Below are 240,546 nucleotides of genomic sequence, written 5' to 3'. Positions count from 1 at the left end.
GCCGTTATGTCATCGTCGTCGCACTTGCTTGTTTGTCCTATGCTTCGCCTTCCGCCGAAGATTGACGCCGGCTCCCGAGGAGCCTGAAATAGCCGGCTGTTGGTATAGGATGAGCTCAGGTGCACCTCACGAAACGTCCCGTTCTAGACGCGGGTTTATCAGACTCGCATTCGTTCTTGCTTATTTTTCTCTTCTTCACCGGACGTGGATGTGCGACTGCATGGGAGCACGCAACGAGCGCTCTCGTCACTTTCCGAATGCTTCAAAGCCATGTGTTTTCTTCGATTACTTGAGGCTGCGGCCAATTGTGCACGCCGATATACATATGGGGTCGAAGAACTCTGTTTGACTAAAGATTTACCCTGCCTGAAATATTTGCCTCTCATCGTATATAGCCAGAGTAGGCTCCAGTATGCAGGCTTGTGAGAACTGTAGCGCACACACAGAGCAAACTAATCTAATATCCAAGACAGAGACCATCGTGCCGCTGAACCGGCATCGAACCTATAGCGACGAATTCCTATTATATATCCTTGCGCCGAACCGACTGCGTGTGCGATATATGGCGAACATGGTACAAATAACAAGACAACGTACTAAACAACTAGTTGAAGACATGTCACAACCGCATAAAACGTGTGTATTAAGTCACCCGAGGAAAACTTCCATGAATCCGCTGGATTCAGTGGCAGAGAGAAAAATTACTGTTTCGATGACTACAGCGACGGCGCGATGTCTCCTGTGAAAGAATCGTGCGAAAAATGGTTCAGGGAAATCCGAGTGATGAACTTATTTCGACCTACTGTTTCATTTTGGACTGTGGAGGTCTGCAATGTCAACGTGTCATTGTGCATTTTTATATCGCAAGACGTCGCATGCACTCGCCACGTCATGAAACATTGCGCTATTATGACGCCCTCACAGCGCACCTGCGACCGCTATGAACGAGCGCAAGATATTTACAATTGACAAAGCACAGGAATGTATAGTTTTTCGTTGAAGTTATAGATACCCGCGAGTAACTCCGGACATCTCGGCGCTTAAGCCACCACTAATAAATAAGTTCAAAGTCCGTATAAGTAAACCATCGAACCCGGGCCCGTATTCCACCCAATCGTACATTCCATCCAATTGTATTTACGGGCATATCATCTAATGGGACCGGCCAATGGGGAACAGCACTTACGAACAAAAAGCATTGTGAATTCGGCCGTTATTAGGACGCATTTGTCTTGTACAGCATTGCTCAAGAAGGAAAACGTTTTTGCTGCTTGCAGTATTTTATCGAATATATATGGCAAAGATAACAAAAGTGAAATTCATTAGCACAACATGGGCTGTTTCGAGCCCTGCCACCGTCATTTCGGCCAAATGTACCTTTGGGACATTCAGTTGCACCATAACCAAGATTGCCTTCGAAGTAGCCTCTGAAACACATCTGAATATTTGAGAGCCTGACAGGAGCTCACGCCCTTACACATTTTACAAATTCTTTAGTGAAGGCGTTATTCGAAATTAACCTACAGAACGCTTGCTCTTTAGCGCAAGAAGGAAACTTGTTACGGTTATGAAAGTCAGTTATGGCCCATGTATGACTTTGACACCACTGCCAACGTTCTGTCGCCTTCTATTCCTGCGGCATACGAGGGATCAGCTGTGGCAACACCAGCACAGCAGTGCTTTCTGCAGTCGGGCGAACGTCGCTTTCTCTTGACTCTCGAGACCATTAGTGCACGTCATACCTTCGGTTCGCCGCACTGCGGCTGCATTCCAAGTGGACTGACGTTATCTTCCGTTATAACTTTGATTATAGACATCGTTGTTCCACACGAACCGACGCATGGGTCGTCGCCATCGTACATAGAAGGGCTCCGCATGTGCTCTGCCACGAGCAGGATGGGGATTAAGGATAATGTTACATCACAAGATAATTAAGATACCGCGCTACCTCTATTCGTTTTGCCTGTTGCATTGAGGAGACTGTTCAGTTGCCATATTCGGCACGTGCTCCTGTCCTATTTTGATTTATTCTTTTGCGCTGTGCATGGCAACAACGTACGAGGAACGATACCCAAACCACGTACACGCAACCAAAAAGCCAGCATGTGCTGCGAAATGACGAGCTGTGTCGACGAAGATACGCGCTTCTATACTGGTTGATGCATTAGATAATTGGCGCGTCGGAACACGTACCACCGTAAAAATTGTTTTCATCGATTCGCTTGACCTCTCCTGGGTACTCGCTAGAGTCTAGACGTTACCAGTAAATGTCCAAAAAGTAACTGTTTTTTTTTTTTTTATGGAATTGTAAAGAAAACGGAAACAAACACCCGATAAGAGACTTGCTCCATAAACTGAAAGCCCATCTTGCTGTACATAGCACTGAGCTTTGTCAAAGTTCATGGGGTCACAGAAGTGTTGAACGCTTTCTTTGACATAAGAATTCCTGTATTTGCTGTTAGTGCGAAGGAGATATTACTTTCTTTCTTAAATTCCATTTCTGTGCCCTTGAACGATTTTGTGTTCTAACTTGTCAATACCGTGGTCGCGCACACCGCCACTGGGATTTGGTTTCTGAAGGCGTTGCAAAATCATGCTAATATTCAGCGTTACAGAAGCAAAAGGCTCTCGCTCTGAGCTTTGCAAACGCAGTGTCTTCGCGAAAAAGGAACGTGCACCGTGCACGCACTTGTGAAACAGGACGTGAAAAATGCGTTTATAAGTGCACTGAACGCTTTTCGAGAAAGACGCCGAAAGCATCTGACGGAGAATACTCGTCTTCGTGACTCCTTCGGCTTTGCTTCTGAGTTTTCTTTCGGGTCCCGCTCCGGCGGTATACCCGAAGCATCTCTCCGCCGCGCGAGCGAGCGGGACTTCAGGGCGTGTGCACGGCCGCCCCCTCATCGCGTCCAGCACGAGCGACCTTGATGGAGTACCGCCGCGAAGAAGCAGCGGCATTCCCGCTCCACGCGATAAGCACGCAAACGAAGCCAAGCTGGGGGCTTGGAAGGCGGCGGGCACGCGCCACGAGCCGTTGCGCAGCTGCGCGCCCTGCTCTGCTCACTCCGCGCGCTTCGGACCACGTGAGCAAGAAAGAGGTGGGCCCCCTCAACTTCGATCCTGGTCGCGCGACCTACATTTCATTTTGCTTGTTTTCTTTTTCTTCGTTTATTTTTTTTCGGTGTTTTTTTTGTTTCGTTTTGTTTTACATTGCCGATCCGAGCGTCACGGTGACGGTAGGTGATGGCAGAAGAGAGAGGGTCGCACGCTGGACGTTTCGCCAGTGGGCCACGGTTTCAAGGGCGCGGGCGAGCTCTTCTAGGGAGCGCTCAAATTTCGCCCAGCTGCGAGCTTTGGTGCGCCAGCCGACAGGGCGCCGAAACGTTCCAACGGCACGTGCGCTCCGCGCATGCACAGGCGCTCTGCGTTGACTGGGCTCGACGGCGTGAGTTACGCACGCGCGAGCTGCCGGCTCGTGCCCGTTCATCTGAACTGCGCGCACGTGGCGGGAAAGAAGAAAGTAAATACGAACAAACGAACAGTACGAACAAACGATCGTGGCCGTAATCGGATCGTGGTACCGGAAACGAAAACAGCTAGGCGAGTGGTGCTTGCTGCAAAAGGAAGGAAGTAATTGTGGCAGCAAGAGTGTAAAACTATGACTATCAACTTTAAACTAGAAGAAGCAGTTGGTTGGGGGGGGGGGGGGGGGAGGGGGCTTGCGTGCTCAGTGAAGAATGACGGGACATTGTACCAAAACCATGTCTTCGCGAACGTCATAGTCGAGATAGTATGAGCGCATTGTATGTTTATCAAGCAAGAGAAGTTTAAAAATTAGGTGGTTTTACGTGCCAAAACCACTTTTTGATTATGAGGCACGCCGTAGTGGAGGACTCCGGAAATTTCGACCATATGGGGTTCCTTAACGTGCACCCAACTCTAAGTACACGGGAGTTTTCGCATTTCGCCCCCATTGAAATGCGGCCGCCGTGGCCGGGATTCGATCCCGCGACCTCGTGTTCAGCAGCCCAACACCATAGCCACTGAGCAACCACCAAGCAAGAGAAGTGACCATGGAAACGAGACGACAACCGTTCGCTCTCATTTTGCGACCGATCATGTGCTATCACGTGACCTATCATGTGTCATGTGGATCTACATTTCCCGATTAGTTTCCACAGTGCATTGTTTCCCTGCAATGAATTTGCTACTTTATGCTTCATAATAGTGGGGGATAGGCGGTAATAAATAGGAAGCATAGCCTTAGACCTTGAGAGAGTGCCAGAATTAGCAACTCGTAATCAAGTTTTGGGAGAACAAGACTAAATGCCGAAAGTCACACCATCAAACTGACTGGACGAGCGAAGATGGGCAACAGATGGGACCAACCAGAGCGTAACGTCACGGTCGATGGGCAGAATGCCAGTGTGTTCGAAACGCTGTTCATGCTTGGCGATGCAAGAACGCAAAAGTGTCCCCTTACGAGATTGTTGCTGATCTTCTGTTGATTTTCTGTTAAATTTCTGTAGCCTTCAATGAACTATTTCTTACGAAAGCAACTGAATTTCTATTTTTACTTTTGTACATGTCGTTGCACAGCTGGCCTATGCTGCAACGCGACTGTTCATAACTCTCACAATAGCTGTAATCAAGCAAAAATAGCTGGCGGCTCCTCTCTCCTATTTAGGAGCCAAATAAAGCACCAGGAGATTACGCGCAGTAACACTATACTGGCGTCTGCTCCTTCGCTGCCACTGCGCTTTGCTCGCGTGCAGTGAGCGCGAGACGAGGGCTGCGCTCGCGCCACAGGGGCTGATGACAGCGTCCAGGAATGACTGCTTTCGGCCTCTTTTATTTCCCGCGGGACGAACGCCGTATTCCCGGAAACAACGAAACTACGCCTGCGGCGAACGCTTTTGCACCCCTTCCGAGCGCGGCTCGGTGCACACCATCTGTACGCGCAGCTGCCACGCGGCATTGGCTTTGAGCGCGCAGCGAGGTTATTAGAGGGGCCATGACCGCCGGGCTTATAGTATTTAGTGCTACCGTTCGTTTCAAGTAGAACATCATTTCATTCACTTTACGCATTTCTAAAGACTCGGTCGATCATTGGTTCTTACCGAAACGTCGACTTCAGAAAACTTGGGCGGCTAATAGCAGAAGGTGGCAAAGGTGGCGCTGCAATTTCCAAGTATTAATTTTGATCACGAACGGGCTTAAACGCTTCGCTGTAGTGCACTTCTGACACCTTGATTACCTCATCAACGTTAATCTGAGGAAAACTGTCGTAAACTTTCGACCACAATTCAACTAACGCGACGGTCAGGGCTGCTTTGCCACTTCTATAACAGTGTGGCGGCGACGGGTCGCGGTGGGTTTTGGTCGAACATGGGCTCCGAATGAAATGAACAAGAAGGCGTATACGGTGTCTGAATGCAAAGAGCTTTGAGCTCAACTTGGATTTGTTAACATCATGGCCGCAACGATTTCAGAACGGTATCTGCACCCATTCAGTTAATAAAGATGACGCATTCTTTAAAAACTCTATTTTCGTTAATTTCGTCGTAAAAGGTCGATTACGAAAACGAAAGTGAAGGTACACCGAATGCCCAGCGTCGGCACGTTAGTGTGGCATCAAAGATTTTATTCAAGGTACTTCTTTTTTTCGTATTTTAGCGGTTGTAGCTAAGTAGAAGTTCTTCAAACTCGCTGAATTTAGTCCTTGGCTCTTTCAGTATACAATGTGTATCCTCCTTGCCAATATCAAAAATAGTTAGGCCTGCGCAAACGCCGTCAAAATACGCACGACGAACGAGTACGGGAATTTCAAGACGGCGTCGCCACCTGTCTTGCGTTTTTGAGTCTTTTCTGGCTTACCAAGCCTCTTGCCGGGCTCAAAGTGGGTGTATTTTGGTATTGTATAGAAGGGTAATTTGCTAATACACTTCAATTAGATTTTCTATTTGGTGTCCATTGAAGGGACGTGGAAAGGTGTGGCATGTCAAGCACGAACACCGAATGGTTGCGAACTGAAGTGTTCGTGTGCACAAACAGTAAATTGTAGCAAAAAAAATACACAAATAAAAATTGATGTAGGCAGGTGCCGAATTCACCGAGATTTTTAGCCTGAAAACTGATTTTGGTCGGCCATGCGGAGCTTACCAAGTGCTATTATTACGAACTCGCTGTCTTGATCACTCTTGCGCACAAAGCAAGCTTCGCTTTTCATCAATCAATGTATTGGTTTCACAAATTTTACACGGCTGTTATAAAGCACGTTGTTGGTGCATGTTTTGAACCAGAACTGTGGCGCAGCAGAAAGGGCAGGGACGATTGTTGTACGCCACAATTCTGACCAATTATACGGCTGCAGCAAGCTAGAAGTTTTCTGCGCTTCTTCCGCGCTCTGCGCGACTACTCTGGGCGGGGAGCTGAGAGCCGCCTTCAGCCGGTGATCCGCTCGTGTCAGAACCTCCGTTCTACTCTCGTCCACGTTCAGCGCGGCCATTTGAAAGCGCTTCGGTGCCCATCGAACCTATTTTGGTGAGGTATCTCTTTTTTACTTGTGCCTGTCATTTTTTTTTTACAAACGTTGCCGAAATCCGAGAGAAAAAGAAGAAACACAAAGTTCACACTTTATTGTTCTTTACAAATATTTATCATAATACGTTGAACAGCATCGATTAGGACGTTCAGTCTGAAACAAAATTGACGATCATGCACCGGCCGCTCTGAAATGAAGCACTACTATGTGAAATGGGCTTATCCAAAATTTACGTAAATAATGTAACTATTTTACGTAAGCTGTAAACTAATGTACCGTGTTTGTCCACTTTAAACACTGCAAGGGAGAGTTTTATTAATTTTCGACATTTTCTATCGCGCTTCGATATTTTTTTGTAATTCGCCAATTTTGGCAGTTCTACTTTCAACAATTGGTATACTATCTTTCTCTCTAAGATTAAAAAAATAATAATTCAGACCAGTTCAGCGTTTGCCCAAGGAGAATGCTTTTGCGTTTTAATCTATCTGAATGTGGAAGTAAGACTTAAGTGGAGCTTGGCTCGCCACAGTAGTTGCGGAAAATAAACTCGCTGCCCAGCGACGAGCCACGCGCGCTTATTTATCAAATTATTTTGTTCCTATTTTCTCAACCTGATTTATAAAGCTACCCGCCGTGGTTGCTCAGTGGCTATGGTGTTGGGCTGCTGAGCACGAGGTCGCGGGATCGAATCCCGGCCATGGCGGCCGCATTTCGATGGGGGCGAAATGCGAAAACACCCGTGTGCTTAGATTTAGGTGCACGTTAAAGAACCCCAGGTGGTCGAAATTTCCGGAGTCCTCCACTACGGCGTGCCTCATAATCAGAAAGTGGTTTTGGCACGTAAAACCCCACAATTAAATTTTTTGATTTATAAAGCTGGCCGAAAGGTGAGAAGCTCTTAGTTCTTCCGACGTGAATTTTTGTCTGTCATTCGTGTGACGACTCAGTTCAATTAAGAGACGGGTGCTAGAACTCCATATTGAGGCTGCGCCCGGCGCATTCGTATATTATTTTGTGGAGTCTGTCGATGAAGGAAAACCTTATTTATTTCCAAGTAGAACACCCGCGCAAGCGCTGGGGCTCTAGGGAAATGGCACCGCTGTGTTCGAGCCCGACGTTGATACAAACACAAACACCTGGCACAGTCCTGGAAGCCCGACGTAATGAAAACGTCGAGCCGAATGGGCATGGTTTCGATGCGTCGTGCTATGTACATCAACTCCCAGCCTCTGCTCGTTTGTGCTTCCTGGGATCGTTGGAGCGCCACACTTCTCGAAAGCCCTCATTGATGGCCACCCACACACTCGCCCACAAATGTATCTCTTTTCGTGGAAGGTTATACAGCAGTCTGGTTGCTACATTGCTCGAATGCCGCGCGAACTACACTGTCGTGTGTACTTGTGAAAATGGTTTCTCGAATAAAAGGGGGGCCAGAGGTGCACTGAAGGGTCGAGCTGTTGTTTCTTCGCCCCGCATGTGCGCGATTTGCGGATGCAGAAAGTGCCATCGGCGTGCATGCACCTCCGCATTTTGTGCTCCGCGTTCATTACGACAGCCGCACAATATATAGAGGTGAATCCTCACAATATAAACGCACCTTTGCATCATAGTTTTCGCCTTAATAAGCAAAAAATATATTTGTTATTACTGACGTTCATTAATTGATTTCTAGGGAAGCACATAACTACACGTAGCCAATGCTGTTCAGTTTTTTATTTCTTCGATCTTTGCATGGTTCGTCAGGGGATTTTCTATCGCTTTGAGAATATTTATGTCGGTTTAATGTACGAATTATGACCTTTTCTGCAAATGTTCATTTTCGCATTCCACGTGGGCCAAACTGCGCGGTATAAGTTCAACTCGCGACCTCGACAGACAACTCGTCAGCCATTGCGCGGTGTCGCGAGGGCGAATACAAGGGTTGACAGGGGCACCTCGTCGGCTCTCTGTATAGAGAGCGGTATGGCCGACGTTGTCGCGGCGGCCTGCCTTGTTCGGTGTCCCCTGTGGCCAGCCGCACAACTAAAGCAACGAATCAACGCGGTACTGTCCGTTGACGCGACGAGCTTTGGTTGCTGGGGGACGACCATTCAAAGTAATGCGCAGTCAAGCGCGCAAGCTCGAGCGGAGCCACCAACTTGGGCGCGGCGCCGCACGCGTCGTGCAAGCCGCTCATTCGGGGCGTAATGCAAATTAAAGCTGTGTTCATCGACACCCGCCCACCGCTTTCCGTGCCGTTAAATATCCCTACCGCAGGCGACCAAAAAGAAGAAAACCTGTCTCCGCCTTCGCCAGCCGACTCTGCCACTGGCCGGCACGTGCCCCGTGGCGCACGCGGGCGCTTTCTTGGACGCGTGCAGCGCGGACGTGTGCTACCCGAGACCGCGCCCGCGTCGGCAAACTTATAGGCAATGCGCACCGAGCGCGATAACGTCGGGCGGCAAGATGGGGGGACACTGCGCAAGCGTCGTACATCGTTTAATATTTCCCTTCCCGCATCCTCCGCTCATTTCGCTCCAAGAAAGCGCAGAAAAGGAGAAGGTGCGCGCACGCTCCCGTTCTCGTGGTCGTGTATATAGATAGGCCGGTGCGAGGAGGGGGGCGCCGCAGCCCGCAGTGTACTATACTACCTTGAATCCTCGGCGTTCAGTCGTCGCGCGTCTGCGCCGCGTTGGCGGGTCTCTGGCCGCGGTGACTGATGTCGCTTCCGGTGTTTCCGGCACAGGCTGACATCTCCCTCCGCGAGCGGGGCAAGCCCTTCCGCACCCCCTCCCCCCTCTTGCGAGACCCACCCTCTGACGGCCGAGACGATGGTAACAAAAAACAGGCTGCTAATGCAATATGCATGCTTCTTCGCAAGATGTCGTAGTCCCGATCGCGTCCCGCGTCTACTTGCTGTTTTTTTTTTCATTATTATTTAAAAAAATAAATCTGGATGGCTGGCGTCCCTCAAACATTTGCAAATCTAAGCTTGCACCCTACGATTATACAGGGTTTTCGAAGTTTAGCCATAACAGCAATATTAATCAAAACGCTGTGCCACCTATGCAAAATCTGCTTGCACAGACGGTTCATGCGCTTTAGCGGGCACGATTTTCGTGGCAAATTAGTCACAATACGCTTAATTAACAAAAACCTCTCACTTAATTTTCTTGCTACCGCGATTGTTGTATATGTTATTTGCAACTTTAAGACGATCGTATTTGAAGACAACTTCACTACGATTATCCTGATTATCCTGGAGCGCTTCCGTTCCGAGATATTCATAATCAAATTTTTGCACTCATTCAGCTAATTTGGAATTCAGGGGAATGGATTTCGACACAACGGGAAACCTCCGTTCTGACTTAGCTTGTTGCGTGTGGCACGTCCTTTGCAAGCTGGGAGAAGCTGATAACAGCGCTCTTGCCATCAGCAGGCGAAAACAAGCAGTAACTTACTGTTTTCCTTTCCCTCACGTTGACATTTCCTTCATGGCTTGACACTGGGTCGATTTCCAGGTCCCTGAACGCGAAATAGGCTGACAGTGGCAAATTTGATGATAAATATCTCGGAACAGAACCATCTCCAAGGGAATCGAGCAAATTGAAGGTGCCTTTAAATAATCTTGTCTTGACGTTTCGAATACTATAAGTATACCATAATCATGATAGCAGAAAGTAAAAAATATTGACACGTGTACTTCTTTTATCTTTGTGGGGCGACCACCTCTCACCGCCTAACAAATGTTATCGCACAGCGCAGGACGCGCCTGCATGTAAAAGAAGTTTCTGGAATGTTATCGATGGTTCCGTCCACTGTCTTTCGCCGCAACTTGTGTAATCTGGTTGCATGTATGCGCGACGCGAATAGTGTAGAACTTTGTGGAAGACACGCGGGTCCCAGCGGTTACTCTGAAACGTTCGACGACTGATCTATAAAAGCCGACGCACTTGACCCGCTGATCAGATTTTCGACGATCGCCGACCGTGTTCGCCGCTATCGTTGTGCTATAAGTGTAGCCTGTTTTTGTGGGCACAGGTTCGCCCAATAAAAGTTAGTTTTGTCTTTCACAGTATTGCTACTGTGTTCTTCAACGTCGCCCCCACCACGTGACAATATAAAAGTAAAATTTCCTCGCTGTGGGGGTATATTGGCTATGCCGTTATGCTACCAAGTCCGAGGGCGCGGGATCGCATCCTGACTGCGGCGGCCGCATTTCGATGGGGGTGAAATGCTAAAACGCCCGTGGTACCGTGCATTGTGTGCACGTTAAAGAACCCCAGGTGATATTAATCTGGAGACCCTCACTACGGCGCGCCTCATAATCAAATAGTGATTTTGGCACCTAAAACACCCGGAATTTAGAAAGTAAAATAAGTTTTAGTTAATTATGCGTTTGATTGATCTTATTGTTCGCGAAAATTGCGTCCGCCAATGTGCATAAATGGCCTGGGCATGCAGGCGTTCCGTATAGCTGGCATCGGATTTTTATTGAAAGTACTGTTAGTTTAACTTCGAAGACGGCCTGCATATACATAATGTCGCACATCTGTGCTGTGATACTCTTACCACAGCTGTTCCTAACAAAATGAGGTTTGAAGGCGGCACCCAAGGGCTACCCAGCCCTAGCTTTTTTTAGGCCATCTACTTCTTCCCCTTTCTTTTCTTTACCCCTAGATTGCGTCCGCGTGAGTTTATTTGAACATCGACTATAACAGCCAACTTGCCTGTACTGATTTTCTTTTAAACGGCCGTAAGCGGTCATCGAAGGCGACCGTTCACAGGCGAAGGACCGCGCAACGCACGATGCAGCAACAAACGATAGTTGAGACAGGAAGACGACGGTGCAAATTAAATGGAAAGCACAGTAATGCAGTTGACAGAGCTGAAGTTAAGATAAGTGGAGTTGTACATGGGTCACGTAACAGATAGATGGCCCGAGATCTGTTTAACAGAATTGGTGCCCAGGAAAGGAAAACGCAGTCGAAGACTGTAGATTAGGGAAACTTTATACGTAGCATGCATTCGACTGGCGCAAGACAGGGTAGACCGCTGAGAGAGGCCTTCGTACTGCAATGGACATATAATAAACATGGCGACAAAGTTAGCAGTCGCTGCCTGTTGGGAGTTTTAGTTCTGCGCATGTGAAGTCACACACACAATTCCGCACACATATATCTGATTCTCCGCACGCGTTGTTGTTGTACGTCATAAACTGAAAATCCAAAGCATCATAGCATCGACGTCGGTTGGACGCGTATTGAGAACCATGATACAAACGATGTTTTTATAGCATAATTCTCGACCAGCATATTATGTTTAGGCGCGCAGCAAGTGTTTTCACTAATTCCAACATTCTCTTTCTTTATTTTTTGGCGTTGGCAACCATGATCGATCTTTTTGGTATGAAGGCGTAGTCATGTAAATGCAACCTATTGCATTGCAAATATTTGTTCTTGGGGAGCGCACGTACAAACAAAACACGAGAGAGAATGCAGGACAAGAATGGGTAGGTTCCCACTCGCCCGCTTTTCAGTCCTTCTGAAAAAATTTGGCCCATACAGAAAGAAGAAAAACGTAGCGGGAGTCAGGTATTCGCGCAGACCATCTGTGTACCTTGCGATATAGGCGGCTGTAGGAGAAGGAAATTTGTCGTTTGTTTTGTGCTGTGAATCTCTAGTATTACAGTGATAGAAGCGTCAGTCATTCCATCCACTTTTCTCGTTGAAAGCGCTCATGCATGGAAGTTGTACAGGATCTTGTGTAACGTGACGTGCGGGGCAATTTAAGGCGTACTATAGTTTTTCCTATATCCCTGACCTAGCGTCAAAGTGTTCATCCAAACTGTGTTCTCGTGCTTTTACGAGTACGAAAGAAACGTCATAAACTACCAAAATGCGATCGGCATTCGCACTTCGCTAGAATGGAGGCCAAGATCGCGTGCAGTGATAGTTTATCGACGCGCTGCAGTTCCATTTTGTAGCTCAACAGCAGGGCATGCGAGGAGCTCAAGTGTGAATTATGCTTTCGTTACAGCTGAGTGGATAGAAAACAATAGTAAGGAAATCCCTACGGTTCCTTAACTGCGCACGTTTTGTTTCCCACGATTCTACTCTTTCTCTACGATGTGTAGCGCAAACGGGGCATGCATGGCGATAGAGAAGACGAAGAAACGGCGCCGTGTCTTGGTCTTCTCTGTCGTCTCGAGTGTCCCATTTCCGGTACACATCCCGTAATGCAATACAAACTATAGCCTATCAGTATGTCCTTTCGATCCTTCTACGCCACGGGTATATTTTATGCAGTCCCCAGATAAGCAGTTTTCATCGGTATACTTCACTCAGTTTTTTTTTTAAAATATCATTCACACGGTCGAAACACGCGCGAGAACTATAGTATAATGTATACTTGAAGAGATCATGTTTACCGGTGGTTCAACACGTTGTGCTATGGCTCATGCATGTTACGGCTCTTGTTTCTTCACCATTCTCACTCTCTCCTCTCTCGAGACGTGGATGTTTATTTCCATACCTTGACGCAACCTGGGCGAAGACGTTTCGCAGTGAAACCGAGTCTGCGCACCCACCCACCTGGGCGGCAACCTATGCATAACGCATATTCGCTCTAGTAACGCCTGCCATTGCCTTATTTCTGTATCCCCCCCCCCCCCCCTCATCACTTCGAGATAACCAGCCATCTGCTTAAGAGATTAAGCGAGGCAACGTATAGACGCACAAACAGCAGTATCCGCGTGTCATAAACGAGGAGCCACCGAGCAACGTGCCTTGTTTTTTTTCCCCTCTCAAGTTTCTCAACTTGGCAGACTACATATACGTCGCTGCGCGTGAATGCTATTAAAGGCTCGTAACAAAGCACACACACATAGGACAAAACTTCTCTGGTGCCGCTGTGTTGCGTAGTGTCTGTTCTGAGCGCCCGCAGAATGCTGCCCGTGTCAGCCCATGAAGCCACTTTCGAATCTGCAATTCCAGCGCGCGGGACACGTGCTCTGCTATATAGCATACTCTCTCCCCTTCTTTCTCTGCGCACACATACACATGTTCTCCTCCTTTCAAAGCAAGGAGAATGAGAAACGATTGCCGTTTTGCAAGAATGCGTAAGTTCTATGCTGTGACTTGCTGAAATCCTTACCTTTGCGTTATTTTTTATTTGTTTCTCATCTCTCGAGTTCTTATGATCATAGTGCTGCGTTGGCGCTTTTGCCGAAACTGTGCGTCGTCATGAGCGTGCGTTTTCGCGTACACTGTTCTCGTCGGGCATACAGCGTGCAGCATTTCAAACGTCCCTGTTTTGCCACACCATGCACCGTATAAGACTGCAAAAGGCAAGGCGTATAACGCGCGGATGAAACGCGATCACGCGTCGGTAAAGTTGAGCTCTTGGAGCGCCTTCGATACTCCGTTCTGGATGCTCAGTATCAGATTGGAGGTTTGAGCCAGTTTATATGTGTAATAGATAGCCAGCGTATCACTCTAATATCTAAATGCAATAATAAAAGTGGGCGCAGATGCCTGTGCCGTCTTACCTTCTTGTCTGTTGATTGCGCTATTTTTCATATGCGCATGCTCAACATTACCGGGCCGTGTACGAATGAGGACGCGTACGTGCGTCAGCGAACAAAAGCGCTACAGGCTCGACAAATATCTTCGTTTGTTTCGCAAGGATAGTGCACCGTTGTGCGCCGGGGGCACCTGCACTGGCCCTGGCGCAGTTCCCTGGCCTGTGGACCGGCCGTCTGAGGCTCATATGCCCTCTTTTGCATCGCTATAGCCCGCTCTACCTATATCTAATCGAATTTCGATATGCAGTTTGTCAATGTGATGAGAGCAACGAAAACTTTGGAGAAATATTATGTGACCACGCAAGTCAATTTTCACTTGAACGTTCCTAATGTCACCTTCACCTCCTAGTTCGTTGTGGTTAGTTAAAGGCTGACTGACACGCCCTGAAAAGTCTCTACACACGCATGTGCACGCACGCATCTACATATACGCTCACACAGGCCTTCCTCTCAAGCTGCAGGCCAACGGGGCAAACGGCAGCGGTTATTCCGACTTTCTGCCGACAGTTGTGGGTAGGGGGAGGGCGACCGGTGCCCGCCTTGACCAGGCGGCCCTGTCGCGCGCCCATGTGGTGGCGAGCCCAGAGGGAGAAACGAATCCTGCGGTCTGCAACCGCGCCGCGCCTGCCCGCAGCGGTACTGCGCGCGCATTCTGCTGGCTGCCATCTGCGGCCGTCGTGACTGCTGCTGCTGGCTATGTTTCTCCAGAGCCCTGCTCTATACGGTGCCGGTTTATCGCTTGCTTGCTTCGGCGGAGACAGGAGAACGGGAGCGACCGACGCGTTTGCGACACGCTTTCAGCTGTGCGGCGACGGCCCCGCTCGCTGCTGTGATCGAGCGGCACCAGACAGTCGTACATGCCGGCTGCACAAGTACACCCAAATAAGGAAACGGATACGTAAAAAAAAAAAAAAAAGAAGAGACAGCCGATACCAGCGGCTTGTAAACTTGCGCGCGTGCGGCAACCATGTGTTTTGCTCGTGTCTTCACACACACGGTTTATGACGGGTTCGTCCATGATTTTATGGCCACCGACCACAACAATTTAGAAATAATCTCCAAGTATCTCTGTTCTTTCAACTCATATGGCGACGTAGTCTCCCTCGTATCAACCTCGACGCCCCTAAGGATCGGGGATTGAAATGTCGCGTAAGAGTCTATTCACTGGGCAAGCTTCTTGCGCAAATCACTTCTTTTCAGTAGCTCTATAGTAAAATTGTCTTGGCTTTTTATTGCACCAAGTGTACCTCCACAATTCACGTGAACCAATAAGTAAGAGTCGCTGGGCCTGGAGAGTGGTTATTTTCCAACTAATGTAATTGATGGTGTAGGGAACACGCAATAAAAGTTCGCGAATTAAAATTTTCCCTCAATTTTAAGAAAAGTCACAGAATAGTCTCAGAAAAGTCTATGTATATCTGCCAGTGGGCTCTAGCTGCTCCGCAAACGGTAAAGAAAAGAGAGTGACGAAAAATTTCGTGTGAAGACACAATATGAAATTTAGGCATCACTTGGTGCACATTTCTGCATATAAATGTTTTCCGCGCTTGCTATGCGTTAAAATAAAAGGAAAAGCTACTCACAAATTGACAGCTGTATCACGCGACCGACGCCTCTCGAGCGCTTGATGCGCCACACCCATATAAAGTTTTCTGGCTAGGTACTACGGCGTTTATTTATTTATTTATTTATTTATTTATTTATTTATTTTTACATATTTGTGCATAATCCCAAAATGCTTTGACAGGTAAAGGATTATGTTGATTGATTGACTGAATTCCGCAAGCCGCATCTGGGTCCGTATCAAAAAAAGTTATTACGCTAGAATTGTTCGTAAGAACAAATTCCAGTCAATCCTGATGCTGGCGCATATAACTGGCGCAGGCGGCAGCCGATGGCAAATAGCGCGCACTTACAAACGAAAAGCTTTGGGAATTTGACCCTTGAACTGTTAGCAGGCTGACATTACCGCTTTAAGCAAATAGCGCCCGACAAAAAGATATAATAATAATAATAATAATAATAATAATAATAATAATAATAATAATAATAATAATAATAATAATTATAATAATAATAATAAAGAGAAAGTAATATCCAAGTAAGATAAAGTGTGTGTTTTGTGTGTGTGTGTGTGAGAGAGAGAGAGAGAGAGAGAGAGAGCCTTTGCCTATCTCGAACACCAAGTAAGTTTAGAGAGACAGTAACGTGCAAGTCTAATTGGACGGGTAGTGTTCTTGTAAAATTCTATTTTCATTCATTTGACGAAAATGGTTTAGCTACTGCTAGCGGAGAAAATGAAAGCCAAGCTACCCTTTATGGAATTTCGCGCCGAAACCTCATTGCCAATACGGAAGTCTGTGGTCACGGATTTCAAAGTATTTTCTCTTATTAAGACTGTTACTTGCGCAGCACATATTCTCGAAAGTTCCTAGGCAGAGTCCGTGGTTCTTTCAGAAATGTAATGTTTCTTTTTTTCTTCTAACGAACTGCCGACTATATATATATATATATATATATATATATATATATATATATATATATATATATATATATATATAGTATATATAGTAAATTGGTGCTTCTGCAGCAAAGCTGTTACCGTTAGATGATTTGCAATCCTCTAAGGACGCAGAAAACGAAAGACGGTATACTCTAAGTTCCTACACATAATGGATTTTGACAACGTCTACTATATATATATATATATATATATATATATATATATATATATATAGTCGGCAGTTCGTTAGAAGAAAAAAAGAAATATATATATATATATATATATATATATATATATATATATATATATATATATATATATATATATATATATATATATACAGTAGACGTTGTCAAAATCCATTATGTGTAGGAACTTAGAGTATACCGTCTTTCGTTTTCTGCGTCCTCAGAGGATTGCAAATCATCTAACGGTAACAGCTTTGCTGCAGAAGCACAATTTACTCATACTGCTCGGCAGAACGTTCCTTTCTGGTTCCCTTTTAAGTTCTCGGGAAGCGATTTTCTGGGTACAAATATACCTTTCACTATAGAGCTTTAATATTTACTTTCTGCTGAAGTACACACAGAAAGCTATAATTCATTATTGGGACACTATCACATGCTTACATTTGACAAACGCGCCTGCGTTTGCAGTGCGCCCTCTCGCAACCCGTTATAATTTTATAAGGCTAACAGATTAACTATTATGTTCAAATTAAAGTGTGTAAGCTCAACGGCGAAGCAGAAGCGTTACGCAATGTATCACAAATCATATGTAAGGCGCATATACCGGACTTCCGTCATTGACACGAGCAAGAACTTCGCTCGTTCCCGATTTAAATTTCTTTGCGAATTTAAAGAGCTATACTCCCCGTCCTCTATATATACGCTTATGCATTTTCTTATGTTTGTGCGCATTTTCGCTATTTAAGTTACAGCGTTCATCATCATCATGTTCTCACCCTTTTGTCACATGCCGCCCGGTTAGCGCTTCGCAACACCTACCTCACAAGAAATTGATACAAGATACATACGAGCACTAAGAAACAACCACCCTTGGCCTCGCTAACCAGTCTCGCAGCGTAACAAGGGTGGTAGGTGCAATGGGCATCTTAGCCTTTTGATTTTAGTGATTACTTGGGTTCACCTAGAACAGTAATTTTATGTTCTTTGATCACCTCTGCAGAGACAAATTGATATTCTTTGTCCCTCCGATTTCGTCTTAACCCAAGTATTAAAATAAAAAAACGCACATGTAAATAATATATTTACTACACTTGCATGGAAGGAGAGGGGAGCCTTTTTTTCTTCTTCTTTTTCTTTCTCTTAATCGAAATGGAAGCCATCTAAGCAACTTGAACGTGTGTTGCGACTTTCATGTGTTTGTTGCGGCACGACAATCGCATGAAATTGCGACACTCGCTCTATCTGTCCAAAGCCCCACACGTGCACAAGATATGACCAGACCTTGCGCACCACGTTTAACCAACTTTGATTACTTTAAGGAACTTTGGTATAAGTTGTGTGCGGGGGAACGTGCTGACACGCTGTCCTTTAGGACGAATACATGCATTTTCGCTGGGTGTAAGCGTCTGGAAAAAATGTCTTCGCGAAAAATGTGGCACTAAATTGCCATCTTTCACAATGCCCAAGAAACAATACGACGCAGTGCCCAAACGTGCATGGGAGCACTGCGGTCTGGTTGCAGCAGTTGGCTTGCAGTTGTGGCACAAGTTTTTCGGCGCGCAAAGCGTGCGTGCTACTAAAAAATTAGCGCGGAAATTTTATACCGTTCGCATATCTCGTCACATCTTGATACGTATAACGTTTGCAACATTTCTGCTTTGAGAAAACGGGTCGCTTTTATTCTGTTAGATTGTTATCTAATTATTTATTGTCTAACGGATACGTCACTGTCATTTAACCGTGAAGTTAGTCACAAATTCACAAACTGCCCCACCGCCATCACTCAGAGAACGTGTTGTAAAGCAACAAACATTTTAGTTGTGCATGGACACTTAAATTGCTCTGCATATGTGGCATACAATCTTGGCGAATACCAGAACACGCGTGTACGACTCTACCATAAAACAAGATTAAGGGTTTACAGCGTGTAATATTCTGGCAACTACTTCAACCATGATCACTGGCCTGGTACTGCAGACGACGCAAATGCTCAACAACTTTTCACAGAGGTCACCAATCAAAGACAGTAGGTCTGGAATACTGGGATCCTAAGTAGCACTAAATAGACAAGGACGGCCATAAGAACGACACCTGATGGCGTTATATGTTGTCGTTCTTATGTCCGTCATTTTGTTTTTTTTAGCGCTACTTATGACCCCAGAACAAACAGTAGGCTCGTGACACTTGATATTATTCACATAGAAAAAAAAATGATGAAGTTGAGGCAATATTGGAAAACATAAATATTTCACATATACTGTACAAATGCTTCCTGTGGCTTTTACTGCTGGCGAACTCTGATACTGGTCCATCAAAAGAAATATTTCTCAACGAAATCCCTCTCGATAAACACAATGACAAGAGAGTGCAGCTTCCGCTCGCCGAGGGTTGAGCGCAGGCAATTCTTAATTAAGGAAAGCTTCGAAAATGAGCGTTCGGTCTCACAAGTTGAGACTGAAATATTTAAATAAATAGTACAGGAAATATAGAAGTAAGGAAAAATGCCTAAAATTTGTTTGCTCCAACATTTTCAGGAGGCCACGAGGGGTACTATTTCGCAATGTGCAGTTATGCGCTAATAACAGGATTGCGCGATTTCAGCCGAAATTGTCGAGTCACGATCGACTCTTTACATTTCGACTAATTCGTCGGCCTGCTTGATGAGCTCTGCGCTGCACTCACTCCCTCGAGAGCTGACAAAAATTGGAAGTTTCTCGCAAAGGGATGATAGCGATTATAAATACCGACTGTTTTTGCTATTTCCTCAAAAATGCGATACTTTGCGCAGAAAGAGCCGACATAGGCGTCTAAAAAATTTAGGAAGGCAAAAGCCGTGGAAAGGTCTAAACCAGGCTTCTGAAGCGCGGCACTGCATGGTCTTGTCAAACCGCTCCAAAACGCCTCTTGTCACAGAGTTGCCATGAAATCAGTTTCGAGCGTAGACAGCTTTATTTATTTTTTTTTTTCCATGCGGGTGGTGCCAGTTTCTCCTTCGCATAGCCAGTGTACGAAGACGCATTCCGCCATGCGCCAATTTCTTTGCATGAGTCAGCATGACGAGACCACCTTGTAGTCGACAAACTATTCAGAACAGAGGGCTTTCCATGTTGTTCGAGGCCATGTTCGAGGCTGTTTCGGGCAGAACTCATCTACGATGGCCCACCCAAGTATGCGAATAGCCAAAACGCGTCGTGCATGTGAGGCACGTGTACTGCAGCGGGACTCCTCTCTCGCGCTTCCTTCTGGACTCGCTGCGCCATCTAGTGACGAACGCACGAAGTCCTGGCTTGGGCGCGTCGAAATGCGTGGGGCACCGGTGCAGGCGAAAACGGGGAATTAATCTCTGCCCCCCTCCCTCCCCCAGGGCATTCTTGGTGCAGTGTAGAAGCCTGATGATCGAGCCAGGACACCACAGTGCGCTAAACCGTGGGGCTGGTGTGCTTGAGGAACCCGTATGACGCGGGTTCGATTCCGCCGAGCACCAAAGAAATTTTCATTGATTTGTTTTTATTATTGAAGAGCGCCGTGAACGACGTTATAGGCCAACATTTTCATATCACTACCTTCGAGATCGGCCCACATTTTTAGATTGCGCTATCTTCGGGATTCGCACACGCTTTGGTAAGATAATTAGACAGCCTGAAAGAAAACTGGTCTGACAGTGCCAAGAAGTTGCTACTCGCATTCAAAGCAGCTCCATCGTTTTGGCGAGGCGGAAAACGAGTACATCTTCTGACATAGAGTAAAAAAAAGGAGTATGCTGCCTGGATACAACAATGTAATACACTCCAAGCATCCGTCAGCAGGTTTAAAGAGTGATGGCAGCATGTTACAGAAATAGCCGATGGGTTCTTTTTCTTTTCTTTATGTTTTTTATGTGTGCTTCCAGGTCATTGTATTTCCCTGTCATGTTTAAAGTTTAGTATACACTACAGCCATGTCGGTGGCATTGTCGTAGCGCTGGCCTCGGCAGCTGTCGATTGAAATGCCGTTCTCCAGAAGACGAGGACGCATGGTTGCTGCCATATATTCACCAATGCGTGATTCAATTGGCACAAACGCAATGAGTATTTTGTGAACATCATCGTGTAGTTTGGACCGGAGGACCATCAAAAGCTAGTCAACATGGGAGATACGTGGAATCGACGAGGGAGAAAAATTTGGCTTCTTGTACCGCCTCAACGATCCGTCTCCTCTGCCATCATGTCAACAAATTCGTCGCAGATCGTCTTGGAAACATGAAATGGGCGTATTACGTATTTGCTATGAACAAATTAGAAAAAAATAAGAGCAGGAGGTGAACCCTAAGAGAGGAAGGTTGCTTGCGAGCGCTTGTCGAGCAAACGAAGAGAAACTGTGCACGAAGGGCACGTCGCCTAGCTCTTCGCACTGCACATTCCTTGCTTCTTCTTTTTTTTAAAGGCCACTTATTTAAGAATTGCTGTAGAACGCTCCTTACAAAGGGGGCTGCAGCTCTCTTCCTTAGCCTGTAGGTTAATCCGGCCCTGCAAATATGTCGGCTGTTGTAGAATGGATTGAGAATGTTTTAATCGTTTCAGAATATGCCGCTTCGGAACAAATTCTCAATTTCTCGGCCCTTTTACGCGCTTTAGCCCAAATAATTTTGCATTTTCTTTTAGGCTGCCTGACCTAACAGATCAATTTCTGAGATTACCCTTAAAATTATATAAGAAGTATATAGCTAAGCTAAAATTATACATTACGTACTGGTTGTTAATGAGGAAATTCGTGAATATATTTTGCAACTGTGTTGACTGTATCGCTAGAAAAAGTTGCCGCATTTAGCTTCCGTACGCAATCGCGTCAAGTATGATAATTTTGCTTATGTCAACTCTATACACCGACGCAGTTCCACCGGTTTTTGTTAGAATACCTGTACACCGTTTCATACACAACGTACAACACTGTGGAAGCTACGCAAGAATTTCGGTCACCAAAATGTATTACTCTGCACGTTCCTTCTATGCTCCGCTGCACGTTCGCTGCTCGCCAGTGGCGTTTGCTCGTGCGGGCATTCACGTGATGGTTTCCACGACGGGCTGCGAATAAATAACAAGGTAATCAGAACAACTAAAAACAAGTTGATCTAGAAGTATTAGAAGCCGTATAAGTACATGATTAGTTTTTTTTAATCGTTTAATCTTTTTCCATTCGAAACTGAGCCTATATAAGGAACTTATTCTCAGAAATTGGTCAAAAAACGCCGAACTATGCCTAAGCGCGAACGCAGCCACCGCAAGAAGTCTCTCTAGCCTCCACAGCGTTGCACCTGATGTGTGAAACGGAGTTATATCGTATTGAGTGACTGTTTTCACCATAGAGCAGAGTACTATTTCTGGGTAACTCTCGCGCGTGTGTGCTTGCTTATTTGTATTACGAGAATTACATTAAAAATTACCATTAAAAAAAAAGCACTGGCCTGCGCAGGGATCGAACCTACGACCTTCGCGTTATTAGCACGACGCTCTAACCAACTGAGCTAGCAGGCCGTTGCAAGCGCCGTCTGTATTACTTTTAAATTAAAGATAAACTTATAAGTCATACCTGGTCATACGCGAGTTTTCACTCGCAAGTTGTATTGGACACAAATAATGACAGAACTAGAGCCACTTTGCCAAGAGCTCTTATATTTGCTCCTTCCCAGATGTATACAAAAGCTCTTTCATGACGACAGGTATTTCCGTGAATTTAGTTCCTATCTCGGGAGATGGCACCACTTTCTTAATGCGCATCATGCACATTGATAGGTGGTGTAAAACAGACGTGTTTTCCGCTCCTACAATCGCTTCCGCCACATGCAACCAGCAAAAACATAGCCTTTGAGATCTGAACTTTTAATCTCAATGATGTAATCACTGAAATCTAAATTTGCTGTTTGCATTGTTCAAAAAAAAAAAAAAAGAGGAAGCCTGCAGAAAAACGTTGCCTGCAGAAGACTTTCTAATTGGTTCGGTGGGTACCTGAACTTAGCCGCACATGTTGCCGTGGTTGAAAAAATGTGAAAGACAGTGAGAGAAAAATTTGTAAGCGTGCGGTTTAAGTTAGCAGGTCAAGTTACGGCAAAATTTTTCTCTTAGCAATCAGGACCATAAAATGCAATTTATTTCAACGATTATAAAGGAAAGGCAAGGAAAATACTTGGGCAAAAATGTAGGCAGGCAACTAGCGTTTGGTACTTCTGGCGGCTTTTGCTTCTCTAGAATATACAAGCAATACAAGCCAATCCACTCAGCCCATGTTGCGATTGCCTTTTGCGTCTCGAAAACGGTGTGCAGGGGCACGTCAAGCACGTGCGATCGCGATGTCGGGCAAAAGAGGTAGTACGAAAGGCTTTAAAAAGCCGTTGGCTTCAAGGACAAAAACTAACCGAATTCGCAAAGGTCAGAGCAGTAGCGCCAACCCGAATCAACGAAAATTTCGTGATGAAGCGAAGAGCAAGGTGTTCGGATTTGGAGCGTTCCCTTCCAAAGGTTGGTATGCCGGACACGTGTTTTCTGTGTATGTGCTTAGTTTCTCCATCAGCAAGCTTTGCTTGTCAAGTAACTTTGGGAAATATCAGTGTGACGGATGTGCGCTGCGAGTCAATGTGCATGGACGTCTTGTGATAGCTACAATTCTGCAGGACGATTTGTGCAGATTGACAGCGTAGGCAAGCCGTGCTGCGTGCCCACTCTGTCCTATATGCAGTGTCGCCGCCAGTATTTTTCGCCAACTGGCTAGAGACAAAATCAAGGAAGCACAAAAAGTGGACGAGGACACAGTGCCGGGCTAACAACAGATCATTTTTAATGAAAAAGGGATGCGTTTGGAAAGGTCACTATGGGTGAAACCATTCCTCTTGTCCGTGTATGTTGCTGTCCGCCATGCGTGGTGCGTGGATAAGTAGACTATCTCCTTTGCTGATAGATGCACCGAAGGAACGCTGACGTAAACACTGCCTTGGTTATGAGTGGCCATAACTTCTGTGATTTTGCATAATTGCCTGTTTTGTTCTTAAGGCATTGTGTCATGAAAGTTGGCTGTGCACGTGCAGTTCCTACAACGAAAATACAACTGACCTCTGGGGAGCTGACTTGAGTGCTGCAGCATGTTCCCTGGTCTTGTCTGTTAGCGCGCCTGCCCATCTGCCCGACGTAAACTTCAGCACAGAACAAGGAGAGGCACTCGACGAAACCGTATTCGGTGTACCAGGTCTTGTCACTTGATGTCGCCGCGCTTTTCGCGGCTGACACTTCTGCACATTATTCACATATATCACAGTGCACAGTTCAGAAAGGAGCAGTCTCACATCTCGTCCTTTGGCTGTTATCTTTGTCACTACCTGTACTTAGCCTGGCGGACGTTGCGGATGAAAAATCTGAAACAAAGAAAATGTTGCAGGTGTTTCTGCCAAGATTTGAACGCTTGCGAAGCACTGGAAGACAGGTCCTTGCTATTCTTGTATCTAGTCATTGGCTTTTCTCTGGGTCATGCCTGCTGGTATTATGAACTTTGCTCAAAAAAGGACCTACTACCCTTCGAATCCAGTAATTGAAGACCTTAAGGATAGGGTTGTGCAGATTTGCTGGCTTGAGAAAGCAGGGTTCCCACTGGAGCTACTGCCCTCCTTAGTGGAGAACTAGATCTGGAAGATAAAATGGCCAGATATGCTTAATCTTGATGCACCTTGTCCTAAAGTAGTTGTGGCATACATGCATGGTTTCACGTGCAACTAGTAGAACATAGCTAGGTAGCTAGAAAACAAGTAGCAGAAATGCTCTTTCCAGCCCCAAACAGGGCACACGCTATGTGCATATGTGATGACCAACAAGAGCAGCAAGGCTGTGCCACAAACTATGAATGCTACTTTTAGTTCCTTTACGAAACCATTGCTAACAAGTTTACACATCTTTGAGTTTCACCCATGCATCAATGCAGTTAATGCACCAGGACATGGTTGAGGAGGACACTGTACTCTGCTCTGTCCTTTCAGCTGCAAACATGTGACTGTTCGGAGAGAATGTGTGTTCTGAAACACTTGCTTTGTGTAGTAACCAGCCTCAGCTATCTGCATGTCAGCTGGCGCTCCGTAGTGAAAGGAGGTGGGACTGTTCCCCCTCGCCCTGCAGCTCTTCTTTCTTAGAGCTGCATCTGCTTTCTAGAATTCCTGCTTTTACCAGAGATGTCAATGTACATGCGTAGTTTTCTCAATGCTTTGCTGCGTGCAGGATGCAAATGAAATTGCTGCGATACCACTCTTCAAGTGAAGTGTAGGGCAAAAATGACGGCATGTAACTGTCTGTGCTGAAATGCCTGTTAAGAGTTTCCTATAATTCAAATGTGTATGCGTATATTTCATTATAAGCACTCTAAAATCTTTGTGTAGGCCTGGGAATAGTTATTGTACGTAGTATAAGTGATTCCAGCTTTTGTAAGACCAGTATGCTAACCGCAACACTATTATAGTGCCCTAAGCTGTCAAGTTTCCTTTTTTTTTTTTTTTTGGAAACGGCACTTCTTTTTAACTGAATTCTTGCTGTGTGCCTTGTGTTTGTGTTGCTTTCTGACATTGTTTGTTCAAAACCAGCTGATTATTTGCACATGTGTGCCAGCCTGATATGGTTGCAGCAGAGGCATCTGTGTAGGTTACTCTTAAGCTCATATCACACCATAATGGAACATCCTTCATTTGAAGGGTCACATTATGCAATTGGTTTTTTGTGCATTGATCTTTTTTCCTTTCTATAACTATGCATTTGGGTAGTATCTGTAATGCTGGCCACGTGAAGCTCCACTCAAAGGAAATGTTGTCGAAAAAGCTTGTGGAGGAATTGTTACACATGCATTTAAAATTGGTAATTATAGATGTCACATTATTACATGAAAAATTGGACAAATTTTATTTGTAATTTTTTATGAGCATGAATTTAGTTATGCAGGATCCATTATGTGATTGTTGTCACCCATGTGATTTACTGTGTGCCATAAGATCGATTTATTAGTGCAGACATTTGAAATTGAAAGCCACGCTCTTTGAGGCTGACAGCATGGTCATTTTGTGCTATCACATTTCATGGTCTCCTTGCTGTTGGATTCTCTTCTGTGGCAAAGCTATGCAAGATTGCTAGGTTTATTTTTTATTTTGGAATGCATTTTACTAATCCTCATTATTCATCCTTGGCCAGTTGTTGCCATAATCTAATAACAAAGAAAGCTGCTTCAGGAATTAAAAATCTGAAGGACCACCAGTTTTCTGGCTTACCAAGGCTCTCTACCTCTCTACCTCTTTTCTGGCTTACCAAGGCATACACTACCTCTTTAGCATAACTACATTTCTTGAGTGTGTCTTCAGCTGTTGTAATAATCTTGGATATATATATTTCTTTTGTTTCATGAATGCAACTTTTTGCGCACAAGATGACGGAGGAGAGGCTGAGACAGACGAGCTCAGACTTACAACAGCCTCTCCTTCGTCCTCGTCTTGTGTGCAAAAAACTGCATTCATGTCCGACCAACATGCCCAAACAGTCACCTTTTTGTTTCATGTTCATTTCTGTACAAGTTTAATTGCTGTGCAGGCATGTTTACCCATGCACATTTCCCCTTTACTGAACTGAAGTTGCTGCCTCTTCTTATTCATTCAAGGTGGCGGAACACTGACAGTGGAGCAACTTCAGCAGCACAATGGTTGTGCACATGACGAAGCTTCTTTGGTTGGGGAAGCTGATGCACAGGATCGACTCAGCATTGCTGAAACTGAAAGCAATCACACTGCAGAATCAGACTGGACACTTGGCTCTATCCTGACCATGAACAAGCAAGTGGATTAGTTTTTTTTATGTGTTTTTCTGATGCTGATTTGTTTGTTCACATTGGTCATGTAAATTTTAAATACCACCTTCTTTGGGTAACACTTGTGTTGCTGTCTGCCAATCAGTTTCTGATTTGATTGTGCATTTAAGCCCTTAAAGGCTTTAAAAATGCCCTTAAAGGCTTTAAAAATGCATATCATCATCATGGCACTTTCACTGTGAGTTGTGAATGTGCATTTATTTGTATGAAATATAGGGTATTGTTTTTTTCTTGCTAACTTCCACTTCCTCAAGTCGTAAAAAAGAAAAACCCAGGTCTTTTTTGTTCTTTCTGTGAGACTGCTGGCTTTTTATGCTTGCAGCCATTTCCTCTGGGCTTGTATTCACGAAAATTCTCTTGCCTAAGAGCATCTCCTTGGATGACATTTCAGCATCCACCACTATTTGCAAACGTCTTGTTAAGGTAATGGATGACATTTCAGCATTCACCACTATTTGCAAACGTCTTGTTAATGTAATGATTGCCATGGTCGTGGCCAGAGGCAGATAGTACTTACATAGCAGTTGGTACATAGTAGTTTTGTAGTTCTATAGTATGGCTGACCTTACTGTCCCAAATTTTGAAATGTTATTCTGTACATCATAGGTTAACTTATCACTAAATGTGTGGTAGTTATGTCAACACATACAGTGTAAGGCAAAGTCTAAACTGCAACATTCACAAACTCTTGTTACGATTGCAAAGTTCTTAAATTATGTGCATTAATTTTTGTTCTTGCATTTTCATGCTCACTTCTCCTCTGTTCTGCCAATTCCAGACTGCTTCACAAATGGGACCCGGCATCGGCACTGCACAAAGAAATGTTAGCCATGTACAATGCATCAACTGAAATCATAAAGTCGAAGGGTGGTCAGCAGACTGACACCGAGTACTTTGCTGTTCTGATGACAACACTGGAGGCTGTTGAGGCTGATATTTCGAGGACGTCAGCTGCTGCTTTACTTGCAATTTTTGCTAAGAGGTGTGTGGTTAAAATTTTTTTCAATTATATAATGCAATTCTTGCTGATCAACTCTCACCTTATATATATATATATGTGTGTGTGTGTATGTGTATTTCTCCTTGTAGGGTGCCTGCTGCAGTACTTAGGAAGAAATTTTCCTGGATAACAACAATGTGCATCAACTTCATGCAATCGTACGCACAGTCCACACATGTCATGCTGCTTCGAAATGTACGTATACTAATGCTTGCATCTGTATCGGGAGATTGTGTTTATTAACATTGTGTTCATACCAGTGCAACTGTTAGCCGAAGGTGTTGTGTGCTTTCATAGCTGTCTTTGCGCAATGCTTTTCTTTGTGGCTTAGATAAAATGTTAATGAGCTGATAAAGTGGTGAACCACCAAGGGATGTTGGGGTTGAGGCTGAAGAATAATGTTATTAATCTCAACGTCATCTGGCATGGTGTAACTATTGCTAGAGGTGAAATGGAACACTGTTCTCTCAACCCATGTTTACCACACATTTCACTGACCATGTTTGAATTGTCCAATTACATATTGTTTTCTCAGGGTTTTACTCATATTGGGATGTGCAGGAGCTTGTGCCTACTAGGTGTAAGGGGCCCAAACCTCCGAGAAGCACACTCTCCCAAGCCCATTTGTGCCTTCACTAGCTCACATCAACTACATACTATATTGCTTTAAAGTTTTCAAGTATCCTAAATGGAGTCATTCAAGAATATTCTTTTAGCAATAAAGGAATAGGAAACTTGTCATTCACACCTTTAACTTCAACAAAACACATAACACTATTCCAGATTACCTCTCTGTCATTGTTCCTTGTTAGTCCTATGGAAGACCAGATGCAAATCAGTTCTGCGGAAGCCCGAAAAGTTAAGGAAAGTGCAAGAAAGGGAAAAATTGTCATCCACCCGAACTGTAGCACGAAGCTACGAAGTAAATCCGTACGGGTTTCTCGGAAAGAAAGCCTGGTAGTTGAAGAAAAATTAATCCTGGTCTGGAATTCGAAGCCAGGATCAACGCCTTTCCGGGCCAGTCACTCTGCCATCTGAGCTAATCTGGAGCCTAGCAGATCGCAGAGTGAGGGCAAGTGTTAATCGACAACTCGAGGCACTGGGACCTTGAATATGGCAAATTAGTTATGCGGAAGCCGGTGTAAAGGGAAAAATTGTAATCCACCCACCTGAAAATTGTCATCCAATTACTGAACATGAGATACTCGTATGGGTTTCCTTTGTAGTTTCGTGCTAAAATTTGGGTGGATGACAGTTTTTCCCTTTGAGTTCCCCTTTTGTAAGTTATGATGGGTGGTGATGTAGGCACATTCATTGAGCACATAGCATAAACTTGCGTCTTGATTTTAAATGCATTTAGTAAATAACCGCTTCCTGGTGCCATGGTGCACGTAAGTCGCATAAATTTTATTCTCTCTTTAGTCAAGAGAGTAAAGTATTATTTTCATATTTTGTTCAGCTGCTGTGCTTGCTGAGTTCCTGCTTGAAGACATTGGATTTGGCCACATGGAGCGAGTCGTCTACACTGCAAGTTTTCAGCTTCATGTTTCCATACATTGTCCACAGCAGACCTAAGGTAGGAATGAGAAACTGTGCTTTCTGCAGTCTGCCTTCTGTAAATCAACATTGCAACAGACTTGCCCACGTTGCAGTCTTACGTGAACTTTTGGCACAGAATGTTTGTAATTTGTGTACCATTGTACCTAACCAATGACTTGCTTAACGTATAACTGCTTAAAGCTCAAGCTGCATAGCCCACCTCCCGCCTGCATGCGGTCGTGCGAAAAACTGCACATGTTGACACTGGTGCAGTTTTTCGCACGCGTGCAGCAGGCAGGAGGTGCAGCTCGACCGTAAATCAGCCTTTAGCCACTACGATGGGAGATGATGACTTTGTTTTGGAGTGGCAGTACAAGCAAGTGGAAAAGATCATCTTGAAGGCAGGAGTGAATGCACACAAGGAACTTGTCGACTAAAGTGTCAGGTGGAGAACAATGGGCATGATGTTGTATGTAGTACATGTGACAATTTGTGGGCATACGCAGTGCCATGTTTCAACAAGAACACACACACACACAAAAAGCTAAAGATGCGAAAGCACTGATGTAGCAAATAAATTTTTTATGAAAAGCAGAGTGCATTTGACAGTGACTAAGGTGTGAACATTGGTGACATCACACATATTGTAAGACAGAGGCTGAATCGACACTTTTATTGGGCCACTCCCAGGCAGAGCACATTGAAGGAGATGATGTACATGATCATGATGATTATGCACACTGAAAGGGGTAAAGAACATAGCGCTTAGAATATAGCCGACTCGATAATTTGAACTCAAAGGGGCCCGAAAATTTGTTCTAATTAAAAGGATGTGTGCTTGAAGTATTCGTGCACCATTGCACGATGTACGAACGGTGCAAGTCGTGAAATATTGCGGCGCGCAAGCACACAGCGAGCGAGAACCACGAAACTGCCCACGCCGGCCAATGCTTGCTTCCCGGTAATGGCAGAAAATGAAACAAAAGCAGGCTAAGCTGGCGCCAGACCCGCGGGGCTGGCGACACTGGCGTGTAGGCGGGGGCGTGCACATGCAGAGACTGTCGAAGATGAGGGAGTTGCGAGGAAGGGTGGGAGGGAATCGGATTTGCTTTCCCGCCAGCTTGCTGGATCTCCACTGCTGCTTCCCTCTGCATGCTCGTGTGTTTTTTCCTTCGACTGCTGACAGATTGGCGCTGTGCTTGCCTTCTTCGTCCTGCAGTCTTAACGCGAGTCATGTCTTATCAAGATGACGAAGTTGTTGCCACTGGTCATAATCATGTTGGTATGCTCCCGTCTGTTGCGGCATCGTTGCATTCAAGAGATAAGGAGAATGAGGACGCCTTCGCGTCCTTGTATATCTGTCTTGTCGTACAGGATCGGATGTGGCGCACTGTCTCTACAACCTTTCCATCGGGACGTCTCAGTTCAGAAATGTCATTGTAAAAAAACAAGTGCGAATGAGCCCAACCAAAAAATTTGGAGGACGCTTAAGCTTCGCCTTTGATTCGAACGCAATAGCATTCAAAGAACCCTCACTGCTTCTTACGCTTCTCGGCAATTGGAGCGTATGTAACCGTAATGTTTACCGGGAAACGCTGGCCGCGCATGCTATACACGAAGGCGGGCTTTCTGGTAGAAACACGGCCTCTTGTGTGGACCACAATGCGGCCGAGGCGAGTGCCATCTGGAGGTATTGCAAGGAAACGGGCACGCCGCTCCGTGGCCACCTAGATGCTGGCGCACCGACGCATGCAAATGGCGGATGCCGTGGCTGGTCTACGAATGGTAGAAATGCTGGAAAAGGGGTTTCTTTGAGTACTTGTGGAACAGAATTATGTTTTCTCACATAGTGAAATTACAATCCGACGCTATCATGTCTGTAGGGTGTGTGTATGTCGTAGTTTAGGATTTTTCTGCGTATTTTACCTTGAGAAATTCAATTAGTTAAGTAACTTCCTTGCGCCACATGGAGGGCCTAGGTATGAGTGGTTTGTAAATTCTTTTGGTTGAAACGACGTCCGACAGTGGATGCTGATGTGGGATGCCGATGTCAGGGGCGCTTCACGCTATTGAGGTAAAACGAGCGCGAGCGAGAGCTGATATGAGCAGACGATAGTGCGAAACAAGCGCTCGGGTGGGTCTGCACATATACGATACCAGTTTCCTGCGCATACGTCACTGTAAGGGCCACTCATTATTGGTCTCTGCTCACGACTCGCTTGCTGCTGTGGCGAGCAAAAAAAAATCTGCCCAGGACCGATCCCTCCCATGGCACACGTTTTGCTGCTGGTGTGGCTGGGGCATTATGGTGTGGCGCAGAAGCGGAGACCTTGCCATTTGAGAAAGGGTGAAATTTCTGTCACGGTTCCTTTTTTCTTTGATGCACAGCATTGAGGTGTTTCTCCTAAGCCTTTCCTCTATGGCAGATTCAGAGCAAGGCTGGTAGGAGGTGCTCCCACGTGATTTGGTGCACTGCTGCGAGCATTGTTAGAGCGCAGTATGTTCAAATCAACCATCGCAAATGCTTCCGCATTCGAATTACCGAGCATTTTCGCCCATTGGAATACACATAACTTTCACAGAACCACGGCGCCAGTTAGAATAAACCGGAAGTTCGAATTAACGAGATTCGACTGCATAAACATTTTGTCAGTTTGTGCAACTTTTTGTGCCAATTTGTAAATGTAATTTTCCAGGGATAGTATTGTGCTCATTTCCATGGCTTATTGAGCTGTGCAAAAATCTAATTGCACATTCTGATTATTTGTCTGTCCAATGCATTCACAATGTGGGCTTCAAGGTCATAACAGCATCAATAAATTCTCATCACTACAGTTAAAGCATCGTGTTGGAACACTACTTCAAGTAAAAGTAAAGCAGGAAAGGAGCCCTAGTAATAAGAAATGAGATGTTTATGTACTGTACAATATTAAGAGTGCTTGGCTGACTTAAATATTCTGAGAGGACTTGGCTAATTGCAAGCATTAGTGTACTATAGTGCATATGTGTAGGGATAGCCTAAGAATTTAGAAGTAAAAGCCTGTTTCGGTGAGTTTGTGCCTGGTTATGTTGTCTAATTTGGTGTGAGGCTGCTGAAGGCATTCCGTGGGGGCCCCACATCCAGTTGGATGCAAGTTTGGTGTAGATAGTGTATTTGTATGAGCATCTTGGTATAATTTTCCTCCAATGTACATACATACGTCCCATGCTCTTTACTAGTTCAGCGCATTGACAATTCGTAGTAACTTCCTGGTGTGCACATAGCTTTGTGCACTTTTGAGAGCTTAGTTTGCCTCATAATCAGATTTAAAATGATAACTTATGTCATGGGCAATGTTAGGCATCTCAGTCTGATGGTCACAATTTTTTTGAGAAAAACAGGTTTTTGAAACTACTTGAGGCATTTATTACAATTATTTCACTGTGTTCTGTTTATTTTGATCGGGATTCTTGTAGCTGAATTGTTTTCTTAATGTAACCTTGTATGATGGCTTGAAAAGGTTTTTTTTATCCAGTGCTTTTTTTTTTTCAACTAGCTTCGCAAGTTTGCTCAGAAGGCTATCTGCAACGTCCTGACTGGCAGCAGCATCATGGCTGCAGCTGATGCTCCACTTACACACCCAGCAGTGCCTGCTCTTGTAGCTTTCTGCCTCCCAATTGTAAAGTCATCGGCAGGTGAGCTTCATTGTGAAGTCTAAGTTGGGTTTGTTTTGTTTATTTAGGTCTACAGATGTCTTGTGATGACTGTTGGTGGCACATGACACATGTATATTAAACATGTTCCATTTCTGACATCAGGCATTCTTTTTTTAGGCGCATTGGACATATCTGTATCATACGTTGGCACACTGTTGGGTGCACTTACAATAACCCATACTTATTCCAGAGTTGTGAGTGTGAGGGAATGAGAGTGCAAGTGCATATGGCGCTGTAATGGGCATTTTCACTATCAGTCATGAATGGAATTGTTCACATGTACTTGGTCCAGAGCAACTGAGTGCAAGTGAATATGGCTGGGAATGTACCAAACGCTGATAAGTGCGGGTGTACTATATATCTTGGGGAAAAAAGTTTGCAGAGATTGGGTCTACATGGATCTTTCGGCTGCATGCATTCTTGGTGTGGCTGAAATTGTGCTCAATGCAGATTTTGGAATTTTTTTTTTTTGAAGCATTGAAGCATTGACCTTGTCATTGCACTCGGAATGACACGCCACTGATGTTGTCATTCTTTCTAAGACTCTTCCCAATGCTTACTGTGTTGGTTTTCATTCATAAAGGTTGTGGTACTTGAGTAGTATATTAGTATTTGCACTGTACATAGTGGCTCTGGTTAGAACGTCTGCAGGCATTCAGCAACTGTTATTATTGTTTATCACTTGCTGATGTCCAATCAGACATTAACTCTTGGCCTTGTGACTGAAGCATCGGCATTTAGGACGGGTGGTGCTGAATATCTGGGTTTTGATTCATGTCCTCACATTGTTTTGTGTAGACATGTGCCTTCACTACATGCTTAAGACAACCACATTTTCACTTAAACTTTATTAAGAAAAGAAAGTTAACTATAGGATATAATTCTAGTACAGTGTGTTGACGTACATGATACATCCTTCTAAGAAGACAACTATCATAACAAAGCTCTTGATGCTCATGGACTCTGACTGATGTGGTTCTGTGGTTTGAACATGCTGTAGTATTGAGCTGCACGTCGAGCATTTAGTACATGAAGGTGTGTGGTTAGTGGTTCTGTCAAGTGTGCACCAAGTTCAGGAGCAACTCATTAAACTTGCCTCTAATTTGACACTTAAGTGGGAAGCACATCTGAGGATGAGCTCCATTTCAACGAATATCTGGTGCAAATAATTTACTTATGTTAATTCAACTTCACGATTAACTTGGCCTTGTGTAAAAGCCTGAAAAGGTTCCCATGTTTTTTATAAAGAATATAATCTTTGGGAACTAAAATTTTTATGACCTCGTGCAGAGGTGGAAGCGCTGTGCCATCCTGCTCCAAAACACAATATTGTGCCAAAATTGCCCCACACTGGCCGCCTCAATGTTTTACAGTAAAATTTAGTGGAACATGAGTTTTTACCACACTGTGGACCATTGTATCCCAAATATCCAAGACTAGGAAAGCTCACAAAGGATGTTCTTTCCCTGCTGCATGGCAATGTAGACTGAGAGAAGGTTCAGTGAAAACAAGCACTCACTTCACCATCAAGCCACTTTGTCAACAGAAAGCATGTCAAGCATTCATAAGACAAAAGTGTACTTGAAGTGTTAAGGGGATGATGACATGAAGGTGCCAATCACTAGAGATTTTCTTAAGTTTGTTGGAAAGTCATACAGGGCCTACCACCAACATGTTGAAAATGAGGAAGCCTCAGTATTGCTCAAGCAAGAGGAGGAGGAGGAGGAAGTAAACTTAATTGCTCTAGAAAGAGTAATTCAGTGGTCAGGCCGGGTGTCTTCATCTTCTGTTTGTTGATGACGATCTCCGGCCTGCATGGTTGGCGCCCCTATTCCAGGGCACCACTGAGCGTGGCTGCTCGTCGGGCATGATCCACCAGCCTCCGTTGGAGGCTAGGGTTGCCGCTGGAGAGCACGCTCTCCCACTGCTCCGCACTTGGATTTTCTATTTTGTGGAATGTCTTATTCGTATTGCACTCCCATGTGATGTGTGGGTATTGTGCCACACCATGGGCATGTGTCCCTGTATTGGGAACATTTTGCGGAATATATGTAAATTTGGGAAAGTTCCTGTCTGCAGCTTTCGCCAGTAAGCTGCCTGTTGTTGAGTGAGTGTATTGTGTGGCGGGGTATATCTGATCCTCATCCCTCTATGGCAATTTAGTATGTCAGAGTACGTTGGGATCACTGTCATGAAATCCTCAGGATCTCTGTTTAGGTCCGCTCGGTTTGTATGCTCGCGAGCAATCCTATCAACCCTTTGGTTGCCCTAAATCTCAGTGTGCCCCGGTACCCAAAAGATGGTGTGTCTAATGCGTTTATTCTGTCGGCCAGCGCGGAGGAAGATTTGGAGCGCTTTTTGACCGATTCTGCCGTTAATGTAGTTTCGGCATGCTTCCTTGGAGCAAGAACATGAGGAGCTACTGGCAGAAGGCAGTGAAGTAAAGAAGCTGAAGGAGTAAAAGGCTAGCCTTCAGTACCATCTGTACTCCTTGAAGACACTACTGACCAGCGCCCCGAAACTTATCAGTACAGGTGTAGGATCCAAGGACATTCACCATAGTTCAAATGGTGCCGGTTGGTGCATGCCGGTTGATGCTTCTAACACCGATTCAAGTTCATTTGACATTATGATTGAGCCTTTGCCTTTGCTTTTTGTGAAAAAAAAATATATATATATCCTCGTGCCCTGTTGCATGGCTTCTTTTACCGATGAACGAGCTCAGTTATATGCGCTGAACTGTTCATCCAAGTCCATTGTACTGTCCTGTTTGAAAAAGACTGTAGAGTCTGTAGACCGATGAACGAGCTCAGTTATGTGTGCTGAACTGTTCATCCAAGTCCATTGTATTGTCCTGTTTGAAAAAGACTGTAGAGTCTGCATCAGACTACGTTGGACTCTACTGATATTTGCGCTACCGAATCTGAGTTCTTATGCATAATCACCAAGGCTATTTCCTCGCAGAAGCACTAAGCCCTAGTTATACTGCTGTTCAGACACGCTAAAGTTTTTGATTTCGCTCAGAAGGCGCATAAAACAGAGGTACCAAATACACGCACTTGTCACACGTTTGACACCAGATCAGCCCATCATGTCAACGGAAGGCCTTCCACATCAGAGTGCTAAGTAATTTCACCTCCAGTCAGCAATATAACTAACTACCAGAGTTATACGAGAATCATTTCCTTGGGCTGCACCTGTCGGGGAAACTCTATAACCAAAAAGACGTGCACCCGCTTCCTTGCATTGATGGTGTCATCGACTGTTTACATTCCGCATCTTATTTTTCTTTGGTGTATTTGTGATCCTGTTACAGTCAAACCGACCTTTAACAATATTCAAGTGCCATGAAAATGTTATAACCGATAATTGTTACAACTGGGTTGCTTGAAAAAGTATCAAAATGGGGGATTGCAGAACTGTGAGAAAACTATAATGGTGGGGAGGCCAATGCCCCTCCCCACCACCTTCTTCCATCTGGCTGCTGATTCTGTTGACTTGTTTAACTATTTAACTCTGCTTCCTGTGTGCTCCGATCGCATGTGTGCGCTCTGGTTGCGTATGCGTGGTGCTTTCAAGAGGATGTTTGATGCACAATATAGAATTTGAAACATTTGGTTTCAATACAAGTGGCACTTCATTCGGAATCCAGCCCACTCAGTTTACCAGGATGTTTGTTTTTACTGTCTACCACACATTCACCTATGTTTAAAAAAAAAAGACGCCAATGAGTTTGGCTACAGACAAACTGGGTTTGATTAGTGGACACAATTGTCTGATGCAAGATGGACAAGGAAGTGCACATTGATTTTGTTGCTCTGAAGTTACTCTACCAACATCAGTCTTGCATCTGTAGTAGCATTGTGAAGCTTGTGGTGAGATAGGTGTGTCCTAGTACTTCTAATTTTCTGCTCATTTATGCTCCTATGTAGGTACATTTGATTTAGTGCTGCTACCAAATCTGTAAGAGTACTTTTATCCCTGAATAAATTGGCAAGAACCTCATGGAGACCTCTGTCTAGCCTAGCCTTTGTAAATTGAAGCTGTTTGTCATACAATAACAAGATGCAAAGAGTGCTTTCCTCAATGCTTAGAGTAGAGCACATTTTTAACAAGAGACAATGCAATGGCATTTGTCATTTAGTTTGTACTTGTTAGCAATGCAAGAACCTGTGGAAGGAATGAGCCAGCAAAGTGAAACAAGCTCTCCAATAATAGTGACCTCACATGGAAATGGGAGATGACTTTAGGTTTATAACTGGTGACTGCATAATGCTTTGCACATTGGGTAGCTTAATGGGCTCTCCAATGTCAGACAGACTAATTTAGGGACATTTTGAGCGAGTACACTTGGCTATATAAAGGGCACTTGGCACGCTGCTAAATGGGAAAGGAGTTTTCTGGACCTGGTGACAGTGTCAATGGGCAAATCAATATGCACTAGGTATGCACATTATTTGTTTGGTATTTTAGCCAATTTTTCCAAAATGACATTGTGTTATAGTTAAGAAGTTGGCGTGAATTTTAGTGTAAATAAAGTAATTTGTTGCGGTCACATTAACACTATCTGTTGTCGCGAGCGAGAAAACGACAGCATTACATTTAAGGCAAGCAGAGGAAGAATGGTGATTTTCATTACAGATGACTGTATATGACGCGGTCATGCATATAACATATGAAATCACAGAAAAAGTGGTTTCAGCATTACTTCAGACTCTACAATGAGTAATAGTTTATTTTTGAAGCACTGATATTGAGGCTACACACTTCGATCCCGTAAAGTTCATTTGATAAACATGCTCGAAGGCGAGTTTGTTCTACAACAAGTGTTGCTAATCCTTTCCATGTGACAGCCTGTAAAGGACATTGATAATTATATGTATGCGCTCACTCAAAGTGACATTAAGTTTGCCCAGTGTGACAGGTGTAGTAATCCTTTTTACATACGTGGATGATTTCTAGTTACATAGTGAACGAAGATGCATTTTCGTGTTGGTACATTTCAACAAGTGGAAGGCTTTCATGACATGTCGTCAAACAAGTCTTTTAAATCTGCCATGCATTGGCCAACAAAGACAATGGATATCTGAATGTGTGCCTAAAACACTTACAGGTCCTTGTATCGAAGCAATGCAAGCTTCAGCAATTGAGTCAATACATCCTGACAACCAACGCACATGTATAACTTGTGATGCACGTAGTACCGCACATGTGATGTGAGCTTTTGACCTTATTGCCATGTGGAGCGTGTGCTATAGTTGGCCCTATGCAGTGCAACATGTTGGATCTTTAATGCCACACATGACGATGCATAGCACCATGAAATGGGCGGTGAAATTAGTGGACTGCAGCCGTGGCCTCGTGGTTGAGTGTCCACCTCAGCTGCGGGAGGATGGCTATTCAAATGGGCACAGGTGTCTCTCGGCCTGACACTTGTCCTAGGGAAGGAGCCTGCACAGTGCAAATCTTGTTGAACCCTGTGGGCATTATAAAACCCTTTTTGCTTTGGGAAAAATGTTTTTTATACCTATTGGTAGTAAAAGTGAGGTGGGAGATACATGTTTGTCTACAAGGATTCAAAGAATATTATTATTTTGTTCATTAGGCTCATTAGTTCATTATGTCCGATTTTAGTCGCAGCAGTTCACTGTAGTGTAAATTTTCGATGTGTAAGCTCTTGTGTTCAGCATTAATTTTGCTACATTGATTTAGTTCGAAAAAAGCCGAGATCACAGTCTTCTGTGTTGCATATTTGTACCTTATGACTTCACATCTGACATGCCTTGATTAAAGTGTCTTGTTTTTCTTTTGTGTTTTTTTTTTTTGTGTGCAGCAACATCCTTGCCAGTGTCGACCCTGCACATTTTTGGCTTCTTAAAATTGGTGCTGCACCTGTTTCCCCAGGCAGAAGTTAAGGCTACATGCGAAGCAGTGCTCCAAGTCATGGGGGCTGGCCACCCTGTGAGTTATCGTGTTCTTTTGCACATTGTAGACTTTGAAAGTTTGTAGAGTGTGGATAGCAGGAAGGTACAATTGTCACTTGTGAGCAGCCACTGCACTAGCTCTCTTAAATTGGGAGTCTTCCCATTCATGCCTCACGTGCTTGAATATGTTTGTGATGGTTGACCGTGTAAATATCAGCTGAATGATGCATCTTTAAATTTCAATGTAGTGTGTAGTGGCATAAATTTTTTTTAGACTTGCCATGAAAACATACAGATATACATAATATAGATGCAGTACTTTACAGATGTCAGTAGATCACACTTTGCAGTGCTTGTGACTGCTAGTTGGTGAGGTTCCATGATTCTTGTGCTAGCATAGGACAGAAGGATGAACAAACACAAAGAAACATCTTATTTAGTCTTGTCTCTTTGTGTTCATGGGTCCTTGTGGTCTTGTGCTAGCACAAAAATCATACTTACTTTTTAATATTGTGGTTGTTGAGGCCTTGTCATGTCTTGTTATTGTTAATTATGGTCATTTTTAGCCATAGTATTCCCTCACATTTCCTTTTTTCCAGACGGTCGTACGGTGTGGCTTGGTCATGTTGCAGTCCTTCTTTTCTTCAAGGCCGCGTCCTGCTGTAGCTTTAAGCCCAGAGCTAAATGCACAGCTTGTCAATGTGAGTACCTAATACTACCAATTTCATTTTTGACATTTATACCTCCAAAATATTTCATGCTGATATTTGTCAAACTCTGTTCAGGCACTCTACGACTACAAGCCTGGCCTACGAGATCACAAGCTCTACGATGTGTGGCTTGTCACTGTTCAGGAGGCACTGGCTAATCTTGAAAGGTTAAAGGAATTGCAAATTCAATACTGTGCAGATCATATTGCATGCTATAAGAGAGTGATGCCATTAATTTTGTCTGTCTTTTCCTTTTTTTTTTTAGTACCTCTGCTGAGCTCTTCCTAAGCAACCTTCCAAAATTTGTTGGAATTATTGTGGACAGCTGGCATAGTGGAAGGTCAGATACCAGTTACACTGCTGCAATGGTGCTGATGGTAAGTTACCACAGAAAAAGCCACTACACTTCACACATTAATTTGACTAAAATCCAATTCCAAAATTGAAGTATATCATCCTAGTGTTCAAAATAAAAGGTCTATTGACAAAGGTTTCCAATCAGGAACTTTTGGATGTCATCGAACTAAAATTTGGGGTAAATGAAGTGAAGTCAGCAGTATGCGAAGAAACTGATATGACATGCAACATTCTACTTTAAATTGAACAAATAAATTTATTAAAAGTTTGACTCCTTTGTGTCACACAACGAGTCGCTGTTCTCATCTCTGGCATCGTGGATTTGATTGCCATGTTAGTTGCAGCTTACTGCACCAAGAGGCTACACCTGCTCAATCCTGCTATCTACGTTCGAAATTTTTCTTTTAATTGCACCTAACCGGATGCCCAGGATTTCTTTTTAAACCATTTTAAAATGTTGACTGAGGATTGAGGTGACAGAAAGAAAAATAATTGTGTGCACAATTTTTTAAAATGGTATTCACGTGGGCTGGGCATGAAATAAAATAACCTGATAAATTTCCAGCAGCTCATATTTCAGTTAACCAGTTTTACTTGTTTATGTGCAGACCTCTGAAAGAAAAATTCTTATATAAAGAACATTTCTTATGAAATGGGGTTTATTATAGCTCGTTCGAGGGATCGCAGGTAGCTCTAGATCACGAGTCCTAGCGCTTCGCATCAACAACCCGCGCTCGTGTCTCGCGCCGCAGCGGTGGCAGTCCGCACAGTGCCACATGCATATTACCCACTACGACTTCCCCCGGGGCGAAGAGGAGCCATCCTGGCGACCTAAGGCAATAAGGGGTCGTGGTACGGCTTCAGGCGGCTGACGTGAACAGTCTCGCGGCCACGGCGGCGTTTGTCCGAAGATCGCGTCACCGGTTCGACCACATAATTCACAGGCGAAGTACACGTGACGATCCGGTACGGACCTTGATATTTCGGAGCAAGCTTTGGGCTAAGGCCTGGAGCTTGGAAGGGCAGCCGAAGCCAGACGTGAGAGTCCACGGCGAAGGTCTGTGTGGGCTGATCGTTGTCGTGGCGATCTTTGTGGATTCCTTGGGTATCCGACGTGAACGAGCGAGCCAGTTGGCGGCACTCTTCAGCATGGCGAGCAACTTCGGAAAGAGGGGTGAATTCAGAGGCATCCGGGTGATATGGTAGTACGGTGTCGAGGGTAGTGGATGGTTCACGCCCATAAAGAAGGAAAAATGGTGAGAAGCCTGTGGTAGCCTGAACGGCGGTATTGTATGCGTACGTCACAAAAGGGAGGATATCGTCCCAGTTGGAATGATCCGACGCAACATACATGGTGAGCATGTCCCCAAGGGTGCGGTTGAATCGTTCCGTTAGACCGTTAGTTTGTGGGTGATGCGCCGTAGTGGTGCGGTGAATAGTGCGGCACGCGGCGAGTAGCTCATTAATAACTTCGGACAAGAAGACACGGCCTCGGTCACTGAGCAGTTCTCGCGGTGCGCCGTGCCGTAAGACGAAATGCCGTAAGATGAATGCGGCGACGTCGCGAGCAGCAGCCGAAGCAAGTGCAGCAGTTTCAGCATATCTTGTCAGGTGGTCTACTGCGACAATTATCCAACGATTTCTGGTAGCACTGCATGGAAGAGGCCCATAAAGGTCGATGCCAACCCGATCAAAAGGACGTGCAGGACACGGTAAAGGTTGCAGAGGGCCTGTCGTATGAGAAGATGTCTTGCGTCGCTGACAGGCTGCACATGACTGAATGTATTTGCGGACATAAGAATACATGCCGCGCCAGTAGTACCGCTGGCGGAGCCGCTCGTAGGTTTTCAGGACGCCAGCATGAGCTTGTTGTGGGTCTGCATGGAGATACGTGCATACGTCGGAACGCAAATGGCGAGGGATGACTAGCAGCCATTTGCGACCGTCGGGCTGATAGTTTCGGCGGTACAAGATGGCGTCCCGTAGCACGAAGTGGGTGGCTTGGCGACGAATGGCTCGAGGGCATGTAGACGTTGAAGAACTGCTAAGAATGTCAATGAGAGACGCAATCCACGGATCTTTTCTCTGTTCAGACGGCATGTCAGTAACAGCAAGCGTAGCAACCGGGCACTCTATGGATGAAGGTGGCCTTTCGTCGGATCGCATGGGCGCACGGGAGAGCGCATCTGCATCAGAATGTTGGCGCCCGGATCGATAAATGACGCGAATGTCAAATTCTTGGATCCGAAGAGCCCAACGTCCAAGACGCCCCGACGGGTCTTTCAGTTACGCAAGCCAGCAGAGCGCGTGGTGGTCTGTCACAACGTCGAACGGACGGCCATACAAGTAAGGGCGAAATTTGTTTAAGGCCCAAACTATAGCTAAACATTCTTTTTCCGTGACAGAATAATTGGATTCTGCCTTCGTGAGAGCACGACTCGCATATGCAACCACATATTCTGGAAAGCCAGGCTTCCGTTGTGCAAGGACGGCCCCAAGACCAACGCCGCTGGCGTCGGTATGAACTTCAGTCGGTGCACTCGGGTCGTAGTGGCGTAGAACAGGCGGTGAGGTAAGCCGACGACGCAAAGTGGTGAAGGCTTGGTCACATGCTGGAGTCCAGTCGCGAAGGTCACCAGAGCCAGCCAGGAGCTTCGTCAGGGGAGCGATGATGCAGGCAAAATTGCGCACAAAGCGGCGAAAATAAGAGCAAAGACCGACGAAACTGCGGAGCTCTTTCACTGTAGTCGGCCGCGGAAATTCTGCGACAGCACGAAGTTTGTCAGGGTCGGGAAGGACGGCCCTGACAAACTTGGCCATACTTGGCCATGTTGTGTCTTTGGACACGACATGGCCAAGTATGGTCAGCTGGCGGGCTCCGAAGCGGCACTTTTTCAAGTTAAGTTGAAGGCCGGCGGTGGTAAGGCAAGTAAGGACTTCGCGTAGACGAGAGAGGTGAGTGGTGAAGTCAGGGGAGAAAACTACCACGTTGTCTAAATAACACAAGCACGTCTTCCATTTGAGGCCTCGTAGAAGATTGTCCATCATCCTTTCGAATGTCGCGGGTGCATTGCAGAGGCCGAATGGCATTACTGTAAACTCATACACGCCATCAGGCGTAATAAAAGCTGTCTTCGAGCGGTCGGATTCATCCACTGGCACTTGCCAATAGCCCGATCGCAAGTCCAAAGAAGAAAAGAATTCGGCACCATGAAGACAATCCAGGGCGTCATCTATGCGCGGTAGAGGATAGACATCTTTTCGTGTAATCTTGTTGAGGCGACGATAGTCCACACAGAAATGAATCGAGCCATCTTTTTTCTTAATGAGTACTACAGGAGATGACCAAGGGCTGCAGGATGGCTTGATAACACCACGTTCAAGCATGTCTTCAACTTGCTCGGCGATGACACGACGCTCGGTGGATGACACGCGGTATGGACGCTGGCGTAATGGTGTGTGGTGTCCCGTATCAATGTGGTGAGAGACGGTACTTGTGCGGCCTAATGATGCTTGGTTGCAGTCAAAAGAGGCGTGAAAATCATTTAAAAGAGTAATAACCTGCTCACGTTGTGTCGGCTCGAGGTCATTGGCAATAGAGCGACAAAAAACATCCGGTGGTACTCGGTTAGATGGCACATGGGGTGCCAGTGCTGTTACGTTGGCAGTATCCACGTCGTCGGGAACAGGGAAATGCACAATAACGTCAGCGTCCACAGTCTGGATGGTACCAATAGTCTCACCACAGTGCAAAGCCAAAGTGTACGAATTTGGGTTAGAAATCAGTATTTCTGCAGCCCCATGGTGAACCGTGAGGAGGGCGAAAGGCAACAATATAGGCTGGCGGCGAATGAAGACGGCAGCGGGTGAAAACATGACCGTCGCTTCGGCAAGCGATGTGCATGAAAGAGGGACAAATACCGCGCTGTGAGGGGGAAGGTCAGTATCTGAAGCTACACAGATCCTGGTAACATCATGAACTTGAAAGTCGTGAGTAGCCAAATCGCACAGAACGGAGAACTGAACCTCAGCACGTGCACAGTCAATGACGGCGTGATGGCGCGACAGAAAATCCCAACCGAGAATCACATCGTGGGAGCAACAAGTTAGCACAAAGAAATCAATCGAATACAAAATGTCTCGAATCAACACCCTGGCAGTGCACATAGCGACTGGCTGAACTTATTGTGCACTGGCTGTTCTAAGCAATAATACCGAAGGCATCATGGTCACTTTCCGTAATTCACGGCAAAGTTTCTCACTAATCACAGATACAGCAGCACCTGTATCGACGAGCGCAAGACATTTGATGCCATCAACAGACACTTCAATAACGTTAGCGGGGGAAAAACGAGGACTTTGATGTTCCGACGATGATGCAGTTCGTGCCTCAGGAACTGCGGAAATCAGTTTTCAGCCTCAGTAGTACTGGCACTGGGCCTACGACGCATGGGTGAGAGTGAGCGCCGACGAGGGGAAGGCGAGCGACGAGTATTGTAGAGCTGTGACTGCGGTGCTGCTATGTCATCAGCAGCGTAGACTTCCGGTGGTGGTCGCTGAGGCATACGGTATGGTCGGAAGCCGGAGCTGGGTGGTCGCGCGGTGCCCACGAAGGCCGGCAAGCGCCGGCGGCAGAAGCGCGCTACATGTCCCGGTGTACCGCAGGCATAGCATATTGGGCGGTTGTCAGGAGTGCGCCAAGGATTTGTGCCTTGCTGCTGTGCACTGAAAAAGGGAGCGACCTGCTGGCGAGGCGAGGGCGGATGAGAGAACACCGGCTGGAGAGGCGCTGAAGGCGGAGGTGAGAATCCCGGCAGACGAGGCGCCCGTGCAGCGGCTTCAGCATACGTCAGAGGCGCGGCCACGGGAGCCGGCTGACACGGAAGTGGAAGAGCTTCGGTCACTTGCTGTTGAATTACCTGTCGGATCGCTGGAGCCAAATATTGAGAAGGCTTCTCCGTGGTCGGCAAAATCGAGAGCTGTCGCGCAACCTCCTCGCGCACAAATTCTTTTATTTGGGTCAGCAAAGTTGTGTGGTTGTCGCCAATAACCAATGCTGCTAACGAATCTTCCGTAGGCGGTGGGCGCCGAGCTAAGATGCGTTGTTTCCGTAGCTCGTCAAAACTTTGGCACCAAGTTGATAACTTCGGCCACGGTACGCGGATCCTTCGCTAGCAACATTTGAAATGCGTCCTCATCAATGCCTTTCATAATGTGTTTTATCTTGTCCTGTTCCGCCATTGACGGATTCACACACTTACACAGGTCAATGACATCTTCGATGTAACTTGTGAACGTTTCACCGTGATGTTGCGCGCGCCCCCGTAAGCGTTGTTCTGCGCGAAGCTTGCGCACAGCGGGGCGCCCGAACACTTCTGTGAAACTTGTCTTGAATCTGCTCCACGTTGTGAAATCGTGTTCGTGGTTTCGGAACCAGAGGTTCGCGACGCCGGTTAAGTAAAACAGCACATTGTGCAACTTCGTGACGTCGTACCACTTGTTATGCTGGCTCACCCTTTCGTAAGATGACAACTAATCCTCCACGTCATGATCATCGGTGGCGCTAAAGATGGCAGGATCACGCTGGCGCAATGCACCGGAAACGATGACCGTCGGAGGCTGTGGTGCATCTTCCTGGGTGGTTTCATCAGGCACGGTCGCAGCAGTCTGTAGCGTCCGGCTTCGGAGTTCCAGTTTTCGAGGTTACCCCGCAGCTCCACCAAATGAAATGGGGTTTATTGTAGCTCGTTCGAGGGATCGCAGGTAGCTCTAGATCACGAGTCCTAGCGCTTCGCATCAACAACCCGCGCTTGTGTCTCGCGCCGCAGCGGTGGCAGTCCGCACAGTGCCACATGCATATTACCCACTACAACTACAGTGCCACATGCATATTACCCACTACACTTATTGTATTTCTATGGTATCTATGGGCCACTTCAAGCCTACAAATCGGCTTTCCTGCACATCAATTTTTTGTGGCAGCAGTTCTGGCTTGTATTTGGTATACGTACTGCAACCTTTAAATTTGATTAAACTGAATATTATTGAAACATTAATAAATCTTGGTAAAGTAACCTAGCCCTTGCCATCTTATACTTTTGCCAATAATACCTAGTGCTATGAAATCTTTGTAGCCACACAGACTGCATTGCTTTAAATGACATGCAATGTGCCAAGTAATGCACCAAATGAGCACTTGTTTAAATCACATTTTCAGACATTGCTGAAGCAGAGCTTTCAAGCTTGCCTGGACAAGGAAGGAAACACAAGTTGCGTGAATAGCTTGTGCCACACCACTGGTGTTAAAGTTGTTGAGCACATGCAACGAGCATTGCACTACCAGTTTGCGTCAGTCTGGGATCAGGTGCTCTTGACGTGGGCTACTTGCTTTGAGGTATGTTTTCACATTCTGGGGTGTTTATAGTTGCTCCCTGAAATATGGCAGCGCTTTTCGCAATTCACTCAAACTATGACTCTTTGTAGGTCCTCGGCAAGAAATGTGCCACTGACATGCTTGAGGTTTGTTATTTTGTAGATCATGTTACAGAATGATTGTACAGGGTGTCCCACGTAACTTGAGCCAAACATTAAAAAAACTATGCAAATGCCATGGAGCTGGACAGAACCAAGCTAATGTTGTTTGCCGTCGCTTGGAGATTATTTTTTTCATTCTGCCTGATTAGATAATTATTCTTAATTAATCAACTTCTCAAATATTATAATTAGATGAAACGTATCAGTGAGAAAATTGTAGAGCAACATGAAAAACTCCCGATACTGCTTTCTGTTGCCCAATACATGCTACATAAATGTGTTTTTCCGAGCGTGAAAGAAGCCCACAAGGACACGCAAAGTGTCTCGGGTGGGCAGTTGCGCAGCAATTTCGCCTGTATTTGTGGGCCTCTTTAACGCCCGGAAAAGCACTTCTATGTAGCACGCATTGAGCAACACAAAGCTGTATCAGGAGTTTTTCATGTTGCGCTAGAATTTTCTCATTGACACTTCTCATCTAATTATAATATTCAACACTACCTTGGTTCTGCCCAGCTACGTGGCATTTGCATATTTTTAATGTCTGGCCCATGTTACGTGGGACACCCTGTATAAGCTTGTGCTATATGAAAATGCCTGGATTGGCACCTGTTGTTTTTCAGTGCAGACTTTGTGCTTTTTTTTTTTACAGCCGTTAAGCCAGATAGCAGAGTTGCGTGAATCTCAGGCGTACTCCAACAGTGCTACGGTAGACAGAACCATAGCCACTGCTGTCAAGGCCATGGGACCTGAGCTCGTGTTGAAAGCCATTCCACTGGATATGAGCGAAGAAGAGTAAGCAGCTGTATTCTGTTGGGGCATTAATTATGAGCTCATATTTTGCTGCATGCATGTGACAATGCTTCCTGTTTTTTCTGTGCATTTAAAAGGGGCCAAGACTTCAAAAGGAGTTGGATGCTGCCAGTCTTGCGTGACAATATAAGGGCTACGCGGCTTGCTTTCTTCACTACATACTTTCTCCCACTAGCCTCTGCTTTCCATGAGCTGGGTACGTTTTGCCTGTTGATTTGTCTTTCGGTAGCAGTATAGTTGCATTTTCATACATAGCAGATCTTGTAGCTTAAAGCACATGTCACATGGCAAACCTCTAACCACAATTGGCCTAAAATCTTTCATGTTTGCAGCTGAAGCTCCGGACAAGCCTACGTCTGTAACCAAGGCCTATGAGATTTTGGAGAGGCAGATATGGTCACTTTTACCTGGCTTCTGCACTAGTCCTACAGATTTTAATGAGGTATGAGGTTTCCTTGATGCATGTTCAAATAAGAAAGAAAGAAGTGACGCTGTTTTTGTCTGCATCATGTGTTCAGTGCAGTCGTGAGTAAACAAAACATTGAAGTGGTGGTTAGACTGCGTTGCTGAGAGGTCGTTGTGTAACAGCTCATTGTGCTGCTTTCATCAGGAGTATGAGCAGTGTCATGCATCTGAAATTGTACACCGGGCTCTCTGTGCCTGTGAGGCTGTGACCATGTTTTGACACTCAGTCCTGTGCACCATTAAGAAGAAAAATTTGTCTGCTTCGGTGTATGGTTGAACAGGGTAAGCTGCAGTCATATATAGTCGCAACTGAGTGTTGGCTGGGTGCAACGAGGAGGACATGTCTCATTTTTTTAGGGTTGCCTGTATAACTATTGATACAAATAGCTCTTTAAAAAGTAGCATGCACATCATGATGAATATTTCTGAGCACCATGCACACATGCTGAGGTGTAGCCACCAGTGTCGACAGAGTGCCTGGACAAATTTTTATTTGCAGTGAAGCATTCTCCAGGGTGTCTACCAAACGGGAAAACCATAAATTCTCAGGGATTTTGAATAGTCTGGAAATACTCAGGGAAACCTCAGAGAATTTGTGCTTCTATCAGGGAGAAGTAGCTGTCATTTGATTAAAAGGAAACGAAAGTCGCCCGAATGCTGGCTCAAATAAAAGAGAGGAATCGTAACGAATTGCCTTTGACGCCGTGTCGTTGGCTGGAGGAGTTGCCAGTGGACAGTCAGCGACTTATTTTCTGGACGCCCGATTTTTGGGACATGCCTGAAATGCGGACAGCTTCGCGGCACCACCACATACCCCATAGAGTCGATGTACAAGAACGTCTGAAATTTTGGACGCAAGAACCCTTCGCCGTCCAATTTTCCAGACTTTTTGCCAGTACCGCAGGTCCGAAATGGCATTAATCAAAGCCAACACCGCCGTTTTGATTATCTTGCTGCCTCGAACTGGCGCTCTCGCACGTAGATCCGCTGCCAGCCGTAGCCACCACCGCGACAACGCAAGGCCTAGCTGCTTCGACGTTCGCTATTAAGCTTCTTGCCATTCGGTGCCATGTTTTTCATTGACAGAATTCGACGCTGTCAGCAATGGCACCGACTCTTCCTTTGTGGTCCTCGCGATTGGTGCATTGCAGAGTGCCGGTTCCCGAAAGTCAGCTTCGCTTCAATACAGCAATGTTACAGTGTGAAGCATATGCAAAAGTATTGCATAAGCATAACATAACAAACGCGGGAAGGGTAAATTGTTACAGGACACATTATGTATTCCTTAATTATACACGCGTGCACCCACCATCTCCTGTCACAGTACGAGCACCGATATGCATAATAAGTGTACTGGCAGGCCTTCAGAGCATTTTTGGACGCGTGCCTGTGGCAATTTGAGCCCTTAAGGGCAGTAAAAGACATGCATTCATTTTTTTTTAACTGCCTGATTTTTCGGAAGTTTTAGTGGCCCCTAGGGAGTCCGAAAAATTTGGACGTTGACTAAAACTGACAAAGAAGATGCTTCAAATGATCCGTGGGGCGAACGCGCGGCAGAACGAGGACGAGAACAGAAAGGACCGTCGCATTGAGGAATGATTGGGAAATTAACTGTGCCGCCTCTTCTTTGGAGGAGCGTGAGCTCAAAAAGGAAACTGTTGGCTGACGTCGAGATGCAGATGACCCTTATCCAAACCAAAGTGAACTCTTTAAAGCAGTGAAATCTACATTGAGGCATTGTGCGTGGACTCTGAGTATGTCAGGACAGTTGAGGTTGACTTCCCAGCTGTTGAGAGAATCTCACTTGTGACAAAGTTCAGGCCTAATACTAATGAGCATGCTATCAGTTTATAGAAATAGCTCATTTTCTAAAATATTTGCTTCTGTATGCATTTCTTTTAATTGGTATTTGAACATGTTCGACTAGATTTGCAATGGGTTCTACCATTTTTTTGGGAGGGGGCAGATATTTTATTCGCTGAGCATTTTACTAATCCCCCCTCCCTTTTGTTTTATATTTTGTATAAAATAAAAATTACTCCTTGCTATTCAAACTGCATTAAATTGTTTTTTAATTTTTTAACATGCTTACTGGAGAGTGACATCACCGGGTGACATGGTGTCAGCCCGTCTTTACATAAAAAAGTTCTGTGTCACTCAGGGCATGTTGCAAAGGCACTCAGGGAAAATCTGGAAAACTCAGGGAATTTGAAAATGTGAACTTGGTAGACACCCTGATTTTTGTTTAGCCTGCAATAAAAAAAACTATCAAAACACATTGGGCCATGATGAATTATGGTTGACCAAACTGGTCACGCAGCAGTATGGTTTGTCTGTCGAAACTTCCATGCTCTGTTTACTTAGCAGCAGGGGTGTGTGAATGTTAAAATTTTCCAATGCCGTCTTACACACCATACTTATATTTGAATATCAAATGAAATATCGAATAGCCATATTCATCTGCATCTATTGCCCACTTTCTTTAGTGTAACAGCACATTCATGTTACCAACAGTAAAAATAACTGGCTGTGCGGTGGCAAGTGTTTGCACTGTCATTTTTTCGCTGCTTGCACCAAACATTTCTTGAAAGGTATAAAAGAATGTGCTTGTGGCCTTTACCTGTTCTCAAGATATATGTCACTGATGTCCAAATGCTCCTCACGAAATGGTGAAATGTGTGCTGTGCCATTTTCCTGATATGGATTGGTTTAATGTCAAGGTTGCAAAAATCCTTATAATTGGCACCTATTTCAAAGCAGAATGCTGCTTGCTGCATTGGAAGAGTTGTGCTGCACAAGTCACAGAATGGAATGTACAGGGTTGTCCACTCTTAGGGTGAACATAGCTCACCGTGGCCGCACTCCGCAGGGCGCCAGTGCGTCCGGCGCGGCGGCGCATCGAAGCGAAGTGGCGCAGGCGCACACAGACCTCGGGGAGGCGCTTCGCGTTGTCTGCTACAGCGCTGGAGCGCGCTGCTCTGGCTTTGGTGCGAGTACATGTCACCAAACACAGGCGATCGAGGTGGCTTCGTGATAAGTCTGCGTGGCTTCGAGGTGGCTTCATCATCACGTGATGAGCCTAGCGCGCCGTGTCGCGCATGTTTTGATCCTAGAACGAATTTGCTTAATTGATTTAAGAAAACGACCGAAACCTGCAATAAATTTCACAGAAAGTTAGAGAGCTATTGTTCAATCATGCATCATCATGTTTGCCATCCATTTTACCATTAAGGAGGGCAATAATATTACTTCGTCAGCAACTAAGAAGTGACATCAGCTGCTTCGCGACTGTCTTATTGACGCGTTAATGTCGCTGGTAGGGGTGCATGGAGCGCTTTACGCGATGTAGGAAACTGCTCTCCCCGGCATAGCAACTGATCTGGCGGCAATTTTACTACCCCTTTTCATCTTTCTACATCCTATGAAAAATAAGATTAATTTTTGTTGTCACAGTTTGGATAAAATCACCGAAGCGGTGCTGGTCCTTTGACAGCTACCCGACGCGAGAAGTCGCATTCTCATTTAGAGGAATCGTCGGCCAATTATTTGATTACATTGATTAGGTGGAGTAAAACATGTGGCGCTGACGTTTTGTTTGGTTGTATCCTTGGAGAAACAGCACGTAACATGCGAATGCTGTTTCTGTCAAATTTTAATAGATGGTATGAGTAAAAAATCTATAATCGACGTGTCAGTTTTCTAGCATACATTAAGTTGTCTTCTTTGAGAAAGGTGCAAGACAAGGAAGCTAAAAAGAAAAAAACGAGTGACATTTTGTTAAATTGCAGAAGTCACATACAAATGTGTATTCACAATATTTACGAGAGAGACAACGATGCATAAACAAGATGGCTGTCGAGAGCGATTCCACCTCTACAAGTCAAATCGTCTTCTGACTGGTGCAACTCTTGGTTACGCCGTAACAGCATATTAACAAAAACATTTCTGCTAAGTTAGACATGGAAAAAACGTTGACGAAAACATGTGGCGTAGTTCCACGTTGACGTGAAAAATATTTCAGCCATAAAACAAACTCAGTGGTGAAGTCACCATCTCTCTTCACAGTTTTCAGTGGCCCTTTTGTCATCTCCGATATAACGCATTGAGAATAGTTTTGTAGGCACAGATCTACAATGCGGCGTCTTTCTTTTTCCAGTACCTGCGACATGGCTAGTTTCCAAAGTGCACCGGGGAAATGAAATTATCCTGCACTGTTACAGCGTTTTTATCGCCGAAGTGCCATGGCAACCAGCAACCGAACAAAATGAAATTCATCATGCAAGTCGACAGAAATTCGTTTAATGGAAACACCTCTGGTGTCTTTCAATTTGGCGAGTCATCCCAGAATCTTTAACTCGTGAGTGGCCAGTCGCTAAGTTGAGCAGCCGTTGGCTGCACCGCATCAGCATATTAAGCTAAGATGGGGTAGCATGAACTAAGCAAAAACAAAAAAAAGGCTTGGCAGTAGATAGGGCTGATGCCCATGGTCAGTTAAAAAGTAGACTGGCCCGGCCACAGCAATCTGGCTTGGGCCAGGCTTGGCTTTTGCAAATGGCCAGCCCATTTGCGGACCACCGGCATGCTGTTGGCAGATGACACAGGGCTGGCATCATGACTGCAGGTTTAATTATGGTGCCCGCGTTCGTCCAACACACGGACCGGCGACTTCCCCCACGACGGCAACAGCATCGCTTGTCCGCGGCAAGCATTCCTGTGCCGTATTCATATTTGGGTTTTACCCACTCAGCCTAGCCCCACCCACCCAGCCACAAAAAAAAAAAAAAAAAAAAAAAAAATAATTCTTCCTACTCTCCAAATTTATCCAGTGCCCACCTCTATGGCGTAACGCAGGGTCCATGTGTCGCTTCGGAACATATACCGCACAATTAACAAATCGTTATATGCTAGTGAGAATATGCATATGGCCTATTCCGAGGAAGTACCGAAATGAAATAGAAGCGAATAACGACTTAATTACCCAACAAGATGTAGATTAAGCTAGAAAACAGACATGTAGATTATAAATTTTCCACTACAATTACCTTTTTAAAACGGACAGAAACAGCGTTCGCATGTTGCGTGCTGTTTCTCCAAGGATACAACCAAAAAAACGTCGGCGCCACATGTTTTACTCCACCTAATCAATGTAATCAAATAATTGACCGGTGATTTCTCTAAATGAGAATGCGACTTCTCGCGTCGGGTAGCCGTCAAAGGACCAGCACCGCTTCGGTGATTTTATCCAAACTGTGACAACAAAAATTAATATTATTTTTCATAGGATGTAGAAAGATGAAGAGGGAGAGTAAAATTGCCGCCAAATCAGTTGCTATGCCGGGGAGAGCAGTTTCCTACATCGCGTAAAGCGCTCCATGCACCCCTACTAGCGACATTAACGCGTCAATAAGAGAGTCGCGAAGCAGCGGATGTCACTTCTTAGTTGCTGACGAAGTAATATTATTGCCCTCCTTAATGGTAAAACAGATGGCAAACATGATGATGCATGATTGAACAATCGCTCTCTAACTTTCTTTGAAATTTATTGCGGGTTTCGGTCATTTTCTTAAATCAATTAAGCAAATTCCTTCTAGGATCAAGACATGCGTGACACGGCGCGCTAGGCTCATCACGTGATGACTTCAACGAAGAAGAGCGCGCCTAATAGGTTTCTCGGTGTGCACTACACCAAGTGCTGTGAGAGTAAAATAAAATTGCCCCAGCCTAATAAAGAGCGTGACAAATGACTATTTTTACCCTCATCACTCATAAAAAAAATGCTGAGTGATTTATGTGGTGAGAAGCTCATTTCTGTTCATGCAAATTGCCTAAGCAGACTTCGCAAGCTGTAGAGAAAACCAGCCGGAAAATGCTCCAGTGAGTGAAGCGTGCTTCCCCACGAAGCCACCTCGATCGCCTGCGTTTGGCGACATGTACTCGCACCAAAGCCAGAGCGGTGCGCTCCAGCGCTGTAGCAGACGAAGCGAAGCGCTTCCCTCAGGTCCGTGTGCACCTGTGCCGTTTCGCTTCGATGCGCCGCCACGCCGGATGCACCGTTGCCCCGTGGAGCGCGGCCACGGTGAGCTGTGTCCACCCTAAGAGTGGACGACCCTGTACAGTATAACCTCGTTGATACGATCCCGTTTTGTACAATTTCTCGGCACCAATGTTCACATTCGAGGACACAAGAAAATGACCCAATACAGTTGTGCTTTCTTTTTACTGGTTGATATGTTATCGAAAAACCCAATCTTTTAGCAGCAGTATTCAGTACATCGTCAGACTGCAATGGTATGATATGTTTTCTTGCTGCTAAATCCCGTGTAAACAAGAAAAGGTGCGTGTGATTGAGAACAGTAGCTATCCGTCGTAGCAGCTTCCCCGCAGTGCTCACCTGCCCATGTCACATGAAAATGCCAGCGTGAACTCAGTTTTCTATTCCATTACCAGCAAATCTTCTAGCGAGTTGACGTATGCTCAGTTATCACAGTTATCGCTGCAAACCCTATTGTGATAAGCATCTTCACCTATCTGTATTACAGAATGTGTTGCATGGGGCCAATTCAAGTGCACTGCATGCTTTTACAAACAAACTTTTTTCAAACATCACAGGATGTTTAGGAGCACGGACAAAAAGCCTTCAACAGGCTTGACTGGGTCCGTGCCCCCTATAAATGGCATACAGCGACAAGAGCGTGGTCTAACAAAACAGGTTACAGATTTGTAGTACGTATGCATTGACAGTTAACACAGAAAGTAATTGTTTGTCTAGCACAACAATTAAGACAACCATATAGTAAATATGTAAGCATTGACAAATATCAATTTGAACAGAAAATATTAAAAAGAAGAATAAGCTTGCTAGTAAAGTTAGATTACAGAGTTAATAGCTCTAGGATATAGAGATTAGGGTAATAAGCAACGAAAGAAGAACAAAAAAGTTATTTGTCCAGAATAAACATCGCATGAACCGTAAAGCTTACAGATTGTTGTGAGAATCTCAAGTATCTTGTGCACAAAATTTCGTACAATATTTTGGAAATATCAGTGTTATCTTTTGACAATTCATTTAATAAAGATGGCAAGCGAAATTTTAACGTTTGTTTTCCCTGGTTCGCGCAGCATGTTTCAACTTTTCACTTTTCAGGTTTACGTGTATTGTGTAAAGAATGGTTTTCTTGAAGCCCTGCCAAACTATCTAATGTATTATTATGCCTAGATGCATCAGATTTGTAATGTCGAGCAAGCCTGTAGGAACACAATGATGTCACTCTGATAATGTTGAATTTATGAAATAATTTCGCAGTGTACGAGTCAGGCGAAACTTTTAAGGCTTATACGAATGGCTAGGCGATTAGGCGATAACCCAAATGCGCCACTGTTCCCTGCTGCAGATGGCATAAAGTGAGCATCATGTTTTGCTTTAGTGGCACCCTGTTCCGTTGAGGCCTACCAGCTCATTGTTTTGTTTTGTTTCCCATTGCTGTCCTAAACCACTAAGCAAGACGAAAATGACAACGCGCTTTTCGGGCCCCACCAGCTTGACACATGTTAGCGTCGCATCTCGTGCTTCAACGATTTGCGCTGAATATGCAGAGGAAGCTGCTGGTCCTGGCCGAATTTGAGGAGTGCATATGTAAGCTTGCTGAAGCTGCAAAAACAATGCATGTCTTGAGTCAGTCAAGCCTCACCAACTGAGCGTTTTGGTGTTTCATGCTGCAACATTATTAGTGCCATGCCTCCCATGACGTAGATGTTAACTGCAGTACAGTCTGCCAGATTTTTTACTGACTTCAGATCATATGTTTTCCCAGTTAGTACGTTTTTTCTTGTATTTTTTTTTCCAATATGTATGGACAAGGTCCTACTGTTCGGGCAAAGGGCTGAATTCTGGTAACTGGCTGTCTGGCTGGTTGTGCAGGAGAGCCTTGCTTTTGTAAAGACCACTGAATGCCAGCTGTGCCGTTATCGTTTCACCAAACACGACTCATAGCAACTAACTGTGTAAGTGTATGTAGTGCCACTTCTAGATAGGGAGATGGACTCTGTAGAAAAAAAATTCAGGCAGCACCCATCCTCTGGGAATGTTTGTTATTAACACAATTAGCATGCAAGTGGTAGTGCACTTGTAATTTTGTGAGAGATTCATTCTTGAGAGGATTGGTAAAGATTTGTTTAATGTCATGTAGTAATGAAACTCATGTATATTTAGAGTCCTTCGTTTTTGATGTTTACATTTTCTTTAATTCAAAGGGGTGGGGTGAGTAAATATCAGGTATTATATGGTGGGAAACCTGTGAGAAATTGAGGTTCTTGTTGTCTAGCAGCCTGAATTGGGAATTTTTTTGTGAATATTCACAATTGAATAACAAGCAATCCTTTTGGACAGAAATGTTTTCAATATAAACAGATGCAATCACTCAAAGGCATTATTTAAACTTTTCAAAGGAACCGCCTACACAACAAGAAATAGAAACGTGCTTGGTGATTTCTTGTTTCCTTTCTTGTCTGTACAAAGGAAAAAAAAAACACAAATGCTATTCACACAGGCATGCTTAGCAAGAAGTGTAATGCTTTTCATTATCGTACAAACCCTTGTTGACATGCTGTATTTTTGCACGTATTACCCGCACCAAAATTTCAAAAAATTTAACAGTAATGTCGGGGTGTGGGCTATATGTGAATTTCACCTTGAAGTGTGCCACACCTCAATGCTAAGTTCTCCGTCATTTGAACTTTTGTTATCCCCTAGCAAACCCCACCCTCTCCCCACTCCTGCATGTTGAAGTTCCCTCCTCCCCTTTACGGGTCGCCATATTGTGTTTAGTAGTTAGCGAATTGTGCACGTGGCGCTGGCTCGTAGTACGTCAGCTGTTCCTGTGGTGCTTTTTCAGCCCATGCGAAGCAACATGGTGGTGAGCCAAATCATCGCTGGGATTTTCAACTCGGTCGCGTTTGCTCCATCGTGGTTGCCCATGTGAGGGCTGCTTGGTCTGTGCTGTCATCCACCGTCCTGTGAATGCTAGCTTCAAAGTGATCTAATTCACGTCACTTGTCACGTGACTTCGTCCGCAGTAACGTCTGGCGTGTGAATCCAGCTTTGTCATCATCGCCGAAGAATGGATGACCAGAGCCGATCGCCGAAGATACGATGTGCATGAGTTGCACATCTGCAAATGTAGACCATTTTCCCAAAGATTGGAGCGTTTTTGTATGCGGTTATTTCTGCGGCTTATACGCGTGGATATGTTTTTTCTCACCGGGCTGTAGTAATTGGGGGTGCGGGTTATATGTGGTGGTGGGTTATGCACGGAACAATACGGTACATTATCATTTGCACTTCGATCATTACTTTGTTCATCCTTGACATTTTGAGCCCTTGAATATACCTTACTTGGAAAAATGCTCTCACAATGTCACAGCTACTGTTCGCGAATCGCAATGCAGAGCAAAGTCAGTGCTGTGTTTGGTTCCTAGCACATTATCGCATGTATGCAATTGAGAAATGTGATGTATGTCACAAGGTGGACAGTGTTCATTCATTTTGTATACAAGGTGGAACTTCGGGTAGAAATTGGGTTAAAACTGATTCTCATAAATTTTTTGGGGGTTCAAAAATGAGGAAATTAGCATGATTTAGCTGAAAACGAAGGACCCTATGTATATTGTGAGAATGCAAAGAGGTGTAATATTTATGCTAGATGTGTGCAAGAGATGAGCACACATGTAATTAGAGGTGAAAGAAGAGGAGTAATTCGTTGTGTACTGCAGCCGGGCTTCTCTCTTGTGATTCCCCCCTCCTTTGGCGTGGCCTCCAAGATTGCACCAATGGCGTGCCGGTGCGTGCTAATGCTGAGAATTAATCCCTCATTGTCCAGCCTGTGAATGTGGCCGAGCAAATACAGCATCGGGCTGCTGTGCTCAGGGACCCAGGTTCGGTACCCAGCCAGTACTGAAGTTTTTCAAATCTTTCTTTTTAATAGATAGATTGCTGGAGTAAAGAGGCTAGAAACATCATACAAACCACCAAGTGGAGAAGTAGGTTAAGAATGCCGATCACATTAAAAAGTGATACCTCGTAGCTCATAAAATAAAAAGAAAACTTTCGCTTTGCAACCACCTGCTACCTTTTTGCATCGGCGTGCCTTCTGTCTTAAAGCATTATTCATGGTATAACATACAAAAAGCTTGAATGCACTTGCCAAACATTTTCCATTTTCTCTTGCAGTCCTTCCCAAGGATTGCCAGAACGCTTGGCACCTACTTGGTCAATCGATTAGATCTGAGGCTTGACATCATGTCTGCGCTGCGGCGCCTCATCAGCAGCAACATTCTGAATGGTGAGTATTCAGTGAGCCACATCTGTATGCAAAATGTCTCTCTTGAGTAGCATATAATCAGATCTTCTTTTCCTCCTGTCTGCTTACTCCAGAGGAAAATGTTCCAGAGATGAGTAGATATGCAAAGAACTTTCTGCCAATCTTGTTCAATATCTATACAAATGAGGCACCATCACAGTGTGAGGAAGGAACCCGCCTGGCTGCCTATGACACCATCAAGGCATTTGTTCGAATTGCAGATGACCAGGTATCTTAGGTCCTTTTTGTGTTTTTAATGCTTGTGCTTTTTCAAATGTACTACAGTATCTTCATTTTGTTGCAGCTCTGCTGTGCACTTTTCATTAGTGCATCTGCAAAACTGTTAGATGAGCAGATTACTTCTCATAGCAAGTAAGTTTCAAAGTATATATATATAGTGCCATTTCTAGACAGGGAGATAAGGGACACCCTGTAGCTCTGATGGATAAAGTTGTGCCATATACTGTGACTTTATATTGCAGGCATGCAATTTTAGACCTGGCAAGATCCCTAGTCAGCAAGATGGGTCCGGAGAATATTCAACGCATGTACATGCTAAGTAAGGTCAACTTAGAGGTGAGGATCGACGTTTAAATGCATCATCTTCTAGATCATCCTTCCACCTGCTATTTGCATCACAATAGACTGTTTTGGGTTTCTGTTAGGAGGAAAGTTGGTGATGAAAACACCATTATGACTTCAGTTGATTTCGTATAGTAGTAGCAGTTCACTTTTGTAGTCCTCCTTAATTTTTGGGTAGTAGTAGTTGACTTTTATAGTCCTCCTTAATTTTTGGCCAAAGTTGCCACCCGGTGACTTACCACAAATATTTAGCCTGCTTATTTTTACATTTATTAGATGTCTTTTTTTTGTTTTGCTGTGCTTTTTTACCCTGTAGGACTCAGACCGTCGAGTACAAAAGAAGGCATACCGTGTCTTGGAAGAAATTTGCCGTTGTCCAACTCCTACTTGTAAGGAATTCATTGAAACACATGTTGCAGAACTCGGTGAACTTCTCCTGGATAGTCTACAGAGCATAGCCCCTGGATCGAGAGCGGTATGTCTATCTATTTGTTATCAGTTGATGAAATGAAGGGAAAATGTCATATTGATAAAAGAACATGCCTTCATCGTTCGTAATGATTGCAGGTTGTGTGCTCTTACATGTGGGCTTGACTGTGTGAACTCTATACGCTAAAACAGCTGTGTACCAAACTCTATAAACAACTGTATATTACTTGCTACACAATTTTTCCATGTGCCATGGTTACTTTATATTGTGAGCTTGCAGCGCAGGTACCGAAAAGGAGATGCAGCTAGTATCACCATGTGGTCACTGGTAAAAATCACCACCTCTTGTAGCAGAACATTCCCATGATGGAACGAATGTTGGAGTTCTGCATGTTAAGGATGTGCAACAAGTGGTACCTTGGGTCGTACATAAAACACATATTGTCAATAGTATCTGTTGGCTGCTTTCCACAGTTTGCTCTACTGTAAGTTTTAAGGCCTTCCAAGTCATGGGAGAATAGCCATTAGACAAGCTGCATGGTTGAAACAGACAGACATAGTGTAAGTAAAAGGGGCAGACAACTGTTAGCACTCCTCATCTTTGCTGTTAGCCACTTCAAATTACAATGTAACTGAAAATTCGGCCGCATTTACTAATCTCTTGTGTTGTGAAAAGTTATGGCATTAGGATTTTTAAAAATTTTCTTTGCCTGTGCAGATTGTCACAGCAGTGCCTCTGCATTTTTGTTACATCTGGCTTTGAATCTGGAGTGCTTGTAGGTGACAGACATCCTTTGCAGAAGCTGTGGGAGCTGGCAGAAGGAATGACCATGAGAGTGTGCAGGCTGCTTGTATTACCTGCTTGCTGCCAGTGTTCCCTCGTAGTTTTGTTGCCAACTGCTCCGTCACAAACTAGCAACCCCTCTGCGAATCCATGTAACGATTGTGACGGGGGTGGAGATTAACTGTGCTTGCTCTGAACGCAGTTACGTGAGTAAAGTAAAAGGTCCGCATCTGTATACAAACCTCACCACGTTCAGAGTTCACGTGCACTTGATGCCAGTAGCCCGCCTCACTTTTACGCTGTAACAGCTAGAATTGAAAGCAACTTTTAGCAGAATGCCGAGGCTATCTGCATTGTGGATTACTGGAGCTGGGTGATTTAATCTTCAACCTGATTAAGAATATGTTAAGACTGCAAAAGGCCAATGAAGGAAGGCCCTGGGCATTGCAGGTAGCTTGCAAGTAAAGAAGCCAAAAAAAACTAGGCATGATGCGCCCAAGCGAGTGGAGAAGAGCAAACCTAGACATTAAAGGTAGACTGCAAACAGATCATTAAACTTTGCATTGCATAAATAATCACTGTGGTTGCCCAGAAGTTCTGCACAAAGGTCACTGTGACTTTCCCTACGTTTGTGCAGTCATCGGTTTTTGCATGGACATCACTGCAGTTATGTAAAAGGTCACTGAAGAGCAGTAGACTTTTGCAGTTTTGCAGTAGCCACAAGCAGGTTTGTTTAGTAGTCCCTTTGGAACGTATGTACAGGTTCAGCTGTGGCTGCACTCGTTGGCTAATCTATGCCTTGTTGCCTTGTTTAATGAATTGCTTGTTTTTTTTTGTTTTTTTTTTGCAGCCACGCCTTCGTTGCTTGGTCCTTTTGCTTGGTAACCTGAGCATTGAGCACAAGTCTTTTGCCTGGACAGCTCTTCATGAGGTAAGTCTTCCAAATTACTTGTGTTATTTTAGTTCCATCATTCATTCTGTTGTCCTGAAGTTAACCCCTTGACCAAGGTGTATCATGTAACTACAAAGAGCTCTTCCTGAAGACTCTGGCTTTGCTTCATGTATCGTCACATAGCCTACTGAACGCAGCCTTGGGCTCATAATTGTCTACCTGGCACTGTGTGTGGTGTTGCTTCTTTTCCCCTTCTGGTTTCCTCAAGTTGTGTCCTGTGTCGTTGCCATTGTCTTGCAGTGCAGTGTCGGTGGGGCTGCCATCTGGCAAGTGCCTGAAAGCAGCACAGATAGCAGGTGTTCCTTTAAATGTTTGACGGAAAAAAGAAAGAAAGCCTGTATATTGAATTACAGTAAAATCTCACCGTAGCAAAATAAAGTGAAGCCAAAATTACTGTAGAATCTAGTTAATTCGAACTCCAGAAAGGGCTGGAAATTGAATAAAACGGAGTTTGAACTAAGGAGAGCCCCTTTAAATATAGCGCTGGCTCATTTGTGTGATACAGCGTGCAAAAGAAAAGCCACCACTGGCATCACATCGAAAAAATCTAATATTGAAGCGATTGCAACGCTGTATATTTGTAAAGATATAGAGCTCCTGCGTATAACTGCTTTAGTATGGGGACTTTCGTCCATCGGCACACGACGGCGTGCCCAAAGAAGCAGGTTCCGTAAATGTCAAAGTGCAATAAGATTGCGTCTCGCGTATCGTTTGCTGTGGATTCAAAGGGAAACGTGAGGGTAAGCTGAGAGAGAGAGAGAGAACATTAATTTGTAATGAGATTGGGTGACTTCCTCGTAGGGTGGAGCCCTTAGTTCAGGGCCCCATTGGCTCGCGCCACTCCGCGTGCCCGCCGGATCAGCCGTCTGTGCTCTTGCGGGTCTGAGCTGGTCAGCGCAGTCTCCCAGGAGGAAGGTGAAGGTGAAGGAATAGGAGAGTAACCCGGAGGGTGTGGGCACTCCCAGGTGCAATGATATACTGTGGGCTTTGCTCCACAATAGGGACACTACGAGGGATGAGAAGGATAGTGGTTCGAATGAAGAAATATCAAATTATTGAAATTTCACTGTACTTCATTATGAATGTTGTCCACCCTCATGGCCAACAGGGGTTGCAATGAGTTACTTTAGTGGGTAAGTCAAAGCCAGTGCTGAAGCCCAGAGTGCACTACTCAAGGGCCATGAAACATTGTTTTCTATCACGTCTTCGTCAGTGAGATGACTGCTTTTTCTAATGCAGCTGTCAATGCTAACCTATCTTTGCTGTTGGCGGGCATGCAGAAATAGCTGCACAACAGATATACCGTATTTACTTGCATAATGTTCGCACTCGCGTAATGATCGCACCCCTGAATTTTGTCGTCAAAATTAGATTTTTTTCTTTCCCATGTAATGATCGCACCCCGAACTTGTCGCAGCAATATTTGTGTGCCAAGTCTAGCTAATGATGATCGTGCTTACCATTTGTCGAATGCTGTCAAATGCTATCAAATGCTATGCGAACGGCTCCTGAAGACATACTAAGCGGTCTGCCCGCACCAAACATTCTTAAGCAGATGCCCCATTTCATTCCTTTCATCACTTTCCGCACTTCCATGAAAAAAAAAAAAAGCTGCAACTAAACTTGCCTTGGCTTTATTACTTGTAGGCTTCATGATGGTTTTGGCCAACAACGACAAAAAAGGCGCCTTTTGATTCTTGTCTGCACTCGTGGGCACTCAACAAATCGTGAGCGGCAATGATAGTGGCCACGTTTACACTGACACGTTAGAAGTGTACCCTATTCATACGCGGACACTTGTAACACAGCTAAGATATTCGCCCACCTTTAGCGGAAACGTGCCATATTAGGATAGTAAAGACAAATGCCGCAGTTCCCACAGCATGCCCGCCCTGTGTTTCTATGTCACTGGCAGCTAAGCGCGCCCATCTCTGTTTCTGTCCCCTCAAAGTGAACATGGCTATGTTATTGTCGCAAACTTGCCAATATTAACGATATTACTCATTACTGATACAGAAGAAACTGTTTCAATGCGCGTAGTGTACTCGCAAGAAGAAAAAAAATTTGCCGCGTTCGGTTTGCTCCGCCAGCAGCCATTTTTGTTTTGGTGTCCCGCACCAGTCCCGCACTATTGCGGCGCAATTGTATAGCGGCAGCCGCCTGCTTGACCTGTTGTCATCCCAAAGCAAATGCGGGATGAAAAAAAATTTTTTCGCAGGAAATTTAACCCGCGTAATGATCGCACCCCTGAATTTGCGCCAATTTTTTTTTACAAAAAAGTGCGAACATTATGAGAGTAAATACGGTGCATGAAATCGAAGGCTTACAGGGCTCTTGGGCACATTCGAAATGTGGGTAGTAACCTGAGTGATGGCCAAGAATGTGGAAGCAAACAATCTCGTCTTTGATTTCTAATTCCATCATTCATCACCCCGTTTAGCCGACCCCAGCACTAACAGTGGCATGGCTTTCTCCGAGCCACTGATGTAGGGCAAAAAGAATTGAAAATGTAGTGTATAGTTATAAAATATGGTTCCAAGACATTTAAAACCCTTGAAGCAAGCAGCGTGAAAAATAAATATGAAGGCAAGAAAGATGAACACGGCGCTGCCTTCCCCCCCCCTTTTTTTCATCTCACTTCAAGAATAAAATACAAGCTTGCTCAGCAAGCCATTCTTCTGATAAAAAAAAACCATGACTGTGCATGTGGGGCAGTTCATTGCAGCGGTGGTTAGACAATGCTACATGCCTGAAAAGGCATCCTTCTCCACATTCCACAATCCATGTACTTGCTCCTCTGTTTGCATTTTAATCTGGCTTAGTGTTGTATGTGAACACATCCCTGAACCATTGCACAGTATGTTGTATGCACAAAGCTCAAAAGATTGCAAAAGTCGTGGCATTGGTAGAGTGCAGTGGTGAGGCAGTAGCAGTACTGTGTGAGCTTGCCTACCAACTTGGCAATATGGCTGGTTTGGCACGTTGGCAAGTAGGTTACAGGTCGTGGGGCTTCTACACTGCTGCATTAGATTAGTTTTTATTAGCAACATTTTGTGCTGCCAAATTTTGGTCTAGTCAGCACGAGATGGTCAGTAAATGTACATTATAAAGCAGAGGAAGTTATATGTATATTGTACGATCCGGGAGTCATGGCCTCACACAGTCTGGCATCACACAGCGGGTCGCTCTCTAGCCTACGCCGCCGGTGCGCCTTGTAACAGGTAGCTGGCCTACGCTACCGGGGCGTCACACGGAGGCTTAGCAGTGCCCATGCAGTCTTCCGAGCTTACTTGATGAGGGTTGCTTCTTTAGTGAAGAGTACGAGGTCGAGAGGATGAGGAACGGAATGGGGGCTTTATTTATGTAGGAGAGGCATATTCGTACTGGCCGGAGCGTGGAGTGCAGTACATCGTTCTCATAACATGAGCTACTGGTCAGGCCTAGACTACTCTTTCTGGCTGAGCACGTCAGAGCTCACTTTCACTTGCACTTGGCTCACTGTCCCAGAGAAAGATGGGGATGCTCGCAGACAGGGGCATCATGTTTGACTCCCATCGCGTGTTTTGGCTCCTGGTATGACCCAGTAGTGACTGTAACGAAGCGGCGTCTAAAGCACTTTTACAGGTGTTCCTTGATCACGGCGTCGTAGTTGGCGACCACATGCCATCCATCAACCCCATAGCCATCAAACGTGCCTTGGTGTTGCCGCTGGCCTGTCCGAGGCGATGTATTGTGAGCCTCACGAAGCGATTTGTCACAGTAGGGCAGTAGAGGCTAGAAGGCTGCTTCCCCACTGGCCGATCGTAACAGTATATATTACTATATAGGAAAACATTGCTTCATTAGAACATCTTAAATGCATGTTTCCATAGGAATTTCAGGGGTAGTTGCAATTACTTCGTTATCTTCATTAATTTGTTATAACTCATTTGATTAGAACAAGATTTGACTGTATAAGCTTTTCAGAAGCCTGGCACAATTTGCAGGTACAGCCGCCGACCGTTTATTCGGACCTCACGGGGACTGACGGAAATTTCTGAATAAACAGGTGTCCCAGAAAGCAGATTAAGAAAAAAAAAAGTTCTTTATTTCCACGTACTTATTCGGGCTTGGCAGTAGGCTTGAAGAAATCGTGAATGCGCCATTGCACGCTGTTTCATTTACGCGCGATCAGATCAGCCTGAATCTTGAAGAAGGTCGTACGGTCACTATAGGTGGCTGAAAGCAGTCACTGCTTGTACTCGGAGTCATCGGAGCCGACTCGGAGTCGTCGTCCGGCGGTGTAGCAGAAGCCTGACGAATGATCTCGCCGTCGTCGAGTTCTGCACATGTCAGTACAGCAGTTTCAGCACCTGTGAAACTGTCAAATGAGATGGTGTCTGGAATCGCAATGCAACCATTGCGCAGGTCTCGGCAGAACATTTTCGGCATCAGTAGGGAGCACATTGGAAGGCGGCAAATCCTAGGCCTGCCGGCACCCGCTTGCCGGCATTCCCCAGCGCAGTCTGCGCGGGCACTGTCGGCACCATTAGACACTTGACGCGATGTTTCCATATGCCGTGTTGGATCACCACAACCTCGACACAGCACACAAAGCAAACACCACCACGCCGTCACACCGACACCAGTCGCACAAACGAAAAACGTGGCCTATTCGCAGCGTTGTACATGAAAAAACAAATCAGCTGCTGGATTGTTTTGACGTGGCTTACTAAGCTGAGACTGGAACTGCTGTAGCCACTCTATCGAACCAGGCAGAAACGATGATGATGATTGGGGATTTGCAGTAGTGCCACTTCGGGGGCAGCAAGGAAGCTCCGTTCAAAACAAAAATGGTGTTCAGCAAGTCGAACCATGCACCGGTCAGAGTCTGTCCATGGTGCTCTCGATCAAGTTGGCTCAAGGAGTGTCCGAAAAATCAGACGAGAGGTTCGGCAGTTGTTATACATTATAGTCTATGGGGAGAATGGTGGTACCGCGAAGCAGACCGAATAATCGAGCATGTCTGAATTTTTGGAGTCCGAGAAATCAGTCGGCGACTGTATTGTTTCATATTTCATAGTTTTAAAGTGCAACGCAGCACTTTCGTGGTGTGCTGTTACTGTTGCTCTGTTAACAGTGCTGCTGATGCTCAGACTTTTCAAACAAGGAAGCTTGCAGGTAGAAAAAGATATATCCAATAAACACAAATTTTTCTAAGAAACTGCTGCATGTGTGGGTCCTTAATAATTGTTAGATGGCCCCTTTTAATGGGCTGCTGATGAAAACAGTACCAAGTGCACTTAGTGACTGTTTTATGGTTTTCACATTGATTGCAACACTGGATATTAGTAATGATATAAAGCTACTGTGTATAACTACTTTAGTATGGCGTCTGTAAGCTCCATCATTGAAATTGTCCATTTTGAACTGACATTTTTATACAGTAGTACAATCGGCAAGAGGCAAGTGTATGTGTAGTCATGCATATATTGGGACTCTTTCCTGTAGCCAGTCAGAGTGCTGATATGGCGTTAGAGCCATGAAAAGCACAGATTTATATTACATGACAGAGTATACTATACGTAGTAGTGTGTACATCAAGTAGTTTCTAACATTTCAAATATTCAAGCCTTGTGTGATCATACAATATGGAAAAGAGTAAGTAAAACATGTTATTAATGCTTCTGATAATCTGGGACTGTCCCCCCCCAAAAAAAAAGAAATATATATATATATATATATATATATATTATGTATAATTGGAACCATCTTTGGTGGTTCTATATGGCTGCATGTAAAAGACCATAATTGTCTTGTTAAAGCGTTATTGTTTTCCTTCTTGGCATATTGTTGACACTCAGCTGTTGCTTTTATGGTGATCTGAAGTGCTGGATAAACAGGTTGTGCTACGTTTTATGCTTGTATTAGTAGGCCATGAGACACACACAGTGCAGCACCTAAGATGTGCATTCCTTCAATGCCTTCATGCTTGGAAGTAAAGCAGGCTGAAATTTTACTGTGCTATTAAAATATAAATTCAGGGATTTTACATGCCAAAACAACTACAGTAGAACCTCATTGATACGTTCCCGCTACATACGCTTTCTCGGTGCCAGCATTCTCAATCTAAAACATAAAAAATAACCCAGTAGAGTTACCCTCATTTTTTACCGTTTCATGCGTTCTCGGAAAACACAATTTTCCGGCACGTTCAGGACGTTGCCAAATTGTGATCATATGATACGCTTTCTGGCCGCTAGATCCCATGTAAACAAGAAAATGCACAAGGCGCACACGATCAAGAACAGTATATAGCTGCCCGCCGCGGCAGCTTCACCGCAATACTCGCCCGCCTGTCTCATGTGAAAACACCGGTGCACACTCAGTTTCTCATTCCGGTTCCAGCAAATCTTCTCCGGGGCATTCACAGCTATCATCGCTAATCTTATTGCGATAAGCACCTTCGCCTATCTGTTTCACAGCGCGTGGTGCCGTTGAAAGTGCAGTGCATGACCGAAACGCGCCGCCGTTCCCTGCTGCAGACTGCGATCGTATATGTATGTTTTCAGGCTGCTAGATCCCGTGTGAAGAAGCAAAGGCGCGAGGCGCACGCGATCAAGAACCCCGCCTGTCTCATATGAAAACGACAGCGCGCACAGTTTCCTATTCCGGTAGCAGCAAATCTCTGCCCGGGTCACCGCACACCGCATTCACAGCAATCGCCGCCAAACCTATTGCGATAAGCCTCTTCACCTATCTGTTTTACAGTGCATGGTGCATATATATGGTGCCATTGGTAGCGTACTGCATACATTTAGTAGGCGATAATCCAAATGCGCTGCCGTTCACTTCTTCGGGCGGCGCGATGTGGCCATCACGTTTCGCTTTGGCGGCATTCGGCATCGTCGATCAGCTCGATTTCGTTTCGGTTTCCCGTCGCCCTCCTAAAACATCACGCTAAAGGAAGACAACAAAATAGGTCTCAGGCCGCCAGAGCACCACCAGCTCGACGTGCGACGGCGTCTCGTGCCGCAACGATCCATGCGACGCTTCGCATTACGTAGATGTCAACAATAGTCTGTCAAACTTTTTAGTTACTTCGGATCGAACATTTTCCTGCTTAATATGTTTTTCTCGTGGCTTTTTCCAAAACGTGTGAATGAGGTTCTACTGTATTTGATTCTGACCCACACTGCAGTGGGGGACTTTTGGTTTATGTTGACCATCTGGGGTTCTTTAATGTCGACCTTAATCTAAGTACACAGGCGTCATTCCCATTGAAATGCGGCTGCCACAACCAGGAATCAAGTCTGTGACCTTCTGTCTAGCAGCGTAATGCAAGAGCCACTAACCCACCACTGCGGGTATTGTGCCGTTAGGTGTGACATTGCCACATGTGATGGCTGGTCACATCTAATTCCAGGGCAGGCAGTCTTTACACATGACTTATTTTCCTGCCTGTTGCACTTCGTTTCATTATGCTACCATTTTTTTTTTCAGGTTGAACAGATTTCTTAAAGATAACCTGTGATGGATAACATTGTTCCAACTTTTCCATAAATGCATCTGAAAAGTTGGAACAATATTATCCATCAATTACCTCCGTAAGAGATTGCAATGTACTGATAGTTAATTAGCACAATTCACTAATTAACATTTATAATTGTTCACTTTAGGCTGCATGTTGCAATTGAGAAATTGAAGCTGAGCAGTAGTGAAACCAAAAGACTAGCAAACTTTCAAAATATCTGGCCTTAATGTGGGCTCACCTGCCGTGGTTAATGGATGGTCTTGGGCTGCTAAGTGCGAGGTCGCAAGATCAAATCCTGGCCATGGGGGCAAAATGCGAAAACACCCGTGTATTTAGATTTAGGTGCACGTTAAAGAACCCCAGGTGGTCCGACTTATTCTGGAGTCCCCCACTACGGCGTGCCTCATAATCAGCCTGTGGTTTTGGCACATAAAACCCCATAATTGATATTTATGTTAATGTGGGCTAGAGAATACAGTGTTACAGCTAAGTTTCCCAATGGCATGCATCAAGCAGTTTGGGATAATTTTGACTGTAGTGGCAATAAATTTTTCAGCATATTGCTACGTCCTACTAGAAGTTGATGTTGACCCTTGGATTTAGTAGGACGTACCTATAAGTGGCCACTGCTTATCTGATGACGACGACATGCTTTGCCCAATGTTGGCTGGCTTCTGTGTTGGCCAGTGCTTGCTACCCTTTTAAGTACACCCTGTAAACAGTTTCATTGCTGTGCTTTCGCGTAACAATATTTTGTGTCCAATGTTTCGAAAGTGGCACTAGTCTTAGGATTTCTGCTAAGCAGGTATGACTTTACTACTGCACAATATAGCATGTGCCCTAAAGTGAATAGTTAATTAGAGAATATTCTTAAAAGTTAATTAAGTTAGCCACCTGGGCATGCAATTTCTCATGCAAGTAACGTCTGCCTCTCTAGATAATCCGCCTGAACAGGCTGAATTACGCTACTTGCCCCATGCAATTTAAAAACACATTTTTCAAAGTAAGAAAACACATAGCACAGATGCTCTGTGTTGAGCACTGACAAGCAGTTGCCATAAGTCGAGTGCTGCCTACGTCAGCATTCAGCGTTGGTATGCATTGCATTTCAGAATGTGGGTATACTTGCAGAGGCATTTTCAACATGCAGTCGTCTACATAAAGCATTTGACGCTCTCCACCCCTTTAACTATCCACTGGAAAGTCTGCCAGGATTTGACATGGTTTTGCATCATTCTATAAGTTGCGTAAAAGTGTTATTCGTGCACATTTATACTGAACGTGTGGGGTAAATCAAATTAACAAATGCCATTCACAAACTGTTCAATCTTCACACACCCCCAACTATTATAAAATCTGTGTGCGTAGAAACAGAGCCCATTCAGCTTTCGCTAGCTATATTATGCTGATACATGTGATACTAAATTTGTTAAAAGGAGACTTCCATTATGTTTAGTGGGAACTCATTTCTGGCAGTTGGAAAATATTGGGGAGCAGTGGTCATGGGCTGTTTTGTAATCAACTAGTGGACTTATTGCATATTTGGAAATTGCTGGTTGCAGGCGGTATTGTGCACCAAAGTGAATGCTGCTAAGGTGCAGCAGGCAGCGTATGAGGTTGTGCTAACTGTGGGCAAGGCACTGATCAGATGGCAGCCAGAGGATCCCGGAGCAGCTATCAAGGAACTTGTGTCGCAGCTGACGGCTGGCTTCACAGGTGGTTCCTACCTAGTCAGCTGCACCATCTTGGCTCTCTCCACTGCCCTCTACGAGTTCAAAGGTACAAGTGCCTGTTTATGGTGTTCGGTGCAGATTTGTTATGTGCTGGTGCAAGATGTGTTTAAACATACCAAAAGCTGTAATAAGACAAATTGTTAAACTTGCACTTGCATAATGGGTGCTATTCCTAAGCTGCTGAGAAGTTCTTTGTTTGCATTTCTACCACTTACATAGCTCGCATGAACCAGCGGACAGGTGCACTACTGTACTTGCACGAGTCTGACGCACGCTTTCTTTCTGAAAAAAAAAAAAGGGGGGGGGGGGTCTAAAATTGCTTGCACATTACAATCTGATACGAAACCTAAACTGCATTCGGGGTGTTGGCAACAGCCTGCCATCAGAGCCATCAGATGCTTCGTCGTCACCATCACGAGATGGCGGCAGAGCACGTTTTCATGAATGTTGCTGTGGGCTAACTTTGTGCTTGACTGCAATCACTTTAAGAGATACTATCATTTGGATGAGATTTCGTGTAATTCGGCACTGGATGCGTCAGCATATACAGCCACCAGCATTTCTGGCACTCTGCTAAGCTTGCTATCTGCGAAGCGAGCCAGAAACACTCCCGGTCGCATATTCGGAGAAGTCAGATGCAGAGTAAAACTTCAAGCAGTGCGAATAAGACGAGGACAGTAATTGAAAACAAACACAGCAGGAGGAGTGCTGTACTGCCAACTGGAAAATTATTGTAAGGTCAACCAGCTTTTATAGCATGTTAAAGAAACACCAACAATAACCAAAAAGGTTAGAAGGCATGCGTACTACCTACAAATACTAAAGGTGCTTATCTAGAAGGGAAATTGTAGAAGCCTACTACATTACCAAAGCTGGAGATCATTGTGTTAGTACAATGTCACTCAGCCTAACAAATCTTGAGATAAATTTTCTAGATAAGCACCTTTACATGTAGGCAGTACGCATGCCTTTTTACCTTTTTGGTTATTGTTGGTGTTTTTCTGACATGTTATAAAAGCTGGTTGATCTTTCAATAAATTTTTCAAGTTGGCAGTACAGCGCTCGTCCTGCCGTGTTTGCTTTCAGTTACTGTCATAGTCTTCTTGGTGCTGCTTCAAGTTTTACTTAAAATGAACCAACTCGCACAAATCAAGTTATTGCTACTTCAGATGCAGAGCCACGTAAAATCTCGTGAATGTGATAGTAGTATCCCTAAAAGTGATCGCTCAGGAAAACTGCCTTGTGCGCTTATGTGGCCACTAAAGCGAGAATGGTGACAAAAATGCGCCTCTTTCTTGTGTGAAAGCTGGTTTAAAAAAAAAAAAAGTTTCCCTTCTGTGAACATAAATTCTGCATGTTCCCTTTTTTCTAATCACGACCCTAAGGACAGGCTATATTTTGTGCAGATTTACATTCATGTGCACTTTTATCTTTCTTGAAAGATATTACGAGGTAATCTTATGTCACCTAATCCTATGTCCCGGCTTAGAAAAAATGGAGACAAAGATATTTTAAAATTTCTTACAAAAAAAAGAATCCCTTTCCATCCCATGCTCTTATTGAGCGATGAACCACTTGTGCCATACGAAGATACTTCAACTATTTCAAAGCCACAGAAACCTTACAGGAACTGTAGCACATTTTATGCTCTTATACTTCGCTTGGCCATTTACACCATTTCACCACATTTGAACAAATTAACTACTTCGAAAAACGTGCTTGGCACATTATAGCTTGCACGGCTGCTGCGCCATTAAAATCACAAATCACCATCACTTTTATTTTCTTACTTTAAGACCATAAAAATTGGGTGCACGTCAGAATCGTATGTATATTATATTGAGCACAGTGGAATAGTGGTACGGATAAAGTTGTAAAGCAACTATGTAGTACAGTAAAACCTTTTTGATTTGGCACTCACATAGTTTAAAGCCTGGATATCCGTGGAATTGTCCCATTACTCACACACACACATATGTGTGTTCATTGTGTAAGATACTAACTAAAAATTTAACCTAATCAAACTTGAATTTAATAAGAAATATTCAAAATATTGAATGCCATTTGCCATCTTACCTACGGCACGGTAAAATGAAAATGCTTGCAGCACAGTATACCCACCTGCATAGCTGTTTCTTACGCATTTGTTCATTGGTGTCCTCTCACTGCTGTGTGCTCCTTTCCTGTCTGTGTAAACTAGTTGTAAATATAGTGCTTTTATGAACATAATTCCTAGTATGCTCAGAGTGGGGTGTTGCCTAAAGTTTTGTTCACCAATGTTCACTGTATGGAGGAGGATGCAGCCAAGTGTGGATGACTTCATAGTGACGTGCCGTATAGCTGGACAGAGAAAAAGGCAGAAGAGGGTAATGGGGGAGGGCTGATATTGTAAAGATGGGGAGCTTGTATTGCTGCACAGTGCAGTACACTAATAACAATACCACTATGAACTGCATGCAGAGTGATCATTTTTAAGTTTTTATGGAATTTTTAAAGATCGCATGTGGCAGATAGCATAATTCTTGTCCTTCAGCTGGATTATTTGAAGAGGCAGACATTATTAGCATGAGAAATCGAAACAGATATTCAACTAATAAGCAAAAGTTCACTAATTGACTTCTTAGTTATATTATGGCACATATTGCAATTTACTAATTATAGCCGGTGAGCTTGCAAGACATGTCCAATTAAATGAATTTCCAGGACGACACCGGTTTAGAGATATTATTTTCGAAAGTGTGGAGCGAAATACATGGGCATTCCAGTTACTTTGTGCTTCAGTGCATAAAAGAGCGTTTTGTTAAAAAAGTAAGTGGAACAACAGTGCATTTTTACGATGAGTTTGATGGCGTATATCTCCAAAATGGTGTCATTCTGGTAAATTATTCCAAGTGAATATGCCTTGAAAACTCACTAGCTACAATTAGTAAATTGTAGTATGTGCTGTAAGGTAATTAATTTGGAAGATAATTCGTGATTTTGTTAATTAGTTTCAATTTCTCGTGCAAGTAATGTCCGCCTCTGAATAATCCAGCTCAAAGACCAGAGTTATGTTATCTGCAATGAAAGTATTTGTAAAATTAGAAATGATTACACTGTATGTAGGATATAACATTGGGAAACAGAGGCACTGTCAACTTCATAATGTGTTCATTACTAAAATAAACTGCTTACCACAATGCTTTCACGTAACGTTACCGGTTTTAACAGTGCGAGAGGTCTCGCCGAGATCCCTCCCAAGAAAACTTAAGGGGAGACACGGGTTGTGGCGACCGAAAATCGCGAAAAAGCTCGATTTTTTTATTGCATTTTTAGAGTGTACAGCTATTATTGCATCTACATTGTTAATTTCATACTGATAACATCAGTATTTTAGCTGCAGTGTGACGCCTTATACGACATGTACTAGCTGAATTTCAGGCGGAACTTGTGCTGAAACTGCACATTTTACGAAACATGCGCCTGCTCTTCCCCGTGTGCTAGTGCGGACATCTTGGTCTCATCTGAAAGAGGCGACTTTTCCTTTCAAATTCCCGCCAGAACGGGCCCCATTCAGCCATTGGCCACTTAGAAAATGCGCTAAACAAAACATCTGGAGTTGAGGCTTCTGCAGCTGCTTACCAGCAGAGCTGAAGCTAGTGCTTGCCCCAGTTACACCTCTGGAAGCAAGCTGCCCCCGCTGGAGTCTGCTTACAGTGCTTTTGCTCTTTTAATGTAAATGCTAGGCTAATTGGAAAATAAAATCTTGTTGTTACTAGCTAAAATATTACCTTTGACTGAGTACTGAGCGGCAATAAAGCACTTCCTATTCTCCACTACAGTTAACTTCCATTAATTCGACCCTGACAGGACCTACGAAATGATTGAATTATCTGGCGAGTTGAATCAACAATATGCAGAAAAAACATCAAAACACACTGCTGATTCGTTTGGTAGTATTTGGCCTATTCTAACACGCCCTCGAATCAAAAGTGCGCACATTTTCTATGTGTCCAAAGTAGAAATAAAACACACCTGATTTTTTTGCGAGAAATATGGCTAAGAGTGTAATATGTGTTGCACAATGGTGGCCAGTCTCTTAAAGTCAGGTATGCTGTATGTTTTTTTGATATATGATATATGATTGCTGTATGATAAAATTGGCTATTGTAAAGATGCTTAAAGATTCTGTTTTGTGTGCAGGTATCTACAGCAATGATGTGCTGAATGCCGTAGTTGAAGCTGTTGAGATTGTCATGGCATCACATAATCGAGAGATAGTGCAAGCAGCGCTTTATTTTGTGCGGATGCTCTTTGTCATCCTTTCCACAGAAGAACTGGCTCAGCACTTGACCAAGCTGGTAAGTTGAGGGAAAGTATAGTTGGCGTGTTGATCTCTGGACCTCATTACCAGGTCTTATGGTTAGTTGAATCTGCATAATCATTTGAAAGCACATTGAGCTCACTGTAGTTCTTATCACATACAGCTGAACTTCCTTTTGTAGTCTGGATCTGTGATTATTGGCATACCCTGTTGTAGTTGCTTGTGTTGCAGATTCCTTGCTTGCATAATGGTTATGTTGCTTGTTAGTGAGGATGCTGTAAACTACATGATCGTGTGGTGACTGGTGCGTCTTGTTTGCATGTGCATCCCTTAGATTCCCAACCTGTGCTCTATGTCTGAAGACTGCCGGAAGCATTTCCGAATGAAGCTGAGAGACATTTTTGTCAAATTGATTCGAAAGTTTGGGTGAGTATTTTTTCTGCACAGCCTTGTACTCCTGAAAAATAGCTTTGCTTAGCTTATCTCCGAAGTTTTCTTGCTCTGAAGGGGCCCCGATAGCAGGCAGGTCTTCCCACTTGTTTGAATGAATTGCATTGGTGACCAGTGCTCGCAGTGTGGACAGCCAGGCTAGCATAGATAATGAAGCCTATAACACAACTAGATACCAAGGTGCTCATTTTATTTTTTTTTGTCTGCACACACTATTGATGTGTGAAGAGGTTGGCAGGAACAAGCCTGCAAAATGGGAGCGTAAGCTGTTTTGCAAAATCGGAGCTTGAGCTGTCTTACAATAAAAATTTGGTAGTGGCCTTCCTGGGAGCTATTTGTGCAATACTTTCAGGCGTCTCTCTGAATAAAGCTATCTTGAATCTTATCATTTTTTGTGTAGAAAATTTCTTTAGCCTTAGTTCGTAAGTGTATATTCTTCTGGTGAAGATGTAGTGTGACCATTTAATCTCTTAAGCCAGCTGAGACATTTCTGCCAAAAGACCTGTAGGTTGGGTAAGGTTGAAAGTGATAGCGCAGACAGATGTGGAGTTAGATATTGGCTTGATTCATCAAGATATGGTGCATACTATAGTGAGGGGCACGCAAGATTGTTAATGCTGCAGTGTCTATTGAAGCATGTTTCATGTTTTTAAACTACAATAAAAATTTAAATCCAGCATTATGTTATTTGGCCATGATTAAATAATGTGGTCATGTACTTAGCATCTTGAAAGCTAAAAGGCATTGGTCTTGATTGGTAAATAACTTGTGTATTCTATGACATAATAGTTCTGCAGAAACCCGCAAGGTGGAGAGAAGTAATTAATAAAGGGAAAAGTCAGACATCCACCCGTTCGTAGCAATTGCTACAAGGACGAATTGCTACCAGGACGAATTTTTCTTCAACTGTGAGGCTTTTCTTTCGAGGAAACCGTATGGGTTTCCTTTGTAGCAATTGCTACGAACGGGTGGATGTCTGATTTTCCCTTTATTAATTGTGTATTCTAGAACCTTGTGATGTTATGAAGTCCATAAATCGCTGCTTTAGTGCTTCTTTTTTTGCTTGTTTTTAGCTATGAAAACATCATTGGACTCTTACCAGAGACCTACCGTAAATTAGCCGTCAAAATCCGCAAAGTTGAGAAGCGAAAAAAACGGAAGAAGGATGAAAGGAGCAGAGAGTACCAGTCCAAAGAAAAACATGATGATGATGTGGCCAGCAGCTCTGGGATCCTTGGACCATCTGGGGCCACTGAAGGGTGTGCTTTTGTTGTTTCTACTTGCTCTTTCACATGTTGACATCATAGGTAGCTTGCCAAGAAGCCAGTGTTAGCATTTTGTTGCAAATATAGTGCTAGTCGAACAACTGCTAGGTTTGAGCTCAATGCCTGGTGAAGCAGCCCGAGGAGGCAGCCTGAGACAGTGGCTAGCAAAAAACAAGCCAAGAGTGCACATGAAATTGCAATGTATGGCATGACTACACTGATTTTTAGCGTCTTTCATTTGTAGTGTCCTATTGAGATGTTGAGGCACTAATAATGTCACTAAAAATTATTTTAAACATGTTCCGTTGATAAACACTTTTCAGCTGTTAGACTTAAATTGTAGTTTCTCTGTTCACTTCATCCATACTTAAAGTTTTGCTATGACATATTTTCTACTGCTTGAAGGTGTCTCGCCACCATCCTTGATGGTGTGCTAAATAGTACTCACAGTATTGTTAAGAAGTAAAAGACCATGAAGTAAGTGGCTCTATTTTATGAGTGTTTGAAGTTTTTTGCACTCCACTCTTACAGTGCATGACATTGTACTGTTATTCTCTTACAAAACTAGTTGCGGATACATTTTTCTTCACACTGTATGCTGTTGTGCTGAGTTCCTCAAATCTTCTTCTAGGATTGAGCAGATATTACAGGACAGCAGTGAGGATGAATCTGACGATAGTGATGAGAAAATTCCAGCAAACAGAAAAGGCAAGAAGGCTGCACCTGCATGGATTGAGGAGCAAGGAGAAGATGACATCGTGGACTTCCTGGATAAATCTGCTGGAAAGCAGATACTGTGTATGTATACTGTGTATTGTGAATATCAAAGTGGGGCTTTTTTCATGTGTGAGGTAACATCCACTAAAGCAGCCTGGCTCCATGTCTCACTTTTCAAGTACCATTGTAATGCTTTCATATTCTTATCTGCACACAGCTACAGATCCTAAAGCACCACCAAAAAGCAAGGGAAAATGCCCGTTTGAAATGACCGAGGATGGACGGCTGCTCATTCTGGACCCAGAGGCTGGAAAAGTTGACAAGGATGGTAAGAAGCTCATCTTTTAAAGGACGCTAAGCAGTAAATCCAATTAAGTGCCCTTTCTAGTCTGTTTTCACCAGTTTTGCAGTAAGGGGTGGATTACTACAATAGAAGAGATATTAAATACCAAACTTCAGTTTTTTAAAACTTTGCACTGTGATACATCTGCATGAATTTCAAAATATTTTTTCATATTAAGGCCATTGTGACGCAGTAACAGAGGTTGTCTTTAGCTCTTTTAGAATACAAATTCTAATAGGACCAACAGAGACCCGCCGTGGTTGCTCAGTGGCTATGGTGTTGGGCTGCTGAGCACGAGTTCGTGGGATCGAATCCCGGCCACGGCGGCTGCATTTCGATGGGGGCGAAATGCGAAAACACCTGTGTACTTAGATTTAGGTGCACGTTAAAGAACCCCAGGTGGTCGAAATTTCCGGAGTCCTCCACTACGGCGTGCCTCATAATCAGAAAGTGGTTTTGGCACGTAAAACCCCATAATTAAAAAAAAAAAGGACCAACAGATGCTGTCAAAACCCATGACTTAATGCGAGCAGGTGCGGGAACTTACAAGGTGGCGTCACCACCAGTTGTTAGTTCTTGCATGTTTTCTGGTTTGTCAAGCCAGCTCTTATTGTAAGAGTGGCCTTTGTTTTTATTGCAGTAGCTATCTATATGGACACTCAAGGCAAATTTTCACCGTCGTTGCCACTGCCGTGATGTTCTTTATAAAGTCCAAGTGCAATGCGGTCGCCGCCACATAATGTGTGCTGTAGGTGCGAGCTAGAGCTGAAAAGGATGGTGGCTTGATGTGGCGGCATCTTGTGCTGCACGCAGGGATGGGGGTGGGGCAGATGCACGCGGTCTCATGTGGGCAAAGGAGGGAGAAAGGAGGTGAGCGTGTGCTAGACTGGGGGAAGTGGGCACGGGGAGGAGGAGCCAGGTTGGCGCCTGCTTCCTCTAGTGGGTGGTTGAACACGACCGTTTACGGAGGTAATCTGCTGTGGGTACAAAGGCTACGCTCGCTCAGAGTTGATGGCTTTGTGTGCGCTGTGTTTTATTGCGTCTAGTTCACATTGAAGCGGGAGGCAGCCCAAATGGCAATTTCACCGCTGCTGTTGCTCTTTGTCGCACAAGTGTTGTCATAGCTAGTGCTCTTGGTCATAGAGCGAGATCTGCTCGCATTTGCCGGTGTAACCGCGACACTATGCTTGGTGCCTTAATACTTTGCCATTGCAATCAGTGCTTTGCTTTTCAGGCGAAACTACGACTATTTTTGTGGTATAGTATTATAGAACCATAATTTACTACTATAGCATAACTTTATTTTTTCTTTAGTGTTCCTTGAAATTGTGTATGCCATATGTCCCCTTAGGCACTTGATGGCACATGATCCGATGCACTTTTTGCTACTTGTAGAGCCAGCAAGTGATACGGAAGAGGCAGCAAATGATCTTCTGGAGGCACTGTCTCACTACAAGGTTTGTAATGATTCACCCTACAAATGCTTGTTTTAAGTGAACCTTGATTCTGTGAGCAAAGATGGTGTAAACACAGAAGGTTGTGTTCACATATAATTTAAAGAATTAAAACATAATAGACTGTGTGCCTAGCTGCTGAACTTTTTTGTCAAAGGCAAAATAACCAAAGCCAATAGGATATTTTAGCACGTGAGTGTTGGCCAAAAATTAACATTCATCTCCTCAAAGTTTTCAGAACACGTGACAAAAGCTCTTATAATGCAAGTGATGGTCTCTAATTGTGAAGTTAGCCTTGTAGGCCACACATATATCCTGAAAGTACACTAAATTTCTGTGTACTTACACTGCTTGGGCTTTGCTTTTTCATGGCTTTTGTGTCCCAAAAAGCTAATGTTGCTCTATCTCTTGAATAAATGTTGTCTTGGAATAAATCTTTAAGGCAGCAAATTCTCATCCATAAGGTGCATGCTTAGATCATGATCATCAGCTCATTTTATGTCCACTGCAGGATGAAGGCCTCCCCCTGCAATCTCCAATTACCTTTGTCTTGCTTAGTTAACAAAGTGTTTCAGTTGTCAAGAATTTCTTCATAAGTAGAGAAGCTATTTGGATTCTAATGGTCTGTGTTCAGGCTCTTTGTAGTATGCGTCTGCTTTTAGGGTGCATGTATTAGCATCTGTAAAAAGCAATAAGCTATGTGCTTGAAATATCCAGATGAATTACATGTATTTGTAAGCATTGTTTCTAACCATTCTTTAAGCTTTCTAGCCATTCATCTAACTTCTTTATTTCTAGTGATAATTTACAGATGTCACCCTAACAAACCAATAACTACATGCTTAAATTTGAGGTTTCGTGCCATAGAAGTTCTGAGATGTATAAAATGTGCACTATTAGTTTTGTTCTGGTGGAGGATATTGGATAGAGGAGCTGTATTTCTTTTAAAACAGGTTCTGCAGTTCCATTCTAGCTTATCATTCATGTAGCGAGGGTTAATGTTTCATTCTGCTGTTTCTGTGAAGCATATGTCCTCCCCAGCTCATTGACTGTCCTTGAATTATAGACCAAGAAGCGGAAGGCACCTCTTGATGCAAATGGTGGAGAAGGGACATCAGGAGCAGCAAGTGGTATGTTTTCATGAAATTAAGGCTGCCATGAATTCTCCTGCAAGCTTGATTGATCTAATCTTGCATATTCTATTGTAGGCACTCGACCCTCTAAGAAAAAGAAGACTGATAAGGTATAAAACTAAAATGTGCTTGTTAACTTGTTCACGCTATTTGTGAAAATCCATTGACTGACCCACGCCCAAATTTATACACAGACATCCGATGGCGATGCAAGGAAGGGCAAATTCGAGCCCTATGCATATGTGCCATTGAACCGAATGTCACTGAACAAAAGGTATGGTTGTGGGGGGTTCCTTTTACTACCTTCATTTTGTTGAGTGGGTGCTAAACTCCATGGCACTTGCAGTTCTCGCAAATCCGGCAATGGATCTGAAGAGATGTGACGCAGTCAGCATTTTGCTCTTGTCTGCTTGCCGCTGTGTCCATACTGGTTGCTAAGTGCTTTTGTGTACATGGGATTTCATACAGGTTCAAGAAGAAGCCCGCAGCATTCAAGAGACTTCTTTCAGCAGCACAGAAAGGTGCACGAAAAGGACAAAAGACAAGAGCAGCCCGTGTAATGAGAGGTGCTAAATGTAATAAATGAGAGGTATTTATTTGTGCTACATAATGTGTTGTCCGTGATATTTATTTGTTGTACATATGTCTGAATAAATTGTTATCAATCTGTATATGCAGCGGTCAACAGTAAGCAAACGAGGGGGAAGTCTCAGATTGGAGCGATTTTGACAGGTGGAGTTGTCTTCATCAAGTCCCCTTATCGAAACATTGGTGCCAGCCTGAGACTTCTCTTGATCACATCAAGCATCCACCTTCCTGTGAACCCTTTGTGTTGTTTGTAGTTCTGTGCATGTAATAGTATCCGTTTTGAGTGCTATTACTCCTCCTACAGCTGCTGTAGTTCAATGAACAATTACATGTGTGTATGTAATCCATCCTGCACAATCAGATGCTGAATGCCGAAAGGCTAAAGTGGTGCAAAAGCTTCTTTTAAATTTGTTCGACAATGCTTGGAATGAGCCATGTGTACATCCACAAGACAATGAATATTCATTGAAGGCATATTTTATTCAGCAGTGCACAATTCTGTGCATAATGGACACCAACCAAAAGCTTGCAACTGCCCATTGTTTATATATTAGCAAAGGTTTTTAAACTCTAGCAATGGGTCAAACGAATCTTGCAAGCCTGTTCCCTGCAGCTGCTATTTCTTGAACATTTGTTGCCCCACTGTGGCCGCACCTATGTTTGGCAGGAAAGGGCAGCTAGTAGCAAGTTGGGTTCAGGGGAGCATCACACATGTTGGAGCCTCTTGAAGCCTTGCACCGCCTCAACAGTCCCTGTTGTATTAAAATGTGGTTGCCCTTTCTCATTCTTAAGTTAGTTTGAAACATTGGAGTAAGGATAGTGATAGATGCTGTGCTGTACTTGAATAAGCAATTTTCACCAATGAAACACTTGTATACATGTAGGCAACCATGTTGAAAAAATCAAAATTGGATGGCTAGCTGCAGCACTTGTCACCATAGTTTCTTGCATGAATGACTAAAGGGAATTCTGGTGCTAGTGTGCTCAGTAGCTGCAAGTAGGTGGGAATGATAGGCAGTCAAGAATTGCCTTGCTGTTTAGAAAATTACACAAAATTTAGAAAGATACAGCATAACTTGAGCTTGACTGGGTGTTCCTGGTGTCAAGATGTGCAATGCCCTGCTGAGGCTGCTTGTTTTGGCTGTTTTGCTGCAAACAAAGTAAACCCCTGCACAACATGCCTTTAGCATTTTGTGAAATATTGCCACACTTGTGCTTTTTCCTTGACCAACTAGTATCTGCTACATCCATCACTTTTATGATCACTAAAAAATAATGACCAGGTGTGGTTGCCTGACCTTGCCTAGAAACAACCAAGTCTTGAAAACAGACATCACAAACAGAGGTGCTTCCATGTTTATAACAAATGAACATTGCACTTAACCTACGCAACTGTACATGGATGGCTATTGCCAATTGGTTTACTTTTTCCGATTTAATAGAGCACAAACGTAAAATGGTGCGACAGCAGCTGAGTGGGATCTTGACGTGGCCTTGACATGTATCAAACAATGCTTCATTGCCAAAAATCACTCAATGATTTCTATGTGTGACAACTAATGACAGTTTCGAACTGCATCATTCAACATGCAATCCTCGCTGCCATCCTGAGGAGAGACTGAACAGGTTTGCGTGTTGCCAACAAGCAGGAAACAAGGAACAATGCAACTCTAATGGCATGGCAAACGCTGATAACAACCATACTTGGTGTACAAGCCACAGGCTGGCTGCAATTCAGCTGCGTAAGGCCTGCAATCGCTCTTGCATCTTCGTCACATCGTCTTCGTCTTCTACTATGGCAGACGATGGACCAGCTTCTTGGATGTCTTCTGATGGCAAAGATTCTGTAACAGCAGTTGGGGCCTTGCCAAGCTGGCCTGGAAAAAGACCATCACAATTAACTAATTTGGCTACGTGTACATGACTGAATATCGCAAGCCAACTGGAGTCACTGTTAAGTCTGTCTTCAAAGAAATCGAATTTTTTAATATGGGCAATTGCATTTTGTTGATTCCTTGTACCTAGTGGCATAGCCATATAGTACTGAGATAGAAGCCTCTTGCACAGATTTCAGAAGCAGACTGCTGTTATTTTTCTACCAAAAATAAAGGCAGACCTGACCACAACTTTGTCTCCATTTGTGGCAACCTACTGCTTTTTCGCAGATACCTCATTGTTGGCTTGTGCCACGGACCTTTAACGTGACATTTCTACAGGACAGTTCAACATTAAGGAACAAAAGCTCTTTCATCAGAACGAGTCAGTTTAGAAATGCAGGAGAACATTCTGTAGTTCGGATGCTGAAGCACCTCTTCCAGACACCACCAGTCAGCTCCACAATTCTGCTTGTAATGAAAATTCACCTTTTGACTTCTTTAACCAAATTATCAATAGCCATCCTTCAGCAATGGGTAAAAGACGTCACTTTCTTGGAGTAGCATTTGATAGATTTTGACATTTGTATGACCAGGACAAAACTGAACAATGTGGCACATATTTTGTGCTGTCACATTCAACGCTCTGGTCGTAGCAGAGGCATAAGAGCCACTGTGCTGCAACAATGAGAAACGCGTCTCCATTGCTTCTCATCTTTACGCAGCACAACTGTTTCCCACTCAGTATCAAGCAAACATTACGTTTACAGAAGTTACCTGTAACCACCACAGATTTATTCACAGCTATGTGTCTTCTATTCAAGATAGCTCAGAGTGTGCCACTGTCGTTACAGCACTGAGTGGGCTGTACAAGAGCTTCTGTGCAACATCCACTTCAGATCTCGTACAGTGAGGTTATTGTTTCAATCGTGGAACATGTGCACCATATAGTGGACATCGCTTTATCTGGGAATGACCAAGCAGACAAAATAGTAAAACAGGCCTGTGAAAATGGTGACATGCATCGTTCCTCTTTTGCAATTACATAAGCTTATCTTGAAGTAATGTTCTAGAGTTACATTTGGAGAACATGGTTTGATAATGCAGTGAAATTCTGTTGGTATTGGATACTGAACTATACTTCATACTTTCTGCTGATTTAACAAGTTTGTATTGATGCGGAAATCGTTTTGTCAACTCATTTTATGTGTTGCCTTGAACAACCACTTGCAATGTAAAATAGGTATGCTGAATCCTCATCATGAACTTGAAATGCCAGAAAATTGGACAGTCTTTTTGTGGGTTATGCTAGGACAGCTACGTTAAGCTAGCAGAGCAGGCACCATGTGCTTCGTGGAACTTTCGTTGATATAGCTAGCCTCTAAGTAGTAACTGTGCAATGCGTATGAACCAAACTTTTTTTTTTAACCTCGTGTATCAAGTATGTTTTCTTGTTTTTCTTTTGTTTGTCTTTGAGCAGGTTCTCCTTTTATTTCAAACTGTTTTCAGCACTCATAGGTCCTTAGTTCATACAGAAGTGAAATGTAGTAATGGGAAGAAAGTTAAATGTGGGCTTTTGATCACACTTTACAAGCTAATATAGCACTCTCACATCAAGCAAGAATTAATGAAAACATGCAGGCTAGCAGATGTGATAACCACAACTTTGGATGGATTTCAGTGTTTGAAAACTATTATGTTAAATTATACAGCAGTAAATTCATATGGAGAAAATGAAAGCACACAGCATTTGCTTTTTTTTTGTCAAAGGAAAGGGGAGGAAGGGTGCTAAAAGTGTCAAATTTTTGTCTGCTAGTGAATATTTGAACAGCACCAACCTGCAGTCAGCTCCCACAAGACCTTGTCAACTTCCTCCTGTGCCTCTTCCTCCAAGTCGTCCTGGTCATCAAGGCCTTCCATTGTGTCATCCAGCATTTCTTCTATTATTCCTGCCTGAGTGAACAAATCAACATACGGACAATATAGACAATCTGTACAACGGCCATTGCATTAGAATTGACAGACTTGGGGGTAACTTTTTTGTGACCAACATGGATGAATGTTGTGGTTTAGGTTGTTACAAAAAAGAGAAAAAAAAAAACAAATAAAAAAAAAAAACTGCTGTGCCAGAACATATCCTGGCACACTAGAATAGCATTCTCTATTAAAGTGCATATGTTTATGGTAGTGGTGTTACAATAGGCAGGTTTCACCGGGTGGTCAGGGCTGGCAATACCTATAAACGCTTAAAATTCCTCTTCCAGGGACATAAAGTTGTGTCATAGTCCTTTAATTGCTTAGGCTGTGTTAGTATACGTGCGAAAGCGCACAGTCACGAATAAAAGAAAGCAGAGGGCGCAGATAACCCTTTAAATTATTTTGCATCTGACAATCAGTCAAAACCTGCAATACCAGATGAGCTACCGGCGCTTATCCTAACAAGGTATTGAATTAATCCACTCACTCGCAGCATTTCTTTCGACAGGTCTCGCATCGTCTGCGCTACTTCGGGCACTTTGATCAACTGCTGCATGCTCTTCATAACTTCAGTACTTCTTTGCATTGAGCCAGCCAACCGAAGGGTAGCTGCGAACAATGTTCAAATGCGTTTACAGGCTGTCAATATAAATTGATTTTAATGAGGAACAGATGATCCGACTTACCGAGCTGATGGTTCATGCTCATAACGACGGAGTTCAACTGTGCCTTGGAGGCGTGGATCCGATTGATAGCTTTGCGAGCACGAAGCACCTCTTTAGCCAGGATAAGACACACCTCCTTGTCATTCTTTTTTGCGGCCTCTTTCAAAGACTTCTTGACACCTTCTTCTTGTCTCTGAATAGCTGTCGTAACAATGTTAAATCACAAGTGACTACGCTACTCTAAACACATTGTCAAGTAACATAAACGCGTTAATGCTACGCTGGTGACATATAAGGCATACCTCTGATTTGGCGATCCAGCTGGTACCCTTCTTTTCTCAGCTTTGAAGTCCATTCTCGCACCTAAAATGATAAACGCCAACGCTGAGATGACCGCTCCCTGTGCTGTGCGTGTGGTCTGAACTTGTACTATATCGGTACCTGTTCTTTCGGCGATCGCTCTGGTGTTTTCCCAAACAGTCCCATTAGGTATTCCAAACACTTAATTTCGATGCATTCACATGGACATTTCTAACTTTGGTTGCAGCGGTTGATACTTGGTATAGCTTTACTCCAGTTCTTTACTACTGCAGCTGCAAACAAACATTACACAGGAAGTAGGTCTATACCACGGTCTATACCGGAAGTTGACATGTGAAAGAGCGCGAGCGCCTGTCATTTCTTTCCTAGTCTGTACGCCTCTCTGTTTGCTCTTATTATTTTGGTATGCTCGCTAGATGGCAGGGTATAAATTAACTAAATAATTTGATATTTCTTTATATTAACATTAGTTAGGCAATTAACCAAAGACTTTATAAGTATACTAATAAATAATTTTTACTTTAGAACACTTAATTAGACAATAAATATTGTATGACTGTATGGTAGAAGTAGGTAGACGCAACTGGCGCTGCCATCTCGCGGAATTCATTGGTGTTTTGCTAGGTCTGTGTCTGGCAAGTGGTTGCCTGTGTTCTCTCGCAAGATGTGCACGTGCGTTTGCGGGCATTTACGAGTGCTGCCGGTAGTCTTATTGAATATGCCGAACGTGGGGGTTTGTTTAAACTGAGGTTTAATGTATAGCTGCTACGAGGTGCGATAACCACGATAACTCCCTGAAGACGTAAAAGGCATTCACAACCTCAACGACTTCTACGGAGTACTGGCGCTTCTCGAAAAAGGTAAATCTTCAGAGCTTGTCGTGCTCGTGAATTCGCTTTGATAACTGTCTTCCTGAGTGCTTTTGTCTTGCTGCAAGTACTACCTGATTTCTTTTATGTTCGCAAGCCTCGTTGGTGGACGCGCAAAAAGCTGCGCGCGCAGAGCTTCGAGACGTCGCGCTGCGAGCAGCGGCATGCTTAATTGTCATACATCAATTTCAGGCCTCTGAGAGTGAAAATTACAAAATCCATGCTGTTGTGGCCCAAACGAATATTACAACCAGCACTAAACAGGCTGTTTTGAGCTTTGATGACAGCCTGCTTAAGATCTGAGCCATTTGAACGTCGCGCATGTTCAGATGAGTTCGATGCACTTTATACCCGTGCCACACGAGCACAAAAAATGTCATTCGTTCATTAGTGCTTTCAGCTCCCTAATTACATTTTTTTTTCGGTGGAGCTTCCACACGTCTAAATTTAATGACATTTCATGTGGTGATGTCGATGACAGCATCTCTAAAAAGTATACATTTACAAGCTTGCTTTGCGCCTTCATGAGTAGTGAATCATGAAAGGAAGCATACTCGCGGACAACTTTCTATGCCAATGAAAGGAAAGCTACGGAGGCAAAGGGCCCACAAGTGAGAGCGCTTCTGAAAAGAGTCTCGCGTTTTCATCTACGTTAGTTTAAGCTAGGGAAGAGAAAACATAAACACCTTATTAGCCACAGTTAAATAAGATAAACACGCCACTGAATGCAAAAGTTTACTTATTTCGTGGCTTTTCCCATCCGCGTCTGGGCAAACGCGAAACCGTCGCACGTGAAGCTGTGTCGATTCAACGTCTGTTCCGAGCTACCGAAAGCACTGTCAAACGCTGGCGAACTACTTGGCGCGGTAACATGTTCAGCAGCCACGCGCCCGTAGCTTTCCCTTAATTGCCACCGAAAGTTGTCCGCGAGTATATAGACCTTTTTATTGAGGGCACCGCCGATGATGATGATAGATGATGGCGATTTATTGGCATCCCCTTTGAAACTGGGCATCCCCTTTGAAACTGGGTGATGAAAAATAGTCACCTAACGTGCTCGATTTATGCTATACATGTTTTATATCTAGCATTTTTGTGTACAACTTTTTAACCTTTTTTGTTTCCTTCGAAATATACCTTGTACCGCTAGCTATGATTGTAAGAGATCCCGTCGTGTCAATTTCATCTCTGTTTTAACGCGATATCGTTAAAGGGACCCTGAAACGCTTTTGACGATTTTCTACAAACGTACTGAGTCGTTAGAGTAGGTCCTTCTGATCATTAATTGACACATCAAAGTGCTCTGCGTGAAGTGTGTAATTTATTATAAGGTTTTAAAAATGCACATCGCTGCCGATCGCAGCACACTGCTCGACGGAATTTTAAGCCGCCCCTACTCATATGACCGAAATCACCCATATGACGTCAGTGGGGCGAGCTATCCGATTGGCTGACCAGGGCGCGTGATCGATAATTTTTACAACTCTATGGTAAACAAATGATCTTCGTAATAGTTGGAATGTTAGTTAATTTGTTTTTATAAAAAGAAAGTAACATAAAGAGAATGCACAAGAACAATTTTTCAGTACACTTAAGCACTTCCGGCACACAGCAAGTGTCGTCTGCTTGTGTTACAACGTACTCCATTTTGACGAGAGCTCTGCGGTCAGAGTCTGTCTCGGTCTTTTCGCGAGCACTATGATTCGACTTTGTTGCCTTGTGGACTGCAAACGTAGCGACTGGCAATATCTCAAGCTGCGACATCGTGTCCTTCTGCAAGGCAGCGTACGAACGAGCTGGCTGCTGCGCATCGGACTGCTGCTATCCGATCGGCGCCAAGATTTGCGCGTTTGTGGCCGTCACTTTACCCCGGAAGATTACTAACGCAATAGCGTGTCGCGAGTCAGGGCAAACGCAAGCGCAAGGGGACAGGGTCTGGCCGCTTGACTGTGCCGTAACTGGATGAGCCATGAGATGAGCAGAAGGGAAAATGTGAATGGTCTGCATGGTTCAGCCACCTGGTGGCACAGAGCTTAACCATACACAGTAGCAGCAACGAAGTGTATTCTTTGCTGCTGGTGTGTATTTTTCGCAGGAGTGTAATAATCAACACGTTGTTTTTATCAATGTTTAAAATGTTTAACACTTGGTTAGAGCAATATTAGCGCTTTGTTTGGCTGTTTATGCACTGCGCCAACAAGTGTCTGGACCGTGCGACCGATCAGGCCGCTCACGTACGTCTACGCTAAAGTTCCTTCATCAGCTTGAGTTATGCCTCCAGTGCTCTCTGGTAATAATGATAGCCCTATATATGTCAATGAGCACCTCACATTTGAGAACAAATGTCTGTTCAGCCGAGCTCTTGCTCTGAAGAAGCAGCATAAGTGGCAGTTCCTTTGGACAGACAACTGTCAGATTAAAGCACGCGAGACTGAAAATAGCAAAGTGTTCTTCATAAGCTCCGAGTCTGACCTCAGCGTCATCACTTAACCTGATTTGCGATTAGTCTGTGATTTAGGCATCCAATCATTCCCTCAAACAAGTCTTTGTTTTCACCTTCTGAAGCTACGTCACTGCTTAAATCTGTTGGTTGTTCATTGCTTCAGTTCAATGCACGAAGTTTGCGTAAGAATCATGATAACATATCTTCATTCATTGACTCTCTTTCCCACACTTTTTCATTCGTCTGCATAACTGAGACATGCCTTGGCCCGGCTGATAGCAATTTATACGGGTTCTGCGCCTATCAGGCTGAGTATTGTAATCGTGTTGCATATCAACATGGTGGTAGCGCGATTTTCGTCGCACCCCACATTAAATATAAACGTAGACTGGACCTTTCCATAGATCTATTTCACTGCGAAACTGTTTGGATCGAAACCGATGCCTTGTCTTTTCCAAATTATTGTGGTGGAATTATTATTGGCTGTATTTACCATTCTCCATCTTCCATACCTGATTTCCTTCGTCATCTTAGCTTAGTTCTTCAAACAATTACTAGTGAAAACAAGCCTGTCCTAATTGTAGGTGATATAAATATTAACTTGCTCGATGTCGACAATAGTACTGTATGCGCTTATTCGGACTGTTTTTCTGGCTTTGGGCTTGAGCAATTAATAACTTCGGCCACCAGGATTTCCACTCAAGGAAGCAGCTCCCTTTTAGATCATGCCCTCACTAATATTTCGCCTTCACCAGAGTCTGGTGTAATTGACATAGACATATCAGATCATTACCCTGTATTCGTCACATTCAAATCTAACCCTCCTAGGTCAGATCCCTGTTATCTTACGTCTCGTCTTGATATTATAAATTTTGTTGATGCAATTGACAAAATTGACTGGACAGTTATAGCTACCAAACTAAATCCAGAAGAAGCGCTTCAGTTATTTTCCTCTTTACTTTTAAAAGCTGTTCATGCTAACACTGTCACTGTTAAGTGCAAAAAGAAATTTAAATTTCCGCATAATCCTTGGATCACTAATGGGCTACTTGTGAGCATGAGGAAAAAAAGAAAACATGTATAGGAAGACTAAAAAACAGCCTTTCAATGTGAATTTAGCATTACGCTATAAGAAATATTGCAACATGTTGAGTAATTTATTGAAGAAATCTTTTTAAAAGGCAATATTACGAAAATGAATTCATTAAAAATAAGTTTCATCCAAAAAAACAATGGCAACTTATAGAGTTTCTGAATGTACCGCATTCTCGCAGTTCCATTGAAAAAGTAATCTACAATAATGTGACTATCACTGACCCGCCTAGCATTGCTCGTGCGTTCAGTAATCACTTTTATGAAATTTATAATACTCCCCATGTTACTTCTGTTTCTCATACGAGCCGATGCGATAAATCTTTCTTTTTGTTTCCTGTAACATCTGAAGAAGTCCTTACTGAGATTTTCAACTTAAGGGACACAAGTCCTGGTTTTGATGGAATTTCCGCATTTCATTTAAAGCTTGTTGCTCCGACTATTTTTGATGCTCTCAGTAACTTAATTCACCTTATGTTCAAGACCGGTATATTCCCTAGAAGTATAAAACAAGCTAAAGTCATTCCGGTTCATAAAAAGGGTGACAAAGCTCAAGTCGCGAACTATCGTCCCATATGTATTTTACCTTCAATTAGTAAAGTTGTAGAAAAATTAATACTTCGTCGTATTAACATTTACCTTAACAAATTTAGCTTGCTGAAACCCTGTCAGTTCGGTTTTCGTTCAGGAAGCTCGACTAACTTGGCTTTGCTAGCATTAACTGATTATATTCGACATTCCCTTGATCTCGGATACTTTGTTGGCTCAGTCTTTTTAGACTTTACTAAAGCCTTTGATACAATAAATCACAAAGCTTTGTTTACTAAACTGGAGTCTGTTGGCATTTCTGGTCCAGCTCTTAATTTATTAAAAAGTTATCTGTTTAATTGTGAATTAACAGTGTACGCAGGCGGGGCTTTCGCTGAAAGCAAAATTATTAACCAAGGAGTGCCTCAGGGCTCGATTTGAGGTCCACTATTATTTTCCATTTATATAAATTATTTACCTGACTGCCTTAATTATACCCTACCTATATTATACGCCGACGATACGACTGTTGTCCTCTCGGATAAATCATTACTTTCGCTAACATTGAAACTAAACAGTGATCTGTCAAAAATTACTGAATGGTGTAACGCCAATTTTCTAGTTATAAACCCTATGAAAACGCAATTCATGTTATTTAAGTCATCACAGAGACATTTACCTTGCTCTCCGACCATAACTCTGAATGGGCATGACATTCCTGCCTCCACTTGTGTTTCTTTCCTCGGCATCAAATTAGATCCCCACCTTAAGTTTACTAGCTAACCACATTGCACACATCAAACAAAAAACAGCATTTGGCATTAGAGCACTATTCAAATCATGTGCATTTTTTTCCAAAGAAGCATTATTATTGTTATACTTCGCTTTCATTCATAGTCATATCATTTATGGTATCGCTTCTTGGGGTAATACTTATCATTGTCATCTTTCCTCTATTCAGCACATTCAAAATCAGGCTATCCGCATTATAACGCGAAGCCATTTTTTCTCTAACGCCTTTTCACAACTACGTACAAACCGCATTCTTCACGTTACTGATTTGTTTAACTACCATTTAGCGATATTATTTTTCAAATTACTAACTCAACAAGTTTCTTACAACTTTGTTAGTTCTGATCTCCTTTTTAATCCCAATAACACAAGGTTTGCAACACAAGGAAATTTCTTGTTGCCTTTATGTCATACTAATTACGGAAAGATGGCTTCCTCTTTTTGCGCGCTTAAACTTTGGAACAGTCTTCCATATTCCATTAAGTTGTCAACTACCTTGTACTCTTTCAAATATGAACTCAAGAATTATTTGCTGTCTGATTAATTTCCTACAATGTTATTTTGCTATTTAGAAGCTGTGGAATTACCATTGATTGTGCATCTTTCCTCTTCCTTTTGTCTTTTATGTGTGTCGTCACTCAGTTTCTTGGTTATATTTTGCTTATTTCATGATTTGTTTCTCTGCTCTGTATTCCGCTTTATTTTTTTGTATAGCTTCTAATCCAAGGGTCCCGGTGCAGTCTCTGACTTTGGGACCCTTGTCTGTATACCATATTTTGTAACAAATTGTTATGAACGAATAATAAACTGAAACTGAAACTGATTCGCCGAAATGACCAGCTTGCCTGTGGTTACCGGAATACCAGACACGTTCGGTGCTACGACAGAATGCTCGCAACGCACGCTGCTTCGATAGCTCTCGCTTGGGGTCGACGGCCAAGCGGCTAGCGGAGAGGTCTCGCGCGGGCGGGGGCGGGCTCCTAAACAACCGGAAGTGGACGATGTGACGTCGCATCGTGACGCGGAACCAGTGAAGGCGGAGCTTAGCCCCGCTCGCTCGGCGAACGAGTTGAGGAGGAAAAGCATGGCTAGGGAGGAGGGTAACTTCTAATCGCTTGTAGCTCCATTAATACGTAACGCTTCACTTAAATTGTGGTGCGAATGTTCTACTTAAGCTGTACCCTACGCGTCTACAAAATTTGTCCGAACCGTTTCAGGGGCCCTTTAAGAGGAAGCTTTAGCTCGGGTGCTCCTATCTAAATACACGTAAAAGGAGAATTCGTTTTTCTCAGCGACCACTGCACCAAATTTGACGAGGTTTGTTGCATTTAAAAGAAAAACTTAAAATCTAGTGACTGTTGATTCCGAATTGTTTATTTAGGTGCTGAACATTTTAATAAATATTGGCAAAAATCGAAAATTTTCAAGAAACGAAACGTTTACAACTCTAACTCAGAAACGAAAAATGATAATGCAATTCTGTGAATTGCATCTAACATTACATCTAAAGCGGACAAAATTGATATGTTATGCATGAATCTAAAAAAAAATTAGTAATATGGAAATACAGCTTTTGCAGAACCTTTGTAAACAACGTAACAAATTCACGGAAGATAGAAAATGACATATCAAGTTTGTCCGCTTTCAATGGTTTAATAGATGCCATTTACAGAACTGCGATATCTGTTTTTGATGCAGAGTTATGAATTTGTAAACTTCGTTCTTCTATATTTTTCAAATTCCGAATTATTGAAAATTTTTTAAACAAAATTCAGGGCCTAAATCGAAATTCCGCTTCCAACAGTCACTAGATCTTTACTTTCTCTCTCAAATGCAGCAAATTTAATTGAAATCGGTATAGGGGTTGTCTCAGAAAATCGTTCTTGCGTTTTACATGTATTTGTATAGGCCGCGTGCACCGCCTATAGAGGCGCCACTGATAGCCACCTAGCGGGCGCTTCCAACAATACGCGTGGGAGCAGTAGCAGACGACAACGCTTTGCAGCAAGGGTGACTGAAGTTCGCGGCTGCGATTTGTCCTTGGTTCGGGCGCCAGACTGCTTCTTCTGCGGTGACAGCTGTAGGGAAGACGCAGACCTCTGTGGGAGCGGGTATGAACAAGATGTTACCGGTGTTTGGGGCAACATGGTCCACATACGCGCCAGGTACGTCCCGCAGACAAACGCCATGAAGACCATTTACATGAAGTGGAGCTCATGTAAACTAGCCGACAAATTTTGTTGACTAATGCGATGTCTCGACCGTTTTTTTTTTCTTTAATTCTACCCTTGCCGTAATGCTGCTTCTGTACCTCAATAATAAGCACCCGTCGTTAGTGCAGACTTAAACAAATCCGCACGGTGCGATGTCTGCATATACCGTTGTGATTTTTCTGCCGATGAATACATGTGACGCCGCCGAATAAGTGTAGTGAAAGTCGCCTGAAGTAGAATAATTGCGAATTTATTGATAGAAACGCGTACACTATAGTCAACGAAGCCACCAAACGCACGGGTTAATAAAAGCGCGTGTTAGCGCTGTACCGCCGATGAACTGCCGTTCGCGCTGCAGTTTTTGCAATTTTAAATTCCCTAAGGGAACTGCTTGGAAACGTACAAAGCTATAGTGTGACTAACATTGCAGTACTTTTTTTAAATGTTACTAGAGAGAAGGGCCACATGATATATTTAAAGGCAGAGCAGCGCCAGTCAAATTAGATACAGCGCTGGCGGCAAGCCGGGTTTAGTCCTATGCGGCGTAAGCATAATAAGAAATAATTCAGCTGAGTGCAAAATTCACTTGCAAGAAGCGACTACGTTGTGAAACAAACAAATCACTCGGCGTGTTAAGTCTGCTCAGACAGCATCAAGGTATGATGACGTGACGCGAACTACTCAGCGAAAAATGGATCGGCGAAAAATAGAACAAGAATACCATATGCAGTAACTATTAGCAATTCTCGCCCTGAGCTACCTATTTTCTAAACACATTTCCCAAAAAACCACAATATCTAAGGTGCCCTCGGGCGAAATGAATAAAGCTGTTAAAGAAGCACTTGCTTGGTGTCATTCCGATAAGACACAGCGTGATTTATACCCTTTACAAACGAGGCAGGGTGAAAACCTCGCAGCTCAAAAGAATCAAGAGTTATGCATGAAGCAACTAGCAACAGTTAAACATGGGCGAAGCCACGCATAAAATAAATGTAAAAACATGAAGTGCGCGACAGCTGGTGCGAGGATTTACCGGGCCACATAAAACTAACAATTTCAGTTCTTGCAAACTTCTGTAGCTTTAACATGCAAAACAATGCGCTCATGCAGTCGTGCTGCCTAGCTAGCCCAACGCGGTAAAGAAGCGGAAAACAATATAAGCGGCAAACGGCATTCCGAACTTTAGCGAAATGCCTTTCAACCGCATGTTGCACTGCAGACGAACTTCGTCGCTTACCCGTCTAACTACAATTGAGTGAAAAAATAATAATAAAAAAGAAAAAACACCGAAGCGACAAAGGAAAGGATGAGAACAAGAAATTTCGCGCCGAAGCTACGATCCATTGCCACCGTTGCTCCTGCTGATGAGGCTTTGCGGGGAATAATTAGAACCGTATCACCGGCACGTTTTCGCCGGTATTTGAGCCCCCCCCACCCTGCAACAATTCTTCTTCGACATTCTTCGGAAGCTTTGGCCATCCCACACATGCGAAGGGTGTTGCTTATTTTGCTCTGAAAACACAAATAAGACGGAGAAGCACTATCAGCGACGCAACAAACTACGGCGTGCTACGGCGCGCGGCTCGCTCCTCTCCCATGCGTTCTGCGCAAGGCCGCCACCAGTGGCGCGGCCATCGGCGTGCACGCCGCGTATAGGCTGCGTGGGAGTTCGGCCCGAGCTAAAGCTTTGTATTTAGATAGGAGCACCCGAGCTAAAGCTTCCTCTTAAAGGCGAAGCTTAAGAGGAAGCTTTAGCTCGAGTGCTCCTATCTAACTACGTGTAAAAGGAGAATTCGTTTTTCTCGGCAACCACTGCACCAAATTTGACGAGGTTTGTTGCATTTAAAAGAAAAACTTAAAATCTAGTGACTGTTGCTTTCGAATTTTTGAGTTAGGTCATCAATTTTTTATGAAAAAGCGGCAGAAATCGAAAATTTTCAAAAAACGAAACTATCAAGTTTACAACTCTGTAACTCAACCACTAAAAATGATAATACAAGTCTGTGAATTGCACCTAATAGTACATCTGAAGCGGACAAAATTGATATGTTACACATGAATATAAAAAAAATTAATCATATGGAAATACAACTTTTGCAAAACCGTTGTAACCAACGTAACAAATTCACGTAAGATGTAAAATGACATATTGAATTTGTCCGCTTTGAATGATCTAATGGATGTCGGTACAGAACCGCGATATCAGTTCTTGATGCAGAGCTATGAATTTGTAAACTTCGTGCTTCTATTTTCTTCAAATGGTCAAATATTTGAAAATCGTTTTAAGAAAATTCAAGCCCTAAATCGAAATTCCGCTTCCAACAGTCACTAGAATTTAACTTTCTCATTCAAATGCAACAAATTTCATCAAAATCGGTCCAGGGGTTATCTCATAAAAACGTTTTTGGGTTTTACATGTATTAGAATAGGCCGCGTCGGAGTTGGGCCCGAGCTAAAGCTTCCTCTTAAGAGGAAGCTTTAGCTCGGGTATCTGTATACATGTAAAAGGAGAATTCGTTTTTATCGGCAACCACTGCACCGAACTTGACGAGGTTCGTTGCATTTAAAAAAAAAAACTTAAAATCTAGCGACTGTTGGTTTCGAATTTTCGAGTTAGGTCGTCAATGTTTTACTAAAAATTGGCAATAATTGCAAATTTTCAGAAAACTAAACTATCAAGTTTACAACTGCATAACTCGGCAATGAAAAATGACATGACAATTATGTGAATTGCATCTCATAGTACATCTAAAGCGGACAAAATTGATTTGTTACACGTGAATCGAAAAAAAAAATTGTAGTGTAAATACAGCTTTTGCAGAACCCTTGTACACAACGTAAACAATTCGCGCGCGGCATGCGCGAGTGAAAGCGTGCGAGGGTGAACCCACGATGCTGGCTCAATCTCGCGCCCGCAGGCCATCGGGGTGAGGGGGGGCGTTCTACACCGGCGGCAGCTGCGTACGGCGCGGCCGCGCGGTACCTCTCTTGAAAGTCATCTGCGACACCATGCTTGTTAATGTAGTTGATAAGTGAATGTTTACAAGTTCGTAGGGCCGGTAAAACTACTATCCCTACTTCGTATCGCTGTCTACTAGTTTGCTGTCGCAATCGATGCTTCGCCTTTCGGGCGAAACTGCGACTTTATTTTTAAGAGGAAGCTTTAGCTCGGGCCCAACTCCGATGCGGCCTATTCAAATACATGTAAAACGCAGAAACGTTTTTCTGAGGTAACCCCTAGACCGATTTTAATGAAATTTGTTGCATTTGAGAGAGAAAGGTAAAATCTATTGACTGTTGGAAGCCGAATTTCGATTTAGGACTTGAATTTTGCTAGAAAGATTTTCAAATATTCGACCGTTTGAAAAAAAAAGAATAGAAGCTCGAAGTTTACAAATTCATAGCTCTGCATCAAGAACAGATATCGCGGTTCTGTAAACGGTATCCATTAGATCATTGAAAGCGGACAAACTTGATATGTCATTTTACATCTTACGTGAATTTGTTACGTTGGTTACAAGGGTTCTGCAAAAGCTGTATTTCCATATTACTAATTTTTTTTATATTCATGTGTAACATATCAATTTTGTCCGCTTTAGATGTACTATTAAACGAAATTCACAGAATTGTATTATCACATTTAGTTGTTGAGTTAGAGTTGTTAACTTCGTAGTTTCTTTTTCTGAAAGTATTCGATTTTTGCCAATTTTTAATAAAATATTGACGACGTAACTCAAAAATTTACGTGTATTTATATGGGAGCACCCGAGCTAAAGCTTCCTCTTAATTGTGTATTCGGCCGATCTGATCAGAAACGGGTGACTTGCAGCTGAAGGGCTCGCAATGTTAAGCAAGACGGAGCGAAGTCTCCCTTCTTTCCAGTTAAACTGATCGCGCCCGCAAGTCCAGGGCCGCTATTTTGTAGCGATGCCTTATGCCTTATTCTATGCTATTCTTATCATCCACCACACACGGCTGCCTGATCCCGTTGATAATGTGGACAGACCGTCGCTCTGACCACTGGCCAAACGCAAAAAGTCTGAAAAAGCATAGAATCGGAAAAGGCATCGCTACAAGATACCGGCCCAGCAGGGCCGCTATTTTGTAGCGATGCCTTATGCCTTATTCTATGCTATTCTTATCATCCACCACACACGGCTGCCTGATCCCGTTGATAATGTGGACAGACCGTCGCTCTGACCACTGGCCAAACGCAAAAAGTCTGAAAAAGCATAGAATCGGAAAAGGCATCGCTACAAGATACCGGCCCAGGGAAAATAAACTTGAGGCTGCCGCAGGCGCGGAGGTGCCGTTCTGTTAGTACAAGCTGCACACAGTTACTGCGTGGGAAATATACCAGGAAGAGGTCTGACCTATCGCCTTGCTTGTGTGTCTGCCGTTAAGGGCCTAGTGTCGCTGAAAATCCGGTGTCAGCGTAGGATGTTGCTTGGCGAAAAAGCTTTCGGAACCACAACCACGCAGGCCCTCCGCGTGGCGCAGGTGCGTTTGTTGAACTAATTGAACCCCTCGAAGTAAAATACGTCAGAAAAATCGTAAAATACGACCTAAACACTACCTACCGACATGATAGCGTCGGAGTTTAATGTGAACATACCAGAAAACATAATTTTGTTACGCAGCAACTCAAACACAAACCCCTTTTCCGAGCGGCAGGGCCCGGCTCCTTGCAACAGCACCGTCGCGCTCTCCTCCGCGCAACCGCGACAAAGCTGCGGCTGCCGGGAAGCGTGACAAGCAGTCAGGGATCTGTGAAGCGTTCTGCAAATTTTAATTTCGCGCTGGGTAACGCGTGGCAGCATTGGCGTGCGTTGTGAACCCGGAGATGGTCTCGGAGGTCGTGTCCCGTCGTGTTATCGCCACGGCCTCCTGGATCGGCGCGCGCCAGGCGGCCGTGCTACCGCTGTGTTAGTCGCATTGCTGGGCACTAGGGAGCAGCACCTTTATTGGGTCTGGGTCGTCATCGACGTTGTGGCTGCGCCGACAAGTGGTGACGTAGTCGCACGTGTCCCGGCGCTCGTAGGCCGACCACCTCACGATTTGGCCTGCGTGTTTATCTTCGATGCAATCAACACTGTTTGCCGATATAAATCGCGTGTATGCATCCTGTGTCGTCGAATGCCACGACCCTCGGAGGCCGTCGACGTGCCGGGAACGGCGCTGAGCACGGCAGGGTCTTGAGGACGTTACAGACGCCGACCAGGCCACTTTCGATTCAGTTTTGCTGATAAAGAGTAGGTCTGTTAGGAAAAGAAAAAGTGCAGGTACCCTGCAAGCTTCAGGAAGCACATTGACTTTCGGATCACGTATATAAATACGTGTGGAAGCACGCAAATATGCTTGTTCTCGGTGGCTGCTAGAGGACACAGAATAATTGGTGTGTGTGTGTGTGTGTGTGTGTGTGTGTGTGTGTGTGTGTGTGTGTGTGTGTGTGTGTGTACGACACGCAAAAAGGGTAATCTAAAGCAGAATACGGAAAACGTGGGCGGGCTGATTGGCTGATTGGTGTAACATGACAAGTAGTTTATTAGTGCTCGCGTTAGGATATTTGGACGGTTATCGATTGCTTATTGTTAATAGAAATAAAAGTAACGACTGTGTTCATGGCAGATTGATTGCGTGTTTGTGTTGGGGGCCACGTGTTGCGACTCCATTCTGACCTGAAGTCGCACGCCGCGCCCCCCTCTCCCCTCTCATCGTGGGCAGATGTGCCGCTGCTGGGCGGCGAGGCAGAACTTGCCGAACACCGGTGAGTTCGACGAGGTACATACATACACCGCCGCTACAAAGCGCAAAACACTGTTTTCTCCTCAACGACTGCACTTGACTGAACGCAGCCATTGTTTTGAAAAGGGAGTCAAGGCGACAAGAACTTCTGAACAGGGGAAATAAAAATAAAGCGACGGCGGGCAATTTTCGTTGTCGTAACAGCGGCTCTGCACCTGTTTTTTCATTTTGTTCCATTTTTTGTTCGAACATAACGAAAAATGCCCATGAAGAGAGGTAAGGCGAGGCTATCTGTCTCCTGGCTGCGCTTACTCTTCGTAACGTAATCGTATAAAAAGCGGGTAACAGGCACGCAAGGTGTGCAACATGAACGAGTTTATTTTTTTTTTTTTCAGTCGCAGAGGCTCTTTCTTTGTACGCGGGTTTAGGTAAAATAGTATATTTTGTTCACTCTGGTTAGTTACTTTAAGCCAGTTAGCCAAGTCTTGGAGGAGACTTGAAACAGTGTTCTATTCCGCTTCGGTTTATTGATTTATCAGATAGCTGTCACCCCGTAAGTAGTGTCGTGCCAGAATTCCTTGAACGCTCGAAAAAAAAAAAATCGCCAATAATATTGTCTTTTAAGGTGGCCGTTTAAAATTCGCGCCAAGTTGAGTGCGTCTTCGTGGCATATGGTACGTTTACAATTTATCTCCGTACGTCGCTAAAATCGGAGGTAGTGGTCACAAACCGCTGACGCACGCGCCGGTCAGCCTGGTCCAGTGGTCGCAGACCACATGCAGAGAGTGAGAGTGACACTTGTTATTGCACATACGAAACGCAGGAGAGCGGGTTGGTCCTCTAGTCCGAGGTCTCTATGACGATCTCAGTGGGCCCGCTGGATTAGGGCCCGGCGTCCTTCGGAAGGCCCGTGGTGGAGGGCATCGTCTCACAGCTCTTTAGTGCGGAGGGGGTGAAGGATGACGGGCATGTGGAGGGAACATTAGTGACCGTGTCTCACCGAAAGCTGTGTGCACGCCGCATTAACCATTCTTTCCTCTCTCACTCTATGCTTCTACGAATTCAGCGCGGAATAATAAGTTTGGTCCCCTGTCCTCTGAACTCGCGGCTCATTCCCACTATGGGAGATTGGCTGTCGCTTCTGTTGCGCATCACCTTTTGTACTTCTCCCCATTTCTCCCTTATCTGTCGTCTAAAGCTTTCGACAAGGCGAGCACAGTGCGGCCTCGACTTCTGCATCGACCCGCGCATTTGTTTTGTTTATGCTCACATTTGATGTGCAACCAAATGTCTGTTTTTCTGCGCTGTGCTACCGCAGGTGTATGTGGGGGCAGGGACCTCTGTCAGGCACTCCGTGCCTTTAGTCTCTGCCTCCTATTTCAAGGAAATAAATTCAATTCAATCATTGATACCACGTAACCTTCTCACCCCTCCCTCCCCTCCTATTTTTGTGACCTACACAGCTTATAATCTCTACGCCAAGAATATGGCGCGCCTTTTATTTTTTTTAATAATTCACGTTAAAAGATGTTATGATCGAGGATTTGTTGCACGTTCGGGGAATTGAGGCGTAATAACGTGATTGCGGAGTCGACAGATATATATCAAACGGAGCAAAGCGAGGCAAATGATTTTGTCAGTTGTCCTTGAAGATATGAAATTATAAATTTGGCGAATTTCGGTTCATAAGAGTTACTCTTGGACTTTGTTTTCTGGGTTCGCAGTGACTTGCGTGGACAGTGGTCGTTATATTTAACAGACCGACAACTCATAATGGCGGTACTCCAGTACTTCAGTACTTCAGATGAGTAGTCTTAAAAGTAAATGTGGACTGCGTCTGACCACGAGCAGTGCTGTGTTTAGGACACGGATCGGTGCAAAAGCGCAGCGTTGGCCTGCCTGGCGCCGGTCCGCAGGTGTTTGGACAGTTGTGCTCCGTCTATCGTTGCAGGTCAACGCGACAGCGCGTGGCTCATATCGGGGCACATTTCGCTTCATCTCTTACGCTCGTAGAAGTAATTTGATTTCGAATTTGACGAGGGGGTAAACGACGCGTGGCGAGAAATAGCAACGAACGTATCGGACTTATGTCCTCGTCAGCGTCGGAAAGTACCGTGCGACTGGGGACTCGCAATTATTCGGTGCACTTTTACTCGATAGCTGTCACGAACTGAAATATCTATTTACGGGACTTTTGTGGAGCCATTTTAATCCGTGTTTCCTTGGACTGACGCTGCATCGCCGCGCCGTCAAAATCGCGCTTCAAGCTGTAGTTCTGCGTTTTCGTTTAAACATTTCAGACGTCTTCGCAAATCTGCGCATAGTTTGGCGAAACGTCTGAAGTGTACACTACGGCATGGTTGCGATCCTCAAGGAAAGTTTCAGGGTGCGAAATTCACGAGAAGCTAAACTTCTTCAGGGTGTGGACGCGCAACCTGACATCGAAACAAGCATATGAGTAGAGGGCGCCCCTCTAAATTGCAGGCTGCATGACTGGTCTCCGGCGCGTTTTGTGCCCCTCTCCCTCTCATTCTTTGTGTAGTGCCTCCATTTTCTGCATGAAATTTATTTCTTAAATTTTTTGTTTTTGTTACTGATGATACATTTCCTCTTCAAAAGGTCTCAGGCCGCTCAACCTTGCAGTGGGGAAAGTGAGGGTAGCCGTCCTCATCCCTCATGACTTTGTAGCAGGAAGGAGCTGCCGCCATTAAACGTCCCAACATCAGCCCTGAACAATCGTTCAATGGCCCCCCGCCCGCGCCTTCCGGCAAGACGAACGTTGGAGCACGCGTGGCAAAGATGCGAAATGCGCAAGCTCGCAGTTTTTCCTGTTGCTGGTAGCATTTGCGTGGTCCTCGATAAGCTCGCCTTAATCTGAGAGGCTGGATGAGGCGAGGCGGTCCGGAGGAAGCTGCCGAGGATGACTTGGGCTCGCGCTCGCTAATCCGGGGGCGTAATTACTGGCTTTTGTCGCAGGTGTCGTTGCGCCTTGTGTCACCATATAATCCGTAGCAGGCGCTCACTTCTGCCACTCTTTTCCCACGATTGTTGAGAAGTGCTGATTGATGAAGACAAAAAGGCCGACGGCAACAGGGGCTAAAGGGCGTTTAGCTCACTTCGCGACAAATTGAATCCCTGCGGCGGGGAGGGTGTTCCACACATGTTATGTAGGCATTTACGTTTAATGTCGCCTATAGCACCCAGCACTGGCATAGCTGAGAGCAGTTGTCTGTCCCCTCCCCCCCCCCCCCTTTTTTTTTTTTAAATCCTTCAGGTAAATAAAAGTGCGCCGTTGTAGCGCCGGCTGGTGTTCGCCAGCGACTTGACGTTCAGCGTCTTGGATTGGTTCGGATACAGTTGCCAGATGGGCTGCCGATGCGCTCTGTCCACCTTCGCTAGCGTTTGCAGCGACACAGTGCGTGGCAGGAAAGACCAACGGTTTCCACAGTTTATTCGCCGGTTGATAAACGTTTCTGTCAGACCACGCTTGTCAGACCAAAGCGAGCGCCAAGCGTAGCTTTAGTACCTTCCCTGCCCCTACCCGCTTACTCACTTCGTCCCTACCGTCTCCGTTTTCCTGAAATAACCCCCACTCGTCACAATCTCACTCGTCACTGGTCATATCGGCCATCTGATTCGATGCCATCTCAAGATAGGAAATCTCGGGGAGGGTGCCTTTTCGTCACTTGGATTGCTAAGGGGATACTGATAGGCTTAATTTAGGTTCGTATGTGTTCATTAGCGGTTGGAGAAGCATGGAGCTCGCGAAAACTCAACGGGGTGTGCCGATGTTATTGTACCAGGAATATCCGTACACTGTCAATAGGCAGCGCAGTTCGGGCATGTACTGGATAGGGACAGAAAGCATTGCAAGGCGAAGGTTACTACGGACGATTTTTTTAACTTCAGTAGCGGCTGTGGCTGGCAGTCATACACAAGCCGCGGAGCCGACTGACACCAACCTGTTGAATTGCAGTTAGGTTAGGTAAACCCAGCTCTTAAGTCGAGTTTTCCGTGTGACGAATAGTCTGGTGGTACGAGAAATCCTCGTACGGCATGGCCTACGACACGCTGGCTTTCCGGACAATTTTCCCTACGACGAGTGGTGGTGTAACGAGTGGGCCTGGACCCCCTGCTGGCACCAACCCGCTTGCGCGCACAACCAAGAACTTGTCATTTCATCAGTCCCACTGCAGTGCTATACACGCCTTCGCGCTGACACGAAGCATTCGATCATGCAAAGTGGGAAAAAAAAAATGTAAGTAGGCCAAGATTTGGCGCGTTCTTTAAACGCGTAGCTTGGCTGACAGTTTAAACGAATCCCAGTAATGCTGGCAGTACAAGAGCGACCACTGACGTCTCCCTACTTGGAATGTGGTCAACGAGGAGCCAGGATTCGCTTCTCGATAGCCAGTTAAGAGTGCTTTCGCATGTTCCCGAGGTAATCGGTATGACAACACGTGGACGCCAGTGAGTTGCGCTGCCTTGCGGGACTTTACCCTTCCATTACATGCGGCGGAGCCCTGTCGAATGTAACAAGCATCACGCATAGCTGACCTTGCCTCCTGCATTTCTGTGCGTGAACAACTATATGCAAGCTCAGGAAGCTTGTGCGCGCTCCTGATTGTCGTCTAAGTGTTCTGGCCACTTTGCGTGCTGCCACACCTATCGCTGCGCCGTGAGGCGGTCGAGCACCCTGAAGCTATGCGGTGTGCTCTCCCTCCGTCGCGTTGAAGTGCTGGTGGTGTGCAAGCGAAGACTCACTGCACGGTCCAAACGTAGCGGCTATGGTAGCGACGTGGGGAAATTTTGATTGAGCAGGGCATGGAGAAATGAATGGTGCAAGAGGGATGTTATTTTCCGAATGCTTGTTCAGCACATGACGCACGAAGTCTTCCTGACGAGAAGCTGGAACCTTTCGTTGCGGCAACTGGGGAGAGTACCCGCTGCGCGTATTTTCGTTCTTTTTCGCATTCGATCAGCCGGTCGCTGCAGTGACTCGGCTGTGTCGTTGCTGCTGCCGACCAGCTGCGGCGGGTACAATGGCCGAAGTGGGCGGTTTCCCGAGCGAATATTTCGGCGCGCCTCGCACGCAACAGCGCGACGGACGCTGTTGGGCGCGCGTCCATGACGCGGCCTGGTATAAGTGCTGCTTCGAAACTCTGTGCCGTGTCGCAGTGTAATGCTGCAGTAAAGTGTAGGAAATGCTCCGTGATGGCTGTTATTTCGTTTTTTTTCCCCCGAAGGCTCTTATTATTTCCACTGAGCAGTGATATCCGGGTGAAGAGTCTCGCATCTGTAGCTGTCTGTTCAAAAATAACAGGAAAAAAAAAGTGAGGGAAGGAATGAAGGAAGGGGGGTCAAGGCAGGACATTGTTTGCTTTAGGGCTCATGCTATGCCAGAATAGAAGAGACCAAATTCTTGCCTTTGATGACACTGGGCAGTGCCTACACTGAACTTCGTGTGCGGCGCAGCTGATTGCGCGTCCTCCACGTAAACATAGCTTCGTTTGTGGACAACTGTTGCATTAGCGAAAGAGTCTATTGCTTCGTCTGATCCGCTCCATAGTAAATGACTGTTTTTTTTTCGGTCCCGAACGTATTTGCTGTTTATGCGTCATACTTTGTGCTCAGGTGTTTTGCGCTGCTCTGTCTTAGTCATTTCCTTTGCGGTGCTTTCCCCGTCATGAGTGCTAAGGTGGCGCCCTGAGTGTGCTCCTTAATTTTGGTGGTAGTCAGTTTTGCCAAGAAGAGCTGGGATATGCAACAGCTGCGGTTTTAAAATCTGGAAAGCTATTGCGTTTTACGTGGTATATTGTGCTCTGTTGGAGAGAGAAACAAGAGACGTAAGAGAATCTCGCCTATTCGAATGTTACACTTTTCTGTCTTGGCATTTGCATGTGTGTGATATCGGCAGACCTGTTAGTATAGTCGGAGTTTTCTACGTTCGCTGAAAATCTGTGTGCATTCCCTGTTTGTGGCTCACACCTTGTATAGAACAGTTAGGGGATAACTCGAGTCAGGGGATGTATTCTCGGATACTGCCTCCACACTTTTGCTTTCGATAGTATTCGCAATAAAATCCAACCGTAGTCTTTGGACGAGCTTTCTGTCCCGTTGTTGTGCGTCGGTCAGTCATAGTTCAAAGGCGTCTGAACGAGTTCACGTTGTGTATTCTAACCAAGTATACACGACGTGACTCAGGTACGGATGTATAGAGTTATTAAAAAAATATGGCAGTTCTTGTTCGTTCTATTTGGCTCATATGTGACTCTTCAATGGTGCAACGGGACGCGAACGGCCAACTGTTTAATTCTAAGACCATACGTACAATTACTATGTGCTGCAGTCGACATTACTTTGCAGCCTTTGTGACTCTGTCGTTAAAAAAAATATGGGGTTTTACGTGCCAAAACCACGATCTGCTTATGAGAGGCACGCCGTATTGGGGGACTCCGGAAATTTGTACTACCTGGGGTTCTTTAACGTGCGCCTAAATCTAAATACACGGGTGCTCTCTTCGCATTTGCCCCCATCGAAATGCAGCCGCCATGGCCGGGATTCGATCCTGCGACCTCGTGCTTAGCAGCCCAACACAATAGCCACTAAGCACCCACGGCGGGTCTGCTATGTCGTTCTATTATCAGTTTATTACAGGGAACTTGCGACAGTTTATTTATTTTTTCTTGTCTAAATTATAGTAGCAGCGGCACCTGAAATTGTGCGAATGCATCGATGTTCCACGTATATCTTCGTCTCACATTGTCCAAGGACAGGAAAACGATGCGTGGAACGCCAACGCATTCCGTCAAATCACGAAAATGGTGTTACGTTCTCAATAATTCTACTGGGCATATGACGTGAGCACTGACAGTTTTGGCTTCAGTTTTGTAATTGCTATATGCATGCACACTAAAGTAATTGCAGTTAATTAGTGAACATTAGTTGTTGCTTTTACTGGTGCGTAATAGATACTGGTGATTGTCACAATATTGAGGTCCACCACTCTCATGAATCATGGTCAACCAAAAGTGTGATTCGAATTCCCCCCCCCCCCTCTTTTTTTTCAGACTCCAGTTTTGTCAGAAATATTGCCTAGACAACTTACAAAAATAGAAGCTGCCCTCCCCTTTTGGCATATCTTTCATCACAGTTTGAGAATCTCTGGACCCGGACAGCCCGCCAATGGAAACTGACCCTCACAACCTTTAACACCCTAACTCTCTCGAGTGAGGCTAGCTTAACTAGATTCTTTGAGGAACTGTCACACATTGTTTGGGATATCATTGGCCTTAGTGAGGTTAGAACTGGGACGCTTATACAGTGCTGACTAACGGCCACGCCCTCTGCTACAGAGGACTTCCAGATAAGAGACAATACGGGGTTGGATTCCTAATCCACAAGGACATAGCGGGCAACATTGATGAAATCTACAGCAGTAATGAGAGGGTAGCCGTAGTCGTGTTAAAGCGGAATAAGAGGTATAGAATAAAGGTAGTACAAGCCCACGCTCCAACCTCCAGTCATGATGATGATGAAATAGATCAGTTTTGTGAAGATGTTGAACTAGCGAAAAGAAAAATGCAACCTTAGTATACTGAAGTAATGGGCGACTTCAATGCAAAAGAGGGGAAAATGCAGGCTGGTGAACAAGCAATTTTTCAACTACGGCGTCGATTCTAGGAACACTAGAGAGATGCTGGTAGAATTCGCGGAAATGAATAAGCTGCGAATAATGAACACCTTCTTCAGGAAACGTAGCAACAGAAGTGGACCTGGAAAAGCCCTAATGGTGAAACAAGAAAAATAAATTTCATACTTTCTGCCGATCCCAGCATAGTGCAGGATGTTGAAGTGTTAGGTAGGGTAAAGTGCAGTGATCATTAGTTAGTGAAGTCTAGGATTCACCTCACTGTGAAGAGAGAAAGAGTAAAATTGGTCAGGAGGAAACAGGCCAACCTAGACGCAGTAAGGGTAAAAGCAGACCCAATTCAGGCTGGTACTTGCAAACAAATGTGCAGCCTTAGAACAGCGGGATGTAGATGACATAGAGGTAATGAACGAAACCGTAACTAGGCTGACTTCAGAAGCAGCAATTGAAGTGGGAGGTACGGCATCAAGGCAACCAGTAGGTAAGCTCTACCAAGTAACTAAGGGCCTAATAAAGAAACGATAAAAATGAGTGTCCAACTCAGATAGAATTCGCGGAACTGTCAAAACTGATCAACAAGGAGAAAATGCGGGGTATTCGAAATTATAACGTGAAAAACACTGAGGAAGCAGTAAAAAATGGACGCAGCATGAAATCAGTGAGAAGGAAACTTGACATAGGACAAACCAAGGTGTATGCACTGAAATATAAGCAGGGTAATACCATCAGCAATCTCGAAGACATAGTAAGAGCAGTGGAAGTATTCTATATTGGCCTGTACAGCACCCAGAGGAGCCACGATACCTCCATTCGAAGTAGTAGTGAACAGGTCACAGAGGCTCCTTCTATAACTAGCGATGAAGTTAGAAGGGCCTTGCAAGACATTAAAGGGGGGAAAGCGGCAGGAGAAGATGGAATAACAGCCGATTTAATCAAATATTAAGGAGACATAATGCTTGAAAAACTGGCGGCCCTTTATACGAACATTCTATCTACTTCAAGGGTCCCAGAGAATTGGAACGATGCCACTATTATATTAGTCCATAAAAAGGGAGACGTTAAAGAGGTGGAAAATTATAGGCCCATTAGCTTACTCCTAGTGTTATATAAAATAGTCCCCTAGATAATCTCCAATAGAATAAGGGCAACACTGGACTTTAGTCAACCAAGGGAACAGGCTAGCTTCAGAAAGGGATACTCTACAATAGATCACATCCATGTCATCAATCAGGTAATCGATGAATCCGCAGAGTACAATCAGCCTCTCTATATGGCATTCATAGATTACGAAAAGGCATTTGATTCAGTAGAGATACCCGCAATCACAGGTACATTGTGTAATCAAGGAGTACACGACGCTTACAAAAATATCTTGGAAAACATCTACAGAGATTCCACAGCTCCAAGAAACGTAGGGCGATACCTATAAAGAAAGGGGTCAGACAAGGAGATACAATCTCTCCAATATTATATACTGCATGTTTGGAAGAAGTATTCAAGCTATTAAACTGGGAAGGCTTAGGAGTGAAGATCTACGGCGAATATCAGCAGCCTACGGCTTGCAGATGACGTTGTCCTATTCAGAAACACTGGGGACGAGTTACAATAAATGATTGAGGACCCTAACAGAGAGAGTGTAAGAGTGGGGTTGAATATTAATATGCAGAAAACAAAGATAATGATCAATAGCCTGGCAAGGGAACAAGAGTTCAGGATCGCCAGTCAGCCTCTAGAGTATGCGAAAGAATACGTTTACCTAGGTCAATTACTCATAGGGGACCCTGATCACGAGAAGAAATTTTACAGAAGAATAAAAATGGGTTGGAGCGCATACGGTAGACACTGTTAGCTCCTGACTGGAAGCTTACCATTATCACTGAAAAGAAAGATGTACAATCAGTGCATTTTACCGGTGCTGACATATGGGGCAGAAATTTGGAAGACTGACAATATAAGCTTGAGAACAAGTTAAGGACCACGCAAAGAGCGATGGAAAGAAGAATGTTAGGCGTAACGTTAAGGAAACAAAGAGAGCGGTGTGGATCTGAGAGCAAACGGGGATAGCCGATATTCTGATTGACATTAAGAGAAAAAAATGGAGCTGGGCAGGTCATGTAATGCGCCGGTTAGGTAACCGATGGACCATTAGGGTTACAGAATAGGTGCCAAGAGAAGGGAAGCGCAGTCGAGGAAATTCGCAGGCGCTATTCGGAGCAACACCACGAAGGCCTGTTCACTCCGATCCATGACGTTATGCTACTGGCCCAAAATTTCCATTGCCAAGGCTGGCGTGACGGAAGCGGTGACGTCAAAATCACCGCGGCTTACTCGGGAGCATACCCATTAGATTCTATGGCAGTCGGGCCATTGGCATGACTTTATGGATGGGAGTGAACAGGCCTTGTGATATCTAGGTCGTGTTGATTGGAATCGGTTGGCGCAGGACAGGGGTAATTGGAAATCGTAGGGAGAGGCCTTCGTTCTACAGTGGACATAAAATAGGCTGCTGCTGCTGATGATGATGGTAATGATGGTCTATCACAGTTTGAGGCGCGCATGCTGAAATTTACCGCATTTATTCGAATCTAAGCTGCTAGTTCTTTTAAAGAGACACCACTTACGAAACACCTAGGTCAGCTTAGATTCGAGAATTTGTTTGGAGCTGTTGGGAAGTTTGTTAGCTGCCGAAACTAGAAACATGGCTCGTCGCAAATGCAATCACAAAAAAAAAAAAACGGTACTGTAGCCATGACTAGCCGCTACCGCAGCGGTACAGTACTACAGCTCACTGTAACGGTGCGCTATTTTAACCGCATTGATGTGTGCAGTGTGGGCAGACTCACTGTTCTTTAGAGCGCAGCTTAGGCGCCCATTCCTGCGGTGAGCGTCGGCGTAACCTAGCGAAAGAGCGCGATGAAAGACGCGAGGAGGAAGCGGAGGAGGTGGTTATAGTGAAAGGGTGAGAAGAAAAGCGTTGTGCGGCGACGATGGCTACAAGATGACGCCAGAGTAGCGCGCGTCGTCTGGGAGGTCTGTCTGCGGCGACTGCTTTGAACCGCGCCCCCGCTTCACCCACGCGCTGGCTCTCGCCGTCTTCAGATTAGCGAGGCAGTCGCGCTGCACTATACGCTCTACTCACGCTTTCAGCCGTTTGCAACGTGCCACACGAGACAGATTGTCCGCGCCAGCCAATATATCGCAAAATGAAAACACGTATACAGCTGCGCACAACTGCTCACAAATTTCGCATTAGGGAGTATCGTAATCGTCGGTGAATTTATTTCTACAAAGTTTGCTTTCGGCGAGACGCTGGTGACTCCGTGTACGCGGTGTCAGAGTGATGCCTACAGTGAGCCCGTCAAGTGCGTTGTGTGGCTGGAGCTGGGCATTGGGTAATTAATGCCATTTGGTTTTAGAGCGCAGCTCTTAGGCGCCCGTTCCTGCGGCGATCGTCGGCGTAACCGAGTGAACCAGCGCAGCGAAGGCTGAAAGCGAACGCGGAGGGCAGCTCAGATGAAAGATGGCAATAGCGAAGATAGCGCGAGGAGGAGGTTGCAGCGGAACCATGAGGTGGAAAGCGGAGGAAGAGGGTATGGCAAAAGCATTAAGCGCCGAAGAGCTCGCACAAGACGGGCTCTGCGGCGCCTCTTCCTCTGCAAAACGACACACACACACACACACACACACACACACACACACACACACACACACACACACACACACACACACACACACACACACACACACACACACACACACACACACGCACATCTCTGCGGCGTCGATAGCTAGAAGATGGCGCCATAGTAGCGCGCGTCGTCTGGGAGGTCTATCTGCGGCGGCTGCTGTCGCGCCACACTCGCTCCGTTGCGGCTTCCCTCCCGCGCGAGACAGATCGCCCGCACCAGCCGAAATTAAAACGTATACAGCTGCGCTCAACTTTCGCATTAGGAAGTATCGTAATCTTCAGTGAATTTTCTTGTAGGAGAAGCTTTTCTTTTTTTAATTTTCTGACCTTCCGAATTTGGGTGGTCGGTTTAGAATCGAGGGCGGCCTAGATGCGAGTACATATGGTATGTTGAAGCGCTAGGCATAAAGCATAACGTCGTCGATAACAGTCGGGAATACATGCCGCGGGGGCTCTTGTCTCGGCAATTCTTTTCGCTGAGCCTTGGTAGCCATATGTCAGTGACACCGCTTGATGCAGTGCCGCAACGCGTGCGACCTGCTTTGCCCGTCTTTCAATTTAATTTTCCGCGGCAGTCAAACAAGCCGTGGTTATGCCTGCGCCCGCCATCGCCGAAGCATGCGATGCGACGCACGCATGCGTTTGTTTGTTACTCTGGGATGTCGACGATAGTCTCCGGGCGTCCACTCGACAAGGGTCGCTCTATGTTTAGCGTGCTCGCCATTTATCACCTCAGTTTGTATCTCAAGATGGGCGGCCGGCCGAGTGGCCAGCTGATATGTCGCTATCGAGCGAGAGAGCTGCCGTCGCCCTGCGCCAACGGTGTCGGGAGCAGCTTCTTGAAGATGCGGCTTTCCGAGGAGATTATGGCGGACCGCGTCCCCTTCGCGCAAGGGACGCGTTCTGCACCTGCGAGTGGGAGTCGGCGACCACCGCGTCCTGGCGTCTTGTATCTCCATGTACAGCGCTGCTTTGTTACGTCCTCGCTGCTTTGGGTTGAAGCCAAACCTTTGGGACCGTTTGTGCGCTAGCCTTGGCACGCGTTTTCGTCCACTCTCTGGCAGCCTGGTGGGAGAGGACGAGAAACGCAATGCGAGGCTGAGCCCCGCTGGTCAGTTTTCGTTCTCGCGGCAGATTAGAATCTCAGTGCGAGGCAAAGACCGCTTCCCTCGACTAAGACGCGAAGGCTCGCGAACTCGTTCTGCATGCGTTTTACCTCGGTCACTTGTGAAATCTTAAGGACCATTTGAGCTAATAGCGATCGACCGTTCATCTACATTCGCGCACGCCACCGCCACGCTGCGCATTTCAATAGTCTTTGAAACATTTACACGCCTTATGTGACATATGACGCGAGGGGAAAACTTCATTTTGACGACACGCTTGGAATGAAAGAGCGACTTGCATGTCGCGACGAAAGGAAAAGTTGAGGGAAGCTCAGCAGATGACATTTGCTTAAATCCGACAGGCTAGAGAGCAGGTGTTTCGTCTACAGCCGAACCTTGTTACACGAAGAGGCGCTAAACGTATTACTATATACCCAAACTCGCCCAACTTGAAACTTCCGTTCGTTGTATAACGCGTATTTATCTTCAGTGTAGAAGAGAAGCAGAGTAGGATACCCCGAAAGCAGAACTACGTGTAGTAAGCAGCAATTTTTGCCTGCGCCTCGAACTATTTCTCAGCGTCACTGAGAACGGCATTCTCGATCAACTAGACTGTGCACACCTGCTCCAGTCCACTTCCCTCGATTCGATGTCATCAGTGTGCCGGCGCACCACATGCATCGCAGAAACTTGCGTCCAGAAGCTTGGGGCGACGCCCCGGAGTTCGAGATATCCAGTGTGCAGTTTGTCGTGAGGGAAGTTCGCGCTTTCGCTTTATTCGGCTTCGTTATGTTCGGGTTTGGCTGTATAGTACAAAACTCTAATCTGAAGCCCAAGCTTTAATAATATTTTGACGCATTGTTCAAAACGATATTTGAACATATTTTATAAGAATTTCGAAATGTGTGTTTCTTGTTATTTAGCACGTGGAAGAGCTTCTTACAGAGGCCTTTGAGTGACCGTCGATAACCATCCCCATTGAGTGTGGTTGCCCACTTACTTTTAAAATTGTACCTGTGACACGGATGTTATACTGTCGATTCTTGTATTCATCCTCATCGACGAAATTTTCTTTATTTTTCCTCTCTTTGCCTCGCACGGAAACGTCGAAGCGAGTAGTTTTATCACGGCCAAACATGAAGCCAACACGGGCTACAGTGTATGCACATGCTCGTCTGTGGTCATTAGCATCGCTTCACCAATAGTGCCCGCTCGTTTAAGTTCCAGGCGTTTTCAGCCCGTTCACGACACAGTCGTAGGTGTCATGGACTAGGGGACATTCCGTCTCGTTGGACAGTCTGCGTAGTCTTGGTTGGACACTCGATCACGCCGTAATACGGCAACATTGGCAGGCCCTGTCACCGGCTGCGCGCGTCGGCCGGGCCGCTGTGTCTTGAAAGACATCTGCGACGTCTACGACGTGACGCCGCGCGCTGTATTTTCGATTAGTTAGCGTTGATGCGGGCGGCAGCACGAAGGTAAATTCGCTCGCTGCTGCTACCGCGCTCAGTCTAGTGTTTTGATGGCGAGTTTCCGCTGTCATCCAGAGAGATGTGTTCATGTTTGCTTGTGCGCGCGTGACACCATGCTTGTTAATTTAGTTACTATGCCTATGTTCACAACTTTATACTGCCGATAAAACTACTATCCTAACTTAGTATATCTGTCCACTAACTTGCTATCGCAATCGATGGTCCGCCTTTCGGGTGAAACTGCGACTTTTTTCCTTTGATTTCTATTTCACCAAAATATTACATATGTATATATTTTCCTTTTCTTATTTTTTTCTTTCTAGTTGTTTTTATTTGCGATTTTTTTTTCACAATCAGTATCCCTAGGAACTCCACACCCTGCCTCGTGCCTTCCCTCTTCCTCTCCCTCTCTTTTTACACATTCTTGTAATATTGAAATGCCTTTCTTTGGTCATAAAATTAACAAAATCACTTGCGTGCTCGTCTAACATCTAGTAGCGTGCGTACCGAATTCCTTTTTCTTATGCTGCTTTGTGACCACATAAACGAGAAGAAAGGGAGTTTAACCGAGGGGCCCGATTTTTATTAATCATATCATAAGAAGCCAACAAACTCTGAGAAGGGAAATGAAAGTGGATGAAAAAGCAACTTGCCGCAGGTGGGGAACGATCCCACGTCTTTCGCATTACGCGTGCGATGCTCTACCAATTTAGCTACCACGGCGCCGTTTTCCCATCCACCTTCTTGGGTATTTGTTTCCTAGTAGAACCCTGGGAGTGTTAGCCAGCGCCACCACTCACAAACCTTGGCGGCGGATATGGAACATCCTTTCTGCCGCAGGCGTCACGAGAACGTGATCTTCTTGGGTGAAGGCAACTGGTCAATAAACCCACACATGCTACCTGAAGGCATCAGTGTTGCCGGATTCGATACCCTCGTTATATGACACACGAGAAGAAAGGGAGTTTACCGAGGGGCCCGATTTTTATTAATCATATCATGAGAAGCCAACAAACACTGACACCAAGGTCAACTTATGAGATTACTTAAGAGATTGTGAGATTTTATGAGATTACTGACCCCATGACACTCGTCTTGGGGAACGTGTCAACGACCTAAACACTGCCAGTGATGAGCGCCGCGACTCCGCGAATGCGTGGTGAATACCCTTGGAACCAACGAGTAATCTCTTTAAGCCCTCTGCTCTTTCCCACGCTTTCTTTTTTTTCTCAAAATTATTATCAAGTTCATTATCAAAAAATGATAATGAACGCAACGTTTTTGTCAGCACACCGTTACGCAATGATGGCTGAAGGCAATATGGTGGGTGGGTGTCCTCCATCAGTAAAAGGGAACCACCACAACTGGGGCTTGAAATCATGCCACTGCGGTAACCGCGAGCCGGACGAGCGATTTCCTCGTTAGCTGGCTTGTGCAGAGTATGTAGCACGCGCGACGCGGACTCTTTGAGAGTGGTGGCATCTGCGTATGTGTCTCGGAGGCAACAGCAGACAGTGCACTCGCGTAGCATAGTTAGTCTGCGATGCAGCAATCGTTTGCAGCGAAGTTTTCAGCGCAGCAGTCCCTCTCGATGTTCCTCTCCTAGTGACGGTTCTTCGTTGTGTGTCAGTCAAGGAATTGTTGCCATCATTGTCGTGCCGTTGACGTTGTTGCATACAGTCGGCAGAGTTTACAGAGGGTTGAAGAAGTTTTACGCAAAGTTGGGCGTGTCGGAGGGACTCCGCAGAATAAGTGTTTCGCATTTAACAAGTTCAGCGCCGAAGGGTTCGTAGAATTCCTACGAGTATTTTTATTTTTAGGCTTTGTCGTCTGTTTCTTTTTTTCTATGTCCACGCGCGTGCTTCGCAACTAAACGTGTGCAATGTATGCGTGCTCGTCCTTAAATGGTGCCGCTGTGATCGCGGTCCCGCAGGATGAGGAAAACTTACGAGACGGAGCCAGTTGTATTACTTTTTGGCGGAGACGCGAGCATAGCTGAGAAGGTGACGGCTCCTTTAAGGCCCCCACTAAGTAAAGCCATGCTCGGACGCCGCTGATCAGCGCTTACTGACCAAGTCGGTTATTGAACACTCTCGGAATTTCCTGGCGCATGGCTTATGAGCTTTTTTCCGCCGTTTTCATTGCTTTTTTTCTCGTTTTTTTTTTTTGCTCTGGCGGTAAAGGTGGGGGAGGAATGGCTCACTATTCCACAATTAGTCTACGCGATAGGTTTGACGAATGCGCATTAGATTGCCGTAGGTGGCGCTGCGTTAGTGTATATATCAGACAGGGACTCACCTTTCCTATCGGGGCTCGGCAATGTGTGGATATACATACCGACAGGGTAGCTCTCACCGTGTTTCGTGCAGTTGACTGCGTTGAGCCTTCTGTCTGTCGCCTTGTTGTTTGTAATTAGCTATGCTGTTAGGATCAGCGGGCCGTGTTTTATGCTGTATTCTACTAGCAGCCACAACGCCCTCGGGCTTTACAACGAAAGGGAGGGCGGGTATCACAACGTGCACGCACACCCCAAAGTCTCCGTTAAGCGTGATTCCTGCACAGGTCTAAGTAGTAAGAATTGCAGTTGTAAGTTCACATGTTGGCATCGGCGTATCCGTGGGTTGTAGGGACTGAGGTGCCTTTCTACGTCTCATCCCCCAGCCGAGCTCGATCTCCGGGAACCGCCTCCCCGGCGTCAACATGGCGGGCATCGCTCGTACTCCTACTTTCCCGCGCTCGCCGTGCTTAACCTTCCCGACATCGTGTCAGACGCGTGTCATCGTGTCACACGTTACCGCTCTAGCCTGGCAACGTTTACGTAGGAGAGCTGTATTACGGTCGCAATTAACTCATTTCGTAAGACGTGCTTCTTGGCCTAGTTGGTATTTGCTGAAAGACATACTTGCCGCTAAAAGGACACGCACGAATAGGTAAATACACATTGGCGACACAAGCGGCGCTTGTCGTCAATTGGGAGATCAGTGGAAGTAGAAGGCTTGCGTCACGCTTGCGTCCCACCAAAGCACGAGCAGTCCTTGGGTTTTTACACCCGCCGCGGTGGCTTAGCGTCTATGGTGTTGCGCTGCTAAGCACGAGGTCATGGAATGAAATCCCGGCCACGGCGCCCGCATTTCGATGGGGGCGAAATGTAAAAACGCTCGTGTCCAGTGCATTTGAGGGCACGTTAAATATCCTCGGGTGGTCAAAATTAATCCGGAGTCCCCTACTACGGCGTGCCTCATAATCATGGTTTGGCACGTAAAATCCCAGTATTCAATTCAACTTTGGGTTCTTGGGCACGCGAGCCACTTGCGTCCCCTAATCTAAAGATCTCTAATGTGTTTATCTTTTTGTCCGCGACCGCTTAGAGGCAAATGCCTCTTTTAGCAAGTAATTCATTTCATCGCGTAATTTCCACCGCATAAATAAATCATTGCACTTTTGAGTATGCGTGTCGCTGAGGGTACGCACACAAAAAAAAGAAGAAAAGAACGAAAAAAACAACGAAAGAACATGTAGATCCCATGCACTGTGGGAATCGATGTAAGCGAATCTTTGTCTGCTACTTGCATTCATTGACCTTATTTGGCGTTGATATATTGACGGCATACGACAGTCGTGACGTGATGTGATGCTACCTTGCGTGCTCCGCTTGTGTTTGTCGTTCTTGTTCCGCTCGACGCTCTGTGCGAACCGTCGTCTGGTCGGCACTAAGTGCACGCTTCGGCGCCATTCTGGGTTGTAGCGCTGTAGCTCACAAAACTGCCTCCCCTCTCTCTCTCTCTCTTTATTCTCTAATGCTGTCGAGAATAGGTATTTGGTTGCCATTTACAAAACGCGTGATGTTTGGTTTATCCGTATAACCCTTACGGCCACCGCCTGCTGCGTATTAAGTGATGGGTGTGCGGGAGGAAAATGCACCCTCCCCAATCTGTAATGGTTAGTTATCTCCCTGTAGCCAACCATCCGGTCCCCTGTCAGGCCCAGCCGTGGCGCCCCGGTGGCTCGGCTTTGTCAGGATTGGGGGCTCAATCCCATCGCTCGAGATCCGTTGCCAAGATTGGAGTCCGGCATGAATTCGAAGGTAGCTGGCCCATGCCGTCGTCCAACTTAAACACGCTGAGGACGTTGATGAAGGGAAGAACTGCTTCTCATCGAGAACGAGGAAAATGGGTTTATTTACAGAAATTAAATCAGTCTAACATGACTGCTTAAGAAAAAGAGTGTCAGTCCAACATGACTGCTCAAGAGAAGTGTGTCAGTCCAACCTGACTGCACGAGAGAAGTGTGTCGAGCCTCCGCCCAACAGCCGTTTTTAAACGCTCGGTCCTTCGGCGATACAAGGCAGCGAATGTTCGTTTCGTCATCGCAAAACTAGCCGCCTCCCGCGACAAGGTGACGCACACACACACGCAAACACACAGGTGCGAAGGACTGGAGCCGACGACAGAGGGGAGTCGTTCCGGGAAGCTCGGAGACATTCTGGGTAGCTCGTTGTCCCGCCGCGGCTTGCTCATGCGTAGCAAAATCAGGTTCGCGCTGGGGACCTCGGGCACAATAGTTCGTCCGTCGAACCCGTTTCGTCACAACGGAGATGGGGCTCGTGGATGGAGGTGGTTTTCAGCACAAAGCCCGCTTCTTCGAACGCAGTCTAGCTGCAGCGACGGAGAGTGGAGGATGCGCGCCTTGTCCCCCAGTCTTAATTGGGTGGCAATTTTTCCTTGCAGCTCGCCATTCTTAACAGCTTGTGAGTCCTCGAGCCACGGTGTCGGCCGCCTCATTGCCGGGGAGGGAGGAGTGCGCAGGCGCCCAGATGATATGGACAACCCGCTGACCGCGGAAGTTTGCCAAGATACGTTGCGATTCCGGCGAAATGCGCCCTTTTGCGTAATTTACAATGGCGGTTTTAGAATCACTGACTACTATCGTGGCCAGTGTGGAAGCCATTGCGAGAGCAATGGCCGATTCCTCAGCCACCTCGGCTCTGTTGGTTTTAATAGATCCGCTGACCTTAAGCTCACCTTCCGAGTTCACTGCAACGATAGACATATACTGATTAGTTGTGTACTCTGCCGCGTCGACGTACACCACGTCTTGAGAGCGCTGGAATCTCCTCTGTATAGCCCTTGCCCTTTCCTCCCGCCTTTCCCTGTGGTGTTCGGGATGCATGTTTTGGGGTAGCGGTGGGATAATAAGCTGCTTCCTTATGTCGTGGGGAATGCCTACTTTAGTGCCATACTGTGATGCGTATGTTACTCTAAGCTTGTTTAGTATGTGTCTGCCAGTAGGTGTTTGTGTGAGTCTTTCCTATTGCGCTATCGTATGGGCTTCTATGAGTTCTTCGAGCGTGTTGTGGACACCTACGGCTAGGAGCTTGTCATTCGATGTGTTTGCCGGCAAACCTATGGCTTGTTGGAATGACCGTCTAATGATGCCTTCGATTTTTGTCTTTTCTGCTACTTGGAGATTTAGGTAAGGCGTTACATATGCTATGCGGCTAATGACAAAAGCCTGGACTAGTCGTACCAGATTGTTCTTTCATCCCATAATGGCGATTAGCTATTCTCTTAATTAGTCTCATTGTTTGTTGTGCGCTGTTTTCAAGTATTCTGATTGTTTCCCCGTTGTGACCGTTCGCTGATACGTGGAGTCCGAGGACTCTAATGCTGTCGACAATAGGTATTTGGTTGCCATTTACAAAAAGCGTGATGTTTGGTTTATCCGTAGAACCCTTACGGCCCCTGCGTGTCGGTCGGTATAGAAGTAATTCTGATTTTTGCGGCGAGCATCTCAATCCTTTATCCACGACATATTTCTCAACCGTATGTATGGCTGTTTGGAGAATTTCCTCAATCTGCCCATCACTTCCACCTGTTACCCAAAGGATGATATCATCGGCGTACAGGCTATGCTGTAATCCTTCTATATTTCCTAGTTCTGCTGGCAGGCCAATCATAGCTACATTGAAAAGAAAGGGAGATAAGACTGATCCTTCTGGTGTGCCCCGGCTTCCGAGTTTTATCTCTTTGGATTTCACTTCACCGATTGTGATTTGCGCAATGCGGTTAGAGAGAAAGTCTAACATACGCATGGGTTCGTTGCCCCACTCCTAGGCCTTGTAAGTTTTCTAAAATAGCCCTGTGGGTCATATTATCAAAGGCCTTCGTAAGATCAAGACCAAGAATAGCATTTGTATCTAGTGTTTGAGGTGCCGCATCTATTATTTGGTGTTTGATTTGCAACATAATGTCTTGTGTAGACAGTTTTGGTCTAAACCCGATCATAGTGTGCGGGAAAAGGCCATTATCGTCCATGTAATTAGTTAGACGTGTGAGGATGACGTGCTCCATGAGCTTGCCAGCACACGACGTTAACGGCATAGGCCTGAGATTCTCAAGTTGAAGTTTCTTTCCCGGCTTTGGAATCATTATAACCTGGGCGGTTTTCCATTGACGTGGAATATTACCCTGTTCCCAGCAGTTGTTAATATACTTGGTGAGGGCCGAGATAGATTGATCATCGAGATTTCTCAGGATCTTGTTGGTGATTCCATCCGGACCTGGCGTGGATTTCGTGTTGAGCCTGATGGGTTCCGCTAGAACTTCAGCCTCGGTTATGGGGCTGTCAAGATACGGGTTTTCCTTACCAGTATACTGATGTTGTTGTTCTTTGGTTGTATTTCCTACGTATAGCCTTTTTAGTTTCTGTAAAAGTTCTTCCGTGCCTTTGTATCTGTGAATTATTTTGTGCAGGCAGTGTCGTGTGAACTTGCTGTTTTCCGGGTCTAAAAGATAACGCAGACGATTCCAGGTTTTAGGTACCCCTATCTGTCTCTCCATGGCGTTGCACGTGGCCTCCAAATTTTGACGGCTTAATCTATTCGCGTAATCCTCTATTTCCTTATTGAGCATGGCGATTTTCCTTCTCAGGTTTCTATTAAGTTTTTGCTGTTTCCAGCGTTTCTGCATGCTGCTTTTTGCCTCCCACATATGTAGGAGTTTGCTATCCGCCTCCTCCATCCCCGCTTTTTCCAGAATAGTCCTAGTGGCTCGTATCACACTTTGAAGTTTTTTAGTGCAAATCTCCATGTCATGTATGACTTCATCAGCTTTCTCCTCCCGGATTTTGCGGAAGGAGTCCCATTCGACAATCGTTATTTTCCTGCCTTTCTTTCTTGATGGGCCTGCGTGTACAGTTGTTGCTACAATGAAGTGATCACTACCCAGATTTTCTTGTGTGTTTATCCATTTTGCATCAGGTGTGTTCTTTGTAAAAGTCAGGTCTGGTGTGGTGTCATTGCTCACACTGTTACCCATTCTAGTGGGCGCCTGTGGATCCGTTACGAAAGTAAGACCCTCCTGCTGAGCGTCTAACCATAGATTACGACCTTTGAAGTTCTCCAAACGGTATCCCCAAGCCGTGTGGGGTGCATTAAAGTCCCCTACAATTACCATTGCATGTCTTTCTGCTAAATTGAAGGATTCACGAAAAAGCGGGCCGAATCTCATCTTGTGTCTAGGGCTACTGTATACATTTAAGATGAAAAGGCTTCCTTCTCCCTTGCGCGTGGGAATGATTTCAATCAGGACGTGGTCTACACCGGCCACGCCAGTGTTGTGTTCTATGACCGTAAGGTTTCTATGTACGAGAGTTGTAACGGACGCCTTCTCGTCGGAAGCACCGTATGCTTTGTAACCGGATAATTTAGCCAGTCCCCCCGTTTCTTGCAGGGCGATGATGTCTGGGGCCTCCTTGCTACTTATGAACTGCTGTAGGTGCCCCCGTTTCCGGCGATACCCGCGACAGTTCCATTGCCATATTATGTATTTATTACGTGGGCCATGTTTAATTGTTTGATTCTCCCCGGTGACTTTACTGGTTTCTGTCACTACGGGTCGATGATATGGTTTGGTGGTCGCTTTTACCGGTCCCACTCCCGCGGGCCTCAAGTCTTTTTGCGCGTTTTCAACAAACGCTATTCGGGTTTCAATGTCTTCTATTCTTTGTAGAATTTCCGCAAACTGTACCTGTAACCAGACGAATTGTTGTTGTAGCGTCTTAACTCCACAAACATTCCCTAGCCTCTCTCTAGCCTCCACAGCGTTGACGGTTATGTATGGAACGGAGTATGCGTATAACAGCTCCGCTGTAGAAACGCATTTCCTGGGCTTCACCTAAATAAACAGTCGCACAGCATTCGTGAGTCGTTATCTCGTGGACGTGTTTGGTTCAACCAAGGTTACCCGCATTGACATGACAATTCTTCGTGGCAGTGACTAAACGACTTTTTCTTTTGCCTCCTTTGGCAACGGCTGATCGGTTGTATATCACGCAGAGCATCAAATAAGAATAAAGCATCAATCACGCTGTTTCATTTGCCCAGAATGCTCATGATTCGAGAGTTATATGTGTACGTTTAGGCTGTTTTCGGGACGCGCGCGCGCACCGCGGCACGTTGCAACGCATAGTCATCCAGCTGCGTTTTCCTGCCCGGTGCCGGCATCTGCCGGTGCCGGTCGGACAAGTGGTCGCAGCTCGTTGAGTGCATTGAATCTCAACGATGTCTGACCTCTCGGCAATTGCAAGATTTCTGCGGCTATTTGTCCGGCGTGGCAACTGCACTCGCAAAGCCATCATTAGTGTGGAATCTAAGCGTAATTTACGGCCATATCGGATACGCATGCTTGGAAGTATACTGCTAGCTGTTGTTCACCCGAAGAAATCGAGTTTCGCACGTGCACCTAACATTGACTGTGTGAAGAATTCTGAATTTATACATTGACGATCACCATTGCGTAATCGACCAACTTCCAGTTGAGGTTGTCACGTTCACTTTATTGAGCCACGTGTCTTTCGCGCGACCTAGCATTATAGCCAGTGTTAAAGTGAAGCCTGCCTGAACATTGACTCGCTTGGCGATATGCGAGCTATAGACCAACTGGCACAACTTTGTTTGTCGCTTTGAACATAAACATTCAACAAAAATTACAACGAAGCCACCGTCGTTTACTCCAGCCACCACTGGTGTAAACGCAAGCGCTGCAAACATTACACCGGCGTAGCTTATCTCGACTAAAGAAACGCAGAATTTAGAACGACCTTTTTGAGGCGCTTCTTCTGCGACAGTGGAGCAGGCGACGGCCGTTGTGCTTGTCCGTGAAGTGCGGTTGCCTGTGATCCGAGTCAAAGAACCGCTAACACGACTGCATAAAACTCGATTCGTTCGCCGCACCGCGCAGGCTTGGCAACCGATGCTGCGAGTGAGAACTGTGGCGCGGTGACTGCGTCTAGTTTGACGAGCGGGCAGTGATTTTCAAGGGCGTGTCCTGAAATAGACACAGAGCATACTAGGAACGTAATGTTGACTACGGGTGACACACCCTCTCAGTTTGGTCTGAAGGTTTCTTCCCCCTGCCAGACTTGCTTCAAAATCCTGAACTTTACCAACGCATGTTTCCCACGGCGGCTACAGATATCGATTCGCCTTTTACCATGCAATAATTGCTAATAGTACTTGATCCTTTCAGCGCTTAGAGTACATTGGGTAAGCTTGACATTGTCTGTCAGATGTTGCGTAACCTCAGGGAATTGTAAAAGTACAGTTGATTGAAAAATAAAATTTGGATGTCAGGCGAAATTTCCATCAAATGGAAGGCAGTCAGTAGTGATCCCTATTCCTGCGAAAGAGGCGGAAGTGTCCAGAAGGGACACCAGTGGCAAAGAGCTCCACCAACTCCTTGGGTGCCCTGAATGCACTCACCGTGATTTCGAGCGCCGGCATATATATATGTACGCACTACATTAAGGTCGTCTCCATGCGCATCCCTTCGCCGGTATCGTGGCGCGCTGGCGTGGGTAGACTGGCCTGGGCCACTCGGGCAGAATCAGCAACGGTGCGGTCTACAGTGCATCGTGCGAGCTGTTACTTTCGCTCGCCCATCCCGCCGTGATTCGCTCCATCTCGTTCTCGTGCGTCTGTACACTGAGCAAGAGCGATTCAAACAGCAAGCTGGCAAAAAAAAAAAAAACACCGGGAGCTGAAGGCGTAGGTGCCGCATAAGGCAAGGATAGGCGCAGCCCTCACTGAGGGGACGCGTACGTCGCTTTAAAGAAGACGCAGCCACCATCAGAGGCATTGTGTGAGCAACAAGGAGGAAGAGCTACAGTCGGACTAGCCGTCATCGACACGCGCAGTACGTGCGACGCCAGCGCCCGGTCGACGGTCAAGCACTTACTACAAGAAGAGGCGTGGCGTTACCGCGCTAAAGACATGAACCACGCGACTCCCTCAGGCCGATGCCCAGCGAACTATAACCTCCATATGAGGGTTCGTACGCTAGGTTGCGCGGCCCGACTGACATGCTATGAGCCGTGTTAGTTTGTTTCGTTGTATGACTCTGACTGACTCTCTCCCTTGCTTAGGCCACTGAGTACCCTCGAGATTAAAATTCATGCTCTTTTTCGTGCAGGCTTACTCCCGTATTCACAAACGCACCTCGACTCGACCCTCCACTCGAAATGCTCCTTGAGTGCAGTTTTTCGTTTCACAAATCGCCTTCCACTCGAAACGCGCCTTGAGTGAAGGAAAGCTCGAGCGTTTTACTCCAGAATGTCAAGGTAGCCTCGCAGCTGATGATGAAATCCTCGAAGCAGCGTACATCGCCTGGTCAAAAGACGCATGCGTCAGTAGCCCCTCCTTATCGATTACGTCCAAAGAACTGGCATTTTTAGCGGGGGGGGTTGGGGGGGGGTTGGGGGGGATATGATGCTTACAGTTATCTCCCTTGTTTAGTGCGGCATGTATGATTGACTGTGAATAAATGTATGTTTCCTTTTTTTTGTTTCTACTGTTGGTTGGAGCTCATATATATTTCTTCGTTCCAAGCGATAAACTTCAGTTGCAATTCAGCGCTCGTCCGTGTCGTTTCTCCCTGCTTGTCCCCGTCAAAACCACGCTGTTCTGTTCCAAAAAGCTGCTTTGAATCGCTCCTCGAGTGAAGTTAGTGAGTAAGCATGGCTGCCTTGTTATCTGTCGCTCGCTTTGTCAGCCTTTTCGGGTGGACGCCTGTTGCGTCCGTAGCTTTTCTTTAGTTAACGATGCTCCGCATTTTCAAAGACTTCGTTTTCGGGACCGGTTCAATCCTCTGGAGCGCATCGTCCACGGAATTATTCCACTGCGGCGCCGAGACATATTGGCCGTCCTGTCAAGAAGACTGCGAGCTAGTGCAGTGACTGTCGTATTACTCCTGGCATGAGCCAGTTGTTGACCTGCATACAGGTATTCTTCGTGCGAGTGCTCCAAAACTACTACTGGCGCCAGAGCATTTATGTGTTTCTCACGGCTGATCGTACAAGGCCGCATCAGTTGAAGCACGCCGCGATACATAACTGCGGTGGACTTCAAACCCATGAAAAGAAAACAACGGCGAAGACTCCTGCGATTAGTGCATGTATTGTCTGTGTGCGTGTATTGGTTTTGCAAGCGCCGGCAGTCGCCCGCGTTCACGCGGTTTGCACTAGGGTAGATCGTCACTGACTACTGTAATCCAAGGACGGCGAAGCACACCGCAGCAAGGCGATCATCTCTATAAACGAGCAGGTGCGTTCACTTTAATTTTTTTTTCAATTTTCTTTAATTCCATGCAGCTAGTTGCGCTAGGGAAAACAAAAGAATGTACTGTAACTTTGCGTGGACCGTGTGCAATTGGTGGAATTTAAAGTCGTAACCAATAATTATGTGAGCCTTGCTTCAAAATTATCAGCTTATCATGCCTATGAATATCCGAGCCCAACGAGGAAGTGGCCAGTTATGAAACTGCATTCAGAATTACACCTGCATATATACGAAGGTGAATGGAATGTTTTATTTGTGTAAAAAACAATAACAATACAACAGAGTGTACTTTTTGCACATCACATTATTTTTTATTGTGATAGAAAAGCTGTAGCAGTGCAGTGACAGCTCCTAATACAGACATTCCTACCAAGTAGTAGCAGATATATCTCGCATATCTTTGTTGCGAACATTCCAGCTCTCTAGAGGGTTCATTATGTAAGTGTCAGATCACTGTATGTCGGTCTCCCTGCGCAAGCGCCAAACCAGCTGAAAACTGTTTCTTTGCAAATATAAATAAAAAGAGTGTGAGCTTATTATAGTAAAAAAAAATCGCGCTCTAGAACATAAGTCTTAAACAAATTTAATTAGTACGAAAAGTAAACTAAAGAAAATGAAAACAGTACCTAAGTTTCTTTTCATATGCCTTAACATCATTGTATATTTATCACCAACCCCTTGTCTTATGCAGGAATCAGGCTGCCAACACAAGCATGAAGAGCAACTGCCTTTCCAAGTGTGCTGTGTGTGATGCGCATGCATTGGTGTGCAAGTGAAGAGCTCCAGTTAATGTGTCCTACTGCACCGCAATAGTTGTCGCAATAGTCTGACTGACGTCTATGCCACCGCATCTGACATCCTATCAGCTCAAACGTCACCACTAGAAGCCATTTGACTGCATCCATTTGCCTTCATAGACACGTTGTAGCTGAACTGATTCTATGTTTATTGAGGTTTCTTTTCTTGAGCCATATTTATTAAAATAGTATGTACCCCTTAATAATTTCTGGTCAATCCAAGTGCCATTTTTTTTCTAAAACAATTTAACATTATGTTCGCCTTTTTGTAATTTGATAGTATGCAAATACAGCGTGAACTCTGATCTTGCAAACAGAAGCAGTAGTATTGCTTACAAATGTATTCTAGAATAAAACTCCATGTGTATTCAAGACAGTAGCATGTCAGGTGTAGGCACCCGACGGCGTGTAATGGTAAATCCTTGCAGAATATATGCTGTTTTTGCTCTTGTTCTAGCTTCAGCTTAAGATGAATAATGAGGGTCGGAACAATGAATTTCTTCCATTAGATAGGGATGACAGTTGGCTTCCATGGGGCTTGCATAATTTCTGCAATTGACCGAGGAACAAAACGCAGGGTAGCAGCGTGTCTTGTAGGTTCCCAAATTGGGCCAAATGATGGTGCAGACTGTCACAATGACGATCCTAAAAAATACAGTATAGAGTGCATCACTACCATTGCTTCAGACAAGCTGCAATTAGCCATAAAATTATGGAATATTTCTTAATGTACACTAGCTCAAGCTAAAGTAGCTTCAGCATACTAAAGTTCTGGCTACAAATGCTACGAAACTGCTGCATCACAAATTGTGGACAGTAAAAAAGCTCGCATCGCAATCGCAACACATCATGGGCAACTGATGACTTCGCACATCATAATCATGAATATATGCTCACCAAAACAAGTTTATATGACAGTTGAACAAGAATAAAATATGCATTTCATTACGGTATAGCTGTTTCATGTTTGTGGTTCGGAATAACACGGTGTCCATTTCGCCACTTTGTCAATGTAGGGAGACTTAACATCAGTATTATTACAAAGTTGATGAAAATAAGCACAGACTAATTACCGGGTCGGTTAGTCCAGTACTTCTTGAGCACCTAGGTTCTTTCAGGGAAGTGGGCTAATGCAATTCCAACAGGCAGGCGCCGTATCTATCGATGCTTTCGAGTCTGCCACAAGCCTTGCTGTGCAGGACAGACGTTGATTTTTTCATCAGCTGGTCCTTCGAAAGCCCACATCCTGCACCAGAATGCAAAATTCTTTATGTACACTGGGCGTTCGCGCGCTGAGTAAAATCAATGTACCTAAGCAACAAAAATGGTAAGACATAGCACAACTAAAAAATATAGCTACAGCGTGAACTGAAAGCACAGTTTATGGAACATTCATCAAATGCTACCACATAGCACATTGAAAAAGGTAAGGAGAAAAAACATTAATGCTGGTGATGAACTACTGACAATTGAATTTTCAGAAGATTAAAACATTGCGGAGCGTGTATGTGAAGTGAGGAAGCCCTGGAAATGCAGGCACCAGTGCTAGTTCATTGACTATGTGTGCTACAATTTGAACAAACCGACTAATCACCACGGTTTCCACGGTTTCCAAAATAAAGTACAGGACTCAAAAACGCTTTTCTTCAACCTGCCGGTGCTACGCACACAACCATATGCATTCTGCCACATGTATACTATAACGGCTTCTCCTCTATACTGAAAGATTTCATACGCGATACTGGAATGATCGTTGAACATAGGCACCGATCGGTACATTCTCCATTTTTGTTTTAAAAAGCGGAGCCAATAACGAGACTTCCGTGCCGAATCTCCCACAAGCTCCGATTAGTAAAAAAAAAAAAAAAAAATTGTTTTGCGCAAGCTTATACTGCTTCGAATATGCTTCAGGTGCCCGTAGCATGAACAACGGTCATGCTTGAGCTAATTGGAAACCTTTTATCGACAGCGCCGCAGCAACCTCGCGAAAACCGCATCAACATAATGTGCTTCTATGCAAAAATGGTTCACTCACCCGTATTTTCTGTCCTCTTGTTGCTTTCAGCAAACTTTCAGCACCAATCGGTTTTGAATCTTGAAGGCAAACAACGCGGCCGTTCCATCTGTGGCTTTCTTCGAAGTCAGTCCGGCTCGGTCACCATACACACACGGACAAAATCACCCATAATAAGCGCGATTAACAACCACAACGTGTACCACCAATGAAGCACTAGGAAACAAAAAGCAGCGGACAAATGCCGGCGCAAATTTTCTTGGTTTTCAGCCATGCGCCATGCTCTCAAGTATTGGGGTGCGATTGTTGGCAGACCTCAAACACAGCTCCCGCTTGATCTATCAGTCGAATGCTCACAGTGGCAGCGTTGCCGAGCTAAAGTTGTGCATTGCGCGATGTAGTCGTTTAATTATGAAGACGAATTAACGGAAACACATATTTATCTTTAATAATTGTAGTTTTGATAAGCACATTTAGGAATAGTCTTGATATCAGTCGCTTTTCTCGGTCGCTGCACTTCACTCGAGTCAAGGGTGCATTTTCAAGGCGTTACTTGGCGGAGGAAAGGTGGAGTAGTATTCATGAAACGCAACGGCGCCTTGAGTGAAGGAAGCCCCGTCGCCTCGACTCGGCTGAGTCGAGGAGAAGCGTTGGGTGAAGGCGTGTTTAAGAATACGGGGGTTAGTGTTTATGGACCTGTGGTTAACCGATTGCAGGGGAGCCGCACCTTATCGAGAGAAATGAAAATCACTAGAAGCGCGGTAGCTGTGCACGCAAACTTGGAGCTTTAATCAACCCCTTTCCGCCAGGGGAAAAAGACTGCGCTACTTTTGTGCCTCCAACGTGGACCCGAGAGGAGGTGTGGGTGACCGGGCTAGTTGGTAATCCATCGTAAAAATAGCGCACCACTGGACAGAAGACCGACAGACCGCGTCTCTTCTGTCTCTCTTCCGACCGCGTTATAGTGCAACCAATAATAATAATAATAATAATAATAATAATAATAATAATAATAATAATAATAATAATAATAATAGTTTATTAACACAGGAATTCCGCCAGCACTAATAATAGTCACCGAAAAAGAATTTCCAGTAAAGAAAAAAGTAAGATTGTCCGCCGTGGTGGCGTATAGTAGGCTATGGCGTTGCGCTACTGCGCCCTAAGGTGCGGGATCATATACCGGCCGCAGCGGCCGGATTTCGATGGGCGTGAAATGCGTAAACGCCCGTATGCTGTGCATTGGGTGCACATTAAAGTACCCCAGATGGTCAAAATTAATGCGGAGTCCCTCACTACGGCGTGCCTCATGATCAAATCATGACTCTGGTCCATAATACCTCAGAATTTAAGTTTGTTTAATGAATTGTTCCCTCGTCTCCAGTGATCAGCAGGTGTGTAACACCTGTTGTCCTTTGTTTTCTTTCTGTTCAAGCACGCAGAACTGTAAGGCGGAAGCTTTTAAAACATCGACAATGTGTTCGTCTCGAAGTTAAATCCTTTCTGCTCAACCTAAGTGGCAATTGCTACAAAAAATGCTTAACCACCGACTGTAGAACCCCGTTGAACAGGCAGACCGAGACGGATTACCACTGCGCCTTGTGCTGTGTCGAGGAAGGTTGCCCGATCTTGTTCAAGCCATCGATAGAAACGAACCATAACCGTCGCCTAGCGCTTGCGGCAAAACCGTATTTTCCGCCGGTTTCGAATCCCCGTGATGTTGATCAGGTTGGCACCTACAAGTCTTGTCACTATCGTACCCTTCGGACGCTGTATATTAAATTCGAACGGGGCGCTGTGTGGTTTTCCCGTGCGGTGACTAACCGTGTTTTTTTCTTAAACAGCACGTTGTTTTGCTGAGTAACTAGTACGGGTTTGAGAATTGCTGTGACGTTCTAAGTCTATAGCCGTTGCAGAAACCTCGCTTATGCTACGTCCGACGTTAATGACGAAGCCACACAAATTAGGCCCAAGAAAGACCCCTCCAGGATTTCCACGAAGCGACCGATGCACGTTGACACGGCATACCCGTTGCCTTGGCCCTCGTCCAGTTCAACGAGGAACGAAGTGTGCAGTGGGTGCAAACAGAATGCGAGGTCTCCAGTCTAATCTTGGGCTGGTTGGAGGAGGCGGAAAAAAGTTGGAGTTATGGCTGCGTCGCTTGACTCCCGAGTATTGCATTGTGTTTTTCTTTCTTGAATGGAGATGAGAGAACAGGAGATCGTGAGATGGAATTGTAGCGCACAAAAGCAAGGCCACATATTCATTCATATTCTTTGAAAGCGTACCGTAGCTTAGCGTGGCTTAGCGGCACGTATACGTTGGGTTGGAGTGGAAGCTGCAGCGTGCGAAGAGGCCGTTGAATGTCCGAATAAAGGCGGCTTCGTGGATTCGGTGTAACGCTCAGCGGGTTCTCGGACACATTACCCCCACGGTGGCTGTTTTATCGAAGTTGCACATTCCTCGCACGCCAACTAGGAAAGAATAAGGACACGGTGTAGGCTGCCTACATTAAGCGATGCCTTCAAATGGATGGACTCCTCGCTAACGCTTCAAATATAAAGCCCCCCCCCCCCCCCCCCTTGCACGCACGCGCCCACACACACACACACACACACACTAGGGCGCCTCGACACCACGCTTTTGGAGGTGGCGCTGACATCAAGGTGCGTGCGCGCGCGCGCACTCACACACGCGCGCACACACAAAGCATCCCCTGTCGGGTGGTCGTTTCCACTTGAATTCCCAGCGCTCTTGCGGTTCGTGCTTTCGCTTGCTTGCGGGTGCTGCTACGCTTGTACTAGCCCATAATGGAACACGATAAACGCTTCAAGCGATCAGTATGATTGCCTAAAGCGTTGATCTTTGAAACGTTGATGATTGCCTGAAGTTTCATGGCAGCTACAGCGCGACAGGCGCGGACAGAAAGAATGGAAGGGGACACAATACGACGCTGACTAACAACTAAAGTTTATTGGAAGAAAACAACCAATATTTAACACGCATCACGGGACCGAACCCCCTCCCTTCCCCCTCCCCCGGTACACGCAGATACACGATACAAAACAACCTTCATATCACAGAAGGCAGGTGTTTCGACGGTGACACACATGTCACGACTGATTAACCGACATAACAAATTACTAATGCACGAGGCTACTCAGTGGCTTTACCCAAGATCTAACAAGGCAGCCTCGCTATCTTCCAGCGAAATGGAAGGCTGGCTAACATGATAAGCCAATGTGATAAGCCTCCATTAATTTACGTGAGAGCTTTTAACAGTGTCTGAACAGCACAAGAATGCTTTGAATAACCGGATGACATTCATAGTCACGACAATGCACAGAAAGGTGTGAATGCGCAAAATCCTGCAAAGAACTATGGTGCTCCCTTGATCAAATCTTCAAGCATTTTGTGTGAAAGCAACAAACTGCATGCCATGTTTCACTTTGCAGTTCCCCCTGCTCAGACACCCCTTGTGAAGAACGCACTTGTTTACTGCTTCACATTTGCCTGTTAGTTTATTTTTTCGTGAGAACCCAACCCTGACCTGGAACTTAGAAGCCACTTTCTTCAGTCTGTGCGAGAAAGCAACTCTGTTCCGCTCTTAATCTTTGGCTTCTCCCGCCCTGGCGCGCTTTAAGTTCCCAGCCCGCCGTATTTTAGCTGTCCGCGTCTGTCTGGCTGTAGCTACTATGAAGCTTCACCAGCTCGCCCAATATTTTCCATCTTATTGGTCCTATTGATTCTTTTTTTTTTTTTTTTTTTTGAGCGGTCGATGGAATTAGTGTCACGCATCTTCACGTCACGTCGCATCTTCATGTTGCAACTGCTGTGGCCGCCGAGTTCCAGATTTCAAGTCAGATGGACTGTTTTTTGAAATATGACGAATTTTTTTGCAGGGATGTTACTTGACTGTGTGATGCCTCAACGCAACCGCTCGATGATGTACGATGTGCATATTTTGTTCGGGTTTCATTTTCGGTTGGTCGATCGGGTGGCCGGGTCCACTACGGAGCTGGTCGATTGCGTAGTCGGGTCCACTACGGGAGCGAACGCGACAGCGGGCATGGCCCGCATTCCGAGAATACCCGGCAGGCATCTTCCAGAGGACTAACGCCTGCGCAGGTAGGGCGATGTACTGTCACGAGACCATACTCAAGGAGACAACAGATTAAGTTTTCTCTTGGAAACTGCTGGTTCATTTATGAAATTCAAATACCGTAGTCAATAATGTGAAAGGCGCGTTCTTGATATTTATTCGTGGGTTATTTCTTTTTTTGTGAGGAGAGGGAGAGAGAGAAACTACGGGACGTTTTAGCGTAGCATTAGAGTGTTTTAGTTGAGCGTATTTACGCTCCGCTAAGCAGTTAAGCGGAGCGGAAGTGCGAATGCGCATGCGCCGTCCGCTTAGCCGTAAGCGATCTAGCGGAGCGAGGAACACGGTCCGCTTAGAAGCTGCCTGAGCGGAGCGTGCCGCGCAGCACTTTGGCTAGCGTTGGCGTCAGAACGGATTGGGTTGGATGCAGAAAGCAAGCGCGCTGGCTAACACGTGGCTTTCCCCAAGACGGCTCTTTATTTTCCATTGGATAAAATGGACCGGTAACGCATTACAAGCGCACGTCTAGATATTTCATGGAGAAATAAGTTATATATATACATATATACGTTTTACTGTATAAGAGTGATCATAAAGTGTTTATATTTTCTTTCATTACCCTGAATTTAGCCAGGGGGCGCTGCAACTACGAAAGGTCCGCTCCGCTACGCTAAACGTATAACTAAAACGTGAAAATCGCCCGCCGCTCCGCTGTGGCTTAGCGGGGCAGCTTGGAGCGGAGCGTACCGTAAAGACGCTCAACTAAAACACTCTATTAAGGGCGCGCTGTTACCGTTGCCACCACACCGGAGAGGTGTCAGCTTCGTGTGCGCTAGCTACACCATTCCAAGCACTCGCAGATGGCGCCCGACAAGAACAATAATGGTAACGCTGATGTGGGGGCGCTATGCTAAAACGTTAAGTACGTCGCCAGCTGCAGCTGTAGCTGGTCACACGCTTCTGCGCGAATGTGTTGTAGTACAACGCAGCCAGTGTGCGGTACCTTCCTTGGGATGCTTGGCCGCGTGCTGATAGTCGGCGGCAGCGCCGCTTCCACCACTGGCGGCTGCCGTAACTGGAAATCATTCGCGAACGAAACAATGCCTTCGTGACACGTCACTGCGGAGGCCAGGAGGTAGAGGAGAGGGCGCGCAGCCGGTAGGAGGAGGGTTGCCGCGGAAGCTCTCCTTTGCCACTTCAGATGCAAGCGGGATGTGCTTTTGCTCTCTTGCATGCCCGCTGGCCGCGCGCGGCATTGACCATATCACGGAGCAGGACCCGCTGAAGTGTGCCGTCTTTACGAAGCGCTTTTTTTCTGCCGCGTTTACCTTGCAAGCTTCTGTCCATTTTTTAAAGCACTGAGACATCGGTCGTACACACCAGCGCAAAGCTATTATAATGAGAAATATTTATATATGAAACCATCGTTAACTACCAATTTTCCCTGTTAAAATGTTACATTTCGTCATTTCGTAAAATTAGACGCTTTGAAATTCCTTACTTGTGGTTAATAAGTTCAGCTAGTGAACAGATAATAGTGGGGGCTAACACAAAGAAAGTAACTTCCTGGCGCCAACATTCGTTAATTTTGTTCGTATGTTGTGAAGTGGTTCAGCTAAAGCTGGCTGGTTTCCCAGTCAGCCAAATCTCAACACAAGTAAAAGCTGAACGTTTTTGTTTTTATTCACACATTTATACTGGAAAAATGACTGACCTCCACGCAGTGCGAAAGTGGCAGTCTGCAGAAAAATTCAAATAGACAGCTTAAACCTTCATTAGTACAATCAGGGGTGCATCAAAACGCCAAAAAGGAATGGATCGTTTCGCCGTCCTTGCTCTTGAAATTTGACAAACGTCACGGCAGGGTTTTGTTTAATTTTACTTTAGCCTTTACTGTTCATGTCGACAAAGAAAAGTGAACAAAATGTATAGCTCAACACGCACGCACTCAAGCACTTCAGCTGAGCACGAGGTCGCGGGATCGAATCCCGGCCACGGCGGCCGCATTTCGATGGGGGCGAAATGCGAAAACACCCGTGTACTTAGATTTAGGTGCACGTTAAAGAACCCCAGGTGGTCAAAATTTCCGGAGTCCTCCACTACGGCGTGCCTCATAATCAGAAAGTGGTTTTGGCACGTAAAACCCCATAATTTAATTTTTTAATTCAAGCACTTCATTACAAGTATTTCACTGGCAGCACATGCGCTGCCGTAATGACGAATGAGTCGAGGAACGCTTAGGTCGGTCCACTCAAGCTTGCACGGAACTGGTTTAATCATGCAAAGTGAATAGCTGCTCAGAAAATAGAGTGAAATTGTGCTTACCTGTTGTCATTAGAAAATCTGAAAAACTCCGCAGAACTGGAAATCCCGCTGTTGGAACACCTACAGAGCCGCACAAGACATGTGATGCCCCACTTTAGCCATCTTCGTCTAATGCTTAGTAGACCGTCCTCCGTTCCTTGCACGCCTGATCAAGCTTCTCTTATCTTTTCCATCTTCATACTTGGCACGACAACCGAAGCTGATGACCGAGCGCGATCCGACTTGTGATATCGCTGAGCGTGTGGCAGGTGTGAACGGAAGGGAGTTGGACGAACACACGAGGGCAACCACTTCCCGCGCTTTGTCAGATTTAAAATTCACAAAGAGAAATAAAACAATAACTAAATAGAAAGAGTGTTGCCGCTCACTCACATTTCTTTATTTCTAAAAACTTGTGAACGACAAGAAATGTCAACGTCCACATACACTTCGTTCCACGGGATCTCCGGATGCCTGGCTACCGCTAGGAGCGCGCCTGTCCCTTACAACCGAAACTAGAACTCGCCTTCCGGGGGTTGGCGCAGCTCATAGGCGCCCATTCCTGCGTTTCGCGTCGGCGTCGTCCCTCGGCGTAACTGAGCGAACGAGCACAGCGAAGGCTGAAAGGGAACGCGGCGCGCAGCGGGAGATGAAAGACAGCGATAGCGATCAGAACGCGAGGGAGAAAAGCGGATGAGCGGAAAGAAGAGGAGGAGGGTATGGCGAAAGCGTCCGAAAAAAAGCGTAGTACCATGCAAGACGGGCTCTGCGGCGACGACTGCTACGAGATGGCGCCAAAGTAGCGCGCCGTCGTCTATTCACCGATGGCATGCATCGAGCTCGTCGACTGATACGATGTGGAAACAAAGCGCTGCATGAGTGGAGGTCTGTCTGCGGCGGCTGCTGTGAATTGCGCGCATGCGTCACTCACGCGCTGCCTCGCGATATCCCCAATTAGGGAGGCAGTCGCGCCATGCTTTGCTCCTATTGCAATGTGCCGCACGAGACAGATTGTCCGCGCCAGTCAATATATCGCAAAATTAAAACGCGTACGGAGCTGCGCTCATATTTCTTATTAGAGGGTATCGTAATCATCGGGGGAATTTTTTTAAGGTTAGAAATCATTAAAAAAAAATGCTAGTGGTACCCAATTCCTCCATCTTCAGTTCAATTACTTGAAGCTGCTGGCATTTCTTTGCACGACAGTTCACAACAATGTGCGGTTCATTATGTCACTAATTGATTTCTAATTACTTTCACATGCTTGCGGAATCTTACTGTGTTTGTGTGTGTGTGAAGCCAAAGAAATGGTTGGAGAAAAAGCAGTTATTTTTAATTACGCTGCGGAATTAATTATAAGCGGGGATAAAATTTGCCAAAATTGCTTTTTATTGTAAGAACTTTTGTTGCCGGTGAGAGCCGAACCCGGCGACGACTCTTTCTTAGATGACTCTCTTTCTCTCTCTCTACATTTTTTTTCATAGGGTCTTAACGCACACGCTCTCACCATCTAAGAAAGAGTCGTCGCTGGGTTCGGCTCTCACCGGCAACAAAGTTCTTACAATAAAAAGCAATTTTGGCAAATTTTATCCCCGCTTATAATTAATTCCGCAGCGTAATTAAAAATAACTGCTTTTTCTCCAACCATTTCTTTGGCTTCACACACACACAAACACAGTAAGATTCCGCAAGCATGTGAAAGTAATTAGAAATCAATTAGTGACATAATGAACCGCACATTGTTGTGAACTGTCGTGCAAAGAAATGCCAGCAGCTTCAAGTAATTGAACTGAAGATGGAGGAATTGGGTACCACTAGCATTTTTTTAAAATGTAGAGAGAGAGAAAGAGAGAGAGAGCGCGCTGTAGTGGTACTACACTGCACAAACCTAACAGTCGCAGCGGCGAGGGTCAGAGGATAGTTCCGACTCGCTGGCGCACGTACTTGCGCCACGTGTGAGGAGCGGTAGTTCATGTAACCCTGAAATGTGGCTCGTTTTGATGTGGGTTTTTTCGTCCTGTGCACTCCAGCAGCACGCGCTGTCGATGTGGTCGATAAAAGAACGAGGAAACTTCCGTGCAGGATGTGAACGTCGATAAGGGCATTGAGGTGATGGTAACGGTTGCAGAATTACCGGCCTGATCGGAGCCAAACATAGCGCTTGCATGACGTCCGGCGACCTTGCGCGTGTAAAAGCCGAGTGAAATCGCCGTTGCTCAAACCCCATGTGTACATCGGGAGTTGTGCAAGTGCTATGTAGCACTTTCTACTATCAAATGTTTCTTAACGTTGCTTTGAGACGTTGAAGACTGTCTGTTACGTGCCTGTCTAAGGGAAACCCGCGCGTCAAAGTGATTAAGAGCGCGGAAAGGAAATCGAGCCTGCACAAATAAAAAGAGAAGCGCAACACCCTTGTGATAGTAATCATCATCATCATAAAAACTTTATTGTAAGACTGAGGAGTTTGGAGCAATACGCCGCTCTTAGCTTCTGAAGAGTATCGCTGCTATTTCTGTACTGTAGGCCGAGACTGGTGAGCTAATCTTTCCCTCTCCGTCTGCCAGCTAGGCCAGCGTCTAGCGTGATTACAATGTTCCGTTTCCTGCAGCACTCGTTAGCAGCGGCGGGGGGAAGGGGCTTGTAGGAAAGAGCCGCGCTTGTTGTGTTGCCTTGCTGTGATAACCTCGGCGGCGGGTGACAAGACAGGGCTCCGCTTTGTTTGGAAAAAAAAAAAAAAAATTGTGAATGGAAACGTCCCTGGCCTGAGACTCCACTCGGGGCTTGCGTCGGACGCTTTTGTTCTTGTCACGGTTTTCTTTCCTGGAAAGAGTGGTGAACCGGAAACCTCACTGTTATCGCGCGTTTTTTTTTCTTCTTTTTATGGCGTCCGGATTAGAATTCGGGCTCAGTGCGCTTTCTCGTGACTATTAGAGGCGGTGGAATAGCGGTAGTAAAGGTCGTTGTTTTTTGTTTCTGCAGTTACCCGAATTATTCGTTGCGCACAGACGTCATAGTTCAGGTAGCCAAAGTTATCCGCAAAGAATAGACATAGACAGTCCGTAAACGCTAGTTTTCTTTTTCTTTTTTATATTTACTTCCCGGGGTCATAGTATTGACTTGAATGGCGGTACAGGCTTGTTGATCGGTAACTTCTTGCGCACGGCTTGCGTTATAAATGGTGCATTGTCCTCGAATAAGGGAAAGTATGATTGAGCTACAGTGGCATTTTCAGCGCCGGTCCTGTCGTTTGTGTTCTTCTTCTCGAGTCCTGGTCTTCTGCGCCTTGCCTTTACTACTGCATAAGAGGTCCACCACGTGACCTTCTGCTGGTGAACGCGGTTCCTGATCTTTTTATTAGTAATAAAATGCAGTATACCTTTTATTACTATAAGTATTTCCTGACTTACAATGTGCAGATAAGCCTTCGTATATTGTGAGCAGAAAATTGGAGCTGCCTTCGCCTTCGTTTTCGATGAGTTGGCTTGACTCGTCTATCGACAGAACAACGGCGACGAGGGCCGGTCAGCCATGACGTAGGCGTGTACTTGGGGAAAAACGCGGTACAAATGTAAGAAATAACTGTCTACAACGCGAACTTATTGCACTAGCCTATTTTCAAAAGTGGTTGAAAAGGTCAACACGTAGGAGGTTAACCACAGTTGCACTCATTTCTGTGAAAGCAGAACGATGGGTGACTTTCACAATTTGCGAGGCAGGCTATCGACATCGCTCTCACTTCTCAGCATTGCTGGACGACGGAATCTTTTTTAGATTGCTCAGATCGAAAAATTCTGCTTACTAAATATCCACGTGCTTTTGGGAGTAACCTCTGCAGATCTAAACACTACCGAGGGTGAGCTTTGCGTCGCGCCATAGAAAACTAGGTCCTTAAAATCGGTTGTCAGCCCCTTTAAGTCGAAAACTTCAGGGGGGACTTCTCAGTACGACTACCACATTTGCCATTTATATTCCCGGCTCCCTTATACTTCCGGCTGCCCTATACTTCTGTGCTCTCCGTGTTGCAGTTAGAAAGAAACAGTATCTTGTCATGTCTCCGACAGTATTTTTCTTCGCACTCTTATATATATATATATATATATATATATTACGACCAGCCGTATCAAGCGCACCCGTAGTAGTTGGGGGCACTCAAACGTGCCCTTGGGACAAAGGAACGAAAACACAGTGGTGCAGACAATCACAATGGCATTTATTTCGCCTTTTATACACCAATCTAGCCAGCCGAATTATTACGTATGCAACATATACGATAAATCGAAGAAGTCCGACTCACCGCGACCGGATAGCGAGCGAATATGTTCGCGCCCATGCTGGACACCAACGCCCAATCGCGTGTACGTTCGCGTGTACGGTCACGTGAACGGTCGTGCGTTCGAACGATCGAGTTCGTCCATTCCGGTGTCCTGCCCCAAAGCTTTTCGCGGGATGGTCCCGTGATGCTCTGGAGCGCCGTCGCATCAAAGTTTTTCAGCAGCTGCAATCTACTCGTTTTTTCGCTGCTGAATGTAGTAATTCGTAGCCTGTTTCTATCTTAGTGGCCATTTTAGTTGCTGTAGCTTGGCGCCTGGTGATTCCGACTGAAATATTTGTTTAGTAGCTTGGTTTAAAATTCGCTGGCGCCTCCTTCGAAAGGACGCCACAAATCGGCCGCCGTCTGAGGCGTGCATGGTCACACGTTTCAGCACAAGTTATCCTAGCCCAGATGGCTAACGAGGGCAGCTAACGGAAGGCCACTTATCTCCCGCCGTCAAACCGGTGGTATAGCCCTACGAAACAAACAAGCGCGCGTTGGCGCTAGGCGTTGGATGTGCGCCACCGGCGCGATGCTTACGGCAACAGCCTTTGTGACAGCGCCGGCAAACCAGTGGCTACGCAATGTTGGCACCTAAATGGCGGTGTGACGGCTTAGGCGGTTGGGTTTTATCCCTGGCTGGCTCTGAAGGCGACAGGCACTCTTACAGTTCAAAAGAGAGCCGTAGAGAAATGTGCCTGCTGTTGGACACCATTTCATTTTGTTTCTAATGCTGACAGAGAACAGCGAACAGGGCGTGTTTTTCTTCGTCGTTCCAACGACCCTCCAAGAGACTGAAGTGCATGCACTTTCCTCGTCCCATTATGTATGCGGTTTTTTTTCTCGTCAAGTTTCATGTGTAGGCTTTTGACTACATGCCTTGGTTGTTTGCGTAGTAATAAATATTTTTTATATATACGTACACATCAGTATACGTAGATTACAATTACTTGCACGTGTGAGAACTATATCAGATACTTGTTTATGAAATAAGAGCAGACATATTGCACCGTGGGGAAGGGGACGTCGATAACACAAATATCCAGAATTATTAAATTGCTTGACAATTTTGTCGTTACACTAGCATCGTAATTGCTTTCCGTATCAACTGAGGAAGCATGGCTATTTCTAAATAATTATTGAAAAAAAAAATACAATTATAAACGTGATAATGTGCGCAGAGGAAAAGCAATATTTTGTTAAGTCAAATAAAATGTGTACTGCTATTCGACGTGAAAAGAGATACATGGAGATACCCTCAGGACCACTATAGCCCTATCATTGCCGTGCCGTGACAAACATGTTCGTTGAGCTGTAGCGCTTACACACATGCTTTCGAAGTTGTATAAACCGTACCACACGCTTCCCGGACGTAAGATACGACAAGCTGTTGGCTGTTTTAGGGAGTTTAGAAATAGTGTACCCCAAAAAACCAAACTCTTTTCTACGCCTTTTCGAGTGATTTTGTACGCCTGGCCGATAGCGTCTCCTGACTTCAGGGACTCTATAAAGCTTCCTGTTCGTCTGGCCCGATACGTGGCACGCACTTGCTTTAAACGGCGACAGCCTACACTCTTGGAAACGGACTTTGAACAAAGCAAATTCCATCCCAGTAATTTGTCCTCCATTGCTCTAAAAGGCGCTGCCTGCGACTTGGCAAGTGGCTGAAGTTTTTTTCTCTCAAAACATTAGGACAGAAAGAACCGTGGAATACGGATGGCCTGCAGGGCGGCTTAGGCGATGCACTTTATCTGCATACTTAAAAGTATCTGCAAACTCAGAAACGAAACCGCGTAGCTCCCTGGCATCCGTCCAGGCGACAGGTTAGCGGCCATCGATGGCCCGTGATAGATGCAAAGGTGTTTAGTGTACCTAGGGCTGGCGTAACACAGCAGGCGGACGGAGCGATCGCAGCTGTGCGTGCGCGATTGATGAAAGCTGTTCGTTCTGTCTTGGGCTGGAAGAGTCATAGATTTGTCGCCTGGGATGAGAAAAAAGAGCGGCTGAGAGCCTGCGTTTTATTCCTGGCGTCATACTTGTGATGCCGCTGTTGCAGAATTTAATGACCTTGTCCCGATTTTGCGATAAGTGGGTATAACTTCTGCAGAGTAAACGCAAATAAAACGCCAACTGTACTGCACGAAAAAGAGATTTATAATAAAATGGAACGGCTTTCATTTGATGGCGTCCTTGTTCTACTATGCTAAGCACGGACGTTTGAGAGCGATCGACAGTGCCAGATTGATAACGAAAACGACTGAGTGAGAATGTTGTTTATTTCAAATAGGAAGGGACCGACAGGCCCAGTGAAAGGGAAAGAGCGATCAAAGTAGGGCAAGTAAGCCGTCGGCATGTACTATCAACATACATTCGGACGCGAACAATTCCAAAGCTACTACAATGCGATTGTAACGGTCGCTTAATTCAGACTCCAAAATGTACACGCACAGGGACTACTGCATGGCTAGAAAGCGGCTGCAGAGCGATTACGCGTCGTACTTTCATGTAATTACGTGTAACAGGCGTTCCGATCAGTTATTTCCTGTTCGTGTTCCAATTTATGCTGTTGGTACAAAGTCCAGGATAAAAGCGCTATGAAGGATGGGACGAGAAGAGTATCCGGAGCTCGTGTACCGGCATTGGAAAGACTAACTGCAGCGAATTTTCACTTTTAGAATTTATAAATGAATAGTGCATACTATTCAAGCAATGTTGTATAAGCTGCAGGGCTGATAATACTCTTAATTCTTTTATTGGCAGCCTTTAAATAGCACTTTACCAGACGACGCGGCCACGTGGTGGTCAGCAGATATTACACAAATCCCAGAACAAGGCTTCCGAGATTTTCAGCTTGCTGAGGGTGACTCCATATCACGGAGGTCATGCACAGCCGCCGCACTGGTTCTCAATTTTCCGAGTACTGCAGCATTACCGGCGAGCAGTCAGATGGCGGTGTTTCTTCCTCTTTCGAGCTTTTCTTGGCGCAGGCACTTGCATTTCAAACCTAAAATATTTCGCGGAGGCCTGTTGTACCAGGGTTATTCATTTTTTTTAGAATGTACATATTTTTTAATTGACTGTGCCAGGTAGCACAAATCTAATCCTTGAACCTGATTGCTAGAAGAAGCGGATGTTACTCGCACAATAGAAATGAATTGACTGACAAACTTTCCCTAATTCAATTTTTAAAGAATCACTTTACGGCACATATTACAATTTACGAATTGTAGCCTGTGAGTTCACAAGGCGTATCCACTCTGAACGAAATCAAAGGCTCCGGTTTAGACCTATGCACCGTAAAACGGTGCATAGCTATCCCTAGCTATCTGAATATGAGACGCTTCACTGAAATTGTGGCTCAAATGTTTTACTGTAGCTGTACCCTACGCATCAACAAAATTTCTCCAAACCGTTTCAGGGACTATCTAAGCTCGTGAAAGTTAACTCAAAGGCTACTTAAGCTAACGCTTTATTGCGACAGCAATTATACCGACTCTCGAGGTGGATACACGCCATCGTACTGTCGCGCTACCGACGGCGCATGCACGGCCCGCGCGCCCAGGGACCCGAAGTACATTTGGCTCCAAAAACGGCGAAGCAAAGTAGACGCACCGCAAACACTACGCTCAATCGCCTCGGTGTCAGAGCAAGGGCAGCGTTCTGCCTTCCGCTGCTGGCACGAGCGTTGTGCGCGCGCACACTATACGCGCACTACCGTTCGTGCTGAGCTACAGTGTGTGTACTCTTGTCTGACCAGTAAACCAACGTTATCTAATAGAGCAATATTGGAGTGCAGAGGGTAGAGGACTGCTCCTTGTGGCGTACCCCTAGTGTCCACAAAGACTCGTTGGGTCCTAACATCTCCAATTTTTACATCAGCTTCTTTGTCTTGTAGATTGGATTGGATTGGACAAACTTTAATAAAAGTCCTGCATAACGCACGTCAGCGCGCAGTGGGCGTTGTCAGGATTGGGGGCTCAATCCCATCGCTCGAGATCCGTTGCCAAGATTGGAGTCCGGCATGAATTCGAAGGTAGCTGGCCCATGCCGTCGTCCAACTTAAACACGCTGAGGACGTTGATGAAGGGAAAAACTGCTTCTCATCGAGAACGAGGAAAATGGGTTTACTTACAGAAATTAAATCAGTCTAACATGACTGCTTAAGAAAAAGAGTGTCAGTCCAACATGACTGCTCAAGAGAAAGTGTGTCAGTCCAACCTGACTGCACGAGAGAAGTGTGTCGAGCCTCCGCCCAACAGCCGTTTTTAAACACTCGGTCCTCCGGCGATGCAAGGCAGCGAATGTTCGTTTCGTCATCGCAAAACTAGCCGCCTCCCGCGACAAGGTGACGCGAGCGTTCGTTTACTCATTGTAAATTCGCCGCTGCCCCGCAGACCGGTTTACGCGCACACACGCAAACACACAGGTGCGAAGGACTGGAGCCGACGACAGAGGGGAGTCGTTCCGCAGTATCGTTTACGCCTACACACACGCAAACACACAGGTGCGAAGGACTGGAGCCGACGACAGAGGGGAGTCGTTCCGGGAAGCTCGGAGACATTCTGGGTAGCTCGTTGTCCCGCCGCGGCTTGCTCATGCGTAGCAAAATCAGGTTCGCGCTGGGGACCTCGGGCACAATAGTTCGTCCGTCGAACCCGTTTCGTCACAAAGGAGATGGGGCTCGTGGATGGAGGCGGTTTTCAGCACAAAGCCCGCTTCTTCGAACGCAGTCTAGCTGCAGCGACGGAGAGTGGGGGATGCGCGCCTTGTCCCCCAGTCGTAATTGGGTGGCAATTTTTCCTTGCAGCTCGCCATTCTTAACAGCGTCTCCCACGCAGGGACCGACAGGGATGTCGTGTAGAAAGTATCTGACGTATTCGGAAGTCCTCCTCCCACACTGCGCCTTCCGCAGGTTGTCCAGGATCTTTGAGTGCTTCACATTATCGAAAGATCCAGGGCTAAGATGGCTCTGCTGTTGCGTTTATTGGGTGGGTCAATAACTTCCATCTTGAGCTGCAGCAGTACGTCTTGCGTGGATAGGCGCGCGCTGAAGCCAAACATGGTGTGGGGGATGTAATCGTTTTCCTCCAAATACGCTGAAAGTCTGACATGCATTGCTGTCTCCATCAGCTTGCCGGTACTTGAAGTGAGCGAAATCGGACGGAGGTTAATATTTACCTCTTTGCCCGGCTTATGGATAAAGCTCTGCCGAATTCCTCGCCAGGGGCAGTTTGCCAGTTCTCCAGCACTCATTGATGTAATCTGTCAGGTGGCCTATAGTAGGATACAATTAAAAAATACAGCACCTGCCAAACAAGGCACACGGACCGCGTGGCATTGTGTTACTCCGCTAGCCATTCACAGAAGCAAACAGTCGTCGCCATGCGACGTTTTCAACATGGCGTCGTACTTGACACCTCCGGAGCGTCTGCTGTTCTTGCAGTATTTTCATCGGTGAAAGCGATGAGGTGTGCAACAGACATGGATAAAGTGTATGGAGTCTGAGTATTTCATTCTTCAAAAGTCAGCGGTACAATTCATTTCACTGCTAAGCCCGTTTTACTCATGAAACTCCCAATGCCAACTGAAGTGAAACTTGACAGTAAATAGTTGCAGCGAAGCAAGCATTTGATTTCAGTCCAATAAAGAATTAGGCTTTCACCGTTCCACTAAAATGGATGAGTGAAAACGTATAAAATTACGCGCTTTTAATTTTTTTTTTGTGATTACCACCTTATTTAAGTAACAGGGAAAGTTTGAAGCATGAACTATTTGCAGCCTTGCGGAAGAACAGAGGCTGGCGGTTATGAGGGTGTGGAGGGGGGGCGGGGGCTTCACTGCAGACTTAATTTTGTCATGTTTTGGCGTCGTACCTCTTCTCATGGTTAGTAGCGCCGCCTGTATTTCTTCCACTTCGAAGTCTCTGTCAATTTCTGGATTATCTTTGCCTTGATACTGCAACACAGGCTCGTCGTCTTTGGTTGTACAGAGGTATTTGCTCGTCAGGGCTGCCACCGGCTGTTCATCCGTAACCTCATAGCCGTGGAGTGCTCTCTTGAGGTTCCGCTGCTGCTCTCCGCTCGTCTTGCTGCGCTCGTTAAGGCATCGCAGGAGGCTGCACGTAGACTTGACGCCCAGCCCGCCTCTCAATTAGTCGCACTTGATTAGCCAGTTGTTCTTAGCCAACGTCCAAGCGTATTCCTCTGCTTGTCGCGTGATTTCAGCGATCTTGATTTTAAGCTTGCGATTGTGTTCTTGCTTCTTCCATCTTCTGGTGAGGCCTCTCCTTGCCTCCCAGAGGTGGAGCAGGTAGTTGTCGACTGCCGGGACATCCTCTGAGGTATGCAGCGTTCTCGTGACTCTCCCTTTGACAGCTAGCAGCGACTCAGCCCATTTCTCATTCTTCGATAGGCGAGTTAAGTATAGGATCCTTGGACTCACGGGTTTGATCCCGACCGCGGCAGCCGCATTTCGACGGCGGAGAAATGTTAAAACGCTAGTGTATTCAGATTTAGGTGCACGCTAAAGAATCGCAAGTGATCAAAATCGAACGGAGGCCCCCACTGCTAGATGTTCATAATCACATTGTGGACTTGGTACGTAAAGCTTCATAATTTAAAGCTCAACCCTTCTGCCACGATGAAATGCCATGTGAGGCAATGACAGTGCTAACCTTCTCGCAGGCTATGAACAATGACTCACAGCAACGCCTCAAGCAAACACGTCTCGTTGTGTGTTCTGTGTACTACTGTACGGGTTGTAGTCGGGCATCTAAAAATCTGGTAGCTGGCCCATGCCGTCGTCCAACTCACCCACGCTTGGGATGTGGTTGTAGGGAAGAACTTGCTCTCATCGAGAATTAGGAGTACGGGATTTATTTACAATATTTACATTACGACAGGAGATACCTTTCGACAGTCTAGCATGACTCCCAAATGGAGCACGAAAGCCGAAGCACCCAGCACAAAGCACACGAGCACACAGCAAGTAACCGAAAACGGCTGCTTAAAAACCCTCTGTCCTCCCTAGATCCCTAGGTGAGGGAAAACTGCCGTTCAACCTCCGTCCAATCGGACCGTCCACAGTCGTCGTTGGAGGCGTAGTCGACCCGCCTTTGAGGGGGAGGGTTCACACACTCTTCCGCACTTTGGTCTCACTGAACACACTGAGGTGAGCGGGTTCTCGTAGACATGGGTTGTCACGCTTGACCCCAGCGGGCGCCTCTTGATTCCAGAGCTGACTTCTCAGGTAGCCGCCGCGACTGTCAGCAGACTGTGACGAATTCTGGGGCCCGCGAAAACGCACCGCAAAACCTCCTTTTCCAGGAGTCCTCTTGCTCAAAGTAGACCGTGAAGGCGAAAGAGAATAAAGTAACAATACTCGGTCCGCCGAACGTTGCTAGCCTTGCTGGCGTCGCCGAATCTCCGAACGAGGCGCATGGTTGATTAACTTTGCGGTGGTCTCCAGTTCTCCGGAGGAGGTGCGTGGTCGGTTAATCTAGCTGGCCTCGCCGGTTCTCCGAAGAAGTGCATTGTTGGCTCTCCAAAACAACTCGTCGCAGCAGGCTGGGAAGGGTTCAAAGGTCGCTACCCCCGCAGGACGATCGAAACAACTGCAGCTGGCCGTGAAAGGTTTGCAGGTCAGTACCCCTGCAGGCCGATCGTAACATTACGTAGATAAACGTAGGTAGATATGTAGATAAGTGGCAAACACAAGCACGCAAGTAACGTTTAACATCAACTCACCATTCTAGTATTGCACTAAACGCTGATAAACATCCGCTGTAAACGTCACCGCCAATTATCACCAGTGAGCGCAAAAAAGCACAGAAAGCTTCGCTTACATAGATACCCACAGTGCGTGGGATCCGCATACTTATACAGCGAAGCCGTATAACTCTACCCTTTAATGTATTTGTCGTGTCCGTGGGCGAAAATGTAGGCCGATCCCGGATATAGTGCAATGCCGGGCCGAACCGCGTTGAAGAGGAAGCAGGCAGCAAGCACTCGCCGCTAATAATAATAATAATAATAATAATAAATTAAGAAATTAAATAAATCAATATTTTCGTGTATTTTTCGTGTTTGAGCGCCAAAAAAAAAGTGAGCTTGGATCGATCCCGGAGATAGTGCAATACATAGTATGCGCGTGACGTCACATCCGCTGTTGTCGTCTGGATGGATGGATGTTATGAGCGTCCCCTTTGGAACGGGGCGGTGGGTTGCGCCACCAAGCTCTTGCTATTATACTGCTTAATGTCCTACCTAGGTTAAACAGTGAAAATAGAAAGAAAAAACGCTATGAACTACCACGCCCAAATTTTCTGATCCCCTATTGCGAACTGTGCTTTTGTACGTCTCCGTCTTTTGTCGTTTCCCTACTTCCACCAATCCTCCAATCGCCTCTTACTAATGCCTATTGCGGACATGTTTGCTTTACCACTGCTCCCGCTGAACCCAAGGGCTTCAAGGAGGTCAGTGGTGCCTAAATCGACCGCTGGGTAGACGTCTTCACATTCTAATAAAACATGCTCCGTCGTTTCCCTGGCTTTACCGCAGTAAGCACATGCTTCATCTTCCTTCTTATATCTGGCTTTATAGGTGCGTGTTCTAAGGCATCCCGATCTCGCTTCGAAAAGTAATGAGCTTCCCTTTGAGTTATCATAAATGGTTTCTTTCCTAATGCTTCTGCTGCTGCTTCTGCTTCTTCTGCTGCTTCGTCTGCTTCTGCTACCTTCCGCCATCTTGTGGTACCTTATCAACAGGCGCGCGCATAGGCCTATAGGTTCCCCAAGATGGCGCTGCCGTAAACCGGAAGTCGCGGAGTATCGTTGAATGACTACGTGCATACTATGTATACCGGGTCGACCTGCGGCGGAGGTGAAGCAGGCTTCGATCACTCCACCTCTAATAATAATAATAGTAATAATAATAATAATAATAATTGACATACATAAATCATAGATAAATTGTTGCAAGTGGATGGGTGTGCTGGACTCGTTTGTTAACAACACATGGAACCACGAGCAGGAGGCATTGCCATATTCGCGAAGGACAATATGTACGTACAACCATACACCTTTAACTCGCAAGACGACAATGTTACCGACTCTGGGCATGTCTGTGCCGCACAAACGAAAGACGGAATTGTGATATCCACTGTGTATATATCTCTAGGCACATCCAAGTGTGATATGGAGAAGTTCATGATCACGCACTTTGCGTCGGTTAGCCGTGATGACACTACCCCTCTGGTCATCGTTGGAGACTTCAATGTGGACATTTCAAAATCAGACAAGAAATGGTTCACTCAGTTTGTGCCAGAAGAGTTTGGTATGAAGTGCCACACCAATCCAAGACACTCAACTACTCAACAACGGCCGTGTATAGATTTAACTTTGGCCAAGATTCTAAGGTTGTAACCGCACCAATCGTAATCGCAAAGCTATCGTCACTACCGTTACCAAATGTTGAAAATAAATACATGTACCTTTTTCTAACCCTGTGTAATGTGCCATACAGCTTCGCTGGTCATCCACCTTCACAGAGTGGATTGGCTCCTCAATATTTTTTGCTGTCTTTTCTGCAAGGGTTGTTATTTAAGAAGTCCTGGGAGTGCAAAAATAAGTACCCATTGGGCTGTGTAGTATATTGCGCTGCTTTTTCTTCCTCGTCTCGTGGCCCTTTCGCTCTCGCGACTAGCGTTGGCTTACGAAGTTAATATTTGAAGTGGCACACCGTTGTGTGGTGTAAAACGAACCGACAGTTACTGATTTGTACCGAGTTATGCAACTTCACACCGCTGTTACATTCTTGACCTTGAAATCATACGAGCGATGCTTTCATCATTTGCTCGAACTTGTTTTGGCACACCTTGTTAGAGCGCTGCAGCCTGACCTTTTAGGAACTTAAGGTGCGCCTTTAGTTGCAGATCAGAATTCTTATAGGAAGAACCAAAGTAACTGTCACTATAGAGCGTAATACTCCCCATCCAGTTCAACGCAATAACCTATCCTTTTCACAAGCATGTGTGTGTCGGCCTCACCCTTGTGTAGATCGCTAGAACGGCGGCCTCCGGGGGCGCTTTGGAGGCAGCCAGCGACGTCTAACGCTAGCTGCTGAGTCCAAAAGTGTCCAGCAGCTAGCGTTAGACGTCGCTGGCTGCCTCCAAAGCGCCCCGGAGGCCGCCGTTCTAGCGCTCTACACAAGGGTGAGGCCGACATACACACTCAAAAAAACGATTTGTAATAGTGGGGCCAGCGAACTCACGCGCACCAATCAAGCCTCGTCGCTGTCCTTCAATTTTGTGTTCTTCAGCGCGAAAGTCCGTATAATAAAGTTCAAGCGACTTCCTGGTGTCACCTGATCACTGACGTAAAAGCTCTTGGCAAGCGTGGATGAGTCTCGTTAGATTCCAGGTGTCAGTGGCTTGGTTATCACCCTTTCCGGTGTACGGGAAGTACAGAGTGATCTGATAATGTTGTCAATTCCTTAATAGCTATTCCTTCTCATAGACCATCGCGCACTGTCTTCTACATCAACGGCAGCAATGTTGACTTATCGGACTGCCGGGACATCTGCACTCGGGCGCGCGCGAAAGAGAGGCTCTTTTAATGAGAACTTCATGGGTTTGCCTGGCGGCACGCCTAACATACTATTCCAGGTGAGTGCGATGGTAGCTGAAATAATCCACGCAGGACGTACCACAGACTTGTAACGTGCGCACAACGTACAGAACTTGTCTTGTGATCAACAGCATAATCCTTGAAACGAGTAGCACCGTTTTTCAATTTCATTAAACTCAGTCACTCGTTCAATTTCATTGCAGCTCATTTATAGTTCCGTGCGTAGATCGTATTATCGCCGTAAATTTATCATCCCGCATAGATTGTCCAAAGCTAGCGCCTGTGTATGTCCTCATCATTCATATTTGTGTGAACGTGTTCTTTGCAAGTTATACGCCTTCGCTAAATAAAAATCGCCACAGTTCGTTGCTTTTGCTTTGCGAGTAGACGTCCGCTCAACCTCCAATTTTGGTTGCTAGGGTTTTGTGTGTGACGGCACGCTATCAAATATTACTACTCGACAGCCCGCAGTCACCATTACCATGTATACACTACGCACAATACTTTATCCACCGAACAAACGACATTTAAATAACTTTTTTTATCACTGTGCGGCTCTTGCGTAGGTTCATGGTGAATTTCTTATGTGCGAGTAATAAGCATTCTTTTTTTTTTGTAATCCGATATGCTGTTTGATATCTTTCAAAGAGAGCTTAAAAGCATAACCTTGGTTTTGTAATTCATAATAGTTGTAACTGCCTACGTTCTTTGTGAACGCTTTTCATCTGTCATTAACAAGGACTCCGAGAAGTCGCCGTATATAGGTCACTCCCACAAAAATTACAGTTGGACACTTACGACATACCTAAGTCACTTATTGCGCGACAGAGTTAAAGTAATAATTGTTTACGATTGTTTCGTTCAAACGGAAAGCAAATGAGCCTGCTCCCTGCCACTCTGATTCTCGGTGGTTCACTCGGCCTTACATGAGCCAGTTTTTAGAATTAATTATTACTATGGCAATTTGCAAATATGTTCAATTCTACTTCGTATGCCAAATATTATCTAGCCTGCCCATGAGAACGACTAATAAGTGTGCACTAAAACGTTACGTTACTAACGCAGAAAAACAAAGTTCAGTATTGAATGAAACCACATGCACATAACTATGCTCGCATTTCCCTCACCCAAGGCGAAACCAGAAGTAACGACGACTTCTATGTTGAAACGACTTTACGTCTGCGAGCTTCGCTGATTTGATACCCTGATCGGAATATTTACCATCAATTACGGCTGTCATCATGACAAAATTGCTTTCTCTGCCGAAATCCGCTTGGTGTCTATGACGGCTATTCGTAAACTGTTGAGCGCATCCATAAATTGGTCGTATGTGCACTGAACCACGCGGAATGTGGGGCGTTCCGAAAAGGGGGTGGAAAAAGAGAAAGAAGCGTGAAAAAAAAAAAGAACGCATGTCTCCCTCTCCCGAATGTGCCGTAAGTGGAGTTCGTCGGAAGCGCGTCGACGATTTTTCTGCTGCCGCGGCGGCGACGACCGCCCGCGCTCTGCTCACTGGCCGGCCTCGTTTTCTGCGTCACATATGTGCGAGCGTGGCCCCTGGTGGCCGGCAGCCTGCTCCATTCGCGCGAGCAGGCCAATCGAATGCCGCGCTGGCGCGTACGCTTCCGCTCCGCTGCGTAGTGCGTTTCCGCTTTGGTTTTGTAAATGTTGTTCGCCGGCCTGGCTAGCCACCATAGCCCGGCCATGACGTAATCTGCAAGGCGCTATCACTGCACCGGTCGCGACGTCGTCGAGAGCATGATTGTCCCTGGTGGATTCAGTGTCTTCGCTGCCGGCTTATTCGGCCGCCGTCACTTTCACTGCGAGGACCGTCAGCAGTAGTGCGGCGAAATGCTGACCGCCCTGGTGCTGTTTGTGTCAGTCTACCTGGCCGTCAGGTGAGCCACCGGTTCGAGAACTGCCTCTGTTCGCGTCGTTTACATTCGGTCACCGCGGCTCAGACGGTGTCTTCCCTTGCTTACCGTGTGTTTCGGCTGTCACGGCACTTTTGTGCTGCGTGATGTCAGACTTATTCGCTGCGATCGCGCGGAACGGCGCCACTGCCGTACCGGCCGATCGAGTTCAGCCGCTGCCGATGAGCACGTGGGTTTGGTAATGCGCAGGCTGATGCAAGATTGCACGCAGATTCGACAGCGCGGGCTTGTTTGAAGTGCTGATTCTGCTCTTAGTTTTCGCTTCGTGTGCTTTTTGTGTGAAATAGCAAAGCTTGACACAGCCGCAGGACTCTAGCGCGAGTGAAGTTGTGCGCAGCAGTGCGCGTGTTTATGTTGCAAATGTTGGTGGAGATTGGGATGCGCGTAGAGATCGTCGTGGCACTCGCTGCTGCGGTGGCTGCGATCTCATGTTGATTCTGTCGACGTTCGCCTGCTTTTACTGCAACGGCCGCACACCGCGCAGCGGAATCTGTTCCTTTCTGCATTCAGCCGTACTCATGAATTTTTTTCTCTCTGTGCACGTTGTAAATTATTCGGTCACTTGGTGTGAATGAGAGCGGCGTGAGCTTGTCGTCGCGACTCGCAGCTCTAGATTGGAACTGCGCTAAAAAAAAAAAACTTTTTTTCGTTAACTTGCTATAAAACAATATTGTTGGGTCTTGTTGCAATGTCGCCAACGCGCCGTGCTTGGTCGAACGCCGAGTGCGTGACACGACGGATCAAAACGTGTCCGAAGAGGAAAACTGCTGGACTTTGGATATGAATGTGCGCCGTTCGCCGCTCGTGTTGTTTATCCTCGTAACGTTCATGCTCGTGGGAGCGCGTAGTCATCACTTAATAGAATCATCGTGTCTAACCAATTTATTATAACAAGCGCACCAAACTTACTCTCACAATAATTGCAGCTGCACCAGGTATACACGTACAATTAGTTTGTCAATAACTTAAGTTTGAAGATATGTACATATATGCTCTCCTCGACAAGTTGGACTGTAGCTGGTGCGGCTGTGGTTACATTAAAATTCTGGCGCGTGCTGTAATAAATTGGTTAGTCTTGTTGATGCAACTCATTTTAAGTGATTGTACCTAACGTGTTTTCTCTCTTTCTTTCTTTGGTGCCGCAACTTCGCCTAGCTTTGCAGGATTAGTTATTTGGCGCGTGCTTTGGCATTGTATTCCACTGTTAGTGTCATGTTCACTAGATAATTCACTTGGGGAGGGGGTTATTATTTCGCTTGTTCAAGTATCTCACTAAAACGCCCTTCTGTTGAGAACAAACTGAGTGCGCTACAGCTCTGTATTTAGTTTCAAAATGCTACCGAAAATGATTGGGGTCATGTTAATTTACTACCTCGAAAGAAGAAAAAAAAAGTTTAATCGGCGTTGGAGCGTGTTCGGGTTTCGGATGGTGGGCGTGTTTTCCTTCTGTTGCCCTGACGCGGGTAGCGACGTTGTCACAACGGTAAGGTTCGACCGTGATGCTGATTTTGAGAGGCAAAGCGTGAAAGGCGTGAACACGTGTCCCAGTCATCTTTCCTCGTTCGCTCTGCTGCGTGTGAACTCCTCCGGTGTTAGCGCCGCCTCCTTTGGCATTCCGCTCACCCGCGAGTTGGAATGCTCTTGAAAGGGGGCGACTGGGCCCCTCAGGAAACTGGCTTCCATCGCGCGCCGTCTCCTTTCCGAGATCCACTTGTTAGCCGCTCGTCGTCGCGGTCTGGTTGGTCGCGCCGTGGCCTTGACATGAATGAGCGCAAGGTGGCTGTGCGTTCACATTCATGCGCTTGACCACATATGCGTCATGCCCGCTGCGACTGTGCGCCTGCTTTGAGGCTGCTCGTTCTTGAGTTCAGCAGCCATAAGTGCTTTAATACCTGCAATTGTAAAAACTGCACTCAGTATGAAGAACATACGCACGCTGCGGATAAAGGTGAAAGTATGAATATGTACACCGGAGGTGTATTTACGCCGCATGATATTCTGTAGTGTGAGCATCTCTTAAATAATGTGCAACCCAAGTTGATTTTTTTACAATAGCGCTATCCTCATGTAAGCGCTATTGACAGGAAGGCACCTGAAACAAAAATGTGCACGAAGCTGCGTGACAAATGCACACCTCAAAAGCTTCATCCTTGGAACTTAAAAGCAGCTTCAATATCACTGGTAAAATACTGTTGCACATTTTGTGTGAAGAGCTGGAATAAGTCACTATTTGAAATGAAAGATAAAAAAAATTTAAAAATGAAGCCCCAAACGAGGAGCTTGGCAGAGACTCACCATTGTTCGTGTATACACTTCTCACAAATTGCCAACTTCAAGCCTCTGAATTTTGCTTGACACAAACAAATGGAAAATTTCAGGTATTGTGAAGTGTAGCCTGAGCTTCTTTTCACTGCAGATACTCTGTGCACCTGATTATATTTGGTGGAGCAGGTGTGTCTGTGTTGCGCAGTGGTATTGCAAATTGTCAAGGCTTTGCAGCTTCTCGAGCGAAAGCACTCACATTTGAGGACAGCCTTACGAAAACCACGATGTGACATTTGAATATATAAAGAAGGGCTTGGCCCTAGTGCATGTCAAAAGATAAAGGTGTGTGCCACCACATTTTTCCCAGCTCTTTGGCTGCCTATCTTCACTATGTGCCAGGTTGATAACTCTACAACTTCCAGAGTAGTGTTTTGATTTGGCTATTGTGATCGTCATATTAAAATATTCTTAGTGCATAACTTTAAATGTTACTTCAAGGAAGAACAAATCACTGCTGTAGGCCATAAGTTATACGTTAGGGAGCACCTGGCTTTGAACACAGCATTGTTGTTAGTGTAAAGAAAACAGTTGAAGTGCTGAAGGAAGCATGGAAAGGTGCAGTCTGCATTTTATTTCAGTTGCATTTACGATCCTACTCCTTCTATTTCCTTTTACGTTTAGTTAGTGTGTGTCCTTGGATCTTAGTAGTGGTACCTTGTCCATTCTGCCACATTCAGTTCCCAACACAGATGGGAACAGGAGCACAGATTACCTTCTTAGTATGTACCTGGAGTGAAATCAACCCGACAGAAAATGCTGTTCTAGAATTAAAATATCCAGTTCCCTCATGCTTTCCTTGGCTTCAGGGTTAATATGTGCAGTCAGCATCAAAAGTTTACAAGGCACTGGTTCAGCAAATTTTTTAAGTTTGTTCTTACAGCCATTAAAATCATGCAACACGATGTTTGTATATACTAGTACAGACTGGGAATCCTAATACCACGGATGTGTGCAGAGGCTGCATAAATATGCTTTTTTTTCTGGATACCATACCCTATACACCTAATTGCTGACTGTACTGTGTGCAGTGCAGGTGAAATATCTGGGCACTTTTTTTCATGCAAACACTCGCGGTGTGTTTATGGTTGATGCATACATGTAATGTACAATGAAGCAAACGTGAATTGGTTTTTAGTTTGAAGATGGCATCCAGAATTTGTGAACTGGATCAATACTTATCAGAAGTTGTTCAAGAGATTAAGTGCACAAAATATACTAAATGCATTGCTTGTTATTCTTGGTTGAGGACCATGTCATACCAGTAAGATTGCATATAAACTTTTTGTGCACTAATTGGATTCTTCGTGGAGACAGCCTTTAGAGCCAGATGGGCTCAGTGTATTACACTGTCTTGTAGGTTCAATTGATGCAGCGTGACACAGTAGTACATAAGGCTTTCTTGTGGTGTTGATGCATAGAGAGAACAATGAGCACCTAAAGAAAGTACTAGCTTATTATGCCATAGTAAACCCTATGTAATGCACAATTATTTATTAAAATCACTACAGCGTTGCCTTGACATGAAGCCATAATTATATCAATGCATTTTTGCCTTCAATTCACTGGTCGAGTTGAATTACTGTTCAGAAAGGTGACGTGTGCATGTTACGCAGGGATGCCCTGTATAACATAATGTGCTACTTGTGATATAATAAAGTATGCAAGTGAGGTTCGCAACTGAAAGAGAATAAAGCGTTCGGGACAAGCGTCTGCTATTGCATTTTGCTACCAGTGGCAGCAGTGGAGATGTCGGCTGACATCAATTTTGTAGCTAGTGGTTCTTCAGTGCAAAAGTGCGCCACTATCTCTAACCTGTTTGATGTATATTTGTGATTATTTATGTAGAAAATTGTGCTCTTTGCAAGGTGTAGTCTTGGTTAAGGAGTGTTGAATGCGATTAGCCAACATGTCACAAAAAGCTTTTTCTTTGTTATCTTGCTGTATGTAGTATATCTCCTGCTTCATTATAGTGAAAGAAATTTCATTGTGTGGAGGATGTATCGTAGGCATTTTGCAAGTGTATAGAGCATTTTATTCAATTTGTCATAATGAAATGCAGCACACTTTGTCCAGGCTCATACTTTGCACAAAAAGTGTGTGACTGCTTGCTTTAATTCCCAGAAGCTCAGTGCAACACAGTTACCACTTTATGTGCAAGTTGTGTTCTAGTTTCTACTTCTAATGAACTGAAAAGCAGCTTTAGAAGTAGGGCAGGTTGTTTGTCAAAATGCAGCTGCTTGATGTCCTTGTGCCAGATGATTGCAGGGGAGTTGTGAACGCTTGAGTTAATTGAAGAACAGAAGCTGAATAGTATGTTGTCACTACTTTTTTTTCTTTAGCTTATGCTTTGGCTATGGGGTAACAACCAGTTCTTGGTACTAGTTTGTTTGCCATTGAAGCATTACCCGCCGTGGTTGTTCAGCGGCTATGGTGTTGGGCTGCTGAGCACGAGGTCGCGGGATCGAATCCCGGCCACGGTGGCTGCATTTTGATGGGGGTGAAATGCGAAAACACCTGTGTACTTAGATTTAGGTGCACGTTAAAGAACCCCAGGTGATCGAAATTTCCGGAGTCCCCCACTACGGCGTGCCTCATAATCAGAAAGTGGTTTTGTCATGTAAAACCCCATAATTTAATTTAATTAATTTAATTTTTTATTGAAGCATTAAACTTAAACAACTCTGTTGATGATTATTTGAAACATTAAATTAAATAGAAGTTGAATACAAGTTTCATTTTTGTTGGAATTTATTTTTTGCATTGACAAATGCCATTTTAACATGCGCATGGATTTTTGCAGTTTCTCTTGCACTTTAATTTCATGTTATGCACATTATTTAACGACTTCTTGTACATTCAAAGTGATACAGAGCCTACGTATTAAAAAAAATTGTGCACGAACCATTTCCTATGATTGTCAATGTAAACGAGTAGCCGAACGCTTCTAGAAAACTATTAATATTATTAGAGGAGTGATGAGCTTGAAGGCATAATATATTTGTTGCAGCGAGGAGATCTGGGCAGCATTTGTTGCTTCATTGCATAATTTCATAGAGAACAGGACTGTTAACCAGTAAGTCTGTAGTGGTGCCAGAATCCTCTCCTGCAGCCACCACAGGAAGAGAGGGCAGCACAAGAAGGCTGTCCTTCCTGAGCTCACCACCACAACTTGTAAAACTTCAAACGGCTCAAAGCTGTTGCACTGTAGCGCGTGCTGTCAGGCCTGGCTGTTTGCATACATGCACAACTCTGTTAGTGCGAGGCTACGAAGGCATGTTTACAATAGAGCCAAGTTCTAACTTCGCATTTTCTTCCGTTGCCTATTTTCACAACCTCTGCATTATGTATGTGTAACAAAATTTGACAAAATATTTATATCACCGTTGCAAATGACATATCTTGAACTGATAAGTTTGTGAGCACTCTGTTTGCAATGACGATTTTTTAACCTGATATATTTGCTGCTGGCATTTGTCACCAAATATGCCCCGCAACTCAGTTACGCGAGGGCATTCACCCTTTGTGTCTGCCCAGTAGTGAAAGTGGGACTACAAAAATGGGCATAAGAGATAAAGGAAGCTATTCACTTTAAAATGCAGAGAGCCAGTGCCGTTCTTCGTTCATTGCAAAAGTGTTAAGCATAGACACTTTGCTACTCAAATTTTGTAGTTGATAGGGCTATTGGTCCACTTTGGTTTCTTTGCTCATATTTCGTTTTGTATCTGGCAGTAGTCTTCAACGTTTCGATCAAGCTGTGCAACATAATCTTTTTGTCAATGACCTTTGTACGCATCGCAACCCCACATGATCCCATGTTATCTGTGCAGGGTTTTCTCTGGCACTTCTGGATTGTGCTTACTGCGGACAAGATATCTGATTTGAAATGGGGCTCTTGAACCTTATCTTCTTGCTGTTAAGAATGCTGTAAAAGAGGGCCTCAAGATATTAATTCAAGTACTCCCAACAATCTTGGCCTCTTGAGCATACTTGTCCAACTGTGGGGTTCATGCAGTTTGAGCATATTATTCGTTCTTTCTTTACTTATTATGGCCAGTTTGATGTGTGCATCTTGTGTTTTTAAAACTGATTAGCTTTCTTTGCCTCTTCCTCCCGTTTTCATGGCTGGCAGTCAGTGGTTGGTGGTCAGTGGTTGGTGGTCGTATTTTCCCTGCCAATGCAAAGGGTGTGTGCTCTCGCACAACCAAGTTGTGGGGCATGTTCGTAGGTGAATGCCAACTAGCTTTTTAAAACACAAATGATGTTGTGCATGAGACACTGTAGAGTGCTTGGCAAAGACAACTTGCCTCTTCCTTCAGTCTCTTCCTTGTGGTAGCTGTGGGAGAGGGTCTGGCATAGAGGAGGATGGCAGTCACCTTCCATACCAGCGATCGCAGCGCTGGAGACGGCACATGTACATATGACGGATGGGCTTATGTCTAAAGCTATTTATGCTACTGCTACCGATGTGCCTGTTATGGGTCTGTTCTCTATGGAATTACCCAATGAAACAACTGCTACCTAAATATCCCCACAGAAACTAATATGCTCTATAAAGTGTCTCATTTCTTTAATAAAGCGAATAGCTTTCTGGAAGCGTTTGGCTATCAGCTTACATTAATTATCACTGTCAATGGTTTCTGTACAATTATTTTTCTTTAGTGTTCATTCAAAGTATCTTTAAGTTGTATCTGTCGATTCCTTTATCTTCCTCTTGAGATTTCGTGTGAGCTGTGCTACACAATATATTTCCTCCTGTAGATATGCTTCCTGATATTTCTGGCATTGCTCTCGAGCTCTTCAATGCTTAAGGTGAACACAATATTGACGACTTCATATGAAATTCAATTAGTAATTTGCCAAGGTGATGTACATATTGTGAAGTGTGCCTTGACGAAAATATTCCATCTAGATTGTGAGCAAGTGTGTGTGTATGCCTGAGTGTTTAGTAGAAGCTGCTTTAATTATTTGTTAGGTGTGTTGTGGGAATCTTTTGGGCATGTTCTTGAATATGTTTACTGCAGGTGCTGAGAAGGTGCAGTCTCTGACAATGACCATCAATCGATAGCATGTAACACAAATGAGCTATTGTTATGTGGAGTTTAGCACGATGCCTTACATGGTGCCTTACTTTTCTAAAGTGCAAATAGAATTCGTGCTTTGTATAGAGCACAACTTACTTAACTCAAGCTGTAGTAACTCTTTTTAACATGCATACGTAGCTTCAGTTGGAGACAGCTTCAAACACTGCTAATTATGATTGAATTCGAATGAAAGTTCAGCGCTTTCTGCAATTGTGCGTTGTGCTTGTAGGGCCCTGATGGTGAAGCTGCTACAGAACGTGCAAGATGTCTCCACAATGTGGAATTTCAAATCGCGGCCTTGTGTTGGAGACTCCTCAACATCCTTTGCGGGCCGGGGGCATGAACAGCTCCATCGCAGGTACCGCAATGGAGATCGAGTCTACTTTCGGGGCCCAGCTCTTAAGCCCAACAGCCATGGTGTGGAGTCCATCCGCGTGCCCTGTGTTCACCGCAACAAGCGGAATAAGGTCCCTGAGGTGAGCCACCATTTTTAACAATTACATGCTATCTTTTTGTATGCTATCTTTGTGCGCCACACACTAGCATGGTAGCTTGTGTGTGGTGCCATTTTCTACTTGTGTTACTTCGTTCTAAAAATATACTTTACACTATGTCATTTTGCAAAATAGTGCTGGAATTTGTTCCTCTAAAGGCAGATTCGGAGAGGCCAGCTCACACTGATGAGCACCTCTTTCCAGCACAAGGTGATGTTTAAAGTCCACGCTTGGAACACAAGTGCTGTTGCATGAGCAAAGAGGCGAGAGAACATGCATGCTTATCTGGTTGCAAAGTCTTCACATCCTGGTGCTTTGGTTCAACCTGCCAATTTTGGCAGAACAGTCTCGGCTGCTATGTCGTGCGATTGTAGCTCGACAGATGTTCTCATGCTTGCTCCTTATCTGCTGTCTGAGCAGTCTCCTCCGACATATTAGTATATTCAGCTGGGTACTAGGTCGCTTAAATACATTTTGTCTTTTATATTAGTGTGCGCCCGGGTCCTCTGTGTGAGGGTTACTTGTATGGTCATCATGATGCACATAGGGTTACCTGTCGTGGTTGCTATGGCATTACACTGCTAAGCCCGAAGGTGCCGGATCTGCGGCAGCCCAAATGCAGAAACGCCCATTTACTATGCATTGGGTGCCTGTTAAAGAACCCCACGTGGCCGAAAGTTATCCAAAGCCCCTACTACAGCATGCCTCATAATCATATTGTGGTTTTGGCACATAAGACCCCAGAATTTAATTTTAGCAGTGGTGATAAATTACGAGGGAAAATGCACGACGAGCGCTACAGTCAAAATGCCACATGCAGAAACCGCAGAGGAAATAGCTATTGCGCCAGCCATAGCACAAACACCAGCGTGCGTAATTATCAATGATTCCCAGACGGCCATACGAAACTTTGCCAACGGTCGAATCTGCCCAGAGGCACTACGACCCCTAAAATTAGCTACTAACCACGACAAAAGTGTCGGATCTCATCTGGACACCCGCTCACACACTACCAGATGGTAGCAATGAGGTGGCGCATCGCATGGCTCGAGAGCTTATGGACCGAGCCTCGGTTAGCCCCGCGTCACCGACTACCGATGAGTGGGAGTGGGAAGATCGAATGACTAGATTTCACGAAATTACACAACACCATAGAGCACCCAAAATTAAGCAAAAACCAGTCTGTAGAATGGCGGCAGTTACAGACCAGATTCTATCAGAGTCCAGCTATTATGCACCTAATATACCCAGATTTATACCCAACGGACAAGTGCTGACATTGCAACTCTAGAGCCACCCTGGAGCATATCCTATGGGAATGTACGGCTGTAATCCAGGGTAACTGTGATGCAGCCTCAAACAGCGACAGCCTCCGCGCGCGCTGGGAGTCTGTGTTGCTCAGCTCGAACCTACAGCACCAACTCTGGGCCGTCCAGAAAGCCGAGAAAGCTGCCAAGGGCCAACAACCCTTGGCCGAAACCTAGGCGGGGTCCAGGCCCACCCCACCAAATCGCAGGGCACTGAATAAAGTTATTTGAAGGAATGAATGAATGGGTCAAAAGTTAAGGTATGCAGGTTCTGCAGAACAGTCAAATATATTAGCTTGATTTTAGCTCGCAGCCATTTAAACAGTACATTGCTATGTTGGTTGTGTACACTAGTCTAGTACACGTAGCATATTTGAAATCCAGTCTGTGTGCCCAGGTTATGGAAATAATCTCTCTCAGATGCTGCATCCTGTAAACTTTTGACCCTACCTGTGTATAATGGAATGTAATGGAATACATTAATTTTAGTATGGGGTTCTTAGCTTGAGGTGCACCTGATGCAGAGTTCTTTACATCACTTGAGTGCTGTGCCAGTGGCATTTCTTTAGCTTAGGGCTCTTTACTGTGCTTAAAGGCTAACTGCAATGAAATTTTGGACTATGTAAAAAGCCTGTTTTCAAACAGTGCACAAAATCTTTCCCAAAAGTTTGCGCAGTACATAAAAAAAAAAATTCACAAACTTTCAAATACATCAGTGTGGTCACCTACAAAATACTCCCTATTAGACACAATACACTGGCTCCACCTCTTCTTCCATTGCTGGAAGCACCCTTGGAAACCATCTTTTGTGAAGTGCTTCAGTAGCAATCTCGTTTCCTTTTGAATTGTCATCACACCTCCGAAATGCCGTCTCTGGAGCACCAGTTGGCATTTGGGGAATACAAAAAAATTTGAAGAGGTGCTAAATCCGGTGAGTACGGAGGGTATTTCAGCTCACTGATGGAATTGCGTGCCAGAGCGTTGCGCACTATCAATCACTAGTGCTGCTATTTCGACAAAATTTGGTCACACGTGGCACACAATCTTTCAGATGCTTCAAGGACCTCCACGTAAGAAAGCTGCATTGACAGTTTGACGTTCAGGTACAAATTTGTGATGCACAATTCTGTGGCAGGCAAAAAACGATCGTGACTTTGATTGTTGCTTTCTTCCCCCATGCTTCATTTAGCCTTGGGTCATCTTTCTTTTTCCTCTACTTGCTCTTCAACTTCAGCACAATTTCGTATTTGTAAATCCAAATTTCGTTGTTGGTGATGACCCTCTTCAAGGATTCATCACTGTTGCCCGAAATTTTCAAATCAAAGCGATGTTGTTTTTCTCTTAACTTTTGCTCAGGAGTCTGCTGTTCGGGCACCATCTTGGTGTAAACGTTTTCATTTCCATATTTTCAGTCAAAATCTGGTGAATGGATAACTTTCTCAACCAAGTGCTTCATATCTTTCTAAGTCATGTGGCAGTCACTGAGCACAGAACACACATGATCAGTGTTATCATCATCATCCGGATCTTGCATCGTCTTTGAGGTCTTCGCGGCCTTCCAGAAAATGCGGGACCTACTTGAAAGTGTTTTTTCTTCCCATAGGGCATCCTTTCCTTAGGCCTTTTGCAACTCTGATAAATTTCTCTACTTCCTTGCCTCCAATTTCTTAAGAAATTGATATTGATCTTTTGTTCGATCTGTTCGTCAATCTATATTTTGAGAAAAACTAAAGATTGTGGCAGAAATAATCGAAGAAGATGATTGTCAAAGTTGGCGATAGCTGTCTTGTGTAACCTATGCATACCTCCATGCCATTCATGAATTGCGAAACCTATATCAGTAGGCACATGAAGTGACAATCTTCCTGCAAACCACAATGCCAAATGATACCTTGAGGCAGTATTATCTTGTTGCAATCGCTGCACTCCAGTTGAAACTTCATAGCAACCCCCCACTATCCCTAGTATCCTGGCTTCAGTTTAGTTGCAATGGCTATTCATCAAGCAGCTGCGCTCAGTGTGTGCAGATGGGATGCTCACAGCAGGCACGCATGTGCCAACCGATTGGGGGCCTCGCTGTACTCTTTCTTACCACCTGTACTTTCTCTCCACTTCTTACTCTCTTCCCGGTTTGAGAACAGTGAAAGTCCAACGTAAAGTGGGCGAAGTAGCCATTTAAGGCTACTTATGGCTACTTATGGCTACTTATCCCTTGTGTCACCATGGCACATCCATTCTGGGGCATTGGCCAAGGATGGGCACATACCAATATCACATATGCCGTGCCAAAGCTGTCTATTAGGCTAGACTGCAGCAAGCAGCAAGTTGTCTATTCAGGCACATGCCAGTGGCCCATGTCTGCTTGGCAAGACAGCAGCCAGCACATACCCAAGGGCCCAAGTTGACTGTCCTGCTGGTTTTTATTGTGAGAGATTGGCCGACATCTATCCAGAATTGGTCAAGTAGGCAAAGAAAGTTATTGCTCTAAAATGGGTGGCACAGAAAGTGCACACATGAAATTCTGCCTTGTCATATGGCACTCTGGCTTGTACTAGAAGTCAACTGGGTCTCTTTGAGTGGAGAGAGTGAGACTGTGGCTCTGCTAAACGCACTCCCAAATTTTTTGCTGACGCGCTGCCTGAACTTATTAGGAGGCCATGTGCGAAGCTTGCTCTCTGAGACTAGCTTGTAGACTTGTCTAGACTGGTCTGCACTTCCAAGACTGCTTATTTAATTAACCCTTTCAGGGTCAGTGACGTAAATATACGGCGCCGCGAACAAGTCCAAAATGGTCGATGCCATATATTTACGGTGCTGTCTGTACGTTTAAAAAGTGCGCCAATTTCCTAACTTCTTCTGTCATGTGCTGCCACTATGTCGGAATACACGGAATTTTTTGCGTACACCTCCCTCTCTCGGTTTCGTTGCATGGTTTGTTTTAGAGCTAGTTTGCTCCCACGTGTCTAATACTACCGCTCGTGCGCGACGGGTGGCGGTGTGGGTTTTGTTCCGCGGGCGGTTTCGGCTTCTTGCACATGCAAAACTGATGGCTATCTTGTTACTAGTCGCTCAAAGGGCGACCGCTTGTTTTTCGCTCGTTTAGTGCTCACAGGGGCGCGCATAGGAAGGATGCCGCCGTGCATGCGTTTTTTTCCTTTCTTTCTATTTTTGGAGACTTGCGAAAACTAATTGCCTCTTGTTGGCGATAAGATGAAGATTAGCGGAAGCTCGTCACTCATCTTGCTTTTTTGACGGGCACACAACCGCACAGTTTTCTTGAGTTCGCGCACCTATGCAGTTCAATTACGCTATGGATGTACATATTAGTGTAAGAGCCGGAACATTTGAGTCTTGCGAAATATTCTCGTGTGCGCATCTTCAAAGCCTTGAACTATGTGTATAACAATGCATCAAATTTTTAATTCTTATAAGTTTATTTCCTTTTTTATTGTTGTTATTCATGAATGAAGAGTACATATATTCCAACGCAAAATATTTTTTCTCACTTTACGGTCACCTTAGAAAAATTATGGCAAATTTTTTCGAAATAAGTCCCTAAGAAGAATTGGAATCTGCAGTAAAAAAAAATCGACCCTGGGCGGTCGCATATGGCGAAAAAAATCGACCCTCAAAGGGTTAAAACAATTGCTTTAGTGAAAAAATAAAAGGTGTATAAACAGTCTGAAGGCTAAACATTTCTGAATTTTAATCTTGCCATAGTTCAAAAATTTTAGAATTTCTCAACTGTGGCAGCAATGGTATGATGTGAAGGGTATCGCTGTATTTTTTTGCACGTTTAGGTCTATTTTGTGTGGGGAAAGCTCACAGGAGTAGTTTTCATTTATTGTTAACTGTGGTGTAATTTAACTTTTTTTTTTTATTAGTAAATGCTTAACTAGCCTCGGTCAAACATTGCCAAAAATTGGTATTACTAGCTGGTGTAGGAGTCGCTAGGTGGCTTCACCTCGTGCCTTTAGCTCTTATACCTTTCTGGTATGTCATGTGTCCACTCAGTATGATTCGCCTGACTGCCACACAGCAGGTAATGAAGACTGACCACATGTGGTTTGGCCTCGGAGATGGGGGAGTGCTTGCACGACTTGGAGCCGATGTCATACGTGACCTTTCTCCATTGAATGCTGTAGTGGCAGCACTTCCTATAATATTCGCTTGGCAAATGTGGAAGGCAGTAAGGGAGTCACGTGCAACCTGACAGTCAAGTGGCTTACCTTGATTGTATCTGCAGTCCTGACGTGGATACAAACGTGAAATTGTTCCATTGTAGATATTCTTTAATTTTTAGTGTAGTTCAATTTACTTTGTTCTTGACTATCCACTCAAATTGTAAATTGCCGCAATTTGAAAGCTTTAAAAGAAACATATCTTTTGTGTGTGTGTGTGTGTTTTAAAAAAATACGGCAGGACCCTCCTCACAATGATTGTCGACGTTAATTTGATTGGCATTCAAGCGTTGTAACAACACACCATATTACCACATTATTCACTTCTGTGTAGCTGACCTCTTTAATGTTCTGTTAGTGACATCATCTTCACTTCTCTGTAACTCAATACTCCTCGCTCAATGCTTGCTCTGGTCCCATTCTGTTCACTTCTCCTCACTCAGCTGCTTTCGATGCCGACTTTTTTGCTTCTCTGCAGCTCACTTCAACTTTCTGTTGCCGATGGCTTCACTTCCTGCCTCTTGTTTTGCTTGTCTGTCTGGACCTAGTGGCACATACCCATTCTAGAGGATTGGCCAAGACTCAATCAATCAATCAATCAATTTATTATTAATAGACATTATTACAGTTACAGACGAAATGTAATACTGAAGGAGGTTCACGTACCTACTGTCACATGCCCATTTGCACATACCCGATGGCACAAGTTGTCTATTGAGGTGCATACCCAGTTGCACATACCCAGGGTACCCAAGTTGGCGTGAAAGAGTGTGTGAAGTTCCCAAAGAATGCTAATTATATTAAAATAATTGTATGCCTTGTGGTACTATGGCCTAGCTGTTGAAAAAGTTAGAAAGCCAAATAAAGCAGGTGCTTTCTGAGAGATAAAAGATTTACAATATTGTATTTTGGCTCGCATTAGGTGTAAAGTGTTTACTGATGGGTTCAAATAAATATCTAGTGGATAACACGCTTCATAGGGCTTGTTAGTGACACTTGAAAGCATATTTCCAAACCTTCATTGTAAGGTTCATAACAGCGCAACACAAGACAGGGGCAAAAGGAAAGTAAAAACGGCGACACGGCGCTGACTCTCACCTGATATATTATTGAAGATATGTCTAACATATATATATATGTGCCAGTTCATAAACCACGACGTGCATGAGACACAGAGATATATTAAGGCAACTGTGACCAACTGATAGATAATCAAGAGACAAAGGTAATTCGGTTTCTTGTCATGAAGAGCAATAGACGGTTTGCTGGTACATGCCTTGTCTCTAATATATATATTGTAAGCCTCGGCAATTTCTCTTATCAATTGGCTCGTTTGTTTATAAATGACATTAGTTATTTTAACCCCATGAGGGTAAATTTTTTCGCCATGTGCGACCTGCCAGGGTTGATTTTTTTAAATTGCAGATTCCAATTCTTCTGGGGGACCTATTTCGAAAAAAATTTACCGTAATTTTTCTGGGGTGACCGTAAAGTGAGAAAAAAATATTTTGCGTTGGTATATATGTACTGTTTATTCATGAATAACAACAATAAAGAAAGGAAATACACTTATAAGAATTAAAAATGTGGTGCATTGTTATACACATAAGGCTTAGAAAATGCGCCCACGAGAATACTTCGAAAGTGTCAAGTGTTCCTGCTCTTACACTAATATTTACGTCCATAGCATAATCGAACTGCGTAAGTGAACGCACTCAAGAAAACTGTGGTTGTGTGCCCGTCAAAAAAGCAAAATGTGTGACAAACTTCCGCTAATCTTCATCTTATCGCCAACAAGCGGCAGTTAGATTTATAGTTCAAGATGGGCTTAATCCAGTGATCCTGAAGCAGTGAAGCGGGCTGTAGTGAAGACTATCCCAAATGCTTCCTTAAAGAAGTCGTGGTTTCATCAATACCTTCCGCCTGCTGCATGTGGGTTACTTAGGCAACGGTAGAGGGTTGATTTTCAGGCGGCAGCTAGTGATATCGATAGTGCCAAGCCAGACTCCGTGCTTTTCTCCTGTATGACCAGTGTAAGTCGGATGACTGAAGTTCGAATGCCGTGCGTTGTTTTGCTCGATTGTTTGAACATGTTATGCACAATGTCACAAAAATGGTGGCTATGAACAAAGTTACTGCCATTCATTTGGTTGCCTATCTCCAACTTAAGTTGGTGAGGTGATTTTGTGCCTTTAGGGATGCGGTATGGCCGCTAGTAAGATTTTCGTTGACTCAGAACCAAACAGTAACTTGTACTGCGAGATACTGAAGAAGCAGTTCTCGATAGACCTAACTTCATCGTACCGCCATTACAAAAATTAGTTGCCATCGCGGCAAGGTGGTGGTCGATATGTTCGGACCAGTAAACTGCCTCGGTGATTGGCCATGAGAATCGCGGCTAGACTGGCGACCGGAAATCTATATTCGGTCTGCGGGTGGTATGCTAGCAACTGCCGCAAACACTTTTTGTGTGTTTCATACGCTTAATGGGCAGAACGGCAAAATCTTGCGTGTAGGCAGAATTCTAGCTACTAACTGAATTCACACCCCAGAGCCTAATCTTACAACATTGCACATTCGTAGGCCATGCGAAAATGAAACGCCTCTGCGGTCTCGACCATCAGGGTATTTTAAATAGATGGTATATCAGTGAAGCACAGCACTAGGGCATTCAGAAAATCTTTCGTACTGCTGACGTTGGACAAAGCAACAAAGTTATTTTATTCCTAAAGCTCATATCTTTGGACTGCCCATTTATTCGGACACTTTTATGAGAAATAAGGAAAATCGGCCGGCGACTGTTTTTACCATAGTTTGACACCCGGTACGCTAATTTTCACATTCAGAGGTGAAAGTCTCGACACAAAGATGAACCGACCATGTGATGTAGGTAATTATGTAGCATGCTAGCCTAAAAGCCGAACTTGTCAAATCAAACAAAGTGAACTTGTCTCAGAATTGATCACTCATGTTTGAATTAAAACATACATACCATAATTTGTCAAATTAAAAATTTGTTTGCCAGCTCTATTTTCTCATAAGAACTGCGTCTGCCAAAGCACATAAGCGGCCTATGCAAGCAAATATCTGCGTAGCTGGCATTAGATTTATAAAAATTACTGGTACTTGAACTTTAGATCTTATAATTTGGAAAGTTTGGAATCACTTTGTATAAGCCTGCTCCGAAATGACATGGGCCAGTAGCATCACTGTTTTTCTGTTCTTCTTAATTCTTGCACACTGTATAGTTAATGAGTTAACTATATAAGATATTGTCTCCAGGCCAAGATGCCCCTGAATCTTGCAGTTTTGCGCTGGCAACAGAGGAGGGCAGAAAGAGTGGTTTGTCTTGAGGGTGAAAGGGGAAGAGTGGGGGGGCTTATTCTGGGCCGAGCTATTTTCTGACTCTAGTGAGGGCATGTGTGTTTCAGGTCTTGCCACATTTCAAAAAGTGGCCTCCTATGGAGGAAGTGCGGCAGTCTGAGGCACTGCACTACCTTCCCCTTGAAAGCTGTGAAAAGTGTCTGCCTGTGAGCAAGGTAGGAACTCTTGTTTGCTTGAATTTTTGGTTGGAATGGTGGACCTTTCTTGTGTGGGTTATGCATTGTGAGTGTAGTGTGGAAGTTCTGCAGTGATCACCTTCGCTGGTGCTACTGTATGCTGTTCTTGTATAAGTCTCAGCTGTACATTTATTAAGGATCTTGTCTTTGGCAGAAGAATTTACAATTGTTTCATCATAAAATGGCATGGGCATGCTTCTGCACAGAACTGTTTGTCTGGAGCATTACTTTGTGACCACACTTAGTGCTGTTACATGTGCAGCGGACTTACTACGAGGCCTTTGGGAACTTGATTCCTATCCTTATAGTTGCATGTACTAAAATGTGTAGTCAGCTGGTGTTATCTGTAAAATGAAGACAAGATTGATAGTTACAATTCTGGGGTTGTCTTCACGATGCTATCTTCAACATTGTGTAGTGTTCGGCATGCTACCAAAATATGTGGCATGCAGTCATTTTGCTTAAATGTTTCAGTTGCAGTTAAGCACTGGTGCAGGTACAACTTTGCAAGGACTTGACAATGCCCTCAATATGCCATCTAGTTGCAGGTAATGTTTGTACTTGTGCTTTAATTAGTGTTAGCTTCTGTTTTTCGCTTATTTAAATTGATTTCTTTATTCTCTAATTGTAGGAGTTGGCTGACACCAGTAGAATTTCTGAAGAACTCTATTTATCTTACTTGCAAAAACATACCACATGACTATGTGCCTATCCCTAAAGAAATCCTGTCTTCTGAAAGGTAATGAAGCATGTAGCAAGGTCTTAATTTTGCAGATGCAATCACATATGCATGCAATTTGTGTTCTTGCAGAGTTGAAGATGCTATCAGCCGAGCTATTGAAGATGATCCCGAAAGTGAGTTTCTCACAGACCGTTTCATTTGCTAACAGTTTTCTGTGTTCTTTCAGCAAATTTGAATTTAAAATTTGAATAATGCCTTGCAGCTGACAGAGCAGAGCATCGGAAACGGGCTGCTAGTATCTTTGAGCGGATGCGAGCGTCGATTTCTACATCATTGCTAAGGTAACCCAAGCGAACTCCTGCACACCTCATTGGTGTTTTTATGAGCATGTGTGTGCATGCTCAGTTTTTCAATCTTTCTTGCTCATTTCACAAGAAGTGGTAATAATTTCAGGGTGGCAGTTTGGTTGATGCATCGTATCATGTCCCGCATGTTGAGTGGTGTGTATGTGCCAAAGGGCCAGATCGACATGATCAAACGAGCCACAGAGGTGAGTGAGACTTGTTAGAAATTTAGGAATTATCCTGTGCTCATTGCATCATAATTTTTAGCAAAACTACCCCATGGTTTACTTGCCCCTGCATCGGAGCCATCTTGATTACATTCTTGTGACCTACCTGCTGTACCTCAATGGCATGAGGGTGCCACTTGTGGCTGCTGGAGACAACCTGCTCATTCCTATTTTTGGGTAAGGACTGCCATTTAATGTGGTGGCATTTTGAATTTATTGTATTTACAGGGTAGTTAAATTTATTTTGTACCCAATAGGCAGTTGCTACGAGGACTGGGAGGATTTTTTATTAGGCGGAGACTTGACTTCAAGGATGGACGCAAAGACCACGTGTACAGAGCTGTCCTCAAAGAGGTAAGGGAGCAGTTATGAATTGCATACAGGTTGTCTGTCACAACTGCTTAGTTGAGAACGACAGAAAGCTGAGCTAGTTGGTTAGGATTCATAATGCAAAAAAGGGGTAAGGCATGCAGACCCGGATACAAGAGAAGTGGACAACACGAACGCCGTTCTTGTTGTCCGTGTTCTGCGGCGTTCGTTTTGTCCACTTCTCTTGTGGCCGTGTCTGCATGCCTTACCCCTTTTTTGTTTAGTTGAGGCGGCTTGGCTCCACGTCGGCTTAGAAAAAAGTGCCACAAAAGGGCTGCACATTGTGTCATTTACTTTCAGTTGTGATTTGGCTTCAAGAACTGCAGCTTGCAGTGTAATCTGCAGACACCAGATTCTGTGTACTAAACTTGTAAACTTACATAGTCTTTCAAGATAGCATGAGAGCCTTGTAGCTCAGAGTAATCTTGTTCAATCTTTTGCATCTATTTGTTGTGATGAATTGATGAATTCTGGGGTCTTGCATGCCAAAACCACGATTTGATTATGCGGCATGCCATAGTGGGGACTCTGGATCAATTTTGGCCTCAGGGGTATCTTTAATGTGCCCACAATGCACGGCATATGGTTTTTTTTTTTTTGCATTTCGACCCCATCGAAATGCGGCCACTGTGGCCAGGATTTGATCCCACGACCTCGTGCTTAGCAGCGTAACACCATAGCCACTAAGCCAACAGGGTGGGTGATTTTGCCTTGTTGTCTTCCAAACTTTTTTGTATTGCATGTCAATTGATTGCCATTCTGTAGAATTTGCTTTGTTTCCCGAGAACTTTCAACTTGCATTTAACTGGCTTTTTCCTTGTCATCATTGTAGCTTTCAGCATTATTTTATTGCTCTAAGCTTTCAGAGGCTTGGAGCATAGTTGGGTTCTGAAATTTTATTATTGGTTGATAAGACTGCTGCAGTTCAGCACTCAGTTACATGGTACCTTACAAGTTTATCTAACCTCCTCAATTGTAAATTCCAGGGGTGCGTGACCAATTTAATTTTTAAATTCTAAGGTAGCCCTATGATCAGCTGTGATAATTATGTCTATGAACAGTTGGTGCAGCCTAAAACAACATTTTGTGATGACACAAGTAGGGGTGTAATGATAGCAGTAAATATTCGTAGCAAAAAAATGTTTGATCTGTCATTTGTTCTATGTGCTAATGAAATTTTTACAATAATACAACTTGTGAAGAGACTAAATAGCTAGCATCCGCCTTGGTTTAGTGGCTACGGCATTCCGCATTTCGATTGGGTCAGGGGGGAAAAAAAACACCTGTGTATCGTGCATTGGATGCACCTTCAAGAACCTCAGGTGGTCGAAATTAATCCGGACTTGCCCACTGCGGTGTGCATCATTATCCAATAGTGGTTTTGGCATGTAAAACCCCATTTTAATTTATATAGCTGGGAGCAACGTTGATCGTACCAGAGCAATGTGTAGTCATTCGTAGCTTGTATGCATACAGTGTTTTTCAATTTCATGACCTTAGTCAGCTTCGTACTTTCACATTACATGTGTCTGCTTTGAACTGTACTGTAAATCGAAACCAATGTCGCAGTAGGGTAGCTGCACATGTGCACAGGAATTAACGGTACTACTTCAACTACTCGTAATGTTGCAGTACATGAAAGAGATTTTGAAGGCAAACCACAGCTTGGAGTTCTTCCTCGAAGGAGGCCGATCACGAACTGGGAAAACGCGCCTTCCAAAAGCAGGTCTCCTGTCAGTCATCGTTAACGCTCTCACTGAAGGTATCCATTTCAGTTCTCTTATGCCTTATATTCTTGCTCTTTGTACTGTAGATGGCGTAGTGTGTGCAGCGGCATTACTATAAGTAAGATATCTTTTCTTTTCAGAACCAGTGGAGGATGTTTTTATAGTACCAATTTCCATAAGCTATGAGAAGCTGTTAGATGGAAACTTTGTCAGTGAGCAGCTGGTTAGTATTTTTGTCTGACTGTTTCTGTTTTTTCCTGGCAGCTTTCTTAACTTATTGCTGACTCCTTTACTGTCTGGTTGTAGGGAGAGCCAAAGGTCATGGAAACGTTCACAGCAGCACTCAGTTCCATCTGGAGGATACTGCATTCCAACTATGGTGCTGTCCGTGTTGATTTCTGTCAGCCATTCTCGCTGAGGGTAAAGTCTTCAGTATTGCTCTCATGTGCTACTTGCTGAAGGCATTTGTTGTTCTCCTGTGTGTCGCTTGCTGCATTCTATTTTATCTGTTTTATTTTGTATCCTTATCATTGTAGGAGTTTCTCAATTCTGCCAGAACTTTGTCTTCAGAGCCACTATACTTTCACTGCCCACTTTCTTTGCTGGGGTCTGCAAAGGACGATGCACGTCTAATCAAGAACAAAGAGTGTGCAAGTGCAAGTTCACTGGCCAGTGCAGACAGCTTGCCAGAAGACACACGAACAACTATTAAAAGCCTTGCCAACCATGTTGTTTACCGTGAGTTCTTTGCTAGCCATGTATGGGAACAAGATTGAATATTTCCTTTTTTTTTCTTTTTATTAGTTTCTCCACACACACACATATATATATTTTTTTTCTTTTTTCCAGAGTCGACAGCATCTCTTGCATTGATGAGCACAAACTTGGTCGCCTTCCTACTTCTCACAAAACACCGAAAGGTGAGTCAATGTGCACTTCTTGCTTGTAAGTAGAAAACTTGGATAACTTTCTGATGCTATCATTACAAAGCTGCATAAGATAGACTGTGAAGACGAGGTTGGTAGTATCTGTTTTGCCATGTGTGATTTCCCTTTGGATTGGAAAGTTTTAAAGTCATATTCTGGGGTTTTACGTGCCAAAGCCATGATCTGATTAGGAGGCATGGCATAGCGGGAAACTCTGGATTAATTTGGACCACTCGGGGTTCTTTAAAGGGCCCCTGAAACGGTTCGGACAAATTTTGTAGAAGTGTTGGGTACAGCTTAAGTAGGACATTCGCACCACAATTTAAGTGAAGCGTTACGTATTAATGGAGCTACAAGCGATTACAAGTTACCCTCCTCCCTATCCATTCTTTTCCTCCTCAACTCGTTTGCCGAGCGATCGGGGCTAAGCTCCGCCTTCACTGGTTCTGCGTCACGATGCGACGTTACATCGTCCACTTCCGGTTGTTTTGGAGCCCAGCCCCGCCCGCGCGAAACGTCTCCCCTTTACTCGCTCCGAGCCCGTAAAAATTTTCTCCGGCAGGACACACGCGCTCTTATCCCACAGTGTGTCTGCTCCCTCCCCCTTCACCTTACTAGGGCGGAGGAAGTTGTGCTTAGGAGGCTTCGGGCTGGGGTGGCCCTTACACCGGCTGTTATCTCAAGGTGGAACTGGTCGCATTTACCACTGGGTGCTACGTGTCCATACTGCTCCGTTCCTGTTATGGAAGCAGATGTATACCGCCTAATATGGACATGTACTGGTTTAAAATCGGAACGCTCGCGTCTCCTACTGCAAGCCGGCCTCCGCTACAGTGTGACAACCAGCTATGACCGCTGGATACACGACAACATATTCCACAAAACACTACTTCAATTCATACACAACACAGGCCTCACAGCACACATATAATACACATATACGCACAAAAAATTATGCCTTAAGGGCAAGTCTATATCGCAATTAAAAAAAAAAAAAAAAAAAAACGTCTCCGCTAGCGGCGGGGCCGTCAACCCCAAGCGAGAGCTATCGAAGCAGCGTGCATTGCGAGCATTGTCGTAGCGCCGAACGTGTCTGGTATTTTGGTAATCACACACCAGCAGAAAGTTTCGACGGAATGGAGAAGGCATAAACTCAAGCTGATGAAGGAACTTTAGCGTAGACGTACGTGGGCTGCCCGATCGGTCTCCACGGTCCAGCCACGCGTTGCCGCAGAGCTTAACCAGCCAAAGAAAGAGCTAATATTGCTCCAACCAAGTGTCAAACATTTTGAACATTTACAAAACCAATGTGTTAACGATTACACTCGTGCAAAAAATTTACACCAGCAGCAAAGAAGAATACATTTTGTTACTGCTACTGTGTGTGGTTGAGCTCTATGCCACCAGGTGGCTGCACCGTGCAGACCATTCACATTTGCGCTTCTGTTCATCCCCTGAAACGACACGCAAGAGGACACGGCCAGGCTTTGTCCCCTTGCGCTTGCATTTACCCTGATACCGGACTCGCGAAACGCTATTGCGTTAGTAATCTTCCGATGTAAAGTGACGGCCGCAATCGCGCAAATCCTGGCGCCCATTGGATAGCGGCTGTCCAATGCGCTGCAGCCAGTCCGCTCGTCTACTGGCTTGGAGAAGGACACGATGTCGCAGCTTGACATATTGCCAGCCGCTACGTTTGCAGTCCACAATGCAACAGTTGAATCATAGCGCTCGGGTAAAGACAGACCGACACTGACTGCGGAGCTCTCAATCAAAGACTGAGCACGTTGTAACACAAGCAGATGACACTTGCTGTGTGCCGGAAGTGCTTAAGTGTGCTGAAAAATTGTTCTTGTGCATTCCCTTGATGTTACTTTCTTTTTATAAAAACTAGCTAACATTCCATCTATTACGGACAACATTTGTTCATCATAAGGTTGGAAATATTATCGATGACGCGCCCTGGGCAGCCAATCGGATAGCTGGCCCCACTAACGTCATATGGGCGATTTCCGTCATATGGGTAGGGGCGGCTTAAAATTTTGCTGAGCAGTGGTGCTGCGGTCGGCAGTGATGTGCATTTTTAAAACCTTATAATAAATTACATGCTTTATGCGGAGCACTTAGATGTGGCAAATAATGATCAGAAGGACCTACTCTAACGACTCAGTACGTTTGTAGAAAACCGTCAAAATCTTTTCAGGGTCCCTTTAACATGCTCTGAATGCATCGTACATGAGTTTCTGCATTCTGCCGCCTATCTCAATGTAGCCGCCACGGCCAGTATTGAACCCGTGACATCACGCTAAGCAGCACTATGTCATAGCCACTGAGCTGCCGCAGCATGTAAGTTCAGTTATTCTGATGCCCAAATTGGAAGGCAGTAAAATTATACTGTAAAGGGCTGCTAAAGAGGCTATACCAAGCTTGTTTGGGTGAGTGAAATAGTCTTTCAAAACTGTTTTGCTTCATTTGGTAGGAAAAAGTAGGTTTTTATTAGAGAAAGTGAAGGTTGAACTTGCCTTTCCTCACTTTCTAGTCAAAGCATGGCTTTGTCATGTCATACCCCTGACACATGGGCAAATGTAAAGTCCTTTGCAGTAAACCCCTTTTGCTACTCTGAAGGACCCTTTGCAGAAAGGAGTGGCGCCGATGACACATGACGCCGCATTAACTTCCTTAGGTGGGTGCGTGTTTAGATTACATTTAGCTACTGTAGAACCTAAAACATTTTTTTTTCCATCGTTGGTGGCTTATAATGCACATGTTTCTTTATTTTCATGTTCTTGCGTTTTTGCTGTGCACGCTGTTATGGTGCTGCCATGGTACTGCACACGTTTCTGCCATCCTTTTTCACGCTTGTGTTGTGTGAGCATTTGAGAGTATAGCTATAGTAAAGCTTCACTGTTTGACAAATCGTATTAAGGCTAAAAATTAAAACATTTTCACAAGGTAAAAAAAGAAAAATACTAAGGGTGCACCGTAGCTTTGTGGCAGATTTCCTTCTGTTGACGAGTTGTGCACGCTCTGTGCGAGAGTAACGCCTTTTCCGCTTGAAAAGTAGATGCGCGATTTCCTTTCCCGCAAGGGAACTTTGCGGTAAGGGAGATACTCCTTTATCATGTGTCTCTGTGCTTGAACGCCTTTCCGGTAGATGTCCCCTTACCTAAAGGACTTTAGAGTGCCCGTGGGTCAGGGGTATCAGTTTGACAGCATGGATTTCAATATATTTGCTTTATTTTGGCTGTTTTGGCATAGGAACACTAACATTAAAAATCCTGGGATGAGTCTTTTCTTTAATATGCATTGTAGTCTGTCATTACCAATGAGCAATTAACTAGACACAAATGGGTGGCGCTCTCGAAATCCATTATGTCATGGTGAGTTCATGTGGGAACTTCAGGGTGGTGTTGCCACCTCTTTTATTTTCTTGTCTTTTCTTGCTTACTCAGTCTCTTTTGAAGTTAGAAGTAGCTGCTTTGCTATTGTAAAACTAATTTACTAATGTAGCGTCATCATATTGTAGACAAGCTGGAATGAAGTTTGAATAGTAAGAAACGAAGTAGCACACCTCTTGGCATGCAGCTGTTTGGTATTGTGCTAAAAATATCTTAATATAAAAAAGGTGTATGCAAATGAAGCCTGTTAGTTTTCTTGCTTATGAAGGCCCTAGTGCAACAAGTTCGTTAAATTGAAATTTGTGCCACATTACTTTCCCAACTCTGAGTTTAATATGCAATGTTAATTTCAGCTACAATTGGAAATAGTTAACCCTTTCACAGGCAGCGAGAAGCACACTTCCCACCTGCTAAATATGTGTAGCAAGGTCATGGAAAGCATTATTCCTACCACAGAACTGTCTCGTCATCTTACAGGGAAAACACGGGTAATGCGGGAGATACTTAGACAAGTCCACTTGTCGAAACGTTGGCTCCTGCTTTCACCTTGTTCTCGTTTTGCTCAGAAACATTGTAAAGCTTTGGGGGGGGGGTATGGTATGGTAAATCGACCAAAAAAACCTATTTCTTAAAACTTCATTACTAAAAAATAATACACACTGTGCGTAGTAAAACTGTTGAGTGGTGAGTGCGCAGGAGTGCTCGAAGCCATTTAAAAATGGTGCATTTAAAAATCTTGCCTCCTGGTGTTTCAAAATGACGGATGCGAGGGTTTGTTTACATGTTGCTTTCCATCAAAAAACAGATTTTTTTATTTTATTACTAAAAAATAATACACACTGTGCGAAGCAAAGGCTTGCAGTGGCGCGTGCACAAGAGCACTTGAAGCCATCTAAAAATGGCACCAAACACCGCACATCCTTATATTTAAAAGTAAACACAAAGTTGCATTTTTCTCCATCAGTTTTTCGAAATTTCTCTAACTTTCATGTACCTTTTCTGGAAAACGATCTGACTGATGACCCTGAAATTTTCTCAGGTTATACCGAGATGCCTTGCAAATAGTCTGAACAAAACTGTTTGAGTTATAATTCTGAAAAAGAAAGTAATAAATAAATTGGAAAGTGTCTCTTACTGTACGTCACAATTGAGGACAATATATTTTTTTTCTTGCCAGACGAGTGTAGGCACCGAATTTTTATCATGTGGAATTATTGTGCAAAATTTCACAAACAGAATATTTATTGTTCTGAGAAAAGGGGCATTTAATTTTACACCCCAGCCTAAAATCTGGTTCTCAAATAAAAATAAAATAAAATAAAGTTGCAGTGAAAAAATTACCCAAGTGAAGGCCAAAAGCATTCCTATTCAATCTGCAAGATTTCACAATAAAATGAAACAGTTCTTGAGAGATAAAGCTGATACTAAGATGACCCGTTTACCCTACCATACCTCCTTAAAGCAGATACAGTGGTGTGCCCTTTGTTTCAACCCAAAATTTGGAAAAAAGAAATTTCCAACAGAGAAGCAATCACGTTCGGTGCGCTGATGCTGAGTGTATGCATTGCTGAATTTTCTTGTGCTGCATACTTCTGCATGTTGCTACTAGATGGCGAGAGCTGCACATTCACCTCTGATGCAATGGTATATCCGGGAATCTGGGGTGTACAAGAGACTGTCATTTGAGGGATTGCCCGATGTTTGTGCGCAGGCTAGTGCGTGTTGTATGCGTTTGTCCCTAGGTGTGCCGGCATAGAGAAAATCTGGGGGCTTTTGCTCCTTAAATATGACTCTGCCTAGGCACTACGGAGGAGGTTTCCTAGCGCATGTTGTATGCGTTTGTCCCTAGGCGTGCCGGCATTATGGAGTGGGGTCGAGTTTAAGCTCGGACGCTGGCTGCCAGCAGGGTGAAATAGGTGAAGCAGCAGGCACTGACGCCCCATTTGGCGACCGCTGTGTTGGACAGGCATCTGCGGCGCTCGTGCTAAGTCAGTCATACCGGATCGTAGCTTTCTCATGCCTTACGGCGATGTACCTTGAAAATAACATCTGAGATGTTTCCGTGGGAGCAGTAGGGACTGTAGCAGAGGCCGGGCCACATATATTGAAAATCTCTTAGCAACCATGGTTGAACACAAGTGCCTGAAAGGCCGCCGGTGACGCTCTATGCCCATGCAACCGCTGTGAGAATACGTCGTGCTACCCTAACGCCTCTTACGCTAACCTAACATAACGTTAACCTAAAGTAACGTTAACCTAACCAAGCATGGCTGAAACGAAAAGGCAATAATCCTCACGGCGTAAGCGCTGCAAGAATTCGCCGTGCCACCTTAACGCCGTTAACGCTAACATAACCTAACCTAAGGTAACCTAACGTGGGCGAGACACAATGCCAATAATCCTCACGGCATGATATCTGGCAGTGGCGTTGAACTGCGGTTGCTGAGGCGCTGCGCATTTATTCCACTCAAAAGGGACCACTAAAAATGCTCCTGAAAAGTCGCGGACAGCAGCACACGAAAAGCCTGCCAAGAGCAAAGATACTGCACCAGGAGAGCAGGCCGGGCCTCTACTACGGCTGCTACTGCACCCTCGAAAAAATCAGTGATGTCTTTCTTTCTTTAAGTAGAGCGTTGTAAGGGGCAAGAAAGGTTTAATCAGGCATGACTGACTCAGCACCAGCGCCGCAGGCGCGAGAAAGTCTGTCTGACATACCTTCAGGCACACCCATCACCAAATAGGGCATCTGTGCTCACTGCCTCACCTCGCGGGCAGCCAACATCGGAGTGTAAACAAACTCGACCCCACTCCACAATGCCAGCATGCGTAGGGGACAAACGTATACAACACGAGCACAGAAACTTCTACGTAGTGCCTAGACAAAGACAGGTACTCAAGGAGCAAAAGCCCCCCAGATTTTCTCTTTCACACCCGCTCGTACTCACGCCTGCGCACAAACATTGGGTGATCCCTCAAATGACCGTATTGTTGGGGTGGGCACAAGTCGCTGGTTGCGCCGGCGCTATATTGACCGAAAGGTTCGGTCCCGTATAAGGGCTGCACTTTGCCAAAATTGTGAAAAAAAATGCGGCCCTTACACGAGTCTATGCATTATGCACTGGCACTGCAGCATAAACGGGGCAGAGAAGCGTATGCAGTACCTTTTCCAGTGCTGTACTATGCCACTTTGCGCAGACCCCTTGTTCAGGATGCATCATGGAAAATGACACTGTAATATATATACTTTTTTGCATCATAGAAAGGCATTTCAAGTCTTCTGTTGTTTCTTGAGTAATACGAAAATAAATATTTTTTTTTTCTTCTGTGCGCCTACTGGGCAGCAGGAACAATATTTTCCACCAGAGTACGTCTACAACTTTTTCTTGAAAGAATTTGAAATGTGACATTTTTACAGGGAACTTTCGTGACCATGTCTTGTGGAAATTCTGCGTAAGTAGACACCTGTGCTGCGTGTAAAAAATTTGCCTGTGAAAGGGTTAAATTAATGTTTGCTATGTAAATATCAAATATCAACTTATGAAGAAATCATTAATGTCTCTCTGTAGTATGTCCTTGCTTTCCTCTAGTGTGCAACTTTTCTCTTCATTGCAGACATGCCTAGTTTTTTGCCGCAGTGTAACACATTCTGACACCAGCGATCATGCTACGTCTTTGTCTTTATTGGCAGTCAGCTGGTTAACATTTGTTGATTAACTGTACAAGCAAACCTGTCAGGGGTGGCTTTTGTATTCAATGACCTGATATGCATGCATCTCAGTGCCACACAGTGGATAAAAGGTCACAAAAGTCTCAGATGCAGGAAGGGACGAACAGTGATGTTGCAGGACTCTACTCCCCCCCTTGCCCCCCCCCCCCCCCCCCCCACACACACACACACATAAACTGATAGAAAAGTACATTAGGGTGGCCCTTAAGTATTGGTGTGGTACGTCTCTGCAGGGCGGCACACTGCAGCAGTTGGCGGAAAGCCTTTGCTGGCTGCGAGCGGCGGTGTCGCTGCGAGATCACCAGGTGATGTGCCCTGGTGAGAGTGGAGAGTCGGTGCGCCATGCTTGTTCCCTGCTGGGCAAGGAACTGGTCATCTCTGAGACGGTCCAGATGGAGTGGTCATCGGGTGACACAGAGAATAACAATGTCAAGATTGTCTTCTACCGGCCTGCACTACACCTTCCTTCTGTGCTAGAGCTGCAGTACTATGCCAATGCTGTACTCCCAGTGTTTGTGCATGAAGCAATTGTTGGTAAGAAAACTTAAGACATCCGGCAGATGTGAAGGTTAACCAACTGCCACCCACATTGCAGCTAGATAAAGTAAGGGATATGCGAAGTTTTTCAAGTGTGCTTTCCCAGACACTCCATTTGACCCACAGAATGTGGCGGACCTTGCATGAGTGGTGTAAATAAGGCTTGTGCAGCCATCCATGGACCACCCTTCCTTTCTTTATTTGTGCATGCAGCCCTCTGCTTCAGCAGTATGGTAAAGATAAGGTCAGACATCTTTTGTATTGCACCTTAAATATGGGAAAAAAAAACACATGGCAGATTTTCACGTATCCTCTGTTTTACAGCTTATTCATTTATTGCTCATCTCTAGCATCTCCAAATTCTCAAAACTGTGGCAGAAAAAAAAAAAAAAACTTGGAGGCACTTATCAGCATGTTGTAAACATCTGTACTGCAGTATTGACAAGTCCTTGTTCTGTTTAATGCAGTTTATTTGGTGTTTCTAAAATTTCTTTGCAATATATTTTTTCTAGTTATCACATATTTAAATGTTTGGTTTGTTAGAGTAAAAGGTATCTAATATTTTGGCAAAGAAAATTCTTGAGGATGCTTCATAGTGAACTCTTCTTAAAACGTTTGCAAACAGATGTGATTGTCTATATTTTTTTTTTTTTAATTTGGTAGTGCTAACAGAGCCATTAACAAAGCCAAGTGATGAAAGCAGCAAACATAGTGTCTAACAAGGCTTAAGTGGAATGGGCCTTACCAATTTTTGTGGTATTTAACCAAAATGGTCATACCTATGTGCAATATTTATTGCTACAGAAACTGTCTGTTGATTTTTGAAGTTACTCACTCAGACAACATTGAATTCAGCACTTGCCAAGGTGGTGTAGTGGCTTTGGTGTTGCACTGCTTAGGACAAGGTCGCAGGATCAAATCCTGGCTGCTGCGGCAACATTTTGATCAGGGTAAAACGCAAAAACGCCCATGTACCGTGCATTGGGTACACCTTAAAGAACTCCAGGTAGTCAAAATTAATCCGTAGTGCCCACTATGGTGTGCCTCATAATCATATTGAGGTTTTGGCATGTAGAATGGCAGAATTAAAATTTTTTAAATTGAGGTGTGTGGTTACAAATTCCTTGGCATGGTGCATCGTTGTTGAAATATTGTTTCAAGGTCAATTTCACTTTGAAAATTGGAGTGCAGTTAGGCAAGTGCAAAATATTTTTCTTAGCGAACCTGCGTTTGGCTAGGAACTTGGTCAGTATATGTACCTGGTGGACTAGTGTGATGCCATCGGGAAATGAGACTGCCAGACAGAACACATGATTTCTTCTATTGCAATATTTTCACATTTACAATTGCCCATTGATGTTATGATTAAGGTGTGGCTCACCCTTCATTAATCTCATGGTGGAAATTTGGGCTTGTTGATACATGATCTTTGTACTGAGTAGCGCAGGCTGAACAGTGATGTAAAAAGACGACAACACAAAGCACTTTGTGTTGTCATTTGTTCTTGTGTCGTCATTTATCGTGCGCTACTCAATAAGAAGACCCTCATGGTCATTTTTTTCACACTGGCTGAGTGGCTCTGTAATCCTCAGGTTGTCTCTAGCATTTTCCTTGCAGTATTGAGCATGCCATTCATACTGAGTCACAGTATAGGGTGTTAGCCGTAGAAACATATTTGATAATGTCATAAGGCGGAGCACATAATAATTTGTTTGGCTTTTAGCAAACACCTGACTCGCTCACTGATCTTTTGGCCATTCATTTTAGTGGCATGTAAAGTACCTTTGATTGTGTGTAGAATAGAGGACAGGCTTAGGATGAGAGGGGAAGGTCACAGCTGTAATATGGCTCCAAAAACAGATTTTTGCCGCAATTGCTTACAGAGCAACAATAGTAGTGTTGAAATTCTATGTGATTGTGTACATGCCCAGGAATTAGGCAAATGCTAGGGCAAGCACATGCTGCTGCACTTTCTGGAAGTAAAGCACAGTCCTTGCTTAATGTTCACGTCACATTGCTAATATCCAGAACTTAGCAAGAATAAAAATGCGAGAACTAAAGGATGCATGCAGTTTCCTTACCTAGTAGTTCTAGCTGCTGCTTTCATTAAAAAAAAAAAAAGTTTGAATGAAATAATTAGTTGGGACAGTGTTTCACTCAAGCAGCAGGCTATGAAATTTTACTCTAAAATAAGTTTGCACCCGTCGGAGCTTACCTTGTCCCCAAAAAATAATTATCATCTGTCTTTCTTGCATTTACCGTGAAAAACTGTCCTTGACTTTCCTGTCAAAAATGCTGTGTCGCTCTGATAACGTACATGTCTTTCATGACCTGAAAGTACCTGGCGTGTAGCGTTAAAGACGACGATTATTGTTTGAGGACAAGATAAGCACCAAAGGGTGCAAACATTTTTTAGTGTGTGCCAGTGCTTAATGTGCTTCGTGCCTCTTTTCATTGATTTGGCCCTGTGTCGTGTGCCAGCAGACTGATAGACTGGAGCAGAATAGGCTCATATGAGCTTAGCATTGAACATTTCACTTGCTGTATGTGGGCAAAGCTTAAATGAGCTCTATGTTAATGACCATCCTGTAAAGCTGCATCGTTTGTCTAAATCTTTTTTTATTTTTTATGCTTGTTCCTTATTTCAGTCACTGCACTATATAGTCTCACTAGCGACTACATGACCCGCATGCATGGCCGTGACAGCCTTGTAGTTGTTTCAAGGAGTGACCTGCTGAGCAAATGCCAGGATCTCGTCAACATCCTCCAGCGCGAGTTTGTGTTGGTCCTGGTAAGTGGCACTTTGTTTGATTTTTCTCTTGTTGGATGTAAAATGTTTTTCTGAAGCCAACTCTATATATTCTTTATTCCAGCCCTGCTCCAGTGTACAGGCAGTGATCAGTGATGCCATATTGAACCTTGTTAGGGAGAATGTTCTAACTAACTGCCAGGTAAGTGGCACTAAAGTGCCCCTAAAATTTTTCACAAATTGCAGGGTCGAGGGAAAAAGCTGATTTACAAGTGTTTGAGTTAATGAAGAGCTGCTCTCTGCTTGCAGCCATAATATTCGCTCATGAACACCTCAGCGTATGTAGTCATGTGTCATAATGGTGCCCTTTCTCTTTTTATACTTGCAATGAGAGGACTCTACATACCTTAATTGAATGGCCTTGTATGCACTGTGCTTCCTTTGATGTCATAAGCTGCCCACGGGCTTTTTGTGGCTTGTGGTAGATCGCTCCTGCCTGGTGTCATTAAACCAATCCTGGCCATGACCAAGCAATTTAGCACGGCTAATGGAAATCAAGTTTGAGCTGGAGTTTCTTAGTACACTTATATGCATCTAGCAGAACTGTTAAGCTAATATGATTGGCTGAGTAATGTACACACTGTACTTGTTAATTAAAGCAAGGTTGACATTTGGGCAAGTTGCTAGCGGTACATGGTGAAATGAGGGTAGTGCGATAAGCAAGGGCGAAGAAGAATAGACACCACAAGTGCTTGTGGTTTCTATTCATCCTTGTTTGTCGCACTATCCTCATGTCATCACTGTTCATAATGTTCCCAGACCTGTTCAGCAGGGGCTCTACTCCAGACCATCTTCTATGCGATTGAACTAAACAAATTTGAATTCTTTTCAAGCACTTTGGTATTAAGGTGCAAGTTTTGAAGGTTCTATAACATCTGTCATTTCCATATAGGTCATCAACCAGTTGAGAAACTGGACGATGTGTGTATATCAGGTGCTCAAGGTATCTGAGAAGGCGTCAGCTCACCATACATACAGGGTGTCTCACATAACTTGAACGTGCTTAGCCGCAGCTGAATGAAACCAGCGGCATGTGGTTTGCCGTCATGTAGTGCTATTTAAAATATTTTTCTATTCCACTTAATTAGTTAATTAACTAAGATCAATTATGCAAATGTTTTAGTACAGTCTACGCTCGTTACAACGCACCCGCATACCGTATACTTTCGGGTATAACAGGCCATATTTCAGCCTTAGTTTGTTCTACTTATTTTATTAATGCAATGAAGTTTGCTTTTAGCGGACTGCGCTACAGCCGACGAAATTAGCGGCAATTTTTTGTCAGAATAGGGCGTATAAAACGGACTTTTGCCGTGTCCGCAATTGACTTGCGAAGCTCAGCCGGTGATCGCAGCTCAATATCTTGCGCGCGTGAGGGGGGAGGAAAGCGAGGCAGAAACTGCATCTTCCGCACGCGAGGCACAGTGCGGGCGTGCGGGCGTGCGGGCGTGCGGGCAAGCGGGCGGGCGGGCAAGCGGGCGGGCGGGCGGGCGGGCGTTCACGCGGCCGCCGTATCTTGAAAGCGATCTGCGATGTGGACAAGCAGTTTGCAAACAAACGGGTCATTTTCATAAGCATTATGCTTTAAAACGGTACAGAAAAATACCAGGGTGTCTGTTTGCTCTTTATTAGCCTACTGTGATGTTTGAATACTTTCTAGTGATCCTGTGAGGTAAGCATTAATTGCTGTGCGATATGATACAGCATGAAGTTATGGGTTGTTTTGTGGATGAAAGCAAGGATGTGTCGAGAGAGAAACAAATTTGGTGGCAAAGTATAAAGTTCTTGCAGGCTATACCTCCGATAGCACCATTATTGTGACGATTTTGTCAGAAAATAAATTCCACAGCTTTGGCTATATATATATATATATATATATATATATATATATATATATATATATATATATATATATATATATATATATATAGTGTTGGGCACCAGCCGTGTTCCAAGCACTAAAGACAAGAACAGCAACAAAAAACTCCCCGCAAAAGAGAAAGAAGGAATTCCAGCGTATGCACAGGTCTTTGAAATCCTTGAAAACCCTTAAAATTGAAAAGTATATTTTCAAGGCCCTTGAAAGCCCTGAAATTCTTTTTGACCCTTAAAAACTCTTGAATTTCTTGACCTCGCGCAGCAAGACTTTGTCGCAGTTACACCCTTTCGCGCTTACCCCCATCTCCCTTCCACCCCTTTTCTGTCGGCACTGTCAGGCTCGTGTTTCAAAAGAGTGGAAGGAAGACTGGAGAAAGGCGTGTGAGGCTGGTGACACGGCAAAATCGTGCTGCATTGGGTACGCGGCACAGAAGTGGATGCGGCAGCTGACTTTTTCTTTATCATGTGGCCATGCTTTATTTTTGAAGGTGATCTATGGCAGGTGCAAAGTCATCCCACTGCAGGTGGTGCTATCAACCGCCGCGGCGGAGTGGACATGAGAGCTTCTCAGGCTTCGTTTTGTACCGTTGATGTAAAGACATCGACATGGCGTGAAAGCATATCTTTCGTTGTGCATTCACAAATATTATAGAGAAAGGCCTTTCTCATCATGAAATTTATTTTTCTGGTCGCGTGATGATGCAAAAAGCTTTATGACGCCTTCCGTGCAAGAAGAATATGTTGGTGACCATATTTATTTGCATAAAAGGTCCAATTTCAATATGACGAAGTGCCAATTTTACCAAGTTCGTTACGTCTAAGTTTAGTGTCTTGGAAACGTTATAGTAAAAAATTTCTACATGCAATGCCACTGTGCACCCTTTAATTAAGCTTTGGCAAGGCCTTGAAAGTCCTTGAATTTTTGTCTCCGAGACCTGTACGAACTCTGCAATCTTTCTGTTTGCGATAAGCTCGTAGCAGACGTAAAACGAAAATTCACATAAAAGGAAAGGAATCCTGCTGATATTGAGGCTATCGTTTAGTGACTAAATGATGTCACATTTTTCTGGAACTTTTACTAGCTTGTGCTACAAGAAATAATCTACATTTATCGCACCAGTTCTTTTTCCACTGGCGATATTTTCTGCAGGTTCTAATTCAAACATCTTTCCATGTGGCTATAAAATATACTGGTAACTGAATGGTGTATCATGTATGATACACAATTTTTGCTCAGATCCACAGTAATGCATTTCTTTGGAAACTTGGTTTGTTTGGGAATTTCGAACATAGACAGACTTGCCTAATTTGTTCATAAGGAAAAAAAAGTACATGCAGTAATGGGTTAAGCATTGCTGACATTATACTCAAATTGGGCTGAACAAACCTTTTCCATGTACATAATTGAATGCCTTATGAATATTGGACAAACTTGTTGCTATTGCAGAGAGAGTGCCCCAATCTGCAGTTCATAAAATTTGCACAAATTTTGCTTTACGTGCATTTGTGTGTGTGTGTGTGTGTCTTAGAAAATGCCTTAAACAAATTTTTACTATTTTTTTATGCAGTGCCCTAGCCAAAAGCCGATCCCTGGTCCACCCAAGAAGTGGCCGGATGCTATATTGGAAGCACTTGATTGGGGTGATGAAAGTGGTGACAGTAAGGAGTACAACATCGTTGAGGAACAGTACCGGGTGTGTATGAGCTCTCATTCCAGTCCACTTATTCATAAATACCGTAACTACTAATTTTTCTACTTGAGAACATTATTGTATACTGTATAACAACATATTCTCATTTTATTAATATGTAATGATTTATTGACTGTGTTTCTTTTCTACTAGAAGGTCTGCTTTCACTGTACTACAGTCGACTTCCATTATTTCGACCCTGACGGGACTGACGCTATTGATTGAATTACCGGTGGTCCGAATAAACAAGATGCTGAAAAACAAACACCAAAACACACTGCTGATTCTTTGGCAGTATTTGCCCTTTTCTAATACGACCCTGAACCAATTGCGCGGCCACTTTTTATGTGTTCGAAGTAGAAAACTAATATAGAAATGACATTAAAGCTGTTAAACGAAGTAGAAATCTAACGCACACTCTATTTTTTAGCAAGAAAAATGGGAAAAGGTCTAATATGTGTTGCACATTGGCAACTGGCTTTCTAAAGTCAGCGTCGCTCTGATACGTTTGGGTTCTGTGGTAAAGCATATGAATTTCTCCAAGGCAGTTTGGTTACATGTCCAATTGCACCTTGCAGACAATTTTCTGCCCTATTTTCTTGGGAAAAGAAAAGCTCATGTTAGAATTGGATAAATACTGTAATCGGACATTATGAGCTGCAGTTGTTACTCTCCTCGGGCCGGCCGAAAATGGGGGTTTTAACAGGAGATAAAGTGTGTTCAATGAATTCACTGTCCCTTAAGCTCCGCCGAGACAGACATTGCCACTAAAGGGGTCGGTATTGTGGTCACCATAGGGATCAGGCATGTGCATGCTGACTGGTCAAGTTCGAATTATCTGGTGGAGGCCAATCTTAGGATCGAAATAACGAAAGTTTGGGCCTATAGAAATTCATTTGCACCTGCCGGTCCATTAGGTCTTCATCGAATTAACTGAAGTCAAATTAACGGAAGTCTACTATACTGTGTTTACATTTAGATGTACTTATCTGACATTTACTGGTTACCCGATGTGTTTTATTGCATGTTACCCACCCCTTACGTAACAGTTGTGTTTTTATTCCATGTTACCCACCCCTTACGTAATAGATGCCACCTAGGGTGTCTTCAGGGTATAAAATGAAATGGAATTTATACAAGGTGATGTCTTTTAATTAATACAGATTTCTATTTAAAGATCATTTAACTGATGCAAGAATGTTTTCTCCGCTACATGACCCTTCAGCGTGGCAGACACTAAGTGGGTATACTATAGCCATTCCACTTTGTTTGCTAATCAACTAATATTTGTTAACTTTTATGTTACGGGCTTTAAAGCCCATGTTACAGTGGCAGTATTACAGCAGAATGCCGCAGGAAGCTATAGCAGTTTATATGGTTTTAAAAATGCCATGCACTGTTTAGATATTTGTAGACGAAAATTGGGAATTTTTCGCTCAATTCCGACATGGCACACAAACAGCACTGGAAGCGTTGCCCACTTATTCTTGACACTGTCAGGATGCAGAGCAGTTAATTGCGATAGCCTGCTGAGGCATCCAATACTTATTTGCGTGTTTGCTCCGCAAGTGATAGTAGGTCACCAAGATACAAGCTTCGTGAGATAAGAGGGATGCACAGGCGTTTAACCAGTGTCTCCAGCATTCTTCGTGTGCCAAGTTTTGGTATCGAATCAAGAAGAGGTAAATTTTCGTTGATGAATGTCTTAACAACAGGTGGCATTATTAAAATCCCACGACTTGATTCTTGCCTCCTGCAGCATCTTCCTCCAATACTGCGATTGCATTGTTGGTGTTAAAACTAATAAAAGTTTATTAACCAATTTTATTTAACAGATAGACTGTGATGGCCCCTCGAACATCTAGTGCCCGTCATACTGAAAGAAGAAAAATGGAGAAAGCATCATTGCACCAGCTATATCTGAAGTTTTTAAAATCTGTTTCCATTAAATTAAATCACCTTTTATATTGTAAAGAAAGGATTGTAGTGCTCTGTAATGTATGCTAGGTATTTAGAGAAAGTGTTCCCAAACTGTGTTCCACAGAACCTTTGCTAGCATTTTAAGTTCCATAGGCACTCACATTCGTGCACCATTGTCTTGCACTTTTTTTGACCGCATGAAGTGCTGCCACTAATAGTGTGCCCTGTACATCTCCTTTCCACAAATCTGTGGGCCTTCAATTTTGTAATTCTTATTCATGTGTAGCTTGTGCCCATGTTAGCCTTATGCAACCGTTGAAGGAGAGTAAATCAAGATTGGGAGGTGAATACTCGTAGAAACTGGAGGGACAACACCTGCCGTGTCAAGGGCAGAGGAAGGATTTTGGGAGATTTAATTTTGAGCTGCCTCGTTCTTCCCCATGAAATCCTGGCCACACTTTTCACAGAAAGAGCCTCAGTATGGTGTAACGTTTTCACAAAGACAACTGACAAAGACAACTGTCTTTGTCATAGCAACAGTGGTCATCCTTCGTAGGACTTCTATGAGGGACACTGAAAGACAGCAATATTTGGAAACCCCTGCACTAATAGCATAGCAGTGCTTTTCAAATGGGGGAATGCTGAACAGCATGGCACTTGCGTGATGCAGTATCATCAGCATATCTTGTGGAATCTGGCATGTAAAGTGTTCTAAACTTTGGCTTGTAAACTAAACAGCTTGATAGTTTCGCATTAAAAGTCAGTTTAGATGTTAGCTGTTTTGATTCAGTTTCTTGTTCTGTATTTTTATTGTACGTTTTTTTTTCGTTGTGCTCTTTTGGTGACATCACCGGCAGAAAATTTTCAGGCAGTTTGGCAGTGCATTGCTTGTCTGTTTCTGGTGGTAAAATTCTTGATTTAAAGGAATTCTGAACCACCCCTTGCACTTGATGAAAAAGCAGTCTGCAGACAGCATGAGCTGCTGTTAACACCTCGGCCAAATTTTGAAGTCCTGTGTGGTGCGGGGAGCTCACAAGCGGAGTGCGAAGTCACCTTTTTCTCAAACGCTTCACTTCAACAAAACCTACTCCTCACTCTTTTCTGAACACACTATTTCATAATATAGCAGATCCCCATACTATTGGCCTATAACTGACATCCATAAAGAAGGGTGTTTGGATTATTGTGCTTCTTCATATTGTTACTGTGTATATTTATTGATGCAGTTTAATAAACAGGCTGAATTAAGCTAAAATCTGCTGTCGAATCTCTGTAATAATTACGTATTTCCGGAAGAAGCCGACTATCGTCTGCTCACACTCGGCCAAGACTGCCCCCATGGGAATTAAACTTTGGCTGCCCTGCTTATCGATGTTGTAGCAATCAGGTCTAGCTAAATTTGACTTATTTTGAACATTGTTCTAGCCTCAAACAATGCCAAACTTAAAGGTCAGACCACACACACGCTTTCCAGCGTGCGATCACTCCTGGCTGGTCCTAGTTAGATGCCCTGGCAGGCTTAACTTCATATTGAGCTATTGGTAGCACTTAAAAATGCACTAGTTCGGTGTGGCTACTATCCGTCCGTCAAGCTGGTGCAGAACAAAGCCAGTCCGCACCACATAGCAAGGCCAGTCTGGAGAGCGCTCTCAAGCCCTGTTGTGCAGAAAGCAAATGTTGTGTGTAGACTCTGCAGTAACATGTACCTGCGAACTGCTACGTAACTTGGATGCCGTGATGAGTCTGCTGGCTGAGCGCACTGCGGCTCGCTGAGGAAAATCGCATTGGGTGCATCATACATGCCAAAATCGGAAATAGTGGCATTTATGTGAACATCGAAAATCAAATTTGAACTGCGTGGCATGGTAATGTTCAGTAGTGGAACACTGTGGGCATGCCTGCTCCGCTGTAGCCTTCACATCGCAAGTCATTGAAGAAAGCAGAAGCACTGTGAATGTGATCATACGCGACTTTTGATTGCCAATAACTACGCTTCTGCTGAACACATTGAAGTACTTTGTACAGCAAAGCATTTCTAAAATAGTCTAACTTCAAAAGCATTTCTCAACTTTTCAGTTTACATGTCCATTTGCACATTTGCGTGCAGATTCCTGGTCTCGTTATATTCACTGCGATAAAAAGTGGTTCAGGGCCCCTTTAATAAAGCCCAAATCTGGAAACTGTTTTCAACCTTTTCAGGTTATGTTGGATGAGAAGAGCATTGCCATGCTGGAGTTTCTTCGCTCTGTGCTTTCAAGCTACCTAGAGTCCTACTGGGTGGTTGCCTGTTCCCTTTCCAAGCTGGTGGGAGCACAGATGGAAGGTATGCCATAATGCTGCATTCTTACAAGGATTTAGGCAGTGTCTGGAATGTTAGTCTGTTTTCAATCGAATTCTTTCTTGCGCATGCAAAAGCAATTGAAGTAATTAACTTTGCACGAACATTAAAATATAGCATCTGCTGAACTCCACAAAAATTAAACGTACTGCTTGCATTCACATTTCCATTTGATCCCTGCCCCTTGTCTTCCTTTTTTTTTCACTTTGTTCTTTCTCCCATCCCAGAAGATCATTTCAAACTGTTACAAATCTGTTCAACACTTCCCACCGGACAGCCAGTGGAGGAGGCCTTTGTGCCATTTCAGGAGTCTGAATTCTATTCATAGTAGCCATGCTGTCGCCACTTACCATCTGCATGGCAGGAAAATCCTTGAATACTGTTATCCATTAAGATTGTTTTATACAAATGTATAATTTTTGAAGTAAGAAACATATTGAACAGACACTGACTTACCAGGCACCCAACCTGTATATAGGTTTCACCACATTTTGTGCTTACAGTGAATGCTATAATCATTTCTTACAATTTGTGTTGCACTAACGAGGTCAACACCACAGCAAAGACAGAACAAGCAGATGTCCTCGTAAGCGCTGTTACAAATTAAGTATGAACCAACTAGCCCAGCAGTGCCTGTTAAGACAATTTCTTCGTCTGTGTAATGTTGGAACTGGCATTAGGCAAGTACTGAATGTATATGAACACCTTTAATGTTACAGTGAATCTCAGTAAATTATCCGTGCATTATAACATTTGCCTTAGCTAGAGTATGATTTATGAAAAGAACATAACAAAATATGCTATAGGTTTTTTTTTTATTTACCGGATGATTATATAGTCAAATCTGTGGTGTCTTGCAGTTCTTATACATATGCACACAGAAATGGGGGCTGGTGATATTGGCAAGCTCGATCAGTGTATTCCGAGGTGCACTCTTCAGTAGCACATATACTGCTTGTAACATATACAGGGTGTCCCACATAACTTTAGCCAAGCTTTAAAAATGTGCAAATGCCACGTAGCTGGACCAAACATAGATAATGTTGTTTGCTGTGGCTTGGAGATAATCAAATTATATATTTTTTTCATTTTGACTAATTAGATAATTAGACTAAATTAATTAACTTCTCAAATGTTATAATTAGATGGGAAGTGTCAATAAGAAAATTGTAGAGCGACACGAAAAACTCCTGATACAGGTTTCTGTGGAAACTGACCCTAGAAACTGACCCTGGCAACATTTAACACTCGCACTCTCGAATGAAGCTGGCTTAAAAGGGCTCTTCGAGAAACTATCAAGCATTGTTTGCGGTATCATTGGCCTTAGTGAGGTTAAAACTGGTGAAGCCTATACAGTGCTGACAAATGGCCACGTACTTGCTATAGAGGACTTCCAGATAAAAAGCAGTACAGAGTAGGATTCTTAATCCATAAGGACATAGCGGGCAACATTGACGAATTCTACAGCATTAATGAGAGTGTAGCAGTAGTCGTAATAGAACTTCAATGGTATAGATAAAGATAGTAACAAGCCTACGCTCCAACCTCCAGTCATGATCATGATGAAATAAATCAGATTTAGGAAGATGTTGAATTAACGGTGAAGAAAGTGCCAACTCAGTATACTGTAGTAATGGGCGACTTCAATGCAAAAGAGGGGGGAAAGCAGGCTGGTAAACAATTGGCAACTATCGCATCGATTCTAGGAACACTCCAGGAGAGATGTTGGCAGAATTAGCTGAAAAGAATAAGCTGCAAATAATGAACACCTTCTTCAGGAAGCGTAGGAACAAAAAGTTGACCTGGAAAAGCCCTACTGGTGAAACAAGAAATGAAATTGATTTCGTACTTTCTGCCGGTCCCTGCATAGTGCTGGATGTAGAAGTGTTAGGTAGGGTAAAGTGCAGTGATCATAGGTTAGTGAGGTTTAGGATTCACCTCAATTTGAAGAGAGAAAGAGTAAATTTGGCCAAGAGGAAACGGACCAACCTAGACACAGTAAGGGTAAAAGCAGATCAATTCAGGCTGGTACTTGCAAACAAATATGCAGCCTTGGAACAGAGAGATGACGACATAGAGGTAATGAATGAAACCTAATAAAGAAACGACAAAAAAATAAGTGTCCAACTGAAGAGATCAAATAGAATTTGCAGAACTGTCAAAACTGATCAAGTAGAAAATGTGGGATATTCGAAATAATAACGTGAGAAACACTGAGGAAGTAGTAAAAAATGGACGCAGCATGAAATCAGTGAGGAGGAAACTTGGCATAGGACAAACCATGGGGTATGCACTGAAAGATAAGCAGGGTAATGTCATCAGCAATCTCGAAGATATAGTAAGAGCAGCGGAAGTATTCTATACTGACCTGTACAGTACCCATAGAAGCCAGAATACCTCCATTCAAAGTAGTAATGAACAGGTTACAAAGACTCCTCCTATTAACTAGCGATGAAGTTAGAAGGGCCTTGCAAGACATGAAATGGGGAGAAGTGGCAGGAGAAGATGGAATAACAGCTGATTTAATCAAAGATGGAGGAGACGTAATGCTTGAAAAACTAGCGGTCTTTTATACGAACTGTCATAGACTTCAAGGACCCCAGAGAACTGGAAGAATGCCAACATTATACTAATCCACAAAAAGGGAGATGTTAACCCTTTGAGGGTCAATTACATAAATATACGGCGCCGCGAACCAAGCCCGAAATGGTCGATGCCGTATATTTACAGCGCCGTCTGTATGTTTAAAAAGCACGCTAATTTCTTAACTTTTTTTTTCCTGTCATGTGCTGCCACTATGTGGCGATACAGGGAATTCTTTTCGCGTGCCTCCCTCTCTCGGTTTTCGTTGCATGGTTTGTTTTAGCGCTAGTTAGCTACCGCGCGACTATATAGCACTGCTTGCGCATTGGCGCGCGTGCGGGTGGGTGGTGGTTTGGGCTTTGTTCCGCGGGCTGTTTCGGCTTCTTGTGCTTGCAAAGCTGATGGCTATCTCGTTACTAATCGCCCAAAGGGCGACCGCTTGTTTCGCGCTCATTTAGTGCTCACAGGGGTGCGCATAGGAACGATGCCGCCGTGCATGCACTTCCATTGCTTTTCTTCCTCCCTTTTTTTTTTTTTTTTTTTGAGACTCTCGAAAACTAATTGCCTTTGGTTGGCGATAAGATGAAGATTAGCAGAAGTTTGTCACACGTTTTGCTTTTTTGATGGTCATACAACCACAGTTTTCTTGAGTGCGCGCACCTATGCACTTCGATTACGCTAAGGATGTATATATTTGTTGTGTAAGAGCAGGAACATTTGAGTCTTGCGAAATATTCTCGTGTGCGCATTTTCAAAGCCTTGAACTATAACAATGCATCAAATTTTCAATTCTTATAAGTTTATTTCCTTTTTTACTGTCGTTATTGATGAATGAAGAGTACATATATACCAACGCAACATGTTTTTTTCTCACTTTACGGTCACCCTAGAAGAATTGTGGTAAATCTTTTTCGAAATAACTCCCTAAGAAGAATTGGAATCTGCAATAAAAAATATTTACCCTGGGTGGTCGCATATGGCGAAAAAAATCGACCCTCTAAGGGTTAAAGAATTGAAAAATTATAGGCGCATTATTAGCTTATTTCCAGTATTATATGAGATACCCACCAAGATAATCTCCAATAGAATAAGAACAACACTGGACTTCAGTAACCAAGGGAACAGGCTGGCTTCAGGAAAGGATACTCTACAATGGATCAGATCCATGTCATCAACCAGGTAATCGAGAAATCCGCAGAGTACAATCAGCCTCTCTATATGGCTTTCATAGATTATGGAAAGGCATTTGATTCAGTAGAGATACCAGCAGTCATAGAGGCATTACGTAATCAAGGAGTACAGGACACTTACATAAATATCTTGGAAAATATCTATGGAGATTCCACAGCTACAAGAAACGTAGGATGATACCTATAAAGAAAGGTGTCAGACAAGGAGACACAATCTCTCGAATGCTATTCATTGCATGCTGGGAAGAAGTATTCAAGCTATTAAACTTGGAAGGCTTAGGAGTGAGGATCAACAGTGAATATCTCTGCAACCTTCAGTTTTCAGATAACATTGTCCTGTTCAGCAACACTGGCAACGAGTTATAGCAAATGATTGCGGACGACCCTAACAGAGAAAGTGCAAGAGTTGGGTTGAAGATTAATATGCAGAAGACAAAGATAATGATCAACAGCTGGGCAAGGGAACAAGAGTTCAGTATCGCTAATCAGCCTCTAGAGTATGCGAAAGAATATGTTTACCTAGGTCAATTATTCACAGGGGACCCTGATCATGAGGTGGAAACTTACAGAATAGAAATTCTTTGGAATGCATATGGCAGATCTTGTCAGATCCTGACTAGAAGCTTACCATTACCATTAAAAAAAAAAGGTGTACAATCGGTGCATTCAACCACTGCTAACATATGGGGCAGAAACCTGGAGACTGTCAAAGAAGCTTGAAAACAAGTTAAGGACCATACAAAGAGCGATGGAACAAACAATGTTAGGCATAACATCGAGAGACAGGAAGAGAGCTGTGTGGAAGAGAGCAAACGGGGATAGCCGATATTCTAATTGACATTAAGAGAAAAAAAATGGAGCTGGGCAGGTCATGTAATGCGTAGGTTAGAGTTACAGAATGGGTGCCAGGAGAAGGGAAGCGCAGTTGAGGACGGCAGAAGCCTGGGTAGGGTGATGAAATTTAAATATTTCCAGGTGCTAGTTAGTCGGCTGGCACAGGACAGGGGTAATTGGAGATCACTGGAAGAGGCCTTCGTCCTGCAGTGGACATAAAATAGGCTAACGATGATGTGTTTTCTGTTGCCTGATATGTGCTGCATAAAAGTGTTTCTCCGAGCATGAAAGAAGCCCGCAAATTCACTCGAAATTGCTGCGCGACTGGCTGCTTGAGGCATTTTGAGGGTCAGTGGGAAAATTGTAGAGCAAGATGAAAAACTCCCGATACCGCTTTCTGTTACTCAATACATGCTACATAAGTGTTTTTCCAAGGGTGAAAGAAGCCCGCAAATGCAAGTAAAATTGCCACGCGACTGGCCGCATGAGGTACATTGCCTGTATTCGCGGGCTCCTTTCACAGTCTGAAAAACACATTTATGTAGCACGTATTAGGCAACAGAAAGCAGTATCAGGAGTTTTTCATGTTGCTCTACAATTTTCTCAATGACGCTTTTCATCTAATTATAATATTTAAGAAATTGCATAATTAGGACTACTTATATAATGAGGTATTATGTAATTATGTAATTCAGAGGGTGCTAAGAATCCCTGGTTCCGGACAGGCAGCCATTGGAATCTGAACCTGGCAACGTTTAACGCTAGAATGTTATCTAGTGAGGCGAGTCTAGCAGTGCTATTGGAGGAATTAGAGGGCAGTAAATGGGATATAATAGGGCTCAGTGAAGTTAGCAGGACAAAAGAAGCATATACAGTGCTAAAAAAGCGGGCACATCCTGTGCTACCGGGGCTTAGCGGAGAGACGAGAACTAGGAGTCGGATTCCCGATTCCTGAGGCGTAGACTTGTACAGGTCTACGCCGCTACATCCAGTCATGATGACCCGGAAGTCAAAAGCTTCTATGAAGACGTGGAATCGGCGATGGGTAAAGTCAAAACAAAATACACGATACTGATGGGCGACTTCAATGCCTGGGTAGGCAAGAAGCAGGTTGGAGACAAGTCAGTGGGGAATATGGCATAGGCTCTAGGAATAGCAGGGGAGAGTTATTAGTAGAGTTTGCAGAACAGAATAATATGCGGATAATGAATACCTTCTTCCCTAAGCGGGATAGCCGAAAGTGGATGTGGAGGAGCCCAAATGGCGAGACTAGAAATGAGATCGACTTTATACTCTGCGCTGACCCTGGCATCATACATGTGGACGTGCTCAGCAAGGTGCGCTGCAGTGACCATAGCATGGTAAGAACTCGAATTAGCCTAGACTTGAGGAGGGAACGGAAGAAACTGGTACATAAGAAGCCGATCAATGAGTTAGCGGTTAGAGGAAAAATAGAGGAATTCCAGATCAAGCTACAGAACAGGTATTCTGCCTTAACTCAGGAAGAGGACCTTAGTGTTGAAGATATGAACGATGATCTTATGGGCATCATTAACCCTTTCGCTGTCGGACCTTTCTGGTTGTGACGCACCCCCAGTGTCGGCTTGGTTTCAGGGAACGAGCGTAACAGGGAATGAACATAGCAATTTATTTTTGATTATGATTGGTATACAAATAACATAGTCAATGCAATATGCACATTTCAGTGTTCTGCAGCTGTTGTTAGTAAACATCATCATCATCAGCCTGACTATAAAATCCGTTAAATGAGACTCTGTCAGAGTCCGAATCCGAGCTCGGCTCGTATTCTGAATCGGAATTCAGCCACCGCTCCAATGAGCAGACAGACGAAGGTCCCGCGCGCCGAGCGATCCGAAAGTAACCGCGCGCAGGGAGGATGCGCTTTCAGTCGCCCGCACAACGGAGAGAAATGGGACGTTGCGTGATCAAGAAGACAGAGGGAGATGGAAAAAGGCTAAACAAAGTTCTAAGGGCTTTACGTTTACTGCTGCAAGTCGGAAGCGAGGGGGCGGTGGGAGAGCGAAAGCAGCAATCGAGTCACCCTTTTCGGAGAGGCAACGGCACGTGCGCCTGAACTTGACGCGCCGTAGCAGACACACCAACAGAAGAAAAAATAAAAACCTTCAAACCAGCGGAGATCGCAGAACAACCCTTGAACCCATAACCACACGCGCGTGACGCATGATCCAGCGAATGCGGAGCCACCGCGCCACTCAGCAAAGAGAAAGTGGGGAGTGGCAGTCGCACCGTACTCTTCAATACATGGATTAACACAGGTCGGGGCGAATATACGAACTTGTAGAAAGAGTCAACAGATGGCGTGGCCAATCCAGGAGCGCCAGCTTTGCGCTTAGGCGCGAAATTTTGAACGCACGATAGAGAGCGTACCGGTACGTCAGTGACACTGTGGGGGGGGAAGCGCGATGACGTACCGGTACGTCCGTGACAGCGAAAGGGTTAAGGAGTGTGCAATAGAAGTCGGTGGTAACTCCGTTAGACAGGATGCCAGTAAGCTATCGCAGGAGACGAAAGATCTGATCAAAAAACGCCAATGTATGAAAGCCTCTAACCCTACAGCTAGAATAGAACTGGCAGAACTTTCCAAGTTAAGCAACAAGCGTAAGACAGCTGACATAAGGAAGTATAATATGGATAGAATTGAACATGCTCTCAGGAACGGATGAAGCCTAAAAGCAGTGAAGAAGAAACTAGGAACAGGCAAGAATCAGATGTATGCGTTAAGAGACAAAGCCGGCAATATCATTACTAATATGGATGAGATAGTCCAAGTGGCTGAGGAGTTCTATAGAGATTTATACAGTACCAGTGGCACCCACGACGATAATGGAAGAGAGAATAGTCTAGAGGAATTTGAAATCCCACAAGTAACGCCGGAAGAAGTAAAGAAAGCCTTGGGAGCTATGCAAAGGGGGAAGGCAGCTGGGGGGGATCAGGTAACAGCAGATTTGTTGAAAGATGGTGGGCAGATTGTTCTAGAAAAACTGGCCACCCTGTATACGCAATGCCTCATGACTTCGAGCGTACCAGAATCTTGGAAGAATGCTAACATAATCCTAATCCATAAGAAAGGGGATGCCAAAGACTTGAAAAATTATAGACCGATCAGCTTACTGTCCGTTGCCTACAAAGTATTTACTAAGGTAATCGCAAATAGAATCGGGAACACCTTAGACTTCTGTCAACCAAAAAAGCAGGATTCCGTAAAGGCTACTCAACAATAGACCATATTCGCACTATCAATCAGGTGATAGAGAAATGTGCGCAATATAACCAACCCTTGCATATAGCTTTCATTGATTACGAGAAAGCGTTTGGTTCAGTCGAAATCTCGGCAGTCATGGAGGCATTACGGAATCGGGGTACAGACGAGCCGTATGTAAAAATACTGAAAGATATCTATAGACTGTTTTTTCGTAGGCACCGCCATATTGTGAACGCAGTGGCGCCGCCTATGAGCAGCGCCATACTGGCTTGGGTGAAAGCGGTCTTTTGCACTGCAGGTATATGCTCGGCGGTAGGTTCTGGCGTTTGTTTTCGCAGTCGTTTTGTCTGTTTAGTATGACGTGCGTTTTCTACGTGGTAAACGGTTCTGGAATTTCTGCTGAGCGTTGAGGTGGACAGAACACGCAGCGCGATGTGTGTGCGCATATTTGAGCCTACAATCAGCCTCTGAGATAAATTGTGTATTTCCGAATGTTCCAATCACTAATGTGACCTTATTACAGTATTATCCTCTATTTCTAAGCTGCGGTTTAGGAGCCATGAAACATACGCGACGAACGTAACAGCGTGGGTACCGTTCTGCTACGATACGAGCTGTGCTGTTATACTTTGACAAGCGTCCAAACTGTTCGCTGCAGGTTACATTGCGCGACTACTTGGTTGGTTGGATGGATGAGATTTCCACCCATGAATAAAATAGTTTTGGCTAGTAATAGCAGCATACCTTACATTCTGAATTAAGCTTGTCCAGCAAAGAGACCGTTTACGAACTGCGCGAGTGTCCTAAGCAGTAGTAGGTGCTGGATTACAGATATCTTTGTTCTATATAGCGCATGGTCCAAGCATACGGCATCAGCGGTTATGTATTTATAAACGTTGTCTGGTGTTAGCCCGTTTTCTCTTGCTGTTTTAGAGAAACAGGATGATAACCGAATTTTTTTTTGGTTGTGTTCGTTCAGTTCACTACGACGCACTCACATGTATTACGGAAATCTTGCGCACGAAAATAGCCATCCCATCCTTTTTATGCGAACCCTCTCATATATTATGGCTGTATACAGGCCAAAAAGGCAATGCCGAATCACACAGCTTATATATGTATCGTGCTGCCTCACCAACCGTAGTGATCGCTGTGTTGAGCAGTGCCATGGGCCTCATGCAGCAAGGCTAGCGTAGACATATGGTAATTTCAATCATACTAGACTTGAAATGCGTGAGAACGATGCCAGTGTATCACAAGTATTTGATAGCGCCTGCCGCTCAGATGTTTCGTGGTTGCCTTAGGTTGGCCGTGCACGACCGTGCGCTCTTATGTTTTATGTTTTACTCCCTACGCCAATCGATCAGACAGCGAGCTGATTTACCATTTAATGCTGGTAATACAGAGACGCTGGTTTTCTTTGTTGAATTAAAATCTATATAAGCAAAATAGTAAACAACACATACACGCACCGCGACTGATAATGCGCGTACACCGCGGCTGAGTGTGCATGTCACATTTGTGCGCCCCCAAGGCATATTTCTGCCTACAGTAGTTACCAATGCACCGAAAGGCTTCCCTGATGACCTTATATGAACGAACATGGCGTAAATTTCACAAGGTAAGACCTAAAACATCTCGAAATCGTTCCGCAGCGCGCGACAGCAATACTTTCAAGCAGCGCCGCGCCGGATCGCCCAAGCCAGAGAGGAGGAAAGGCTCTCCGCGCGCCCTATCCTCCTCGCCCAATGAAACGCTCTATAGCGGCTCCACAGCCACCGTAGTCCTCCATAAAGAAAGCAACAAAATCTCAATAAAGAAAGGCGTCAGGCAGGGAGATACGATCTCTCCAATGCTATTCACAGCGTGTTTACAGGAGGTATTCAGAGACCTGGATTGGGAAGAATTGGGGATAAGAGTTAATGTAGAATACCTTAGTAACTTGTGATTCACTGGTGATATTGCCTTGCTTAGTAACTCGGGGGACCAATTGCAATGCATGCTGACCTGGAGAGGCGAAGCAGAAGGGTGGGTCTAAAAATTAATCTGCAGAAAACTAAAGTACCATATTTACTCGCATAATGATCGCACTTTTTTGTAAAAAAAAAATTGATGCAACTTCAGGGGTGCGATCATTACGCGGGTTAATTTACCGCAAAAAAAAAATTTTTTTTTTTAAATCTCGCATTTGCTGCGGGATGACAAAAGGTCAACAAATAGGCGGCTGCCCCTATATGTACTGTGGGACAGGAAAACAAAGATGGCTGCTGGCAGAGCAAGCCGAACGCGATTTTTATTTTTCTTGGGAGTACATTACGTGCATTGAAACAGTTTCTTCCGTATCAGTAATGAATAATATCGTTAATATTGGCAAGTTTGTGGCAATAACGTCGCCATATCCACTTTGAGGGGACAGAAACAGATGGGCGCGCCAGTGACATAGAAACACATGGCGGGCATGCTGCGGAAACTGCGGCATTTGTCTTCACTACTATCCTAATACGGCATGTTTCCACTAAGGGTGGGCGAATATCTTAGCCGTGTTACAAGCGTCGGCGTATGAATAGGGTACACTTCTAACGTATCTGTGTAAACGTGGCTGCTATCGTTGCCGCTCGTGATTTGTTGCGTTCCCACGAGTGCAGACGAGAAGAACCGAAAGGCGCCTTTTGTTGTTGTTGTTGACCACAGCCATTATAAAGCCTACACATAATAAAGGCGAGTTTGGTTGTAGCCGTTTCTTTTTTTTTTTTTTTGTCATGGAAGTGCGGAAAGTGATGAAAGGAATGAAATGGGGCATCTGCTTGAAAATGGTTGGTGCGTGCAGACCGCTTGGTTTTTCTTGAAGAGTCGTTCGCGTAGCATTCGACAGATAGCGCGATCGTTGTTAGCTAGACTTGGCACACGACATATTGCTGCGGCAAGTTCGGGGTGCGATCATTACATGGGAAATAAAAAAGAGCGAATTTTGATGACAAAATTCAGGGCTGCGATCATTATGCGAGCAAATACGGTAATGTATAGCAGTCTCGGAAGAGAACAGCAGTTTACGATAGGTAGCGAGGCACGGGATGTGGCAAGGAAATACATCTACTTAGGACAGGTAGTGACTGCGGATCCGGATCATGAGACTGAAATAATCAAAGAATAAGAATGGCCTGGGGTGCGTGTGGCAGGCATTCTCAGGTCATGAACAGCAGGTTGCCATTATCCCTCAAGAGAAAAGTTTATAACAGCTGTGTCTTACCAGTACTCACGTACGGGGCAGAAACCTGGAGGCTTACGAAAAGGGTTCTACTTAAATTGAGGACGACGCAACGAGCTATGGAAAGAAGAATGATAGGTGTAACGTTAAGGGATAACAAAAGAGCAGATTGGGTGAGGGAACAAACGCGAGTTAATGACATCTTAGTTGAAATCAAGAAAAAGAAATGGGCATGGGCAGGACATGTAATGAGGAGGGAAGATAACCGATGGTCATTAAGGGTTACGGACTGGATTCCAAGGGAAGGGAAGCGTAGCAGGGGGCGGCAGAAAGTTAGGTGGGCGGATGAGATTAAGAAGTTTGCAGGGACATGGACACAATTAGTACATGACCGGGATAGTTGAAGTATGGGAGAGGCTTTTGCCCTGCAGTGGGCGTAACCAGGCTGCTGCTGCTGCTGCTGATGATGTAATTAGGTAGAATGAAAAAATCTGTCTCCTAGCAACAGCAAACAACAATGCTTTGGTTCGGTCCTGCTAAGTGGCATTTGCATATTTTTAAACTCTGGTTAAAGTTAGCTGGGACACCCTGTATAGTGCTTGCAACGCATATGCTGTAGCCGACTGATTTTCTAGACCCCGCGGGGACTGAAAAACAATCCCGTTTTATATGCAGTTTCCCTGCGCCAATGTTTGCAATTGAGAACATAAAGAAATGACCCGATACAGGTGCGTTTCGTTTTACCAGTTAGTGCATTCCCGGAAAACACTATCTTTTGGCACGAATATTCAGAACATTGCCAAATTGCAATTGTATGGTACGTTTTCTGGCCATTAGATCCCATATGAACAGGGAAGGCCACTAGGCACGCATGATAGAGACCAGTAGATTCCCATCACGGCAGCTTCTCAGCAGTACTTGCCTGCTTGTGTCACATGAAAATGCAGGCACACAACCAGTTCCCACTTTCGGCATCAGAAAATCTCCTTGTACGTCATTGCACGTCTCATTCACAGCTATCACTGCCAACCCTATTACCATAAGCATCTTCACCTATCTGTTTCACAGCTGATGGATGTGTACTTCCCGCTTTTAATAGGCAATAACTTGCACACGCCACTGGTCCCTGCTGCAGGCGTTGCGAAGTTAGTTAGTTAGGTGGGGTTTAATAGCGCAAAAGCGGCTTAGGCTGTGCTGCGTCATGTTTCACTGTTGTGGCATTGTATTCCAGCTACGCCCATCAACTTGATTTCGTTTGGTTCCTCATCGTTGTAAGGCTATGCAATAGGAAAATGACAAAGTGCATCTCAGGTCACTCGGTTGCCACCAGCTTGATGCGTGTTGGAGTCTCATGCGGCAAGAATTCTCGCCGAGTGGGCACATCAAAATTGCCCACCCTAAGAACTTGCTAAAGCAGGCTGGATCTGGAGAGCGCAAAAGTATGCTTGCTGAAGCCGTCTTGTGCTGCAATGATTTATGCAATGCTTCGCATTACATAGATGTCAACTACAGTGCAGTCTGCCACATTTTTTTAGTGACTTGGGACGTACATTTTCCTGGTTAAGTATGTTTTTTCACACATTTTTGTTTCTGAAACATGGGAATGAGGTTATACCATTGAGCTGCCAAACAACCAACCTGGAAAATTCCTGTTGACCAAGAAGCTCTGGTGCAGTGGCAGTGGCAGAAAGCACATCAAAGAGCCTGAACGATATCACCCTTAGTGAGGCGTGACACACACAGGCGCTCACGTCTTCCTTTCGTCCTTGTCTTTTCATGCGCTATAAGTCTCACGATGTCATACCAACAAGACCAAATCACTGCATTACATCAACCTTAGCATACTGCTTCGCATCATTCGCACTCCTACCAGAGGGATCAGTTATGGGTGTTGTGTTGCATGCAGAGTTGTCACAGGCTTGAGCGAATGACAGGGCACAGATGAACGCATTCTTCATGGCATTGGCTTTTATTGCCTACTTTTATCGCCTGCAAGATGGATTATAAAAACATTAATGAAAATAGATGGGCAGCTAAAGTGTTTACATAGTTGTATGAAAAATGCTGATACACAGTGGAGAAGAAGACAAAAGGTAACGGTGGTAAACATAATTAGAGATACAGAGCTTGCTGAACAAATACATGATGAAGAGGAAGCCATCTATGGATCTGTAACAGGTAGCAAAGAATGAAACCAGCAAGGAAATGTAGTTCTCATCGCAGTGCTCTGTTCAAAGCCAGATGAGGCTGTCTAGGAACGAGAAGTTATCGGAGTAAGTTTACCAATGAAAATGTTTAGTACATAAGGTGTTGTAAGGCCATCATTGACATGTTTTACTATTGCTAACTATCCATTCAGAAGTAACTGTGGCTGTAGTTACTGTGCCTGAAACTTTCACTATTAGGGACAATGGAGAAATGTAAATGTATCATTCGCAGAGCCTAGTAAAAGATGTAGATATGAAGTGCTGTCAAGACAAGGACAAAGTGATGCAAGTACCGGAGAAGAGGAGAAAGAAGAAATTTAATAAAGCGGAAGAATGGCTTTATTCATCTGCGTTGATTTCTTTACATTTTTGTGCAGTCGCACAAGATTAAATCTATTGCATGTTGAGAAGACTCTCCGAGCCAGAAATGTGGACATGCAGGGAAGCTACTGCCCAAGTGACAAGAGTGACATTGGCTCAGGCGGGTCTTCTACATTGACTGAGCCACTCAGCCCACCCAAATGTCCCTTGACAGAGACATGTGTGACTGAATTTTGCAGTTTGATGCACCATGGCATCAAACTGCAAACTTGGGGAATTTGAAAATGTCTACTTGATAGGCACCCTGATGTTATTCAAGAGGATAAACCACCGTTATACCTGGGAAAGTATGAAAGATATGCTTGAATATGTCTGTACTTGCCACCTGTGTCAAATAGCCAAAGCTAAATAAGTGAAAACCTAGATAAAACGAAATGGTCATTCCCACGTATTTGGGGGTGCCCTTTGAAGTTGTCTACCTTGACTTAGCTGAAGTCAAAAAGAGGGGGGAAAGGAGTGCTTGGAGATGTACCTGTCCTTCCCTGGTGGGTGGAAATATGCCTTGGAAGCTGCAGTGACTCACCACAATATAGCACTTACATGGAGGGGCTAGGTTGCACTATGTACTTTTCTACAAATGGAACAAGCCCTTGGCTTCCTGCAGATCATCAGTTAGGAATTGCTAGTTCCTTTGCTCTTCTAGAGACCCCCGAGACAGCCGAACAACAAATGAAATATAAATTTGGAATGAAGAGAAACTTCAACAGCAGGCACTATCGTAAGTTGCCTGTGATTGAACCTGGAAGTTTTACTCTTCAAGAAAGGACTCAGCAGCCTCATGTGCCAATTTCTTAGTCCATACATGGTTAGTAGATGGCAAGCCAGCAAGGCATTCTGAAGTCAATGTACTAAGAGACTCCAGCGAAGACAATCCATTTGAAACATCATCCTGCATCATCCCAGGAAGGGTGGAACAAGAGGCCCCGGAGAATGTGGTTTGCCATCAAGACAAGGACGAAGTGGTGCAAGTACTGGAGGCGAAGAGGAGTTAATTTAACAAAACGTCGTTTCATGCACTGAAGCACACAAGTAACTGGAACACCAAGGCATTTCTCCGCAAAGTTCGGGAATTTATATCTCTAAACTAGTGTCGTCCTGAGAATTCGTTCCAAGTGGATCCGCCTTGCGAAGTCCACTGCTAGAATTTGTAAATTGCAATATGGGTCATAAGATAATTAGCTGAAAAGTTAATTTGTGCATTCTTGTTAATTAGTCGATTTCGCATTTCATTCTTTTTTTGCAAGTAGTGTCCGCCGCTTCGAGTAGACCGGGTCATAAACTAGAATTGTGATATCTGCCACAGGCAACTTTTAAAAATTTGAGTCTTCGCTGAAACACCCTGTATAAGCTTTCTGCTTTGGCATTGCCTTCTTGCCCTGCAAACCAGTAATATCCAAAGGGGATCACATTAAAAAAAAAACTAAACTGCTATTTGTGAGTACACAATTTCCCTAAAACAGGTGAGTGCATCGTAAAAGACTGGATGACCAAATAAAAAAAATAATAATCGATTTTCACCCTCTTTTGCGAAAAACACTTGCTAACTGCATAATAAGACATTGCATGGTCATGCCACATGCTTGTATCATGCACTATATAGAACAAATAGATCTATGACCCAGCATCGATCACTGTTTCGGATGCTCGTGCAGTCTGCAGCTGGTGGCTCGGCCACCAGACAAGTGTGGTTCACACTGTACGGTATGCTGTTATTAGTAACGAAAACTATTTCAGTACTGTGTGGAAACTTTGTCCAACAAACGAGGTAGTTGCGCAGTGTATCTACAGACAACAGTTTGAACGCTTGTCAAAGTAAACAGCACAACTTATTTCGCTGCAGAAATGTGCTAAACCACAGCTCAGAATTACAGCAAGAGTGCCACGGTAAGCCGACTTTTGTGAAATGAATTTCCAGAAATATGCAACTGATCTTCAAGGCTGATTGTAGGCTCAAACATACGCGCACGTCTCGTTGGCTGCTCCATACGCCTAATGATAACATCAACTCCGCCATGCTGACTTAATCACTTCAGTATGTCTCGCAGAACCATTTCTCATATAGAAGACTCCACACCATACAGAGTAAACAACACGAGCGCAAAAATAACCGCTAGAAACTGCCACAGAGCGTATACCTAGTAAACAACATGGAGTGCTTACCCAAGCCAGCATGCAGACTGTCCATAGTTGGCACCACTGCCTGTGCAATATGGCGGCACCCATTAAAGTGAAAGTCTATAACATGAGACTCGGTAGAAAGATGGAAATAGCTTGGTGACGCCCAGCGTTGCCACGTTTCAAAGGAGATGCTCTTAATATCCATCCATCCATAAACACATTTTCAGTCTCATTTGATGTCCATTAATACAGACATACAATAAAATGCAGTTCTCAATACTAAGTCATGGTCTAAAGATGCAGGCATACAAAACACACAAAAGCAAAAAAAGATAACTCAAAATGTTAATGACAAGACTTGTGTTGTCCTTCCCATTTTTTCTTGTGTCCATGTTTTATGCGCCTGCCTCTTCGAGCCATGGATAATGCCTACCAATTTGCACAGCTTTTGGTCATAAGTTAATGAGTGCAGTGTATTTATGCTTTAAAGGGACTGACAACTGGCCCGAATGTGTTGTGAGGCATTGATGGAAATGACCAGGATTTATACTGATAGAATCCAGTGCGCTGTTCATGATTTAAGTAGGAATTATAAATTGGCAAAGAAAGTCTCAAAGACCAGTTAGTGAGGCCTGTCATTGAAATCTTGGTACTTCGGATGTAGTGTATGAGATTACTGTACATAATTTGACTCTTAATAAGTGCAACATAATTATTGCTTAAAATTGCAGTTGCTGTATTATTAGACTCTTGCGCTTTATTCTATGCTTCGGTAATCAAAAAACTCTTGCATGGCTATGGCAACACGCTGAACTGTGTATGATGTGTAGAAGCATCATTTCATTTTCGATCCGATTGGTTTCGTTTTGACTGGCTAAATAGCAAGGCAGTTGGACAGGAGGCCATAAAAAACACGTAGCTATTATAGCAGAAATACTTTAACACTTCGTAAAGCATGAATCACAGGAACATCGACTTGATAAACAAAATATTTTCTCACAGTTACAGCGACACTTGTTGTCTGCCTCCCACTAATGCCGGTGTGTAATCGCTATGGCGCTAACCTATCACCGTTTTCAGCAAGCTTCCAGTGGATTACATCCTCACTGCAGATCGAAAACATTTTGATAAAAAAAATGTTACATGGTGTTTTCTGTGTTACTACTACATAATTAACGAGAAGAGAGGGGATTAACCGAGGGTCCCGATTTTTATTAGTCATATCATGAGAAGCCAACAAACACTGACACCAAGGACAACATAGGGGAAATTACTTGTGTTTAATAAATGAAATAAAGAAACGATAAATTAATGGAAATTAAAGTGGATGAAAAAACAACTTGCCGCAGGTGGGAACCGAACCTACAACCTTCGCATTTCGCGTGCGATGCTCTACCAATTGAGCTACCGCGGCGCTGTTTCCCCATCCACTTTCTTGGGTATTTATGTGTCTTAGTAGAACCCTGGGAGTGTTAGCCAGCGCCATCACTCGCATACCTTGGCGGCGGACGTGGAACGTCTTTCTTGCCGCAGGCGTCACGAGAACGTGATCTTTTTGGGTGAAGGCAACTGGTCAATAAACCCACACATGCTACCTGAAGGCATCAATGTTGCCGGATTCGAGACCCTCGTTATGTAATAAACGAGAAGAGAGGGGATTAACCGAGGGTCTCGATTTTTATTAGTCATATCTTGAGAAGCCAACAAACACTGACACCAAGGACAACATAGGGGAAATTACTTGTGTTTAATAAATGAAATAAAGAAACGATAAATTAATGGAAATTAAAGTGGATGAAAAAATAACTTGCCGCAGGTGGGAACCGAACCCACAACCTTCGCATTTCGCGTGCGATGCTCTACCAATTGAGCTACCGCGGCGCTGTTTGTTGGCTTCTCATGATATGACTAATAAAAATCGGGACCCTCGGTTAATCCCCTCTCTTCTCGTTTATTACATAACGAGGGTCTCGAATCCGGCAACATTGATGCCTTCAGGTAGCATGTGTGGGTTTATTGACCAGTTGCCTTCACCCAAAAAGATCACGTTCTCGTGACGCCTGCGGCAAGAAAGACGTTCCACGTCCGCCGCCAAGGTATGTGAGTGATGGCGCTGGCTAACACTCCCAGGGTTCTACTACGACACATAAATACCCAAGAAAGTGGATGGGGAAACAGCGCCGCGGTAGCTCAATTGGTAGAGCATCGCACGCGAAATGCGAAGGTTGTGGGTTCGGTTCCCACCTGCGGCAAGTTGTTTTTTCATCCACTTTAATTTCCATTAATTTATCATTTCTTTATTTCATTTATTAAACACAAGTAATTTCCCCTATGTTGTCCTTGGTGTCAGTGTTTGTTGGCTTCTCATGATATGACTAATAAAAATCGGGACCCTCGGTTAATCCCCTCTCTTCTCGTTTATTACATAACGAGGGTCTCGAATCCGGCAACATTGATGCCTTCAGGTAGCATGTGTGGGTTTATTGACCAGTTGCCTTCACCCAAAAAGATCACGTTCTCGTGACGCCTGCGGCAAGAAAGACGTTCCACGTCCGCCGCCAAGGTATGTGAGTGATGGCGCTGGCTAACACTCCCAGGGTTCTACTACGACACATAAATACCCAAGAAAGTGGATGGGGAAACAGCGCCGCGGTAGCTCAATTGGTAGAGCATCGCACGCGAAATGCGAAGGTTGTGGGTTCGGTTCCCACCTGCGGCAAGTTGTTTTTTCATCCACTTTAATTTCCATTAATTTATCGTTTCTTTATTTCATTTATTAAACACAAGTAATTTCCCCTATGTTGTCCTTGGTGTCAGTGTTTGTTGGCTTCTCATGATATGACTAATAAAAATCGGGACCCTCGGTTAATCCCCTCTCTTCTCATTTATTACATAACGAGGGTCTCGAATCCGGCAACATTGATGCCTTCAGGTAGCATGTGTGGGTTTATTGACCAGTTGCCTTCACCCAAAAAGATCACGTTCTCGTGACGCCTGCGGCAAGAAAGACGTTCCACGTCCGCCGCCAAGGTATGTGAGTGATGGCGCTGGCTAACACTCCCAGGGTTCTACTACGACACATAAATACCCAAGAAAGTGGATGGGGAAACAGCGCCGCGGTAGCTCAATTGGTAGAGCATCGCACGCGAAATGCGAAGGTTGTGGGTTCGGTTCCCACCTGCGGCAAGTTGTTTTTTCATCCACTTTAATTTCCATTAATTTATCGTTTCTTTATTTCATTTATTAAACACAAGTAATTTCCCCTATGTTGTCCTTGGTGTCAGTGTTTGTTGGCTTCTCATGATATGACTAATAAAAATCGGGACCCTCGGTTAATCCCCTCTCTTCTCGTTTATTACATAACGAGGGTCTCGAATCCGGCAACATTGATGCCTTCAGGTAGCATGTGTGGGTTTATTGACCAGTTGCCTTCACCCAAAAAGATCACGTTCTCGTGACGCCTGCGGCAAGAAAGACGTTCCACGTCCGCCGCCAAGGTATGTGAGTGATGGCGCTGGCTAACACTCCCAGGGTTCTACTACGACACATAAATACCCAAGAAAGTGGATGGGGAAACAGCGCCGCGGTAGCTCAATTGGTAGAGCATCGCACGCGAAATGCGAAGGTTGTGGGTTCGGTTCCCACCTGCGGCAAGTTGTTTTTTCATCCACTTTAATTTCCATTAATTTATCGTTTCTTTATTTCATTTATTAAACACAAGTAATTTCCCCTATGTTGTCCTTGGTGTCAGTGTTTGTTGGCTTCTCATGATACTACATAATTAGACACTCTGACTGGTAAGCTTTCCATTGCAATAAAAAAAAAAAATAGGTACCATGAAAATCATTTGTCACTCCCTTTAACATCATGTTTATTCGAGGTTCTGCTCTTTTATTAGGCCGGGTGGTGTACACTCACTTCAGTTCAACAGCATGGTTATTGAGTAAACTTGTGGTGGTCTTGGCTCAAAATCTGAATCTCTCTCATGGCTTACTTCCCTGAAGTATTTGTGCCTACTCTATTTGTGCTTGTGTCTGTGTGCTGGTATCCTAAATAAAACGAACTGTCTTTTGCTATATTGTTCCCTGTGGGTTTCTTTTAATTGCAGAGAGAATATTCTTCCGACAAATCCAGAAGGTTGCTCAAGACAAATTGCAACAAGGGACCCTGTATTATGGTAAGAAAAAGTTATTAGTTCTTGAAATAGATGGATTTGTTCTCATTCATTTGGTGCTCTCTGCGTCTTATGTTTCCAAATTGTGTGTGTGTGTGTGCTGCCTGCTGCTTCAACTTTTCAAGCAGTTGGGTATTGCAGGAGAGGAGCAATGCATATGCATTGCACATCAGGCTAGCACATCGTGCTAGTTAAGTAGATTTTTATTCATGCAATTAAAATGGGACTGGGCTCCAACATTTACCTTTTCAATTTTCACCGGTGTACTTCATTTGTGCCTGCCATGAGAAAAAAACAGATGCCACAATTTTATTTGAACACTTTGCCATGGGGACTGGCTCACGAGATGTACTATCCAAGCCCAATGCACTTCTGTCAAAATGTTCTTTTTAAGCCACTTCTGTAGTCTTCCAATGCCTGACACTAGAATGTGGCTACCAATTGGCGATAAAGCCTGTAATTTTCTTACAATGATCTTAACTCTGTACAAAGCATGTAGACACTGAATGCAACTGGGCAGAGGACTGTGCCATTCAGCATGCAAGGTGTCGGGAGGGGGTTGGAATGCTAATGGCTGTTTGTATACAACTAAACAAGTTGAGGTTTGCCAGTCAGTGCATATTTGCTCTGCATGTTATCAACTCTGCAACCAGCGCACCATGCTGTTTACTGCTGCACGCATGCGCCTAAGCCCCAAGCCCTCCCCCCCTCTTCTCTCTTTTTCCAATATGGCCATGCCACCATTTTGAATTGTTAACTCGCCAATTTTGAATTTTGGATACATTAATGAAACTATAACGCAAGCCAGTGACACATCCTGCCCAACTTGGTCAGGACAAAAAAATGCACTGCTTGCGGCTGTCAAAATGCACACGAAACATGAGCTGATGATTCAAGTCTGCATCAGCCATTGGGAGCACTTTTGTCCACCTGGCAGCAGTAACAAATTGCAACGCTAGCTTTTTTAAAAAATGTTTTCGTACATTTCTTTTGCTTTATTTATGCATGGCAAAATATGGCACTAGGTTATGTGAAGGTCAGATCTCCTCTTTACGATGGTTACAGCATGACGGTGTTGCCCTTCATAGTGCAACGGAATGTTGCGCGCTTCACAGTGTGATAGGCACCATCAGACGGACGTCTTTCTACCCAATTTATGTCGACAGCCCACTATGAAAACATGATTTTCTCAACTTATATGTCAATTTTCTTCCTTATATTTCTACACTTGATGAAGGAACACTCGAGGATAGTAAAATAAGGATAATAAATTTTCCCTGGTCACCCGGAGCAGTGGGCGGTGAACCAGGTGCAAAGGGTGGTCAACTGGACCAGTGGGCGGCATTTCCACTGTCGCCCACCGTAGGGAGAACACTGGTAGTGCAGATCATGCTTGCCTCGACTACAGCGCAGAGCACCCACAGTCAGTATCTTGAGTGATAAAGCAATTATTATTATTAACTTTTTTGGTTTCGACTAGTGTTTTTCAGATTTTAAAGTTGGCAGGTCTGGTCATAGCATACATCGGCGCCTGTGTGAGGCATTGGAGAAATGTCGTGCATCATGACACATTCATATTTGTTATTTGCCAGTTTTGACGTCTTGTTTCAACTGCAAAATTATGTTTATTTTCTGTTTATATTGTATAATTCCCATTCTTTTCTGTTGTTGCAGAGGAAAGCTTTGCTGCTGACACACTGCACAATGCAGTCCAGCTGTATGAACAATGGGGTATTATGGAACACCACACTCAAGATGGAGTGCGTGTTCTCTACTTGAATGAACAGTGGAATGTGGACGAAGCCATCGATTCTGTGATTAGCTTTGTGGGGGCATTCAGGCAGTGACTGAAGGACATTCACTTGTAAGACATTCAGCTGGGAACAGCAGCTGCCAAAGACAAAAGCAACTGTTCGTGTCTAGTTTTTGTGTTCTAATGGTGGCTGCCCAGGTCAAAGCTTTCACTTCTTGCTTTTCTTTCTTTCTTTCTTTTCTTTTTTTTAAAGCTCTGGTCATTTTGTGTCATGTATGTGTATGCAAGTGTACATCTATACTGTCATGGGGCTAATGATGACCTGCTTATCAGTTTTTTTTTTAACTTTAAACCCCTTTCATGCCTTTTCAGTTCAAGTTTTATGCTTTGGGTTTTGTGTTCCTTGTTTTTCCAGGCTTGTTGTGGTGTTGATGGGACCCAAGAACTGTCAGCATGTTGTTGTCATTTTCTCCTGCTTTAAGGTAAAACGAGAGATGAACGGACTAGATTAGGTTTTAAAGAGTGATATTTCAAAAGGCAGCTTGTTTAGCAGGAGTTGAACTGGCGAAACTGTTTTCATGCTGTAACCTTTGCTTTCCAGAGTCTGTTGCATAGTTCTAAGTGTGCAAGTTTAAAGCATTAGTGGCTTATTACTGTGCTTTCATATCTTGTTCATGTCTTGTTTCATGTGGAAATGTGTGTGTGTTGTTGGCACTGAGAAGCATGACTGTTTCAAATCAAAAGGTGAAGGAATTGCACCATAAAGGGACAAACTGCATTTCGTTTTCACATTGCATGTACTGTGTATATATGTAATCAAATTGTTCATTTGTGAATAATGTCATTTCATGACTGTATAATTTAGTCTGTGCCATCATAGTTAACAAATAAAGGAACTTTGTCATATTCTCAGATAGAAATGGGCATATCCAAGAAGTATGTTTATTAGTGCCTCCAAGGTGAGCAATGCAGTGCTGTTGCTATGCCTTTAGTTGAAATAATAAAGAAAATAAACTATGTTAGTTGCCTCTAGCCTTAGTATGCTAGCTATACCTGCTAGAAACACTTTTCCTGCAGAGGGGAGAAAAACTGCAATCGACAAATGGTCTTTGTTTGAAGCTGTTGCCAAGCATGCATTGAAACTAGTAGTGTACGTTGTCTCATAGTAAACGAGCTGCCCAAGCACATAACTCATGAATATCATGACATGTCTGAGATATTGAGGAATGTTTTAACTTAGTCTACAGGGTGTGCCAAAAGTTGCAGCACTCTCCAGAAATCGGTTGTGAAAATACCAAATAGCCCAAACCAAAGGAATTTCTCAATGTTTCGTCTGAAGAATTGGGAAAGAGAATTTGCACAAGTACAAGATAAAAGCACATAAAAGCACATAAAAGAGCACATAAAAGGGACCAGGGTCGTAAAGGCAAGGACCTGCTCAAATGCTTTGGGAGCTCTGCACACCAATGCAGCATTCACTTCACAGATGAGGCAGTGGTCAATATCAAGCAGTTTTTAAACCACCAAACAGAAGAGTATTGACGGGAAGCCTCTTAAGAAGCCATCAGTGGAAGGATTGCCTCAAGCGTTCCTCACCGTCAGTCATTGTTTTTTGGGCAATCACTTCTGATAAAAAGATGCCACTGGCCTTCTTGGAATAGGGAGCCAAAGTGAACAGAATACATACATACACTGAAAGTCAACATGCATAATTGATTAACAAAATTTTACTAATTAACCTAAAATAATTACTTTAGCGTGCATACTGCAATGCACGAATAGAAGCCAGTCGTTTCAAGGCACATTCATTTGGAACAAATTTTGAAACTAGCCCCAGTTTTGAGATAAGCAAAGTCCAACTTGCCGTAAGAATGTACTGTTTAACTTTTTTTTTAACAAAACATCTTGTGCATTAAAGCTCAAAAGTTACTGGAACAGTGCATTTCATCACAAACTTTTCGAACGCGTGTATCAAAATTGGTGTCTTTAAAAAGTCACTGGCTACAATTTGTAAATTGCTATATGTGGTGTACAGTAATTAGTTCAAAAGTTGATTGGCAAAAGTTTGTTTTAGTCAAGTATTTACTTTGATTTCTTTTTTTGCAGATAATGTCTGCCTTTGAGAGTAATCTAGTTCAAGAAGTAGAATTGTGTTAAGTATGACGGGTGAATTTTAAAGCAATGTTTTTTTAATGTCAACAATAAAACAAAACCTTTTATATTTTAAACTTGTTCACCTTGTTCAGCAAAAAAGCACTTGCAAAAGTGCTTTTTTGCTGAACTCTAGGAATAAGTTTATAGTGTTTGCTACCTTCTGCTTAGTGCCCTGCAGTCTACAGCCTACAGCAGCTGCTACATTGAGACCAGGAATATTCAAGAGTAAATGATATGCAGCTTTACTACTGCTGAACAGTAAATAGTAAAGTTGACGCATTGTGGAAAGAGCGCTGTTTGCTTGTTCCCAGTTCAATTAGCTATGCCTGTATTTGAGTACATTTGAGAGTGCTACAATCCCTGCTAGCGGAGGCAATGTCGCGTTGCATGTTTCTACATTCGATTTTCTGTTAAAAAAATAAGAGGCCTAGCTTGTCTTAAAGCTGTTAACAATCATTCCTGAACATCCGCAGCTTTGGCCTTGCCACCTTATCGATTAGGTAAGCTAATAGTTAACTTTTGCAAGATAATTCTTTTTGCAAAATGAAAAAAAAGAAAAAAAGCTGGATAGCATGAACAACACTCACCAACATATTGATCGCCATTCGCATAAAGCTGTCTGTTATTTTGTAATTGTTGGCCACATTTAGTTGGGACAGCCGGTATAACCCCTTATCATGTTTGTTGCCAAGACTGTGTGCACATTGCATTCGGAGATGCTCGTACACAACACAGCCAGCGTCCAAGGCCTGTTTTATCGTACCTATGCAGATTTCTTTGTCGAGCTATTTGTCGTAAAGTCCTTAAAGTCGATGACTTGCAACCTTGCGCTGTTATATGTGCGCTGTCAATGGTTATCTGCCACTTGTTTTGGTGCGGTAAAACATTTAACGAAGGAGTGTGAAGATGTCCAACCACCACGGAGGGGAGGCTTTGTGCGCGGCCACTTTCACAAAATCTGCTCCTGAAAGCAGTGGTGGGATGCTGATTTGCAGATAAGAAAAGAAGGCCAAGGACTGGGAGTAGCCGGGATTGTGAGTTTCGTGTTGGCAGAAGCCAGCCATGAGTGATGGTTGCCATCAGTTAGCAGAAGGCGCGTTGAGGACTCTTGCGCAGACAGCTGCCATCAATTATTGCGTCACGAATCACGCAATCACCTAAGTGGTACATTATCAAAAGAACTCGTGTCTGTACAATTGAATCACTCCTGCTGATATACATGCTCGCCTACCTAGAAATGAAAGCGGACACGGACCAATTGTTAGTCAACTGGGGGACCTGCGTAACGTGCCCATCATCATGTAGGGACATTGCAAGGGACCAGCTGTTTTACGGGGTTTTCCCGATTTCCCGTAGCGTTGAGAGATAGAAAACAGCCTCGTCGGCTTGGCGAAACAGCGCGTTCATAACGGACTTCTTTGTCCTTAGAAGTGCGTTCTATACTCGACGTGGAGGCCGGGCCCGGGAGAGTCTGTGATCCAGTGTGCCCGTGCTGTGCAGGTCACTGCCCCCCTTTCACATTTGCATGTGAATGAAATCTGCACAGGGCTGAGCAATCTCGAAAATGCGCGGTTGCAACATGCGTGCGGGCATAGAGTTGGGACACCCTTTTGTGGCTGCAGGTGAGAGAGAACACGTTTGTGGCCATGCATCTTCGGCGGATTTCAGAAAGGGCAACGCTTTGGCGCTGAAACAGAGCATTCCGATATCGTTTCCAACTGTCCACCGGCTTGTACGAAAGTTGACGTCGGAAACTAAAAATTCTCCCTAAACGAACTCAAATTGTTGCGATGCCCTGCACATGCATAGGTGGACTTCATTATCGTTATCTACTCTTTGTCTTTGGGCAACTGTGCTCACACGTTACGTGCGACCCTGTTCTAGTAATAGGCTGGCGTGCGATATCTGTCCAACCGACTGTGACCAAAGTTCACTGATAGCGTTGTGTGAGGATGGAAGACTGGATGAAACTACAGATGTTTTACACTAATTTGTAGGGTTTTGAGGATAAGAACAGTGCATAAAACAAAGCCGACACAAGAGGACACATTGCAAACGCTGTAAAAGGAATCTGTGGTTCTTTTGGTTACGAAATACCTGGCAACGGAAGAAGCGTGGGAAGATGTCCTGGGTGCTTGTCAAACAACCGTTTTCGTAAATTGCATTTATTTATTGCCTCCAAAGGTTGTGAAATTTTAACATTTCATGGTGTCTGCCTCTCCGATAGGTAGTCTGCATATATATTTAATCCTAAATGCGGTTCTTTGAGGCATAGTAATTAAAAAAAAAATGAATGCAACCTCGCATCTTGCAGAAGTCCAGTAATTCCATGTAGTGAGGATCAACTTGAATACACATGCTGAAGTCAGTTTGCTGGTCACTGCGTAGGGCCAGGACATTTGAGGAAGAGCTCCCAAATAGTGTCCGGCAAATTTCACAGCAGGTGGCACACATTGGTGCCTTGTGTCAGGGTCGTACAATTGGGGAACGGGACTTCCTTGGTGAAGTTCACCCTGTGAGGTTGAGGGGTGGGAGCGGGCACGCGAGGGTATGGGAGCACATGTGTCGCATCGGAGGGAATATATTTGGGCTATATTGGAGAATGCAAAATGAGTCCGGCACAAGAGGTGTCTGTGGATGAGTGTTCATCGTGTTGTGTGTTTTGTTATTAGTGATGTCATAGCTGTGCCCTTAAGTCCAGTGTAGGCAAACATTCAAAATCTAGCGATTATGAAGCTTTGTTTCTCCTTAATAATGAAGCTTTAGGGACTCGCTTTACCTGTTCATTGACACTCAAGGAGTAAGTGTATGTGTGCACTTGGGCAGATATTTGATAAACATGGGGCTGTCTCAGTTGCATCATGTGTGTTCTGGAGTTCAAGCAGAGGGGAGTCATACATTCGTCGTGTAGTGTTCCCTTGAATAGATAAATTTGTAGCACTGATCTAAGCCGTTCCTCCACTGCCACATGTAACAGCAGCGTCTGTGCACATGGTGGCCCAAGGGAACATCAGTGTGCTGTGGTACCTTGGACTTTGGTTACTTCTTGCATTGGTATGATCTGTTGTACGCAGGTATACACCCAGAGGGGCAGTTCATTGACTTGAGGTGCTGACGTGCATTCTGGAAATAGGTGAAAAGTTCAGGAGCGACTGGAACATGTTGCTTCCTTAATTAGCGCGCTCACTCATGTTTGGTTGTCATCCTGCTGTAGCGTTAACTGCAGGCCCGTTGCTGAAGATTGAATAGAGCCGTAATGCTCAGAAGAGTGGTGACTGCCCTCATCGCGTCCCGAGTAACAATCTCAATCTGCATGGTCCAACTTCAGTGTGAGCCGGGGAAACAGCCTGGTAGAGTAAGCGTGGCTGCAATGCAGACCGAACAGCGTTACGAACTGTCTCTGAAGTGCGCGGTCCCAGACGTTTAGGGATGTATAGCTATTCATATTATGTGGAGGGTCGACTTTGATGTATTTATTTTTCATAGTCACTTTGATCCTGTTCCGGACTGGTGAATATCGAGACCAAGGATCCGTACTCTCCGTGGCGTGCTCCTACTTTAGGCAATGGGCAGATCCTTAATTTAATGAGCTGGGTGAGCCAGTAATTTTGCAGATGGTGGCTCTGGCTACAGATGCCAGCTTGCTTCAAAAAACATAAATTCAATTTTCTCCTACCACAGAAGCAGAAATTTATAAATTGCTTCAGAAACTGAAACAGTATTGTGCACCTGGGGATGATGAGCATAGCCGATCAAAGCAGTCGCTCATTTTATTTGCGAGCCCCTAACTCATATCTGTGACTTAGTGCTTTTTACTGATATTTTTCATTACCAATTAAAATGGCAAACGTATTGGTTATCTACAGAAAGGGTGATTCTAATGACTTAAATAATTATTGACCCATTCCTGCTTTGCCATTTTTTTATATAAGTGTAGAAAAAGAAATTAAGATTATTAAACTTCTTTAATGTAAACAACATTATCGTAGACGAACAGTACGGTTTTCAAAAGAAAAGAGGAATGCTCTGAACAGGTCCTGTAAACAAAGACGAAAACAGTAACATTGAACAGAAACTGCTTACTATCGGATTGCTTTTGGATTTTAGGAAAGCGTTCGACTCTATAAAACATTTTGTTGGATACAGTGCGCGAAAATTAATCATGTTAAAAGTAGGTCCCTCAAAAATACGGTGTCCCACAACGTTCCATCCTTGGCCCGTTATTATTCTTGATATATATAAATGCCATTATTACTGTGCCCAACACACCACCTGTTATATGCTGACGACACAAATATATTCTTTAGAATAAAAAACAGTGCGACACAGGACGAGCGAGTAAAGAGCACAGGACAGAGCACTCTGACCTGTGCTCTGTCCTGCTTATGTATTCTTGTCTAGTACAGATTTGATTATATTTGGCTGTAAAATCTTCCCTTATGGCTACAGGCGAATCAAATGGACAAACACGCGTGCGTGCGTGAGTTCTTGCGTGTGTTCAGTCGCGGAGCCGATTGCCTCCGCGACTAAAGAAATAGTCCCGCTGACGCGACTCTGCCCAGTTCGAAGCGAGGGCTGCCGTGTTCTCCGTCGGCGGGGTCACCGGCCGTCCGGCTCATTACATCAGTCAAGAGTGCGGGCCCATTGGTGGAGGCTCGTATGCATCCGCCTTTGAGGATCAAATGCCACTGCCTTCTCAAGTTTTACCCGGCTATACGAGTACATAATACCTGGGAAGAATTGGCGGAGGCTCACAAGACAAACTAACTCGAAAGACTAAAACTTGCCACTGCCGGTAGAACTTGCCTCGGAAGACTTGGATACCCTCTCGAAGAACACAACTATCCATAACGTGTACCCCTGACCCTGAGAGCAAGGATGCACCCAAGGACACACATGCACCCAAAATACAACAAAGAGAGAAGACAATTGCGAGAGCCACCGCGCTACAAGAAATGCTAAACAAAGAAAGCAATAAGACAGAAATACGGTACACGGACATCGCCAGATACAAGGCAGCATAACCTGCATCACCGAAAAGCCGAACGAAGAGAGAGCAGCTGCATCAGTAGTTGCTAAGGGCCTTGAGGTAGCCGAACAGGTCGTCATAGCAATGGCCATATGGACCTGCCGATGGGATGTGCCGGTCATCGTCGTCACAGACTCGCGGGCAGCCTGTCGCCATTTTCGGGCAGGAAGGATGAGCAAGGCCGCACTCGCCATCATCAAGAATCAAGACATCCCTGAAATGTACATCGTCTGAACCCTGGTACACGAATCCTTGGAGGAAAAGCAAGCGGCTCACGCCGCCGCCCGAGAACATGTACACCGGGCAACCCCACCAGGTCACCGTCTACCGTCCGACCAAAACGAAATGATACAAAGCAAATACTGCAACATCCTAGAACATTACAAGAGGAACGGGCCGGAATATCTACCACTACACTGCAAGCTTAACAGAGAAGAAGCCATCACTACGCCGACTTCAGATGGGCAATTACGTCCACGCCACTCCACTATACACGCGATGTACCCCTCAACATATACAAGAGACTGCCAGTTCTGAGATGCCCCAAAAGCCCTTTACCACATGGTCTGAGAATCCAAACAGAACTCGCGGACAACGCCTATCCAAGCACCAACAGAAGACTAGTGAGAGGCCCAGCTGACAAGCGCAAGGCCCGAGGACCAGCTATAGCTGGTGAATCGGCGTATGCTATCAGTATAGGGCTACGGCTACGTGGAATAGGGTGGCCGCTCACCTGCGGGCATTAGCAGCTTGGTCTCTGTAATAAAGTTTATTCACTCATGACTCCCTTGTTTGTAGTAGTCGTTCGGCGGTCACTGAACACAGGAGAACGCACGCGATCGATATATATGTATTTTTTCGCACAAGCTGAAGGGGCGTCCTGATGTTGCATCATCCTTGGGGTCCCACTACCTTTCTGAAAACGCTGGACACACTTGAACACCTTTCTTTTAAGGCATCCTTACCATAGACATTTTGGAACATTTCATGAAGTTCTGCACAATTCGCAATTACACTAGAAATTTGATATTGATCCTTCTTTCCGCCTGTTCGAGCTCCACTTCGACAAAGATTAAAAATGGGTAAATTAAGACAGCAGTCCAGCTGGTACTAGAGGTCAACCGGGTCCTTTTTTCCCCTCCCACTTTTTTGCTGACTCATGCACGTATTTTTGAGACAGACCTTGTACACACATACGTACGTCCATAAAGAGCAGCCAATGTATACGCACGGGGGCGCCTCGTCACCCCAACCCTGCCCCTTGAGGCTAAGGAGCTCATTGCAGTCACACCCGCTGACGCGACAGAACTATTCACCTTGAAGTTTTTCTCCTCACAACACTCAAAAGTGCCGGTAAAATTCCACTGAAGTCTAAAATGCTAAATATGCATGCAATATGTATCGTACTTACTCATATGCGATTACGATTCTTGGGAAATTCACTCACTTTGCACTATGTATGTATGGGATATACGGCCGTATCTAACCTCTTTCACGCCGCTCTTCAAAAAAAAAAATATATATCCTTCAAAATTTCTCCCGTGTTGGGCGAAATCGAAATCGCGTCACGAGGGTTGCTCAATAACAGCAGCCTGACGGTGTAGCGCTGCGCCACGAATGAGCGCGAGCAGCGAGGGAACAAGTCTCAGCGTCCGCACAGACCGGCGTGCCACGCATCCCGGAGACCACGTACGGACTTCGTGCCGCCGCCGCTAGATGGCGTGTCCAGAGGGTCGCGCCATCTCTATGTCGCGCAACAGTACTAAGTCGGAAAGAAAGGGAGGGGGATGCGGAATGCTCATCCATCAGGGAGCCAAATGGAAAAGAGTAAATTCACAATGTCAAGAGCATCTTTGGTTATCAGGTACAATGAGTGGGAAAGAAACTTGGCTGGGAGTAACGTATTTGTGGACCGGAAAAAATTGCACAGAGAAGAATAAAGAGTTAGTGGAATGCATAAGCGCTGATATTAAGGGTTTCGGGAATGGTGCTGAGATTGTCCTATTAGGTGACATGAATGCCCACATACAGGATTTAGATGGCTATACCGACAATAACGGGAAGTCAATGCTAGACCTTTGCGAGCAACATAACCTTGTGATCGTGAATACAGGGGCTAAGTGTGAAGGACAAATCACGTGGGAAGTGGGAAACCGGCAATCGACCATTGATTACTGTCTGATGACAGAAGGAATTCATGATAAGTTGAGAGAAATGGTCATCGATGAGGAAAGGTTTAACAGCATAGGGAGTGACCATAAACGCATCATTTTGAAAATGGGATATATAGTTGGGAAAGAGAGCAAGGAAAGCACAATGGCCAGTCCAAATTTGAACGCTGAACAAATAGCAAATATAGCCGCTAGAGTTGAGGAAGAACTTGGCAAGTGGCCAAGTAAGGAGTGGGAATATGGTGAGCTTCTAAGTGTAATAACGACAGAAATACGGAAAGAGAAACAACATGTTCGTTGGAAAGGAAAAAAGAAACCGAAAAGCTGGTGGAACAAGGACATATGAGAAGCGATCGCCGAACGACAGAAGGCATCTCGAGAGCACAGGCAGGCAAAGAAGGCGCAGTTGCCACAGGATGAAGTAATCAGTAAATGGGAAATATACCGGGAGAAAAAGTCTGTGGTACAAATACTGGTGCAAGCAAAACTAAAAGGTGAAAGTGAACGTTGGTTGTCAGAAATACGTGAGAAAAAGAAGGCCGCACCTAGAATATTTTGGAATCACATAAGATTATTAGGCAGGAACTCAACAACAATACAACAACATATCCTAGACGAAGATGAAAACAGACTGGAAGGAGAAGCGGCAATAAATTACATCCAAGAAGTAACAGCCGAATCTTTCCAAGGCAAGGACGAGGTTGTATTTGAAGAAAAAAAGAGCATGAAAGAGACCCAAGTGGAAAAGGAGCTGGTGCTGACAAATTTAGACTGGAAGAAAGCGGAAGAGAAAATTCCTAAGCGCACAGCCACAGGGCTGGACGAGGTTCCCGTTAGGCTGATAAATGAATTGAGACCAAAAAGTAAGGAAGCTCTGGTGAAAGCAGTGGAAAAAACTTTAAAAGATAGACGAATACCAGGCAGTTGGCGACAAAGTAGAATGAATTTAATTTATAAAGGTAAGGGGGAGAAAGACAGAATTCACTCGTATAGACCGTTGACCATTACATCGGTAATATACAGGCTAGCAATGCAGGCAACCAAATTAAAGCTTCAAGCATGGGCAGAGAATAATGGCATTTTGGGAGAGCTTCAGAATGGCTTTAGAATAGGTAGGCGTTTGGATGATAACTTGTTTGTTCTTACTCAGTGTATTGAAATATCAAAAGCAGAAAGCAGACCGTTGTATGTGGCCTTTTTGGACATTACTGGAGCCTACGACAACGTAGACCGCAACATTTTGTGGGATATTCTGGAAGGGGAAGGCTTAGGTAACGATTGTCTACAGCTTTTGAGAGAGATTTACCTAGAAGATACCGTTTGCGTTGAATGGGAAGGGATGAGGAGCGTGGAGAAAGCGCGGGACTGAGACAGGGGTGCCCTTTATCCCCGCTGCTGTTTATGATGTACATGGTGAGGATGGAGAGGGCGCTAGAAGGAAGGAATACCGGGTTTAATCTCTCATACAAACAGGCAGGTACAGTAATAGAGCAGCAACTCCCAGGTTTATTTTATGCGGACGACATTGTGTTGCTCGCTAACAAGCAAAGCGATTTGCAACGTCTGGCTAATATCTGTGGACAGGAAGGCAACAATTTAGGTTTGAAATTTAGTGTTAGAAAATCAGGTGTTATGGCATTCAATGAAAACAGTGAACAGACAGTGGAGATACAGGGCCAAGAAATACCTCGGGTAACAGAATATAAATGGATAAAATGGATAAACGAAGGCAATGGATATATGGAAACGCAGGAAAAAACCATAACAGTCAAGGGGAAGAGAAATGCAGCCATAATGAAGCACAGAGCGCTATGGGGATACAATAGGTACGAGGTCCTCCGAGGTATGTGGAAAGGGGTAATGGTTCCAGGACTTACTTTTGGAAATGCGGTTGTTTGCTTTAAATCAGGGGTACAATCAGGACTCGACGGGAACCAAAGGTCAGTGGGTCGCCTCGCATTGGGCGCTCACGGGAAGACTACAAATGAAGCTGTGCACGGGGATATGGGCTGGACTAGTTTTGAAGTGAGGGAAGCTCGCAGTAAAATTGAGTGTGAAGAAGGGCTGAGGAATATGGAAGAAAGTAAATGGGCTGGGAGAGTGTTCAGGTATCTGTACAGGCAAAACATTGATTCACAGTGGAGGAAAAGAACTAGGAAGCTTACCAGCAAGTATGCGGCCTGTGGGGTGGGCAACACAGCAACAAAGAAGGTCAAGCGGAAAGTCAGAGAGGCTGAATTAATCTCATGGGTGGCGGCAATGGAAAAGAAACCTGCCATGAGTAACTACTTAAGAGGAAAAAACGAAATCAGGAAAAAAAATCATTTATGATAACTCAAAGGGAAGCTCATTACTTTTCGAAGCGAGATCGAGATGCCTTATAACACGCACCTATAAAGCGAGATATAAGAAGGAAGAAGAAGCATGTGCTTGCTGCGGTAAAGCTAGGGAAACGACGGAGCATATTTTATTGGAATGTGAAGACGTCTAACCAGCGGTCGATTTAGGCACCACTGGCCTCCTTGAAGCCCTTGGGTTCAGCGGGAGCAGTGGTAAAGCAAACAGGTCCGCAATAGACATTAGAGGCGATTGGAGGATTGGTGGAAGAAAAGTAGGGAAACGACAAAAGACGGAGACGTACAAAAGCACAATTCGCAATAGGGGATCAGAAAGTTTGGACGTGGTAGTTCATAGTGTGTTTTTTTTTTTTTACTGTTTAACTTAGGTAGGAGATTAGGCAGTATAATAGCAAGAGCTTGGTGGCGCAACCCACCGCCCCGTTCCAAAGGGGACGCACATAACATCCATCCATCCATCCAGCCTAGAGTTACTGTATATGCTACCTGTGGTAGCATATACCATAGCCGCCTATATAAACTTATATAGGCGGCTATGCATATACAGTAACTCTAGTCGCGCCTAAGGTCCCTCTATAATAAGCATAGAGTTTCTCACTACATTACCTAGAGGGAAATCTGGCGCTGCTGCGCTGTGGTATGCGTGGGAATGACGGTATGTTGTGGATTCGGATTGGCATCGTTCTCGTAGAGACAGGACACCTTGAAGACGCGCTTGGCAAGTACCGTTCCGTCTGTCACAATCATTCATTTTCTACTAGAACAGCACGTGAAAAGCTGTTTTAGCTTCATTATTACGCGAACACATGTTTTGTTTAACTATGAGAACTTGTTATTGTGTGTACGACTACATGTTACGTAAAGAGTATCAGCGGGCCGCTAAAGTTGGAGGACAGACGACAAGGTTCGCGCTCGCTTTGAAACAGTTGGTCGTCTAGCTGTTCTTGATTTTCTTCGCTTGGTCATGCATCGTGGGTGAGTAAAGATGTAATATGCGTGAATGGAAACATTTTATGAAGATTTTACTTTGAAAACGCGTTATTTGCGTAGCCATATCCACGTTTTAGACGAAGCCTCTTACAACACCAGCCAACACGAGCCTCGCAGACACATATACCGTCATTCCCATGACGGCACGGTGCCCCCTTAAGAAACTCCCATAGACGGTGGCGCCAGATTACCCTCTAGGTGTTATAGTGAGAAACTCTATGATAATAAGGTAGCGACATCTGCCGCGCGCGCCACCTAGGAAGTTCCTGTAGCAGACGGCGCCCAAGCTAAACCGCGGCGCCGTGGCATTCGTGAGGTGAAAATATATCTGCACACGCGCGGAAATAAAACCTGCTGTTGCCTGACTGTGGTGAAAAACGAAAGAAAGGCCCGAACTTCTGAATCTAGTCCTTTAATTTCAAATGAGCGCTGAAAGAAAAACGCTCAAGAGAGCGGAATGAGTGCTTGATCGCCTCGATTCTGCATGTTTACCTTTCGTTCGTTTGCGCTCAATCACCGCGCGAGCCTTGGTGATTGCTTGCGCTTAATCCCGTTTGCTCTGTGAATTCATTTGCTTGTAAGTGTGCTGCGTACACATAGCGGTTACTTTGAACGAATAATTTGTGTAAAAAAGGCTGACAGTCGCTTGGACCGAAAAACTTTCGACATAACGTCGCTGAAACGTTCCACCTTCACCGCAACTAAACAACATCCTGAGTGTGTGTGGAAACGAGTGCGCCAACAGTCTTGCCGCTGAGTGTGTCTGTCGTGTAGCGATTACACGACGACTGTTGTGTTTTGTGGCTCAGTGCTGCGAGCCAGTGCAACTGTCGTGACATTCTGAAGCGGCGGTATGGATCGTGTCAGCCAGTCTTCTCGATCGTGTTCGGGCAGCCAGCGCGATCTAATCTCGCGGCACACCTACATCGAGCGTAGTGAGTGCGCGTGTGTGAATGCGGTTGACTGTTCTCGTGAACCGTGACACGTCGCCACGTAAACTTGAATCATGACTCGCATTGTTGTGCTTATGCCTTTTCGCCTCCGTGCACCGCTAAAGCCCCGTAAGAATTAGAGGGCCTTTATACGAAACGCACGCGGATTAGCCTAGCTATTACTGCACTGTGTTTTTCTGGCGATCCGTGTATCGCTTCTGGCGTTTTTCTTATATTAATTTGCAGTTGTGTGTTTTTCATCAGTAAAATGGCATCGCCGATTACTGAAACATTTTCGAGTGCAAGGGAAACTTGGAAGGAACGAGCTCGCATGTGTATGTAACGTACTGTGATATATTGTATTATATATACTTGATTATTGGATGGCCAGTAGCAGTGGCTATGTAGTATTTGTTTTTAAAAGCAGAGTAATGCAGGCACTTAGGAACATATTTATTCACATATGCAATGCACAAAATACGATTAGGATATGCAGAGTTGGAAATGATTTATTGATCATATTGTAAAGCGCAGTTAACAACGCGCGCACAAACACAAGAAAGTCTAAATGTAGGATTCGCTGATGAAATTTGTGATTTTTTATCGCACGTAACGCAATGCGGACATTTGTCAGCGAGTTAATGCGCTTCTGCCCCACCATTTGCTTGCATGCCAGGTCATACTGCACTTGCTAAGTCAACGGGCTCATAATGCATTAAAATCAATAATCTCCACAAACTTCGGCCGTCAACATTCATGCGCACGAATGAAATACTATCGCAGCTCTGCACACACACGTGTATACTTTCTCTCGCACCTTCGTATCGCTCTACGTTACTTTCCTCGCATAGTCGTGCAGTTACCGACGGTTCAAAGTCCTTCCGTCAATATTCTGTGCAACCATACCTTTCTTCTGGTTAGGTTCTGGTTGCCGCGCTGGATGCAAAATAACTTTTGTCATCCTTCATTCGGTTTCGGCACCCAACCGCACAGCAACAAGGCATTTCGGCCCTCCCGGAACGAAATTATCGCAACAATGTGCAACAACCAGCTTTCCGAACGCCATATTAAGCTATTAATTCCTTCGCGGGCAGCCATGCCCGAGTGCGAGCAGACGACAGTCGGTTTCTTCCGGAAGTACGTAACCCTAATATAAATTCTCAACGCAGATTTTCACTTTTGCCTCTTTACTAAACTGCGTCACTAACTATGCACAGTAACAACGGGAAGAAGCGCATTTACCTAGTCGGTTCTTCACGTTGAAGTGAGAACAGCGATATGGAGGCTATGGTCCATATCACAAGTTGTTTGCAGCACTGCCGAAGGTATGTGGCGTACACACGCAATATCCTTGCGCAACAGAATACAGACCCGGGCGTAAGTGTCAGATTATTGGTGGGATTCGAGCTTTTGTTTTTGCTTGGTACATGATACGTTCCTGCGATACGCGGCATGTTAGACCATTCCGCGTGCACGTCGGATACTCCGCGTTTTGCCGTGGCAGTGTGCAGACTCAAAGCCACCTAGAAAAAAATATAAGGCCACCGCATCACCTCCTCTCCTTGTCAATACGTCACGAGAGTCGGATGGTAGCGGTGGAAGGGGGAGCGCTGCGTTTTTACAACGCGGCGCGCGTTCTGAAAACAAATTTTCTCCGTGACTGCAACGCTAGAGCGGCAACGCGTGGAGCTTTTTCTTGGTGGCTTTGGTGGGGCATGCTGCACCGTAAACGCGATCGCTTTTCTGCGATTGTGCGTGGTTCGTCGTACACGGAAGCGCAACGATGCCTGGCTGTTGTTGCGCACCAAACTGCAAGTCCAATTATGACGGAGGACCAAGTGTCCGAGTGCACAAGTTCCCATCTGACCGAGCCACTCGGGAAGCATGGACGAGAGCTGTTCCTCGGAAGGACTTCTCACCAACGAAGTACATACACTCTAAGAAGAATTCCGGGGAAAACGGGAGTAACTGCGCAGTTAGTCCCAAAAAGGGCGCTTTCGTCCATCAAGGCAGTAACTGCATGGATGTGCGTGCCGTGTGCAAATTTTGGAGAGTAAGTGTTTAGTCCCTGGTCGGAAAGAGAGCAACGGGAGGACGAACGGCAACAGTTACTCCCCATGCGCTCCGCTATTTTCGTCCGTGTCGTGCAGTGATGCGGCAAAAACTGTATTGTCTATAAATCGTGAATAGTTCGAAGTTCATGCACTGTCCATTGAACTACATGCAAAGCAGCACTTTGCCTCTTCGTGAGAAAATTGCGTGATATTTAAAGTTGGAATGTGAAGAGCCATGCCCTTCGTGCGCACCCCATAAGTGAGCGATACACATTAAACGCGCAAGTCATTGATAGACTGCCAGATTTTGCTGGTCAATAGTACCTAAGTTCCTTCCGTTCCAAGGAGATTACGAACTTAACTGAAGCGATGTGTAGCTCAAACGGGACACACTAAGCGACAGAGCAATTGTCCATCTCTGTCGTCTTAGGTGCCCCGTTTGAGCTCGCTACACGTTTACATCGTGTAGTGCCTCAGTTTGAAGCACCCTAAAAATACTCGGACAGATTTCTTTTCGCACTCGCTTATGGTTTCAAGTACACTCAGCGTCACACCCTCCCCGCACCCACCGTGGTTGCTCAGTGGCTATGGTGTTAGGCTGCTGAGCACGAGGTCGCGGGATCGAATCCCGGCCACGGCGGCCGCATTTCGATGGGGGCGAAATGCGAAAACACCCGTGTACTTAGATTTAGGTGCACGTTAAAGAACCCTAGGTGGTCGAAATTTCCGGAGTCCCCCACTACGGCGTGCCTCATAATCAGAAAGTGGTTTTGGCACGTAAAAAAAATAAAAAAATAAAAAAACACCCTCCCCGCGCAGCATACACAAAATGCCGAGTCGCTTTTACATTGCCGCACCTGCGTTCCGGGGCTTAACCTGTCTTAATTTCCTACCCAGACATCCAATCTGCCGTGGTGCAGTGGTTAGAGTAGCTGACATGGGAGCCTGAGGACGTGAGTTCGAATCCTGCTTTCGGGCACTTCTTTTTCTTTTTTTCAGCTCAGTAATCTTTTTTATTAGCGTATAAATGCCTACTTTCATTAATTCCACCTTTGCGGAGCATCGGAAATAATGACCGTTACTCCTTTGAGGAGCATCGGAAAAGAGCAACTGTTAGTCCTCGGAGGAGTAACGGCATGGGGAGTAACAGTTCATCCCCTCGCACTTACCCCCTAAAGGGAGGAATGGTTGTGGCAGATCAGTTGCTCCCCTAAAGGAGTAACCTCAATACCCCATTTCCTCCTTTTCTTCTTAGAGTGTAGTGGTAAACATTTCTTCTTTCTGTTGTTATTCTGGGTTTCCAGACGAATAGGTTTTGTCAGCATAGTGCGCAATGCATCCGCGCACGCGTGGACAATAGATGGGTCTCTGCACCTGTCGACGTGCTTGGAGATTCAACATTTTCGTCGAGCTTCATACCTGTAACGGCTTTTTTTTTATTTCAGCTCTGTGAAAAGCATTTCTTGCCATCGGATTACTTGAAGATGACATCTTACACGGACGTCAAGACAGGAAAGTTGGTCGAAGTTGCCATGAAAAACATTCGTCTGAAGAAAACTGCAGTTCCGAGCTTGTTTCCCAATTGCCCTGCCTATTTATCGCTTCCGCAAGCGTGCGTTCGAGAAGCGCCGGGTGCGAAAGGAGCGCGCTTGGAAGCCGCATCTTTGCAAAAAGCAATAATGCTTTCTCAGCAAACCCAAGCAGAAGAGGACGCCAAAAATGTGGTTGGTAGCTTTGTGGACTTGCTGAAGGCCTTGCCAAGCTTTCAGAGTTCGGCCTTCTGGACAGTTTTGAACAAGGACTCCAAGGTTTTCTTTTTGGACTTGTCAATTCAATCTGCTCCTGCAGTCAGTACTTCGGTGATGGTGTCCACAGACCTGCGCGTCGAAGTATTTTTTGGTGAAACGGGTGTGAGGAAGTGTGGTGATATGTTAGTTCCTGAAAAGCTGTGCGACTTGAGAGATTTGAAAAGTGTGTTACACATGATCGAACAGACACATAAGGATATCAGCACTGAGCGTTCTGAAAAGGCCCGTCATCTACTGACATTGGTTTCGACATTGCTAGAGGAAGTAAGTGGAAAACATTTCGCATGCGAGTTGCAAGAATGGCATTTGGAAGTGCTTAAATTCTCGAAGAGTCAAGTTGATCTTGTTTTGAATAATGCTGGCCGATATCCCCCCGATTTATTGGTTTTTGCTAGCATTTTGTTCACAATTTCACCTCATGCATACAGATTCCTGAGAAGTTCGATGAAGCTTAAGATGCCGCATCCTGATACGATCAGAAGACTGTGTTCATCGTACGATGTAAGCCCTGAAACGGAGCAGCAAGAATGTAGCTTTCTTTCCTATGCAAAGCATATTAGCACATATAAAGAGCATGAAAAGACTGTAACGTTAATGATGGATGAGGTTCACCTTCAATCAATTTTTGATTACAAGGCTGGCTTTGTTACTGGTGCTGCGGTAAATTCATCGATTGCAGCAAAAAGTGCCCACGTATTTATGATACAGAGCCTGCTTTCTTCAAACAAGGATCTTGTACACATTCTTCCTGTGGCACAAATCGATGCTAAGACGCTGCACGACTTCCTTCAGAAGATTGTTCTTGATCTAGAGGCATCTGGTTTTAGAGTAATCGCAGTGATCTCGGACGATAACTCTATAAACAGAAAAGCCATGTCCTGCTTCGCTAAGATGGCAAGTGTCAGCATTGTTTACCAGCATCCTGCTAACCCATCACGACCCCTGTTTTTCGTGGTGAACCCAGTTCACATACTAAAGTGTATAAGAAATAACTGGCTGAATCAAAGAAACATTGGCAAATGCATGTACTTTCCTGAACCGAAGAGTGATGAGGCTGAACCAAAGATACTTACAGCATCTTTCAAGGTATTATGCCAGTTGCACGAAGCTGAAAAGCATAAGCTTTTGAAGCTAGCGCCAACGCTCACTTTGAAGGCACTGAACCCCTCGAACATGGAACAGCAGAACGTTAAACTGGCCTTAAAGATTTTTAACTCATCTACTGTTTCTGCTCTCAGTGTCGCAACGTTCCAGCATGCAAAGGAAACATTTCAATATGTCGACACCATTTTGACTTGGAACATTGTTAACGTCAAGACGCCAAGAAAAGGACAGCGGTTGCGAGATCAGTTGCAAGGTCCAATAGTTTCATCGTCATGTCCTCAACTAGAATTCTTAGAGAGAATAGTTCTATGGCTTGATCGCTGGGGAAGCCTCAAACATGACGATGGCCGCCTGACACGTGAAACGCACACAGCTTTCAGCCACACTACCCACGCCTTGTACGAACTTGCCATATACTGTCTCGAAGAGCTTCATTTCGAGTATGTTCTTTTGGGCAAATTTCAAACTGATAGCTTGGAGGATCGCTTTGGAAAGTATCGGCAATTGTCTGGTGCCAATTACCACGTGTCTATAAGGCAGTTATATGAATCTGAAAACAAATTGCGTTTGCAGAAGGTTCTGGACCTGCCAGATTTGGACATGCTACTACCACCGAGTGCGAGCACGTTGGAGACAAGTGTAAATTCAGGAAACGGCCAGTTTCACGTCAATGTGACCGACTCTGACATTGAGAAAAAAACGTCAAGGCTACCGGCACTAACCTATGTTGCCGGCTATTGTGCCCATGCAGCTCTAAAAAATTTGACATGCGCATCTTGCAGCGAAAGCCTCGTGATGCAAGACGTCGATCTAGATGATCCTGACAATGCATTAATCACGAAAATGACGAGGGGTGGCCTGAAGTTTCCACGAGCAGTTGTAGTTAATGCTGTACTCTACTGAAATTATATTGGACAAGCTCAGGACACCAGAATATGCCGTACGATTTTTCAGCCTTCCTAGGCAGAAAGATACTCTTGTCGGCCTTGTGTTCGCTACCCTTCATGACTTTGAGGATGTAGGTGTGTGTGATTACGGTCATCCTGCGCAGGAGGTAATGGGGCATGTTGTAAGTGCTGCAGCGAATACACTGCTGAACAACTTGTGCCGCACAGAAAATGTCAAATTACGCAACGCCAAGAACGACCGAAAATTGCAGACCGTGAAGGCCTGAGATATGTTCCTCATTATTTATTTTTTATTCATGAAGCTCTGTTTTGTTGAAGATCTACGCATGTTCGTGTTGACAGAACCCTTGTAAAAAAAAAAAAAAACCTGTGGTGTAGCTAGGATTTATTTGCCTACATTATCAAAATTTAAACCCTGCATTTTGGCCAATTCAAATGCTAGCGTTTGAGTGTATTGTGCTACCTGTTTATGATTGGAACTCTCCATGCTACCGCAGTCCATTAATTGAATGTTTTCCTTCAGGACGGAGAGTAGGCCTCTCGTTTTTGACTTACTTTTCACCATTATCTCAGCATTTTATGAAGATCAAAAATGCCTGAAAACAAGGCGGGTGGAAATAAAAGAAACACAAGAAATGGTACGACAAAAACGGAAGCTTATTCTATTCGACAGTTAGTTGTGCGTGACCCTATAATGATACAATGTTCACTACAATATGGACCTCGATATTCGTGTGTCTAGCGAGGACTGTTTTACGCAATGCAAAAGTGAGAATGATGAAAAGTGATAATGGTGAAAAGTAAGTCAAAAACGAGAGGCCTACTCTCCGTCCTGAAGGAAAACATGCAATTAATGGACTGCGGTAGCATGGTGAGTTTTGTTGAAGATCTACGTATGTTCGTGTTGACAGAACCCTTGTAAAAAAAAAAAAAAAAAAAAAAAAACATGGAATGAAAAGAAATATGAAAGATTTAAAATGTTTGTTTCTGAATGCAGTTCTTATCATTTGTGAATAAAGTATATTATGTGTCTTCAATATACAGTTTTCCTCTTTCTTTCTTCTGTCTAAGGTTAAAGTGACTAAGCAGCATGCACTTTGCTTGTCTTAGTCCCGACCAAACATCACAAGGACAATAAGGCAGGTCATGTTGCGATACACGCAAAAACCAATGTCGCTAGTCAAGTAATCTAAGAAAGGTATCAAAGAATGTTGCTTTCTATGGTGGAGTTGACTGCGGTGAACCGGCGGCTCCCCCTTATTTTTTTGCGTCAGCTAAACGTGTCTTGCTTTGGGACCGAAGCATATGCATTTATAGGTTGCTGTCACTTTAAGGACAGCACTAATTTTCCGAAGCCATAGTATCCACGACCCGCAAAGAGACTGCAAGCGCAACGAACCTAGGCGCGGAGACGCCGACGGCGTCGACTTTCCGGCCTATCCGACTAGCGTGACGTCACACCGGCGTGCGGAGGCCTTACATTTTTTTTCTAGGTGGCTTTGGGGGGTGGGGGCAGACTACGCCGCGCGGATGAACGTCGAACGTTGATCTGTTGGCGCGTCTACCCCGGTTCGTGTGGATGGAGCACATGCGGAGAAGGGCCTAACCTACCTGGTTTCACAGTAACATATCATGCAAAGTCCCCCCCCCCTCTTTTTTTTTATGGGGTCTAAGAGCCAAAACCACGATCTGATTAGGAGGCGCGCCATAGTGGGGGACTTCCGGAAATTTGGACCACCTGGGGTTCTTTAACGTGCACCTAAATCTAACTACACAGGTGTTCTCGCATTTCGCCCCCATGGAAATACGGCCGCCGTGGCCAGGATCCGTCACGCAAAGCTTAAAAAAAAAAAAAAAAAACTCTCTAAAGGGAGTGCACAGAGAAAAACGAGTCGCAATATATATTAATTGTAGTGGGGAATATGCATGTGGCGCTGTGCGTACTGCCACCGCTGCGGCGCGAGACCCGAGCTCGGGCTGCTGATGCGAAGGGCTAGGACTCGTGATCAAGAGCTACTTGCGATCCCTCGAACGAGCTGCAATAAACCCCCTTTCATTATATATATATATATATATATATATATATATATATATATATATATATATATATATATATATATATAATTGCACTTGAAAGGAACTTCGTGTGACCTGAGTATGTGAGTGAGTGAAGAAACCTTATTGCAGGTCCGGCGAGGACGCGAACTCGTCGCGCAACCTGCTAGTCCCACGTCGGGACCGGCAGGTCTAGCCCACCGGCCCGGTCGCGGGCACGCCGGACGGCCAGGATTTGCTTGTCTAGAGCGGGGCTACGCAGGAGCGAGTCCCACTCCTCCTTCATGAACTTGGGGTATGTCGACCCGCACTCCCAGAGCATGTGAGGTAGAGTGGAGGTCTGCCCGCAGGACGGTCAGGCGTCGTCGCGATACACGTCGGGGTAAGCCTCGCGGAGAACGGACAGACACGGATATGTGCTGGTCTGTGAAAGCCTAAGCGAAACGGCTTGCGCCCTTTATACTTTTGGTGAGGGGGTGGAAAGACCCCTCTGGATATGTAGAAAAATTTAATAATCTCGTTGTGAGTAGCGGCAGCGTCCCTGTGGCCGTAGAGAGGAGGGGAGTCAGCGCTCTTTATAGAGGAAGCGTGGTCGGTGAGGTCACACGCAGCCTCGTCAGCAGACTCATTGAGGTTCGGTGGAGCACCCTCGACCGACCCTACGTGAGCGGGAAACCAGTGAATTGAATGATGTGTGAGAGCATATGGACTCGAGCCGCTAAGAAGAGCAGCTTGCTTGGCGATGCAACCCTTCTGTAAAGCCCTAACTGCCGTTTTGGAATCACTATAGATCTCGGACCCACGACCGTCTAGCAGGGCGAGGGCGATGCGGCTTGCTCGGCGACTGCGGGGTCTGAAGTGTGAATCGAGGCGCTATTGGAAATCTTGCCGCTGGAGTCGACCACAACGACGGCAAAGGTCTTCCCGTCGCTGTACTCCGCGGCGTCGACGAAGCTTGCTCTAATGTCGTGTTGCTTGATCTGTTTGAGGATGGCTGCTGCTCTGGCCTTGCGTCTACCCTCGTTGTGGACGGGATGGACGTTTCGGGGCACAGGGGCCACTACGAACTTGTCTCGAATGCACCTAGGGATCGGGGTACTGACCATCGGGAATCCCGCAGGGTGGTAACCCAGCTCTTCGAGGATTCGTTTACCTGCCGCTGTGGTGGTCAGGCGAGTGAGTTTCGCGCTTTCTTGGGCTTCGGAAATCTTTTCGGCTCGAAGAATTGAGCGCTGAAGTGACGGCGTTATATAATATATACATATACAAGACCTCATAGTAGGAGACCGTTCAATTTCACAGCCTGATCCTCTCGGTGGTGTAATCTTCCTTCTTGTAATTGTGGCATACGTGGCTATGACTAATACTGCTGTGCCTTTCCGCCGGAACTGTAGTCTCTCTCTCTCTCTCTTTTTTCTGTGAGTCCGAGTATAAGCGCTGCTGCGCATGACACCTGTTGATTTAGATTTCGAGTTAATTACTCGAAGAAAACCTAGCGCATATTGTTTCCGGTATAGTGGAGTAGCCACCAGTCATTCTTTTGTTACTGAGATTTAATTCGGTAATTGCAATGAATTATCTAACTCGAGAAGTACTGTCCTAATTTTCAGAGTGTCAATGAGGCATTCGTAGGCACCCAAAATGACATCTAACTGCGGTGTTTTGAGCAACGCACTAATTGCGTACTAATTTTTTCCGACTGGTAAAGAAACCCCACGAAACATGAAAAATATCGCGTGACTGCTCTCCCACCCGCATCATAAAGCGTCGCCCTCAAATAAGCTGATTGAAAGCAACTGAATTGCCTGTCGCAAACCCGAAGGTACAGCGCATCACCTTGATAATGGTACGGATGGAACACCAACAGCAGGTTTCGCGGCTTTGCAGCTATTCCTTCCTCTCATTTCTACGTCACAAGTATTATCCGTCTCTCAATGCGGACTGATCACATTGATAACAAAATCCCCTTGATAACGCGGCCGAAGCGCAGCTCTGACCACGCATGAAATGCGAAAAGCAATGTAATAGGCATATACATATAGAATATTCTAAAATCCCGGCTTTGCTCGCACCTCATCGAAAGAGTGCGCGCGAAGCTAAATTTTAGGCGAGAAACTTGCTTCGGACCAAAGCCAAATTAAAGTGACCGTTTTATTTTTCATGAAAGTGCATACGTGCTGCAAAAGCAGGTTCGTGTCAAAAAATAAAAGCGATATAAACAGAACGGGAAGCGAGCAACATGTAGAGAAAAGGCAAAACCGATGCGTTCAAGAATGTAAATATACCATTTCTAAATGAGCCGAATTGGCAATCAGGATGGCTGCAGAAAAAAAAAAAAAAACGCATCAGATTTCAGTGCGCCCTTATAAATTCGTAAGCTCCGTTGAACACCAGCTGCTGCCTAGAGGACGTGCTCGAAAAGGTCTCTTTTGCAGCTACGCAGTACTGTGTCCGTTTTACAACATCTCCAGTGGCGTTCTTGATGACCGACGCCGGAATTCTATAGAAGACATCCGTTATCCTTGCCTTGAACTAATCTGACGTCCGTCTCCATCATGTAAGCGCGATCTTTCACATAATCCCAAAGAAAGAAATCGAGTGAATAGAGGTCAGGTGACGTTACCGGCCAATTTACAGGCCCGCGCCTTCCAATCTATTGCGCATCAAAAGTCGCATCCAACTAGTTTCGTGCTCGGCTGCTGCTGTGTGCTGGTGCTACAACTTGCTGATACCACAGAAGTGGAAGACGTGACAGCGGGACTTCGCTGAGAAACTCGCCCACCCCTCGTTCAAGGATTTTTTTCACGCAACGCTGTCCAGTTCAGTGTCTGATCGAAGAAGATGGGGCCGATTATAGCACCGGCGTAAATTCCGAACCACACATTGAGCAACATATGGTACTGGTGCCGATTGCGCTTTACCCAGTGTGGATTGGAATCCCTCCAATAATGTGCGTTATGCAAATTTACCTGGGCGTTTCTGCGAAAGTTGACTTCATCTGTGCACATGATGTTGCTCAAAAAGTCCGGTGACTCATCGGCTTTTGTGAGGACCCAGTTCGAGAAATCTAGACGATTCTCGACGAACCAGCGTTGGTGCTGGTTAAGGTGCTGCGGGTGAAAGGCCGTCGTTTAGAATCCTCCAAACTGATGACTTGGAAATTGGCACCTGGGCGGCCACGTCCCGCACGCTAGCAAGAGGGTTTGAGGCCATAAATGCTAGAGCATCTGTGCGTAAACTCTTACACTCTAAGAAAAGTTTACACCATTTGGAGTGCCCCTTCTGCCACACAACGATAATCGTCATCTGCCTTAATGCGTTTCCTTTCTTTAACGCTACGAGCCCGGTACTTTCCAGTAACGAACGGCGTGCGCGTTATCAGCATGATAGCATTCCCGACAGGAAAGTAGCGGGCGCGGCGTTTTCAAGAAAGGAAACTCAAGCAAGACTTTTCTTAGAGTGTAGACAAGGAGTGTATACCTGCCACACAACGATAATCATCATCTGCCTTGCTTGCGTTTCCTTTCTTGAAAACGCCGCGCCCGCTGCATTCCTGTCGGCAGTTCTATGTCATGCATGCTGATAATGCGCATGCCGTTTGTTACTGGGAAGTACCGGGCTCGTAGCGTTAAAGAAAAGAAATGCGGACAAGACAGACGACGTTTATCATTGTGTGGCAAGGTACGACCCAAAGGGTGTAATTTTGTTTTAGAGTGCACACTCTAAAGGAACACCCCAAAGGGTGTACCTTTGTCTGAGAGTGTAGGCTAGGAGTCAAAGATGGAGTCCTCCGCCGCTGTTTCTTGAAGCTGCCGGTTTGTCTCAGGTTTTCATAATTTCTGATGATAGTCGATGCGTTGGGTCTACCGCCACACTTCCATGACATATCTATATTTGCGGCATTCCTCTTGTTGCCATTTGCAGATCCCAAGGCAAGGAACATGTTTACCATCTGCTCAACGAGGAAGACATGATGACTGGGACGAAACAAAACGCGCCTCTAAACCTTTTCACTGACGTTCTCAATTCGCTTTTATGATGATAGGTTCTGTGGCGAAAACAAAAAAAAAACATTCGTGTATTTTATCTACGCTAAGACAACAGCTATCACAGCTTGTTTCCAACGCGACGTGCTACTTCAGCCGGGACGCGGCAGATAAGGAACTAGCTCGATCACGATGTTTTTGTTTATTTCCTTTATTTCGTTCTGGATAACTCAGAGGAAGCGTAGGTTAGGGCGTGTTGGTATTCATGTTCGAGGGCGCTGCTTTATGATGCGGGTGGGAGCGCAGTCACGTGGTATTTTTCGTTTTTCGTGGTGTTTATTTATCAGTCGGAAAAAATTAGTAATCAATTAGTACGTCGCTGAAAATACCGCAGCTAGATGTCCCTTGGCTGTGCCTTCAAATGCCTCATTGACACTTTGATAATTAGGATAGTACGTCTCGAGTTAAATAATTAATTACAGTTACCTAATTAAATATCAGTAACGAAAAAATTACTGGCAGCTAGTGCACTGTACTGTAAACAATATGCGCTAGATTTTCTTCGAGTAACGCATTGCCTTTATCTTTAATCTTGGTGCATGATAGTTAATTGGGGCACCCTGTATATGTTTATGACCTTTGCATGCAAGTGACGATGTTTCCATCCCTAATAAATGTTGTAAATTATTAGAAATGTTTTTTTTTCATGAGTCGTTAGCATTGTTTACTGGAAAGAGAAGCAATACTGAGACACACAACATTCACGTGCATTTCACACGTCATTGATAAAATACTCTGCCGAGGAGGTAACTAAGTCTATAGGTTTTTTTGATGGTCAAAAAAGCACGCAAAGCAATTTGAAGCGTGGTGAACATACAGCAGCATATTAGAGAGGCTTAGCTTGTCCGGTATTCGGGTAAACGCAGGCGTTGGGGCGGAGGCGTAAACGGGAGCATCTGCATGGTGCAGCCACCTGGTGGCGCAGAGCTCAAACAGGCAAAAACAGTTAATATTGCCTTAACTAAATGTATTCTACTTCGCTGCTGGTGTAAATTTTCGACACTGGCGTAATCGTGTTGCTGCCAAAAATTTACACCCGCAACAAAGTAAAATACACTTGGTTACTGCAATATTAGCTGTTTTTTTCTGTTTGAGTTCTGCGCCACCAGGTGGCTGCACCATGCAGGCCGCTACCTTTAGAAATAATTTTTAATATGCTACCTCCATCTCTTTCAAAACTATAATAAACTTTGTCCTGTGTGTACATTTAAATATATTGTGTATGTGCATGGTGTTTACAGTGGAAATTTAAAACACTGTCGAAGTGAGAAAATACGGATGAGGCAGCCGCCGCTAGTGCTTCTAATGCCCGTGTCCTCCTATTGTCAGAATATTGGAAATGAAACGAAAGCATGAATTAAAGGCTATGAACATCCGCGACGCCAAAGATGTAGTAAACTATTAGCCCCGTAAAATTTCAAGTGAGAAGGTCGAGGAAATTGAAAAGAAACCTGAAATGATGTGGGTGACAAAGCTCTGGTAATGGCACTTTAGGTGTGTGTGTCTGTGTGCGTGCGTGTGTGAGGGGGAGGGCACGAGGAGGGGGCTTCGGCATCGCCCGGAGGCGTATTTCCAATTGCTAGTAGGTACAGCGGGGCGTGGCACTTGCGCAGACGACGGACGTTTGCGCGCATGCGCGAGTGAGAGCGGGTGCGAGAGAGGAAATGTGGGGAGTTTTGCTCCTTAAACATACGACTTTGCCTAGGTACTACGGAGGAGTTTCTTGGCGCGCGTTGTATGCGCTTGTCCCTAGGCGCGCCGGCAGAAGTCGCGGGGCGCGGTAGTCCTGAACTTAGCATCGCAAGTTAGCGGCTCGACGCAATTATATTTATTCGATCATGTTTTTACAAATGAAAACAACGTGTCATTATTTCGCATTATTGGCGGCGCCTCCAGGACACCAAAGCGGCAACGGGGACATCAAAGATAGAAGCCGGACTGGTCCGTTGGTTGGGGCTCGCAGAGGCCTGCGCGTGCCAGGGCAGTAAAAGATCGGCTGTCCGCTATCGCAGCCGCCAATTTTTTATGCGAACACCCCCTGGCACGCTTCGGCCTCTGCGGCCCCAATCCACGGGCCCCCCTGCTTCCAGCTTTAAACCCCCCGCTACCGCTTGGGTGCCCCGGAGATCCTGCGCCGCCTGCTATAATATAACCTCAGGTGCTCTCCTGAGGCCTCCGTTTGCCGGTTACATGTGCCCTCCTGGAGCAGTGCTATTAAAAAAATCCGATCTATCGTCGCGACGAAAAAAGCGACGCGCGAGGAGGGGGCTTCGGCCCCTCCTCGCGCCAGTCACCAGTCAGAACATTGTCCCTTCAGACACAGGGATCACCAAGCGGCGTCCGCGCCCACTGCCTCACCGCGCAGGCAGCCAGCGGCGGAGCGTATAAACCAACTCGACCGCACTCCGCAATGCCGGCATGTCGAGGGGACAAACGAATACAACGCGCTCTAAGAAACCTCCTTCGTAATGCCTAATCAGAGTCATATACTCGAGGAGCAAAAGCCCCAGATTTTCTCTCTCGCGCCCGCTCTTATTCGCGCCTGCGCAGAAACGTGTTGGAAGGGTGTCCGCGATTTCGTCGGTTGATTTGTGTACCTGCACCCATTCTGAGTGTAGGCCGGTTGTGCGGTTCGTGGATCGCGATTAATTATTAATGGTTTCTCCGGGGCAGCGTGTCGTTCACCCATCGAGTATAGTGGGTGAACAGGTCCGAGTGCGCTGTCGTGGTGACAGCGCGGCCGATAAAGGCACGCCGAGTTCCGTCTGCCGACGCGGCTGCCTTGAGTTCGTTGTCGCTGATGTCTGCGATTGCATGTCGCTTTTTGTATTCCTTTTACACATTCACTAAACATTTCGCATATTCAAGAAGCCTTCGAGCGCAGCCTTCCACGTGGGGTTTGCCAAAGCGGTGCATTTGTTTACACCTACAGCTTCAGATCGCTCTAAGCTTCGGTTATTGTATAAACGGCGCATCGCTGATGTGAAATACTCTCAAAGCGTAGCAAAACGTACAGACGAGTCAGCATGAGTGGCCGAGTCCCTTAAACAACTGCAACTGTGATCCAGACACATATATATTACGGGCTGCTACTACTGATTCCCGCTTTTGTTTAACTTCACCATACTTACAGTTTGCGCGTGCTATGAAGTATTATTAGAGACAACTGTGCTCGGCATAAGTCCCCACTTATATGCCGTGTAGTTCCCTCGCAAAACGGCGGATGCCATCGCTGACACCGTTGGCAACTGAGCGAGTTTATGCTGCTGTATTGAATGCACTGTCTCTCTTTTCCTGTTTGACGCAG

The 240,546-nt window shown here is 44.8% G+C and overlaps 3 protein-coding genes and 1 non-coding gene across 5 annotated transcripts; 2 read left to right on the top strand and 2 right to left on the bottom strand.

Moving 5' to 3' along the window:
• Positions 1-22,235: 22,235 nt before the first annotated feature.
• On the bottom strand, positions 22,236-22,309 carry TRNAI-AAU (transfer RNA isoleucine (anticodon AAU)). The gene has a single exon. It is a non-coding gene; the product is annotated as a tRNA-Ile (tRNA).
• Positions 22,310-23,061: 752 nt separating this feature from the next.
• Positions 23,062-80,309, top strand: LOC126543191 (RRP12-like protein). The gene is made up of 32 exons (XM_050190327.3): positions 23,062-23,290; positions 26,445-26,616; positions 27,430-27,633; positions 27,741-27,846; positions 29,111-29,227; positions 32,727-32,865; positions 38,720-38,847; positions 39,410-39,511; positions 39,596-39,687; positions 39,786-39,897; positions 46,095-46,271; positions 46,361-46,396; positions 47,061-47,203; positions 47,299-47,417; positions 47,554-47,663; positions 57,912-58,023; positions 58,116-58,270; positions 58,346-58,413; positions 58,524-58,617; positions 58,940-59,098; positions 60,687-60,767; positions 69,864-70,080; positions 74,217-74,374; positions 74,672-74,763; positions 75,861-76,046; positions 76,684-76,850; positions 76,987-77,097; positions 78,508-78,569; positions 79,633-79,696; positions 79,775-79,809; positions 79,894-79,973; positions 80,168-80,309. Exons 1-32 carry the CDS (start codon positions 23,122-23,124, stop codon positions 80,283-80,285), a joined length of 3,885 nt encoding a protein of 1,294 aa, XP_050046284.3. The 5' UTR covers positions 23,062-23,121; the 3' UTR covers positions 80,286-80,309.
• A 439-nt stretch (positions 80,310-80,748) lies between these two features.
• Positions 80,749-85,455, bottom strand: Vps24 (vacuolar protein sorting 24). Its single transcript, XM_050191094.2, has 6 exons — positions 85,245-85,455; positions 85,106-85,166; positions 84,825-85,004; positions 84,626-84,747; positions 84,000-84,114; positions 80,749-82,164 (listed from the first exon to the last, which is right to left on the bottom strand). The coding sequence occupies exons 1-6, from the start codon at positions 85,287-85,289 to the stop codon at positions 82,022-82,024; spliced, it is 666 nt and encodes a 221-aa protein (XP_050047051.1). The 5' UTR covers positions 85,290-85,455; the 3' UTR covers positions 80,749-82,021.
• Positions 85,456-85,784: 329 nt separating this feature from the next.
• On the top strand, positions 85,785-212,653 carry mino (glycerol-3-phosphate acyltransferase mino). 2 transcript variants are annotated; one of them, XM_050191070.3, is made up of 22 exons: positions 85,785-85,984; positions 158,057-158,303; positions 167,241-167,348; positions 167,844-167,917; positions 168,001-168,108; positions 168,181-168,224; positions 168,314-168,392; positions 168,505-168,601; positions 168,663-168,799; positions 168,880-168,976; positions 170,624-170,753; positions 170,859-170,941; positions 171,025-171,138; positions 171,255-171,456; positions 171,568-171,638; positions 179,003-179,303; positions 181,955-182,097; positions 182,180-182,257; positions 185,562-185,687; positions 189,804-189,927; positions 209,813-209,881; positions 211,553-212,653. In XM_050191070.3, the coding sequence occupies exons 2-22, from the start codon at positions 158,064-158,066 to the stop codon at positions 211,723-211,725; spliced, it is 2,598 nt and encodes an 865-aa protein (XP_050047027.2). In that variant the 5' UTR covers positions 85,785-85,984; positions 158,057-158,063; the 3' UTR covers positions 211,726-212,653. The 2 variants fall into 2 exon arrangements, with proteins under 2 accessions (XP_050047027.2, XP_050047026.2); XM_050191069.3 differs by lacking the exon at positions 85,785-85,984 and adding an exon at positions 150,164-150,385.
• The last annotated feature ends 27,893 nt before the right edge of the window (positions 212,654-240,546 follow it).

Source organism: Dermacentor andersoni, chromosome 1 (genome assembly GCF_023375885.2).
Source record: "Dermacentor andersoni chromosome 1, qqDerAnde1_hic_scaffold, whole genome shotgun sequence".
Lineage (NCBI taxonomy): Eukaryota > Metazoa > Arthropoda > Arachnida > Ixodida > Ixodidae > Dermacentor > Dermacentor andersoni.
The sequence above is the reverse complement of the archived record's forward strand: the minus strand, read 5'-3'. Positions and strand labels throughout refer to the sequence as shown.

Coding starts and splice junctions, on each gene's coding strand:
- LOC126543191 (XM_050190327.3), top strand. CDS start 23,122: ATGTCGGGCAAAAGAGGTAGTACGAAAGGCTTTAAAAAGCCGTTGGCT. Junction 29,228..32,726: donor TTGTCCACAGCAGACCTAAG/GTAGGAATGAGA, acceptor TTTTTCAACTAG/CTTCGCAAGTTTGCTCAGAA. Junction 79,974..80,167: donor CGAATGTCACTGAACAAAAG/GTATGGTTGTGG, acceptor GATTTCATACAG/GTTCAAGAAGAAGCCCGCAG.
- Vps24 (XM_050191094.2), bottom strand. CDS start 85,289: ATGGGACTGTTTGGGAAAACACCAGAGCGATCGCCGAAAGAACAG. Junction 84,748..84,824: donor GAGCATGAACCATCAGCTCG/GTAAGTCGGATC, acceptor CATTGTTCGCAG/CTACCCTTCGGTTGGCTGGC. Junction 82,165..83,999: donor CTTGTGGGAGCTGACTGCAG/GTTGGTGCTGTT, acceptor GTCTTTTTCCAG/GCCAGCTTGGCAAGGCCCCA.
- mino (XM_050191069.3), top strand. CDS start 150,339: ATGCTGACCGCCCTGGTGCTGTTTGTGTCAGTCTACCTGGCCGTCAG. Junction 170,754..170,858: donor CGTTAACGCTCTCACTGAAG/GTATCCATTTCA, acceptor TTTTCTTTTCAG/AACCAGTGGAGGATGTTTTT. Junction 185,688..189,803: donor TCGTTGAGGAACAGTACCGG/GTGTGTATGAGC, acceptor CAACCTTTTCAG/GTTATGTTGGATGAGAAGAG.